The following is a 277,052-nucleotide window of genomic DNA, read 5'->3' on the forward strand; positions in this document are numbered from 1 at the left end:
AGCAGACCTAAGGAGAGAGAGAGAGCACCATTTGACAGAAGATTTGGGGAATGCTACACTCCCCAAGAGAAAGCAAGCCCTGCAAATAATTTGACGTTGGGACTTCAAGCCTCCAAAACTGTGAGACAATCAACTCCTGTTGTTTAAGCCAATCCATTTATGTGGTATTTGTCATAGGAGCCTTGGCAATCTAGGCATCTTTAACCTAGTTAGTTCATATGATGACATACGGAAATGGAACCCACCAAAAGTTATTGTAACTCAGTCAAAGGTCTGAAGACTTCCATATTAAAATGTTAATATGTCCTCTTAAGAATTCCATGTATCAGGGAGATGCTGATATGATAGAAGTTAATTTCTCAGGAAGGACAGAAATTATTATTAATACAAATGTGGATATGTGGATTGAAAGCCACAAACAAGGATATTATAAAAGAGAAGCTGTCAACTGAACCCACATAACCCAACACTGCTGGCCACTGGAGTTGTGCAGGAATGGAATATACAGATAAACAAGAAGGGGAACGGAGAACAGAAAATTCAATATACACTGACCCTGAAATCAAGGGCTGGAAGAAAGAACTTTGAGACTCCATATTCCCAAAAGACAGAGTTGAGCAAGAGGCAGAAGCCAGGAGAAGAGAATTAACAGCTGACAACAAAGCTGGACTTGTAAGGTAGTTGCCCCCTCACTCTGTTTGGGGAAACATGGCATAAGAGTGTTCACGTCTCAAACACTTACCTCTTCAGAACATGTAGACAGTGACAGAAAATGTCACTTCTAAAATTTTAGACCAGAAGATTCATAAAGTGAATCACCCAACTGGAGATATCTTAAAATGTGCTTACCAATGATATTTAAGTGATACCAAATCTCAGAAAGATACCAAAGCAAAATTTAATTACTGTGAGAATAACTTCTCTTTGAAAATTATCATGTTAATTAAAAATGTCATTAAAAGGTACAGAACACATAGAGCCCAGAAAAAGAGATTGCAGATTTAAAAAAAAAAAAATTTTTGTTGTTTTTTTTCCCCCAGGAGAGGCAATACTCTAATTCTAAATGAAGGACTTCTGGTTTCCACTTCAACATGTAAAGCACTTGGAAGGTATCACTCTTATCCTTATAAGAAAAAACTGTACAAACTGAAAACTGAAGACTTTTACTGGAGTATCAGAAAACTGATCTTACCTGAAGCAAAAGCCATTGGAGCCACGTACTGGTAGGAACACTTAAATGATCATTTTGACAAATTGCTGGAGGTTGACTGTAGACTAATGCAAGACAGAGAAATTCCTGGGGGCTGCAATCTCAGGGGGCCCTCACACTTTCATGGATTTTACTTTATCTGCAGTAACCCCATGAAGTTCTCATGGTGAATATCTGAGAAAGATCCTCTCTTGGCTTCTCAGGGGGATAGGAAGAATAATCCTTGTGAAATATGCCCAGAACCCTCTCCATAACTGTGCCAGTTTGAAGGTATTATGTCCACCAGAAAAAGCCATGTACTTTGATGCAATCTTGTGGGGCAGGCGTTTTAGTGCTGATTAGATTGGAATCCTTTGAGTATTTCCATGGAGATGTGACCCACCCAACTGTAGGTGATGAGATAATTTCCATGGAGGCGTGGCCCCACCCATTCAGGGTGGGTCTTGATTACTGGAGCAGTATATAAGTTCAGACAGAAGGAGCGAGCTTGCTACAGCCAAGAGGGACTCTTTGAAGAATGCACAGGAGCTACAGATGAGAGACAGTTTGAGGATGGCTGTTGAAAGCAGACTTTTGCTCCAGAGAAGCTAAGAGAGGAAAAGCACTCCAAGAACAACTAAGAGTGACATTTCTGAGGAACTGCAGCCTAGAGAGGAACATCCTAGAAGAAAGTCATTTTGAAACTAGAACTCTGGAGCAGATGCCAGCCACATGCCTTCCCAGCTAACAGAGGTTTTCCAGACACCATTGGCCATCCTCCAGTGAAAGTACCTGATTGCTGATGTGTTACCTTGGACATTTTATGGCCTTAAGACTGTAACTGTGTAACCAAATAAACCCCCTTTTATAAAAGCCAATCCATCTCTGGTGTTTTGCATTCCGGCAGCATTAGCAAACTAGAACAATAACAAAGGCCCACTTTCCAAGGGAAAAACTTTACCAGACTCTCTTCTTCCCAGAACCATAAAGAAAGGGCGTTCCTCTCAGTGAAGCCCCTTTCGGCTTCCTGTATCACCAAAAGGGGATTAAAAAGCTATACAAGAAGTAATACTTACTACACATCAGAGACACAGATCCACCAAAAGACTGAGATTTAGTTGGAGGACTATAGAATGTTCCTCCTTGTACTTTACCACATCCATAGGGCTCCAGCATAACAATAGTGGATTATAGCTGAAAGTGCTATGGGACACAGACTGTCTCCGAGGAGGAGTACATAGAGAAGGCCAAATAAAAGAGGAGGCTCAAAAACAGACTGGAAGAGTTTGAAGTTTTTGGCACCTTTAGTCACAGCAAACACTAAACAAAGCCTGACTCCTAGCTTAATCAACATAGATCCTCACACTGAAGATCTATTTACCCCAGTTCCTATTACCCAATACAACATATCGGCTTTCAACCAAAAATTACAAGATGACAAAAGGCAAGAAAAACGCAGTCTGAAGAGACAAAACAAACATCAGAACCAGACTCAGATTGACACAGACATTGGAATTATCAGACAGGGAATTAAAAATAACTATTATTAATATGCTAAGGACTACAAGAAAAAAATAGACAATGCAAGAACAGGGATGGGTAATGTAAGCAGAGAGATGGGAGTTCTAAGAAGGAATTTTAAAGTGTTAGAAGTTGTGCCACTTTGGAGATATCCCCCCCCACCACCAAAAGCCATGTTCTTTCATTCAATCTTGTGGGGGCAGACTTATTAATCTTTTTGATTAGGGTGTGACCTCTTGATTGCATGTTTCCATGGAGACTTGGCCCCACCCATTCAGGGTGGGACTGAAGTATTTAAGAGAGCTAAGAGAGACCCAGATGCTTGCTGACACTTTGAGTTTGCCCCAGAGAAGCTAAGAGAGGACAAAATGCCCCAAGAGGAGCTGAGAGAGACTTTTGAAGAGACGTTTGGGAGCTGGCTTAGAGATGCTTGGAGACGTTTGGCGATGTTAGCCCAGAGTTTGCTCCAAAAAACCTAAGAGAGACAAGCCCAGAGACATTTTGGGGAGTGCCATTTTGAAACACAACCTGGGAGCAAAGGAACAGCAGGCACCAGCCACATGCCTTCCCAGCTGACAGGTGTTCCAGATGTCATCAGCCATTCTTCAGTGAAGGTATCCTCTTGTTGATGCCTTAATTTGGACACTTTTAGGGCCATAGGACTGTAAATTTCAAATAAAAACCCTTTATAAAAGCCAATCCATTTCCGGTATTTTGCATAATGGTAGCATTAGCAAACCAGTACAGAAGTCAAAAACACCATAACAGAAATGAAGATGGTCCTTCGTAGGCTCCTCCATAGTCTGGACATGGCTGAGGAAAGACTCGGTGAGTTTGAAGACAGGTTGATAGTAAATTCCCCAGCTAAAATGCAAAGAGAAAAAAGAATGAAAAAAAAAGTAACAGAACATCAAGAACTGTGGGACAATTTCAAAAGATGTAACATATTTGTAATTGGAATAACAGAAGGAGAAGAAAGAATAGAGTGGAAATATTTGAAGTAGTGATGCCAAAAACTTTCCAAAGCTAATGATAGACACCAAACCACAGATCCAGGAAGCTCAGAGAACACCAATCAGAATAAATACCCAGAAAAAACTATGTATAGTTACATCATATTCAAGCTGCAAAATAAAAATAATTAATATAAATAAATATACAAAGAGAAAATCTTGAAAGAAGCCAAAACTGGGAGAGGGGAGGTTGACGGGGAAGAGGGGAGCACCTTACCTATAGAGAAACAAGGATAAGAATTACAGTCAACTTCTCATCAGAAACTTTGCAAGCAAGAAGAGAATAGAGTGAAACACTTTAAATTCTGAAAGTAAAAAACCAGCAACCTAGAATTCCATATCCAGCAAAATTATCCTTCCAAAATGAAGGAGAAATAAAGATTTTCTCAGACAAACAACTGGGAAAATTCATCACCAGAAGACCTGCCCCATAAGAAATGTTAAAAGATTTTTTTTAGGCAGATGGAAAATGTTATGTCAGAAATTTGGCTCTACATAGAGAAAGGGAGAGTGCCAAATAAGAAATAAATGAAGGTAAAATAAAATCTTTTGTATTTCTTATTCTGAATTGATATAAAATATAGCTGTTTAAAGTAATAATAATAGTAATGTATTGAGTGATTATAGTATATGAAGACAGTAGTGTCACAAAGGATAGGAGGGAGAATGTGGTAATATCCTGTTATAAGGTACCTGTACTACATATGAAGCAGAATAGTTTTATTTTAAGGTGGACTTAATTTAAAATGTATATTGTAAACTCTAGAGCAACCACTAAACTTTTTTAAGGAATAATTTTAACTGATATGCTAAGAAAGAAGAGAAAATGGAATCATATAAATTGTTTAATTAAAACTAGAAAAGGCAGAAGAAGCTTCTGGCAATAAATAGAAAACAGTTACAAATATGGTAGATATCAATCCAACCAAATCAATAATCACTTTAAATGTGAATGGTCTAAATACACCAATTAAACAACAGAGACTGTCAGGGTAAATTTAAAACAGACCAAACCATGTGCTTTTTTACAAGAAACCCACTTTAAAAAGAAAGGGATGAGTCTGGCAGCTGTGAATGTCAGCAGTACACCATACAGCAAATGTTAAAGAGTCTGAAAAGAGATAAGACTTCAATTAGAGATATGAACGAAATGGACTTGGTTAGGACTAAGGTAAATCAGACTAAAGGATAAATGATGATATTGATGGTGTTTTAAAACGTCAACTTCTGTGTGAGACCAAAAGAAGAGATGCTTATTAGGTGCAAAATCTATATTTTTTGTAGCACAATATAATTTAACTTTTTTGGTCAGTTTATTCAAAACACTGTAATTACATGGAACTTTGAATAGGGAGTGAAATCTGGTTGGTTTGAACAGATTAGTGTGAAGCCCCAATACACCTAGAGTAATTTGAGCAGAGAATAAAAATGTATTTTCAAAACCACCTTGAGGGACTGGGGGAAAATGTGGAAATATTAAATTTCCCCACATGGGGAATTACTGATGTTCTCACAAGCATTGGGGACCATCAATTTGAAGGCTGAGCCCTCCATCTCAGGGCTTGCACTTATGAAGTTTGTTACTGCATAGGAGAGGCTAAGCTAACTTAAAATTGTGCCTAAGAGTCACCCCCCAGAGAACCTCTTTTGTTGCTCAGATGTGGCCTCTCTCTCTAAACCAACACTGCCCAACCCCCTACATGAGACATGACTCCTAGGGGTGCAAATCTCCCTGGCAACATGGGACATGACTCACAGGGATGAGCCTAGACCTGGCATCGTGGTATTGAGAAAGCCTTCTTGTACCAAAAGGGGGAAGAGAAATGAAACAAAATAAAGTTTCAGTGGCTGAGAGATTTCAAATGGAGTCGAGAGGTCATTCTGGAGGTTATTCTTATGCATTATATAGATATCCCTTTTTGGTTTTTAGTGTATTGAAATAACTAGAAAGAAATACCTGAAACTGTTGAACTGCAACCCAGTAGCCTTGATTCTTGAAGATGATTGTATAACTATATAGCTTACACTGTGTGACTGTGTGATTGTGAAAACCTTGTAGCGCCCACTGTCTTTATCCAATGTATTGACAGATGACTAGAAAAATGAGGACAAAAAGTAAATGAATAATAGGGAGGGATGGGGAGTATGGGATGTTTTGGGTATTCTTTTTTACTTTAATTTTTATTCTTATTCTTTTTTGTGATAATGAAAATGTTCAAAATTGATTGTGCTGATGAATGCACAAATATATAATGGTACTGTGAACAATTGATTGTACACTGTGGATGATTGTATGGTTTGTGAATATATCTCAATAAAATTGAATTTTAAAAATTCAAAAAAGTAAAGGGATGGAGAAATATATACTATGCAAACATTAATCAAAAGAAAATTGCATTAGCTACATTAATTTCAGACAAAGAAGATTTCAGAACAAGGAAAACTATCAGGGGTAAAGAGGAGCACCACATAATAATAAAGGGTCAATTCTCCAAGAAGCATGTATGCACCTAACAACAGAGTGTCAAAATAAGTGAGGCAAAAAATGATAGAATTGAAAGGAGAAATAGACAAATTCACTATTACAGTTAGACACTTCTATGTTCCCCATCAGTAACTGATAGATCAAGCAGCAGAAAATCAATAAGGGTATACTTAACCTGAATCAACTTGATTTTACTGGCATTTATAGAATAGTCCATGCAACAATAACATATACATTTTTCTCAAGCTCACATGAAACATTCATCCAGAGAGATCTTATTCTAGTACATAAAAGAATAAGAAAGTATGTAGTTCTAAATTAATAGTATTAACTAATTAACTAATTAATTGATAGCCTGGAATGAAGAAAATTGATTCATCATCCTATCACAGTTTGATAAAAACATTCTTTAAACAGTATCTACTTTTCTTTGCTTTTATATTTTGCTTAACAATGTGCCTTCTGACCTCTTTTGCCTGGCTAATGCCTGCTCATGCTCAGTCCAAACTTGAAGTAAAATATAAACATAAATAAAGCTAATCATCAAAAAACAATCTGTATGTATAGTGTGTGAATATATCTCAATAAAACTGCATTTTTTAAGAACAATCAGCAGAAAAGTATACAATATTCATGGCATATAAAGTGTTGAGGTCCTTAATATATAAAGAGATTTTATAAATCAATAAGAAAAATGATTTATTCTGGAGTCTTAATTCACTCTCTCCATAGTACTCAGAGTAGTATCTTTAAAACCCAAATGTGGTCATGTCACTCCCCCACTTAAAATCCTTCAATGGTTTCACATTGCTCTTAGAATAAAGTCCAAACCCTTAACATGGCCCATATGATCTTGTCCTACCTACCTCTCTGGGCTTGCCTCCCATCATCTCCCTCCACTTCCTTTCTGGGCTCTAGTCAGACTGGTCTTTTTTCAGCTCCTTGTCACCATAAAGCCTTGGTGCATGCTGATCCTTTGCCTGGAATCATTTGTCCAACATCACCATTCCCTTCATCTAACTATTGCCCACTCTTCCTTTAGCTCTCAGGTTAAACAATATTTCTCAGGGAATTCTTCTTTCATCAACCCCAGACCAGTTCAGATCCTCTGCTATGTGTTCTTCATAACCCTTGAGTGTAGATGAAATCATGTTTTTTGAACCTTCAAAGCTCAGAACCAGATCCTAAGAAATAGTGACCCTTCCAAGGAATGTGATGTTCAGGGCAAAGCAGAAACTGGCCTCTGGAACATTTTTATCAACACCAGTCAGAGGTGGTGATGCTCAGGAGAAAGTAGAGAGAGTATCTTAAGCTATTGGTGCTTAACTTTGTTGAGTACAGACAACTTTGAGAATGTAATGAAATCTATGGGATTCTCCCCAGAAAAGTGCATATATAAACAAAACTTTTCATAATGATTTCAATGTTTCAGAGTCCCCAAGGCCATAGTCTCAGCCCTGATTCCCATGCAATCAGCATCACACTCTCCTATTTCAGGAAGTGTTGCAACTCTGAACCAGAAGCTCCAGCAGCAAGTCTCCCCTGATGTTTGGGGGAGGTAGCCAGAACTCTCCTGCCCCTTGCCCAGGGAGCATAGTAGCTACCACTGAGTTCTTGTAGAAGCCAGGAACCATTCTAGGCTCTTTATTTGAATTTACTCACAAAATCCTCAGAACAACACCATGAGGTAGGTACTATTATTATCTCCATTTCAAGGACGCTTAGGAGAGCTTAAACGACTTGCCCAAGGTTGCACAACTAATAATTTTCAGAATCAAGATGTGACCTCTGGAACCTCTGCTCTTAACCAAAACACGTTCTGCCTCCCCTGGGTCAATTGTTCTTAACTTTTTGGAGTCATATGCATCTTCAAGAATGTAATCAAGACCCTGGAACCTCTCCCTAGAAAATGCAGTTAAGAAGAATTTTGCACAATATTTCAGGGACTTCAGGGAACTCCTAAGGCCCATCATACATCCATCGCCATTTATCTCCTACCTGCTGGAGGAAACTGTCCAGGGACCGAAAGAGAAGCGGCGCCAACGCCGCAGGAGTTTGCCTCGGTGAACGCAGGAGATGTGAGCTGTGTGCAGGGATGGAGATGCTGTTCACCGAAGAGAACGGCGAGCTCTCGAGACGGCAAAACCCTGAGAACACAACCGGGTTTCTGAACCCCCGGAGTCTGGTAGCTGAATGGACTAAACTAAAATCTTGCGTCCGTCGCAGCATCCTGGAGTCACGAGACAGGGGATTCGGAGCAGATGGGATCTTAGAACTCTGGTCCCAGGCGCACAGGGGCGGTGTCGCTGTTCCTGGTGCTGAAACGTCGCAGCCGCAGAGGTGAGAGCCGCCTGCCCTCCGGGTACTGCGCCGCAGCCGCTGCGGGAGCTGTCAGGTGCTGAATCCGGATGCGGCGCGGCCCGCGGGACTTAGGCTGGACCCTGCCGCACCCAGCCAAGCCCGGACCGAGCTTCGGGGATCGTTGACGCAGAGAGGCTGGGAGACCGGGGAGCAGCGGGCTCCAAGCAGGGCATGGATCTGCAGAGACCCGACTCCTACCAGAGAGGAGCTGGCCCTGACTTCAGTGAGCACGTCCTGCATAAGGTAAGAATCTCCTCCAGCCTGCGCCCCCATCCCAACGCTGGGAGAGTTCTTACTGTTCCCCCACCCCCCGACTTTGCTTTGCGCCTTAAAGAGAAACTGGCCCGTATCTGTGAGCCCGGGGAACTCTTTCTGTTTGCTCTTGATTGCTGCCCAAAATTGAGATGGATGAGTGCTGGGGGAAGGAGCCGCCGCCAGAATCTCAAATTGTCAGGAGCCTCGTTCATTCAGTCAAATCACTTGTGGCCCTTTCTCACTTACTCACTCCCGCCCCACACCCGTTTTAACTCCTGTGTACCCGAGCCCCTTTGCTCTGCCTAACTCGGTAGGACGCTGCGTTTGTCCCCTTGTCCATGCCTCTCAAGCCCCAGCCCCATTAGTTCTGGTGGCAGAGGTCAAAAATCTGAATTCCTGGCCAACTTGGCTGGAATTAAGCATAGAAAGGATCTGCAGCAGCACCAAACTGTTGTTTGCAAATCAGGCTCCCTCATGGCTACAGAAAGCTGCTTGTCCTGCAGTGTTGTGCTCAGTAGCCTCCAGAAAATGTTTGCTTATTTCAAAGCTCTAACACATCTATTGCTTCCCTCTTTCAAGTTTCTTAGGCATCCCAATTCTCAGTAATGTAGGTCTCCTCTTGGGGTGGTTTTGGGAAAAAAAAAACAACTAGCAGCCTCTCTCTGGGTAATATTTTTAAATCCAAAATCCATCACTTTGAGAGAATCAGAGCTTTATTTTTGCCTTAAGAAGCTATTCTTGCTTTACATCCCTTTCCCTGATTTCCTCCCCGCCTACCCCCACTCCAGGCCTTCCTTACATTTTCTCCTTTACTAATACCAATTTACTTGCTACTCCCCTGAAAGACTGTACAGGTTCCTATAGATCAAAATATCACCCTCGAAATGATATGAATACAGACTGTGAAATCACCAGATCCACCCTCCTCCCCTGTTACACAGTTCAAAGTTGGGGAAACTGAACCCAAAGAGCCAAAGTGACTTGTCCAAGAAAACAAGCTGGTAAACAGAGCTGGTACTGAAAGCCAGGACTTATGACTCAAATTCTAATATTTTTTTCTCTATATACTTGCCGCTCAAAATGTGGTCCATGGACCAGCAGACTGACATTGCCTCAGCACACACACACCCACACACACACATACACACACACACACACACACACACACACACACGGGAACTGCAGAACCCAAATCTGCATTTTTAACAAGATACCCAGGTATTTATTATGCACATTAAAGTTTTAGATGCATCGCTCAATGCCACACAGACTATTTCTGAAAGAAATGAAGGAAAATCATTTGATTATTGAAATAAGAGGGTCTGAAGATTTCAATAATCCATGCAACTTCTCCCTTCAGTTCCCTGAACTGCTAGGGTATAGAAAAGAGAGGAACATTTAAAATAATTCTCCCAGTCCAGAGGTTTTAAAGCCATCACCATTTGCAGTAAACTAGAATAAGATCTGTGTTCTTTGAAGTTGTGAATCTAGCCCCAAAATAGAGTGTACACAAGCAAAGGAAAAATGAATAATTATAAATTGATTACAAAATCATCCTGGTGACTAAATATATGGGTCTTTCCAAGTTTAATCTATCTTACAAAGATATAAATATTTATTTTAAAAGATTTAAGATGTGGAGGTCAAATTTTTCAAACTACTGGTCAGATGTGGTCTTTTCCACCTCAATTACCCACACATGAAATGTAGAATATAGTCCATGAGAACTTTCACTTCCTTTGGGTTTACTGACCACCAGATTTTGAGAGACTGTTCCCACAAGTTCCAGTGTATTAAGATAAGTGTCTACATACTGCTGATAAATGTTCAAGCTCCCCAGGTTGGTTGTGAGTACCTTGAGTGCAGAAGCTGAACTCAAACCTACTCTAGTGCCCCACAAAGTGACATGTGCATAGAAAGTTTTCCTTTTTATACAGTGTTACTTCATCCTAATATTGTTTTATTAATGTGCATGATTTTTTTTTATTGTGATTCACTTCAAATTTCTTTGTAAAAGGGGAGGGTATCAACATATTTGTATTATTTTAAGTTTGCTATATGGAAGGCTTCAAAGAATTCTTGTTGATTAATTAGAACATGCTGGCCACGGGAGGCAAGGTTTTCCTCCAAGATTCATTGCTAAGAAGACTTTTGAAAATAAAATTTGTGTTGAAGTATAACAAACATACAGAAAAATGCCCAAATCGTATGTGCACACCTTGATGAATTATCATAAAGTAAACACATCTGTGCAATGACCTTGCCAGCATCCCCAAAACTATGCACATCCCCCTTTCAAACTATACCCTCCCCTTTATCCTCCTCGGAGTTTCCATTATAGAGAAGTATAATTTAATGTTTTCACTGGGCAGCCATATTTTGTGTAGGATAGTCCTAGAAACTTGCCAGAGAAGAGACATTGCTTTATGGTGAAAAGAAACCCCAGGCTTAGAATCCAGTAGATCTTAGTGTGACTTTGGACCACCACCCCTGTCACCCTAACTTTTCTTGTCTATAAAATAATAATAATACATGTTTTTTAATGAAGAAGTTAGACAATTTTAAAGTAAAACATATAAAATAATCCCTACAGGAAGCATTCAATAAAAGGTGGTTTTTATTAGGACTCAAATCTTGGACTCCCAGGCAACTTCAAGAGGTGTCATATTCTGTTTCACTTAAAATGAGAAGTTTGTGAGAAGAACAGCAGCCTCATGCACATAAACCTTCAGAAACACACACACACACACACACACATTTCACAGGAGCAATCCCATGGGAATAAACTCACATAACTCACCCATGCAGAAATAATGACTTCTGTGCAAACACACCAGTCCTGATTTCCTAAATTGAATATCTCCTCTCTCTGGGAGATGAGGTATGTAATACAATGAAATCTCTCATTAAAATTCATTTATATGCAAAACATCTGCCAAATATCACTCGCCTTGGATGGCACTTGCACTTGAACTAGTCCAAGAGTTGGAAGCTGACCCAGATCAGCTCAAATAACTTAGAAGTGTCCTAGACTGTGGGCTGGAAGCTGGGAACTGCATAGAAACATTGAGTTCATCCATCACATGCTTGGAGTTTTAAATAGAGTTGCTGTTGTTCTCACAAATCTGAATATTTGATGCAACTAAATAATTTAAAACATGTGAACAATCTTTCCTCGGAGAACTCCTGGCCCTCTCTTGCTACTGATACAGTCTTGAGAGCCATCAAAGAAATGATGCAAGTTAGAGGTGGCAGAACAGCCCATGGATTGGGTTCTGGCTGGGTCAGGGCCTGATCGTGGACTCCGGGAAAATGAAAGCTCCAGATGCTAGTGAATCACGACAAAGCAACCTCAGTTCAGTTCAGGGGCCTAGATTCTAATTCACCATCACCAGCACTCTGACGGACATCCTGATGTTTGAAGAAGGGCAAACAACAGCTAAGTCAAAGTTAGTCTCTTCGGTAGCATCTCAGAAGGACCAGCAACCTGGGGGGCAGAAAGATGTGGTCGGTCCATCCATTCATCCAGGGTTGGTCAATGGAATGGAATTATCAGAGGGATAAGCACAAAGGGGTTCTGTCCCACAAGGCATTTACATTCCTCTAACCCAGCTATAACACCTCTTCTAGGTAACTGGGAAAAGGTAAGCAGGTAATCTCCACTACTCTCCTTCCTCTCTTGTACTTGTCCTTCAGCTTCTCATCTTGTGGTTTCTATATCTCTAAGCCTCAATAGCCCACATGCCTCTTTATTCATTCAGCAAGCATTTCTTGAGCATCCACAAAGGGTAAGAAACTATGCTGGGCATTAGAGTGAACCACTTTTCTTAAAGTGCTTCCTGCCTTCACAAGTTTGTGGCCTGTAAGGCATACATGTAAATTGCTATAACACTGTATAGAGTCTAAGAATTTCCCTAAAGAAAGGTACAGGAAGGTGCAGTGGGATGACCCAGGAAGAAGGGGTCACTTCTGACCTCAATTTGAAATGTCTTCTCTCACTTATGGACTCTTCTCAGGAGTTAATATCCAAGAGAGCCAGAGTTCTCCACACCAGCCACCTCCTCACTCCCATGGGGCCGCCACTCACTGATCTTAGAGAAGGGCCTAGATTCAGGAACATTTTCCTTCTCTGACAGAAAATCGTACCTGGTGTCTTAGTTTTCAAGAGCTGCTATGACAAATACCACACACTGGTTGACTTAACAACAAGAATTTGTTGTCTCATGGTTTCAGAGGTTATACGTCCAAAATCAGCAGAACTATGCTTTCTCTGCCAAGTCCCCAAAGCCGCAATCTTTGAGGCTCCTTGGTTCCTTGGCTTGCATCTCTGTCTTCCATCACATGGCAACGTCCTTGCTTTCCTCCTGTGTTTCTCTGACTACTGGCTTTTTATAAGGCCTCCAGTAATACAGAATAAGGCTCTAAATAGGGTGTTAGAGGGTCCTAATCATGAGTGAGCCCACACTTTAACTGAAAATACATCTTCAAAGGGTCCTATTTGCATTTGTAAAGACAGATTAAGAACATGTCTTTTGAGGAGGTATCTAATTCAATCTACCACATTGGGAAAGACAAATCAACAATGAAAGACTATACCTTCCCTGTTCTCTTTCCTTCACCATCTTTAGCCCTCTGCGGCTTTTTTTCCATTAAAAGTGTTAATGGAATACAAATTTGTAGTAAAAGAATCCAATTCCACAGAAAAATCCATGCCCTGTAAGTGAAGAGATTTTACTTTCAAAGTGAGAGCACTAGCTTCAATTCTTGCCAGGTTTCCTTCCTCAGATCAGAAAAAAAGAAAGAAAGAAAGAAAGTCAAGAAAATCTAGCAGCTCCCTGTATAATATTTCCGTTTGCTTATTTTCCTCTCTCGCTTGCTCTGAGGAGTTAAGGATAAATAAATGAAATGTATATTAAATCATCAACAATCAGTGGTCATCTGGAACTCCTTTAGCTAATTTGTTGACTCTGCTCAGATCTCAAAGCAGCTGACCTGGGAGCGGTGCTGCTTGGTTCTCTGGAATAAGCTTAGCAGGGAATGCTGGTGACTCAATCCAGCATCTCAAACTCATTTTCCAGACTCTTCCAGCTTTTCTATCCAACGCATTCTGCCTTTTAGTTTGGAGTCCCTGGGGCCTTTTGTGAGAAAATATCTGAGACTCACTAGTGTTGGTGAGCTCTGCATTTAATGTTTTCTCCTGTAAGCTGTTCTGGGAGGGGCTTTGATTCTTTCATCGTCAGGGCAGGAAATCCAGCTTTGCTGGAAATAAACAACCAGAGGTGAGCACCAGGCTGGAGAATTGTTGAGCCGGACATTTGAAGTGCCGCTAAACCTATTCCAGCACGCTCCTTGCTTCCTTCCTCCCCTTCTCAGGCAAGGGCTGCAGTCCCGAGAGATGGCGAGTGAGAATGGAGATCACAGCTCCTTTGCTAAGTTGCTGAGTGCTCAGGCAATGCAGTTCCCCAGCGGGAGCAGCCCTGGACCGTCTTCCCATCAGCCAACTGGAGGAGGTTTTCTGGGCCAAGTGGGAGAGCTCCAAGCCAGCAGCAAACAACACATCTGGAAATGTTAACCCCTAACTGATCACACGGATCAGAACCTCCCCAGACCTCACCCTGCTCCTGAAGGTAGAAAATACCATAACTGGTGGGGCAAGCAGAGCTCAAGAACCCCCCTAGAGATGATCCCTATTTCCCTGACCTTCATTCCAAAGTCTGTCTCCTTCCCTTCCTATTTGCATTTCTGGCTTCTTAGAGGACAGTTTTTACCCATCATCATGAGGGTGTTATTTAATAATTTGTGCTTCTGTGCTTGTAGTTGTCATGAACCAAGTTGCATTTAAGCTCGTATGGCCTCTTGCTTCCTAGTGCTCTGCCCTTGGCCGCCATCAACACACACACACACACACACACACACACACACACACACGCACAGACTCACCTCCTCTCACAAGCTGTAGGCAAGGCCACTGGTAATGGGTTCTTGTTCTCTGTCCTCCTTGTCTTTTGTTACAGGCTTTTTAAAGGAAAAGCAAACCTTCCCTTCTCCTCTTCTTTTCCCTGTTTGAACTGTATATCCACACCACTCCGAGCAAGCCTGCTTATCAAAAAGCAGACTTGCCATGTATCAACACTTTCTTCTTCCTCACATTGAGAAGCCATTTAACCTCTGGAAGGAAATGTAGCTGCTGGGACAGACTCAGTCCAAATGAGGCCCAGCCCCACAACCCACCCCCCAGCCCCTCAGGAACCTCCTCCCCTCTAACGGGGCCTTTCCAAACCCTTTGTCTTTATCCAGCTGGGTTCTCCTTCTCTGGAACCCCTTCTCAGGTTTTATTTGAATGTGAACTGGGAAGTTTTGACAGCACCTTTGTGCTATAATCTAGAGGGACCCAGTGTGTCTAATAATTATTAAAAATAAATGCTAAACATACGGTTCATTGGCACGGCATTTTACAGTTTGCAAACGACTTTAGTATATGCTATGATCTATATGTTGTATATTAATATATACTATGATATATCCTCAATACATGCTTTTTTCCATAGATGTTATTATTAATTCCATGTTATAAATAGGAAAACTGAGGCCAGAAGAAATAAGTTTGCTTGCCCAAGGTCATAGCTGGTAGATCTTGTGGAAATTCAAATAATAATAACAGACTCTTTTTAACACTTAGGTGCCAGGCACCACTTTTAGCACTTTACACCTATTAACTCGTTTTCTCCTACAACAACCACATTTTAACTCTATTTTACAGATGAGTAAACTGAGGCATGGAGACATTAAGAAACTTGCTCAAGTTCACCCAGCTAATAAGTGGCAGAGCCTAGATGCAAATCGGAGCAAACTAGAGACAGAAAGGGAGGACGTGAGGAGAGGGCAAGGGGCTCTGCTGAGGGGCTCAGATTGTTGTTACTTTAGGGTATCGACAGCAGTGGCCCCCAGCTCTGAAGGATCAGAGACCTGATTTTGCTCAGTCATCAAAGGGTGGATCCATCTTTTCAGGCAGGTTAGTGTTACTCAAGCTCACGAGCTTGATGTATCTCTAGATGCCAAGCCACATTTTGTCCAGGAGAGTGTTTGCTAAGCATGAAATGTAGAGAAATAGAAAGATGTGTAGGATTCAAGTGTTTAATAATATCAAGCTGATACAGTTTGATAACTGGCTGCACTATGAGCACAGCCTCAATCTATAACCCTTAAACCCCCTCAGCCCCTGGGACCCCCACCCTGATGCCTGCCTCCCTAACTGTATTGAACTGTGACCTAGGTTAGGTAGGCATTCTGTTCTCTCCTGATCTCCAGTTACCTGTGCTCCTTTAGGACCCACTTGCTTTGAACTTAAGAATGTCCTGGACTTGACCTGATTTACGAGGAAGGAGGAAGGGGTTTGGAGGGCAGAATGCTTCCTTGGAGCCTCCGTCAGTCGTACCCAGAGTTGTTATCCCACATTTCTGCCTGCATCTCACTCAGTGCCAATTCTATCATGGGGATTTAGGGATTTGGCTTTCAGGGGAGAAAGCCATGCAAAGAGAAAAAAAGGTGATTTGGGCCATTTCCTATAGACCACCACCGCACTCCTCTTGCCCCCCTTGAAATCTGACATATTTGTCTGAAGACCCTGAGAGTCAATTCAGCAAACATAATGTGCTAAGTACTGTGTGCCAGAGCCCAGGAACAGGACCCATTCCCTACCCCAAGAAGCTCAGTGTAGTAGGCTGAGGGGTCAGAGGGCTGGCCAGACAGAGATGACTCGGACCGTACCAGACCTCAGCCCACAGTGCCACATGGACTCAGTGCCCCTGGAGACCCCTTGAAGGTCAGGGACCTCAGTGGCACTGGGAAGGTGGGCTCTCACGGACCAGTTCAAATGCTTGCAGCTTGACTGTGGCCCTCTAAGGTGCCAAGTTCTGGGTCCTGTGTGACTGCTTTGGAGGGCTTTAGGATCCACAGGTCCAGGAGGGAGCCCCACCTCTAAAGGTCAGAATGGCTCTGGATCCCCAAGGCAGGGTTCCCTTCAGTCCCAAGTCCAAGAAAGGAAGGGGTTCCTGGTGCACTTCTGAGAAGGCCCCAAAACAAAGAGCCATAGCCCACGCTTGGTAGAGTCAGAGCCAAAGAATCAACGCCGGAACCCCTTCCCTGGACATTGCCAAAGATCTGAGCTGAAAACTCTCCAACCAAACTCAAAAATGCCAAGGTCCTGGCTCCTTGTAATGACAGGTTGGTGCACGGAGAGAAGCTTGGGCAGATGAGGCGCGGGGCCAGGTGAGCTCTGTGATCAGGTCATCACTCATCCGTGCCCTGAAAAGCCAGCCCTACTCCAGACATCATAATGCAGCACCACAAACACATGCGAAGGCAGCACATAGCATTGTCGCTGTCCACCACACACCCTCTCTACCACCTGCTCTGCCCACAGATTTTTCTTAGAGCCAGAGGCAGCCTAATTTGCAAAGAAAGAGACCTGGACTTGAAGTACCCCAAAACTGGGCTTTTGGTCTGGCTCTGCCATTAGCCAATTAAATGCCCTTAGGCGTTCCACTCAAACAGCTCTTTACAATTTGCAAAGCACTTGCACATAAATTGTGTGATTTCCCATCCATAGCACTGGGAGTAAGTAGGTCAGGCGTTATTAATGCCTGTGAAAGGGGGGACTCTTATGTCACTTTTGATTGTCATGGACAAAACCCACCTCAAACTGCTCTAAGCAAAAAAGAGAATTCGTTGGCTCGTGTTTCTGAGAAACCCAGGGATCATGCTGACATCTGGCCCAGTGGGATCCACTCTCTTTCCTCTGGGTTGGCTTTATTCACAGGCAGGTGTGCTCCTCGTGGGGTCACATGACCACAAGCAGCTCGAGTGACTGCTCACAGTGCCTAGTTCCAACTAAAGTCCTAATGCTCATTGGACTGAAATGGGACACACCCATCCCTGAAACAATCACTGTGGCTGGAGGGGTGGGATATGGTGAATGGCTTAAGCTTGGGTCACCTGCCCGCCACTGATGGTGGTGTCAGGCCCAGCCAAGCCTTACGGATTTTGATCAGAAATGGAGGAGGAATGGCTTCAAGGAAAATGGGAACCACATGAGCTGTATGCTACTCAAGCACACGAAAGCAACAGAGCCCTCTCCCACCCCCTCAGTGAGGCTGTTTTCCAACTTTTTTAAAACCTTCAATGAGAAGTGACTAAAAAAGAAATGACAGAACTTGTCACTGTCCCACCTGAACTGGCTGTTTGTGTCCCATACATGGTGTTATTTCAGACTAAATAACCAGACTTAGGGAATGAATTGATTTCACCCTATGACGTGGTTGGCTTTTTAGGACCATGAAGCCAGAACCACACCCTATGAGTGGAAGTAGGATTTTTCCCTGAAGGAATAGATGATCCAACTGTCAATCATCCAGGGAAGAGGTCGATTTGGGGGCAAAGGATGAGGATTCAGAAGGTGAAGCTCGGGCTGGACTGAGGGAACGATCCTCCACCTCTCTCTGGGATGCCCAGATTTTTCTAGAAGGGGGTAAGGTACGAGCAGCCCATGGCCACATGAGGTCAGATGAGAAGCAAGGCAGAAGCTTCATGGGCTTGCAATCTGTGCAGTCACAGAGGGCCCCGCACCTGGAAGGACCCCCCCACTTGGCCTAAAGTTCTGCTACTGCCACCTTGAAAATTCTTAAAACACTTTGTACAAGAGGTTCTACATTCTTATTTTGCACCAGGCCTTGCAAATTATGTATCCAGTCCTGCTGTCAGATAAGGAACCTAAGGGGTCTGAGCCTGGGTTCATGCAGTAGTGTTGAGCTGTCCTCTGGGGGGCATCTCCCTTCTGCTGGCCCCACACCACACCTGGTTTCGGATGTCCTGTGGGTAACCAGGGAGGGGCTATCGTGTGTGTGGACAGGACCGCCAAGAGGCCAGCAGAACTCCATCCCCAAACTAGCACTCTCTCAGCAGTGGTGTTCGCTCAGAAGGGACAGCTGTGACCCACAGAACAGCAATTTGAAAGGGTCATGAGCAAATTGCAGAAAGCATGGAGTGGAAGGCAGAGTAGACAGGCAAGCTTCCAGCCTCATGCAGGTTTTGGGGGTGAGGGTGGGATTTGACAGAGGACGTTCAGGAGTGCTGTGGCTGTGACATAAGGCTGGGGAAGAAGTAAAAGAGGCCTGTGTTTGTGATTTGAGCACTGTCTGAATGAACCGTAAGCTTTTATTGGTGGTTATTAGTTAATGGGAACCATTATTATTAATAAGTTCTTAATGCACAAAATTTGGAAAATGCAAAAGAAAGAGTAAGGTTACTAGTGATGCCACTACTTCAAAATATATCTGAAATAAAAATTTAATTGCAATCATGTATATGGATATATATACCTATATACCTATATATTATATTTCTCTTACACACATGTAATATATGGTTATAGATGTATAAAAAAGCATTTTGTCATACACATTCTCCATCATTCTTCTTAAAACCTGCATAGTATTGCATTATATGGATGCATGAAAGTTCGTTGTTTATTCTGAAATTTTGAAACAAATAAAGGTACAGAGAATAGAATAACAAACACCCATGTACTAATTATCCATATTTTAAAAGTGATAACATTTTGCCTTTAAAAAAAATCCATGTTACAACATCCAGGAAGCTTGAAAACACTATGTTAAGTCAAAGAAGCCAGACACAAAAAGACAAATATTGTAATTCCCACTTATATGAAATATCTAGAATAGGCAAATTCATAGAGACCGAAAGTAGATTACAGATTATCAGAGACTGGGGAAGCAGGGAGTCTGGAGTTACTGCTTAATGGGTTTCTGTTTCGGGTGATGAAAAATTTTTGGTAATAGGTGGTGTTGATGGTTGAACAACATTAGGGCTATAATTAATGCCACTGAATTGTACACTTAAAAATAGTTAAAATGGCAAATTTTATATGTGTGTGTTACCATAATAAAAATAATTTTTAATGGTTTAAGGAAAAAAATTTTTGAAAAACACTCAAGAAGGAACCTCCTCCTGGGCTTGTGGGAGGTGGCTCCTGAGGGACCACTCAGAGATAACGTGGATGCCCTTTGAGAGAAAAGCAACTGTACACAGGGCACCAGAGACAAACGTGGTTGCTGTGGGAAGGGCTGGCAGGCTCTGTGGCACTTTGGTTATTCTCCGTGTTGCACAGGAGCAAACCGACATGGAGACATCAGTGATTGTCCAAGGCCACCCACCGAGTCGGTAAAAGACCAAACCCCCGCCCAGAGCTTCTGACCCCAGACCCTGAACTCTTCCCCCTACCCGCTGACACTTCCCTCCCTGCACCCCAGGGTCCCATGGGGAAGGAAGGCTTGGCCTGGAAGCTCCCCCAGGTCCCTCCAGCACTGACCTCCCAGGATTCCAGGGAAGTCCTGGCAACAGCTCAGGACAAACCCCAAAGCAGAGGCCATGCCCGTGGGTCTCCATGCACATTCATGAAGCAGGTGCGAGCAGGTCCAAGGCCATGGCTCTGCCCCGAGGTGGCCCGAAGGCAATGAGTCACCGTAATAGGGTGTCAGGGGCAGAGAGGAGCTGAGAAGCATTATCACCCAGGGATTTGCCACCATCAAACCCAACTGCAGGTAATAGCCAAGATTTAGATGACACCAAGACTGCTCCTGGGTAAAATCTTCTCTTGATCTCCATTTTCTCTCTTATCTGCCTTCCTGTCTTGTTGTATTTTAAGATACGATGCTTTCCCTCTCCACCAGTTCTACTTTTACTTTCCACAGACAGCAGGCTGTTTCCATACAAGGAAATAGAATGTTTGGGGGTTTAGTCCTTCTGCTTTTGTGGTTTATTCTTAATCTCACAAGGACTGCATGAAGTTTTGAAATGGGTGCACCGTTTCAACGTTACAAATCCTTCCCACAACCCAAGGGCAGGCATTGGGCAATGTGCCCGAGACCCTCGGCTGTGACCTGTTGCTTCTTCGTCACAGAAACCCTCACCCACTTTGAAAGAGCACAGCATTCTCTATCAGCAAAGACGCCAGCAAGGAAATGAGACGCGGCTGCTTTCTGAGAGGAACAACCGATCTCCAGATCCTTAAATAAAGCAAAAGCACAACTGGGCATTGGCTCATGGTTTTGGGGGGAGAAAAAATTAAAATAAGTAGGGCAGAGAGATGCACAATGCAGAGTAGCTCATTTGACGACTTTGCTAATTAACATCACGAAAGCAAGGAGAGTGGGCCAGGGTTGTGGTGGACCCCAAGAGCCACCTCATGCCAGCATATCCCTCCTTGGAAGAAAAATAAAAGGCAAATAATGAGCTGCAAGACTTCAGTGGTATTGGTGAAGTCCCATTCTTTCAGTAAAACTGAATTTAAAATATATATATATAATGCACTCAAATAGCGTATAGTTTCAAATGAAAAAATTAATGACGATAGGATTGGAAATACTTGCATTTGAGACACAGAGAAGAGGGTGTTGGGGGAGGGATGAGAGAGGGCTCAGGAACCCCTCAGGGCTCATTTCTTATTGAACTTAAGAGAAGACTTTGCTGGGCTAATGCAGAATTTGTACCACCCAAGGGTTCAGAATGCCACCTCCTTGTTTCTGGCCCTTGGAAACAGAGTCCCTCCCCTTCCTTCCTTCATTCTAGGCTCCTCCTGGGGGGTATATTCAGCAAAACAAATGACTCAGTCATTTTTTCTTTTTTTTTTTTAATTCAGTTTTATTGAAATATATTCATGTACCATACAGTCATCCATGGTATATAATCAACTGTTCACAGTACGATCATATAGTTATACATTCATCACCACAATCTATTTCTGAACATTTTCCTTACATCAGAAAGAATCAGAACAAGAATAAAAAATAAAAGTAAAAAAAGAACACCCAAACCATCTCCCCCATCCCACCCTATTTGTCATTTAGTTTTTATCCCCATTTTTCTACTCATCCATCCATACACTAGATAAAGGAAGTGTGATCCAGAAGGTTTTCACAATCACACTGTCATCCCTTGTAAGCTACATTATTATATAATCACCTTCAGGAGTCCAGACTACTGGGTTGGAGTTTGGTAGTTTCAGGTATTTACTTCTAGCTATTCCAATACATTAAAACCTAAGAGGTGTTATCTATATAGTGCATAAGAATGTCCACCAGAGTGATCTCTCGACTCCATTTGAAATCTCTCAGCCATTGAAACTATTTTGTCTCATTTTGCATCCCCCTTTTGGTCAAGATGTTTCAATCCCATGATGCTGGGTCCAGATTCATCCCCAGGAGTCATATCCTGCGTTGCCAGGGAGATTTATACTCCGGGAGTCGGGTCCCATGTAGTGGGGAGGGCAGTGAGTTCACCTGCCAAGGTGGTTTAGAGAGAGGGGGCCACTTCTGAGCAACAAAGAGGCACTCAGGGGGAGACTCTTAGGCACAATCATATGCAAGTTCAGTCTCTCCTTTGCAGTGACGAGCTTCATAAGGACAAGTCCCACAATTGAGGGCTCGGCACATCAAACCACCAGTCCCAATGTTTGTGACAAAATCAACACCAGCCCAGGTGAGGAAGTCCAACACTTCTGCACATTCCCCCAGCTCCTCAGAGCAGGGTGGGGGGGAGGCTGTAAATATATTTTTTATTCTCTGCCCAAATTACTTTGGGATGTGTCACTATTTCACTCTAACCTATACTAACCTACCATATCTCACTTCCTATTCACAGTTCCATGTAATTGTGGAGTCACCCTTTCTTGATGCAATAACTGCAAACTGTCTCGACAGGATCACTGAGGATGAGGTCACAGGGAAGGGCCTTGTGCTGGGGTCTGGGGGGACGTGACTGATGTAGGGCCATTGGGCCCTGATGAGTGGTGACCTTTGTCAGTGTCCTGAAAAATATGATCACTACAGAGAGGCCTTAGGGGGAGGCTTGGCTACACCAGCTGGGAGAGAGTAGAGAAGATCCAGGTCTAGAGAAGACCCAGGTCTAGAGAATGATCTAGGAAACTGGATCAATGGCTGCCAATTCCTAGTCCAGTCCTTGACAGTCTTAACCAATTAGTAGCAAATCACACACACACACTTACCACCTGTCCTTTCTTGGGAAACACCGTTTATTATTCTGGGACTTGGGTGTTCAGAAGCCTTTTTTTAAATGAAATTATGGTGATAACAGATGGTTTAGTAGAAACTTCCTTAACCAATCCCTCATTTAACCAACTTACTAGGTCAACCAACATCCTTCAGTCGCTTGGTAAGATACACTGACATTAAGCTCATGGCACACTGAGGGCTCACAAATGTCTAGAAAGCCCACTTGCTTCTGCTTTCACCCACTGAGGTGTACAGTTATCAAGGAACAGCTGTGTTTGTCCCAAACTTGTTTATGCCAGTTGTACATGTTAATTATAATTATGCTAATTAATTCATCCACAAACTAATAAATTTAGAGTGCAAGCAGAAAGAATATTGAAATGAAATAAGCACGTAAACAAAAAGAGAACTGTTATTTCTACAAAAACAAAATTGAACACTTTGAAAAGACTCAATTAAAGGCAGGTTGTTTTTTAAAATTGTTGCCAAATTAGGAGTGGGTGAGACAACTGGAAAAGATTTGAAATAAAATCATAAAATTTGTGAGAGACAAAATCTGGGAGGGATTTTGCAATCAGATTGCTCCATAAATGTCTAGAATTTCTTGCTCCATTTTAAAGAAACTGAAAGGGGAATTTCAAGACAGTACAATGTGTGTGAGGTTTGCACAGACTAGGCAGTGAGCTCTTTCATTCTGCAGATCCATAAGCAAAGAAAGTGCCTTAGATCTAGATCAAAATACTAGCAAATGTCTACATTTAGATATTTTGAGTCAAAGTAAAACATTTAAAGAAAGAACGTATCTTTCATATGATTCCTTTGTTTAACCAACAGTTTCAATGAACTCACCAATTACCAATTCCAGTTACATTGGATAAAAATGCACTTACTTGGTAAATAAAACGCTAGCTACCATATCAGTTCCTCCCAATCTAAACTGTTATTGGTACATGAGAGCAACTGATTCTGGTGGTCTGGCCCTTCCAAGCCTGAGTGGTTATAAACACTATTTTTCAAGGTGTCAGGCAAAGGTAGCTTTTAGCCTCACTTCAATCCATCATTTATCTTAACCACGTCGTCTGAAGGTTACCAGGCCAGTATTTCTCTTTCTCTCCACTGGCAGAAGGTTCTGCTTCCTGAAAGTCAATAATATTCACATAGTTCTCAAAAGGAGACTGTCCAAGCCCTACAAAATTTTTAAAGTGGAATCTTTAAATATTAATAATTCAAAAATCAAAGGAGGGAAACCCCAGCAACATTAGATGAGCTATAAATAATTAGTCATTCAATCAGAACCAAGTGTTTAAATGCCTTGGTGTTTGTTTCAGCAGAATACTTTTCTGAAAATCATACAGCAAGATGGTAAGTGCCTCCTCACTCAGATCAAGGATCCAGCTTTGATATTTCCCTCTCTCTCTCTCTCCCTCTCTCTCTCCCTTTCTCTCTCTCTCTCTATTTCTATCTCGCTCTCTATCTCTATCTCTATCTCTATCTCTATCTCTATCTCTATCTCTCTCTATCTCTATCTCTATCTCTATCTCAAAAGAGGTGCTGGTCCAGCACCAAAATCTGCCTTGGCAAAGTCTTTATGGAGCAGCCAGATATGGCTAAAACAATACCCACGTACAAATCTGTGAACGTGATGGAACAATTTCCTTTCAAACCTCTCATGCTTCCCTTTCCCCACCCCTGACCACCTCCCCAGTCCTCTAAACTCTTGCTCAGGTTTGACCAAGTTGGGCTGAATCACAGGCTGATTCCCACGGCCAAACACCCTGAGGAAACTGGCCACTTCCCATCAGGACCACTGCTCTGTCCAGCGGTAGAATTGACTGATGGCCTCACAGATGTCATGGGCTGCTCAGCTCCATCTCTGAGGACACGAAAAGGTCTGCTTTCACACAGCCACCAGTCCAGATGGCTGGAGTTTGGATGAAAATGTTATATCCAACAACATATCTGTTTTGCAGACACCTTTAAATCTCGACTAAGACAATTAAAAGTGATCGGAGTGGATGGGTCTTTCTACACTGCTTTGCCTTTTTTTTTTTTTCCCAGCTCAATCAGGCTGCCAGAACCCTCTGCTTCCAATCCAAGCCCACTGTCCAGATAAAGGCAGAAGCAGCCAGACTTCTTTAGCCAAGCACCTTGAGTTAAATCCTAGTCTTCCCTGTGTTTCTAGATTTACATCAAGTGTTTCTTGGCAGTAATCTTCACCAGTATCTGTGACAGTATATTAGCAGAAAAGATAAGTTTTTTACTATTTGACATAAGCATGTACTCATAAATTCTGTTTGGTGCTGGCTGCTTAAAAGCTCAGAAACAAACCCTTTGTGCACAGTAGTTAAAATGGCATAGTGATGCACCAGTCCAAGTCTTCTTCTTATTATTATTCTTATTCTTCTGCTTAAGCTCACTGTAAGTTTTTGCTCTGCTTTCAACTTTTCCACTTAAAGATCTCTTGTAACCACATCTTACTCTGTAAATCTTAAAACAATCTGGGTCAAAAATAGTCTCACTCCAACCTGACCTGCTGGAATGACCAGCTCTAGATTACTTTAGTCTGCTTTGGCTCTGCAAATTCCCCCAGGATGGAAAAGCTGTTAAGAGTCTAGGGAATCATCTCTGGGAGTTTGGGAGCAGGAGCAGACAGCATGCTGGAATGGCCATCCACCAAGACCCCCTCCCCCAGCTCCGCTTGGGGTGTCACAGCTGTGAGAGCCAGGCAAACCCCAGGCCACACTGATAATGGCCCATCAAACACATCTATGGCCCCTGTACCTGCTGCCACTGGTCGTTTCCTCCCGAGCCACCAGCCTTTCCCTGACCCTACATCCCCAGCCCCCACCAACATAGACCCCAGTGAAGCAATAGACCTTTGTCCCCAGTCAGAGGAAATCATGGCTTATTCCCTCTCCCAATTTTCAGGATGGGAGAAAGAAGTCTCTTCTACATGTTTCTGGGAAGCTGACCCTGAAATTCCTTGGTTTGCTTGACCCCTTGCCAGAATGTGGTACACAGTCCTCTCTGCTTCTGAGAGCATGCCCTGTGTTCCCAAGTCTGGACCATCTGCATCATTTATTCATTCACTCAACAAACGAACATTTGAGAACCCACCACTTACCAGGCACTAAAGCAGGTGTGGCAGATACAGCAATGAGCGAGACAGAGCCCGCACCTTCAGTATAAAACCTAGTGGACAGAGGATAGATGATAAACCCACATAGCAATAAATAACTAATTTCACAAAGTGATGAATGCAATGAGGGAAGCAGAACAGCTCGATGTGGCAGGGAGAAATTGGAGATGAGCTCTAATTAGAATTTGAGGGGCTACCGCATTAGTGTGGTGAAGGAAGGCCTCCCAGAGAGGAGACAGCGGAGATGAGATGTGGTGATAGAAAGAAGCTAACTAGACACAGATCTGTAGGAAGAACATTCCAGAAAGAAACAAAGCAAATGCCAACACCCTGAGAAGGGAGAAAGACTTTTCTTCTTAGAAGGATGGAAGCAAGGCCAGTATGGATGGAGCAGAGGGATCGAAGGAGAGTGAGGCCCCTGGAAATGGGTCAAATGGGGTGGACAGGGGCCCATGGGTCATCAGGGCCTCATGGACCTTGGAAGGAAACTACTGGAAGCTTATAAGCAGGAATGATCAGATCTGTGCTTTAAAAAGAGCACTCTGGCTGCTGTAGGAGAATGAACTGAGGGGCAGAAAATGAAAGCAGGGGGACCGGTTGGGGGATCTGATGGTTACTGGACTGGTCTGGTCACTGTGAGATGATGAAGCAGGATGGAACTCAGGCTATATTCTGGAGGCAGAGCTGCCAGGACTCTAGAATAGAGACAATAAGTTTGGCATCTGGAAACACCACTGCCTTTCCCTGTGCAAGTAGCTATGCAAGCGTGTAACACACACACCATCCTCCTTATACACTTGGTGCGGGGCAGGGGCCTGGACTCCGAATTCTGGAGCCAAATGCCCATGTTCAAATTCCAACTCATCCATTTGCTGGTGATAAAACTTGGTTCAAGACATTGCACCTCTCTGGGCTCAGGTTCCTCATCTGTAAAAAGGGGGTAACAGAGCCGCCTCTGTGGGGTTGTCATAATAACTAAATTAGTCACTATGTGAAATGCTTAGCCAAGAGTGTGCCTGCCCTAAAGTGTATGAGTGTCCCCTGGCTGCTCTAACAAATTACCACAAATTCAGTGGCTTAAAATAACACAACTTTATTCTTCTATAGTTCTGGAGGCCAGAAGTCCAAAATCAGATTCACTGGGCTAAAGTCAAAGTGTTGGCAGGGCTGCTTCCCCCCGGAGGCTCCAGGGAGAATCCATTCCTGGTCTTTTCTGGCTTCTCCAGGCTGCAGCACTCCTTGGCTCATGGCTGCATCACTCCCATCTCCGTGTCTGCCTTCTCTTTTGACCTCTTTGCCTCCCTCTTATAAGTACTCCCAAGATTCCATTTAGGGCCCACCTAGAAAATCTCCCCACCCCAAGATCCTTAACTTAATATTTTCTAAGTCACTTTCCCTATATGAGGGACTGCCCACAGGTTCCGGGGATTGGGACGTGGCTACCTTGGCAGAGAGGACATTATTCAGCTCCCCATACATGGTCAGCAATAAATAAGGTTAACTACTATTATTCATATTATTGTTTTTCCCACGGCAGCCCCAGAGCATCCCTCCAGCTCCCTCCCAAGCTGGGTGGGAGAAGAAGGGAGGAGGACAGCCCCCTGTTCTAACTGCCAGAAGCCCCCTGAGTCGAGGTCCTAAGCCCGAGCCAGAGCCGGGCTGATTCCGACTGGACCCGGCAGAGGTCTCCGTCATCGTCGGTCCTGGTGAGGGGCTGGGGGCAGAAGGCAGACGAGGCAGGAACGTGTGAGCCACAGCTCCGGGTGAGGTATGAGCGGGGGGCCTGGTGCACAGGCTATTGCCCCCTGATGGTGCTGTACTCAGTGGCCTCCTCATGGGGCCCTGCGGGATCATGGGCCAGGAGGGGGCCCGTATTGCCGTAGGTTGGGTCTTGGTTCATGGCATCCAAGGCCAGGGAGGCGTAGGAAATGTCCTCCTTTGGGAAGGGAGCCTGCAGGGGAGATGGTGCAGGATCAGAGAGGCAGGCAGGAGACGGCCCCATGGGGTAGAGGGGTCCTGGGTTGAGGCTGTGGGACCTAGAGGGTCCCAGACAGACCCACCCCTCAGGGACTAGCTCTCCAGCTCCCCCTCCTTGCACCCACCTGCCCCCCAAACACATTGAGCATCAGCCTTAGCGGAAGGGCCTCTGCCTTAACTCGGCCACCAGTTAAGCACCCTTGGCCTGGCACCACGGGCCACTTGGCACCCTGGTCTCCCTGGTCCAGTGCAAGGACCATGTTTGCACAGCCTCTGTGTGCCTGGCACCTGCGACATGGACACTTGGGAAAGGTCCTTGGGCAAATGTTTCAACCACCGTGGCTTTGCCTGTCTCCTGCTCTCCTCAGCTGTGCCCCAAAGGGAGGGAGAAAGTCCACCCTAAAGGATGCCCATGGCCGGCTCTGGCAGCCCCCACCAAGGGCCGTACCATGGTGATGTATTCCACTTCCGACCCGGCAGCCAGGGTGCAGGAGGACCTCCCGGAGCTCTTTGTCCGGGTGGGGACCTTGGAGGCTCCCGTCCGCTGCAGGCTCAGGTTGGTGTAACAGAGGCCGTCCTCCGGGGGCTGGGGCACCTGGGAGAGCAAACACAGGACCGGAAAGCACAAGACTCCCCTGGGGGCACAGATGCCTCTGCCGTTGAGGGCTCGGGCCTCCCTGCCCTCCTAGGTCCCCTTTCCCGGTTCCCTCTGCGCCCCCACTTCCCAGGCTGTCCGCCCGCCCCTCCCAGCTGTCCAACCGTCTGGCTGCTTCCAGCTCCCCACCCCGGTCCTCCCGGGCAGGGGGCCTGGCCATATGGACACTACTCATCCCCGTGCCCCCAGGAGATGGGGAATGAGGAAAGACGGAAAGGAGCCGCTTGGTCTCTCCAGCCTGACCTCAGGGACCCTCTTACCTGCTCTGAGGACATCCCAGCAGCTAAAAGACAAAAACAAGCCAGTTAGAAACCCCAGCCCCGAGACTCCCAGGGACTTCCAGGTCTGGAGAAGAGGAATGCGTAAGAAAATTGGTGAACCAAGCTCCAATCCCAGGGATAGGAGACCTGATCCTAAGTGGCGCCCATGTGACCTGGGCCACTTAACCTCTCTGGGCTACCATTTCTCCTCCTGAAAAGTAAGGAGCCTTCACCCCACCTGCTCCCCACATCATAGAATATGCGATCAGTTGATGGAGCAGCCCTGCCAGCCTTCAGCTCCTCTGGGATTAAGTTTCCTTCCGTGCAAGCCCAGGCTCAGCCAGTAACTTCTGCCAAAGTTCTGCCGGTAACTCCACTGTCCCTCCAACTGACTCATCCTTTGGGAGTCAACTCAGAGTCCTACCTACCTTCCCCAGCCACCCAGGTGGTCCAAAAATCCCTCCCTCCCCAGCTCCCATGGCACTTGACTTGTTCTGTCTTGTTGCCTTCACTCCACTAACTAATGCTGGTTAGTCTTCAGGGAGGCTGTGAGCCGCTGGGTGGCTGGGATGTCCTTTCTTTGCATCCCCAGGGTTTGGCTGTGCCTGGCACATAGTGCTCAATCAGAAAAGTCCTCCGCAGAGGCAGTGGACTTCTCCAAGCTGCCCTCCCGGTGGACTGCGTGAGCTGGGTCAGCAAGGGTGAGCCAGTTTTGAAGTGGTTGCTGGTTCCTGTATTTCTTTGTCTCCTCTGGTCCTTCCCCTACCACCCTCAAAGCCCCCTGCTTTAGGGACAACAAAGAAACAAGAGGTTTTCCCTCCTGATTTTTAGATACCAAGGACAACAGAATATTTAGAACTTAGGTCACGGACATTGCATTTGGGAGAAGAAGTGATGCATAAGCCAGGCTCCGTCTTCCAGAATAAAAGACTCCCAGGCTGTGGGGAGGGAGCAGAGCCGGAGAGAGCCCCACAGAGCTGAGACACCAGTCGGTTCTGAGAGTGTGAGAGTCTGACAGCTGTGAGATTATGGAAGTGAGGCCAAACAGGAAAAGGTTTGGTTGAGGCCAGACCCTGTGGTTTCAAAGTGCAGGTTCGTGAGCCAGGAGGCTCTTCCTCAAGAAGCAAGTAGTTCAGCCTGAGAAATGACTGGAGCAGAAGAAGGAGCAAAAGTAGAGGCCACAGTCAATCTTTTTGATCAAACCCAGAGTGTGTGTGCACCCAGTGTATGTGCATGTGCCACATGTGTGTGTGTGTGTGCACGTCTCCTTGTCCCATGTCAGCCCTGTACCTCCTTGGCAATCACACAGATTCTACTCGAGTGCACGGGTACCCTGGACTGGTCTGCCTGCCTGAGACAACTGCCACTTCTAGATCAAAGAGCCAAAAGGAGAAAATGAGAAGGAGGCAGGTGAGAGAGAAGAGACGCAATGACGTGCAATTCAAGCAGCTAGTGCCAAAACCTCGGGGCTCACCTACAAGCTCTGGGCTCTCCCTCACCCCGTGGTCTGCCTGCTGCCAGCAACTTATGGGGCAGTGTCCCTTCCAGACCCTGTGGGTAATCCCTTGGACCAGATGGCTCCTGGGTGACAATGCCAGCCCCACACACATCCACCCAATCCAGCCCCGGCCCAGCTCAACCAGGCCCTCTCACCTTTCTTCTGTCGCTTCAATGTCCTCCAAACCAGGAGTGAGGCTGCCACCAAAAGAAGCAGAAACACGGAAAAGATGAGGGGAAGGAGGATGCTGAGGTCCAAGATGTCACGCCTAGAAGAAGAGGAGGAGGGCCCTGCACTCAGGCTCACCTCCCACCTGGTAGCAGGGGGGTAGGGGGGTGGCATACACCTTATGACCTGCAGGTCTGTGGTTTCCAGACTGGGAACCCCTACTCCTGGGGTGCCCTCAGCGAAGGTAAAAAAGGAGAGAAGGCTGCCAAAGACAGCTTCACTGTGTCTAGAAGCCTAACAGAAGATGTAGGGCAACAGGCTCCTCATGGGTCTCCCTGCTTCTACACTCACCCTCTTGTGATAGTAGCCAGAGGGATCCTTTTAACCAAAAGTCATAGCAGGTCGCTCCTCTGCTCAAACCCTTCAGTGGCCCCCATTACACCCCATGAAGAAACCCAAGGCTGACCACTCTACTCCAGCCACACTGGCCTTCCTGCTGCCCCTCCAATATTCTAGGCTCTCACCTCAGGATCTTCATTCCAGCTGCTCTTTCCTCCCAGAACCTGCTCCCTGCACATCTCTGCTTAGCTCCCTCCCTCACCTCAATTTTTGCTCAAGAATCAGTCTCTCAATGGGGCCCACCCAGATCACCCTATTTTACTCTGCAACCTACACTCTCAATTACTTGAACCCTGCTCTGCTTTTTCTTTCCTTGCCATAGCATTTATCACCTCCTACTGTAGATGATTTGCTACAAATTCATTATGCTTGTTGTCTGTATATCTCTTTCTAAAATGTAAGCTGTATGAAGGCAGGGATCTTTGTTTGCTCTGTTCATTAATGTCTTCCAGTATGAAACATAATGTTGAATGAATTTATCCTCCATGCAACTGCTTTGTCTAACCAAAACGCCCAAATTAACTTTGGGCTGTAATATCAATCTTTTCCTCTCAGCTGGCTCTTTCCTATGGGTGTTTGAACCTTCTCCAGTCCCTCCCTGGAACCCACATCCCCCCATCCCCACCATCATCCTACTCCCTTTTCCCCTTTACAGCCAACTTCCATCAAAGATATGTCTCTACTCCTTACCCATGTGCTCCCCTCCTCTTCACTCCTCAAAATGAAGTCTGGCCTCTGTCCCTTCACTCCACTGTAAATATTCTCACCAAGGGCACCGGTTAGCTATCTGGGGATAAACCCAATGGATATATCCAGTCCTCATCTTGCTTCATCTCCCTGAGACCCTATTGGCCAAACCTCGTCTTGGAAGTTATTTCTTTGCATTCAAGACACAGCCTGTCCTACATTCCCACCTCCTTCTCTGGCCACTCCTTCTTGATCTTCTTTGTAGGTTACTCTTCTTCTAAACATCCTGAGAATGGGCTCCTTTGGGATCTACACTTCACCTTTGTTCTACTTCTCCCATATCTTCCCAATCATTCCATCTTGCTGCCAATGCTTCCCAGATCTGTGTCTCCAGCACAGACTATCCTCTGAGCTTCAGACCCAGGTATCTAATTACCTCATGGACACCTCCATCTGGCTGGGCCCTAAGCATTTAAAACTCATCACCTTTCTCTCAAAACCTGCTCTCCATATGCTCTGTTTCTCGTGCAATAGATCTTTCTTTCACTTTGTACCCAGGCTAGAAATATAGGAGTCAATTTTGACTCACCCTCCTCTCCTTCCCCACAGCCTATCAATTAGTAATCCATTGTACCACTATTAAGTCTTGTAAGTTTGGTAATTTGGCCACTGCGTTCAAATCCTACTGCCACCACCCAAAACTATCACCTCTTGCTTAAACTATAGAGATGGCCTCCTTACCCATCTCCCTCCCTCCGGATTTTCCTCCACCCAATCCACTCTTCACACTGCAGCAAAAACTCCTTGGTTTATAACCCTTCAATGGTTCCTCATCATCTTCTGGGTAAAGTCCACACTACTTGATCCAAAGTGCAAGGTCCTGCTAACTCTCCAGCCTCATTTCTCATCATTCCTCTGAGACCAGAAGGGGAAAACTCACAATTTATGCTCCATCACAGTGAACAGCTTTAAATTCCTCAAATTCTGGGCCTTTGCACATACTGTTCACCCAAACTGGAATCACCTTTTCCTTCCACTCCTCTTCAACCTCTTGCTCCCCATTTCACCCAGCAATCTCTGACTCACCCTTTCACTCTTGGCTTGGACCTCACCTCCTCCAGGAAATGTCCCCTGACCTGCTCTGTCTGACTTAGGTCTCTTCTAACCTTCCTGGATTTGCCCCATCTCTATGATTATCACTCCCATATTCTCTTATTTGCTTGACCACCTTGCCTCCTGTCTGTAATTTCTTTGAGAGTAAGGACTGTCTCTTCTTCATCTCTGTATTCATAGAAATTTCTAGTATAAATTCATCAATCAATTGTATCAACTCTATGTGGTTATATTAATTATCTCTAAATTGTAAGTTCCTCGAGGGCAGGACCAGGTATGAGTGGATGCTTAATAATTTTTTGTTGAATAAATAAATGATCCTTCTAATCATAGGCTCTAATTGGTATTTACGTATGGCTTTGAACAATAAAATGAAGAAATTCCTTAGCAAACACTTATTAAAACCAGTTTGGTAGAAAAAAACTTTCAAAACAGAGGGCAAATAGGAAAGGGGAAATGAGTGGAGTCCCTGGTGGTAGAAAAAAAATTGGGGGTCCGCCTATAGAGATTTTGTGGGGAGGACTCAGCAATAAGAGACCTTGGTAGATGCAGTAACAAAATCAAGAAAAGTAAGAAGTGGGAAATGAAAAGGGAACCCTCAGCTTCTAGAAAGCCCCATGTGCCCCCTACTGAGGAAGCAAACTGAGGCTCAGTTTCTTCCTTTGTAAAATGGGAACATTCACATCTGCCCTTTCTTCCTCACACAGTTGTCATAGGCAGGGTCAAAGAAAGCAAAATAATGGGAAAGAAAGTCCTCTGTGAGCTGTCAGGGGCCTTAGAGGTGTGAGGAACTATCAGTATTACTGTCTGTGCCAAAATGGCCATTACAGCTAGTAGGGGAAACAGAACTTCCCAGAGCCCCCCTTCGCCTCCCAGAAGTTGGACCAAAAGCCAACCCTGTATCCCCACCAGCCTCAGGCTCACACCCACACTGTCATATCTGACTGCCTGCTTGTCTTTCTCCCATACTGGGCTCTGACCTCCCAGGGCGGGTGACAGGGTGGGGGTGGGGGGGAGGCATGTCTCATGTACCCAGAGCCCAGCACAGGGCCTGCCACATAGACATTAACTCAGTAAGAATGAATGAATCAACCAACCAACCAACAAACCTACAAACTGCAGTCAGCTCCAAGATGGAGGATCTGCAGGGGCTAACAGGACATTGTGTGGCCTGAGAGCCAGTGGGAAGGTCGGGAAGCATCCTCACCCTCTCAAAGGAGCCTGAGGGCTGGAGGCCAAGCTCTGGCTGGGACCTGGGACTGCAAAGCATTCCCCCATTGGAAGAGTTGGGACAAGTGGGACACAGGGGACAACAGATCGGAGGGGGCTTACCTGCCATTGGAGCGGGGACTGCTCAGAGTTGGGGAGCCTGTCGTCTCTTCTGGGGCAGCTGGTGATGTAAACGTGTTGGTGGTGGAGGCGGTAGTCCACAATGCAGTTGGTGCTTGGCACACAAAGCAGATCACATACCACTCTGCCTGCTGGCCCATCCCAGCCCTGCACACGGCTCAGCCTGGGGGTGTGGGGGAGCAGACTGCCCCGGCCTGAGGAGCCTGGAGCAGCGCTATGGGGAGGGGGTGCAGCCTGAACCTCTCATGCCTCCCTGACCTCTTAGAGACTCAAGAGCCTCAGGGGCAAATAGGGGAGGTCACAGGTTGAGGGAAGGTTTTAATCCAGCCCTGAGAGGGTGGAGGGAGCCCAGGAAGAGCCTCAGGACAAGGGCAGCTGGAGTTCAGCTGAACCTGACTCCTGCTCCTTGTGACAGTGCCTCCCCCGATGCTTCCCCATGGTCTTCTTTATCCAGCAAGGAAAGGGGCATATCCCCTAGATGTGTGACTTCTAAGGTCAGGGCCAGTCCTAAACAAAATCTTAATATACAAAAAAAGTCTTTATTTGGAGCAAGTTACTAAGCATCTAAGATGGGGATGCAACCTCTCAGGAATGTTGTGACTATTAAATAAGACCATGTGCCTACTGTGCTTTGCACGTTGCAACATGCCCCATAGGTTCCAGGTGTGGTGGGGGGCCCTGTTGACTCTGGCATGAGAGCCCCACGAGCCCCTGCCATGTGTCTGGGGATCAGCAGAAGCAGAGCCCAACAGATAAACTCCTTCAAACCAAGGCATGGGGACCTCTGTGCTGGCCCTCCCAGGAGTGTTTCATCCTAGAAGGACTTAGGAAGAGAATATCGTTAAGCCCAAACACATAAATGACTCATGGTGGGATTTCAGGCACCAGGAGAGCAGCCATTTGACTGGTGGGGGTGAAGGGGGGCTTTCCAGACCTTAGGAATTAGATCTCAACAACTTAAGCATGCTGAGCCTCTGTCTCCCCCAGGGTTGGATACAGAATGGGGGTAGGAGCAAAGGCTGTGGAGTCCCAGGCCAGAACTCCACAGAGCAGAGCACACTTGGGCTCCAGAATACCAGGAAAGCTTTGCCAAGGATTGGGGTCACTTTGGTTCATGAACTGGAATGAAGGACCATCTCTATGGGCAAGAGACCCAGACTGTAAGCTGTGCAGAGTAAACAATGTATCCAGAAAGGCTTTCTCCCATCCTGGAAGAGGCCCTGGATGAGAAGCACTGGCCCTCCCCATCCCAAGCAGCCAGTCGGGGTTCTATGAGACTCCAGGACTTGACCACTCTCTGGCCTGCTGACAGTTCTGTCACACAAGAAGGACCTCAAGGGCCAGAATCCACTCTTACCTGGGTCAACGGTCACTTCAGCTTGGTCCCCAAGGTCAAATCCAGCTCGCGCAATCCCACACCAGTAAATGTCAGCATCTTTTCCACTGAGACTCTCCATGGTCACGGTGAATGTGTGACTTTTATGGTTGTCTCTGATGGATATGTGGCCCTTCTTCACCTCTTCCTCCGTTCCTGTGGTTATGATGAGGATTTTGCAGGAACCCCAATCAGCTCCTCGACACCACCACTTCTTGTAGGTCTCCCACCCTGAGTCATAGTGACACTGCAGGGTCACCGAACCCCTCTCTGGGCCGCTCACTCTCTTTGGACCCAGGATGGAGAAACAGTCTGGAAAACACAAATCGATGTACCTGTCACCTCCCACCCAAAGGGCAGGGCCACAGCCTCCTGCATGAAGCTCCCAAATCCAGGTGGCTCATGAGTTGAATAACAGTCAAGGAAAGAATACACCTTCCATGAGACAGACCTTTTATCCTCCAAAATTCCACTGGGTCAAAGCCACCAGGAAAATCACTGAAGAACAAAACTACAGATCTCAGAAGAAACAACATGTTGACACTGAACAATAATAGCTTCCTATAATTCACCTCTTTCTCTCCAGTATGGCCAATATAATCTTTGTATTTCAAGGGATGTCCTTTGGCAACCATCTTTTTGTGTCTACTTGTCTGGTGGGGAGGAAATGCTTGAAGACCCCATTTCCACGGAAGAGTAATTACTGTTGACTCTTTGTGCCAATGACCTTGGGAGGTCCCGCTGAAGCATCCATATCAGAGGCTACGGAGAGGCCGTGCCTCGGGTCTGGAAGGAATGCCTTTGAAAGTGACCGGAATAGTGAGGCCAACTCATCTCCATGTGTTATGGAATCCATATCACACAGATCCCCTTTTTTCAATTAAACTAGTGTGAATTCCATTTCCAAACTTCCTAACAAAAGCAAACTTTCATGATAAAAGCAAGCAAAGCTTAGGTATAAACAGAGCACGACCTCTGCCCTGCTCTCTTGTGTCCTGTAAGACTTCTACAAAATCTAATGGAGTTGATTTGAGTGCGAGTTAAAGAATGAGCCACATGGCATGCCTTATTAGCTCTTCTCCTCAAACTGCTGCAGGATGTTTCTCTGCATGATATTTTTAGCCTAGTTTTTACTGAAGGCAATCAGAGCAATGGAAATACCTTAAATGAGACCTCTGCCCACAAACTATTCAACCAAGTGAAAGGCAGATCCATTTACAGAATGGATAGATTCTGACAATTAATGTACTGGCCATAAACCAATATTTTCATTGTTGAGACATAGGTTTGAAATGGAACTAGAAGCATGTTGGAGCACTTGAAGGAGCCCTGGGAGCAATTCATGTTGGGGGAGAGAGAACGTAGCCTTTCATGTACCAAGAGATAATCAAGGTCCTGGCTAAGGGGAAGGGCTGTGCCTAGCAGTTTTGGTTTGATTCCTGGCTCAAGCACTTACAAATTGGGTGAAGTTGGGCAAGTTAACCTCTCTGTGCCTCCATTTTCTACAAAAATGGGGATAAGGGCAGCACCTACCTCTATATTATTATATTATGTTTCTTTATTATTTTTGTGATCAGTATTGCCCCTGGACAAATGAAAGCTTTAGACTGTACCAGAATCTCTTGCAAAGCCAGAGTTCAAAGCGGTCCAACAATTTCACCGCCAATCAACAGAGCTGCACTAACAGATGAATGTCTGCTATGAACAGACATGGAGCCACACACTTGAATCTGTTTTCTGTGACATCTGAGGGGAACTAAGAAAACTACACACACACCCTTCTGAAGAAAGATGAGTTCTTAAGTCTTCTTTTGTGAACTATGAAAAAGTTTCTGCACATCAAAGGAAAAGACCACATTAAGCTAAATATTCAAAGATAAAATGCATCTGAAATTACTTTGGGAAATAAAAAATACATCTGAAAATTTACAGAAAATAGAATTGAGATTGAGTGGAAGAAAAGTAAAAATAACCTGATCCAATTAAAGATAACATAAAAAACACAGACACTCACAAAATAACAAAAATGAAAACACTGCATATCAAAACTTACGTGGCATGGCCAAAACTGCATTCAAAAGTAAATTCTTGGGGAAAATTTGGCAGTTCCAAAAAAAGCTAAACATAGAGTTACCTACCATATGACCCGGCAATTCCACTCCTGGGTATGTACTCAAGAGAACTGAAAACATATGTCCACACAAAAACTTGTACATGGATGTTCGTAGCATCAATATTCATGATAGCCAATAAGTGGAAACAACCCAAATGTTCATCAGCTGATGAATGGATAAACAAAATACCACATATCCATACAATGGAATATTATTCAGCCATAAAAAGGAATGAAGTACTATTAGATGTTGCAACATAGACAAACCTTGAAAACTTTATGCTAAGTGAAAGAAGCCAGACACATAAGACCACACATTGTAAGATTCCATTTATACTAAATAACCAGAATAGGCAAATCCAGAGAGAAAGAAAGTAGATTAGTGGATGCCAGGGGCTGGGGGAAGGGGAGAATGGTGACTGTAAATGAGCATGAAGTCTCTAGGTTTCTTTTAAAAGTGATGAAAATGTTCTGCAATTAGATAGAGATGACAGTTGCATAAGTCTGTGAATATAGTAAAAGCCACTGAAGTATACAGTTTAAAATAGTGGGTGTTATGGTATGTGGATTATATCTCAATTTTTTAAAATGGGGAAAAAGGTAAATTCTCAGATTAAAACATGCATTAATTAATTTTAGAAAGGAAGAAACTTATCAAGTTTTTAAACAACACACTGGGGAAAAAAATAAGTAGTAAACCCAAGGAAATAAGAAGAATAAAATTATATAAATGAGAAAATAATAATTTAGAAAATAAAAACAGCAATATTAACCTACTACGTCTTGAAACTGGTTCATTGAAGCAAAAAGGAAGACGGAGGAGGGATGGAAGGGAAGAAGGAAGAGGGGAGAAGAAGTGGGAAGAGAAGCAACAATAAAATGGAAAATTTGTAGCACATGTAATCAATAAAACTAAAACATAGCACGTGTAATCAAAATGAGTTTATCACAATAGAAATGAAAATTTTTCATTATAAAAGGATACTTTATAATTGCAGAACTTTGCATTAATATATACTCAATAAAATAGAAGATTAAAAAATACAGGATAACTTTCTGGGAAAAACAAACCAACCAATTAAATTAATTCAAAAAAAAAATACCTAAATAGACCAATAATCACAGAAAACAATTAATGTTATCAAAGAATTTGTACCAATAAAGGCTCTGTTTCCAGACAGTTTTACCAATAGCTTTTTAAGATTCTAAAGAAACAAAGATTCCTTTGCTATATTTACTTTCTGATTCCATGGCATAAAAAGTTGGCTATCTTCCAAATTCATTTTGTGAAACACATCTCTAACATCAAACCTTGACAAAGGTAGCACAAAGAAAATTATAGTAAAGAACCTTACCCATGAATATAGATCTGGAGATGGGCAGTGACGGTCAGACTCAGGCAGCAGATTGGGGTGTTTTGTGGCCCATGCTTTATTACACCTGTTGTTCTTGTTTTTGTTACTAATTAATACAGTGTTTAAAAATTGAGAAGTTACCCACAAAAACCAGATTTCTGGTTTTTCTTAGAAAATGAAAAGATCTGAAATCACAGAACCCACTTCTTGCATGAGGACAATGGACTAAAGTGGAATAAGGGCTATGTCTTTGGAAGAGTCCTTTGCTCTCTCAATTACCATCGCCCTTGCTACTCCCCCAGTGTCTCTCTGATACTGAGACTTACTATCAGTTTCCATTTTTCATCATTCTTGAAGTTGTTTTTCCTGCAGTAAAAAGAAGCATTTCTCTGCATCCTAAATCTTTCAAAGTGAGAAAGTGAAAGTTTTAAGAAGATCATAATATCTTCCTGGACTTTGTAGGAGGCTAAATTTGCAACCCTTGATATAGGTAAAAGTTCTAAATCTCACATATATCTATATTTTTGAAATGCAATGGAATATTTGAAGAATACACTATGTCAAGTAGGTTTTCTGTCTGAAATTCAAAAATGATTTAACATTAGAATATCTATTAATATAATGTATTTTATCACTATTTATTCATTGAATAAATATTTTTAAGTGCCTATGATGTGCCAGGAATTGTGCTAAGAGTTAGGAATCAATGGTGAGCAAAACAGAAATTGTCCCGACACTTATGTAGCTTACCATATACAAAAATACATCACAGTGAATAGCTTTTTAAAAGGAACTTATTAATTTCAAAACTTGCAAAGACGCAGCCTGGCTTCAAATCATCTGGTATCCCAGAATACTTCAAACTTAAATTAGCACTGTCATAATTGCTAATGCCCCCAGGCTTCAGGCAGAAGCAAAAGAAAATCTTTGCCCAAAAAAGATAACATCATCTTCATCCTGAAATTATTTTTACAAACAATATTTCCAAATATGTAATAAAAGAACACAATGAAAGAACCAAGAACACAAGGTGATAGACAATATGAGAACAAACTAGCAGAAACAATAGAAATAGAATCAACACAGGGAGACTCTAAAGATTCCATGTATCAGTCACAGATTGCAAACATTGTTGAAAGAAATAAACTCTTGCTTTAAAACTTTGGCAAGGAACTAATAATCATGATTAGTGAAATAGCAAATATGGAAAAAGAAACAAATAGATGTTTTACAGCTGGAAAAAACACAATAATCTAAATTAAGAACTTGATAAACAGGATTAACAACAGATTAGACCTGGAAGATAGGTCAGAAGAAAGTTTCCAGATTGATGTACTGAAAGATAAAAGAATGTAAAATATATATGAGAAGGTAAAAGAAACAGAAGCTACAGTGAGAAGGTCTAAGATGTATTTATTTGGAAGCAGAGAAAGGGAATAATGCAGAAATAATATATAAAGAGGTAATGACTGAGAATGTTTCAAAATACATTCATCTGTAGATTGAAGTCAAAATAAACAAACAAAAAATCTCAAACAAGAAAAAATAAATTGTTCTAGTTTGCTAATGCTGCCAGAATGCAAAACACCAGGAATGGATTGGCTTTTATAAAGGGGGTTTATTTGTTTACACAGTTATAGTCTTAAGGCCATAAAGTGTCCAAGGTAACACAACAGCAATCAAGTCCCTTCTCTGGAGGATGGCCAATGGTGTCTGGAAAATCTCTGTTAGCTGGGAAGGCACGTGGCTGGCGTCTGCTCCAAAGTTCTGGTTTCAAAATGGCTTTCTCCCAGGACATTCCTCTCTAGGCTGCAATTCCTCAGAAATGTCACTCTTAGTTGCACTTGGGATATTTGTCCTCTCTCAGCTTCTCTGGAGCAAGAGTCTGCTTTCAATGGCCATCTTCAAACTGTCTCTCATCTGCAGCTCCTGTGCTTTCTTCAAAGTGTCCCTCTTGGCTATAGCAAACTTGCTCCTTCTGTCAGATCTTATATAGTGCACCAGTAATTTAATTCAGAGCCACCCAGTGGGCGGGCCAAAACCTCCATGGAAATTATCCAATCAGAGTCATCACCCACAGTTGGGTAGGGCGCATCTCCATGGAAACACTCAAAGAATTACAATCTAATTAACACTGACAGGTCTGCCCACACAAGATTACATCAAAGATAAAGGTGTTTGGGGGACATAATACATTCAAACTGGCATACAAATCCACACCAAAACATATCACAGTTAAAATGGGAAAAAAAGACAGAGAAAATCTTAAAAATTGGCAGGAAAAAAAAGAGATGAATTCCATTCAAAGGAGCAAAAATTAAATGACAGCTTACTTTCCAACAATAGTGGAGACTAGAACACAATGGAAGGATATCTTCAATGTGTTGAAGTAAAATAACTGCCAATCTTGAATTCTAAGCTCTGAAAAAATAACTTTCAAGGATGAAGGTGAAATAAAGTGAAACAATAACTGACAGTCTCTCCAGCAGACATTCATTTAATGAAATTTTAAGCTATTCTTCATGCAGAAGGAAAATTATCCAAGACGGATGTTGTGAGAAGCAAGAAGGAATATACAGTAACAAAAGTGGTAAATAAGATTAAATTAAAATTATTATTGACAGTTTTAAAACAAACGTAATAATATACTTGGGGATTTAAAAACACACATGGAGGATAAAATGATATGATACCTTGAACTTCCTTCAAAATAATCCAGTAGCAGCAGCATGGGTGGAGAGTTGGAAGATAGATTGAAAGAGTGGCCATGAGTTGATGGGATTGTTTTAGCTAGGTGATGGGCACATGATGGTTCATTGTACAACCTTCTCTGCTTTTGTATGGATTTGTAATAGTCCCACTTTTTAAAAGTAATAAAATATATAGAGAAAAAAATTAAAATATTTTGGCATAAGCATATAAATTGAAGGGGCAAATGGAGATAATGTGTTCTAAGGTCCTTGAATTGCCAAGCAGGAAGATAAAAGTATAAATCTATATTAAGACTTAGAGAATTCAAGGAAGCTTGTGACTATCTCTGCAGTAATCACGACAAGAAGAGTAAGAGAGTATATGTTCTAATTTGCTAAGTTGCTGAAAGCAAATACCATACAATGGGTTGGCTTTTAACAATGAGAGTTTACAGTTAGAGTCTGGGAAAATGCCCACATCAAGGCATAATCAAGGCAATGCTTTCTTCCCGAAGACCAACTTCCAGCAATCCTTGACTTCTCTGCCTCATAGCAAGGCACATGGTGGCATCTGCTAGTCTCTCCTTTCTCTTTCATTTTCATTGCTTTCAGCTTCTTGCTTCCATGGCTTTCTCATTTCTTCTGAATTTCATTCTCTTATAAAGGACTCCAGTAAGAGGATTAAGACCCACCCTAAGTGAGGTGGGTCACATCTTAAGATTCTACTCACCAAAACTTCCTACTTGCAAGGGGTCCACATCCACAGGAATGGATTAACTTTAAGAATATACTTTTCTAGGGTACATACAGCTTCAAACCATCACATAAATTAACAAATTTATATAAATAAATTCCAAATTAACAAAAGGGAGAAAATATAATACTGAAATAATTAACCAGTCAAAAAAGGCAAGAGAGGAGAAAGAAAGGAACATAGGAAAGGCAGGACAGATAGAAAACACATGAAAAAATGGTTGCTTTAAGCCCAAATACATCAGTAATCTTATTAAATATAAATGAAATAAATGTCCTATGTAAAATACAAAGATTTTCTGACTGGATTTTTTTTAATGATTTACTGGTTTTAAGAGATACATTTTAAACATAAGGATGAAGAAAGGTTGAAAGTATAAATGTGAGAAAAGATAAACTATGCAAATGATAACCAAAGAAAGCCCAAAAATCTATTAATTTCAAATAAAACAGACTTTAAGGCCAAAGCCTTACAAGTATTAAAGAAAATTACATCATAGTGATAAAAGTTTCAATTCAAAAGAAAGACATAAAAATTCAAATTTGTAGGTACCTAATAACATGCCCTCAAAAATAGAAACTGACAGGCCTATAACGAGAAAGAGATAATCCAAAACCACAGTGGGAGATTGAACATCTCTTTCATTAATTGTAAAACAATCAGGCAAAATATCAGTAAAGATATAAAAAACATAAAGAATTAAGTTAACAAATTTGACCTAATGGACACACAGAATGCTGAATCCAGCAAATTAAAAAGAAACACATTTTTAAAATATATATATATATATATATATATATATATATTTTAATTGAGATTGTTCACATACCACACAACTATCCAAAGATCTAAAGTGTACAATCAATTGCCCATGGTACCATCATACAGCTCTGCATCCATTAGCACAATTAATTTTTTTCAATTTTTAGAAAATTTTCATTACTCCAGAAAAGAAATAAAGACAAAAAAAGGAAACTCAAATCCTCCCATACCCCTAACCACCCCCCCTCCATTATTGATTCATAGTATTGGTATAGTACATTTGTTACTGTTGATGAAAGAATGTTAAAATACTACTAACTATAGTATATGGTTTGCAATAGGTATATATCTTTTTCCTATATGTCCCTCTATTATTAACTTCTAGCTATAGTGTCATACATTTGTTATTTGTAGAGATATCAGAGACATTGTCCACCACAAGATTCACTGTTTTATACATCCCCATCTTTTAACCTCCAACTTTCCTTCTAGTGACATACGTTGACTCTGAGCTTACCCTTTCCACCATCTTACACACCTTTCAGCACTGTTAGTTATTCTCACAACATGCTACCCCTGTCCATTTCCAAATGTTTAAGTTCACGCTAGTTGAACTTCTGCTCATAATAAGCAACAGTTCCCCATTCTTTAGCCTCATTCTATATCCTGGTAACTTATATTTCATGTCTATGAGTTTACATATTATAATTAGTTCATATCAGTGAGACCCTGCAATATTTGCCTGTATGTGTCTGTCTTATTTCACTTATTTCACTGCCCTCAAGCTTTCTTCATCAACCCATTTCTTTTAAGATGGTTTTGTTCATATACCATACATTCCGTCCTCAATCACTGGTTCCCTGTGTAGTCACGTATTTATGTATTCACCACCATCGCCACTGTCTATATAAGGACATCTCCACTTCTTCCACAAAGAAGGAGGAAGAGTCAAAGAAGGCAGAGAGACAAAAGAAAAAGAAAAGAGAAAAAGACAGAAGAAAACAACAACAATAAAAAAAAACATGATAGCTAGAAAGCAACAAAAGAAAAGATAGCATTAATCTAAAGTGGAAGAAAGAGTCAGACAACATCACCAATGCCAGGAGTCCCATACCCTTCCCCATCCCCACCGCCATATGCATTTAGCTTTGGTATATTGCCTTTGTTATATTAAAGGAAGCATAATACAATGTTTCCATTAATTATAGTCTCTAGTTTGCATTGATTGTATTTTCCCCCCAGAAACACATTTTTTAAAAGCACCCAGAAAACGTTTACAAAACTTGACCATTTAAAAGACCTGCCATACATCAGAACTTCATTCCTTTTAACAGCTGAATAATACTCCATTGTATGTATGTACCACATTTTGTTTATCCATTCACCCATCGACAGACACTTGGGTTATTTCCACATTTTGGTTATTTGAATAATGCTGCTGTCAACACTGGTGTACAAATATCTGTTTCATTCTCTACTTTCAATTCTTTGAGGTATATACCAAGAAGTGGGATTGCTGGGTTATAAAGCATTCTATTTTCAACTTTCTGAGAAACCACCAAACTGTGGTTAAAATGGGAAATTGAGTGCTGTAGATTTTTTACTACTATAAAAAGTTTAAAATTTAAAAAAGACCTGCCATTTAATAGGTCTCCACAAATTTCTAAGGCTTTAAATCATTGAATATATTCTCAGCATACAATTCAATTAAGGTAGAAATAAATAACAAAAGCATAACTAGAAAACTCTTACGTGTTTAGAAATTAATAAATATACTTTAAATAAGCCATGAGTGATGACGAATGCCACAATAAAAATTAGAAAATATTTTTAACTAAATCAAAACTTATGGGATGTAGCTTAAAAAGGTAAAACAGGTTGTGTTCATAGAAAATTCTAAAGAATACACAATTAATACTAGAATTAAAAAATGAATTTCGTGAGGTTGTCAGATATAAGGTCAAAATGCAAAAAAAAAAATTGTATTTCTATATAACAGCAAAAACTAGAAAATGAAATAAAAATCAATAGCATTTATAATAAATACTTAGACATTTATTTAATGAAAGATGTGCAAAACTTCTACATTGAAAACTACAAAACACTTCCAAAAGATATTAAAGAAGACCTGATAATTGGGAAATTATCATATATTGGATGACTCATTATTGTTAAGATGTCCATTCTCCCCTCAAATGATCTATAGATTCAACATAATTCTAATCAAAACCTCAGCAGAGTTTTCTGTAGTAACTGACATTCTGATACTAAAATGTACATGGAAATGCAAGGAACCTAGAAAAGGAAATAGTCTTAGCGGAAAAAAAGTTGAAAGACTTACATAATCTGATTTCAAGACCCACTGTAAGGCTATAGTAAGCAAAACAGTGTGCAATTGGCATAAGGAGAGACAAACAGATGAATGGAATAGAATGGTAAATCCATAAATAAACTGACATATTTGCTTTAGGACAAAGGAACAAAAGCAATTTGATGAAGAAAAGAGAATCTTTTCAACAAATGGTGCTGAACAACTGGATATGCATATGGAAGAAAAAGAACCTCAATTCCTACCTTACATTTTACAGAAAAATTAACTTGACATGGATCACAGACTTAAATTTAAAAGCTAAAACCACACAGCTTCTAGAAGAACATGTGCAGAATATTTTTGCAATCTTGAGGTAGAAAAAGATTTCTTAGACAAGACGAAGAAAGCACTAACCATAAAAGAAAAAACTGATAAACTGGGTGTCATCAAAATTTTAAAAACTTCCATTCACCAAAAGATATTGTTTAGAAAATGACTATGCTAGTTACAGAATGGAAAAAATATATACACATATGTGTATCCGAAATCGGACTTACGACCAGAATACATAAAGTACTCCAACTCAATAATAAAAAGAATACAGCCCAATTTTTAAAAATATAAAATACACTCTACAAAGGAAGATATTCAAATGGCTAAAATTAAGAAGACTGACAACCTCAAAGCTGGAGAGAATGCAATGCGACCAGAACTTTCATACATGACCAGTGGAAGTGTAAAATGATATAATCGCTTTGGAAGACTGGAAAGCTGTTTCTTGGTTTCTTATAAAGTTAAACATGCCTCTTTCTTATGACCTAGTAATTCCACTTTCAGGTGTTTATTAAGAGAAATGAAAACAAATGTCTACAAAAAGACATGTACAGGAATTTTTTTAACAGTTTGATTCGCAATAAGGAAAAATTGGAAATAACTCAAATGTCCTTCAGTAGAATGAATAAACAAATAGTGGCATATTCATAGCAACAGTATACCACAGAAAATAAGAAGGAATAAATTACTGAAACACACAACAACTTGGATGAATCTCAAAAGCAGGCTGATTGAAAGAGATACACAGAAGAGCATACTTTATGATCCCATTTATGTGAAGTTGTAGAACATGCAAAATTAACCTACAGTGATAGAAATCACAACAGTGATTGCATGGTGGAAGGAAAAGAGTGAGTGGAAAAGGTACCAAGGAAATTTCTGGGTGACAGAAATGTTCTGTATCTTGACAGGGGTGTGGTTACAAGATATACGCATTTGTCAAAACTCAGAGATCTGTACACTTAAGATATAAACATTTCATTAAATGTAAATTATACCTCAATTTAAAGAATCTTGTGAGATGCACGTGAAGTTGGGCTTAAGGACATTTTATAACTTTAAATGCATATATTAGAAAAGAAAAAAGGGAATAAATTTAATAAGCTAAATGTCTATCTCAAAAGTGAGAAAAAAGAACAGGAGAAGGGGGAGAAAGTCAAAGAAGGAAATAATGAAGATAAGACAATAATAAATGAAGTAGGGAACAAACATAATAGAGAAGATCAACAAAGCCAAAAGTCAGTTCCTTAAAAAGTAACTGGCAAGGCAGTTCATAATGGAAAAAAAGTAGGTACAAATTGTCAGTATCAGAAATGGAAAGGGGGCATCACTACAGTCCCTACACATTTAAAAAGATAATAAAAGTATATCTAAATAACTTTATACCAATAAATTTGACATTTTAGATGAAATGGATAAATATCTAGAAAAAAAGAATAGAGTATATTAAAATTAGCACAAAAAGAAATAGAAAACCTGAATAGACCTGTAACTATTTAAATAAATAAAATCCATTATTATAAACCTCCCCGAAAGAAAACTCTGGGCCTATACTGCTTCAATGGAGACATCTACCAAACATTTAAAGGAGAAATAAAGTCTTTCTTACACAAAAAATTATGAGACTATCATAATCTTGATTCCAAAACCTGACAAGGGCAGTACAAAAAAAAGAATATTACAGGCAAATATCACTCATAATCGATCACAAATGTAAAGGTCTGAAACAAAAAAAAATCAGCAAACTGAGTCCAGCAATATATAAAAAGGATAATCCATTATCACCAAATTGGGTTTATGCCAAGAATGCAAAATTGGAAAATCAATATTAGATTTTCTAGTAAAAACACTTAATAGAAAATCAATAAGTATAGTATGCCACATTAACTGAATAAAGGAGAAAAAGCATATGATCATTGCAGTCAATTCAGAAGGAATTATTTGATAAAATTCAACAACCATTCATGATTAAAAAAAAAAACTCTTAGTAGAATAAGAATAGGATTTTCTCTATCTGATAAAGATTACCTATCAAAAAAACAGCAATACCACACTTAATGTGAAACATTGGTATTCACTTTCAAATAATTTTTTAACCTGTACATTGAGGTTTTATGCACTTTTCCATACTGTTATTTTCTACAATTAAAAAAATTAAATCACGCAAGAAAGAGTCACTGAATTTGACTATGTACAACTTAACATTTGAACGTGCCAATAAAGAAGATTGAAAAGGCAAAGCGTGGGAGAAATATTCAGAATGAATTATGCAAAAACGGATTACGATCCTTTCTCTTTATAAAGACTGCCATACAGGGAAAAACAGAAGATCCCATTTGAAATATTGATAAGTGATGAGAAGAAGCAAGCCCCAAAGAGGAAATTCAGAGGGGTAATAAAATGTGAAATATTAATCTAAATGAATTAAAAAAAAAATTTTTTTTAAAAAGGCTGTTTGTCATATGTCAAATTGACAGAATTTTTATTGCTAACATATTGCTGGTATGGATGAAAATGGGCACGGTGGGATACTGCTGGTAGGAATTTAATTGGTTCAACCATTACAGAAAGCAGTGTGGCAACATATATCAAAAATATTCAAACCCTTTGCTCCACTAATGATATTTTTAGGATTTGGTCCTCAGGAAACAACTGGAGCCTAATACAAATTTGTGGACAAAGATTCATTACAGAATTATCCATAAGAGTAAAATTAAGGAAAACAAGGTTAACCTCCATTAATCGGGGAAATAATTACATAGACAATGAAATACATTGCTGACGCTGACAATTATGCTTAAAATATTTAACAATGTGGAAAATCTTTGTACTAAGTGAAAAACAGAGTTTTTAAAAATCATGTATATGATATACCCTCAAGTAATATTTTTAAATATGCATAGAAAAACAGATTGAAAGGACACAAGACAAGAAGTAACAATTTAATGCCTTAATCCAATAAGATCTCATGGGTGAAAGGGTTGTTTGGGGTTTTTTCCTAATTCTTCCATTTTTTTCTGTACTTTCCAAAATGTCTATAATGAGCATTTATTACATTCAAAATCAGAGGAGGAAAAAATAGTGAACACCTGGACAGCACTGTCCAATGACACAGACAGCAGAATGATGGCTCTGGAAAATGCACACCTCGTAAGCCCAGGAACCTGGGAATATGTTACTTTGTCTGGCAAAAGGGATTTTGCAGATGTGATTAAGTTAAGCTCTTGAGATGGGGAGAGTATCCTAGAGAGTATCCAGGTGAGTCCAGTGTAACCACAAAGGTCCTTATAAGAGGGAGGCTTTTAAGAAGAAGATGTGGCAATGGAGGCAGAGGTTGAGGAGATGTGGGGCCACAAGCCAGGGAATGCAGGCAGCCTCCAGAAGCTGGAAGAGCCCAGGAAGGGGATTCTCCCCTAGAACCTCCAGAAGGAATGCAGCCCTGCTGCTGACCCACTTTAGACTTCTGACTTCCAGAACGGTAAGGTAATAAATTTGTGTTGTGCTAATTCCCACTAAGTTTGTGGTTATTTATGACAGCAGCAGTAAGAAACGAATACTGCTGGCCCTTCAATTCCCAATTCCAGCTCACCTCCTTATCTACTCCTGAGCATTAGGTCTTGGGCTCGTCCTTGGAACCACCCGCTCCACTCCTCCTCCAGCCCCCTCAGAGCACCGCTCCTGTGTCTGAAGCCACTGTCTGTGAGAGACTAGATTGTAACCCATCTTTAGCCCATAACAGGACTTCAATAGCTTGCCCTGCAAGGCAGCACATCTGGGGTCCCCCCATCTCAGCCACCACTCATGGTGGGGCTTAATTTAGACAAGGCAGTTAAATTTTTCTTTGAAAAAGAGGGTAATTAAAAACCTCTTCATTTCCACAGAAGACTGAGAAAACGAATGCTATAAAGCTCAGTAGGAACGTTCAGCTTGACATTTCTTGTTGTGTACTTTGAAACAATGAACCCTTCAGAAGAGGGAAGCAGTGCTGCTTAAATGTGCTACTTATGACTGGAAGTTCTGTGGGTAGGAGCTGGGGAGGGTTCTATGAAGGTTCAGGCTGGTGACCAGGGGTTGTCAGCTCACAGCTGTGCCTGCTAGCTGCAGACAGATCCCCCAGGCTGTCTCAATCACCCCCAAACTACTCCCCCACCCAACACGCACACCCCAACAGGCTCATGTCTACTCACCACCGAGTGCCCTCATTTCCAGACGTTGGAACAAAGCTGTCCTTTATATGAATTCCCTGCATGGCCATTTGGTCTTATAACAACTCTGCACCCAGAGCCGGTCTTCTCCATTGCTATGCCAAAAATCCAGGTGAAGCTCCATGTCCCACTCCCAGCTCAACCCTGTCCAGGCTTGAGGTCTGGACAAGTCACCTTTCTGCCATGAGACTTCTTCCCCAGAGAGAGGATAACATCCTCCTGACTTGCCCCACCAGCTGTTGTGAAGCATGTGACAGAGCCACACTGACCTTTCTGTTCCTCAAACATGTCAAGGCCAGGCTCATTTCTTCTCAGAACCTTTGCCTGGCTGTCCCCGTTCCCCTCACCCTAAGTGCCTATTTCCTTCTCGTCTTCCAGGTCTCGGCTCAAATGTCTCCTCTTCAGGGGAACCGTCTCAGTCCACCCAGTCTAAAGCTTCACCACCCACTTGGGTCCCACTACATCATACCATCTTGTTCTAATTTCCGCACAGTACATACCACTCTTGGAAATCATCTTTTTTATTTCTGTGGCTGATGGAATGAATGACCACCTCAAGCCATAAGAGCTGCCCAGTTGCCCACCCTCTTTCAGAGCCTCAGATGCACACTTGTGTCAAACGCTACCCAGAAACGTCTCTCAGGAGAATTCAACAGCTTCCCAATTCTTCTCTCTCCTCTCCAGTTAACTTTTATTGAGATCTAATTCACATAGCATACAATTCACCCTTTTAAAGGGTACAATTCAGTGGTTTTTTGTGTATTCACAACTTATGCAACCATAACCTATATTGAATTCCATTTCATCAACCCACAATGAAATCCCGTACCCTTTAGCAGTTACTGGCCATTCCCCCCAGACCCTGGCAACCACTAATCTACTTTCTGTCTCCATGGATTTACCTATTCTGATCATTTCATATGAATGGGATCATACCATTTACAGCTTTTAGTGTCTAATTTCTTTTGCTTAGCATCATGTTTTCAGTGTTGATCCATGTGGTAGCATATATCAGTACTTCATTCCTTTTCATGCCTGAATGATATTCCATTGTATGGATAGACCACATTTTGTTTATCCATTCATCTGATGATGGACATTTGGGTTGTTTTCACTTTTTGGCTCTTATGAATAATGCAGCTAAGTATATCAGTGTACAAGTATTTGTGGGGACTTGTGTTCTCAGTTCTCTTGGATAAATACCCAGGAGTGGAAATGCTGGATCTTATGGTAACTGTATTTAACAGTTTGAGACACTACCAAACTGTTTTCCAAAGTGACTGAACCATTTCACATTCCCATCAGCAGTGTATGTCCTCTCCAATTATTTTCAAGTCTCTATCGTTCAATTCTATGAAAGTAGAAAGAGAAGGACTTTGGCGGTGATTTTGCAGAAATCACATACTTTCTTCTCTATTAGATACATTTGTTCATTCAATAGCACTTACTGAGTGTCTAATCAGTACCTGGTACAGTTATAGACACAAAATCCCTGCCCTGCAAAGCTTACGTTCTCTTGGGGTAGGACAGACAATGGAGAAAAATAATGTAGAGGGGTGCTATTGTAAATAGGACCCTCAGTGAGAAGCAAAGACATGGAGAATGAGAGGACCTGGCCGCTGGGGCTCACTGGGGAATAACATTCTGGGCAGAGAGAACAGAAAGTGCAAAGACCCTGAGGGAGGAGTGTACCTAGCACATTCAAAGAACAACCAAAAAAATGGTGTGGCTGAAGCAGGTTGAGTCAGAAGGGAGACGGGCTGGAGGGGAGCCCAGAGAGGTGATTCGGTGGGGGCAACAGATTGCCAGCAGTGTGTAGCCTCTGTGAAGATTCTGGGTTTTGTGTTGGAGGGGAAGTCATTGGGGTATTTTGACAACGGGACAGATGGGACCTGACTTAACATTCTTTGAAAATCATTATGGGATGTGACAGACAGAGATGGATGGCCCCCAGGTTTTGTCTGAGCACCCAGAAAGAAGAAGTTATCATACACAGAGATGGGAAGGCAAGGGAAGGCATGAGCTCAAAGGGGAAGACTGGGGCTTTGTTGGAAATGTCTAGCAGACATTGAGTGGAGATGTGGAGTGAGTAGACAGTGAATATAAGAGTCTGGAGTCTAGGGAGATGCCCAGGCTATGATATAAAATTGGAGTTCATCTGCATGGAGAAGGTGTTTAAAGCCGAGAAAGCAGTTGAGGTCAACAAGGGAGTGACTCTAGACAGAGAAGAGAAGCAGCTCAAGAGCTCCAACATTTAGAGGTTAAAGAAATTCCCTTCATTTTTCATCAAAATGGTATCCATCAACTTAAAGCTTATAGCAACACTCTCTCTGTCCACATCTCACCTCTCCTTTTCCCTTTGTCCTTTCCAAGCTCACCTCCTCTTGGTCTTTTTTGGTCCCTCAGCAACTTCGATTGTTTCCTTCAACCCCAAATGCCTCGAATCACCTGTCCTTCCTTGCCTGGAAAACTCCTTATTTCTTTCCTTCAAAGCCCCCTCTTCCTTTGTCTCCTCCCCAGAGCCTTCCCTTGCCCTTAACACATTCTCATATCTGACAATCCAGGAGCGGGGATTTGCCAGCTCTCCTGAGAAACTGGAGTTCCTCCTCTTTTCCCGGACCACTGAGCCTGTCAGTCTGTTCATCTTGTACTATCAGCCCCAGTGTGGTCAGGAATCATGCCCTGCTCTGAGTTCATTCTGAGAGCCATGCTCAGTATTTCCACAGTGGCAATTGTAGGCACTGAACTTGGGTGAGTGCGTGAGTGAACAGAACAGAACACACAGGCGTATCACCTTATTTGGAGGAACTACTTAGAAGCTGGGTTCTTGCCAGGCCCCCTCCTTCCTCTGCCAGCCCCCTCATCCTGCTGGGTAAGTTCTTCCCGTGAACGCAGACCCAGGCCCCACTCACCTGAAAGCCGGAAGAGGGTGGTCAAGAGCAGCAGCAGGTACATTTTTTCTTCACACGGGTCCCCCGTGTTGAGCCTTGACAGCAAGAGCTAACTATGAACTCAACTCCTTCATCTTCCAACTCTTCTGCTTTCTCTTACTCTTGCTCTTGTACTTCCTCCTTCAGTCACTTCCCACAAATGAATAAAACTAAAAGAGGAAGGAGGGGGAAATGGTGAAATGTCAAAGCAGTTAGCAATACAAGAAGTCCAGAGTTATCATGAATAAGTGTTTGAGAAACACCTCCATGTCTGGAGCTGAGGTGGTTCCTCTAGAAAGAAATCTTCACGGTCCCTTCCCTGCCTTGTGGAAATTGCCCACACAGACCCACTGGGTCGGGCCAGCTCTTGTCCAATCCTCCTCCCTAGGTGGGAGGGCTGGGGCAGGGAAGCCCAGAAGCTCAGGAGTTCAACAGGATTGAGTGGGACTTGGGGCCAAAGTTGGAAACCCAGAGGAGAGTTTCTAGACCAGAGACTAGAATGAGGGAGTGAGGAGGCAGAGGGGGTATCAAAACCCAGAGTACAAACAGAGGGGCTCAGAGAGTAAGGAGATGCTAGCAGGGAACTCCTGGTCCAATGGGCAAGAGGGGCAGCTGGCCTGCGAACATTCTGGAAACTCTTACTGTCATGCCCCAGTCCACCAGGGCGGAGCCTCCACAAACTTGTCGATTGCAATGGGGCCCCACTCTGATGAAACCCAGCTCACTGGTCATGACTAACAGTCTGCTGCCCCACTCCCAGCCCATCGCTGTAATAAAATATCTGTTAAAGTAAGAAAGAATGGAAAAAAGAAGGGAAGTACTAGCTCTGCCTGTCTTACCCCCTTCTTTCTGACAACCACGCCCATTGCCCCATCTCCCCTCCCCCATCGAGATCCCAGCGGCCCTCAGGATGGGGCTTGGGGGTTGTGAAAAGACTAGGGCCTTTCTCGTGTGTGTAGCTCTGTGTTACATGCACCTTGTGACATTCTGAGGAGTTGGTGGGTCCCAAGAAGGGTCAGAACCCCTTACCCACTAATCAGGCCCCCTAATCAGGAATGAGTATGTGTGCAGGAGGTATGTTTGCACAGAAAAAATGCAGCAGCAGATAAGCCAGGGCTGGTCCAGGACGTAGCTGGAGACGGCCTCTCACCTTAAGTACTCCAGACCATAACGTGAGATCAGTGATCTGGAGGAAGGGCTCAATGGCCCTCGGCCGCCCTGCTCTTCGAGCCCATCCTCTGTGCAGGGTCCTGTGCGGTCACACTGACAGCATCGGCCCTCTGCAGATGGGGAAGCCACTCAGCTTCCAGAGAGAGACTGAGGAGTTAAGCAGGATCGGGCACTGTGAAAGACAGGGGGCAGTTGCTTTGTGGGGCGTGGGTGACCCTTCCTTTCTTGGGGATGAGCAGCAAGGCGTGAACAGCATCTAGGCTGCCAACGGCCCCACCCTCTGACCCCGGGCCCCACTCTTTCCCTTTGAATCAAGAACAGAGAATTATTCGAGTGGCTCTGAGTGGTGGCAAGCCTGCGCCTCCCAGGAAACAAACAGCTCTGGGGAATCCGGGAGAATCCGGCTATTCTGGAGACCCTGCATCTTCAAAGACCCATTTGAAGCCTAGTCCTGGCTTGGCAATTGGCTTCTGAATGAATCAATCATCTCCCTGGATTTCCATGTCTCCATCTGTGAAAGAAAGAATTGGATGGGTCTTCTTAGGTTCTCCCAGCCCTAAAGCACCTATGGATGGATGTGTGGGCATGTATGTGGGTACATGTGTGCATGTGTGGTGTACATGCATGTGTGTGTGGCTGCTGTGTATGCATGTGTGCATGCCTCTGTGTATATGTGTGCAAGTGCTATGTGTGTGCGTGTAAGCATGTCTGCATGTGTGTATGCAAATGCTGTGCGCGTGTGCACGTGTGAATGTGCATATTCGGGTGCTGTGTGTGCGTGTACACTGTGTACATGCATGTGACTGTTGCATGTGTGTGCCCGTGTTGGTGCCTTCACCGGGTTCTTCTGGTTACAGAGAACAGAGGCTTGTTCGAGCTGCTCAAACAACAGGAGTTTGTTGCAAGACCCACTCAGGAATTACGAAAACCAAAGTCTAAACCAGGTAGAACTAAAGGAATTCTTGGATTTCTGTCTCTCTTAGCTTCTCTCTCTCAGCTCCTGTGCATCTTGCTTATTCTCCCAGGGCACTTCTCTCTCAGCGTCTGGGGTGGGGGAGTCCTCTCTTAGCTTCTCCGGGGCAAATTCTGGGCTTCATCTCTTAGCTTAACATTTCCAAACATCCTTCTGTCTGCATCTCCAAGCATCTCCAAGCATCGGCATCTGTGCTAGCTCTTGAGCTCTCTCTTTTAAAAAAAAAAAAAAATCAATTTTATTGAGATATATTCACATACCATACAATCATCCATGGTGTACAATCAGTTGTTCACAGTACCATTGTGTAACTGTGCATTCATCACCACAATCAATTTTTGAACATTTTCATTACCACACACACACAAAAAAATAAGAACAAGGTAGACCTCGTACCTCTTTTGTGAAGTGGCAGCTGAGAAGACCCCGGCTCTCATCATAGCCAACAAAAAACCCAAGGAAGGAGTCAAGACTGAGAACAATCATCATATTAATTTGAAGGTGGCGGGGCAGGATGGTTCTGTGGTGCAGTTTAAGATTAAGAGGCATACACCACTCAGTAAACTAATGAGAGCCTAGTGTGAACGACAGGGTTTGTCAATGAGGCAGATCAGATTCCGATTTGATGGGCAGCCAATCAATGAAACAGACACAACTGCAAGTTGGAAATGAAGGCTAAAGATACAATTGATGTGTTCCGGCAGCAGACAGGAGGGGTCTATTAAAAAGGGAGCCTGCTAGGTTACTCCAGAACTCTGTTCCTACAGACCAAGAATACATTCTCAATTAGAAAAACCACAATTTGGTTCCACCGCATCTGACTACTACAGTATAGTTTTCTCTGTTCTTTCATTTACCCATCCCCATTCCTTTATTGTGCATAAAGTAACTGGTGTGCGTGCACAAGCATATTGTTTTCTGTTTTTTGTTTTTTTTTTACTAAATGGCCAATGGTATGTTTTGATAGACACCAAATGGAGATGGGATGGGGAAAATATACTGGTTCTGTGAGAATACCCCCTTTCTCCATTAGTGGCATGCTCATTCAACTCTTATTTTTATATTTCAGTAAGTTATTTTGCTCTCACTGTTTAACAAAAACCAACAACATAAAAAAATCCTTGCATAACTTATTCAGTTGAAGAATGTTATTGTTTTTCATTTATCATTGTAAAACCAAAGACAATTTTATAACTTTTTTGTACATAGCTGTTACATGTAGGGCAATCTGTCTCTAAGTAGGGATAAAATACTCTAAAAGAAATGAATCCTAGATAGTTTTCCCTTCAAGTCAAGCATCTTGTTGTCTAAATAAACTTTTTGTTTTAAATAAAAAAAAAAAAACAAAAGAATAAGAATAAAAGTTAAAGTAAAAAAAGAACACCTAAAACATCACATACCCCCCAGCTCTCCCTATTATTTATTAACTTTTTATCCTCATTTTTCTACTCATCTATCCATACACTGTGTAAAGGGAGTGGGAGCCACAAAGTTTTCACAAACACACGGTCACACAGTGTAAGCTACATAGTTATACAACAATCTTCAAGAATAAAGGTTACTGGTACTGGGTTGAAGTTAAACAGTTTCAGGTATTTCCTTCTAGCTATTCCAACACACTAAAAACTAAAAAGGGATATCTATATAAGGCATAAGAATAACCTCCAGAATGACCTCTCAACTCTATTTGAGATCTCTCAGCCACTGAAACTTTATTTTGTTTCCTTTCTCTTTCCCCTGTTGGTCCAAGAATGCTTTCTCAATCCCATGATGCCAGAATCAAGCTCATCCCTGCGAGTCATATCCCATGTTGCCAGGGAGATTTACACCCCTGGGAGTCATGTCCCACGTAGGGGGGAGGGCAGTTAGTTTACCTGCAGAGTTGGCTTAGAGAGGCCACATCTGAGCAACAAAAGAGGTTCTCTGGGGGTGACTCTTAGGCACAATTTTAAGTAGGCTTAGCCTCTCCTTTGCAGTAACAAGCTTCATAAGGGCAAGCCCCAACATTGAGGTCTCAGCCTTCTAAACTGGTAGCCCACAATGCTTATGAGAATATCATTAATTTCCCAGGTGGGGAAATTTAATATTTCCACAATTTCTCCCAGTCCCTCAAAGGGGCTTTGCAAATACATCTTTATTCTCTGCCCAAATGACTCTGGGATGTATTGGGGCTCCACACTAACCTGTACAAACCAACAATATTTCACTCCCTATTCAATGTTCCATGTAATTATATGGTTTGAATAAACGGAACTTACAAGTTAAATTATGTAGTGTGCTACAAAAAATTAGATTTTACACCTAATAAACATCTCTTCCTTTGGTCTCACATAGAAGTTAAAGTTTTAAAAACACCATCCACATCATACTTTACCCTTTAGTCTAATTTACTTTAGTCCTAACCAAGTCCATTTCGTTCATATCTCTAATTGAAGTAAAATATACAAAAGTAATCATACTAAACACACCGCTCTGCCACTTGCCTCTTTTACTTAATAATACAGATTTTTCCCAAACAGCACATACTGATATACCTCATTTTTAATCAGTTGCACAGTATTACATCATATGGATATTGTTTTAATATCCCGGCTGCTAAAGCAAATACCATGCAATAGGTTGCCTTAAACAATGTTATTGGCTCACACTTATGAGGCTAGGAGAAGCCCAAAATCAAGATGTCATCAAGATGATGCTTTTTCCTGGAAGACTGGCCAGTGATCCTTGGTCCATAGCTTTTCTGTCACATGGCAGCCTCCCCTGGCTTCCCAATTCTGCCAACGTCCAGCTTCGTGGCTTCTCTCTTTATGATACATAGTGTGGTAGTTTGAAGCTGTATGTACCCCGGAAAAATATGTTCTTAAATTTAATCCATTCCTGTGGATGTGAACCCAGTGTAAGTAGAACCTTTTGATGAGGTTATTTCAATTAAGGTGTGTATGGCCCAGCCCAATCAGGATGGGTCTTAATCCTACTACTGGAGTTCTTTATAAATGAAATGAATAGAGAGAGAGAGAAAAGCCCCAGAGGCAGCAGCCAGAAGCTGGACAGAACAGAATCCAGACGAGAAGGGAGAGACCAAGAGATGCCATCGTATGCCTTGCCACGTGACAGAGGAGCCAAGGGTCACTGGCAGCCAGCCACGGAATGTCAGTCTTTGGGAAGAAAGCATTGCCTTGATGACATCTTGATTTGGACTTTCTTTTCACCTCAAAACCATAAGCAAATAAATCCCTGTTGTTTAACCTGAACCATTTCATGGCATTGGCTTAAGCAGTCTGGGAAGCTAAAACATGTAGCACCAAACCACCACAGATATTCTAGAGTTTATTTAACCAGCCCCTATTGCTGAATTATTTACTGTTTGATACACTGCAATGAGTATCCTTGTATTCATATCTTGGTGTATTTTTGCAAGCAAAGCCATAAAATTACTGAGTCAAAGGAATTTGCATTTTTAATTTTGATATTGTGAATTTCTCTCCAAAAAGTTTGCACCAGTGTATACTCCCACCAATGGTGAATGTATGAACACCTGTTTCCCCAAATCTAAGTTAATATTGGCTGTTATGAAACTATTATATATTATATTGTATCAGTCAGGGCTCTCCAGAGAAACAGAACCAGTAGGATACAGGTAATAAATAAATGCAGAGATAAATAGATAGATGGATGGAGAGAGAGAGAGAGAGAGGAAAGATAGGACAGATAGAAAGATATTTCATTCAGGGAATTGGCTTACGTGATTAAGGGGATTGGCAAGTCCAGAATCTGTAGGGCAGGCTAGCAGCCTGGAAAGTCTTGAGCAAGAGCTGATGTTGCAGTCTTGAGGCAGAATTTCTTCTTCTCAGAAAAACCTCAGTTTTGCTTTAAAGGCCTTTTGACTGATTAGAGGAAGCCCATCCAGATTATGGAAGATAACTGCCTTTCCCTAAAGTCAACTGAGTGTTGCTAAACACATCTATAAAATATCTTCACAGCAATTCCCAGATTAGTGTTTAATTAAACAACTGGGTACTATACCCTAAACAAGTTGGCACATAAAATGAACTGTCACGCACACACATATATAAAATATACCTGTTCATATCCTTTTTCATTTTTCCATTGAGGTTTTCTTCTGAGAGCTTTTTATATTAATAATGATATTGACTGCTCATCATATGTGTTGCAAATATTTTCCCTCTATCATTACTCATTTGACTTTTTTCTGGTATCTTCTGATATACAGGACATTTTTATTTCTACTGTTGGATCTGGGGATCTTTCTTTTTATTTCTGAATTTATAATCTGAATTTCCTGTCTTGTTAACAAGGTCCTTTGGAGCCACATTAGGGGTAACCACACATTAATCTAGGTTTGCTAGAGGCTCTCCCTGAATCACTGAGTCACAGGAAGGCAGAGTACTTAGCATTAACCCAGCACCCAGTGACATATGATTTAATGCTGGCCTTTTATCAAGGGTCGATACAACAGCGATAGGAAAAGATTTGCATCCTCTGCAAAACTTCCATCACCCATTTTTTTATTCAGGGCCCCTTGTATAAGAAACCACAGAGCCCCTCTCTCTCTAGCTAAGCCAACTTGAAAGGTGAAATCACTGCCCTCCCCTCTACGTGGGATCAGACACCCAGGGGAGTGAATCTCCCTGGAAACGTGGAATATGACTCCAGGGGAGGAATGTAGACCTGGCATCGTGGGACGGAGAACATCTCCTTGACCAAAAGGGGGATGTGAAAGGAAACGAAATAAGCTTCAGTGGCAGAGAGATTCCAAAAGGAGCCAAGAGGTCACTCTGGTGAGCACTCTTACGCACAATTTAGACAACCCTTTTTAGGTTCTAAAGAATTGGGGTAGCTGGTGGTAGATACCTGAAACTATCAAACTACAACCCAGAACCCATGAATCTCGAAGACAATTGTATAAAAATGTAGTTTATGAGGGGTGACAATGGGATTGGGAAAGCCATAAGGACCACACTCCACTTTGTCTAGTTTATGAATGGATGAGTAGAAAAATAGGGGAAGGAAACAAACAAACAGACAAAGGTACCCAGTGTTCTTTTTTACTTCAACTGCTCTTTTTCACTTTAATTATTATTCTTGTTATTTTTGGGTGTGTGCTAATGAAGGTGTCAGGGATTGATTTAGGTGATGAATGTACAAATATGTAATGGTACTGTGAACAATCGAAAGTACGATTTGTTTTGTATGACTGCGTGGTATGTGAATATATCTCAATAAAATGAAGATAAAAAAAAAAAAAAAAGAAACCACAGAGCAAATTCCTCTTGGAATCAAATGCCAAGAACAAATACTTGTTGACTGAAAGTTCTCAGGCTTTTTTTTGTCGGGCTCTAAGTACCACATACCTCGTCTTGTTTCCCGTTTTGTCTCAACTGCCAGGAAGTCTACAATCAAATGCAATGCTCAGATGTAATAACAACCCAGCCTCACTCCAGGCTGGGAGGTTTGCACACACATACATACACACTCCCCTTTCCTTTGTATATTTTCTCAGGCATTATCTTTAACTGCCCTATTGAATAGATAGTCTTTGTTTTAAACCACTTCAAATCCCTTCAGAAAGTGGGCAAAGCACAGATACAGACATAAACAAAATGACTTAAGAAGAGAAAGCAAAGACACTTGTCTGAATAGTGGCAAGATTTACACATGTGGTTTTATTAGAACCACAATTAGTTAATATTTTCATAAATGCTCCAGAAGGGGGAGTGTGCAGTGAAAAAAAAAAATCGGCATCTGAAGTTGACATGAGGCTTCTCCAAGCAGGAAAATTTGAAGCTTCTCATGTGGAGAAACTTCAGGAAAATCTCGGCAGCTTTTGCCTGAAGAGAAACTCCACTGTGCATCTAAGGTAGAGAGTTTGGGCAGACCCATCTCTAACATTTGGGGGGCTGAGGCTAGAATACAGATGGAGGCCCCTATTCCATATGTCTTGATATTTGAAATCTGTAAATCAAGCTAAAAAACCTATCGAATCAACTGTGCCCTATCCTCCGACCTTAACAAATGTACTTTCATGCCAACCTGGGAGCCAGGTTTGAATGTAGAATTCTCAGAAGTTCTGCATCAAAACATGCAGCCTAGAGAGAGGCAGCTTCTCTTCCACCTCCTGCAGGTCTGTTCTGCACCCAAGGGCCCTAGGAAGCACACAGGTGACACTCCAGGCTCCACACCCAAGCTCTGTCCCCACCCCTGCAGACAGCCACCCCTGGGCCACTCCCCAGACCTAAGGATGGCCGTGGTGGGGAGCTTGGGGCAAAGCACAGTCTGCAGGAGGGACACGGGGCCCCTGGTCTTGGGGACCCCTCACCTCAGGGGTTGGAGTGCAGAGAAAGGAGGCCCAGGTCTAAGCGAGGCCCTGGATTTAGGGGCAAACAATTCAATAATGCTTGTAAATTGATCAGCTCTGAGCTCTCAATTCTGGCCCAGAGAAAAGCTTTTGGAGTCACTGTGAACAGGTCCCTGACGAGATGATCTAAAAAGGCCAATAGAAGAGCACTGCCGTGTGCCTGCCCCAAGCCAGGTTTCAGCTGGATCCGAAATGCTGACGCCATGTGCACCCCCAGAACTTTTATGAGCCAGGAGAGGTCCCGAGAAGAGGGAACCGTTTCCACTCGAGGAGAGAAGAAAGGGGTGGGAACGCTTCACCCTGGAAGGGAGAGGACAGGAGGGAAATGAATTAGAAATATTCTATCCTTTAGTAGATCAAGGCTGGACTTGGGTGGACTCGTATTCTGGAATATTCACTCCAGGAAGAACTTCTTAAAGCCTGAGGAAGGCGGATTTTAGACTTCAGTTGTTAAAGTCACGGCACAGAACAAACAATAGAGCTCTTCAACCCCCGGCAGAAATAAAAGCTGAAAAACAACGTGGTCTGGGGGGTGCTGGTGAAATGTAGACATGTGGTGTTCAAGGTCAACATTAGGGACAAACTCACGTTCAACATGCCCAGCGCTGAGTCCCCCTCGGTGTCACAGTCAGAGCTGAACACTGGGCTGGGGCCCACGGGTTTGACCCAAAGAGACGCTGTCGATCTGTATTGCTTTTATGTTTTCGCTGTTGTGTGTGTGTGTGTGTGTGTGTGTGTGTGTGTGTGTGTGTGTGTGTCTTTAAGTTTTTATGAGTTGGGCTAAAAGCTGTATCTCCTAAGCAGCTAACTACCCTTAAATCAGTGGTTTTTGACCACTGATTTCATTTCCTGGCTGCTAAAACAAATGCCACACAGAAGGTTGGCTCAAAGAACAGGAATTGATGGGCTCAGAGTTTTGGGACTGGGAGAAGTCCAAAAACAAGGCGTCATCAAGGCGTTGCTTTCTCCCAGAAGACTGTGACTTTCCGGGGCTGCTGCCGGCGATCCTTGGTCCTTGGCTTTTCTGTCACATGGCAATGCACATGGTGTCCTCTCCTGGGTTCCACTGACTTCCAGCTTCTTTCCGTCACTTCCCTCTGTGTATCTGAATTTCATGTTGCTTATAAAGGCTCCAGGAAGAGAAGTAAGACCCATCCTGATTCATTTGGGCCACACCTTAACTGAAGTAACCTCATCAAAAGGTCCAATTTACCACGGGTTCTCACCCACAGGAATGGATTAAGGTTAAGAACATGTTTTTCTGGGGTGCAGAGTTTCAAGCCACCACAGTCATTCATTCATTCATTCATTTAGGGCTGCTGGGTGCCAGCCTCTGGATGCACATGCATTTCTTTTCTGTTGCTTATGACTTTCTTTAAAATATTTCACCTAAATTCTGGTATAATTCTACCCCCTACTTCCACCGACTACAGACTTCCCAGAGGAAAGAAGCCTTTCTCTCTTTCCCAAACTCTGTTTCTCTTTGAAATGTGTTCCTCTCCAACCCCTCAGTCCAAGGCCAACACAGCTCTTCCCAGGGGAAACACCCAGACATCCTTGTTTTATTTTCACCCTACAGATTTTTATTTTGGACTTTCCCATTCAGGAGACCCATGGACATTGTGTTAGGGTTTTCCAAGACACAGATGCCAAGAGGGAATTGAATATGCAAGGATTTTTTTAGGCAAAACACTGGGAGAGAAAATGGACCCGGGGCCAAGAGAGAGGAAGGTGTCAGACCATGACCCGACCCCAGTGAAGGAGAGAGGGGAGGGTGGGTGGGTGGATGCGTCTAGATTATGGATCATTGTGTGGTCTTCAGAAGGTTCCACAAGACCATCTGGGAGACTCAGAGCTAGACTGTGCCTCCCAGGAACAGGCCTGCCCTGATGTCCCTGCCGTGCTCCGCGTTGGGCTGGGAATTACCTTCGGGAAGTGCGGCCTTAGCACTAACCCACACTGATGGATTTCACCACCCAGCAATGGGGCCCTCAGTCAGTTTTGCCCCCATGGTTGGAAATGTGCGAGGCACCATCTCATGCTTACCCAAGAAGCTCGTTAACATGGGGTTTGGATGAGATTTCCTCTGTGCCTTCATGTCTTCTTCTGTGAATTTGACAGAAAAACAAGAGTTTTTGTGTTTGTGTATATATGTCTGTCTGGGTGTGTCTCTGCGTCTGTATGTCTATGTGTGTGCCCATCTGTGTGTGTTGAGTGTGTGTGTTTAGAAAGAACTCAATCCTATAGCCACAAAGACATCTCAGACACCTGACCCTCACTGTAGGCCCTGACCCCTCTCTCTGCTCACCCTTTCAGACCATCCTGGTGGGCGACAGTGGCGTGGGGAAGACATCCCTGCTGGTTCAGTTTGACCAGGGCAAGTTCATCCCGGGCTCCTTCTCGGCCACCGTGGGCATTGGATTCACGGTAAGCACCAGCTGGCATTGCCAGTCTCCAGGGCCTGGGGTGTGTCTGTCAGGGTACCAGCAAGAAACAGAAGGACACACACATCAGATCATTAAAGCAGGGGGTTGGTGCAGTCCCCTTGGGTAAATTTAAGCAGGGCTCCATTCCATTCAGGAACTGTCACCAGAACCCAGGAATAAAGAGGGCTTGGAGGGGGCATCTGGCAGGAGCCTTTACCTTCTGTGGAAGGACGCAGCCGCCTATGATAAAACCCCAAGGAGGTGACCAGGGGGACAAATTTCCCTCAGCTCCTTCTGGGGCTCCCCGTTGGCTGAACACAACCAGAAACTAGAAAGCAAAGGAATGTCCTGATTTAGATTGCTCTGGCAGCCTTCCAAGGCAAGAAGACTCTGGAGGGGCAAAGGGATGGCTTAAAATTTTAAGCATAGTCCAAACTTCGCATTGTCACTTGGGTCCTTGGGAGCGGGCAGGCCAAGGGCTCAGGTTTGGTTTGCTGCCCTCTGCTTCTGGGCCCAACTGTGCAGGTCTGGGGAAGAAAGCATTCTCAAACTCTCTACCAACAGCCGTTTTGAGGACCCAAGCAAGGGTCCTTGTCTCCCACACGTCCTCCTTTCCTTTCTCTTTCGACTGTGCCTACCAGCTGCTCTCAGCTACCCTTGGATTCCCAGGAAGCCCTTTGGAGAGGGTCTCTCTCCTCCCTTGGACTGAGGAAGGGGCAGCAGCCTCCTCCCTTGGGGCCTTCAGTGTCCCAGTGTCCAGAGATGCCTGTTTCTCGGGCGGCATGGATGTTTCTGAGCAGGAGCCTCTAAGACCCAGCAGCACACAGACCTGCAAGTTACACACACAGGACAATGCCATCCTGCTGGGAAATGAGGGAGGGGAACCCCAGAAATTGCCCACTGGGTCACAGGGAGGAATGCAAGGGCTCAAGAGGGACATGGCTCTGGGGAAGATGTCCAGAAGGCGAATCAGAAAGGAGAGTCTGGCCAAGGCGTGTTCCAGGCCTGGGATGTGTCCTGAAACAGCAGTGCCCAGAACTCTCCAGCCACTGAGATGGGCCGGGCTCCATGAGCAGGGGTTGGTCAGGGTGGGGTCCCAGGAGGTCGAGGCAGCCAAGCAATCCCGGAAGTTGTGGGCCCAGCTGCCATGAAGCAAACTGTGGGTGCCCTGTGCCAGGGGCCCCACCCCAGGCACATTCCTGGTCTGTCCCTCTGCAGAGAGAACACACCCTGCCCCACAACCACACTCACGCCTCCTCCCCCACCCCACCCACCTCCTTCCACTGAGCTGGGCCGGAAGGGCAGGTGTGGATTGGATGTGGGTGTGAGGACTCTGAATCACACTCCACAGAATCGCGCGGTAGGATCTCTGAATTTTGCCACTAGCTTGGTAAGAAAAGTGAGGCAAGTCACTCTGTTGGATGCAGTGAGCAGTCTCAGAAGGGCAGGCTGGGCTCTCCCTCTGTCCCCAGGAGGGGCCTTCTAGAGCCTGGCTGTCTGCCTGCCACCAGCCAGCGCCAGCTCATGCCAAGTGAGGTCTGAGTGACAAGCTGGGGCCTGACCCTGGGGCACCGAAGTCAAGTGCATGGCCTGGGACCATGACTAGGGCACATAGACTGCTCCACAGCTGGGACCCAAACCCAGGGAGCTCTCCACCCACCCCCCACCCCCGCCAAAGATGGTGGTGGAGGGCAGTGGGAACAGCACATGACGGAGTTTGTGGGGGAAGGAGGGAATGACTTCTGGACATGTGAGCAGACCCTGACGCTAGCGACACCTGCTCAACTGCCCATGTGCCAAGAGATTTGCAGCTCTTGTCTTGTCTCCTCCACGGGCCCCCTTTCCACGCCTCCAGGGTCTGCCCTGGGACCCTCCATTCCTCTTCGTACCCTCCACTCCTTTGCAGAGGCAGGTCTCCCATCCATGCCTCTGCTCGGAGGAGCTGGAACTTGCACAACAGCCAAAGGCTCCCGTGTAATGCTGTGCAAAGGGGCTGGAGTTCTTTGGATCTTACTCAAGTGTCAGTGGTGTGGGAGGCCCCGAAGAGCCAGCCTGCAAGACGCTTGCTCATTGATCTTCATTCACACAGAGATTTTATATACTGCTTATTGCTGGCAATTTGCAAGGGCCCAGAATTCCCCCATGACAGTGACAGGAGGCAGAAAGGGCAAGAGAGGCTTCTGTTGGCCCAGCTCATGGGCCAGGTGCAGCCTGGGCAGGTGGGATGGAGTCCTGGGTCTTCCACTGTGGAGCACACAGAGTGAGCAGGGCAACTCCGTGGGGTGTGCCCTGAGGCCAGCTTCCAGGGCCTCTGGGGCGACGTTCCACAGAAGCTACCAGGCCCATTGCCTTCTGGAAGGGGGTCCTGCCCAGGTCCTGTGCAGATGCATCTCACATCAAAGACTTCCCCAACTTCTCGTTTACGGGGAAACTGATGTCAACAGGGTTTTCATGGTGGCCTTTCCAGCAGCCCCTGCTCCATCCCAGTTCAAGTCCTCCTTGACACCTCTCACCTGTTTCCCCCAAACTCTCCAGACTTGCTGAAACACCGCTGCAGAATTCACCTTACTAGAGCCTCGCTCTAACCCTTCAGTGGCTCGCTCTTGCCTACCAAATAAAGCCCACACCCACTGTCTGCCGGGCAGGGTCCTGCCCAGTCAGACAAGGGCTCCTCGAATGCTTGTCCAGTGTGCATAAAGTTCCCCAGATCGCCTCAGCGATCACAAGGGCATGGGGTGCTCATCACCTCCCTTTATTAGGAGGGACATGTGAATGTGTTTGGAGGATAAAGTGGGATAGGCACACATTTTGGATTTCTATGAAGTGTGGATTTGAGGTGACGAGAATTGTAGGGGGTAATTTAAGGTGTATTTTATTTGGAGGTTGACAGGTGCATTTGGGGACAATGTGAGGTGTGGGGGAAATCTGAGGGGTGTGTGTTTGTGAAGTGACGTGATGTGATGTGTATATTTATGGTATGATGTGACCTGTATCCGTAATTATGATGTGGTGAGAGGTGTGTGTATATTTGGGTGAACTGAGGTGTGTGCATTTGAGGGGTAATTTGAGATGTGTGTTTTGGGGGGTAGTGTGAGACACTGTGTATTTGTGGTATAATGTGAGATGTGTGTGTGTGTCTGTGGCATGTATGTGTTTGTGTTATGATATGGAGTGTGTAGAATGTTAGGCATGTGTTTGTGATGTGAGGTGTGTGTGTATCTGTGGTATGATGTGAAGTGTTTGTGGAATGAAATGAGATGTGTGTGTTTGTGGTATGGTATGGGTGTGTGTGATTTGGGCGTAAGTGATATGAGATGCAGGTGTCTGTTGGGAGTTGTGTGTGTGTTTGTGGTGTGATTTGAAGTGTGTGTGTATTTGTAGTGTAAGTGTATACTGTGGTATGATATGAGGCATGCACTTGTAATGTGATTTGAAGTATATGTGTGTTTGTGGTATGATATGAGGTACGTGTGTATGTTTGCAGTGTGCAGGGTGGGTGTATTGTGCAATGTGAAGTGTGTGTGCAGTGTGAGGGGTGTGTGCTGTGGTATGATGTGAAGTGTGTGTGTGTGTGTGGTGTGAGAGGTGTGTATTGTGGCATGATGGGAAGCATGTGTGTTTATGTGTGGTGTGAGGAGTGTGTTTGTGGTGTGATGGAAAGTGTGTGTGTGGTGTGAGCAGTGTGTACTTTAGTATGAGGGGAAGTGTGTGTGTGTGTGCACGTGCTATGAGGTGCATGAGCATGAGTGCGAGCATCCGGGGAGCAATGCAGGTGCGAGGTACGTGCAGCGTTGGGATGGATGTCGGGACCCCAGAGGTGGCCTCCTGGACGGGCCTCTCCCGCGCCCTCAGGTAGAGACCCCTCACCTGGGGAGCCGCACTCCCCGGGCCCTCCCTCTGGGCACAGCCCCCTCTGCACAGGCCCGCCCTGGGCAGCCCTGAGCGCAGACCCGCGGTGACTCAGCGAGGCCTTGCACACTCCGCAGGACGCTGCACCGCCCCGGCACTGGCAGCGTGGGGCGCACTCCGCGGGGGACCCTGCCTACCCGCCCCAGACCCCAGGGAGAGGCCGCCACGCCTCTGCCTCCGCGCTCTTGGACTTCTTCCCTCAATCAAACCCTGGACCAAAGCAGGGAGCAGTTTTATTTCCCCTGTTATCTCTGGAGCGTTCACGCCGATGTACAGCCTTCTCGTTGGGACAAAGGGGGTCTTGGTGGAGCCACAAGAACCACAGCCGGGGGCTTTCCATGCAGCCGCCTAATGGGCATGGTTCGCAGTGCAAGGCCAGAGCTGGGCAGGCCACTTCCAGCCATGACTCCCTCTCATTCCTCCCCCACTGTTCCCCTCTTGCATTAAAAACCCTCCCCTGCAGGGTCGCTGCTGAGCCCTCTGGAGGGGGTGCGGGGGGAGCCGGGTGGCGCCCGTCTGTGGAGTCTGTGCAGCTTCGACTCTCTGTTTTGAGGTTCACTGTTGAGTCCCATCCTGTGCACAGACGAGGAAACCGAGGTTATGCCACGCCCCGCTCCAGAAGAGGCGGCCCCCACTCCCTGCTGGACACCAGGCCACCTGCGCCCCCGCCCTGGGCCCTGCCCCCAGCTGCCAGGCAGGGAACACAACTTCAGAAAACAGCGCCAGCTGATGTCGAAAAGACACCCAGTCGGGTCCCCCAGCCACGCCTGCCCCTCACCCAACACCCAAGGGAAGAGGTGCAGGCGCCCTCCCCCCCTGCACAGCCTGCAGCCCTCGGGGCGGCCCCCACCCTGCGCCCCCGGAGCCCGCCTTCCTTGAGTAGTGGGACTAGGAAGGAAGGGCGGGACCAGGGAGAACAAGGGGAATGGGAGCAACTGAATGATTGGCCCACGCCAGAGCCCCTGCTAAGGCGACCCGGAGGCACTCCCCACCCCCAGCCCCTCACTCGCCCTTAAGCTGCAGGGTGCCTGCCGTGTCCTGGAGACTGATCAAACGATTGGAGATTTCATGAGTGCATTCCACATCAAACGTCGCACGCCTGCTGGGTGCCCCGGGCAGAGGGCCACAATGAACAAGGCGGGCCTGCCTTCCGGAGCTCCTGGATTGGGTGGGGGTGGGGGCGTGAAGCCCTCCTAGGAAGTCTCTCCCATGGGGGGACATTCTGTGTGCAGCCCAAGAGGTCGGGAGGAAAATGAGAGGTGATCGATACTAAAGGGTCAAAGTCCGAGCACCAACCAGGGGCCTGGAAGACAGCAGCGCAAATGCACCGCAAGCTGAAGATTGGTCGGTAAACAAAATGATGAGCTCAGGCTGGGGTGCATTAGCAAAATCGAAACTGCTTGGACGGCACGGGAGGCCCAGTGGCGTCCGCCGGGGTCCCACCCCCTCTCCCGCCCCAGCCCGGGCTACCCGTTGACCGCCTGCTGGGCGGAGCTCGAGCGCCTCCTGCTGGCCGCGCTGCGTAGCGACAGCCGAGCATCCCGGCGCGGGCTCCCCGGCAAGACCACCCGCTGCTGGCCGGGTCTTCGGATCACTGCCCCGAAGGGAACCTAACCCCGACGGCTGGCGGCTCTGGGGGGCCGTCCTGGAGCTGGATTTGGCCCGAGCCCAGGGAGCACTGAATCAGGCCAGCGTTGCTCACGGCGCCCGCCCGCTGCCCGCACAGACCCTGCAGCCCCGCGCGCCCTCGCGGGAGACCCCGCTCCAAGCCCGTGTCGTCGAGGGAGTGGCGGGACAGAGGCAGGAGCCTGTCCGGGTCCAGGCCCGGCCGGTGGAGGTGGGGAGGGAGTAGGCGGAGCCTGAGGCGGGGCTGTTCCTGCGCTCTCCCGCCCCCGCCGGCCGGCACCAGCTCACCTCTCGTCCAGGGACATGACGGGCACGCCTGGCGCTGCTGCCACCCGGGATGGCGAGGCCCCGGAGCGCTCCCCGCCCTGCAGTCCGAGCTACGATCTCACGGGCAAGGTGGGTGGGCGCTGTATCCTTCGCTGGGGACTCCCATGCCGGCTCCCAGAGACTCCCCTCCCCACCCCCTTTTCCCTGAGACCCCTGCCCTCCCAGGCCCAAGCCCCTATCTGGTTGTGTCTGCATTGGACACAGCCCTTAATCCCAAGAAAACAGGGTCTCCCAGAATAGGGAGGGAAGGTCGAGAGACAGCCCCTGGGCCCATCCCAAGCTCTAGAGATCTGGCCTGGACTGGGGAGGAAGGTGGGAAGGTCTGACTCCCCACCCCACAGACTCCAACCCAATTTTCTTCTGCCACTCTCTGGCCAATATGAGCCCCCCTGGAGCCCTGTGCCACTCGGTAGCGGTCAAATACACAACCCTCCTGGAACAGAGGCACCTGAAGTGCTAGGACAGGGCTGTTGGAGACTCGGGGAGGATGCCCCCTGGCGGTGGGGCAGCTCGCAGTCAACGCCTTTTTCCAAGCTAACCTCTCAGCTGGGTCCTGGCATCCCATTTCAAGACCTTGGGCCTGAAATCCCTTAGATCTCCAGCCACTCCAAGTCCGACCCCTTCCCTTCCCACCCCCTCTAGCCGCTGCCTCTCACCTTCCTCCTCAGTAAGACAAGCCTCTCCTTCCAGGAGGATGCAGGCCCACCTGGGAATTTTAAAAAGCTGAGAAAAACAACCCTCACCTGGGGAGGGGGTCTATAAGTCAGCTCGCTGGGGCTGTTCCTCTGCAGGTTTCCCAGTACCCAGGCAGGCGGGCATGGCGGTGGACACCAGTCTGTCTTGTCACCATCTGTGCCCTTGGACGAGCACATATCAGGAACTCTGAGAGAGGCAGAGAGGGTGGGGAGTGTCTGCTGTGCCCTGACTATTTCTATCTAGGGTTAGGGAGGGAGGGGGCTGCCTGCCTCTTTCTGTGCCTCTCTTGTTGGGGACCCCACCCCCCACCTCCACCCCAGTGTTTCAGGGGAAGCCACTCTGCAAGTCAGCTGCCCGGAGCCGTTGAGATAGGCGTCCTGTGTGGGCTGAGTGGCAGGAAATGGGCCTCCGCTCCCTGGGGGGTGGGGGGTGTTGGTGGCCGGCCCCCAGACTAGTGGGGACCTCCTGACCTCCTTGCTGATGGGCCAGCCGGGCTGTTTGCCTAGGAGGTGGCCAGGCTGGGCAGCTGTTTGTGTTCGGTGAATTGCCTGGCTGGCTGGCATCCCTTGCTCAAGACAGCTGTGATCTGTAGTACACATGCGCTTGCCCTCCCTCCCTCCTCCCCCTCGGGGGCTGGCACCCAGGAGCCAGGGAGGAGTGCAAACTCCAGAACTCCCCACCCCGCCATCTGTCCCCTGGGCCACGCGGTGTCCGCAGAAGAGTTAGCCCTCAGCTCTACCAGCCTGCGTTTCCCAGGCCCAGGCTTGACACCAGGGCCTGAGTCTAGGACAGGCTGCGGGGGAGAAGCCTGGTGGGAGCTCCCCAGGCCAGGCTAGAGGGGACAGAAAGTGTGCCATGCCAACATGACTGGGATGGCCAACAATGGCCCCAAAGGAATGAGGCTTCTCCATGCTTCCCTGAAGAAAACCATCCCCAAGTGACACTTCAGCCATTTAGAAGCCAGGATCCCAGACTGCATTCACCGTCTGCCTGACACCCCACCCCCACCCCCGCCACTGCCAAATTTAGCTAATCCCAGTGCCCCATGCCCACAGCAGGAAGGCCTTTGAGCTCCTTTGTCAAAGTCTAAACCTCAATAATAAAGACCAGCCCCTGCTCAAATCATTAAGCTGTGTACCCAGTCAGTTGGGAAGATTCCAGCATTGGGTCTAGACCCCTGTTCTCCAAGGTGAAGGAATAACTGGGCAAAGGGTTCCCCCCACCACTCCTGAATACCGCCCCCACCACCAAAGGAGCTGAGCAGAGGCTGGGCAGACAACAAAGAGGCCACCACACACACACACACACACACACACACACACACACACACACACACTCCTTCCCTGGAGCTCCAGCACTCCTTATGTACAATGACTTGGGGATGCCACTTTGCAGCCACTGGTCCCATCTGAGAGGCTTCTGCAGAAAGAACTTCAGACTAAACATCTCCCTGCTTCAGTATAAATTTCAACCTTCCAAAATTCATGCAGCGCTCCCCCCCCCCTTTTTTTTTTGATCAGGGAAGTGGATAAAACTGTTACTTTATTTTTTTTCTTTTTAAAACAGCTTTATTGAGATATAATTCACATACTATGTGATTCACTCTAACTTTAAGTGTACAGTACAGTGGTTTTTTAGTATATTCAGAGTTGCGCAACCATCATTATAATCAATTTTAGATCATTTTCATCACCCGTTAACTTAGGCAAACACTAGTTTATGCTCTGTCTATAGATTTGCCTTTTCTAAACTAAGTGAATTCATACAGTACGTGGTATTTCATGACTGCCTTCTTTCAATTAGCATGATTATTTTCAAGATTCATTCATGTATGTTGCCTTTTATTGTCAAATAATATTCCATTGTGTTCTGGTTTGCTAATGCTGCCAGAATGCAAAATACCAGAGATGGATTGGCTTTTACAAAGGGGGCTTATGTGGTTACAAAGTTACAGTCTTAAGGCCATAAAGTGTCCAAGGTAAGGCATCAACACAGGGTGCCTTCACTGGAGGATGGCCAACGGCATCAGAAAACCTCTGTTAGCTGGGGAGGCACGTGGCTGGCGTCTGCTCCAGAGTTCTCATTTCAAAATGGCTTTCTCCCAGGACATTCCTCTCTAGGCTGCAGCTTCTCTCCAAAATGTCACTCCCAGTTGCTCTGAGTCCCTCTGTCTGTGAATTCCTTTATAGACTCCAGTGATCCAATTAACACCCACCCTGAATGGGCAGGGTAATTATCCATGGAAATTATCCAATCAAACCTTTCACTCACAGTTGATTGAGTCATATCTCCATGGAAACACTCAAAGGCTTCCAATCTAATCAACACCAATAATGTCTGCCCACACAAGATTGCATAAAAGAACATGGCATTTTGGGGGACATAATACATCCAAACTGCATGCAGCCCTTTTATAAACATCAAATGTTATTAGCAACTTCCACATAAATGTTGTGACCAAAAAAATCCAAACGATAGTTTGCAAAGGAGAGTGTCCCGCCCCCACCCGATCCTGACACCCCGCCTGGGTGGGAATCCCTGTCCCAGAGAGCCACACTTCCCTTTCCCGGCAGTCCGGCCCCACCCACACGTGGGCACGAGGGGAACACGCACACACACAGGGGGAAGAAATTCCTGCAGGCAGTGGGTAGGTGTGGCCAGACTCTAGACCATGTGAAGTGGTGGTTCTCTTGGGTCACCAAGCACATCTGGGGACCTGTCAGTGCGGAGACCTCGACTCAGGCCTCCAGGAAACTGGAAATGGACAGGAGGTAAGAGGGAGCACGCGTGAGGTGAGCGGAGCCAAGCGGTGTGGAGAGGAGAGGCAGGGTGAAGCAGCTGCGGGTTTCGAAGCGGGGACCTCTCTGTGCCAACAGCGTCCTTCCCCCTCTGACCCTCCTCCAGGGCCTCTCTCCCTGGAAGTCCAGTGGCTCCCCCCACACCCTGTTAACTTCCTCTGCACCCATCTCCTAGGTGATGCTTCTGGGAGACTCAGGCGTCGGCAAAACCTGTTTCCTGATCCAATTCAAAGACGGGGCCTTCCTGTCCGGGACCTTCCTGGCCACTGTCGGCATAGACTTCAGGGTGAGGTGGCTGCAGGCTCCTCCTCCCAGCCGCGAGGGGTGCTGCCCTCTCCTCGCCCACCTTGGCTCCTGAGGACCCCTGTGGCTCACTGTGGCCTGGGGATCATGAGGGGGCCAGATTGCAGAGGTCTTGGCTCCTTGCCCACCTACAGGATATGAGGACTAAGAGATGGAGTCTTCTTGAAGGGGAAGGACTGCCCCAATCCTGGCCCTCAGTGCCCCTTGCTCATAGAGCTTGGCCCTGTTGGCAAGACCTCAAAGACCGGCCAGTCGTTCTTGAGTTCCCAGGAAGCACAGCTCTGCGCGAGGTTTGAGAGCTGGCCTGGCCACGTGGGGAGAGAACAGCTTGTCAGAGCCCCTCCCCTCCCCCTGGTGAATCCATCTTTGCAAATCTGCACAGGGCTACTGAGCACGGCACACCCAAAGGGTCTAGGAGGGTAAGGGTCTAATCCTGGCATGGAGGGACCATGCAAAGGCCCCGGTGCCTCCCTCTGAGGGCAAGGGGAGCTGAAGCTTCTTATAGGCAGACAAGATGGGCAGCTGGAGGAAAGACGACCCTGCAGATCCCAGCCTCTGGGCTCCCCCAGATGCTGGCAGCTGCCTCCTTCTGAGGACTTGGTTGCAGTGATGGAGCTGAGCTCGGAGACAGGCGGATGGAAGTATGGAAGGGTCAAGCCCCATGCTGCCAGTGGAGCCCTGGGGAGAGCCCTGCAGGCTCCCGGGCTCCGCTGGGCCTGCCCTATTGTGAGAAGAGCAGACAGAGTCCCCTGAAGAGAGGACTCTTGAGTGGAGGTGACTGGGAATGGGGTCTCTGCTGCCCTGGTGGGATCACTTGGCTGGAGACATCGCCAGGGCTCCCTGCAACCCCTCTAGCTGTGGAGAGGGGCCAGGACAGGATGCTCGCTGGCGGGGTACCCGCAGAACTCAGGAGCCAAGCGGCTCTCTGCCCTCCCCACCCACCTCTCACTCAGCCCTTTTCTCTTTCAGAACAAGGTGGTGACCGTGGATGGTGTCAGGGTGAAGCTGCAGGTGAGAACAGAGCCAGAGAGTGGGGAGGGAGGGTGGCAGAACCTGTCCTTACCCTTCACCCTGAACCACAAGAAGACTGCAACCTGGCCCTCAGCCTGGGGTAATTTCCTGTGGGGCCCAGGAGAGGAAATGGCTTTTGTTTGTCTGATGTGGGCAGAAAAAAGCAGTTTCCAGGTACCCTCTCTTCTCTGAAAGGCAGCTCAGAAGGCCTTCAGGCCAGCTTAGCCTCCCTCCATCTCCTCCCCAGTGTCCTGGGCCTCATCTGCTCCAGGAGGTTGGACACCCCCAACCTCTGGACAGGGGAGGAGGCAGCGCTGAATGAGCTTGAGAACTCTAGTGAACTACCCATTTCCAGATGATCAGGTGCTCAGAAGCCCATGAGAGCCTCAAGAATGAAACTGTCCCACCTTCCCACATGCAACTCTCATACCACAGCGTGGGTTTCCTCTACCCGGTACAGCCCCTCCACCCTGCCTCCTTCTGAGCATCTTTCCATCCCTTTCCAGATCTGGGACACCGCAGGACAGGAGCGATTCCGCAGCGTCACCCATGCTTATTACCGAGACGCCCAGGGTAAGTGCCTCATCACTCTAGCCCCTTCCACCAGCCCCTTTGTAGCATCCATGCTTCTGCCCCACATCCCCTCTTTGCTCTCGCTCTCTCTCCCTCTCCAGCCTTGCTCCTGCTGTATGACATCACCAACAAATCTTCCTTTGACAACATCCGGGTAGGTCCTCCCTTCCCCTGGCCCCCACCCACCACCCCTAAGCAGACAAGGTGGGGCCAAGGCAGGCCAGGATTGCTTCCTGCCTTGTGGAAGTGGGTGGAGCATGTAAGACCTCTCTCTTCTAAAAAAACACCTGCCTGGTGACTCAGAAGTAAATGCTACTGCTGGGTGTTTGATTGGCAGGTAGGCATGGAGACCAAGCTGGCTGTTGTGCCACTGGGCCACCTGCAGGGCCCGGACTGCAATTCTTGAGTGTGATTCACGTGAAAGTGTTCTGAAAGTCCCCGGCTCCACCCTAGACAATTACCCGCAGAGACTAGGGGGAGAGCCCAACCAGAAAAGCACACACCTACATCCAGCCCCAGTTGCAAGGAAGTGACTCGGGCAGGCCAATGGCTATGTCCTCACAACCACACCATCAGAGAGTAGAGACAATAATTCAGCAAATACAAGCAGCTCTCCTGTACACAGTGCTGCATAGGCTACACATGCTCCCTAACTTCTAGGAGCTGATAAGCCAACCAAGGGAACCAGACACGTAGATACGAAACAGCTTGTAAAATGAACGGCAAATCCGTGGCACACATGACACCACCTCCAATCCCATGCTCGCAGCAGACATCACTAATCAATCACAGCACTTCCGATCACTGAGCCCTTACGTGGCCTTAGAATCCTCAAGGGGCACTCCAGGAAGTCACTGGTCATTACTGACTGATGCATGAGATAACACCTCCAAGCCATCCCCTAGAACTGAGTTTGCACTGCATGGGATTTGGTGGGGAAGGCCACCCAGGGGGGTGAGATTTGAACTGTGCCTTGAAGGTGAGGCTAAGAATAGGGCTGGGAGGCTCAATGCAGACCCGGATGAGAGATTGCACAGGCCATCATGTCCAGGGACCAGTGAGTTGGCAGAAGAAGGAAAGGCGAGAGGGAAGAGAAGAATGGCCTGGTCCTCAGACTGACCTGGGCTCAGCTCACCCTCTCCCGCAGGCCTGGCTCTCTGAGATCCATGAGTATGCCCAGAGGGATGTGGTGATCATGTTGCTGGGCAACAAGGTGAGTGGCTCATGGCAGGGTCTGCCCACTGCCACGCCTCCTCTCCCAGCATCAACTCCCCACAGCCACCCAAGAATGTCATCTGAACCTCCATTAGCAAAGAACTCTTTCCGGTCTCCAGTTCAGAGGTCAGACCCATCCGGTGGCTTCAGCCCATCCCGTCTGTCCTCTTAAAGCTTTGGAAATGGCCACCCCCAGAGAAAGCCCAAACTGCTGCCTGAGAGGGTTGCCCAGCTGCTCAGACCCCATTAGATCCTAGTGAGTAGGAACAAGGGCCAGGGGCAGAGACTGGAAGTTAACCCCAACTACTGACACCCCTCAGATGCTGGGCCCCCACACCCTTTGCCAAGGAGAGTCACCCACCTCCCCAGGCTGGGGGAGAGAGCCCAAGGGTGGGAGCTAGGTGACCCAGCCCAAACAAAGCAGAACCCCTGGCCCCACGCCAATCACACCCACCTACCCAGACTCTGCAGCTGCCGCTTCTCAATCCCACAGGCCACCAGCAGGGGGCGGGCAGTGGCCACTCCTGGGGCAAAAGATGGGCTAGCTGGGGGCAAGGCTTCCTGTCCCCTAGTGACCCATATGGCTTGACAGGCGGATGTGAACAGTGAAAGGGCGATCCGTTCAGAGGATGGAGAAACACTGGCCAGGGTGAGTGACAGCCCGTGGGGCAGGGTGAGGGCCGAGGGCAGCGAGTGGCCCTGGGCCCTGAGGATGCTCTCTCCCTGGCAGGAGTATGGAGTTCCCTTCATGGAGACCAGCGCCAAGACGGGCATGAATGTGGAGTTAGCCTTTCTGGCCATTGCCAAGTGAGCAGGGATGGGAACCATGCAGGCAGAGTGGCACCATCTGGGAACCCAGCAGGCCTGGCCCCTGGCATTCCGAGCTCCTCTCCTCCGGGCTCTGGGAGTCGGGAGGGCACTGAGCCCCTCACTCCCAGCCCAGACCACCGCTTCTTCCTCTTCAAGGGAGCTGAAGCACCGGGCCGGGCGGCAGGCTGATGAGCCCAGCTTCCAGATCCGGGACTACGTGGAGTCCCAGAAGAAACGGCCCAGCTGCTGCTCCTTCGTGTGAATCCCAAGGGCTGGGAAGAGGCTCCAGAGGCCCAGGAGAATCAACCAACTCCCCAGACCCGGTGTATTCCTGAGCGGCTGAGCCAGGGGAGAAAACCGAGGGACCCAGTGCCCAGCCCCTAGCCCAGAGGGAGCTGTACCCCGCTCCTTCTCTAGTTACTGTAGCTTCCCTGCATCCTAGGGGAGGGTAAAATATTTATGTTTCACTTTAATGATATATTATTTAATACAAAAAACGTTCCCCAGGGTGCCTAGAAGACCGAGGTAGTGACAGTGCAGGACTAGGACTTCTTAGGCAATCTGGGCTGCCTCCAGGCCACGACAAGGGTGGCATTGCTCCAACCCAGCACCAGGGGGCACTGATGCACTTCTGCCCAGAACCCTGGGGTACAAGGGCAGGTAGGGACCTGTTACCACCCTCTGTTCAGCTGGAGAAGTGCTGAGCAAACCCCAGCTTTCACATCCTCTAGCTCCCTAGGGAATAATTTCCCCCAATTAGATGTGCAAGGAGCTAGACCAAAGCCTCAGGGAAGCTAAGAGAAGTGGAGATTGGGAAGGGGCTGAGCTCTCCAGAGGGGGAGAAAGGAGTAGCAGGGACTAGGGTCTGTCTGGCTACCTTCTGGCCTTACTGAAACCCCCCTCCCAGAGGCAGGCCCCTTTCCCTCCTGGATAGAAGCACATTGGGGCACTCAGATCCCAGATCTTATCTACCAAATCCCTGGTCTTATCTACCCAAAATCCCTCCCTGAATCCCAGGTCTCATCTATCCAAATCCCTCCCCAATCGCCCTGGTCTTATCTACCTTTCTACCTATGCCCCTAGACATAGGTAGAACTAGGGAAAGGTTTTTCTTCTTATCCCAAAGCCTTGGCAGGCATGCAGCTGTGCAGATGCTTCTTCAAGCAGCTGTAGTACTTCTGCTGGATTAAGAGCCAGATAAAGAGAAACCCATGGCTCCTGCAGCAGGTGGGAGACAAAACCAAATGAACCTCTCCCCATATGTAGCCCCCCAAACCCAAGCTCTGCCTCTTCCCTGACCACCCAAGGCCCTTTTCTTAACTTCTCGGACAGACCCTAGGGTCAAATAAACTGCTTTATCTCCCCTCCTCCTGAGTCAATTTGGGAATGGGAGGGCCAATGCAATGTGTGCAATACAAGGTCGTGTGGGTAAGTGTGGGGTGGGGACAAGGTCACAGGCTTCCTGAACCCTGGGGTAGGGAGTGGACAGGAGATATGCAAGGCATGTCCCAGAAGCACCTTTACCCTGGCTCCCCAGCCCGGGGATGCTTGAGGAGGTAGACCCTGCACATTTCTGAGGCTGCTGCATTTGCTTTCAAGGCAGAATCTTGCCGGCAGAGCAGAGTCAGCAGCTCTGCCTTGAGCCTGATAAGGAAACTCTTTGGCCTCTCCCAGTGGGAGCCGGGAGGAGCCTGACCTTGCCAGTCTCTCCTGGGACCCAAGGCAGGTCAAAGGCCACCCGGTCACATAGGCTGCTCTGGGCCTCTAGCATTTGTAATTTTGGGAGAGTACCACGTGTCTGCCGCTGCTTTGACGCACACTGGGAGGCGGATCATGTTGAAGAGAATGAGCCAAACTCATTCAATCTTCATCCTTCAGTCTCTCCAACTGGTCCCCTCACCCCTAACAGAGTGCACCCCAGCCTCTGATGGCCCTTCATCTGCCATAGGGAGCCGGAAGAAGGCTTCTCTTTTACAGGCCTCATCGTTTTCCTTCCTCTGTTGAAAAAAGTCGGGTGTCCTTTTCCCGCGGACTGTATCAGAGGTGGGATACCTGACTGTCCTGCCTCTCCCCACCCCAGCTCGCGCGCCTAACGCCGATGCCAATGGCCACGCCATCACCCTTGTCTTCAGTGAGCTCCCCGCGAAGCCTCGGCTCTCTGCAAAGCCCTCACACCTTCCCAGCAGGAATCAAACCCCACACCCCCATAAGCGGGCCCTGGGACAGCAGAAACGGACTCCACAAACTGGGAAAATATCGTTATTCAAACAACTTTATTGGGTCAGAGGTGGTCCTATGTCTTATTCACGACCCTGCTGGGAACTCGCTGACCCGGAGCTGGAGCGGTTTCCACGGCAACAATCTTTCACCCCTCAACTCAGGATTTGGACCGTTAAAACCTTAGGGTCCTTTGCCGAGGGCTGGGTGTCCTCAATCCCCTCCACAGGTGGGGGAAACCAGAACGGAGCCCGCGGGCCCGTCCGCCCAGTACCAGGAACTGGTCCCAGCCCCGCCCCTCCCGCCTCGACACCGGCCACTCGGTAACAAACACTTCCACTTCCTGAGTCCTCTTTCTTCGCCCGCCGCGGGGCGCCACGCCGAGCACAGGCCCCGCCCCCGCGCGTTCCGATTGGCCTACGACGTTCACCCGGCCACAGCGCCCCCTTCCCGTGGGCCCTGATTGGCCCGCGGCGGCCCACACCCTCGGCGCGGCCCCGCCCCCGGGGTAAGGGGCTGGCGGGATTCTGGAACGCTCAGACGCCGCGCGCGGCGGAGTTGGTCTGTGCGCTTGTCCTTCGGCTCCTCGCAGTCAGCGGCCGCCGCTCGCGGGACACCTGCTCTCTCCGCCGGGCGCGCGGCGCGGGGATTCTCTGCCGCGCTCCCTCCCGCCTCCCGGCCTCGCAAAGCCCTGAAGGGCTGGGTCGGCCCTGCTCCGACCCCCGACGGACCCCGCGTCGCCTCGCGCCGCTGAGCCGTCGCAGGGCGAGATGAGCACGGACGCGGCGGACGGGGCGCCCCTGCCCCGGCTCTGCTGCCTGGAGAAGGGTCCGAACGGCTACGGCTTCCACCTGCACGGGGAGAAGGGCAAGGCGGGCCAGTTCATCCGGCTGGTGGAGCCCGGCTCGCCGGCGGAGAAGGCGGGGCTGCTGGCCGGGGACCGGCTGGTGGAGGTGAACGGCGAGAACGTGGAGAACGAGACCCACCAGCAGGTGGTGAGCCGCATCCGCGCCGCGCTCAACGCCGTGCGCCTGCTGGTGGTCGACCCCGAGACGGACGAGCAGCTGCAGAAGCTGGGCGTCCAGGTCCGGGAGGAGCTGCTGCGCGCCCAGGATGGGCCCGCGCAGGCCGAGTCCCCGGCCGACGCCGAGGCGCAGGGGGCTGGCGACGAAAATGAGCCGCGCGAGGCCGAGAAGAGCCACCCCGAGCGGGTGAGTGCGGGGCCCGGCCCGGGGGTGAAGCTGGGGGGCGGGAGGATAGGCAGGGACCCAGGCGTCCGGGACGTCCAGCCCCAAGCCCGCTGTTGTCTTTCTGAATGTAGAGCGGCGAGGGGGAGGCCGCTTCCGCCCGCCGACCTGGCGCATCCCCAGTTCCTAGGCCGGCTTGGGGGCAGCGTCCCACGACAACATCCCCCTCCCCACATCGCCTGGGCCCCTGAGCACCTTGGCCGCCTGCACCTCCTTTCCTTTGGCCTTCGGATTGGGGAGGGGGCAGGGCGACGCCGGGGAGTCCAGTCCCTTTGCCTCGGCTCAGTTGGTGGCGTCTTCTCCCGCTCCTCGGAACCCTCCCAATTAGTTACGTATGATGAGGAGGGGGCCCTCCCTCGGCTACCCCCAGCCGTCAGTTACCCCGCCGCCCCAGCTTCCTCCTCGGCCCCTGTCGGTTGTAACTGAAGCCGAAGTAACAGCGAGCGTGGCCCCGACTTCAAAAAGCTAGAGGAAAAGCACTCTCCTTTCCTTGCGGAGGCACAGCCCCGGGGCTGGGAGGAGAGGGGTCGCAGGGCGGGCCGGGGTGTGTGCCCTTAACTTCAGCCGCCATGGACTTCATCCGTCTTCTGCAGACCTGTGTAACTTCTGGGAGAGAGGCAGCCGCGCGGTCTCAGGGCGGTGTGTGGGGGTGGGGTACCGGGAGGAGGTGCAGAGACGTCTGGGGGTGGTGGCTCTGCTACCCAGGAGAATTTATGATCCTCAGGAATGTGAAGAGTAAGCGCTAGTTTGTGTCAGGGCGCGGGAAGGAGGACTTTGGAGGAGAAAGATGGCTGGGGGGAGGGGGTGGCAGTCGGATGTGCCCTGCCTTAGGCAGGTGGGCTTCCCCCAGCACCTCCCGTCGCACTCCTGTCCCTGGCCAACAAGCTGGTTGGTTGTTTTTTGCCCGTGTTTGGTGTTGCCCCCAACGAGAGCCCAGTTTGGATCAGCTGCAGGACAGGCAGCTGGCAAAACATGCAGTTGTTGTTCTGAACCTCCAGTCCCCAGGGAGGGGAGCCGGGAAACCTGGGGTGCAGACAGTGAGGTGCAGGCCTGGGCTCTCCCGGGCTTGAGGAGCTTGCACAGCTCTCCCTGGTGGCAGCGTGTAGCAGGGGTGCTGGCATTGCCAGCTGGAGCCTCCTTGGACAGAGGAAGGGCACAGTTCAGCTCTGAAGTAGAAGGTGGAGCCCCAGAGGACCAACTGGTTTAGTGGAAGTGAAGGAAGTGAGGTCACCAGGAGTCCTGTCCAGCCGGAGCCGGGTGCCGGGAATGCCAAGGCCACCAGGCTCCCACTTCCTGCCAGTGCCAAGCTGGCATTGGCAAGCGGTGGGGGAGGGGCCGGAGCACCCCAGCCAGGGGTTGACACCAGGGATTAGAACCAATGACCTCTGGTTCCAGGCAGGAAGCCTGTTTGAACTTTGTGCTGAGTGCATCGATTTGCCTTTTTTTGTTGTTGTTTTGAACTTTGGCACCCACACAACCTCTCCCCCACCCTTCAAGTTGCGGTTGTGTTCAGCTCCTCCCTTTGTTTTTGTTCAACTACTGGGTGCAGTGCCCCAGGGCTTGGGAGGGAGCTGGGGAACATGGGAGGAGAGCTTGGAGGCTGGAGACTTGGTGTGACACCCTTGCTCCCTGCCATCTGAAAAGGCAATGCTTGGGCCTCCTGCCCTCGGGGCTGTTCTCTGGGGGAGCACAGACTTGGATTCCCCAGGTGTTGCTGTGCCACTCGGGCCACCTACACCTGTTTGCTCTTTGCTAGGTCAGGAGAAGGGAGCAGAACCACCTCCAGCGAGTTCTAAGGAAACCATCACCAGTCCTCCTGGGGGTTCAGGTCAACAAGCACAGGACCTCCCTGAGCCTTGATTTTCCCATCTGTGAAATGGGGGTGCTGCAGAATCTCACAAATAATGGGAGGTACTTGAGTTCCTGCTAGGTGCTTAGTTGAACTCCTTTAGTCCCCACACTCAAATCCCAGAACTGTGCAGCTGACTCCTTCCACCTTATTTATGGCCAGTCAGGCCTGCCCAATCCCTCTTGTAGAAAATTCCCATAATCTGGTGTGCTAAAGGGTCAGGCAACCCACCCTGTTTTGCAAAAAAATATTGTTAATAAGCATTGTAAGTTTTTTTTTTTTCTAAAAGGCATTCCTTTCCTACGTAAAACTTCAAATTGACTTTTGCTATTAGCTTTAGCCCGAATTTGTTTGCAAAGTGGGGGCTGTTATGTTATCTTGGTTCTCAAGTGAATAAAGGTTTAAGTTGAAAAGTGTCCTTTAGAGTGTGGCTTGCCTGGGTGGCATCTGGCTGGAGGGACCAGCCTGGGTCAAGAACAGTGCAGGAGGTGAGAGGTGCCCACGCCTTCCGGTCCCTTCTTTGGCTGCCTGTGGCGTTTGCTGTCCATGCTGGTCAGTGTAGGCCCCAGGAGGTGGAGGTAGCCCGAGCTGTGCCCACCCCACCCCATGGAGGGGGCAGCCACCTGGTGCTCCCCTGCTGAAAGCCTCCCCACCCACCCAGTTCACCCCAGGTCACAGGATGCTTCAGCTTGGCCTCTAAAGCAGCAGCTGCCCAGGCCTGAGCCCACTCAGCTGTACTGGCTGGACCACCTGGAGGCAAGCCACTTAACCTCTCCAGCCTCCATTTCCTCTTACGTAAATTGGGGTGATAGCAGCTCCTTCCCGGGGTTACCAGGATTGAATGAGGATGTGTATATATTTATAAAGCAAGTAACTCAGTAAACATTGAATTAGTAAGCATTTCACAGCGACTATTACACGCCCACCCGTGGGGCCCTGGATCTGCCTCGGCACGTGCTCAGTCAGTGGCCGCTATGTTTAATAATTATGTTGTTATAATAATTACTAAACAGTAGTACAATCTGGCAGCCTCCTTGCACCACTACCCGCCAAGCCACACCAGCCAGGGTCTGAATTTCCCTTGGGCATGTCATGGTCTCAGCCTCTGAGCCTTCCTGCCGGATATTCCTCTGCCTGGGAACCCTCCCCTCCCCAGCTCCTCCGGCTCTCTGTCCCGGCATCCTTTGTGACTCTGAACACTCTTAATCATCTGTTCATGCCCCCCTCCTCCTCCTCTCCAGGGAAGCCCCAAGGACAACACCATGGTGACCTGCGTTTACAGCCTCAGTACCTTGCACTGTGCCTGACCCGGGTAGGGAGGTGCCTGGAGGTGTTTTTTGGATTGATGAGTGGATGCATGACAGCTACCAGGGACCTTTGTCCCCATTCATCTCCGTCCACCTGGGCCTGTTTGCACCAAGAGCACAAAGACCAGAATTCCAAGTGGAATCCCCTCACCCCTTTTCTTTCCTGCTAACAGCTTCCATTTTAAGACTTTTCTTAGAAGGCTAGAAAGCTTGAGAATCTGAGCTTTGGGGCTCAACCAGATCAAAATTTGAATCCCAGCTCTGCCACTCACTGGCTCTGGCCCAGGCTGGTTCTTTGTTCCCTGCAAGTTCAACTTCTACCTCTCCGAAATGGGGGAACCAACACCTCCCTGCAGGGTTGTCGGGAGGTTGGACAAGATGACACTTGTGTGTGAAAGTGCCCAGCTCGACCACACCTAACCCTAATCCCACAGGCAGGGACAGTGCTGACACCTCAGATAGCCGGGTGGGTAGGCACAGTTAGTTAGCAGACCCTTTCACACTGGCCAGGTTGGAACTTTGGGAGGACAATACAGGGTTTGGACTGCAGGGTGTTTCGATTTGAAATGGATGGGGTGCGTGAGCGTTTGCTTGCTGGTTGCTCTTCTTAAGTCAAGAGTTTGGGGCCTCTTTCTTCCCTGGTTCTTACCTGCATGTTCCTGTTAGTTTTAAACCACTAATTCTGGAGACATTTCTCTTGGAGACAGAAAGGGGCTTCCCTCCAGGGAATTCAGTGGGGAGCCCTGCTCCCTTTGCCCTGACTTCCCAAGGGTCTCTAGGAGAATGGGAGAGGGAGGTACTTTGAAACTAGGGGAAGAAGGAGCCCTGCCAAGGGCTTGTCTGTTCTGCAGGCCTCTTACAGGAGAAACCAGAAATCAGGACACCCCCCCCCCCCACGCACACACACACACACACACACACACACACACACACACACACAGGCTCCTCTGCTTTTGCTGCTCTACACACACACACACAGGCTCCTCTGCTTTTGCTGCTCTACACACACACACACACACACACACACACACACACAGGCTCCTCTGCTTTTGCTGCTCTAAGGTAGTGTCCCCAAGGCAAAGGAAACTCAGTTGCTTAGGGTATCTCCCAGTCATCCAGCCCTGTGCCACAAAGATAAGAGATGTACATTTTTGCACTGATTCTCCACGACAGCCCTGCAAATGAGGGCTTTTCTCTGTATTGGAAGTTTTGATGTTAAGCGTTTAATAAATGATAGCTGCCATTTGCGCCTAGTGACATGCTAAGTACTAGACATTTAATCCACTGGGCACCTGTGAGGCAGCCCCACCTTCTACACGTGGAGACTGAGGCTCCGTGGGTCTGGTGGCAACTGAGGACTCAGCTGGTGAGCTCTTACACAGGCAAGAAGCCGTCCTGGAACCCAGGTGTCTCTGACCCCAGGGTCTGCACACCTCCGTTTGGTCACACTGTTGGGTGTTGCTTGTAGGCCTGACTCTTCAGCTGGGGTGTCTCTGCCCGTCACCTTTGGGGCTACAGCAGGGGCCAGCACAGAGGGGTACATTCAGGTTGCTTGACCCCACTCCCTGTCGGGGTGCAGGGAGCTGGGCCCTCCTTTGGGATGGAGTTCCCAGGCCCTCATGTCCCCAGTGGAGCATCCTCTGGGCACCATTGGGTAAGGCATGTGGGCCCTGATAGAAGGGATCAGCCCTGGAGGGGTGGGCTCCTGTCCCCATCCCTTCTCCCTGGTGGGCCAGGCCCCTGGCCACCCCTGCTGGCTCGGGGCTCCACCGTAGCACAAAGAGGTACCCCTGGAGGGTGGGCTTGAGTGAAACCTCCCTTCTCTAAAGGGTCGGACAGCCTCCCTGGGACAGAATGACCATGTCCCCAGCCCCCTGGGCAATGTTCCTGGATCCTAGAAAAGGACAGGTCACCTCAGGGCAGTGGTAACATGCAAAGAATACTTGCCTAGGTTCCAATCCTGGCTTCCATCAGCTGTGTGCTCTTGGGCAATTTGCTTGATGGCTTTGAACCTGAGTCCCTCATCTGTAAGATGGGGGGGAGGGTGGGGGCAGCAATAATACCTTCTTCACATATAATTATAATTGGGTTTTAATGAGCAGATATACAGAAAGCACCTAGCACAGCTGACTGGCAAGTTCAGTAAATAGTAGCTGCGATTTATTATTTTAATGTTGGGTCCCAATTTCCAAAGTTCCTTGAAGGTCCTTGCATAACTTTTGGGAATGCCCACCAGGAGTTAAGTCCAGCAAATTCTGAGAGGCGGAGGGATGGTGGAGAGCCTGCGGGCGGGCAGCAGGGTGGTTGGTGTCCAGCCCGGCAGCTGCCCAGGTGCCAGGCTGCTCCATCCCAGGCTTGTCCAGCCCTGGGGAGGCCTGAGCCAAACCCACCCCACTCCCGCTGCCCACGTGGGTCTCTCTGGCAGATGCAGGGGAGGGGAAACCAGCCAGTGGGAGAACCTGGCCCCAGGCCCGCTGACTGGGGGGGGGGTGTCAGAGGAGCAGCCCCCGCTTTAGCCTGCGTCTCCCTCCTGGTTCCCACCCTACCCGGCTCCAGAAAGGAGACTAAGCAGGAAGTACAGGATCAAGGACTAGGAGTAGCACCTTTCTTTGCAAATGCAGATGTCCGCCATTCCTCAGCCTGCCCTGACCAGGGGGGGTGTTGAGGGGGAGGGGTCTGCTAGGTGGAAATGAGGGCACATCAGAGCCATGAGACCCTCGGGGGCTGGAAAGCCCTTTGCACCTCTCCTAGGGTGAGGAGAGGACACCTGGAGGTCTGAGCTCCTGGTCAGTCACCTCCCAGCCTGCCCTAGGGACGGTGCCCCTGTGCTGCCCCGTCCGAACCCCTAGAGAGGGCTGGCCACGGCATCCTGGATTCCCCACAAAGCCAGCACCAGGCCCAAGCCTGTGTCCCCAGAATCCGGCGGAGCAGGCCAGGCTGCCTCCCGGAGCCCCCCCCCCCACTTTCTGTCCCCACCCCCACCCCACTGGAGAGGCCCCACCACCCCCTGCCCTTGGGGCTGATTTCCCTGCTCCAGGCACCATGCACGTTTGCATAAAGAGCCCTTGGCTGTGGCCGGGCTTGGGGGCAGGGTGGGCTCAAGAGCTGGGCTGGGGGCAGGGTGATCCTGGGAGCTGGGGGGCACCTGTTATCCCCGGAGCCCCCCTGGTCTGGTCTCTCCATCCTCCAGCCTGCCCCCTCTGGGGCCCAGAGCAAGCTAAGATCCGAGGGGGAGCACCTGGCTGTTTCTCTAGGGCCCATCCCTGAGGCAGGGGCCAAGGGGGCCCCCAGGCACACACAGCCCTCCCCCAGGAGGAGCCAGGGAGCAGCCCTGGGCCTGTTCCCCAGAGACAGTCCCCGGGATTAGGGTATCCACTTTCCTCAGCTTTCCAGGTGGCTGCGGATGGCGCCTATTGAATTCCGTCCACTCCTGGGGCTGCGGGGGTGGAGGTGACGGGATGGACACTTGTGGGGGGTTCTGGGCTCCCTGGGGGAGAGGAGCGGTGGAAGGGGGGTAGCCTCCTTGAGAGGATTTGGGACAGCCCTAGAATTGGGGAGTGGTGAGAAGGGTCTGGAAGTGAAACTCGACCCTGCTCCCAGAGCCACCCAGCCGTGTCCCCAGTGGCCACCTTTGCCTCTTGTCCTCTCCTCTTGCTTCTGTGTCTCTGCCCATCTCCTCACAGCAGGGACCGTGAGGTTCTTCTACCTGTTGTCATCACTGGAAGTTCCATCTTGCCCTTCCAAACCCATCAGGAGGCTCAGAACAGACTCTGGGGCCATGTTCCCCTTGATGTACCCTCTCCCTGGGATCACGGGTGCCACAGGCCAATCCCAAGGTGGCCTGGACTTGGTCCCCCTTTACCCCCCTTCTCCCCAAGGTAGAGGCCAGGCCCTCAGATCCCCAGAGGGGTGCCCCGGGGAGTCCTCCTGCCAACCCCAGCCTCCACCCGGTCTGGGATGGGCCCGCTTGATGGGCTGACTCAGCAGCTGGCAGTGACAACTTGCAGACAGCTGGGTGGCTCCTGCTGGGGGAGGGGTGGAGAGGAGCCGGGCTGGTCTCCCTGGGAGAGCAGGAAGCCCCCCACCCCTGCCTGTGTGAAAGGAGGGAGCCTCCAGGGACTTGGGAAACAGATCAGACTCCACTGGTGTCTGATTGCTTCAGAAAACTACACGGGGCCTCCCACCCCCTGCCCAGCCGCCCCCTCTGGCTCTGAAGCCACTGGGAAATCACTCCCTAAGGGCAGTAGAGGCCTGAGTCCCCTGGACTGGGTCCCTGTTTCCCCATTCTCAGGGCTCAAGGCAGTCCCCCCTTTGATGATACAGGTCACTAGGCTAGGCAGGGGGTGCTGGAGTGAAGCTTTCAGAGGATCGGGTCAGGACGCCCCACGGCCCAAAGGAGGACATCACGGGGCGGCCAGTGCAGCCCTGCCCTCCTGGAGAGCACCCGGAGCCACCTGGCGCACCCCACTCAGGCATGCTCACCGCCTGTCACCCGTCCAAGTTTCATCCCTCAGCTCAAGCTCTCACCGCGGCAGCTCTGGCTGCAAGGGGCCCTGCGCACCGGAAGGAAGGCCGTGGTTTCATCGCCTCCCGGGCCTTCTCCCAGCAGAGGCTGCAGCCACTGCCGAGGAGATGGATGCCAGTCCTAGAGCCCTGACTCCAGTGGGGCCTCAGCTCCGAAGGGGCCACCTCCCACTCTGGTTTGGTCCTTGGGGGCAGCCCACACGGTGGCAGCGGGAGCACTGGGTTCAGAGTCAGAGACCAGAGCCCATTTCCCCCACTGCAGATTTGGGTGACATCAGGCAGTGGGCTTAACATCTCTGACCTCAGTTTCCCCATCTCAGAAATGGGGGTGATGAGTCCTGGCCAGATTGCTGAGAGAGGCCCTTTGGGGTGAGTGGACAGTGGCGGGGGGGGGGGCAGCATTGGAAGGGCCCTCTCCAGTCCCGCCCGGTGATTCACCCTCCCTGCTCTCTCAGGGTAAACAGGCCAGATTGTGGGGCTCCATCTGGCTGGGGCAGAAAGCTGAGCCTGTCCTGTGGTGGCAACTGGTCAGACCTGTTCCTGCTCACCTTGGCGGCTTTGCTGAGGGATTAGCTCTGCGGGAGAAGAGCCTCACTTACCCCCAGAGGGCTGGGGCAGGAGGACATGGGGGGCTGCTCCATGAGCAGCGGGCTTGCAGCAGCGAGCTGGGAGGGGGCCCTGCAGGGAGGGACAGGAGGGGGTGAGGAGAACTCGGGTGGCCCCAGGGAGAAGAGGATGCTGCATTCACCCTGGCTTCTGGTTTCCGGAGCCACTTGTTTGTTTTTATTTGGGTGGGAGCCCCCTACTTGTGACCCCGGTGAAGGAGAAGAGGGAACAGCCCAGGGGCCTCTAGCCCAGATTTGGGAGAATGGAAGCTGGAGAGGGGCCAACCCTGACTTCGCCTTCCTGTCTTGGCCTCTTCACACCCCCACCCCCAACATCCTGAAACACAGGCTAGAAAGACCCACCCAAGCATTTGAAGGAAGGAAAAGTCACCCTCCAGCCTACCCCCTAGAGAGCAAACGGTGGGGATTGAGCCTCTCCCCAGGCATGTGGCAGCTGCCTCCCTAGACTGGCAAGTTGGGGCAGGAGGCCCTGCACCCTCCTCTCCATGCCTTCCCCACCCCTCCTCAGAGCCCACCTCCACTCCTAGCTGGGGATTTGGGCTTCAGAGCAGCCTGGCACTCCCCAACACCACCGTCACCACTTCTCAGCTTAATATGACTCTTCCTTATATTAGCAAGGATGATAAAGTCTGCATGTACACAGGGTTTTGGAGTCTGCGGGCTTCCACATAAGTTCATCTGAGCCTCACAGCAACCCTTAGAGGAGATGGCCTCAGGCGCAATCTATAAATGAGGAACCTGTGGTTCCCAGGAGGAAATGACTTGCCCCGGGTCACAGTGGAGCTAGAACCCAGGCCAGGGCCTGGACTCCAGCCATTGCTGTATTGCTGTTTCCCTGAGGTCCTGGGTGATAGCCAGACCCCACCCCAACCCCAGGCCTGGGAGGAGGGGGCGAGGGACTCGTGGCAGTCCTCAGTTTCCCATCAGGTAAACTTACCCTGACCTGTAACTCCTAAACTGAGCGGCTTAAATTGGTCCAAGGACATTGAAAATCTTTTTCAGCTGTCCAGTGCTCAAAAGAAATCTGCACGTGCCCTTTGAGTAGGTCATACTCCCCAGGCCCAGCTCTGCTTTTCATGCCCTCCCCTTCCTCTCCAATCTAGACTCCTTGGGCACCATGGGGTCCCCGGGTTCAGTTGCTGCCTTTGCCCTCAGCTAGGCTGAGAGCGCCTGAGGCTGGCCGAGCCTTGGTTTTGCCAGCGGAGTGTCCTCGTCCTGTCTGGGACCCCTTGCCGTGCCCCGGTCCCCATGGCTGTGGTTAGCAGGGAACCCAGCTGGACCACTGGGCTCAGCGGGGACGAGAAGGGATCCTGCGCGGGTGCAGAAAGGCTTCACTGTGACTGTGCTCGTCTGCTTTCAGTAAACATCCCTCTGCCTCTCCTGCTGCAGAGAACAGGCCTCAGGCAGGGTTGGGGACCCTGGTCACAGGCCACAGGTACCTGGCCGGGCTGACAGGCTCCACACATACCCCACCATCACCAGGAAGGCCAGGCTGAGCCACTGAGGAGGGATAAGTTATCGGTCACAATGACGTGGTTCACCTTGAATGTCAAAGAGGGAGGGACCTGAGAGTTAATGTGCCCCAACCCTTCATCTTCCAGAAGCAGGAACAGGCTCAGACACGGCAGTGTCCTGCCCAGGGTCAGCTGGGCCCGAGGATCCCTTACTCCCAAACCTCTCCTTTTGGTGGGGGTGGGATGGGGGTCAGGCCGAGGGCAGGGAAGGTGGGGCTGGAGCCGTGGGCAAATGGCCGGTGGACCCTCCCTTTCTCCCCCACTCCATCCGCACAGCCTGAGCTGCGGCCCCGGCTCTGTACCATGAAGAAGGGCGCCAACGGCTACGGGTTCAACCTGCACAGCGACAAGTCCAAGCCGGGCCAGTTCATCCGGGCAGTGGACCCAGACTCGCCGGCCGAGGCCTCGGGGCTCCGGGCCCAGGACCGCATTGTGGAGGTGACACCCTCTCGCTGTCCAGCTCTTCCTAGGCTCCTCCTTCCTGGCTGTCTCCCCACCAGTAACCAGCTCCTCAGGGCAACCATCCGCCACCTACTTGGGTAGCCTCACAGGGCCTAGCTGGCCCCTGGTGATGGATGGATGGATGGACGGATGGACAGACGGAGGATGGACAGGAGGATGGATGGGAAAGGAAGAAGGAAGGGTGGGTAGGAGGGAGGTGGGTGGATGGATGGATGCAGAAAGGGAAGGAGGAAAGAAGAATGGAAGGGAATATGGATGGATGGAAAAATGGAAGAAGGAAGAGTGGGTGGTAGGAAGGTGGATGGATAGATGGATGAGTGAATAAATGGACAACAGACAGATGGACTGACTTCCTACCTGCCCCACTCTCCCCTGGCTCCTCTCCACTCAGCAGACTCACTGAGCAGCCAGTCAATCCAAGTGGTGGTGTGGGGCCACCCCAGAGCCTCCCTGCTGCGTAAGGCGCAGGGGCCGAGGGCGGTGATCAAATCCTTCTCCCCAGTTAGGCCCTTAGGCACACTCATTGTCTCCTCTTCAGCTGTGCTCTCTGGGAAAGGAAACTTGAACCTTAGGGCTTGGGCAGGTCCCAGAATCACAGTCTTAGATCCTTAAAGCTGAAAGACCAGCTCTTCCAAGGCTTCTTTTTTCTTTTTTCTTTCTTTTTTGAGAAAACCAAGGCCCAGAGAGGAAAGTCAGACGGCAAGTACAGAGATTGAGGGGCCCAGCCTCCCGTCTCTGTACTCGTGCCCTGCCTCTCCCAGCTGTATTTTGTTTAGTCTCGTCTGGATGTTTTCCTTGGCTATTCCCATGCGTCCTGCCTTCCCATCTGACTCAAGTAGGGGTCCACTTGGCGTAGTTCAGGACCCTACAGACGAGAGAGGGCCCGGTGTCCCCAGGTTGCACACCGGCCAGGGACAAAGAGGACCACTTGTACCTCCCTCTGCCCCCCCTGCTGAGAACCTGTGATCTTCCCCTGTCCTCCCTGCACAGGTGAATGGGGTCTGCATGGAAGGCAAGCAGCATGGGGATGTGGTGTCCGCCATCAGGGCTGGTGGGGAGGAGACCAAGCTGCTGGTGGTAGACAAGGAGACCGATGAGTTCTTCAAGAAATGCAAAGTGACGCCATCCGAGGAGCACCTGACCGGTGAGCTGGGGCTGGAGGCCCCCAAGTCGGGGGTGTTAGTCAGTGCTCAGCATTTGGCTGTGCCCAGCTTCCTGGCCTGGATATTCCTTCCCTGCATGTCCCTTCCTTGCCCTCTGGGGGTGTGCTGGGGGAGAATGGGGTCTCCTTTCAGGAGAGGAAGGAGGGGTCAGCGGCAGGTTTCCTAGGCTGGCATGAGATGCGGTGAGAGGGACATGGGACAGCTTCTCATTCCCAGGCTTTAACTGCAGCACCAAGGAGAGGCCTGAGCCCCAGCCCCCCTCTGCTGCCAGCAAGTTCTCAGGGCTTTGCTGCTGCTAGGAAAGGGTTAACTAGGGAGGCTTCCCAGCCTCTGCCTGGACAGATCAGAGTCCAATGGCTGGGGCCCACTGCCTCTCCCCACCTCCATTCTGCAGGTTGTCTTGGAAACTCAGGCCTGCTGGCTCTAGAGAGAGCAGTGGGTCCCCCTTTGGTTCCCGGGCCCCTGCCCGCCCCACCCCCCACCAGCCCTTGCCAAGCCTGGCACCTCCCCCAGCCCAAGCCTGCGCCAAATGGGGCGGGGCCACTGCACCGGGGCAGGGAGGTTGAAGCACACGCTGCCCACCCTGGACTGGACTTTCTCCCTGGGAAGATGGCTCCCTCAGAGCTGTGGAGCCTCTGTAGACTTTGCAGTGGACGGGGCCGCCCTGCAGGTGTAGGGGAGGTGGGCACCAAGGTCCTGCCACAGACTCAGCTCCCCAGCGGGACGGCGAGGCCCTGTTCCCATGCCTCCCGGAAGGGGCATAAATCATGTGGAAGTCCTGAGCAGACTGGGGAGTGGCGGGGGGGTAGAGGTAGGGGCACCTTCCCTTGTCTCCCAAGTTCATGGACACCAGATACTCAGATAATCCTCCTTCTTAGGGGGGAAACCAAGGCCCAGAGAAGCCCCAGCCCTGCTCTTAGGGACATGGTATTGGGAAGATAGAACTGAAATCTGGACCCTACTAAGTTCCTCAAATATCTTCCTCTGCCTCCTCCACCGTCCTTCATCCCTGATCCACACACACACACACACACACACACACACACACCCTGCCAAGTGACTGGCCAGCAGACATCCCTCCCTCTTGCTGGCTGGGTGGGAAGGGCCCTGAGAAACCACAGAGATTGCAGCCTCGGGCATGAGGACCTGCCGAGGGCGAGGCCTGGGTGCAGCCTCCTCTCCCTGGGGTCCCTCCTGGATTTCTCCACAATGACCCAGCCCCCCGAGGCTGCCAAAACTGGAGCACCTGCTGGGGCTTCACCCCAAACACCAAGGCAGCCTGGAGCTAGTGGGGAAGGGAGCAGAGGGGAGGGGGTGCCCCTGTATCCCATCAGTCCCCTGCCTGGCTGCCATGGGAAGGCTGTGGGGTGGAAAAGGTGAGAGCCACGTGTGTCTAAACCTGCCTGACTGTGCCCAGGGAAAGGGAAGAGATACATGTTAGTTTTACATGAAGAGTTCAGAAGAAACCCAGGTTGGCCAGTCCTTGGAAGCAGAGGTGTCCCCCTTGTAGCCACAGGGTGCCCTACCCTGAGTGAGCCCAGTGAGGTTGACCCAGGCCTGGCTTCCCTCCCTCTCACCCCTCCTGCCACCACCAGGTGTCCCACTGTCTGGGGAAGGGGCCACCCAGGACACTGTCCTGAGCCTTCTTGCCCTCCTCACTTCCAGACTTGCAAGTAGAGGCAGGTAGGCATATCATGATCACCTGGGAAGTTTTTGAAAATGTCAATTCCTAGGCCTGCCCCAGATCCACTGAGTCAGTCTCTGGTGGCCAGCTTCCCGGGTGATTCTTAGGGCAGCCAGCCTGGGATGTGGACCCCATCCTTACCCATGAGTGGTTCATGAAGTCAATTTAGTAAGTAGAGGCCAGAATATTTTTTAATGAAACTGAATAGAAAATATCAAAGGGCATTGCTTTATAGTTAAGTATTTTGTAATAAACTTTTGTTATACACACATATACTCTTAGTGTCTACTGGGGGGGGTCATAATGTCAAAATGTAAAATGTTTGTATTAAAGTGGGTTGCAGTCAATAAGTTTTATATGTACTGACCCAGGAATTAAGAACCAATTATCTCTGAAACCTGATGGCTATCACCTCCTCATTCTACCCGTTTCAGCCCCATGCCCCCAAGCTTCTGGACTCACCTCTCCCCTTTTCCTTTGCCCAGGTCCCTTGCCTGAGCCCATTACCAATGGGGAGATGCAGAAGGTAAGGCATGCTGCCCTAACCACCCCTCCAGCCCTAACCGCTCCTCTGGCCCTCCACACTGGGGGAGTGAGACGGGGAGTGAAGGTGGCATGGTCCGGGGACGGAAGCCGTCTGGCTCAGGCTGAAACCTCAGGGTGGTCGTTCCAGCTCCTTCATGAGCTCCAAGGCAGCGGGAGAGGCCTGGCTGGATCCATCTGCAGCCACCGTCCCGGGTGACAAGCCCCCCGCCTCCAACTCCCCACTGTACAGAAGAGGCCATTCTTCCCCCCAAGAACAGAGCTCCAGTGTCTGGCCTCGCGCTGCCGGGCCCCTGCTGCTTCCAGTCTGGGTTCTTCTCTCTCCCCAGGCAGAAGGGAGGGGGCTGGAGATGGCCGGGCAGGTTGCCAGCCGAAGCCATGGAGGACCCCAGGAAGGGGCTGGGCACGAAGCTGGTGGGCAGGCCTCACCCCACGGAGCCAGACCACAGAGCAGGAGTTGTCTGCAGGGTCTGCTCAAAGGTGTCCCTTTCCCAGGAGTTCCTGCTGAGGACGTGGCCAGGGAGAGGGTCCCGGGACTCGGGTCTGAACCTTCCGTCACTGCCACCTAAGACGCCATCCATCTGATTTCTTCAAGGCCATCCTGGGCTGCTTTGGGGTTAAGGGGTCAGGATCCCTGGGATCGAGTCCAATGCAGTTACCACCCAGGTCCCCATGCGAAGCAGAGGTCCTTCCTTGGTCACTGACCCAACACATTTTATCAGAGCCCAGTGGCATCACTGGGGAGAACATGTGAATGAGGGGGCATTTCAGCTAATCCTGGGACGGCTGGAGTCCCTCTGCCTGGGAAGTAGAACCAGGCTTCCCTCTGATCCTTTGAAGAATGTAAAACTGTAAATCCCTGGAGCCCTCCGGCATGGTCAGGCAGTGGGGGTTTGGGATGGATGAGTGAGGGTCTGCATGGAACTTCTCACCTGTCCCCTGACCATCCACACCCCTCCTCTCTGTGCCAGGAGAACAGTAGTGAAGCCCTGGCCAAGGAGACTTCTGAGAGCCCCAAACCAACCCTGGCAAGATCTGCATCCAGTGATACCAGTGAGGAGGTAGGCTGGTGGGGGGGGGGGGGGACACACTTCTTCCTGGCAAACACGTGACTTTGCGGTCCCATGCTGAGCCACGTTCTGTTCTTGGGACCTGGCTTCCCTGGCCAGTGCCCAAGGGGAGCCATCACCCTGAGCCTAAGGTCTGGGGGTTCCCCTAGGGGCTGACTCTGCTCTCTGCCTCTCCTCCTCTTTACAGCTGAATTCCCAGGACAGCCCCAAGAAACAGGACTCCACAGCCTGCTCCTCCTCCTCTGACCCCATCTTGGACTTCAACATCTCCCTGGCTGTGGCCAAAGAGAGAGCACATCAGAAACGTAGCAGCAAACGGGCCCCGCAGATGGACTGGAGCAAGAAAAATGAACTCTTCAGCAACCTCTGAGTGCCTCTGGAAGGGCTGAGCTAGCATCCCACCCCAGTGTCTCTCCCTTTTCTTCTTCCCCACTCACCCCTGAATCGACATACCAATCAGCACCAGCATCCCCCTTCTTGGCAAATCTGATTTTCTTAGAGAACGATCTTCTTCCCTTACTTTAGGGAAGATGACTTTGTGTCCTGCCCCAATCAAAAAGCAGGCTCTGGTCCTTACTCCTCACTGAGGGCTTCATTCCCCAGGTGCCACCTTGACCCCCCTACCTGGGACATCACTGGGACCTGCACAAGCAAGGATTGTGGGCCCAGACCAGAGGACACTTTCACTCCCCTCAAGTGATGGCTGGGTCTCTGGCTGCAGCCACCACAGCTCTGGGTGGCCAGGCCACCAACCTCAGAGCTGGGACTCCGGCATTTATTTTTGTTTTTTGTTTTTTTTTCCAAGAGTGCAGAATCACAAGAGTAGAGAGATTTTTGTTTCCTTGATTAACATGATTTTTCCTGGTGGTTGTATCCAGGGCATAGCTGTGGCCTCAGCCTTAAGCATTTTTGTTTCCATTCCCACCCTCTGGAGACCCAGGTAGTTTGGGGAGGGTCTGGCGGTACCACCTGCCCAGGCCGGAGCCAAGCACCCACCATTGTAAAGAACTACCCTGAGGAATTCAACTGGTTCTTCCAAACCGCTTCAGCCTCTGTGTCTTCCTTTACAGCTCTGTCCTCCCAGCCGTGAACCCTGAACCCCTGCTAGGTGGAAAGTGAGGAATGGTGGACAGGTGGCCTTTAGCTGAGAGAATAGGGTACAGCTGGAGGAAGAGAAACAGCCAAGGCTCCCTGTGGGCCAGACGCCGGGGGTTGAGAGATGGGTAGCTTTACCAATGGGCTTGGAATCTGTGTTCCTGGCCCCCTGGCCACGCAGGATCACCCCAGCTCCAACGTGCTGAAGCTCTGCGATAGGTGGCATTCACAAGCATTGCCTGTGTGCTTGGGGCTACCAGGCAATGACACGGGCCGGGGACCCCTTCTGCCACAGGGTCCTTTATCTGGCCCGAGCTGAAACCCACCTGCACAGAAAGCTGAGTGGCTTCTCTAATTCCAGGAGTATTAGAAGTACAAATCCCAGGAAGGAGCCAGATTGGGAAGGCAGGGATTTGGCTTTAATTCTCTGCCTGCAGCCCTTGGAGTGCATGCAGGATTCCCAGGAGCGGCCTGAGCTGGCGCCAGATACACTATCTTATCTGGCCGCCGGCCTGATTGGAGAGCAATTGTCCAGGTCCCCAGGAAATCAAACCCGGCCCCTCGGACCTGCTGAGCCCCGCAGTTGCAGGGGACTTTCCAAGGGCACAGGGCCCTTGGGCTTCCGGCACCAAGGCCACGTCTTGGAGCCTTGCCCAAGGGGCCAGGCCAGGAGGTCCAGGTGCTCAGGGAGAAGGAAGGGAAGATGGCCCTGAGCTAACACTCCACCCAGCCCACAATTAGATGATCAGATCACTCCGAGCCAGGTTCCTGGGGCCTGAGGGGAACAAGGGAAAATAGCAAATTGAGGAGGAGCCGTGGCACTGCAGGGTGAAAGAAGGGTGGGTCACTATCTGTCCATCTTGGCTTAGGGTTTGGATCCTGAGTGTGAAAAGGAACCATCTGAACCTTCCTTATGGAAGGCGTTTATCGCCCCAGCCCCGCTCTGCCTGCCCCGCCCCCACCTGACCCCTGACCGATGCCCGCGCCGGGTGGAGCAGGTGGGACGATGGTCCCTCAGGGCTGTGCGGGGCGTCTCCTGACCTCACCTGCCTGAGTGGGGAAGCCCCGGGGAACCTTTGATTCTCTTGACCATGAAGACAGGAGGGAGGGACAGGTGGTTTGGAGGAAACTCCCATCATTGAGGGGCACCAGCAAGTGAAGTTCTTGTCTTGAGTTCAGGCACATGCTACATTCCAGGGCTCAGGTACGTGGCTGATGCGAGGTGCCAGGCCCGAGGGTGCTGGCAGCTGGCAGGCCCCAGGCCTCGGCAGTACTTCCGGCTCCGCCACAAACAGCCCTGTGGCCTCGGGCAAATCGCACTTATCCGGGGCTGCTTCCCCACCTTGAAGACGCCCTTTCCCCGTCTCTTCCACAGTTGTTCTGAAAACCCGCCTGCTCTTTCTTGCCACCAGACTAGGATAAGGGAAGGGAGGCAGACGAGCAGGAGTCGGGGGAGGCGTCGCTCTGACCTCTGAGGTGGGGGAGACCTGGCCAGGCTCTACCTTGGGAGCCAGGGTTGCCGGGCAGCCTGGCTGCCCCAAACCTGAGCCTCCACTGCCCCCTCGCGGCCTGGTCAGGTGCAGCCAGTCCCAGAGGTCCGGGGGTGAGGAGAGGAGAGCAGGAAGCACGGGATGGGGCAGGCCTGAACCCCTGCTGCCCAGAGGACCCCACCAGCAGCCCCTGCAACTAAGCAGGAGGCCCCAACTTCTCAACAGGGGGTGTTCTCCAGGCACTAACTTCTTACTGTAACACTAAAAAGCATCTCTAACAAGGAAACAGCAGCAGCCGGGACACTCGCCTCTTTCCTTCTCGAGTCAAGCTGACTCACTCCCGAGCCACTCGAGCTCGCCCCCAGCCTACTTCTGTAGGACAACAGAGGACAGAGCCACCCCCGCCCCATCCCTCCACACCCTGGACTGGATGCTGCAGGCCCAGGCCTCCCGGGAGCTCCTCTCCACGCAAGCAGAGTAAGAAGAAAAGGCAAGTGGGCTGTGATGGGATTTACTCCTGACCAGGGCCAGGGCCTCGGCCCCAGGCAGCTTCTCTGGCCTTTCAGAAGAAAGGAGGATGCTGTTTGCTCTCCAGGTCCCCTTTGCCTTCAGTACCACCTCCACCCTACTTCTCCCATGGATGCATGTCGTCCACTCCAGGTTCCTAGAGTCTGGAGTCGGGCAGGGCCAGGAAGGGCTGGCCCTGGTGTCAGGCTCAGCCACACCACCTGCCAGAGGGAGCCACAGCTAATCCTGCCCAGAGCCTGAAGGGTTATTTCCAGCCTGGAGCAGGACCAGGCACACCCTGGCCCTGAAGACCTCATACGTTTCCCTTCTGACCTTTGGAGCATGTGGTCCCGACAGCCCCATTCACACAAGGTGCCACCCCTGAGGCCCAGGCTGTCAGTGGGGCTCCACCGACCCGTCTCTGTACAGCTTCTCTTCCACATGGCTGGTCTGTGCCAGAAGCCACTGCCACTCTGGCTTGCTCATCGTCAGTCTGAGCGTCACCTCCTGGAAGATGCTGCTCACGGCCACCTAGGTGAACCAGAGAAGGCAGGGCCTAGTTATCAGCCCAAATTCTAGCACCGCCCGGCCCCACCATCCCACCAGCCACAGTCTCACCTGCTCAAAGTGAAGTTTCTGGAACATACGGATGCTCGGTTCATTTCCTTGCCCAATTTTAGCTTCGAACTTGGTCAGACCTAGCTTGGTCACTCCTCCCAGGGGAGATCAGAGAGAGGGCAAGTGGCAGGAGGAAGGCTCACCCCACTCCCACCCTCCATCCTTCAGTCAAGCCCAGTCTGCCATGGAGGCACCTGTCACCCCCCCCCTCTCCCCGCTTCCAGGCCTGCAGATGGCTCACTCCTAACATGTGCTAGCCCCCAAGACCCGGCCACTTCTCCCCAGGCTGACGTCTCATACTCACCATAAGACATCATCATGAGAACGGCCTCGGTGCCAAACCCCCTGCCTCTGCAGCTGGGCTCTAGGGGAAAAAGGGACAATGAGAGCTGGCACCATGGGCCAGGCTCTGGTCCAGGTGCTTCATTGAGGCCTCCCAACAACCCTGTGAAGCTGGCACTGTTATCACCACTTCACAGGTGAGGAAACAGGTGCAGAGAAGTTAAATGGCTGGCCCGAGGTCTCCCACTCCAGAGCCAGCCCCCTAAACCTCATAGATGGCCCCAGGGGGAACTGCTAGTATGTCCTTGGGGGAAGGCTGAGGGCCAAGAAGGAAGCAGAAACTGGAAGGGCTCCTTTCCTAGTGTGGGAAAATGCTGTGGGGCAGATCATTTCTCTTTGGATGGTCCCCAGCCTACCCCAAGGATGACCAGACTGAATTTTAAAGGCCCCCAAATCCAAAGGTTAAGTTCACACCTAAGCATGAGATTGGAATAAAGTGGCAAACCCAGGGGGTGATCCTTCAGGCTAGTGGAGCCTGAGCAGCTCACCAATATGGGGAACCCCCATTGCCCTCCCTGGGTGCCCTTTGCCACCTTGGCAAGCTTAAGGGTCAGCAGATCTGAGGGCCAGCAGGGAGAGAAGGCAGGGGAAAGAAAAGCAGCAGGAAAGCAGGGCCAGGTGGAACGAACCTGCGATCATGACCTCAATCTCCCCCAATGCAGGGTCCTCCGGGTCTGTGAGGAAGAGGTTCACATCTCCCACCATGCAGCTCTCCTCGGTGGTGCCCAGCTGGGCCCGCCATTTCTCTGCATCCAGCACAATAAAGGTGCACTCTGAGGGAAGGGGACCGGGGCATCACCCACAGGCCCAAAGAAGTGAGGTGAGAACAGTTTTCCTATCCAAGCTGGAGAACTGCAAAGCACCGTCTCAGGCTCCAGGGGAGGAGATAGAGCCCGGAGCTCCCTTCAGCTCATTATAATGCCTTGCATTTGCCTCATCCAGGAAGGCAGCCTTCACCAAACAGAACCAGGCTCTCAAAGAGCAGGGGACCCAAAGAGGCACAGGAAGAAACCACCCCAAGCTTGTGGCAAAGGCGTCCATTTACAGCCAGAGCCCAGGATGCTTTACTTTCTCTAAATCCTTCAGGCCAGATGCAGGGAGTGGGGAAGAGGACAAAAGCATCAGCCACAGAGACTGGCACCACAGGGCAGGAGAATACAAGGGTTTCCAGCATCTTCCAGGCTGGGGCTGAGAAAGGGAGGAGCCCCTGGGCCCTCCCACCGCCCGGGCCTGGGGCCTCCACTCCTCACTGTCCGCATCCTCGCGCCAGCTGTGCTGCATCGCATATTCCTGCTCCAAGGTCAAGGGCTCCGAGGCTGTCAAACGCTGCAGTTCCTCGGATTTCATCCACTCATGGTATCTGCAGGGACAGACAATCTTAGACATGTAGGACTGATTCAGAGGCATGGGTCTGGCACTTTACAGGATGCAGAAATGGATGGGGGGGGTGGCGCACATGGGGGTAACACGCTCATCAGAGACCCAAAGAAAGGGTTATGGCTGCTCCGGAGGCAGAGGGCCACACGCACAAGATCTAGCACCAGGCTAGTCCTACAAGAGAGCAGCAGCAGGGGGCAGTTCTCTTTGTCCAGCTTCCCATCTGTTCTCAGGGGTCAGTGTGGAGCGAGCATACTGAAGGCAAACATGCCTCAAATTCCTCAGGGGAAGTATATGGCAAGCCAATCTTAGCAAAGTAGGTTGCACAGATCCCTAAAAGGAAGGGCAGTAGGAACTCCCAAAAGGAAAAATACAAGGACACCCCATACACCTACCACCCCAATCTACCAGACATTTGCCAACTGCCCCTCCTTGCGAGAGTCCCATCCTGCGACTTTAAAAGTCCCAGCCCTTTAAAAAAGCAGACATCAAAAAATACCATCAACCCAGAGTTTTATGATAGGCTAACATTAAGTTTCTGAGAACTGAGTATATTTATTGGCATCAGGAAAATGTCACTAATTAAAAATTAGGGGGAAAAGACTTTTTTTTTCTTTTTTACACACATTCAGTTTACATAAAATAACTCCTTACTGAAACGTTAAAAAGGAAGCTGAGAAGGTGAAAGGGAAAAACAGGAAGGGCAACTTCCTCCAGGGAAGTTATATCCGCCTGCTTCCAGCTTTCATTTTTTTCCTGTATGAATTACCCCTCGTAATCAGTGTTTCTCCTCCTCAGGGGAAACAGCCTCTGAGATTTGAGCTAAGGAAGGCTGACCCTCCTCACTGTGCCTTGGAAAAGTGGCTTATACAGCACTGGGTGGTGGTACAGCTATGCCCCAAATCAGGCTGGAACCGTTACCTGGGCACGTGCGCAGAAGTGTAGGGCACCAGGACCACCTTCTTCCCGAGCAGCAAGGTGTTCTGATTCATCCTCATGGTAGCAGCCTGTTACTGATTCAAAACGGTGAGTTCTCCACCCGAGGCGCTCAAATGACCTATTCTCGAGACACCGGGTTTCAAAGAGAGAGTTTATTGCTAGGCGCAGAGCAGGAGATCAGATGGCCTATTGGCCTAAAACTCTGTCTGCCCAGAATCTAAGGAGTTCAAGGTTTTTATAAATTCAAAAAAAGGGGAGATGGTGTCACCATTTCAATAGCAAGTATAGGCAAAAACAATTTACAAATGTAAAGGCGTGAAACTGCTGGAACCAAGTTAATGGTTACTTCTAAGCTGATTCAAGTTCCCCTATTAGTACTAGGGAGGTTGCCCTTGTGATTACAAATTTCTAAAATTAAAAAAAAAAAAAAAGGATAAAGGGAATTACCAGCTTTTTACAACCGCAAAAGCAGAAAATAAAGGCTTTTACAATCATTATCAGAGATCAGGGCAGCTGGATTACAGTTCAGAGATCTCAGGTATTTCCCTCTGACTAACATACCAAAAATTAAAAAGGAATATCTAAGTAATGATTCAGTAATCATAATCATCTCTTAAATCCTAACTTCTTGGTTATAAGCCTTTGGGAGGGGAGGGGAAAGACTTCAGGACCCTAAGTTTCCTCCCTCTTAGGGTAGGAACCTGGGTTGTCAATTCCCTATGTGCCTGCTGGGGTTAAGTTGGCAGAAGAGCCTCGGTCTTGCTTTCCCTCCAAACGCTTCAGAAAACACCGACTCTAAACCCCTTGGAAGGGGGAACCAGGCTGGTTAAGGGTAATTAAACAGTCTGTGATTCACATCTCAAGGGGCCGACCTGGACTGCCATTTCTGCCTCCTATTCCAACCCACCTGCTAGTACTTTGATCCCTCCAAGCACCTCTGTAGACTTACCCCCACTGCTCCCACCAGCTTCACTTGCCCCAGTTCAGAGACTCCGCCCTAGCCTCAACTTTCAGCCCCACTTTAAGCTCATTTCCAACCCTTCTCTCCAGCAACCACCCCACTAGCCTCTGGCCCTCCCTCTTCCCCGCCCCCAAGTCTGGTCCCCAGACCTCTTTAGGGTAAGGCAACTTTAACTTCCCAGTCCCTCCCTTTTCCGTGGTGCTACAGACTGCTCTCCTTCACCCCTCTAACTTGGCTCCGAAACTACCAAGATCACACCCACTCCCCGCCAACTGACACGTTCCCAGGAAACGGGGTAAACCACCTCTTCCAACTAGCCACGCTTCCGGATCGGGCCGGCAGCCATCCCCTCCCACAGGCGCAGGGACGCGCACCCCGCCCACTTCCGCCACGCAGACGGGAGCCGCCAGCCCTCAATCCCGGTCCCGCCTCCGGGAGGCGCCCAATCAGCGCACTGCGCCCCGCCCGAAGCGCGCGCGGAGAAGGTGGGCCCTGGCGCGGGCGCATGCGTGTTAGGGGCGCCGGTGTGGGACAGCTGGTGCCGGCAGCAGCCGCGGGCTGGAGGCTGCAGTCACGGCGCCTAGGAACGGGCTGCGCTGCAGGTGTCCGGCCGAGCGGCTAGGGTGGGCGGCGCCAGACTTGGGGCTCCTCCTGGAGGAAAGTGGAGGAAGGAAGAGAGGTTCGGAGCTGGGCTTTGAAGAAGAGAGGGAGGCTTGGGCGTGGGAGACCACTAAGGCAGGGCTGAAGGTAGATGGGGTGGGGTGGGGAGTAGGGACCCGGTTAAAAAGGGGAGGCTTTGTGACAAGGAGTTGCCTTGGAGGGGCGACCTAGGAAAGCCCCCAGCTTCTCGCCATCGTTAGAGGAGGCAGATGGTTATTGGGATGGCCTGTGTGGCAGTGAGCTCTCTGCCTGGAAACCAAATGGGGGAACACCTCCGAGTTGTGTAAAGCGGGCTGTTGTGGTGAACGAGGCGTGATGTTCTCTGAGGCCCCTTAAAGCATCAGGCCGTGCACCGAGCAGTACCTTGCACGGCAAGAAAAGAGCTAAAAGAAACCACCCTGATTTGAGTCCCCCAGGGAGACCTTGCCCTCCAGGGGGAGTCCCGTGACAGATAATTGAGGCAGTAAAAGTCCGTGATAAAGGGGCATGGGGAGGGGAGGGAAGTCTGCAAGCCACCCTCCACCCCATCTAGGTCCATCACAAAAATTGTCTGCTCTCTTGTCTTAGGCAGCTGCAGCAGCCACCGGCCCTGCACAGGAAGAACTTTGGCTGACCGACCCTTCATTTTTGAAAATGGCGGGTGAAATCACAGAGACCGGGGAGCTTTACTCTCCCTATGTGAGTTTTACTTTTAGAAACTAGTTTGTCCTCAGCAGTGCTCCTGCCTTCTGGAGAGGGACGCTGCTTGTGTGTGGCTCCTTGGGACTGCACTTCTCAGAGAGGCTGCTTGGGTCCATGCTGGCGAAAGCTTGGTGGAGGCAGCTTGATTTCAGTAGCGGGTTCTGAGTCTTGGGTTCACTTTCTAGATGTTTATCAGAGAGTGGTCAAGCCAAACAAGCTTGACCTGCTAACTTTTTTTTTTAAGAGAAAGAGAAGTTGTAGGTTTATAGAAAAAGTATGCATAAAATAGAGTTCCCATATACCACCCTGTTAACACCTTGCATGTGTGGTACATTTGTTACAGTTCATGAAAGAGCATGTTTATAATTGCACTATTAACTGTATCCATTGTTTACAATAGGGTTCATGTGTTGTACAGTCCTATGTTGTTAATTTTTGTTCATTAACATGAACACAATCTAAAATTTCCCCTTTTAATCATATTCACGTATATAGTTCAGTGCTGTTAATTATGTTCATAGTGTTATGCTACCACCATTCATTACCAGAACTTTACTAACAGCCCAAATAGAAACTGTACAATTTAAGTATTAACTCCTCATTCTCTACGCCATCCTCTGATAACTGATATTCTAGATTCTGGCTCTATGAGTTTTGACTTGCTAACTCTAATGTTTATCTCAGGGGCACTACCACTTGCAGATGGGCAGTGATTGATAGCTGTTGACTCAGAGCTCTGCTTGAGGCCTCTGGTTTTTTCGCTGACTTTTAAATTGCACAACTTTTGTAGTCTGGGTGGTCTAAGAGGCAGCAAAAGCAGGCAGAGACTTCAGTTGCAGTTTGGTGGAGTCTGTAATTAGAACAATTAGCATGACCCACTATCTTGGGTCTGTGCCCCGTGTGTGTGCGGACACACACACACACACACACACACACACACACTTAGTTATCTTCTCTATGTAATAGAAGATTGATCTTGGTTACATCATGGGGTCCTCTTTTCTGAATATGAAGCTGAAGGACTGAAATAACCAAATGATTGACTTACTGTTCCAGGGGAAAGCATCACTGCCTTACGTAACAAGAATCCTCTTTCTGGAACTTACCCTGCCTTAGACAGCTGGCCCTGCTTTGTTTCTGCTAGTCTCAGAGTTTCCACAGCTGTGGTGTAATGGACAAGGAAGTTCTCTGAGAACAGCTGGAAAAAGTCTTCCTTACCTTAGGGTCTTCCTGTGAGGTCTGTGCCTTTCATGTACAGAAGCAAAGGAACTTCCTTTACTCCTGTACCATACCTGGGGAAGTCTATCTTGAACCTTGGAGTGGATAGTGCCCCTCTTGTTGAAATTGTGTAATAGTTCACAGCCTCCTCTTGGTATCAGCAATGAAACGTCCACATGTCCATAAAAGTCACCACGGTTCCTGCTTTTTCGTACAATATCCATAAACTTAAGAGATGACAAAATGGGCCATTTCCATAACTGCGTTTTAGGAAGGAAAAACATTGATGTGCACAAATTTCTTGCATCTCCGGTTGTTTGGGCAATCATTTCACATGTCAGCATGTGCCTACAAGAGATCAGATGGTTTGGCCTAAAAAACATCAGCAGGTTCTGCTTTTTTTTGTCCATTTCCTATGTGTTTGATTTCATTGAAGATCTGAGTTTGTGTGTATCTGGGCATTTGCCAATGATAAGTGCTTGTATTGGCTTGTCTTGCTCTGAAGAGAGGTGTAGGGAGACAGTGGTTATGTTGGGGATGAGATGGTTAACCAGGAAGTAGTGAGCAAGGTTTTGAGACAAGAAGATGCCCTCTTCCTAAGGTTTCCTGAACTCCACTATCCTGGAAAAGGATTCTGGGTCCCCCGTGAGTGCAGGAGAGGGGTATAAGTTCCATCATCCACAGAACCCAAGTAAGCTGTGGGACTGACCTCCCTGCTGATGCTGCCCCAAACTCCCCTGCAGACCCCAGCTCAGTGCACGTGGGCAGAACCCTGCTCTGGCTGCTTTGGGGAACCAAGTTACTGTGTTCTTAGTTCATGAATGTGCATCCGCCCGTAACCAGGTCGTCCCCAAGACATAGCTTCTCCCAAGATCTGTTTGCCCTATTGTGAGTTCTTTTCCCCTCCATAGGTGCCAGGGATGTTTGCTTTAGCTTGAATTATTCTGCATAAAATATTTTTAATGGGCACATGAGCCTGGAGGGGGCTAGGTACCAAATTCTCCCAGAGCCAGTGCCAGATTCTGGGATGTGACCCAGGCCTGTGCATCTCTCTGTAAGTGAGCCCAGGCCAGGCATGTCTGCTCCCCTATTTCCAGGAACTAGGAGAGGCTTGGGACTCCTGCACCCATAATAGAGGGTGAGGGTCTGAAGGGTCAGAGGCCGGGAGTACCTTGTGCCAGCCAGTCCTTGCTGAAGATCGTTACCTGTGCTTTCAAAGAAAAGAGCACTTGTTTCACAGCCTTAAATTCTAGTCATTACTTCTGCAGCTCTCCTGCCTTCTGTTTCCTTTGACAGTGGTCGGAGGGGAAACTGATGGAAGAGAGCCGTGCCCACGGCCCCACACACATCATGAATGAGACTGTGGGGTTGGGGGGAGGCAGCTGGAATGCTATCGTGAACTCCCTCGGGCTGGCCCCACAGAACTGCCACGTAACAGACGAGAAGGCCTCCTTCCTCTTCCTCCTTCCCCACAGTTCCCTGGCCTGTGGCTCAGTTCACATTTGTTTCCCAGCCTCTGTGTGCCGCTGTCCTTGAGATCAGTCCTTGCTGATTACTGTTACTGTAGGTAAAGAGGATTTAACTCTTGCCAGGACAGCAGCTAATGCCTTGGGAAGGTAAAGAAGTCCAACTTTATCCTTGAAAATTCCCTGAGCCCCCGCTAGGAGCAGAGTGCTTGCTTTGAAACTAAAATATAGCCACAAAGCAAGCCGGCTGCAAGTGCCCCCTCTGAGCTCCCAGCTGCCAACATTTTATCCCTAATTAACTTCCTCGTGAAGTTTTTAGAGGTTAGTTTGCACTGAGATATATTTGCAGTTTCTGTTAGGAGCATGATTGCTACACCGTGCCTCCATAGCACTGATGCTTAACCACTTGAGATCCTGTTCCCCAGGGGACAATTAGGCATTTTTGGTTGTCACAACTGGGAATTTGCTATATGGCATCTGGTGGTGGAGGCCAGAGATGCTCCACAGCCTCCTGCAGGGCACTCACAACAGAGTATAACCCAGCCCCAGATGTCAGTAATGCTGAGGTTGAGAAACCTGACTCTACCACAGACCCTGGACTTTGACATCCCAAGACCTGCAGGCATCCCTGAGTTTACGAATGTTCCCTGTACTGTGTAATTTCCCCATCAACTTCTGACCAAGAACCAGTGCGTCCTTAGGCCTCTCCAGTTTCTCTTTAAGGAGGTTCAGAACCATCACCAGGGCCATTTTCCATAAAGAATTACAGTTCTGAACCCTCCTTAAGCATATCTGTATATATTTTATATTTCACAACAAAAAATATAATTTAAAAAAAACCAAAGCAGAAAACAAAGCTGCAGGGAGAGAAGCTGTTAGGTCATCAGCTGGGGTCTGTTGTGGTAGTGCCCTGCTTAAAACCCACCAAAAAACCAAACTCCCTGTCATGTCCTAGTGGGCCCTGTGTTCTCTGAGCCCTGCTAACTCTCTAGCCTCACCTAGCTCCTCCTTTGCCAGTTCATGGTGCTTCAACCACACTGGCCCTCCGAAAGCTCCTGGAGCATCCCTACCTCCTTCCCACTGTAGTCTCTCTCCCTGACAGTCTCTTTCCTGGCTCTGTGCCTGGGTGGTTCCTTTTCACGCTTCAGGTCCCACCTTGAGTGCCACTACAGAGCCTTCCTCGAGAATGCATTTGGTGGCGATTGAATGAATGAGTAAACGAACAGAACCGAACTACCTCAATGATTCCTTCCTGCACTTGTACATCCTAGCCTCGGAGTGCCTGCGATTGAAATGAACCACAGCAGAAGCAAAACTTTGTTATAAACAACCACGGTCACTTTTGAAAAGCCAACATGATGAACTCTCAATTTGGAAAGCCAGTGATGGGTTGTCTATCCTGTTTCCCACCCAGCTGACCCTCAAAATTATTCTAGCGATATCTCCCTGGGCGAAACTCCCGGTAGGGGAATCACAGCGCTGTCATGTGATCCGCCCAAGGGCTCTGGGGAGATGAGTCAGACTTGCTCTACTCCCTCTGGGGTTTAGCTATTGAAGAAAATTGAGATTGCGGTGTTTAAAACTGGACGAAAACTGCCAGACTCACATCAGAGAGAACCTGAGCAGTCGTATCAGTTGTGTATTCCTGTCTCCAGGCTGGGTGCCAGGCACCCCAAGAAATGCAAAGAGAATGAAGAAACAGCCCATGGCCACAAAGAAGCTCAGACTTAGTAGTGGGGAAAATATAAGTTCAGCAACATCTAAAACCCAAGATGGGCTCCAAGAAGTGCTGTTGTTACAGGGATGCCAAGGAGGGGAGTGAGTTGAATTTGGAAGATTGGGAATGGCTTCAAAGCGTGGATAGGAATTGAGGGGTTCAGGAGGAGACACAAAGGGCTCGCACCCTGCACCCTGATCAGTGTGTAAATGTCCTGTAGGCAGAGCTTTCTCCTCAGCAGGCTGCCCCCCCATTTGTCCAGTAATCAAACGTTCAGTCAACATCTGGGAAGCCTGTCCAACTGCTCCTGCCCCCTAGCCAAGGGCCCACAATGGTAGCTGATGCTCTCTCTCTCTATTTCCTTATGCTTAAAAAAAAAAAAATGATTAAGGCTGGGAGAATGGGTACTAATTTGTGTGTTTCTGATCACAAATTCAGCACATGGTTATCTTAAGATTTTAAATAAATAAATGTATATAGAGACTTTAATATGTAGATCTTATATCTATATATAGATTATAGAATATATTTTTAAATATAGAAAAGTACATCTTTCTAAGAACAGGGAGAGGAAAATGAGAGATAAATAGGTGTTACCAGACAGAAGGAGTTGTTTTTTTTTCTTGTTGTTTGTTTTTTGTGGTTTTAATGATCAGAATCAAAGATGGTAAAGCAAACTGCAAGAGTACAGAAAAACCAGTTAGGACTCTACTGGAATAGTCCAAGCCAGAAAGGATTAATTTGAATTGTAAATAAGAATGGGAGCCAGAGGTAGCCGCAAAGGACACTCCAGAAATAAAATACAATCAATGGCACTGAGACATGGAGGGAAACAGAAGGTGCAGGGGCCGCTGATGGCGTGTGCAGGTGGAGGTGTCTGGCAGGTGGCTGGATTTGAGGTCTGGAGAAGGGTGATACTAAAGGAAATACAGTCATCTCTTATCCAGCCATAATAGTTAAAGCAGTAGGACTGGACCAAGTTTCTAAGGAAAAGATACATGGAGAAAAAGGCCAGAGGCTTATGAAAGACAATAAAAACTAGGAAAGCCATTGGGTTTGGCAAATAGGGGTCGTCGGCGATCCTCCACAGGGGATGTGGATTGCTTCTCCAGTGAGGCTGGTAAAGGGAAAGTGAAGGGTGATATTTAAAGGTGTCAAGGAGGTTTGTAGGCCAAGGGAGGAGCTAGTAGGGAGAGAGAGATCAAAGGTGGGAGAGAGGGAAGAATTGCGGCAGGAAGGGCTGAGCGCAGAGGTTCCGGTGCAGGACAGCCTCAGCGGGGGAAGGACACATGTTGCACAGGCAGCAGGAAGGCGGGTGGGAGGATGTAGCCCTCGTGTGGCCGGTGGCCTCAAGTCATCTCCTACAGGGGAAGGAGGAGCCTTCATCTGAGAGATGGGGGACCTGGGGCCAGGGCCTGAGGAACGAGGTTTGGAGGAGCTACTGTGGGAAACACTAAGAAGGCCCTGGACAAAGAGTGCAGATCTTCTGATGCTGCAGGGCCGGGTGAGAGACCCTCCACTTGTCGTGGGACCAGTCGTTACGATTTTTTAAAAAAAGAACATTTCCGGGAACCTTTAGCAGCTTTGTATTAGGGACTAACAAAAGCAGGTGTTGGGCCTTATCCAAGGCTGGAGTTTAGAAAGGTTAGAAGAGGAAAAGGTGAGGATGAGAAAAGCTAGGGCATTAAGTGCTTTGAGAAAATAGCCGACTGTCCCGGGAAAGAAGGGAGATGTTGCCAGAATGGAGGTGGACCTCTTGGGCGGCAAGGGTGCGAGGGATTGGAAGTCATGATGAGGACAAAGGAGGTTCAGTGGGAATGGAGAGAGGGTGGTGGTTTGTGGAAGGTCAGAGAAAGAAATGTCAGGGTTGACCTCTTGACAAAGGAATCATTGTATTACCTGAACTAGAGTTGGTGTGATTTAGAGATATGTTTAGAACTTGAAGTCAGCAGCTCAGCAATTCTACTCCTAGATATATGCCCCAAAGAATTCAAGACCCATATCCACATAAAAACTTACATACAAATGTTCATCCAGCATTATTTATAATAGCCAAAAAATGGGAACAACCCAAATGTCCATCAGCTGATGAATGGATAAACAAAATATGATCTAGCAATACAATGGAATATTATTCAGCCAGTAAAAGGAATGAAGCACTGGTTTGTGCTCCAACACAGATAAACCATGAGAAGATTATGCTAAGTGAAAGAAGGCAGACACAAAAGGTCCCATATAGTATGATTCCATTCATGTGAAATGTTTAACAAAATAGGCAGCTCCACAGAACAGGAAGTAGATTTGTTGCCAGGGAGGGGAGATGGGAAGTGGCTACTGCTGGGTATGAGGTTTCTTTTTGTGGTGATGAAATGGGATTAGATAGAGGTGATGGTTGCACAGTCTTGTGAATACCTTAAAAACCAATGAATTTCACACTTAAAAAATGGCATTTTTTATGGTATGTGATCAGGGCTAGGGGAAGGTTAAGCAGTTGAATGCCCGTGTCCCAGAGACCGATGGCAGGGGCTGGGTGGGAAGGAGGGTTGAGCCACGTGCTGAGAGGCCTTGGGAAAGCGGAAGTTTCCTTGAAGTCAGTATTAGGTGTCCACTGTGCCGGGTACTCCAGGTTTGATGCTGTTTCCTCAGGAAGCCTAGAGCTAACATATGATGGGACTGCCAACAGCAAAAATGGGGAAGACATTTTGAAAGGAATCTGGACCGAGGGGCTCTGTAGTAGTTCAAGGGTTAATGTCTGGTTTCCCAACATCTGGTTTCAGAGCATGCCTCTGTAGGACCCCTCTCACTGCTTCCCTGGTGAAGGCCTGGCCCTGGGTCACCCAGGGAACCATTGAGGGGAGAAGGTTAATTGGTTGCTGGGCCTGACCACCTCCTCTGCTGCTTCCAGGTGGGCCTCGTGTACATGTTCAACCTGATCGTGGGCACCGGCGCACTCACCATGCCCAAGGCCTTCGCCGCTGCCGGCTGGCTCGTCAGCCTCGTCCTCCTGGTGTTCCTGGGCTTCATGAGGTGAGAGGCAGTGGGGGGCTGTCAGGTGGGGGCTGGGAGCTGAGCTGCAGGGGTCTGCCCAGGAAGCCTGAGCTTTTAACTAGTGTGAGAGTGCCTAGGGGGGATGTGGAATGATCTCTGTGGTCGGTGAGACCTTCGCCAGGGTGGCCCGAAGAGGGGACTGTAGACACAAAGGTCCCCCGTCTCATGGCAGTGCTGCACTCACACAACCCTGACAGGTAAAAATTAAGACGTGGGTCAGGCTTGGAATGTTTCATCTGCTGCTTGTGTGTTTCTTCCCCAGCAGATTTACCTTCCCTGTTCCGTACTTTATTAATGTCACTGTCAATTTTTGTTCTCGGAGTAAAACATGACTAGCCTCAGAGAATGAATCTGTCAAACATTTAAAGTGATATGGGAGACCAGTTTGGAATTTAGAATTTGCTTAAGATAGTTCCCAAAGTCACACACACACACACACACACACACACACACACACACACACACACACACACACGGCCAGGTGTTGCTCTCACCCCACTTTGTGCCTGGCAGCAGGTAGAAGCCCACTGCTGTCCCCAGCCTTCAGGGCTCTGCTCCCCAAGCCTGACATGTGATTTGCCAGCTGGAGCTTCAGAAAGAGTAGATTCGACTTGTGGCTCTTCTCGGGGATTCAACATGGAGATCTGGAGTCATTTAGCAAGTGCCCCCTGCTTGGAAGGGATTTAGGACCAGGCATTTCAGCCCAATCAACCAGCGAGGAACCTACAAGCTGCAGGAAGAGGTGGAAAGACCTCAAGAGGCACGTCCTCTGAGAGGGGGAGAGGAAAGGCCACCGTCTCTACACCAGGCACCCTTCTAGGTTTTTGGGGAGCTTCACTGAGCAAAGCTTAAGATCCTTGCCCTCACCAACTGTATGTTCTTTTAAGGGGAGAGCGACAATAATTGTGAGCATAATAAATAAGTAAATTGTAGAGTTAGAAAGTCTAGACTGCTGTGGGGAAAGATAAGTGTAGCAGGGGAACGGGAGTGAGAAGGTGGGGGTGGCTTGCAGCTTTAAATAGCGTGGCCAGTGATCATGGAGAAGGTGGCATTTAAGCACAGATTTGAAAGAGAAAAGGGTGGGTACTATTGAAAAGGTCACATGGAGTGTAGCAGTTGAAGCAAATTAAGAACAAGAAGAAGCTGAAGCAGGCAGAAAACATCCTTGTTTTTCAGTTGCTTCTTACATTTTCTTTGGGGGGGTGGAGTGGAACCAACTCTTGGTTCATTGCATACTGTGAGTCCTGGCAGCCAAGAGCCCTAGAAGTCCTTGGCCTCATATGACTCGGCTGTCCCCTTTAAAGGACCTTCAGCATAGGCAGCCATCAGAATGGGAGGTGATTGTTGGGGGCCCCCAGGTACAGGCCACCATGCCCCCTCCTGGCTCAGCTCATCTATGTTTGAACATAATCAGTGAGTCAGCTTTGTGCAACCATGAGAAGTCTCGTTATGCCTTAATTAAGATTGATTTTAGTTTTACTTCCAAAAAGAAAAGAAAATCTACATTCCTTAAAATGGTCACTCAGGCAGGATAATGAGAAACCTTTCTAGGAGGTGCCGAGGCAATTGGAAGGGGAGTTTGGGAGCTGCCCACCCTCCCTCTCTCCCCACCCCACCGAGATGCAGTGGATGTGGGTTTAACTCCTGCAGGGCTGGGTGGCTCTGCTCCCATCCACTGCCCGGCTGCTGGGTGGGCATCAGCCTTCTTGTAGTTGGCTGCACTCGAGGAGGGTGCGGGTCAAGTCCAGCAGCAGAACAGTGCTTGGCCTCTCAGGAAGCAGGGAGAGAAAATCTCCATCCACATCATCTCCTGGCAGGATGGATTCACACCGCAGACTTTGTTAGCAGGAAGGTGCCTTCCCCTCTGTCTTCCGCTAACAAAAGCACATACCAGCTATCGTCCCCTCCCATCACCAATTTTGTAGGTTCTCATTTCTTTAAGAGACCAAGGAAGGATGAGGTGTCTGGCACCACCTCTCTGTCTCCCTTTTGATTCAGGCCATGGAAACATTAGCTTTTTTTTTCCCATTTGACATTTTTTTATGCAATTTTATTGAGATATATTCACATACCGTAAAATCCTCCGAAGAGTACAATCATAGTTCACAATATCGTCATATAGTTGTGCACTTATCACCACAATCAATCTTTGAACATTTTCATTACTCCAAAAAATAAAATTGAAATTAAAATAAAAAAGAACATCCAAAACATCCCATTCCCCTCTTCCCCACATTGTTCATTTAATTTTTAAAAAATAGTTTTATTGAAATATATTCACATACCCTGCAGTCATCCACAGTGTACAATCAGTTATTCACAGCACCATCATACAGGTGCATTCATCACCAGAATCAATTTTTGAACCTTTTCCTCACTCCAAAATAAAATAAAAGCAGAAAAGAACACCCAAAACTTTCCATCTCCTCCATCCCACCCTATCCTAATTTTTGTCCCCATTTTTCCACTCATCTGTCCATATACTGGATAAAGGGAGTGCAAGCCACAAGGTTTTCACAATCACACAGTCACACTGTGCAAGCTACACAGTTATACAATTGTCTCGAAATAAGGTCACTGGGTCGCAGTTCAACAGCTTAAGGTGTTTCCCTCAAGCCATTCCAACACACTAAAAACTAAGAAGTGATCTCTCTATAGCGCATAAGAATACCCTCCAGGTGACCTCTCGACTCCATTTGAAATCTCTCAGCTACTGGAACCTTATTTTGTTTCATCTCTCTTGCCCCTTTTGGTTAAGAAGATTTTCTCAATCCCACAGTGCTGGGTCCAGGCTCATCCCCAGGAGTCATTTCCCACGGTGCCAGGGGGTTTTACACCCCCTCGAGTCATGTCCCACACAGTGGGGAGGGTAGTGAGTTCACCTGCCAAGTGGGCTTAGAGAAGGAGGGGGGCCGCATCTGAGCAACAAAGAGGTTCTCTGGGGGAGACTCTTAAGCACAATTATAAGTAGGCTTAGCCTCTCCTTTGCAGCAACAAGCTTCACAAAGAAAAGCCCCCAGATCAAGAGCTCGGCCCACCAAATTGGTAGTCCTCAATGTTTGCAAGAAAATCAGCAATAACTCAGGTGGGGAAGTCCAACATTTCCGCATTTTTCTCCAGCTCCTCAGGGTGCCCTGCAGATACACTTTTACTCTCTGCCCATATCACTCTGGGATATATCGGGATTTCACCCCAGCCTGTACAAACTCACCAAATCCCACTTCCCATTCAAAGCTTCATGCACCTATGGTGTTCAAACTGATTGTACAAGTTAAATTATCTAGTGTGCTACAGAAAATAGAGATCCTGCACCAATAAACATCTCCCTTGGTCTCACAAGAAGTTGTAGTTTTAAAACCCAGTCAGTATTGTCCTTTATCCTTTGGCCTGATTTGCCCTAGTCCTAACCAGATCTGAACATAAGCTTCTTTTAATATTAGCCAGAGAAAAGCATTATTAGGAAAGTCAAAGTACTGCCAAAAAACAAAGGAGGTGAATTCCGGAGCCGAGTATTCATTTTCAATCACCCGTGCCTCTGCCCCTTCCATCAGTGTATGGAATTGGGAGTTGACCACGTGTCTGTGTCCTAGCAAGGAGAGGCAAAAGGCACCCGCTGTCTTTCCCAGAAGCTACGGGAGGGCCCTTTTGTGGATCAGCTTCCTCTGGCAAACTTGAAGCATCATATAGTCTCCTACTTCTCCTGCTCTGTCCCCCAAAATGGCCCTGCCCGGTGTGGGGCACTGAACTGTCCCTATCATCACTTCTGCCCCGAGTGGTTCCCTCCTCCCCTCCCCCCAGCTTACTTCATGCCCCCTTCCCCATCTGCATTGGAAGTAAAGTCAGGATGTTGACAGTGACATGCGCACACACACAGGTGTACACACACAGGTGTAGGTATGCACACTTATGCTTTTGTGTCAGGTAAGCTCCATCTCGAAAGTTCTCGGAAGAGAGAATGCATTGGGCTTGTTGCCCCTACAATGGCTTTTCCTTTCTCTGTGCCTCCTCCAACCTCCCCGCTGCCTCTGGTACCCACCCCCTTCAGCTTCATGACAACTACCTTTGTGGTGGAAGCCATGGCAGCGGCCAACGCCCAGCTCCACTGGAGGAGGATGCAAACCCCCAAGGTGAGTGTTGCCTTGTCTCCGTGATGACGCCTGCTTTCCGAGGTGGTTCTCCAAAGCCTGTCCTTTTCCTCCCACTGCATGGGGGGGGCTCTGCACATAGCTTCTGCACAGTGCCGCTCCAGGCCCCTAGTCCCAGAGCTGAATGTAATAGCCACATAATGTTGGCAGGACAAATGCAGACTTAGCCATTTTAACGTGGCATCATTGGTCCCTCCCACCCCACCTTGAACTAGCTCAGTTATTCCAAACCTTTGCAGCCAGGAACTGTGCCTCTGAGCATGCCTGCCCCTCCTGATGTGACAGGGTGGGAGTGGGGGCTTCCTAATCTAATGCCTTCTGGAAGGAAATATAAAAGGAATGGCTTCCACCCCTACGACGCACAGGGATGGCTGACAACAGATGTCAGTCCTGCTGAGGCTGAGAGCCTGGAGCAGACAGGTGTTGCTCTATAGGGTTTTGTAGGGTTATCTACTCCTCTGTCCCACACCTCTGTAGGAGGAGGAAGACGACGACTCTTCCACGGCCTCCGACAGCGACTTTCTCCAGGACAACTACGAGCAGGCGGAGAAACTGCCCATCCTGTCTGTGCGTAAGTCGTGGGATCCCAGGCGGGCCTGCATGTCCCTCCTTTGTGCAGAGGCCCTCTGTCCCTTCCTGCCAGGTGGTCAGTTCCAAGGAAGGTGCCGTGTACAACTTACCAGCAGTTGCCACTTGGGCCAGTTAGTGGACCTCCGTGCCTCAGTTTCCCACCTTTATATCAGGACAAATAACTCGTCTCGTCCTGTGTTGAAATATTACACGCCTGGCCCAGTGCCCAGGGCACACCGACAGCTTGAGTAACAGTCAGGTCGCTGACTTCTTCTTCTCGTCCCCTTCCCTCCCTACACACGTGCCCTGGCCTTACTTTTTCACCCCACTCGCTTATCGCTCCGCCAGGAGTATCCCTGGGTTCCCTTGAAATCAGCTCTGTTTTCAAATGTTTTAAACAGGCAACATAAGGACAAGTCTTCTCTAGTGTTTGTAGTAGTTGGGGATTTCATTATTCTGGTGAATTCACTAACTTCAGCCACACCCTCGAGGAGCTTTTCCAAGTGAAGGAACCTCTTCCTCTTCCCTGTGCTTCTGGCCCCACAGAGAGACGTGGATCTCCCAGCCTCTTTGGAATCACAGACCGGGTGGAAATGGGACAGATGGCCTCCATGTTCTTCAGTAAAGGTACGAGTGCCTCTCCCGCTCCTTTTCAGGGTGGGGCGCGGGAGAGCCTGGGCTTCCCTGCAACCCTGGGCACTTGCCATGACAAGTTCCGCTTAGCACCGGACAGAGCCCCTTGACGATTAGGGACGGGGTGGGGGGGGGGGGCGGGAGGAGCAAAATGTCGACCCATCCCAGGAAGCTTGAGAAGCATAAGGCCACCTGAGTAGCCTGTTCTGCTTCTGGTCATTTTCTTGGACTCCTCTCTGTTCGTTGGTGTTAGGAACAAAGAAGCAGCTACTCTAGCTCAGACTGCACGTGGAGATTGAGATTCCTAAGCAGCTTTCCAACAGAAGAAGCTGATGGAGGCTGGCTGGTAGTTTTGTGCCTCTTGCTTGATGGCTTCTGACTTCGCCCTCGTTTCTCCCAGCCTCTTCTGTCTAGAACAGCACAGAGCAGCTCCTTGCAAGCATGCCCAGCCGGGTCTTCCGGCGGCCGGCAGAGGGAGCCAGGCGTCCGCGTGCAGGGGCTGGCTGGGCATCTCGGAGCCCTGGGCTCTGCTGGTGGTTTGCTCCCACTCCCTGCTCTTAGGGAGGAATTTGACTGTGATCTGAAGGACCAGACCCAACTCAGGTGCCGGGTTGTTGGGTATTCCAGAGGCAGCGTCTTATAGCTTCATGGAAAATACTGTTGTTTTGGAAGATGAACTATTCAAAAGTTTATTTTTTTAACGCCCAATCTGTCCCTTTCCCCTTCGTAGTGGGTCAGACTTATCCTCAACAAATCCCTTCCCCTTGCAGTTACTCTGGAAGATAACTTTGTCAAAGTCCCTCTTTGCGGAGGGGGTATCTCTGCCAGTTTTTTGTGGTCTTGAGTGTGGCTGCACTTAGAGCCAGATTGAGGGTAGAGGATCTGGTTATAGAAGCTAGAATCTTCTTGATTGCCTTTTGGAACACTTAAATGCTCTGTTTCTCATTGGCGGTGTGGCTGGACGGTTCAGTCTGGGGATCTGTGGAAGGTCCCGATTATGAGCGAGAAGCTGCCTGGGGGTCCGGTCCCACTTCTCCATCCTGGGCCAACCACACAGCAGGTTTGCAGAATTCATCCAGACCAGTTGGTTAGCTTTAGCCCACTTCTTGCTGTCTGTACTTTTTCTTTGTTTCTTTCTTTTCATTTCCTTATCGTGTTAAGGCTAAAAGAGCATAAGCATTTATTCCTGGCAAACACAAAAAATCCCCTTCCAAGTGTAAGCTTTTTGCACATTGGAGGGAGAACATAGGCTTGTTTAAACCTCCTTTCTAATTTTTATATGTTAAGATCTGCTGTCATTTCTTTAAGAGCTCTAGGAACTAGAGTTTTTGTCTTTTTTTTTTCATGGGTTAGACTCTAGGTTTACCCAAACCTGACAGGAGAGCAACCTCATACCTAGCGGAACTCCTCATCTGCACCAGGGTTTCTTGGCCCCAACAGAACTGACAGTTGGAGCAGGATAATTCATTGTTGGGGTGGAAGGGTGCTGTCCTGTGCCTTGTAGGGTGTTTTGCAACATCCCTGACCCCCACCCACTAGATGTCAGTAACACGCTGTCTTAGTCATGATAAGTAAAAATGTCCCCAGATATTGCCCAATATCCCAGGGTTGGGAGGGGGTGGTTTGCCCCCAGTTGTGAACCACTGCTCAGCTGAGTTCCTGCTTCACTGATTGTCATCTTTGCCTTTGGAAAGATTCTTGCCTCCACAAAAGAATTGTGGGGCTCCCTTGGGGTCCAGGCCCATTTCTTGTCATTAGAAATGCCAGGCCTGGTCATAGATGTCCTCTCAGGAGGGCCACTGATCCTCCCGTTTTGTGTCTAGTAATGAATTTTATTGATCGGAGAGGACCAATGGCAGTTTACAAGGCGCTGACTCAGAGTGCATTGGCAGGTGGCAGGGAAGTTGGGGTTGGGGAGGGGGCTGTGCCTTCTGAACAGTACTGATGTCAGAGCAGAAGGGCAGGCTGGGGCCTGGACTGCACCAGGAGCCTGCAGTGTGAGCCCCAGGGGACCCTGAGCTAGGACATCGAGGGGTGTCAGGGGCAGACATGCCAGCCAGAAAAGCAAGAACGGAGGCCCTCCTGGCTCCTCTCAAGAATCACGTTTTCCCAGTCTTCTTTCCCTCCAACTCCGAGTCACAAAGCCAAACTCAAATAGCCCAGGAGTAGCATGTCCTAGGCTTTCCCCCAAGGACCTGGAGACTCTTCCAAGCCACCAGGATTAGAAGGGAACTGTCATTTCATTTTTCTCTCTGTTCTCAAAGAAACCACAGCTTGGGACCAGTGACATTAAAAACTCGAGCAGTCAACCTGAGTGAGAGTTTGAGGTTAGCTGTCTGGGGCCGTTACCCCTGTGCCATGGAGCCCCCATGCTTCCTTCAGAGCATTTGCAGTTGATCTTTTTAGCTGAAATCATATATGGAAGACAACACAGGTGGAATTCTCCTCCCCACGCAGGGTGAGAGATGTTTAATACTTGCCTGGGATCACAGAGCAAGTGTCTGATGCAATTAGGGGCAGAGCCTCATATCCCCAACCCTAGCTCAGGCTCCTTCTGGAGGGAAAGGGGAGAGAGGTTTGCCTCTGTAGAGGGAACCTCAACATCAGGTGCCTCCTGAAATCATCCCTTACAGATGCTCCTCGAGAGGAGGAAAACGAGCCTGTCCCCAGTACACGTGCCTGTGGCTCTCCCTTGACCCCTGTCCCCCTTCCCATCAGGCACTTGCTGATGGGCCTGGACCCAGGGCCACTTGGTCTTTGGAAACAAGATCTTTCCACCCTGTTGATTTCGGCTTCGGGGAGCTGGGCCATCCCCGGTAATATCTCCTTGCTTTTCGGTTCCTCAGCCCTGTTCCTGGCCCCAAGGTGCTGTAGGGGTCAGGCTCCTGACCAGGCAGCTCTCCTCCCCACACAGCTGCCCTGCACTCCGGGCACCTCCTGTCCTGCCCCGTCCGAGCCCACACTTCATGCTTCCCCAGCCCCCCCAGGCCTGTCTGGATTTGGAACTTCTCTGATTTTCCAACCAAAACTCAGCCCCCTTGCAGGCAAACATCACCGGAGTCACACAGTATAGCTAGTTGGAACAAGAAACCAGACTTTGGGGTAGTCTTCCCACTCTTTTGTAGAAAGTAAACAGCTTTAAGAACCAAAAGCTATCAATGAAGTAGAGATTTAGTTGTCCTAAAAGAACAAAATCATCTCTCTGCCTCACTCACCAACTACTTGTGTTCCTTTCAGTGGGCGTCAATTTGTTCTATTTCTGCATCATCATCTACCTGTATGGGGACCTGGCCATCTATGCGGCAGCCGTGCCTTTCTCCCTCATGCAGGTGACCTGGTGAGTCCCCTGCTCCCCTCCGTCCACCTTTCTTAGGGTAGAGGCAACCATGCCAGGCATGCCCACGGGTGTCTGGGAAACACAGGTGCCCACGGCCCTTTTCCACCCACACCGCAGCCAGCTGTGCACTGTCCTGGCTCAGGGTTCAAGGAGGAGAGAGAACAGGGAGGCCGTCCACACCGCTGTCCCCTTCCAAGGAGGCTCGGATTCTCCTGAGTCGTCGGGCAACAGCCTTACAGGAACAGGCAGTGCCTGTCCTAAAAGACAGGAAAGCCGAGTTTGCAAAAAGTCACATGATTGGAGCTGAAGTGGCTGGGAAGGGGTGGGAGTGGGGGTTCAGTTGATTGCTAAAACCTCACACCGGGTTCTGTCTCCTCGTACCCAGTCGGGGGGGCTGCACTGAGTCCAGGGATCTGCCCTCGTTCTCTTTTCAGCAGCGCTGCCGGCAACGACTCCTGCGGCGTGGAGGCTGACAGCAAGCACAACGACACTGACGTGTGCTGGGGTCCCATGCGCCGAGTCGATGCCTACCGCCTCTACCTGGTGAGTGTCCTCCCAGCTGCCCCGTCCTTCAGCGAGGGCTGGGCCACACCAGGCCATCCGGGGTGACTGGGGGCGTTTGAACTGCCTTGGCTTTCTGGTGGCACCCTTTCCCGGAGAGGAAACCCACCCCACTTCACATAGCCACACTCGGGTTAATTACTGCATCAGTCAGGTTAATTAATTACTGAGGCTTTGGTCCTGGGTGGAAAATGGATTTTGTCACTGAGACTCTCCCCCTGGAGCATCCTGGTGACCAGAGTTCAAGGTCACGTTCGGTTTAGCAGGGACATTCGGATCCTTGCCAACTCCTGGGCCGTGAACTCCCATCAACTTAGCTCAGGGCTTCAGGGGCACTCTTAGCCAGGCTCTGTAAGATTTCCAAGAGACTCTCCTGTTTTGACCTCATCCCCGCCAGCCCAAGAGCATATGGGTTTTCCAACTGGGCAGATAGGACAGTTCGTCTCACCGTTGACCCTGACTATAAACAAGCTCTCCAGCCAGGGAAGGATCTGTCCAGCTCTCTTGCTGTCTTCCCTCCTCCCAGCCAACAAAGGAAGATAAATCTCCAGGCTCCTTCTTGATTGCTTTGTGCCATGGGCGGAGGGAGATGGAGCTGTGTCATATGCCAGCCAGGCCTGGGGTAATAAGACACAGAACCAGAGGCAGTTATTTATCTCTGCCTGTGCTGTGGGCGGGAGGCAGAAATATTTCCCTTTAACTTTTGCAGTGTCTATTAATATTCTCTGCTTTCTCTTGGTCCTCTTCAGCCCTGACACAGATTTAGGTGTGCTAGGTGACACCAAGTTTGACACGTGGCCACTTAGCTGATTTGGAGGGGGGAGGCGGGAGCTGGGAGAGGGCCTTTCGGGGAGTCAGCCTCTTCATTTAATCATCCCTATTCTGGCAAAGGCTTCTGTGGGCCCTGCCAGCCATGCTCGTTGGGTCTGAATTTGTTAACACTGAGCTGGGTGTTTTGCCTCCCTGTGGACATGCTGAAGAATCCTGTGGCCCAGCCCTGGGAGGCGGCTATTCTCCTCTCTGTATTGCTGGAGCAACCAGTGGTCTGTTCCTCTGCTCTTGCACATTCAGCTAAGGCTTTTAGTAGGATTATATTTTAGTAGGATTGTGTCTCAGATCCTCCCCCATCGCAGGTCTGGTGGGAATTTGGTAGTAAGTTAATTGTCTGGCACCCTTTCCCATGTCCCCAGCCTTGGGAATGGGCAGAGTAGCCCAGCAGGGCAGCCGGGAAAGCCGCGGCGCTTGCAGCACAGCTGAGGCCTCTTATCATCTCAGCGTCTCACAAACCGTGATTGATACAATTAGCTAAAGTATTAGTAAGCGTAAGGGCCCACCTGCATCGCTACCCAGCATAGACATGATGGAGGAAGGGACCCGAGCGGCTCGGCACATACACCAGAGCATGTCCAGCAAAGGGACGGCGGCGAGCACCTGCACTGGGTCTTTCTGGGGCGGCGAGGCTGTCGGAGTCTGAGGAATCTTTCTGCACCCTCCCCTGCCCACCAGCAGAAGGGATCCCACCATGGGGAGTGTTGCTGCTGCCACTTGCCTGGTAAATTATTTAGAAGCGTTATTATTGCTTTATAAAGTTGTTCCTTCCCTTCTTCCTATAAGCCTTCCACGTGACGGCAGCCTCCCTCCCTGAATCTCATTAACCCTTGGAGCAGAAGGAACCCTTTAGGAAAGCAGACAGGCATTCACTACTGCCTGCGTCTCTCAGCTATTGCATTTATAACTCAGAAAGCTAATTGTCACCAGCACCTGCAAATGCCACAGAAATGGGAAGCCAAGGGTGGCAAACAGAAATGTTCCAGCCTGTTCTCTCTGGGTGTTGCTGCTGTCCCCTCTGCCCCCACCCCACAGTCCACTGCTGGGCACCTTGGGTTCCTCAAGACGGCTTTTGTTTGGGGAAAGTTGAGGCAGGGGGCCCTTTGCATGGCTCCAGAAGTTATTTCCCAGCTTGGTGTGTGGCTCCCCAAGGTCCATGGCCCCCGCAGGACAATGGGCCCCGACCCTATACCCTGGGAGCTCTCTGCAGGCCTCCCTGTCTCACAGTGAGTTGGGAGGGGCAGAGCAGCTGGGGGAAGGGGCTGTGGAAGATGATGGTTTCTTTCCTTTGTCATGAGCTCTCTGTCACAGGTGATGGTGGCACCCCTACCCCACCCCCACGTCTACCTGCAGAGCTGATCCCTGTTTGTGTTTGCAGAGGTCAGGGAGAGCTGAGGCCGCTCCCTGGTTCCGGTTCCGTCAAATGGCCTCCTCTGTTCATGGGGTAGGAGGGGTGTCTTTTCTACTTGCCCCTAGTCACTTTGTTCACAGGATTGCTCGTCTCTTCTAGAGACTCCCACTGCACCTCTTACTGTCAGCCATTCCTGATTATGCTGCCAGCCAGACTTCACCCAAAAAGTGTTCCAAAAGGTAGCCAGCAGGTGCTGGGTGTGTGTGTGTGTGTGTGTGTGTGCGTGCGCAGATTTAAGGCGCCCTTCCTACCCCGGGCTCACACCATCTCTGTCTCAGATGAGTGATGCCTCTCCAGCCTGCATCTTCAAAAGGGCTTCAAAAGAACCAGCCTTCTTCGCTCTTCTGGGACAGTGTGTTCTGGGGGATAAAGATACACACCCTTTATTTTGTGGTTTAATTTGCAGAAAGTCCTCTGGACCCGGGCTCGTCTGTTTCTTCCCGGGAATGCTCCTGAGCTGCACACACAGAATGAGAATATTTGGGAGTGGGGGTGTTAGCTGTCTCCGAGGCCGGCCCGGGTGCCCCAGCCTGATTACTTACAGGAAAGTAGCTTTTTCTACCAGCAGCTGCCGGTCGCCTCCCAAAGCCCTTGACTTTAACAAATGGAAAATTCCCTCCTTCCCTCCCTCCTTCCCTCCCCACTCCCTGCGACCTCCGTCCACAGCCTGTGATTCCCAGCACAGCTGACATGAGTCAGTTTCTCCCTCTCCTCGGAGGAGCATGGGAGCCAGGTGCTGTGAGGCAGAGGGTCCCTGAGTCCCTTGCTGCTTCCTGGGGCCTGCCGGCCGCAGCTGGAGCCAGCAGCCCTCTGGGCTCGGTTACGTGGGCCCCCAAGAGTCATCCTCACGATCTGCCTTCAGACCCTGGACTCGCGGGCCCCCCACCCACCCATCCTTCCTGCACCTTTGAAGCAGCAAATGAGAAAGCATCAGATACCCCCACTCTTTCACACAAGTAACCCTGACTCCAGGCTGGGGCATATCGTGGGGTTCCTTCTACAGAGCATCTCTGGCTTTGGTAGGGACAGAATTTATGCTCTCGTTCTGTTCTGTGCAGCAAGAAGGGGCCAGGGACCACTGGCGAGGAAGTGGGATTGTTCATAAAGCTGTTCCGACCAGAACCAGGCTGTCCTGACCTCATCAGACAGGGTGTGTGTCATCTCCTCTGGGGCCAATGGCACTGCCCGGTGCTCTTGTTTCACTTTCTCCAACCTGCAGCGCTTCCTGGCCTGTCACTCGGACCCCTGGCCCGGGATCCCGGCCCCGCTGTCACGTCCTCCTAGAGTGTCAAGGGACCCCCAGGGGGGCAGTGGGACTCTTCGAGTGCTGAATGCCGCTCACCCCTCGGATGAGGGAGCTTCATCCACCACTTACCGGCGGGCAGATGCTGCCAGGTGACAGGCAGCCCCGCAGGCACCGGCTGAACAGAGCTGGGAGCGCAGATGGCAGAGCGGAGCTAACCTGGCTGGAGACCCGGCTGTAAGCTGGCAGTGTTGAGCAGGGGGCCCCTCGTTGTGACGGGACAAGGTCACTCTGGCTTGCCATCCTGCCTCGGACCCAGGAGCCGTGAGACGCGCCTCTGGGGCATGGGTGACTTGGGGGAGAGGCTGCAGCCTCTGCCGGAGGAGGCTTGCTGCCCAGACTCCCTTCCAGACCCCCTCTTAGAAGAAGCAGGGGATGTGTTGGGGGCAGCGGGAGTTCTGTCTGCTGGACTCTCTTCCTAGGGGATTAGGTCAGTCGGAGATGCAGAGTTCAGTCTGAATTGGGAGGGGCCTTCCGGGCCTTCGCTGGAAGTCCTGTTTTCTCCCCCTGCAAGAGGCCACGCTTGGCTTGTACCATCCTGGGTCAGTTTTAGCACAGCAGCACTTGCCTCTGCCCGTTTGCAACACTGAAAATGGCAGGCTGTCCCCTTTCTAAAGCCTAATGCTTCCTCCCTGAAACAGTACCAGCCACGGGAACATATCTTTTTTTGTGAGTGGAGAAGGGAGTGACATGGAGTGCCACACCCAGCGTTGGATGTACCTTCCTGCTGTGGTTTGTCTAATGCTTGTGTAGCACGTTGCCATTTACTTTCCCATTTCTCTTCGTCCTCCCAACCACCCAGGAAGGCACGTGGCATCATCCCATTTTACAGTGGAGAAAGCTGAGGCTAGGAGACGATGGCTTCCCAGGGTCAAAGCCAAAGCAGAGGCAGGGACCCAGCTCTTTAGACCCTCAGCCCGGCCCTCTTTCCCTGATGACACAGAAGGACTTGCTCAGCTGGTCCCTCGTCTGAGGTCTGCCAGGCTCCCCCGGCGGGGCGGCCCCTGCTGCCATAGACAGATAGGAAGGGGCAGGTAGCGGCTGTTTGTGCTCAGAGCTGGCCGTTGGCAGAGGGTGATGGTGTTGGAGCCTGAGAACAGTGTCTGTTCAGTGATCTGGTTTGCACGTCCTGCCCATGTACGTGATTGATTCCCTGTCTTTCTTGTCCCTTGCTCCTAGATAGCAAAATGGACTTTTTTTTTTTTGCTGTTCACTCAAGGAGTGTTGGAACTGAACACGTCTTCCCAAGGACGTTTCCCCTCCCCTGCCGTGGCCACTCTCTGTTCCTTCAGCATCAGCCACTGTGCCCCGGGGCTGTGGCATCTGGTAATAAGTGGGTCACTGCTGCCATCACTTGAATATTTATTCTTGCCAGTTCTGGGGCAGGAGGTGGCCTAGAGGCCTTCAGGATCAGTGAGGAGGGAAAATTAGTCCAGAGCCACACGTTTGAGGAGTGGCAGTGATTTCACAGGAGTTGGGGGCTCTCGGGTCACCATGTTGCGCAGTCTGGGGTCACATTCATGTCGCTTCCCAGAGCACAGCTCCAGAGGAATACAGTGTGGCTGCAGCCCTGGAGTGAGGCACGGTTAGCTGCGAGAGGTGGGCCCACCAGGAGGGCAAGAGACTTTGAGAGCTGGTGAGGCTTCTTGATGGAGGAGTCTGATGGGTGGTTCCATGTGTGATGGAGACCAGAGCCCTCAGCCCTGTAAACAGGAAACCACCCCTCTGAGCCCTTCGTGCGATTCTGGAGACTCCTGGCCTTTGATAGTACTGATGGCTTCCCTTCTGGGCAGCATCCACCCTCCTGTCTGACTCAGGCTGGGTAGAACTCAGCCTAGCACCCAACCACAAGTCGAGGAGATTCCTGGTTGCTAGGGGTGGGGAGGGTGTTGCTTCCAGGGTCTGGGACATCAAAGCACCCCCTTGGTAAGAGAGTGGCCATTTGGGAACTTACCAGGGCTTCCAGGGAAGCCCATCTCCTTCCCCTCCACTCTGTTCCTTTCCCTTTCTTCATCCTCCCAATATGCCTCTCCTTAGCTCCCCCTCGTTCAGCTCTGGAGGCTCCGGAGAAGGCAGTTTGGTTCTGCTGGTCACACCTGGGCAGTGGAGGTGCAGTGAGTGGAGTGTTCCTCCGGGCCGGGCCCTGGCCCCACCGAGCCAGGAGCTTTGTTGCCGGTGCCTGAGGCACCAGCTCAGCGTGTCACCCTGAGCACTGGGGGGAGTCCTGTCCAGGGCATAGTTCACCCCTGGATGTGCTGAGCCCTCTACTTCTACCCCATGATCTTGGGTCTCCGGGGGAATGCATTCCTTCCCCACTCCCCAAAATGCAGGTACCCACTGCCCACACAGGCTGGGCCTGTAATCTTGTGTGGACTCAAACTTCAAGCAGTGGCCAGCGCTCAGATTGAAATGACTGACTTTAATGGATTAGCTTGTCCATTTCTTTTTCAAGGAAATCAATAATGCATGGAAAGGGCTGTGTTTTGTTTTGTTTTGTTTTCCTAGGGAGCTGTCTGTATGTGTCTTACCGAGAGTGGCTGCTTGTTTTTTGGTGTGCTTTCCACCCCCCCACCCCACCCCTTTCTAAATGAAATTGAGGTTCCCTGTCACTCGCTCTGACACTGGCAGTCTTGTGAGCTCCTGCCAGGACAAACCCCCCCCACCCTGCCCCTGTCTCCCTGCCCCTGCTGCTAGTGTCTGGGCTTGCCACCAGTCCACCCCACTACCTGCCCAGCTGGTGCCCAGCATCCCTCCAGCTCCTCACCTTTCTGAGGAGACCCCTTGCCCCCCACTAACTCCCCTCACCCCAGCTTCTTCAGGTGTTAGGCCCAAGCTTCCTCCTCCAGCTCAGCGAGAGGATTGTTTTTATTTTTAATGCAGCTCTCAAGGACATGGGGCCCGTCACGCCCCCTGCCCTGCTCTGCGGTGGCCGGTACCTGGCATGGCTGCCTGGAGGATGTTGCCTAGTCCCCAGCACCTCCTCCGTGCTCTCAGGAAAGATGCCAGGTTGCGGGGGTCCAAGTCACAAGGGAGTCGGTGGGGAATCTTCCAGACAGTCCCTGGCCCCAGAAGCTGTTCGTTGGAGTTAGTCGGGGTCCTTCAGGCTTTGCTCCTTTCTCCTGGGTGAAGGGAACTTGCCTCCCTGCTCCTAAACTGGGTGAATTGCTCATAGCCTCCTCCTGTTAGGGCAGTTTGATTCTGTCTTTACCCCTCTTGTTAGAATGTTCCAGATTTCTCTTCTTCCGTCTCCCTTGTCAGGAAAGTAACAAGCAGCCTTGCAAATACCACTTGCCTAAAGCAAGCCCATTTTACTGCTGGGGACATGGAGAAAAAACCCATGGCTTGCCTGGTTGCTTATACTTTTCACCCCCTCCCACCTAGGCAAGTGGAGCAAGATGGGAAAAATTTTCTCATGTGTCATAACTTTGCCACACACACTGTTTCTCAATTCTGAAGAAACCCATTATGTGAAAAACCAATGTATAAAACAAACTAGGGGGTAATTATTTGTTGCAGAGCGATTCATTACTTTACAGAAGGACTCGCTGCAGGTTTCTCTTAAGAACTGAGTTTCCCTAGTGCGTCTAAAACAGTTAAAATGGTATCCTGTGAAAATTAAGTATTTACAAATAGAACTTTCCAGAGACCATCTCTTGCAGAAAGGAAGGTATCCGTGAATTCGTGGGCAAAGGTGCAGACGCCCAAAGCCTCCTCCAAAGAGCTGGAGAAACAGGCAGAGGCAGGTTTGGGGTGGACATCGTATACAGCCCACCTGAAAGAAAGAACCAGGAACCCCATTTCACACGTGCACATACACGCTGGCCCGAGCTGGGAAAGCTTTGTGGAGCCTATTAAGTGTTTTCTCACACACATGCCAGTTGGGTTGGGAAGCTTCCAGAGAGGCCTCTGTGGGGAGTGGCCGTCCCTGCTGGGACCTTCTGCACTCTGCTTTTTCAGGGCCATTTTTATACACACGTCACACAGGCCCCAGTTAGAGCCCAGGCATGGGGTTTGAGCCCTCCTTGCTTTGCGAGGAGCCAGCACGATCGGGGATGAAAACCTGGGGCTCCTCGCTTCCCAGCTGCCCCGGCTGGTCCTGGCCGCTGAGCCTTGTGTGCTTTCTGCCATCACCCTCTAGAAGCCGCGTTCTTAGCAAACTCCCCAAACCCGGCCGCCCAGGCCATCTTCAAGCTCCGAGTCCCCTTCTGCTCGCTTCCAAAACTCCCACTTCTGGGCCAAGAGCTAAAACTGACCTTGTATTCTTTAAGTAAATCTCCCTGGTGTTGCTGATTTCAGTTCTCTCCCCCTTCCCTTTTTGTTACAGTGCAGAAAAAACAGCAGTCTAAGTAACCCAGCGATCTCTTGGTAGTTTATGTAATTTTGAATGCTATTCACTATTTTTTGCTAACTAGAATGAAAACTCAAGATGCCAAACCATTTTCCTTTCCTCCCCCACCCCCTGCTCCGGGTTTGTTTGATCCGTGGGCTCCCTACATAGGTCTGTTGTAAAGCTGCTCCTTGCACAGTGCTATCACAGGGGTGCAGAATATAAGCAGAATCTAGTGTCTTTCTGAATAGAGCCCCAGGGCTCTGCAGTAATTGTTTAATTAAGTAAAGCACTTGTAAAGTAAAAATCTTGCTCCTCTCTCGTGCTTGTGTCCCAGCCAGCGGCCCGGCCCTGGAGGCTGCCTACAAAGCAGCAGCTGTGTATGGGGAATGGAAGTATCTGTGTGCAGGTTCTTCAGGCTGCACCTTGGCTCTGAGGAGAGAAACCCCAAAGAGTTTAAAACCAGCAGAGAGATGCGCAGGGCAGGGGTATGATGGGTGTTAGAGCTGAGCAATTAGGGTGCATATTAATGAAGACAGCTGATGAATTAGCATGCGCTTGGGATATCTTGGGGATTAGTCTGGAGTAGACCTAGGTACATTTTAATAAGCCTTCAAGTGCAGGCAGAGCTATCTCAAAGGCTGGAGTGTGAACCAAGAAGAAAGGGTCAGAAACCACCTGGGGATATTCAGTTTGGCTCTGGGGAAGAACCTCCTTTTGCTGCAGATCAAGCCATTCTCCGAAACCCTTTCTGAGGTCAGTGACAAGAACACCAGGTCGGGTGTCAGGCGCTGACCCTGGGCTGTGATGTACACGCAGGCCTGGTACCTTCCCCCTCACTGCCACAGGGAAGCTGCGTGTGTATCACCTGACAGGTAAACAGTCTCCAGCAAGACTTCCCAGCTGCTTGCTTTCCCCCAGATCCAGGAACCAGAGCCTCAACTATTTCTCAGCAGTCAGTTCTGGGACCACTGGCATGAGAAGGCTGTTGGGTACTTGTTAAAAACTTAGATTCTTGGGTCCCGCCCCAGGCCTAATGTATCTGAATCTATGGCCGCAAGGACCAGGACTCCGTTTGCAACCGGCTCTGAGGATGATTCTTGTGTGCTTTCTCCTTTAAGAAACTCCGCAGGCTGAGTCCGGTGTCTCCCTTATAGAAACCGCTTCCCAAGGACAGCTGGGGGGCAGTAGTCTGGCTTTCTGTGCCGTGGGCAGTAAGCCCCTTCCCAGGAAAGGGAAGTGGCCAGGCCATCCCCAGGTCTCCAGCCTGGCATGACAAGTGACACACTTGGAGCTGATGCTTAAGGCACGGCAGCAGCAGAGGGGACGGCACAACTGCTCAAATCAGACTATTTTCAAAGACTCCGAGTGTCCACAAGAGTAAAGACACACCAGCAATATCCCTTTGCCAATGGCTGCTTTGTGATCTGAGGCCAACAGGTACCTCCAGTGTCCATGATGGATGGTGCCCTTGGCTTCCTCTTTAGCTTGCTAGGAAGCTGCTGGGTTGGGGGGCTCCAGAGCCCACAGCACACCAGCTCCCTGGAGAGGCTGCTCACGCTGACCACCCACCAGGTTCGGCAGAGCTCATTCATCAGTCAGCTTGACGTGCGTCTCCCCTCCTTTCCCACTTCCAAGGTTACTCAGTGCTGGGGAAGAATCCTGCTCTGTCCCCAGTCTATTTCAAGGTCAGACGTCAGCAGGGGAGGGGTGGAGCTTCTGGGGCCTTGCGGCATCTCTCAGCAGGGTCCCCCGTGTTCCGGGCACCTGACTTCCCTCCAGCACAGAACTCCCCCACCTTCAGCTCGGGAAGTGCAGTGAGGGAAGGGAAGATGCCAAGATCATCTGAAGTGACCCCTGGCCCCCCTCCTTGAGCACTGCACGAGCACCAACAGAGGACAGTTACTCTGCCTCATTGCAGGCCTGGGGCAGGGGGTTGGGGCGCCACTCCAGGCTGATTCGCGCTAGTTACCGGGGTTGCAGGTTCTTGGGTCCCCAGGGAACATACTTTAACCGTTGTCACCGAGTGGTGCAGGTCCTGCTAAAATCGAGGAGGCCTTTTTCCCAGGGTAGCTGAGGGGCTGTGGGGCTGGATTGCTGGTCCAGGGGTTCCCCATCCTTCTGTTTCTCTCAACACCATCAGCACCCGCTGCGCTCACTGCCCACCAAAGGACCACGGCGGACTCTGTCGTCTGGCCCCTGCTTCTGCTCCCCGGCTTTCTCATTTATATGGGGTGGCAGTATAATTTAATCCCGGCTGGCTTCTCCATTCACGCCTCTGGGGGGAAACAAGGCTGTGTGCCCATACTCTCCCCATCCGGACATCCAGCATAAATAAGCCAAGACAGGAAGCTGGTTTTGATCTCTGTGGAGAGACTTCAGTGCCTAGGAAGCAGGAGCTGGTCAGTCAAAACCTCTGGTGCCCAGGGAAGCTTTGGTCCTTGCATCTTTAGCTCTGGCTTGAGGAGGGCCCCTTCCCGTCCCTGGTTCCCATCAGGCTTCCCCCGTTGCACACGTCATCCATGGCCGCAGCCACCCAGGACGGGAACTTCCTGCTGTGTTCTCTCTCCCCCTTGAAAACTTCATCCCAATAGAACAGAGAAGAGCCCCCTCCCCAGAGTCCAGTGACCCGAGGGGCCTGTGGTTACTTTTCTGGAGTGGGAGGGGCCTGCTCTCACATCCCACCTGTGGCCCAGCTCCCACCACCCCCACACGAGGACTGGCCCAGGGAGGGGAAGGGTTCCTGCATCTGTTATTTCAAGCCTTCACACCTGATTTGAAGTGACTCTGACTGCCATTTCTCAGCTTAAAACCCTTTAGAAACTCCTCTCATCTAAAAGTCTGAACTCCTTCACGTGGCATGATCTGCTCCAGCCTCCTTCTAGAGCCTTCTCTCCCACCACTGCCGCACCCTGGCTGGTTGCTGTCCTCCGGAGACGCTGTGCTCTCCCAGCTCTGCCCTTCACATGCTGTCTGCTTGTTTCAGACAGAGTTCCGGACCTTCCCTGATATGCCCTGTGGCCCAGCCGTACCCACCCCCACCCCTGCCATGGCAGTAATTGGACTTTTGTAATTGTTCGGTTCCCAGGCATTGTTGTGAGGTCCCTGGCACGGTCTAGGTCTCTTTCCTTCCCTCTTGGGCCAGCACGGGGCCTCACACAGAGTAATTGCTCCGTGAACAGCTGAATGGAGGGTGGCTGCTCCCAGGTGGACGGGGCACCCCTGCTTCTCTGGGGCCGGCTCTCTCCATGGGCCCTTCGGCCTGCCGATGGCCAGGGCCCCCCACAAGCTGGCGGCTGCTGCTCCAGACAGAGGTTGTCCACCTGCTCATCACAGCCTGGACAGAAGCTCCCCACCACGGGACCGAGGGGACCCCCTGAATTTGGGGGGCTGAAGGTAGAGGGGAACCCTTAGAAGCTGTCCAAGTGCCGTGGACTCGGATGGCCCATCACCCATCTCTTTCACTGCCACCTTCTCTTTGCACCTGACATATCAGGTGCCATCTCCAAACGCAGCTCTGTTTCTCCAGGCAGAGCCACCAGCCTTCCCCCATTGTACCCCACTTCCCACAGTCTCACGCCAACTCCTCCTCAGGGCGTTTTTGAAACCCTATTAGTGAGTTGCTCGAGCCCTGGGTCTTTTCACTGGGACTTGTGAGTGCTGGGTAGAGTTTCCCACTTTCATGTCTGAAAGGCACTAGGCCATCCTTTATGCACATCAGTGGCTTCTAATCGTTAAGTGAGTGGCTGTGTGGGTTTCCCACAATATTTGTCTTTTCCTCCCAGATCACAGGGATTGCAGCTCTGGCTTCAAATACTTGGAGCTCTGCCCACCACCAGGTGCCATCTGGCTTCTCAGCTGAGAAAGAGACAACACAGGCCCACGGGCTTGTCCCCCAGTAAGAGAGCGGGGCCAGGCTGATGCCATTGGGTCAGGCCAGCCTTCACCACCCCCGAGGGAGCCAGCCGCAAAGTGGGGTGCCAGGAGAGAGGACCCTACGGCATAATCACAGGAGGCAGTTAAGACCCAAAGGGAATGGGCTCTGGGTACTGACAGCCCGGGTGCCAGTCTCAGCTGCATCAACAGAGCTGTGAGATCTTGGGCTAGTTGTTCAATCCCACTCAACCTCAGTTTTCCAAAATGGAGACAGTGGCCATGTCATAGAGTGTTGGGATGCAACAGGGACCTTCTGTGCTTTCTCTCCTGCTGCCAAGGCAAAACCTTCTCTGGAATGATGGGCATCAGTCTTCTAGAGAGTTCTGGGAGGAAGGGGAGGCTTTGGGAAGACTCTGGGCATAAAACATGTCCTGTTTGGAGCCAGAGCTCTGCCTTCTTGATCCCCAAGCCACCTCCTGGCTGGGGGCTTAGAGACAACGTTGAGAATGATACCTGAATCCAGTGTGGGAGGGTGTCCTTATTCCAAAGTCTGGGCCCAGAGGAGATTGGGGTGTGCTGGTGGGGATGGCCTTCCGGGAGCCATGGCAGTGGTGTGTGTTCTGGGAAGAACAGGCTTCCTCCAGCCATGGACATGGCACAGACAGTGCCCAGCCAGGCCGTCCACCCAGCACAAAAGGAGCCTCCAGTGGGTAGTGACTGCTTCCTCCCAGTGAGCTCCTCTCCCAAATGGCTGTAAAACTGAGCCAAGCAGCTGGGCCTCGAGCTGAGACATCACCCTGCTTGATAATGGAATTTGGGGGTGGGCCGCCATCCTCACTGTCCCTGTTTTGCCATCTGTGCATTAGGGAGCAGAGACGCACATTTTTTGCCTCCCAGAGCTATCAGAAAGATAGGTTCGAAACCTCAAGAATTCAGTATCTATGTAATTCAGTATCTCATCTAAGCAAGGCAGAGGGTGTTTAGAAGGGATTCAGAAGGGAATTTCCTGGGTCTGTTCTTCCAGTCCCATTGAACAAGGGAAGCAGATATTTTTTTTTTCCATTTTTATTGAGATTGTTCGGATACCATACAATTATCCAAAGATCCAAAGTGTACAATCACCTGCCCCTGGGTACCCTCATACAGCTGTGCATCCATCACACTTAATTTTTTTTCAATTTTTAGAAACTTTTCATTACTCCAGACAAGAAATAAAGTGAAAGATGAAAAAAGAAAAGGAAACTCTAATCCTCCCCTATCCCTAACCAACCCCCCTCAATTGTTGACTCGTAGTATTGATACAGTATATTTGTTACTGTTTTCACCACTATCTATATAAGAGCATCTACATTTGGAAGCAGAGATTTTGAAGAAGGGACCTGGGGATGTTCTCAGCTGTCAGATGATCAGAGGCAGCCTCTCGGTCAGTGTGTTTGGGGAGTAACGAGAAAGCCAGAGAACTGCCTTCCATAGGCATTTGCTATCTGTGCTGACAGGAGTGAGACCTGGGGGGGGGTGCAGAGCACATCACCCAGGGTCCCGTGGAGTCAGGGAGAAATGCCCTGGCGGCCCCAGCCTGCCTGTGTTTAGCTCTCTCTGCCCTGCCCAGCTCTCCCTCAGCCCTGGTCAGGCGGCTCTCGCCTAGCCCCTTCTCACTGTCCCCTTCCCAGGCACAGTGATCTGGATGCACATTCTCTGGGAGGTGACATGGAGGGGCCCGGGGACCCTGGCCTCCTGGGTGCACAGGCCAGCGGCTCTGAGAGCAGCCGCCCGTCCTCCGTGCCTGCTGGAACCCACACCCCCAGGCTCCTCAGTATGCGAGTGGAATCGTGTTTTCACCAGTTTTTTAGCACTGGTTGGCCAGCCTCACCTCACTGGCCAGTCTGCATCTGTACCAAAAAGGTGTCTGAGCGTTTCACACGCATCTCAGTTAAACGGGGGCCGGTTCAGGGCTCACACCGCTGGCCAGCGTGCCCAAGCGGCAGGTGTGCTTGGGCGTTAAGCCCTTGCTGGGTGGGTTTGGTTTCTCTCATCTGTGCGTAGCTTAATGGCCACTTTAGAACTCCTTGCTGGAATCTTTACCTTTTGGCCCATTGTTACCTTCTCTTGGAGACTCCTTCTCTCGGAAGTTCAGTGTCTTCCTCTCTTAGACTCAGCATCCTCCTCTCAGTCTCAGCATCCTCCTCTCTTGGAGGCTCAGTGTCTTTCTCAGTTTCGGCATCCTCCTCTTTCAGACTCGGCGTCTTCCTCTCAGAGGCTCGCTGTCCTCCAGCAAGTGCAGATTTGCCTCTTGTCAGGAGCTACAGATGTTACGTGTCCCTGCACGTACTCATTCAGAATGGGGCTGAATTTTTTGGCATGAGCAGATGTGGTCTCTACTGAAAGATGTCATGAGATAACAGCTGGATTTATAAAGTGGACTTCTCATGTTCAAGAAGCACACACTTTTTAAGAACATTCTAGGCATCAGTCATGACCCAAGTACCTTCCAGGTGAAGGATTTGGAGGCTGGAGGTGAAATCCAGGGATAATTTGAAGTACCTTCCTTCAAGCAGCTGCATTCCGGGAAGGTCTTGGCAGGTGCTAAACTGTTGCTGTTGAGTAAAAGAGGTGCCCCAGCCTCTGCCCCTCTCCATGACCCCTTCTCTGCGTGGTGGCTGCAGGCCTGGCAGCATCTGTGTCACGCCAACTGTTCTGGCAGAAGCCCCCCTCCCCATATTTCATTTCCATGACAAGGCCCCCCCATCTTCTCTGCGCCAGCCTCAGAGGAGGTCACTGCTGATCTGCCCTGTGGGAAACCAGTGTCATTTCTCAAAACTCTTACACGGTTGCATAGGAAAGCGCTGCTGCTTCTGCAAAACCCTTGCAGTCTCCTCTAGGTGGCATGAGGCGGCTCAGCACAGGGTTTTGGCAAATCAGTTGTGACGGTTCGTTGGGCTTTAGGATCACACCCGGTGCTGACATATTTTCGGACACAACACTGATTCTCTCACCGTCATTTCCTGCAGGATGGCTGAGCCTTCGTACCTGGTTGGGAAGGGCTTGCACTCTCCTAAAGAGCACCTTAGGCCATTATTGGGCTTGGGTGGAGGTCACGGGAGTCAGATTAGAACAGTGTGGCTTTAGCAGTCTTTGGGTAGGGAGGCCCTTGCTTGGCTTCGGTGGTGCCGTGTTCTCCCACCTTGGACGTTGAGAGGACTGAGAGAGTGACCACTTGGGCCTGTGCTGATACTTGCTGGGGGCAGGCAGGGCTGATGTTTGCCCAGCACCTTCTGTGCACGTGACACCTTAGAGATGTTTGATAACTCGCCAGGGCAGTGGCAGCCTCGGGACACCAACCCCCACCCTACCCATGTGACCCCGCAGTCCTCACGGTCCCACGTGAGCTCTGCCTCAGAGCTCCCCTTTTTGTGGATAAATCCCCAGAGGCTGTGATTCGAGTTAGGAAAATTAAAAATCCCAAACCAAAATGTGCACAATCACTTGAGAAATAAAAATAGAGTCCTTGAACGTTTCTTCACTGCACTTCAAGGACCTGTTTAAAGTTCACTTCTCGTTGAGGGATGGGTTTGTGCCAAGCTGCCATTAGCCCTAATTAACTCATAACCCCCAACTCCCAAAAAGAGCAGCCCCATAGACTGGGTGCCAGTTTCCTTTATTCCTGCAGGAATAACCCACCAGCTCAGTCCAGAGAGCTCAGCTGTGCAAGCAGTGGGTTTTCTTCTCCCCCTGAGCGGGCTCCCCTGAGCCCTGTGCACAGTCTGCCCCCGGAGGTCCTGGGGTGTCTGGGGCAGATCAGGCAGCTAGCTCCACTCAGCACGCCAAGGCTCGTTTCCTTATGGAAATGTCCCCCACCCTAAGAGTTAACAGAGAAATCAGAGTCATGCCCCCGCCCCCGAAAAGAGGGCTCTAAGTGGACCTGCTGGTCTAAAATGTCAAAACCCCGGGCGCTGACAGGTGGCGTGAGGGGAAAGCTGCCGAAGCCTGAATTCTTGGCTCTTGAAAGTATCATCTCACTACACTATAGGAGCCGAAAACCAAACCAAAACACCCCATATTTTTAGAGGGAAATAAATAAACAAGCAGGTTCGTAGAGGCCTGCCCACGTAGTCATCAGCCACCCGGCCCACTGTTCATAGCAGCCAGCAGATCCATGTGCGCCTCGCCGAGACGGGTCACCATCCTTCCCTTCTAAGCACCCCCTCTGCCTGGAGATGAAGGGGCATCAGGCGGCGTTGCCTGTGCACCTCGCTGACCGCTGCTCACTTCCTGCACCATTTGGCTTTCATGCCCATGGGCCGCTGCCCCGTGGCTCAGGTCCACACCTGCCAATTGCATCAGCATTCCAGCCATTCTGCTTCTCTTTGGGGTGTCTTCTTGCTGCCCCTCATGGTGGAAGGTAGTTGATGTGTGGCTCTGTGTCCCGTGGGTTCATTTTGGCCTGGACTTGTTTGCAGGGTTCCCAGGACGTTTGTCCCATGTTGTAGCCATCACTTTTACACCTGCAGTCTCTCCTCTCTTCCCTTTCCTCCAGGAGAGGAGTTCCAGCTTCCTTCCCCTTTCTGGAGGGGGTTAGAGGAGAGTATTACTAGAGTACTTAGAGTATTGCTAAATTGCATCGAAGATGAAGTTCTGTTTGGAAGCTGCAGTCCACTCCACCTCTCTCCGGAAGGAGCAAAGGGGACACAAGGATTTTTGGTTTTGGTTTTAGTTTTGGTTTTGTTTTGTAAGAGAAGAGCTGGTGGGTGGCAGGTTTCTGGCTGTTTGGGAAAACTGTGAAGACACTGTCTCCAAAGGGCAGGTGTGGAAAGAACCACTTCTTTGAAACCCTCTCCCTCCTTGGGTATGGACACACTTTAGGTTTCTGCTAAGACACCACCCTTTCTGGGGGCCCAGGGGAGTCACAGAGTGGTCGCAGCCCCATGGGGGTCCAATCCCCTTCCTTTGGGCGATACCGGTAGGGACGGGCAGCTGGGGTGCCCCAAGCTCTTCGCAGAAGTGCATTTTTTTCCTTCATCAGGGGTGAATATCATTCTCCCCCTGAAACTAATGGGAAAGCTCAAAGCAATGCTATTTCAATTTTCTCTGCCTAAACGAAGCATGTTGATTTCGCATCTGTTTGGGAAGTTTTTTCCCTGCCATGGTGAACTGTTTTCAGGCAAAGCAGGTGTGCACTTTTGCACACCCACATGCTCTTTGCTTTGCCAGCACGGCCCTCGCAGGGGGGAATGTAGACCCATACAGGGCAAGTTAGCAGGACTGGGCTTGCCCCTTCCCCCAGTCCAGGATTAACCCCAGTACCAGGCACCTCCCCATCAAGCTCAGTGTATTCCACAGACACTCACGTGTGCGAGGCCCTTCCTCGGTGCCGTGACAAAGGGGGACACAGTCCTTGCCCTTGAGGTGCTTGCCCTCTGCCGGGGCACAACAGTAACCCGTAAACAAAGGGCAACTCAAATACCAGAATCAAATAACACGGCACCAGCTGTGTGTGTGGTGATCCAGTTAGGGGCCCACAGGGAGGATTCAGGTACTTGGGGAAACTCGGGGGCGGTCGGAGCTGGAGGAGAACGGGAGGTAGAGAGGGAAATGCTTTGCAGGCAGGAGTCACGAGGGGAAAGGCAGGAGACTGATAATTAGCTCCATGTGGGGACAGGAGGTGTCAGAGGGGAGAAAACAGCCTAAACCAGGGTGCTGGGTGCAGAGACTGTGGTGCAAAGACCAGCAGGAGGTCAGGAGACTCACATCCCCCGCAGGCCACTTTATCACACTCACTCACTCACCACCTCCCTGTAACCCTTTGATTTCCTCATCAGTCAAATGAGGGCATCGTCCTCGCCTGGCGACCTCACAGACAGGAGAATTCAGGAAACCTCGTGTATGTGAGCACTTGGTAAAATGCCGCATTGGGGAGTGATGCCATCATAGGGCAAGTTTAGCTTCAAAAGCAGAAAGTTCCCGATGTTGACGGTGGTGGAAAGGAGCAACTCCCAGGATGACAGCTGGGACTGGGCGTGATGAAACGCGGGTGTGTGGTAGGACCCAGTGGATTTGCAGCCTCTTCAACTGGAATGTTTGATTCAGGATTAATACAAAATTTAAAATTGTGTTGTGTTCCTCCGACCAGCTAAACACCCAGAGAAATTTAGGGAGAGAAGAGATAGCTCTCAGGTTGCTTTACTTTTGTGCTGATGTTGACGTTTCATACCCTTAAACAAAGGATATAGTACATTGCCAATCCTGGGCTCGTTTTGTGTGTGAAACCAGACTCAGCCAGTTGGAGCCTCCCCTCCAGAAGTGCTGTGTGTCGTAGGATTAAAGCCAGGGAAGGTGGCGGCAGGCGGTGACCCAGCTTAGCATCGGGGGTCTGAGTTGAGTTGTCAATCTAAAGATCCTGTTCTAAGTGGCACGGGGAGAGTTTCCCCCATTCAGTAGTTGGGGGACTGTCGGTCAGATGGCCCCAAACCACTCCCAAGAGTAACTGAGCCTTTGCCGGCCAGAGGCCAGCCTGCTCGCATGGCCTGTGCTTCTGTCCTTCTGGGCCCCAGCAGAGCCACCATCCTGTCCAGGAAGCCCCCAAGCTCAGCCCCCGCCAGCCCTCTCCCACATCTTTCAGACACTGATTCCTGAGAGTGGATTTTCTTCACGACTCTGCTGGACAGCGGGTGGGGGTTCGGAGTAAGTGCTGCTCTTTACTCCTTCCATCCCTGAATCTCATTTCTGGCTGAAGCTGGAGCAGTCGTTCCTCGCAGCCAGCCGCAGTCCTCAATGCCAGCTCGGTCCACAGCCGCAGAGCGAGCAGCTCCAGGGTGGGTGCTGTGCCGAGCACTGTTGGGAATGCAGTCCCCTGCCCCGGAGGGGACTCCCAGTGCATAGCCACGGGGCAATAGGGATGCCAAGGGGACCCAGCAGGGCTGTGTCCCAGAGTTCATGGGGCAGACCCAGCTGACACCAATGAGAGGACTCTGAAAGCACCCAGTTGACCCAAAGGACAGCCAGGAATTTGACCAGCAAGAATGGAGCGACAGGCTTGCCAAGCAGAAGCACCGTGGCAGGAAGGCACTGGGCCTCTTGGGGATCCTCATAACCCAGGGCTACTGGATTGTCGGTTCTGCGGGATGGGGGTGTAGGGTCTTCAGAGATGAGATTGGAAAAGAGACTCGATCATGGGGGCAATCAAGAGTGGGCAGGGGATAGAGTCGGGCAAGATGGCGGCATAGAGAGGAGTGGAAGCTAAGTAGTCCCCCGGAACAACTACAAAAAACCAGAAACAACTAGTAAATAATCCAGAATAACTGCGGGGGGACAAACGAGACCATCCACTCATCATACACCAACCTGAATTGGGAGGAATGCCCGAGAACACAGCATAAAATCTGTAAGTAAAACCTGCGGAACCAGGTCGGGAGACCCCCTCCCCCATAGCCCGAGCTGCGGAGCCTCGTGGTGCCCGAGAGAAGCTCTCTCCCAGCAAGCGAATACAGCTCAGCTGAGCTCCAGCTGGGGTTTTAAGTAGCGAGTGTGAACTGCTCACTACAGGTACACATCCCCAAAAAACAGACAGAGGCTTTGGGTGATGACTGACCTTGGAGAGCCTTGGACTGGGTCTGAAGGGGGCTATCTGATTCTTTTTCGGCTCAGTGGAGAAAGCCCCAGTCATTTTCAGTTTCCAGGGCTGTGACTCTGGGAAGGGTGGAGACACCACAAGCAGAGAGTGAGACCATTGAAATGCTAATGACCTCCACCTGGGGGGTCTGTCTTCTCTAGGAGGAAAGGGGTGGGGCCCTTTCCATTCACAACCAGACCCCAGAGCCTGGGAGAACACGACCATACCTCCTCACACCAGTCAAGAATTATAGGCTAACAGGCGTCACCTGCTGGGCAGAAAAGCACAGTGACCCGAGGCATCAAAGGGTGGAGCAATTTTCTAAGACACACCTGCAGGGAAACCAGATACTGAATATTTCTTCCCTCTGGGACCTGAGCCTGTTCTGGTCTGAGAAAACCCGATTTGGATAACCAAGGAAACCATGCCTAGACAACAGAGAATTACAACCTACACGAAGAAAAACAGAGTTATGGCCCAGTCAAAGGAACAAACGTACACTTCAACTGAGATACAGGAATTTAAACAACTAATGCTAAATCAATTCAAAAAGTTTAGAGAAGATATTGCAAAAGAGATAGAGGCTGTAAAGGAAGAACTGGACATGTATACGGCAGAAATCAAAAGTTCAAAAAACCTACTAGTAGAATCTATGGAAATGAAAGGCACAACACAAGAGATGAAAGACACAATGGAAACATACAACAGCAGATCTCAAGAGGCAGAAGAAGACACTCAGGAACTGGAGAACAAAACACCTGAAAGCCTACACGCAAAGGAGCAGATGGAGAAAAGAATGAAAAAATATGAGCAACGTCTCCGGGAACTCAAGGATGAAACAAAGTACAATAATGTACGTATCATTGGTGTCCCAGAAGGAGAAGAGAAGGGAAAGGGGGCAGAAGCAATAATAGAGGAAATAATTAATGAAAATTTCCCATCTCTTATGAAAGACATAAAATTACAGATCCAAGAAGTGCAGCGTACTCCAAACAGAAGAGATATGAAGAGGCCTACGCCAAGACACTTAATAATCAGATTATCAGATGTCAAAGACAAAGAGAGAATCCTGAAAGCAGCAAGAGAAAACCAATCCATTGCATACAAAGGAAGCTTAATAAGACTATGTGCGGATCTGTCAGCAGAAACCATGGAGGCAAGAAGGAAGTGGTGTGATATATTTAAGATACTGAAAGAGAAAAACCACCAACCAAGAATCCTGTATCCAGCAAAGCTGTCCTTCAAATATGAGGGAGAGCCCAAAATATTTTCTGACAAACAGACAATGAGAGACTTTGTGAACAAGACACCTGCCCTACAGGAAATACTAAAGGGAGCACTACAGGGTGATAGAAGACAGGAGTGTGTGGTTTGGAACACAATTTTGGGAGATGGTAGCACAACAATGTAAGTACACTGAACAAAGGTAACTATGAATACAGTTGAGAGAGAAATATGGGGAGCATGTGAGACACCACAAGAAAGGAGGAAAGATAAAGACTGGGACTGTGTAACTTGGTGAAATCTAGAGTATTCAACAATTGTGATAAAATGTACAAATATGTTCTTTTACGAGGGAGAACAAGCAAATGTCAACCTTGCAAGGTGTTAAAAATGGGGAGGCATTGGGGGAGGGATGCAATCAGCATAAACTAGAGACTGTAACTAATAGAATCATTGTATTATGCTTCCTTTAATGTAACAGGTGATATACCAAGGTAAACGCACATAAGAGGGGGGGATGGGGGGCATGTTACACACTTGACATTGGTGGTATTGTCTGATTCTTTATTCTACTTTGATTTAAGGTTATTTTTCCTTTTGCTGCTTCCTAGCTGTCATTTTTTTTGTTTCCTCTTTCTTTTGCCTCTCTACCTTCTTTGACTCTCCTTCCTGCCTTGTGGAAGAAATGTAGATGCTCTTGCTTAGTATGAGCAGAATGTTCAATTAGAATGAACTTAAATGTTTGGAAATGAACAGGGGTGTTGGTAGCAAGATGTGAGAATAACTAACAGCGCCGAATGGTGTGTGAATGAGGTGGAAAGGGGAAGCTCAGAGTCATATATGTCACCAGAAGGAAAGTTGGAGGTCAAAAGATGGAAATGTATAAAACTGAATCCTGTGGTGGTCAGTGTCCATGATCATCTGTACAAATACTAGAAATCACTTCATGAACCAGAACAAATGTATGACAATACAATTAGAAGTTAATAATAGAGGGGCATATAGGGAAGAACTATATACCTATTACAAACTATATACTACAGTTAGTAGTATTTCAACATTTTTTCATAAACAGTAACAAACGTACTAAATCAATACTAGGAGTCAACAATTGAGGGGGTTGGTTAGGGATAGGGGAGGTTTAGAGTTTCCTTTTCTTTTTTTCTTTTTTCATCTTTCACTTTATTTCTTGTCTGGAGTAATGAAAAGTTTCTAAAAATTGAACAAAAATTAAGTGTGATGGATGCACAGCTGCATGAGGGTACCCAGGGGCAAGTGATTGTACACTTTGGATCTTTGGATAATTGTATGGTATCTGAACAATCTCAATAAAAATGGAAAAAAAAAAGAGTGGGCAGGGTCAGGGAGATGATGCTGGACCAGCTGACCAGGAGAAAGGAATGACCTGGAGCAAGGACCAGAAGGGAGAGGACAGGGACAAGGCATCAGACAGAGACCACCCCAACGACAGTCCCGACCTCTTTCCTCAGCCCTTTGCTTTCCTGCTTCCTGCTTATCCTTCACACGGCTCTCGCTTTAGGTGTTATTTCCTTTGTAAAACCTTCCCTGTGGGACCCATCCCAGCCCCACCCCACCCTTCAGCCTTCCCGTGTCCCCTTCTAGCTGCGTGCTTGGCGAGGGCCGCATGCATGTCCCCCTGTCACACTGCTTGTGCCCAAGACCCGTCACAATGCCTGCCCCAAAGTGTCACGTCCGTGACGATGGTGGAGTGGCGGGGGAACGGCGGCGTGCTCGGGGAGCAAGGAAGGAGTCGGGCGATTGGGAGTCGGGAGCCTGAGTGACTGGAGCTGGGAGAAGCAGCCATGCTGAGCTTTCGAGGATTAAAATCCACACTGCCCCTGGGCACTCCCAAAGAGTCATGGGGGCACCAGCGGCCTCATCTCTGTCAAGACCAAACGCACAGGCCCAAGAAGGAAGAGAGGTGCCAGCGGCCCCGTCTGCACCCTGCTGGGTCCATCTCATACTCCATTCCCTGCAACCAATTTGAAGATTTCATTAGAAACCAGAGATGTTCGTTCTTGTTTTTTTAAAGAAACGCTTTTGACCACCGTGACTGTCATGAGCTGGGGCTAGAACAGTCCTTGAAGAGAGACTGAGTCTAAACTGATCAATGACATGTGGGGGGTAGAAATTGGTGAGGAGCCAGCTAACCTGCAACATCATACGGGCTACACTGGAAGACCCAAGAGGATGGGTCGTTTCCTTCTTGTTCGGGAAGCGGCAGGATTTGGCTGTTCCGTATTCAGAGGTGAACTCCGGCCCCAGTGGGCCCACCAGGCCATCTGGAGACCAGAGCTCTTTCTGCTCCTGCTCCCCTTTCTTCCAGAAAACCTTGGCAGCCACATCATGGCCTGGCAGCACGCACCGCTGCATCGTCTCCTGTCCTCCATCACTCTGGATGCTGCCCCTGCAGGTGCTGAGCTCTGGCTCTAACTCATTTGCAGAGGACACCTGCTCCTGATTAGCCCCGGCTCTGGGTCTGTCTTCAGCTGGGCTCCTCTGGGCCGGTGGCCCCACGTGCAGCTGCTGTTTGGCAGCCTGGACGTGCTGGCCGTGATGAAGTGGCCTAAGCCTTCCTGAGCAGAGCAGTCCTTCAGTGCTCCCGAGCAATAAAAGAAAAAGAAAAACTCCCAGCCACCATCCAGCCATGTGTCCCAGCTGTCAGCCCCACCTTCTGAAAGAGCCCTTCACCTGCAGTTTTCACTCTGAGAGCAGCTCCACCAGCCCCAGAATGGACGTGAGAACACCAGGGAGGTGCGGATCCTCACTCTGAGCTTCAGTCGATCAGTGACCCCATACTCAGCACGTGGTGTGGACTCCTTTAGGCTTTTAAGACAGGTCTGTGTGCCTGGTCCCTTTAAACAGAGGGATGCCCTCAGTGGGCTGGGGTGGGACCATCCGACAAGGCTTTACAAAATGAGGAGCTCTGAGCTCCTGGCAAAAAGGAGCTGGTGCATCTGCAGTAGCGGAATTCTCTGCCGGCCTTTGGGGACAGTTCTGCGGCGGTCCTGTTTCTTTGTAGTGGGGCCTTCTAAAAACCAGCCAGAGATCTGACCTCCCACGTTAGCCACCCCCAGGGAGAGCTGTGGCACCCCCAGTATCAAAGGTCAAAGAGGTGAAACCCCTCCACACCTGACACATGCACACGCACACACAGGCACACTGTGACTTGGGTCAGGAGTCTGACCTCCAGCAGGCCACAGCTATTTGGAAACATTTGTGGCAAATGGCTTGGCATTTGTCCTTCCACGTGTCGTCTCCCTCTTCCATCCTTCAAAAGAGAAATTCATCAGTGGAAAGTTCCCCTGAAGTGGTAATTTTCCTAAATGACTCGCTGATGGGGCTGCATACAGACTCACATCACAGACGCGACAGTGGCAGTGGCGCTGCCTGCATTACTGTCCCCAGCTTCTCTCTCTGGACCTGAGAGGGGACCAGCACGGGCTGCCCCCTGCCATCCGTAGCCCCCTGGAAACTTCTTCCTTCTCCTGAACAGAGGCAGGGCTGATTCTGAGGTCCCCATGGAAAGCTCTTCTATCCACGACTCTCCCAACCCTGGTGGCTGCCAAGAGGCCTTCCCCACCCCGGCTAATTAGAGCCTTTTCCTTAACCGGCACTTTAGTCTTTCGTGTCATTCATTCTTGCAGTGATAATGGACTTGGATAAGAGGTCACAGCTTCTCCCACATCCTGCTCTTCTTGCCGATTGGGGCGGGAGGAGGACCCAGCTCAGCCCCTCCGCGGAGCTCCCACCCGTGACGGGGGCTGGCCGGGACGAGCAGCTGCGGCGCCTGCACCCAGGGCCCAGGGCCCAGGGCCAGGGCCCAGCGCCCACCCCGGGTTCCTCCCCGGCAGTCAGGCCTCGGCACCACCTGCTGCACCTCTCGCGGGTGTCATTAGCATTAGCGTGATGAAATGGCACAGTGTAAATGTTAATAAGGTCTGGTGCCGTGCGCGGCTTCCGAGTGGCAGATTGGAAATGGTGCCATCGGCTTAACTCCAGCGAGCAGCTTTAATTCCTCCGCCCCCCGAGCAGCTAATTCAGCGTGGAAATCCTCCCCGTCCCTCAGTTCCTGTCCACAATCTACTGTGCCACAGTTACCCACCCCTCCCACCCCCATTTTCTTTTGCAAAGAGGGTTCAGATATCCCCCCGGAAGCAGTTTGAATTCTTTTAAAAAAAACAAAAACAAAACAAAACTGGACACTTTCATCTGTTCTCCAAAAAAGAGCTCTGAGGGGCCCATGCTGAGATGCACCCACTTTTCTTTCTGAACTCCATCCCCACCCTGAACATCTGCATCCCCACCCTGAACATCTGTACCCCCAGTTTTCCCAGATGTGCTTCTTTCTCCTCTTAGTCCAGGACATCTTGGAGTGGTTTGCCCATTAAGTCCCTGACTCTTGTTCTCGAGGCTTCACCTTTTCTTGAAACTAAAGATGTTGCAGGTCAACAACATCCCAATTGGTCCTTTTCTCCAAATCCTCCAGAACACGTCTCCTCTCCTCCACGCTGCTTCATCAGGGCTCCTGGGTCCCCACCTCCCTGTGTCCCTCCTTCCCAGCTTGACTGTGCGGGGCCGGGGCTCTGCTGCTTCTCCTGCATCAGGCCCACCTCCGTACTGGGCACAGGGGTCCTCAGGAAGTGCTGGGCAGACGGCAGAAGTGAGTGAGCAGACCCCCGGACGGTGCCTGGGGCTTGCCCAGAAAGGCAGGTGGTCTCAGAACAGCAAAGTGCAAGGAATGGCAGAGACAGCCCAGGGTTCCTCCTCCCACCCCTGGCACTCGGAACTTCTGCAGGGTGGTGCTGTTGGACCCCAGGGAGCCCAGCCAGCCCAAGGGTACAACCAAACTTGGACCCCCCGTGCCGCCTGTGCTGTGTGAGGAACCGGGTTCTTCCTTAGGCAGGCGGCGGTGTGCAGCCTGACGTCCACATCTCCCTCACTCTCATTTTCATCACCCAGGCTGCCTTCACGCTCCTCCTCGGCCCTTTCACCTTCTTTGACGTCCAGAAGACCAAGTACCTGCAGATCCTGACCTCCCTGATGAGATGGGTCGGTGAGTCTGAAACAGCCCGACTCGCTGCACCTCCGCCTCGTGCTTCCCTGGCCTTCTCTGGGAACATGGCGGTGGTGTCCAGTTGCCTTAAACCTGCCCCATCCTTCCCCTACCCTTTCCATGAATTACAGAGGGGGCAGACACACTCTGCCTACCTTTTCCTGGTGGGGAATTTTGGTACCGAGAAAAGGCAGTGACTTTTATGAGGTCACCTAGTAAACACTGAGCTAGGGCTAAAACCTGAGATTGCTGATGATTTGGGGCCACCATCTGTAACACAAGACCCTGCTGCATCCCCACCAAGCGCGTAGGCTGACAGTGGGCACAGAGGGCCTGGCTCGGGCTGCCCACCCTCAGGCCCTGGGAGTGTTGCTCCTTGGGGACGCTGTAGAGCACAGACACAAAACACCGCGGCATGGGTGGCGGCCACTCTGCCCCCATGTCCCCAGCCACTAGGGCATGAAGACACCCATCCGCTGTGCCCCCAAAGCAGTGAAAGCCCTGCCGTGCAAGAGCATCCACAGGCCTCGGGTATGGTTTGGGGGTCTCTTCCCCCTAAATCAGGTTTCCTGCAGGGAGCACGTTCACCCTCAGCCACACCACCCGCCCCTCCTGGACCTCAGGGCGGGATCACGTGGGGGTCAGGTGGGCACTCGTGTTGGTTGGTCCAGTAGCAGAGAACAAATGCTATTGCTGACCCAACTGAGGGGCCTGGGTAAGGTGGGTCTGTGCAGCCTCCAGGGGCCTGCCCTGAGGGGGCTGCTCCGCAGGGCATCCACCCCCTCAGCCCTCGTTGGGCCTCACACCAGGATTCAGCAGTAGATCATGACGAGCTCAATTCCTGGCAATTCTGGCATCTCTGACCCTCTGGTTCCTCTCACTCAGGATTGCGAGTTCCCAGCATAAGGCACTGCTGCATCAGGGGGCCTTGTTCCTAAGCTGGAGGGACCATAGGGACCACCTAGCCCCACACCAGCCCTGGCAGGATCAGGCCCTGCAACGAGCCCGATGGGTCATCCACAGCCTCCGCTGGGGTGGGGCGGGGGGTCCCGCTGCGCCCGGCTCCCGCTCCACGTGGAGGGGAATGTGCCTGTGGTGGGATGTTGCACCTCACGTTGAGTCACACCTGCCAACTGTAACTTCTTCCCACTCTTGGAGCTTCCTTCTGGGAAATGAGAGTACAACTGAGGCCCTGTGACGGATGACCCCATGAGGCCCTGTGACGGATGACCCCATCTTTCATCATCCAGCTGAGGCCAGGCAGCAGGGAGCACCCCTGTCCAGCACCCGGACAGGGCAGACTACTCGTTCACCCCATTCAGTTGGTCGGATCCTCTGCTCACCTATGGGGCGTTGTTCCCAGGTTTCATTCACAAGTTCCAAAGCCCCTGGTTAAGTGAACGTGACTATCTGGTGGGAAAATGAAAACTCATCACTTAGAACTTGAGGGTCCCCCTAGCTCCAAGGACAGAACGTTGGAATGGAGTCTCCTTGGGGCCAGGATGGATTGTGTCCAGATGTTAGGATCCACAGGGATCAGAATCACCGGCCGCCTGCGTTTCTTATTGGCTGCTCATGTGGAGTATTCAGAAGCCCAGTGGTCCCCAGAATAAGGCATTTTCTCAGCTAGGAGCCCTTGGAGAAAACATTCTCCCTCCTCGCTTCCCGGATCCAGTTCTGTGGCCCCTGCTCCTCTCGCTGCCTGCAGCCGGCCTTGTACCCCTGAAGGTGATCTCCTCCCTGTGTGGACTGGCCACCCTTCACCTCGGCATCCACAGCGGGAAGAGGCACATTAAACACTGGTGCCAGAGCCTCATCCAGGAGCACAGGGCTGGGGGTAGGCGGACGCTGACGCTCGGGCCCCGTGATGGATGCCCGTGACAGCCCACAAGGGGACGGTGCCCCGGATAAGGACAGTTAACGGCTTCCATCATACCCGGGGCCTGCTTGGCGCAGTGACTTCCTTGGTGCATCTGGTGAGCAGGACGTTCATTGAAGTGAGACGATTGTAAAAGGGAGGAGGGGGCTGTCGGACAATAAAAAGCGATGGTCTTATTCCAGAATCTGAGGCATCCCCCAGACGTGGTTGGACTGAGCCCCCAGCTGGGAGGACCTGGGCTTCTGCCGTCAGGGCTCCAGGTCCTCAGAGGCATCCCAGAGCAGCCGTGTTTCCTTTCCAGTCTGCAGGAAACCTGCCCTCCCCTAGGGTCAGGCCCACAGAGTGGAATCGAAGCTTTGGAGAATCGCCTGCTCTTTCCCCAGCAGCAGGCTGCCCCTACCAGGAGCCCGACTTGCCTCACGTCCTGTTTAGCGGAGCCCCCTCCCCTGGGCAGCAGGGCAGCCACCGGTCAGCTCCTGCCCCGTCCTTCGCCGGCTCTGCTGTGAAGAGGCCCCAGCCCCTTTCCTGGGGAGGCAGCCCCCTGGCTCCCCACTCGAGGCTCCTGGAGCCCGCAGGCAGAGAAGGTGCTGGGGGCCCGAGTGAAGACCTCAGCTGCAGAGAGCGTGCAGCAGAGATCGGCTCAGGAAGGTCGTTGATGCCTGTGTCTTCAGTGGTGACATTGTTGTCCTGACACCGTCATGTCTGAAAGCCGTCCTTATTTTTTCTCTTTCTGATCCAAGAGATAATCAAAAGTCAGGAGCCTCTCTTGGGACTCTCCTCTCCGAGCACCACCAAGGGTGACGAAGCAGCACGGCCCCTTTCCTGCACAAGGGGCTCGGTCCTCTGAGCTTGGAAAGGGAACCTCCTTTGTGACGTTGCTGTTCAGACAACGCTCCCGTGTGGGAGCCTGGGGCACTGGAGCCCCCTGGACGTCTTTCTCCTGAGAGCTGGGGGAAGGTGTTTCCCTCATCCTCACCCCAGGCGGCAACACGGCCCTCGGAGTAGGAGGAGGGGAAAGGAGACCTTGGAATCTCTTGGAGCTGCCGTGGTGGGGACTGCAGTTGGCCTGCCGGACATTTGCAGGCCACCTGGGAACGGGGCTAGACCCCACTGAGGGGGTACTTCTCTGGCCCATGCTCACCCCAGGTGATGTTTCTAGAACTCGTCCAGAAGCAGTGAGTCGTAAAGCCATGTGTCCTCTCAAGTCCGTGCCAAGTTGTCAGTTTGTGGTGAGCTCCCTTTTCGTTTTGCTTCTCCGAGCAGCTGTGTGGCCGCGTGCCTCCACGACCCGCCCTCCTCGCCCACCCTCCGCTCAGCCTGCCTCTTCCTGCTGCCCAGATTGACACTGTCCCTTCCAAGAGAGCCGAGGGGGACTCGGGGGCAATAAGCTGCCTTGGGTTCCAGGAAGACAAAGGGGAAAAAAATGAGAACCAATGGGACCGGAAAATCATAAATAGATGTGCTGAGCCGGAAACTTTCTTGTGCTTAATTAGGAATTTGTTCTGCCATCTGTTGAAATGAGGCCGGGGAAGATGGCCAGGGAAGATTGCCGGAGCCTCCCGCCCGACCCACAGAAGGCCCTGGGCTCGAGATGCTGCTCATCAGGCCAGTTCCCTGCATGGCTTTCGTCCGCCCCGCTCTAGTTCACCGGCTCCAGGGGCATCCCGTGCTGCCGAAATGGGATGTAGAGGGTTGAGTGGCCTTTGCAGATAGTCACCAGCCCAGGAAACACGTCCAGAAGATGTATGACAAGTGACAACATGGATTTATTCATTTGGCTCCCCAAGTCAGTTCTGGGGCAGCCAGGTTGGTCCATGGAGGATACCTGGATGGCAAATGTCTCCGAACCCACAGGGGTTAGGGAGTCTCTCCTCACCTGCCACCAGCAGGTGAGATGCTGTCCCAAGCTTGGCCGACCTCCTGACCAGCGCACTTGGCCGTCCAGTTGGCTGCCCCCAAGGCAGCTATTTCAGAGCCACCACAGCGGTTGCGCCCACGGGCTTCGGGTCCAGCGGGCTGGTGCGGCCCCGGATTGCACACCTGCCATGTTCCACCGGGCGTCCACACTGCACCTCCTCCCGTGAGGGTCGGGCAGCGTCTACTGCCAGCGTGCAGGGACAGCCAAGCATCCCTCGGCCTGTTTTCTCACCGCATCATGTACGCCTCCTCCCACCAAGCAGCTCTGAAGACCGAATGGGACTGGGTTTCAAAGACCAGGCCCTGCGCGACACTCAGACCTTAGCTGTAGGGAGCTTTGCTGTCATCGTTCCAAGGCTGGCCTCAGAGCAGGTGTCCCTTGGGGACAGCCACAAAATGTGACCTCAGCCACCTCCGGAAAGAGCTGGGCACCTGGTGTCTCCCATTTGGATCTTGAAGCACCCCCTGTTGGCTCTGGGCAGCCCAGCCCTGTGTTCCTGTGCACACCAGGAAGGAGCCCTCCCCGCCGCCCATCCAGCCACCACCCTCTCTGCCTTCAAGTAAGCACAGCTCCTAGCCTGGCGGCTCTCTCTGACCAGGGACACTTCTGAAAGGCGCAGGCAGAAGTGCTGTCCCTCGGGCCCCCAGGCCAGCAGGAGCGGCTTGGGAGCCTGAGCCTCAAGCCGCTAAACCTGTGACGGTGGACTCCTCCCCACAGGGCTGGAGCTGCTGCCCAGCAGGGAGCTGGCTGGTGGCTGGAACGAGGCAGGGTTCTCACTCCACTCCCGGTGGCGCCCTGATGCCTGCAGGCACCGCATACTTGGAAACACGAACAGCTGGCTCAGCTCGGGGCACCCCTTTGGGTGTTACTGAAAAGCCGAGTCTCCGCTGCTGGGTCTGGGCTGTCGAGGACCCACAGCCTCCCTCCTCTGATTGTGCATTCAGAGCGGATGCTGGACACATTATTCCCATCTCAAGTTCTCCTCGAACTGGGTCAGACACCGCCCTCACCAGGCCCTCGTGGATAAACTCGAGCCTGCCTCGTGAAGTTTCGCGGGCCCGCTCTCCCCACCTCACCCTGGCAAGTGCCCCAGATTTGTTTTGCAGACCGAGCCAGCAGGGAGGGGTGGGAGTTGAGGGGGCGGGTAGCAGAGGCATGGGGGTCCCCTAGAGGAGACCATCACCCAGGAAGGTTGAGAGCTTCCTGGTTCTTACCTGTCCCCAGAATTCCCTGTGGCTGCTTGGCTGCCTCCCTTCCACAGCTCCCCAGCTGCTCTCGGGGGGTCTCTGTCTGGGGGGGTAGAGCTGCTCCAGTCCGTCTCCCATCGGCCGCCAGGGGCTGAGAGGCCAGGCCATCTGCTTCCCACAGTTCCCATTCCACGTCCCGTTGGCTCAACGTGCCATCTCGGCATTTCAGTTCCTTCACGGCCTCTCTGTGTCTTCCCTTCACTCAGCTGGTGCTTCTCAGAGGTCCAGGGAGGAACCCCGGAATGAAGGTAGCATTTCAGACCCCCCAAGTGTTCAGCTTCTGTCTTGCCCTGTTGTCAACCAGCCACTTGGGCATCGCCACAGGGTTCTCCAAGGCAGTTAACGTCCAGCTTTCACGCTCCACAACCAGGGAAGGGAACCCAGAAAAACCTTCCCCTACGTGATTCATTTGGGTCGTAATTTTTTTCTTGGTTTTCTAAATGCCTCTCTGTGAAGGCAGAGGCCAGCTTATAAGAGAGGAACCTGGGGTCTCTACTTAAGGCTCTTAGGGAAAAGTGAACACTTAATTAAAGCTTGCTGGAAAATAGGCAGCCGCGCGCCACCAAATTACACCTTTCATTAGTGTCAGGACCGGCCCAGAGTTCCTGGTCCTCAGCAAAGGCCACCACCCCCAGCGGCTCCTCTCCTCCAAGCAGCCTTCGTCGTTCGTGGCTTGGATCTGCGTGCGGCTGAGATGGTGCAGACCCCACCCTGCTCTGCCAGGGAGGTTGGTGCGCCAACTACCTGGGCATTGCCAAGACGAGGAAGACAAGTCCCATCAGCAGCTATCATAGCCGTGGCCTCTGCCTAGAACTGGGCTTCACATGGGGGCAAGTTAAACCTCAGCCTTGTGGCAAAGTCAGACAGACAGAGCCATCTGCAGAGCTGATGTAACCCACGCTGGCCCTGGAGTTCCGGAATCTACGTTCCTTCCAGAGGGATGCGGATGTCCTTGTCTTGGTGCAGCCTCCCCTCAGCCTCCCCACCACCTTTCTCACCTTCCAGGTGTCTGCGTCTAGCTGGCCGCATGCGAGCAGGGAGGCCAAGCTGCCTTTGGAATGGGTGACGGCGTCTGAAGTTTTATACGTTCAGTCCCCAGGAAGGAGATTGACTCGGCCAGCATCCAGGGAAATTGGCTTCTGCTTTCCCAGTGATTTCAGAGCTCGCTTTGACAGCTCAGGAATGAAAAATTTAGACCCTGCCCTCCTAGGAGGCACCTGCCACGCCTGTGAGGGTGTGGAAAGGTTGAAGGATGGGTGGAAAAGGACACTTGCTTTCAGACCTAAGATCTGATTACTTCACAGACGCAAATACCTGCCCTTTTTCAAATACCACCTTCTCATGTCACACTTGGGCCTTCTAGGGTCAGTAATTTAACCAAGGGGGAAACTCTGTGTCCTATAAAGCTGATTATGTTAACGCCCTTCTCTTCTGCTTCCATGATGAGTGGCCAGAGCTAGAATCCTCCAGAAACCACAGGGACTGACCCAGCATGGGAAAATAATCAGATTGGCTTTAAATTCCCCCCTTGTGGCTAAAATCCAAGATTTTAACAGAACGTATTACTGGCCTGAGATGAAGGTCTGAGCCAAGACCAAAATTCTTTTGGAGACAAGTGCATCTTGTGCAAGGAGTGTCTTGTTTTTCCCAGAGGAACTCTCAGCCGGAGACTGAGTGTGCTCTGTCTTCTCAAGGTGTGCAAGGAGCACCCAGCCCGATTGGTTCCAAAGGATCCAAGCAAAATTTGTTTTCATTCTTGCCCAGGCCCCTTACAGAGATATGACACACCCCGAGTGCCCCTGAAAGACATGGCAGTGGGGATGGCTTGACCTTGTGTGGTGTTAGGAACTCTGTGTGAACAAGAGAAGGCATGGAGGGTCACTGGCTAGCAGGACAGCCTGTCCAGGGTCCTTCCTGACCCCATCCCCACCCCTGAGCCCCACAGAATTAGCTGCAGCCTGGGCCAGAGGTGCTCAGAGCAGATGTTCCTGGGAAGGTTGGTAAGAGCAGCCTCACCCTGCTGGGATGGTGGTGTCAGAGTCTGTGTAATCCCCAGGACCCCTCCTCAGGGCAGGGGGAGAGTTAGATTCGAACTCAGCACCACCAGTGTGTTTCCTTCCTGCATGGGACCTGGGCTTTCAGAATGGAAATAAGATTGCCATGACGATAATAAGTAATACATTTTTTTGAGCAAAGGTTGTGGGCCAGTCTTTGCCCAAAGCCGTTATGGCACCTCCTTTCAGCCTCGCAGTGGCCCCAAGAGATGGGCTCTGTGATCACCTTCGGGGTAAAAGGTGATACTCCAGGGACACCAGGAAGTTCAGCAACCTCCACCTCGATGACTGGTGAAGTGGCAGAACCAGGAGTTGAATGCAGTCCAACTTGAGAACTTGAGCTCATTTATTCGGCAGCAGCCTCTCTCTGGCTCTTTCTAAGATGTCAGGACCCCGCCCCCACCCGCCCTCACCCATCTTCCTGCTGAATGGCTCTCCTTTCACAGGTGGGGCAAATACCCAGGCACCTGTTCCTGCTTTTCAGGGCCGGGGAACTGCCTGGTCGTCAGCAGCTCTCCCCCGGGGCCAGCATTGCCCACGTGAGCTGTTCCCCTCCCTCCCCAGCAAGCCCTGGCTGTGCTCTGATGACCCCGCCTTGTGCAGAGACAATGTCGGGGCCCAGCTCCCCCAGGGGCAGGGCAGGGCAAGGGAAGAGCTGCTGCCAAGTCCTCCCAGATCCAGCCCCCTGCCTGGAGCCAGCGGCAGGCACGCCACCGGCCATCCGTCATCATCAGCCCTGGCATATTGATTCTCTGCTTGGAGAACCCCACAGCCGCCTGATGAATGGGCCTCCACCTTCCCGGTGTCAGAGGCGTCAGGTGGCGCCGGCTCATGTCCACAGCCACACACAGAACTCCAGACAGCAGGTGTTCAGGGTGGCCAGGGCTGGAGACTACCCCAGCCTCGGGGGCATCTGAGCCGGTTCAGAGGTCAGTGAGTAGAGGGGGCACCTCTCCAGGAAGGCAAGGCCTGACCCAGGGCTGGAGGGTGGCACGCGGCTCCAGCAGCACCGTGGGGAGGAGAGTTGCAACTTCTTCCTGGACCCTGGCGGCATGACTCTGCGCAGCTGTGTGGGGTCAAGAATGATGGGCGTTTGTCCCCCTCTGAGCACAGGCCATTGGGCAGGAGCCCTCCAGGGTTCCAGAGAAGCTCCATGCTAGCCCGCCCTTTATCAAAGCTGGCCCAGGACCACAGGCCTCTTCCAGAACATTCCGAGCCCGGCCAGTGCCTCTCCCTGCAGGGCAGCTGCAGGGACTCTGAGCCTCTTTGAGCCTGTTTGTTCTTTGGCTTCTCGAGAAGGCTCAGTGCAGGTCTCACCCCACCCTAGGCCATCAGTGTCCCTCTGGCCAGGGCAGGCGCAGAGGGGTCAAGTTAGGGGAGCCGGGCCAGGAGCAGACCTCCCCGTCCCAGCAGGTCCAATGCATCACAGACCCCATGCCCCATGGAGCAGACACAGGGTCACAGCGAGCCCTCGCTGTCCAACAAAACAGTGCAAGCCACAGAGGGAACTTTTAATCTTGCAGTGGCCGCATTGAAATTTTTAGTAAATTTTAATATATTTATTCAGTCAAACATTGAAACTATTGTTCGAACTTGTGATCAACACTTAAAGAGGAGTTGTGAAATAGTTTCTATTCCTTCTCCATACTAAGTCTTCAGAATCCAGTGCATATTTTACCCTTTCACACATCTAGGTTCAGACCAGCTGCGTTTGGGGGCTCAGCAGCCATGTGTGATCCGTGGCTGCCATGGCAGAGAGCAGAGCCGTGAGAGCTTCTCTCGCAGGGCCAAAGAGGGGCACCACTGCCTGCCAGGGGAGTCCTGGGAAGCACGCAGGCAGGCCCGGGGGCGTCCCCAGCATAAGCCCAAAGCCAGTCTTGGGGGAGAGAGCACTGGGCTCCTAGGGGAGCTGTGCCCTCCCTCAGCGGCTGCCCAGGGGGTCTTCCAGGACAGAGAGGGTCCTGACCCGTGTCCCCCAGTGCAGTGTGCCAGGGGTCAGCCCCATGCAGACCCCAGGATTGCAAAAGGTGAGTCCTGTGCAGGCCGCACAGCTCGCCTTTGAGCAGCAGGGAGCACCGTGCCGTGGCTCAGGAGCCCGGGGAGTGCCGGCCTGCCACTGCTCTGCTCCCTGGAGGACCCGGCCGGAGCTCTTCCCACACCTCAGCTCCCAAGGAAGGCCACGCTCCTGTCCACTCCGAGAGCAGAGGGCTGGTGCTGGCTGCTGACAGCCGTAGTTTCTGCCCCCACCTGGACAGACCCCAGAGAGGTGCCCTGGGGTTGCTGGGATGCTCCGAAAGGGAGCTTCAGAGCACCAGGCCCGGGAACCAGTCACTCCGGCTCCTGTTAAGGTCTTGGCCCGGTTATGGCTTCATCCAGCCAGTCAGGCCCCATGGCGAGGGTCCCAGGAGGGCAGGGATGTACAGGCCCTGAGGGATTCAGGAGGGGCTGGGCTCTGCCAGCCCTGAGTTTTTGTTGGTTTTGTTCTCCTCCCCCCGTAAATGAGCACCACTTTCCCTCCCCCATGGGCAGGAATTTAGAAAGGTTTTGCTCAGCTGTGCTGTTCTCTGCCTGCCTTCGTCCTGCAGAAGACAGAGACAGACAGCTGGGAGTTAAACAGCTCCTGGCAAGGACTTCTTAGCTGACTCTTGCTGGCAAAAGAAGGAAAAGGGTGTCTATAGCAGTCAGGGTTCTCCAGAGAAACAACCGATTGTGTGCATGTGCCTGTGTGTGTGTGTGTATCAAGCGGTTATTTTAAGGAGTTGGTTTATGCAATTGTGGGGTTGGCAGATTCAGAAACCGTTCGGCAGGCTGGAACTTCAGGCCGGGGCCAACGCTGTAGTCTTGAGGCAGAAGTTCTCGTTTTTCCTTCTAAGATCTTATACCGGCTGAAAGAGGCCCACCCGTATTATCCAGGGTAATCTTTACTGATAGTAGATGCTCATCTCATAATATAAAATAGCTTCACAACAACATCTGACCAGTGTTTGGCCAGACAACCGAGTGCCCTTGTCTGGCCAAGCCGACACACAAAATTAACCCTCACAGCGTGGAAAGGAGGGGGGTGACTGTGCGTCTGGAAAGCGGCGTTTCTCTCCTAATGGCTTTGAGAGCTTAGCTGATGGTTCATTAAATGCTTGTGAATGTGTTTCAGTACAAAATATTGCCTCGGCGGCCACACTTGAGTTGTTGACATCTCCAGCAGCGTAAAGCTGGTGTCACACGAGCCCACTGACCTTTCCTGGCTCACCCTGACTGGGGGACAGAAGGCCCTCTGCCTAAGTGGCCGCGGCTGCCAACGTCACCAACTGAGCAGGCAGTGGCAGCCGCTCGGGGCCCCTCCTGGTGTCCATCTAACTCCAAGCTCGTGAGGAAGGGGAAGCCGCCTCCCGGGACTCGGAGTTGCGCCTGCTTAGGTGTCAGCGCCTCAGGCTGTGACCCGCCCTCCTGTGCCCCATTCTCATCCGTCTGGAGGAAGTCAGGCGGATGGGGGTGCGAGGCAGGCCGGCCCTGGGGGCGAATCGTTGAGCAAGTGGAGCTTTAACACCAAGGAAAAGATGCACAGGGCCCTGGTACCCACAGCCTCGGCCGGGATGGAAGGAGCAGCCTTAGGGAGTGATCCCGGCTGAACAGCCAACTTCCCCCTTCCTCCTCCTCACCTCCCTGGGGCAGCTGGAGAATTTCCAAGTCCTGCTCACCCTTGAGCTCGCCCCAGGCCGGAGCCGTGCCAGGGCCAAAGGTGATGCCCTGGGTGCTGGTGGCCCCGGTCCCTGACCCCCAGGCCCTACCTGTGGTGCCTGAACCCCCCTGCAGCCCCTTGAAAACCTAGTCAGCGGGCAGGTGGCCCCAGGGGAGGCCCCACCACACCATAACCCTTTTTGGCCCAGGATGGGCTCGCTGGTGCATGAGGGGAGCCCACCTCCACCCTGGCTCGCCTCCCCTGGGTCCCCACCCAGCCCCTCCCTGCGTGGCAGCCCGTGTACAGGACTCTCCCCCCTGCACCCACCTTCAGAATGTCTGGCAAATCAGGCCACACGGGGTCCTGAGCTGTCCCCCAGGGAGCAGGCAGCTCCCGAAGGCCCCTCGGGCTGCCCTGTGCCTTTCCTTCATCCCCCAGAGGGTTAAACCAGAGGCCGCTTCCCCAGCTGAGACCTTGAGGTTGGAAGTGGGTCAGCGCCTTCCCCTTGAGGGACCGGAGCTGGGGAGATTTGTGGTGTCCCTGGAGCGAGGAGTCTCAGGGCCCTTGGCTCAGGAGCAGCGGGACAGCAAGAGCGGGCGTTAAGAGCAAAAGATAAATCGTCTTCTTTATTGGCAATTTCCACAGGCCGTTCACCCTCTCCCCCTTCCCTCCTGTCCCTGAGCTGGCAGGCAGTTCTGATTAAAGGAAATAGATGAGGCTCCTGGTGCTCCTACTCCGCAGTGTCGTTGTGGAAGGATACTAGTCTGGCTTCCTCTGTGTCCCGGGAGAAAGGCTTTTTCCTTCCAGGGAGCCAAGGTGGCCCGGAGACCCCTACTTTGGGAGCTGTGGCAGCCACTGCCCGTGCACGGCTGGCCGTGTTGCTTACCAGGAAATGTCAGGTGTCATCGTCGTGGGCTTCACCGAGGCCGATCTAACAGCAGGGTTCCTGGACTCCACAATCGGAGACAGGGACGCCAGCGGTCTCCGGGTGTCGAGTGGCTCACGGTGGCAGCTCTGGGTGATTTGGATGGCAGAAGCCAGAGGGACGTGGCAAGAATCAGCTTTCTCTAGAAGGACTGATGGCCCCACTGTGTGCGCCCTTGGCTCAGTGGCCGTGTTGCTGGCATCCTGGAGGGCTGGCTGCCCATGTCCAGCTGGAGGGCGGGAAGGGGACTATTAAAAAGGCTGTTGGGTGAGCCACGTCTTCATCGGGGATCAAATCCCACTTGCTCAGGTCGGACAGAGCCACAGGGCCTCTTCCACTTTTGCAGCAAACCAGGGTCTGCGGCACTGCCTTGTTCTCGACTGCCGCCAGGCACCGTGCCCCTTCCCTCCAGCGCTCCCCAGCATCGGTCTCTGGTGCCTTTTCTTCCCTGAAGTGACCGCTGGCAGCTCCCTGCTTAGTGTAGCCCCTGGTGCCCACCTCTGCTCAGGGCCAAGCATTCTTGCCTGAGATGTATTAAACAGCTCATTTCCCCTGAGACGTATTAAACAGCTGCCCTCAGCCCAGGAGAACGTCCCCTCCCAAGTCCTTGGTGCCCCTTCTTCCCCTCTGGCCAGCTCCAAGACAGGAGGAGTGTGAGCCCCGGCCCCTGCTACTCCTTGCGGGGAACCTGGCAGCACTGCCTGAGAGCGCCCCCAGGGCTTGTTGGGGTGCATTCCCAAGACTTTATCAGGGTGGAGACAACAGGACCTGGGAGAGGCACTGCCCCAGGCATGGAGCTTTGGGGAGATCAGAAGCCCCTGGCGTGACCCTGGGGTGGGTTTGCACAGATTTACATTCGGTGACAGCCCCTTCCCTGGGGGCTGCACCTCCCCGTCCCACCCCGGCTGACACCCCTCTCTCCTTTGCCAGCGTTCGCCACCATGATCGTGCTGGCCCTGGTCCGCATCGGGCGTGGGCACGGGGAGGGCCGCCCGCCCCTGGCCGACCTCTCCGGGGTCCGGAACCTGTTCGGGGTGTGCGTCTACTCCTTCATGTGCCAGCACTCGCTGCCGTCCCTCGTCACCCCCGTGGCCTCCAAGCGGCACCTCACGCGCCTGGTGCTGCTGGACTACGTGCTCATCCTGGCCTTCTACAGCCTCCTCTCCTTCACCGCCATCTTCTCCTTCCGCGGCGACAGCCTCCTGGACATGTACACGCTCAACTTCGCCCGCTGCGACGTCGTGGGCCCGGCCGCCATCCGCTTCTTCCTGGGCCTCTTCCCCGTCTTCACCATCAGCACCAACTTCCCCATCATCGCCGTGACGCTCCGCAACAACTGGAAGACGCTCTTCCACCGCGAGGGCGGCACCTACCCGTGGGCGGTGGACCGCGTGGTGTTCCCCGCCATCGCCCTGGCGCCGCCCGTGCTTGTGGCCTTCTGCACCCACGACCTGGAGTCCCTGGTGGGCATCACGGGGGCCTACGCGGGCACAGGCATCCAGTACGTCATCCCCGCCCTCCTGGTCTATCACTGCCGCAGGGACACCCAGCTGGCCCTGGGCCCCGGGGCCCTCAACAAGCACAGGTCCCCCTTCCGCCACACCTTCTGGGTGGCCTTCGTGCTGCTCTGGGCTCTCTTCTGCTTCTTCTTCGTCACGGCCAACATCGTCCTCAGCGAGACCCAGCTCTGAAGGCCGAGCCGCTGCACGTCCGGGGTGCCGGGAGGGGCTCCGGCCCACCCCAGCCTCCCCACCCACTAAGCCATGACACTGTCACCCCCCCCGACCTCCATGAGAACGGGTGAGGCCGGGGCTCTTGGGGCGGGGGGGTCCCTCCACAGCTCCAGTTGGGGTCTTCTCCCCACCTGGCCTCTCCCCAGGTCCTCCCGCAGGGGCCGCTCCAGCCAGCCGAGGCCTGGGCACACGACACTCCCGGAGCCGGACTTGGGGCAGGACTCGTCCGCTCAGCTTTACACACACATCCACCCCCACCCGCCTGCGGTGGGAGAGGCAGTGCGGGCGCTGCTGCTTATTTATAAAGGACACGTGGTCACCTCCTCCGCCCCCCCAGCCCCCCCCATCCTTGTTCTGGGACATCGGCTCCACTGGTGGCTGCTGTCTCCTCACAGGCGACCCCCAGGCCCTAGCCCTGCTCCCCACCGGGCCTGGGAGTTGCTGAGTGCTACCCCGAGGGGGTCCTGGCCAGCCCAGATCACAAGACCAGGACATGCTAATTGGCACCAGGGCTCCCAGCCTGAGCTACAAGGGCCCTTGCTGTGGGCGCCAGCTTCGGTTCTGGGTCCTGAGCCCGTGGTGTGCTCCAGAGCAGGCTGGGGTGTGCTCTGTGCAGGGAGACAGCAGCCCAGAAGCTGGGTTTCAGAGCCCCAGCTCAGGATCCCTGAAGGGGGTCTCTGCTCTCCTGACTTCCTCACTGGAGCCCACAGGGGCCTCCTGCAGGGTGGGCTGCAGCTAGAGGGAGGTACCACCCACCTGCCACCCTCAGTGGCTCAGGAGCACCTCTGGGCATGTAGTGGGAGGGGGCTCCGTGGTCCCCCTACTGGAGGTCAGGTCACAGGGCAGAGGTCGGCTTGGCCATCCCTGCCCCGATTACACACTAGGGTGGCTCCCTGGGGAGCTGGGCCAGGGATGCTTAGTGCTCACACCCTCCACCCCCTCGGGCCCCGGGGAGTGAGATGGAGCACCCGGCCCCATCCCCGTGGAAGGAGGGCAGGCTCCCAGCCACCTGCAGCTCCCCCAGGCGCCTCCCTTGGCTACCACGCACGCACGGGCTGGCCTGCCACCCTCAGACCCAGCAGGCTGGTGGGCGCTGCATTCTCAATGTGCCTTCTTCCGCTTCAGGGCCTGGGGTCCCCCAACCTCCCTGGCTTGACCCCAGCCCTGGGCCTGGGCCCACCTGTCCTGGAGCCCAGAGTAGCTGGCCCGGGAGCTGCCTCTGGCTGGGGCCTCAGGGCCGTGCCCCCACCCCTGTGATTCCAGTGCCTTGCTCAGCCCTCTCGTTAGGGAACCGTCCCCTCCGCCGCCGCCTGCATCTACCCGTCGTCCTCCCTGGGGCAGAGCAGTGACATGGCCAACGCTGGGGCTCCTGGGGCCCCAGGTGCTCTGAGGGGAAAGGGACAGGGTGCATGGGGATGTGATGGCCTTAAGAAAGAAGTCCACTGGGGGGTCCTCAGGCAGGGCCCCTCCTCCCCCGGCCCCCACAGCCCAAACGTGTGAAAATCCCTGCACTTCAACCCGCATTCTCCCTCAGATTGTCCCACAAATAATGACCTTCCATCCATAGGAGAAATAAAGGCCCCCTCCCCATCTGCCACTGTGGCTGCTTCCCCGGAGGCCCTACCCCTGGGTTGGCAGAGCAGGGAGGGCACCGCCACGGCAGAGCCGAGAATAGTGACGACCTGGCCCGGCCGACTGGCTCTGGTGCTCCCTGGAGCTGCCCGGCTGTTCACTGAAACCTCCATCAAAACATCTGTGCTGCCCCTTATCCAATTCCACTCCCTCTCGCTTAAAGACGAAGCAAATTAAGTCATTCTGCCACCCCAGGCTCCAAACCGAATTCTGGATGTAAATTTATTAGCATCGTAAAGCCCAGGGTGATTAGTGTGACATCCTGGAGCCACATGCAGTGGTGGACTCAGCTGGCTGCATCTCACCCCCCCCCCCAGCTGGGGCAGCCCCAGGCCTGAGGGTAATCAGCCCCTGGGACCCTCGCCACTGCCACCATTTCTGGGTTTCTACTCGGTGTTCACCAGGCTGTCTGACCAGGTGTCGGGCGGGGACACCCTCCTCTCCAGCCCCTGCCACTGACAGCCAGGGGGAGAGGACCCCCACAGCCAGACACCCCCCATGTGATGCTCACCCACAGCACGTCAACTGGATGAGGCGGGCACCTCGGGTCACGATTTCCAGTTTACAGGTGGGGCCGGGGTCCCCCGTGAGCTGGTGGTGGGGAGGGCAGGTGTACAGGTGTCGCTCGGGGGGAGAGCTTCAACCCAGCAGCCTCCGCCCCACGTTGTTGCACCCGCACTGCCCCCCATGGACCCCCACGGGCAGGCCCGGTCAAGGTGGGGAGTCCACGTCCTTCACCTGGCTCCCCACCCGAGCACCAGGCCCGCCTGAGCCCCAGAGCCGTGTGCCAGCAGCTCCTGGCTGCTCCCTCACCTGAGGCGGCTGCGGGCAGATGGCAGGTGCCAGGCGGGAGGTGGGCAGTGGGCAGCTGGCCAGGCCCTGAGCCACACAGCTGTTCTCACCACATGAGGCCAAGCACAGCCTCAGCAACAGGCAGAGGCCAAAGCAGCGCGGCAGGGAGGATGGGCCTCTGCTCCTCGCCTCTTGGGATGCCAACCTGCAGGGGGGAACCTGGCAAAGCCAGGCCCGGGGGCTGCTCCACCATGGGGAGGAGACTTCAAGCCTGTCTAGGGGTGGGGTCCCTGAGCAAGGCTGGTGCCCTGCCCAGTCCCAGCAAATGGCCCCCAGAAAGCAGGAGCCAGGGCTGCAGGAGGGAGATTTTTGGTCCCTTCTCCATGGGGCTTGGGGCCGATGGCCTCCTTGACAGATGGCAGAAAGGGAGAAGTCGCATCTGTTGCGTGCCGGGTTCTCTCTCTGAGGACTTTGGCAGCACAGCTCAGTGGCTGTAGCTGTGGGCGAAGTGGCTGCACCCGCCACAGCAGGCAGCCCCTGTGATCCGTTCCTCCTCCTGGCAAGGTGGGGTGGCAGCACCTGTGTCACTGACCAGGTAGGAGGTAAACTGAGTTGAGTGCCAGCACAAGAGTGCTCAATAAAGCTGTTATTTACTGGTGCTGTCTCCTTTGTTGCTTGCCAGCCATGACTGCACTCGTAGCCAAGGGCCCCGACTCAGCCACAGAAAATTCCTGCTTTCTGTCCCCAGACACCTAATTGGCTTCATAGCCTCCTAATGAGTCGTTTCTTGGAGCGACTGCCTGGCACAATTCAGAAACGGGACATTGAATTTTTCAGGGTCTAGAAGGCTTCGGGGGGGTCTCTGGTTCCCCAGTCTTGCAGGAAATGAAAGGCTCTAATTCTAGAGCCAGTTCTGACGCCCGGGCATCCTGACCTAGGACAGCGGGCTGCCCTTTCCTAAGCGCTGTCCCCACCAGCCCCGCGTCCGCCTTAGCCAAAGATGAGTGGGATTGGGAGTAAAACATTCCTACTCCCAAGACTAGTGCTAGGGCCTCTCACTTCCCGTTCCCACCGAAAGAAAAGAGCATTTGGGTGTCTGGTGTCCAGGGAGGTTCAGCTGGCTCTTTGCTGCACAGTCGGCCCCTTGTTTACGAGGGTGTCGAGTCTGTGGCCTCCCCTCGGCCTCATATGGTTGGTCCGCACACTGCTGTCCTCGGCCAGGCCTTCTCCCCTTCCCTTGGCGGTGCAGGCACCCTCCTGGGGAGGGTAGGCCACTTGCAGCTCAAGCAGGAGCTTGGAGCTAGGCTGAGTTGGCTCTGAGCCCGCAGGAGGCACCCTCCGTCCTGTCCATCAGCGTCTCCCCCCACACCCGGGGCTCGCTGCTCCGCGGGGCCTCCCTAAAGAAGGGCTAAGGCAGCCACGGGCTGACCCAGGGGCCCAGGAAGCAGGACTGGCCCCCCTTGGAGCGGGCCGGCACCAGGCTCAGCGCCGCATCTGGCGTTTAATCACCTTTCCAGCGCTTGGTTATTGTGACCGTGGGCGGGAGCAGCCTGCACCTCACGGCTCCTCCCAGCCTCGCCTGCTGCAGCCATCACCAGAGCCGCACTCCCACCCTGGCTCAGGGAGGGCGAGGGGCGCAGTCTAGGGGTAAGTGGGGCGGGGGCAACAGTGGCTGCAATGAAAGTCAAGCCCCCTCCTGGCCTCCAGCCCTTACTAAGCTCACACCTGTTGTTGGACCTGGCCCCAGACCAGGAGTCCCACCTCCACGGGAAGGCCACGGGGCAGGGCACAGGAAACGGACTGTACCAGGTGGGCCGCGCATCCTTGGGGTAGCACACTCCAGCCAAGGGAGAGGCTCTGGAATCCCACCTTACAGGGGATTAGGCATATTAGAAATTTCCCCACCCTAATTTCAGCTGCTCTCACTCCTAAAACCATATAGAAAATGCCCAGCTCCCATGACCCCAAAACAGCAGAGTCTGGAGACTAAAAAGAGCCCAGGTCCCCAGGAACAAGCAAGCTGCTGTGGAAAAGAGCACTGGATCAGGACTCCACACAGTTCGTGCATCTCCTGTCTTCCTCTCGATGACGTGGAGTTAACACCTACCCCATCTCGACTCAGCTCGCCCAGGACAGTGAGGTCTCAGGCTTTACGCCACAGCAGTTAGAAAAGGGTCTGGGGGAGTCAAGAGTGCTCGTGGTGTGTTTGTGGAATGGCTGGAAGAAGGAAAGCTAGTTCACTTCACACTGTGCAAAGTTAAATGTAACGGCAGATGGGAAAGCAGAGGAAATTATAAACAAGAGCTCTAAAGATGGTCCAGGGCTGGTGATAACTGAGAAGGGAGGTCAGAGTGGGAGCCCCAGAGTGAGGATGAAGACTGAGACAGCAGGGGGATTCTGTGACCTGGGGCTCACTCCCAACTGAGGGTCCCAGCTCCAGGGAGGCTGAGCCCTGCCTGACCCCAGAAGCCCCTGGGCCAGGCTTCCAGCACCCAGTAGACAGTTCAGAGCCTGGCATATCAGCCAGAGAGAATGTGCACAGGTTCCCAACCACGACAGCCCTCCCTCTGCCTTTTCTACCAAGACACTGTCAAGGCCTCCGAGGTGGCCCCTGGGCAGGGCAGGACACCCACAGAGCCTGGCAAGAGCCTCTCTTTTCTAGGAGAAAGGCTGGGTGCCATCCATCACCAGTGGAGCTCCCACATGGAGCACATTTGTCACGGCTAGCACCAGAGAGGGTGGACTGGGGCTGAATCCCAAGCAGCTCCTACTGCCCAGAGCCATCTCAGCCCCACCTGCTCCCCACACCCCTCCCAGGGACTCTCGAGGCTAAGTCTCCCTCAGAGGGAGCTGACATCCCAGCTGGGACACACCCTGGGTGCACCCATTGCCTAGTCTGGGGTGTAGAGAATGAGGCAGGCAGGACCAGTGGGTTGTAAAAGGTGTTTAATGCCCCAGGGCTGTGATGGGAAGAAACTCCAGGCAGGTGGGAAAGGAGCAGGAGAGTACGGCCCCGGCGTCCCTGGGTTCCAGCCTGCATCGCCCACCACCAAGCCCCCCACAGCCCCGGCCAGGGAGACTCTGGTGAGTCAGACACCACTCAGTAGAAGGGTGGGAAGCGCTTGTGTGATAAGGGACAGCAACAGCCCAGCCCACGCCAGCACATGAGGCTGCTGAGGTCACGGAGCTGACCATGGGAGACGCTGTCTGTCACTGCGGTCCCCCGGCCAGGATTCCTGCAGAAATCCCCCTGCCCCCAACCCCTGGCAGTGTCTGGAACCCGAGTAGCTGACACCCACACAGTCCAGTTCACACTTCTGACTCCAAGCTGGAGATCCGCCTCCAGGTGCCAGGTCGCCGGAAGCCGTGCATTCCACATGCCGCCAGGCCGACCTCTTCCAGGCCCCCACTGTCCCTGTAGCCTGTGCTCAGCCCCAGGGTCCTGCCCCTGTGGCCCTGAGGCCCGCAGGCCCCAGTGAACCAGGTGCCGTGGCTGACACAGGGTGGGAGATGAGGGCAGGCAGCCCTCCAGCACAGCGGCAGGTGGGCCCGGGCGTGGAGGCAGGCGTGCTGTCTGTGCATCCAGGCGGGGGCCCCTGCCGCGCCCTCCAGGCAGGCCTCCGGGTAGCACGGCAGCCGCGTGGAACGCGCGTGCGCCAAGCGCCTCCAGGCCAGGCGGGCGTCGCGGCAGGCGCAGGCGCAGACGCAGGCCGGGCGGGCGCACGCGGCGGGCAGCGAGCTGGGCAGGGAAGCGTGGCGCGGGCCCCGGGCCCAGGCCGCACGCAGCAGAGCCTCCCGCCGGGCCAGCGGCTCGGGCCCGAGCAGCGGCAGGTCCTCCGGCTCCGGGGGCTCGGGGAAGAGCGGGAAGAAGGGGCGCCCCGGCCGGTCGGGTCGAGGGAAGGAGCTGTGGGGGCAGCGCGCGGGCGACAGGGGGCGAGCTGGGAGCGCGCGCCACTTGGAGGCCGCGAGGTGCCTCCCGCCGCGCGCCGCCCGCGCCGGCCACCGGGCCCCCCAGGCCAGCCTGCGGGCGTCCCGCGGGACGTCGGGTGGGGTCGGCTCAGGCGTCGGGGGGTGGCCCCGGGGGGGCGGGGCCCTGCGCAAAAGAGGGGCGCGGCCCCTGCCCGGCGGCTCCCAAGCCTGGGGGCTCGGCTCGGGGCGCGCGCCAGGGGTGGTCGGACGCGGGCAGGCCGGCAGCGCGCGGCGGCCGCCCCCCCAGTTCTCGATGGTGCGCGCGGCGCGGTCCAGGGAGCTGCTGACGCCGGCCGTGGTCACCAGGTCGCGCGCCGCCTGCAGCATCTTGAGCACGCTGGCCTGGGCCGAGCTGGCCGGGAGGTCCGGGCTGGGCGGCGGCGCGGGGCTAGTCGGGCCCTGCACCCCGCTGAAGCAGCTGTAGACGCCCTGCGCCAAAGGGACGCGGCCGTGAGCCGCCCAGTGCCCTCGGGGACCCGCCCACCTCCCCAGGTCCCAGCAGCAGTCTACTCTCGGACCTAACATCCATACTGGGACATGGTGCAGGCTCCAGAGTCAGTGCCCCACCCCAGTAGTAGAAAGCAGAGTGAGGACCCAAACCCCACTCTCCCCGGCCCCAAATGCCTGGACAGGGGCGCTGCTGCTTCCCTGCCGGGTAATGCCCGGGAGACCCTCGGGACCGGGTTTTCCCTCTGTGAGTGAGGACCCTGCCATTGGCTTTGTCTGGGCTGCTGTCCCTAAAGCTGGGGCCTGGGGGGCGGGCTGGCACCCACCCTGCTGAAGGCCAGCAGGAAGTCCAGCCGGGCCACGGGGGGCACAGAGTGGCGCAGCTTCCAGTAGACCAGGTGCTCCCAGGCGAAGACCATCAGGGCCAGCCCCATGGCCACCAGCAGCATGTAGAAGACACCCGCCATGTTGTCGATGTCCAGCTTGCTGCTCATGACCTCGTTCTTCTCGTTCTGGCAGATCCCGGAGAGCCACACGGTCTCCAGCTTCTGTGTCTCCCCTGGGAGGGCACACCTGGCTCAGAAACCCCCTACGAAGGGCCCCAGTACTCAGCCCAGTCTGAAGCAATGATGGGTCTGGGGTCAGGGTGCCACACACCCTGTTGTCCCTCCAGTGGGACCACAGGGGGATCCAGCCCAGCAGGAGGATGGGGGGTCACTGAGCAGAATGGCGAGCAGCAGGGGTGGGCAATGGCAGCCTGTGGGTCACCACATGCCCAACTCCCAGGTGCCCACTAATGCTTTGTTGACAGGGTGAGTGGCCACCGCACTCACTCACTCATCTGGGCAGGCAGAGGCAGAAGGCCCAGGTGCCGGGGAGTCGGCCGGCACTGTCATCATTTTATGCTGCTGATGGGGAAGGCAAACAGCTTTTTCTCTAATAGGGACAGAACACCTCTCAACCCAAAGCTGCCTCTGGGGTTTGGGGCAGGCTGGGCTGGACCACTGACTCACGTGACCCCCCCTGGTGCCAAGGCAAGCCTGGATCCCTGCTCCAGGACCAGACAGGGCCTCAGGGCCACCCCAGGGAATCTCACGGTGTAAATGGTGAGAGAAGAGACCATGCTGGGCAAAAGAAGAGCTCATCTGGGAAAGACCAGGGAGGGGTCTTGGGGGAAGGGAAAGGGGCTCAGCCACCCCAACACCCAACGTGTGGCCTGAGCTCCTGCCCGCCTTCCTGCCCCTGTGGCACCCCCCACCCTAGTTCCTGTCCCCTTCCTATAAACCCATCCTTCCCCCACTTCTCCATCCCACCCTCACTGCCTGAACCTCTCACCCCTAGAGACCTCCTTGCCCAAAGGCCCTGGGGACATAGTGAAAGGTGGTGATCCTGGCCAGCCAGCAGACAGCCATTCCAACCTCGGGCTCCGTGGCCCACCCTGGGCCCACCCCAACTCCCCAGCACTGGCAGCACCCACCGTCCCCCAGGAACTGCAGCAGTGCCAGGTCGATGGCCCGCTTCCAGTGGGAGTCCTTCTGCATGGCGATGCCGTAGCCAGTCGTGGCGAAGACCTTGCCGGACCCGATGGTGACCAGCTTGCAGCCCTCGTCCTTGCCCGCCATGTAGTTGAGGACAGCGGCGTCGTAGATGAAGGCGTCCAGCTTCCTGGGGACAGGCTGACCTCTCAGGGCCAGGGACCATGTGGAGGGGTGGGGGGGGCACTGGGGCCCGAGGGGCACCAGGAGGGACAGATGGGGACAGCTCCTCTGGTTCCCTTGGGTCCTGGATGTAGAGGGGACCCCACCACCCTCTCCTCAGAGAGGCCAGAGAACACACTCTCTGCCTAGCCCCTCCATGTCCCTAAGGGCCAGAGACGGTCACAGCCACCATCAGGCTGCACCTCTGGGCCACGAGATGGGCGTCCACTTTTGCCTCGAGCTCTGCTCCGCCCGAAGACCCACCCTTGTCCAAATCCTCTCCTGGCCCTGCCCCAGGGGTCCTGCAGCCCCTCAGAGCAGAACTGCTCCACTGTCCCCGCTTTCGGTCTTTCAGGAAGGACAGGCTGAGGCTAGTCACAGGGGGCACGTGGGCAGAGAGGGGCAATTGGCAGGCCCGGGGCTGGGGACCCACCCCATCTTAAGGCTGGTGAGCGCGTCCTCCACCGAGCGCTGGTTGAACTTGACCATGTGGGTGTGCATGTCGCGGTAGTTGCTGCGGATGTTCCTCTCCGTGCTGCCATTGGGCACCGTGCCGAAGCGGAAGGGGGGGTACTGGCCTTGCGGCCGCTGAAACTACAAGCAAAGACCCCCCAGCTGTTCAAAATCCTTCTCAAACTTTCCAAGCACCAGAGCCCGCCCCCTAGTCTGGATGTGCTTACTGTCCAAGCAAGATAGTCTCAGAGACTGTCCAGGCCACTCGCAAGCTTTAAAGATTGGGAAACTGAGGCCTGCGACAGGGAGAGGTGCCCCCAAGGTCCCTGGGTCAGTGGAGTGGAGCCATCTCTCTCTCCATGCCCCAGCCCCGTCCTCACCTGGCTCCCGGCTTCTTCCTGCTCCAGCCTCCAGTTCAAATACCCCTGACTCAGACTGTGCTGTGCCCACCCACCCAGGGCCCGCCCCTGCCCTTGGCATCCCCCTGCCCTCCATCGGCCAGGGCTGCAGCACCTTCTTGTCGCTGAGGCCAGATACGGTGTCAATATACTGCTCCTGGATCATGAAGGCGGCCAGGTTGGCGGTGTAGCTGGCAAGGAAGATGACGGCAAAGAAGGCCCAGACCAGCACCATGATCTTGCTGGTGGTGCCGCGGGGGTTCTCGATGGGCACCGAGTTGTTGAAGACCAGCGCCCACAGCAGCCACACGGACTTGCCGATGGTGAAGGACGGGCCCCCACACTCTGGGGGTGAGCGGGTGGTCACTGGGGCGCCCTCTGCCCGGCCCAGAAGGGCTCAGGCCCCAGCCCCCACCTCCTCGGCTACGTCAGCCCTGCCCTGGTGGGTCCCCATCCCAGGCCATCCGCTCCCCTTGTTTCTCTCTCTCATGGATCAGGTATTTGCTAAAGGACCCCCTGACCCCAAAGCCTCCCCTCTGGGGCACTCTGGCTGGCTCCCCCATCCCAGGCCCAGGCAGGAGCTTACTTTTGCCGCTGGTGAGGTTCTGGTTGTAGCTGACGGGGCTGAAGTACTCGAACATGAAGACAGTGATGGCCACCACGGTGAGACACATGACGAACATCATCACCCACACTGCGGGGCTGTAGGGCTCTGGGGACGGAGGAGGCGGCTCACATGACCCAGAAGCACTGGGGCGCAGACTGGTCACCCACACGGACTGAGCCGAGGGGTCTCTCGCTCTCAGAGCAGGAGAGCCCCCCGCTCCCTCTGTCGTCAGACAGGCACACATCACCCCACCCTAAGAAACTCCGCCTTGACTTCTCCATCTCCCCTGCTCTCATGTCCCCCCACACCCCCATCCACAGAGCCCCGTCACGGAGCCCTCGGGCTTTCTCGGCGCTCACTCCCTGTCCCTCCCTCACCGCCGGCGCCCGCACCCACACTCCTGCCCTGGAACTCCCCTGCTTGGACAGGGTGGGCGATCAGAATCTCTTTCTCCTCGTCCTACTGATATGGAAACTGAGGCTCAGGGAGCTGGAAACTGACTCAGGGGCTTTCTGATGAGATCAATTCAGTCTCCTCGACAGGAAACCATGAATGCCAAGAGCATGTGCTCCTGTGATGCAGTGACAAGCCTCAGAGAGGTTCAGCTACTTGCCCAAGGCCACACAGAAGGAAGGGGCAGAGCAGGGACCCCACTCCAGGGTAGCACAGCCCTCACCCCCCCACCTCACCCTGCTCATCCCTGAGCAGCCCCACCCACCTCGTCCTCCTAGCTCTCTGTACCCCACCCCATGCTGGCAAGTCCAACCTGACTCCAGACTGGGCACTGTAGGAAGGCAAGGACAGTGGTGGCTGGGTCCCCAGCACCTGCCAAGGGGCCTGGCACAGGAATCTGCTCAACAAATGTTGAATTCCTGAACCAAATAAGAAATGGAAGCACCTCCTTCCCATGCTCCGGTTTCTCCTCCAAACCCCCTCCCTGTTCTGCAGGCCCCACACACCCTCCATCTCCAACAGGGCCCTCTGAGGCCCCCCTGCCTTCCTGATTTTCTTATCCCACAGTGATCCCACTTCCCCCATCCACCCCCTCCCTGTAAACACTGAGGTCCCCCCACAGGAGTCTTGAACAAAGCAAGACCTGGCAGAACCATCTTTCTTCAAGCTCCAGAAACTAGTTAAAGGAGTGCAGTGACAGGGCAAGCACTGAACCGAGAAAAAGGCCACTTAAACCCGGCAGAGTCTCATGGCACCCGGGCTGGCCCCTCCCCCACCCCTCGCTGGCTCAGTGCGGAGGGGGCTTGCGCTCCCAGTGGGGACCCCTGGTCCCGGTTCTGGAGGGAGCAGAGTCAAGCCTGAGCACACATGACCACAAGGGAGCAGGTAAGCTTGGCCCAATCTGAGGGACTGGTCGTCCCAGAGCTTGCCCTGCACATGGAAGGCAGCTCCCAGGGCTCTCCTACAGAACGCTGGGGGAGGGCTGTCGGCCAGTGGCTGCCTGGGGCAAGGGATGGCTGCCTGCAGGACGGACAGTGCAGTGCCAGGGCCATGCAGAAACTGTTTCCTAAGGAAGAAGGGAATTCCCAGGGCCACAAGCACATGCCCAAGACAGACGCATATGCAGAAAGAACCAGGGAGGCCCCTACGCTTTGGCCTGGAGCTATTCTCTAAACTCATCATAGGGAAAACCCTGAAGGTGAGCACTCTCACAGGTCAATCTGCAAGGACTGAGAAAGGTGTTTTCTTTCTTTTTTGTTGTTGTTGTTGTCGTCGTTGTTGTTGTTAGCTCCTAGCATTCAAGAAAAGCTCTGTCATATCACTAGCTGGATACAAGCTTAAAGAACAGAAGTCTCAGAGTCTAAATTCCATCATCAATGACATTAAAATATCAAATGTTCCCCATGTCCCATAACATTCTTTGAAATTTGCTCCATAACTACTTGCTAAATCATACTTTGAAAGTTATCACCTTTCTGTATCTATATGTCATACTTCACAATAAGGGAATAACTGAAAATGTGGACCTCGAACTGATAACATTCTTTGAAATTTGCTACTTGTTAAATCATACTTTGAAAGCTATCACTTTTCTGTATATGTGTTTTATTTCACAATTTTTAAAATGTAAAAACAAACTGTTCCCCATCTCCATCCACACTCACACATCCACCCCTCTGCCAGGACCCCGCTACCCCAAGGAGCTCCCCTGCCCGCCCCGAGCCTCACCGAGGAAGGCCGAGGGGGAGACAGTGCCGTTGCTGCGTGCCACCATCACGCTGATGCCCGTCTCCACGAAGGGCACAGAGAAGTCCACGATCTCAGAGCGCTCCTCGTTGATGGTGAGGGAGCCAATGGCCATGTCTGCCCGCTTGTAGTACACCTGGGCCAAGGGGGCCACGTGGGATGGGGGAGGAGTCCCCAGGTGCTGGAGCCCTCTCCCCAGTCCCCTCCAGGCATCCTTCCGGCACCCACAGGCTGGAGTCCTCAGAGCCCGACATTCAACACTGACCACCCTGGGAGACATCCGGGGTGCAGCCCAGTCCCCCCTAACCCCCACCAGCCAGGACACCCTTAGGAGCTGGCCTAGGTCCTACCCCGACTGATCCTGAGCCCAGAAGGAAACACTGGGTGATGATGTGCAGTGTCTCAGTGGGGCAGCAGACCGGGTGGGCCTCAGGGGTGGGGCCTCGGGAATGGGCCTACCTCCCCGATCATGCCGTTCCACACACCGTGCACCCTCTTGCCATGCTTGCCATTGGTCACCAGGTACAGGTCGTAGGAGAACTTGACCACCTTAGCCAGCTTCTTGAGGATGTCGATGCAGAAGCCCTTACAGCAAAGCTTGGTGTAGGGGGCGGCATCTCTGCTGCTGGCACAACCACCGAGAGAGCAGCAGCGCAAGCATCAGGTCACGCCGCACCCCACCCAGCCCCGGAAGCTGCCCCCAGCCTGGCTGGTGCCCCCAGCCCCCCGCCAATACCCACGGGTAAGACACATACGACACCCGACAATCCCACGGCAGCACCCGGCTTGCAACAGGCCTTGCTGTGGGTTCCCACAGACCTGAAGGTGTGGTTGCTATGTCTGCGGCAGGGCACGGTGTTGGGCACGCAGCCGCCCATGCCAGGGTCGGGGCTCTCCACGATTACGAAGGGCCGCTCTTCCAGCGTGGCCACCGTCAGGTGCCGGCTGTCCACCACGGGCTGCAGGGAGGCGCTGTAGCGCGGCCACACCGGGTACTTCATGTGGAGGACGCCGCGCTCCCAGCGCCCCACCTGCAGGGGAGACCGGCCTCAGCCTGGGCCCCCCAGCCCTGCCCCCACCCTCTGGGAGGGGCCTGCCAGGGCCAAGAGTCCCTCTTCCCCACTGACGGACACTTGGAGCAGGACAGGTAAGTAGGGCTGGGGCAGGGGGACATGTAGAGAACAGGAGGGGCAGGGGCAAAGGGCTGGGCAGGGGTCAGAAGGACAGGCTCCCTGCAGCCCTCTCCCAGCCTCTCAATCCAGACTCCACATTGCTGCCCACCCAGGGCAGCTTCCTAAAGCCCAGACCTGAGCCTGTCATCCCCCTGACCTTCAGCTCAAAGTCCTCACTCAATGCCTTTCACATACATGCTTGGGTTCAACTTACCCCCAAATCCATGCTTCTTCTCAGTCTCCGTACCCCCAAACACAGCCCCTAAAAATGCCCCAAACTCTCATACCCCTCTGTCTCTACCTTCCTGGCAGGCTCCTACACAACCCTTCACAGCACAGCTCCACTGTCCCCTCTTTGTGAGGCCTTTCCCAGTTTCCTCCTTTGGAGGCAGAGCTCATTCCTGTGCCCCCTGTCTTCTCCCATAGTGCTTTGCATACATCTCTAGTCAAGCACTGATCTAGCCATAACCTGTCTGTTTAATGCCTGTCAGTTTAATGCCCATCTGCCAGTGCAGACGCAGGGTGGTGCTCCAGGGCAAGGCTGTGATAAGTCCTGTAGGCAGGGACGCTCAGAGCAGGGGCGTCTCACCCACCCTAGGTGGAGCGGAGGAGGCTTCCCAGAGGAAGGGATTTTCTGCCGAGATCTGGAGGACGAAGATAGATGAGGACAAAGGTGCTCTCTGCTCTGCTGTGGGCAAGGGAGGAGCTGGGGAGAAAATGGGAGGAACCCAAGGGCCCCTGGGCTCACCCCCTTCTCACCATCTCCCAGAGGCGATGCCGGTTGAGGGCGATCACAACCATGGAGGGCTGGACCAGGTACCCCCCGGGGCTGAAGGAGAAGTCTCGGCCCTCCCAGGTGACGTTCATCAGGTGCCTGCCAGTGGGGAGAGAGGCAGGTGTCCACCCTGCCCGCAGTCCTGCCCAGGACCGTGATGCCTCCGTCTGCTCACCACCCCCACCACACCAGGATCTGCTGGCCACTTCCTGTTCTAAGGGCTTTCCCTGGAGTGACCCCGTCGGTCCCCACTGCTCCCCAACCCCTCTCCTGCGGTTTTGGTTGTTTCTGTTATTTTAGTCTGGAAACTCAGACCCAGAGAGGTGAGGCAAAGTGGTCCCAGCCAGGGGAAGCTGTGGGCAGCGCGCCCAAGCTCTCTGCCACCGAGGTCCCCCGAAGCGCCCTGGGCCCAGGCTGGGGCGCACCTGTAGAAGGCCTCCCGCGCTGGGCCCACGGGCCCGGGGTGGCCGCGGCAGTCCCCGGCCGGGGCGGGCAGGGCGCCGTGCTGGCGCCGGTAGCCGTGGGCGCCCAGGGCCAGGATGGCCACGCCGTCGCGGATCTTCTGGCGCAGGCTGAGGCGCCAGCTCTCGGTGACCACGCTGATGAGGCCCACGGGGAAGGAGGCGGGCGGCGCGTCGGTGCTGCCCAGCGCCAGGCTGGGCACCAGCCACACGTGCCCGGGCCCCACCAGGCCGGCCCGCGCCGCCTCGGCGAACAGCACCTCGGCCTCCTCGCGCGAGCAGTAGGCCAGGAGCACGGGCGCGTCGAGCTGGCGCAGCAGGCGCTGGGTGTGCGCGCGCGCCCCGCCCGGGCCCAGCTCCAGCGTGAGCACGTCCAGCAGCCGCCAGCCCACGTAGCTGGCGTCGGCGACGGCGCGCACGCCCTCGAGGAAGAGCGCGTGGCCCGGGTGCAGGCTGGTGACGACGGCGAACGCGCTCCAGTCGTACTCCTCCAGCACCTTGAACAGCACCTGCAGCTGCTGCTCCAGGGACACGCCCAGCTGCAGGAAGGCGGAGCCCGGCTCCTGGGGGCGGGGGGCGGGGCCTGAGCCGGGGCGGGGCCACACGGGCCCCACCTTGCGCCCCTCCCCAGCCTCTGCTCCCCCCTGCCGGGACCCGGGAGTCTGTGCCCACCGCTGACTCCTCTCCGCCCCCGACGTAGCCCCTAACCCGCGGCCCGTCAGCGCCCCCTGGGGAGCTTCATAAACTTACTCCCGCGCCCGCCCAGACCAGCGCTGGTCCGCCGGCCTCAGCAGCCTCGGGGAGCCTGCCAGAAATGCACATTCCCGGGCCGCACCCTAGAACTACTGGATCCGACTCCCTAGGGGTGGGACCCAGCGACCTGCGTTTTGGGTGAGTCTTGGGCCGGCTGGTTTTGAGGTGCACTGCCCCACACCGAATGACTTTGAATCGCAGAGGCGGGACACGGGGTGTCCTTTAAAAAAAACCCGGTGAGGACTGAGAACCGCCGTTCTGACAGCTAATGTCGGGGCCGAAAGAGGCCTGCGGAGCCCTGGCGGTGAGCAAGTCCCTCCGCCCCGGCAGCCGCTGAAGCCCAGGCCCAGCCGGCTCGCCCCCGCCAGCGCAGCCGCCTCCCAACTGCTCGTCGCCCGCGTCCGCTCCAGCCCCTCCAGGATTTCCACACACTGAAACTGTCTGAATCTTTTTAAAAAGCGAATCAGGGAAAACTCTACATGAGAATCCAGATTCTTCAACAAACAATTGCAAGGAGGAGAGAGAGAGAGAGGAAACTAGAGATGAAGAGACAGAAGCCAGTCAACCAATCGCAATATATGGATCTAATTTGGATCCTGATTGAAGCAAACCAACTTAAAAAATAAGCATAAGACATTTAGGAGACACTGGGAGAAAATCTGAAGACTGACTAGATAGTCAATGATGGTAAGGGATTTTTATTATTTTTTAGATGTGATAATGTATGGTACTGTTTTTTAAGCCCTTATTTGCTAGAGAGCCATATTGAAATACTTACAGATGAAGTAACATGATGCCTGGGCTTTGCTTCAAAATAATACAGAAGAGGGGGAAATGTGCTCTTCTGTATGTTTTAAATTCTCCACAATAAAATGTAATAATAAAGTACAGCAAGTCAGGTTAGTTGGTTTGTCCCCAAAACACCTTCCTTGGCTTCTGACTTACTTAGGGTAAAACCCAAATATCTTCCCATGTGGTAGGGGCCCCACTTCCCCCTCCAGCCGTACTACTCTCTCCATTCCTCAAAAGTTCTGAGCTCCTGCCCCCTGGAGAGCCTTCGCCAATCTGCTCCCTCTGCCCAGAATGCTCTCCCTGCCCCGCCATCCTTCTCCCCCTCATCTGCCAGGCCTCAGCTTAGACATCATTTTTTGAGAGACCCTCTCTGACTCTTATCCAAATGGGGGCCCCTGTGGGATTCCCTCATGCCATCCTATCATTTTCCTTCCAGACGCTTCTCCCAGTTTGCAACTGCAGATGAGTGTGTGTTTAGAACTTTCTCCCCAGGGGACTGCAAGCACTGAGGGGCAGGGCATTTCTGCCCGGAGAGTGAGTGAGGCCCTATGCCTCGGACAGTGGCCCACGACAGAGCGCTCACTCTCTCCTCCAGGTTAACAGGAGCTGCCCAGAGGGCACAGCCTCAGATGCCAGCCCCAGCCAAGGAGCCCGGAGAAGCAGGGGATGATGGGCCCAGGGTGGCATGCCCACCACAGCCAGAGGTGGGCCTGCCACCTCCCCACCCCTCATCCAGACACTATGTATCTGTGAAAGCAGTCCAAGAAGTTTATCTTCTAGAACATGGGAACATCATTCCCAAGCCTTCTCTCTCCTCATCCATGCCATGCCCTCAGCTTCTATCTCCTTGCCAGACCCACCCAACCCCAGCTTCCCAGGCTCTAACTCTCTCCCTGCCCCGGAGCATGTGCCAAGACCCCAGATGCCAGGCCCAGCCTCATCCCTGCCCTCCCCTCCCACAGCCCCAGTCTGGCTCCAGGCCCAAGGGATGAGGGGATATGAGTGGGCGGGCACCTTCGGGGTGAGGACCACAGCGGAGCCCCCACTGATGCTGAGGATGGGCACGTGGGTCTGGGAGGAGATGAAGTCGAGGATCTGGGCCACGGCCTCCGTGCCCACGTTGTCCTCGAAGACGATGCCATGGACACGGGCAGCACCCAGGAGTCCACAGATCTGGGTGAGGAGGCTGCTGGGGTTGGTGTTGTTGACCCCCATGGTGAGGGGCTGGATCTCCAGGGGCAGGTCCAGGAAGCTCTGGGGAGTCAGGCGGGCACGGACCTGGGCCTGTGGCGGCCCCAAGCTGCCAAACACCGCAGCCACTGTCATGGCCTGCTCGCCTGGCCCCGAGCCCGGCCCTGCCCAGGCACCCAGGAGTGAGGTGAGCAGCAGGGCTGGCCCCAGGGCCCCACCCATGTCCACCGGAGGGTCCTGTAGAGAGACCAAGACAGGTACAGGAGGGAGACAGAGGCACGGAGAGAGGCAGAGGGACAGACAGACAGGAGATGAAGGCCAGGGTCAGAGACACACATCCAAAGGATGAAAGAAGGAGAAGAGGAGAAAACCTCCCTCCAAGAAGAGAGGCAGAGATCAAGGGAGACAGACAGACATGGAGAGACAAAGAGAAAGAGAGAGGTTAGCTGAGCCTTCCAAGGGTATCTCAGAGAGGCAGGGGCTGGGGAGGAAACTGAGCCACAGTGGGGCCACACTCCCCTCCATTCTACCAAAGGCAGCTCTCTCGGCTAGAAGGACAAGACCTCCCAAAACACATCGATCTAGGTTCTGCCCTAGGAAGACGCCCCGGCAACACTCCTCTGGAGTTTATGTGCATGGATTTGAGTTGGGCAGACCTGAGTTTGAGTCCCAATTCTGCCACTTAGTAGCTGTGTGATCTTGGACAAGTGGCTTAGCCTCTCTGAACTCAGAATCAAATCTGCAGAAGAAGTGGTTTGCTATTAGCACCTCCAACCTCCTTTTTCTAAACTTATTTTTCCTTCCACCAATATCCTGCCCTCAGTATTCCCTCCAAGCTCCCAGTATCCCCCAGAAATACCTTCTGTTAGTTAAAGATCAAGAGCTCATTCATGTAGAGGTAAAAGGAACTGATAATAGCTTAAAGTGTTATCATTCCCAGGGGAGCTATATTTTTAATAGTAGTCTAAGTCTTAAATTCAAGTACCTGGTGGTTTCCTTGCCTGAGACAATCAGCCAGTGTATCAGGCAGCTCTCGTCGCCCCCCACCCCCCCACCTCTCTGCCTCAGTGTAAACTGTCCCGAATCTTCCATCCACCCCTCCCCAGGGCACACGCCATGTGTGCTTGCCATGGAGCCAGCCCTGAGGGCCCTCCTCCATGAGCCCTGCCTGGCACACAGCCCCCTCCTCCTGGGCCTGGCAGCCCTTTTTCCCAATAGCAGCAGCAATTGCACAGCAGGGATGTGACACCACTAGCCGTCCAGGGCTTGGGGCCACCTGAAACCCCGAGGCATCTCGTCCACGAGCTGCTGCCCCAGGCCACCAACACGGGCGAGTGGGCTCTTTTTTTTTTTTTTTTTTTTTTTATTAAATTCAGTTTTATTGAAATACATTCACACACCATACAATCATCCACGGTACACAACCCACTGTCCACAGTATGATAACATAGTTATGCATTCATCACCACAATCTATCTCTTAACATTTTCCTTACATCGAAAGAACCAGAGCAAGAATAAAAAATAAAAGTGAAAAAAGAACACCCAAATCATCCCCCCATCCCACCCCATTTGTCCTTTAGTTTTTATCCCCATTTTTCTACTCATCCATACACTAGATAAAGGGGGTGTGATCCACAAGGTCTTCACAATCACATTGTCACCCCTTGTAATCTACATTATTATAGAATTGTCTTCACGAGTCCAGACTGCTGGGTTGGAGTTTGGTAGTTTCAGGTATTTACTTCTAGCTATTCCAATGCATTAAAACCTAAGATGTGTTATCTATATAGTGCATAAGAATGTCCACCAGAGTGACCTCTCGACTCCATCTGGAATCTCTCAGCCACTGAAACTATTTCATCTCATTTTGCATCCCCCTTTTGGTCAAGAAGATACTCTCAGTCCCACGATGCCGGATCCACATTCATCCCTGGGAGTCATATTCTCCATTGCCAGGGAGATTTACAACCCTGGGAGTCGGGTCGTGTGGGCTCTTTTGAACCTAAGCCAAGGGCCTGACACATATCCCTGCTAGACGTCACTGGAATTGGGACCAAGACCCGAGCCAGTGAGGGTAATCTGAATCCTGAGAGGCACCTGCTGATGTAGCCCTGCCTCCCAGGGGGCCATCGGCCACAGCTCTGACACCTCCTCCGTCCTTCTCGCATCCCAGTAAAACTTCCGATCGGAGCCAAAGGGTGAACAGAGTGGCCTCCGCTCAGCCCTCCCCAGGGGATTTGCCCACCTTCGCTGCAGAAACACAGACAAAAACCAAGCTGTTTTCAACACTCTCACTTCTCACTTTCCCAAACCCCTGCCCTAAAAAGCACATGGCTGGGGCCTGAGAAGATGGCTGGGCAGGCTCTAGCTTCCTGCCGGACCTTCCTTTTTGCCTGCTGCCAAATTGCCCTCTTCCTTTTGTTCAATTCTAATTTCTTGCAGACCCATATGCAGTGGGATTTTCTTGAGTCTTCAGTTCTCCCTAAGGAAGCCAGAGAGCAGGGAAGCACGAGGCCATCAGGGAACATTCAAGAAACCTCCTCTTCTCCCTAGGGATGCAGAAAGGCTCTCTCCAGGGGAGACCCATAGACGCTCTCTTTAGTTCAGAAATTTAACTTTACACGTGTGTACTGAGCATCTTCTGTGTACCAGGCACTGGGTGGTGGAATGTCGATGTGGCTGATACATGGTCCCTGCCCCCCAAAAAACTCAGAATCAAATCTGTAGAAGAAGCAGTTTACTATTAGCACCTCCAACCTCTTTTTTCTAAACTATTTTTCCTTCCACCAATATCCTGCCCTCAGTATTCTCTCCAAGCTCCCAGTCTTCCCCAGAAATACCTTCTTTTAGTTAAGGATCAAGTGCTCATTCACGTAGAGGTAAAAGGAACTAATAGCTTAAAGTGTCATCAGTCCCAGGGAGCTATATTTTTAATAAAGTCTAAGCCTTAAACTTAAGTGCTTGGTGGTAGAATTTCAGGCATTAGATAATTGAGAAGATAGGAATTTTGGCAAGGGGTGGGGAGGTAAAACTGTGCTTATTTTGATACCCTTGAAATCTCACCCACATTATGGTCTCCTAGTACACCAGCATAGCCGGAATCCACATTTAGTCTGGGATGGGATCCTAAGCCATGCCTTCCCACACCACACAACTGCAAAGGGCACACTTACACTTGCTACACCCTCGTGAGGCCCCTCCGTGCTCACCTCTACCCACACTTGCAATCGGGAGTTTCAGACACTGCAGACGCCTTGCCTCCCAGGTTCCCACACATATGTTCTCTGCCCTTTGGGAAGCACCAAGCTTCCCCCCAACTCTGCCTTCAGCTCGGAGCTCTACCTGTGCACCATCCAGTACAGTAGGCCCTGGCCACTTGAAATGTGGCTGGTTGAAAATGAAGTGTGCTGGAAGTGTAACTCACACACTGGATTTTGAAGACTTAGTATGAAAAAGAAGAATGTAAAATATCTCATTCATACTTTTATAATGATTACATGTTGAAATAATATTTGGGATATACTGAGTTAAATATACCATATTAAAGTTAATTTTACCTGTTTCATTTTCCTTTTTGAAATATGGCTACTAGAACATTCTGTGGCTCTCATCACATTTCTAGTGGACAGTACAGCTCCAGATGGAGGACACAGGCCTCTCCCCAACCCCAAAGGGACCCTGCCTCTAGGGACCCTCTAGAAGGGGAAGGTGTCCTCCTGGGTAGGGGGTGTGGAAGAAGAGAAGTTGGGGCAGGTTGTGTCTCCCACCACGGGATCTAATTTGGGGGTGGGACCACAGAATGCCTCTGGAAGGAGGGACCAGAACGGGGCAATTCACCAAGCTCCAAGTAGCAATGGGCAGATTCCAGGGCCTCATCACCACATCCCGCTCACCCACCCTGCCTGCCCACAGCCCTGAAACTTTCCTCCACCCACCGTCCCCCTCCTCAAACAGCACAGCCGCTCCCTGGTCCTATAGACAGGGCCCACACACCCTGACCCCAACCAGCTGTCCTCCCCTCCATGGATCCCACACCCCAGCCAGTCTGCTGGTCCAAAAACCCCACACTTTCTTCATCTCCCAGCCTTGGCACCGGCTGCTCCCCCAGGCTGAATGTCCTCTTCCTGCTGCCTCCCCCTTGTCTACACATCAAAATTCCACTGTCCTTCAAATCCCGGCCTAAGTCCCTCCCACATAGGGTACCTGGTGGACACATAGGGTGAGAAGACCCAGGTGTGTGTCAGGGTCTGGGCTCCATCTGTCCCTCTGTCCCCTCCCCCGCCCGGGTCCCGGAGCCCCCTCTATGCCTCTTTTGAGGCTCCCTGGGTTCATCCCTCTGTCAATACCTGCTCACCTGCCAAGACCCCTTCCCCACACTGGCCTGTGGGTTCCTTGAGGGCAGACGCCCTGACTTAGAGACCTCTGGACCACCCACTGGGGGTCTCATCCCTTTCAAAGTGGCTGTAAAATTAACCTTCAGTTATCAGGATCCCCAAAAGGTCCCAGAGAGGGTGGGAAGGGGTCAGTCTTCCCTGACACTCAGCCTTATCTAGAATGGCCTCGGCACCCCCACCTGCCTAGGGCTTCTGGCTTCCCCTCCGCTCCCCAAGTCTCAGGCAGGCCTCCGCGCTGGATGTCCACACACACTTTCACACTCATGTCAGGCTATGGTGACTCTCCCCCTTCCCAGGCCAGGAGCTTTGGTCTCAGGAGTCTGCCGCCGCCCACAGGGACCACTGATTCCCGGGCAGGTGGGACCCCGGGCTTCTCTGGACCTACCGCTCTTGGGGTGATCTGCCCCTCCTGGCCATCGGGTTTCCCTCCCTCCCTCTTGCAGAGCTAATCCCCCTACCCAGGCATCGGGGGAGAATACCGCCCCTCGGTCTTGCCCCCACTGGCAGAGGCACTGAGTTCTCCCCCCACTCCCCACTGACTCCGCCCGGGACCCCCGGGACCCCCGGGAGGCGCCCCGCCGCCTCCCCTCATCTCTTACACTTGGGCTGCGAAGTTCGGGGTATTTTTAGGTCAGCGATAAATAATTCATAGGGAACATGGCATCAGGCTGCCCCCGCGGGAGGAGGGGGCGCGAGCGGTGGGAGCCACTGTCACCCGCGGCTCAAGGACACTCACGATGCGGCGGCGGCGACTGCGACTCCTGGAGCGGGGACCCGCGCCACGCCTCCTGGCGGCCAAACCTGGCACCGCGCACCCGCGCCCCGGGCCTCGCTGCCTGCGTCCCCGTCTCCCCCGCCACCCACTCCACTCTCCCAAGCAGGGTCGCGACCCCCAGCCCAGCTGAGAGGCGGGACTGTGGGGAGGGTTCAAGCCCAGCCCGGCCCTGGCGCCCGGAGCGAACCCCGGAGTGAACCCCGGAGTCAGTTTCCTGCCTACCCTCCCCCTCCGCGTTCCTATTCTACAAGTGCTGAGTTTAAAACAGGCTGGAAGCCGACTGGCGCGCCAGGAACCAGTCGAGCGCCGAGCAGGTGCCGGCGGGAAAGGGCCCTCCCTAAATAAGTTCCTTTCCTCAGTTTCCCGGAGGCGGGGTCCGAGCCAGGACCGCGCCACTGTCTGAGGGCTGGGGGAACCAAGCCACAGGCCCCCGGCGAACAGGGCTGGGATCCAGGATGGAGGAATGGGGAGAGCGTCGGGGCACGGCCAGAAAACCCCGCCTCGCTCACCCAGCAGGAGCCCCGAAGGGTCGCGGGACGCACCCTTGGGGATTTTCCAGGGCGCTAGGTGCCTCAGCCTTCGCATCTCCCCGGTCCTGACCGCCTCCAGGCCTGGGCGCTAAACGTGTTCTGCAGCCTGAGGCTCCGGGTTTCCCTTCCCGGCCGTCGGGGATCCTGGTCCAAGCCCCAGGAGAACAGAGCCACCCGCTGGTGCAGCGGCCAGAGCCCAGCGCCCTGGGCACGAGGCTCCCCCAGGGCCTTCCTTTGGCGTCCTCGGATGCCTGGGTCGGCCGGGCGCGGGGTCGGCATTGCGAGAGATCCCACCACCCCATGAAGCACACACTGATTCCCTGAGGGCGGAGGAGGGAGCGTTATATCGGGGCAGAGGAGAAGAGACAGGGGAGCTGGGAGAAGGCCAGGGCAGGCACAGAGGGTGAAGATGCCCGTAGTGGGTGCTCGGTAGCCTTCCGGGAACGAGGGACTCGTTTCCTGGAGCCACTGACACAGTCCCTTTCACCCACTCCGCTCCGTGCCCTCTCCAGCCCTCTGCGCGCTGGCCGAGCCCAGCCGCGGCCCCAGCTGTCGGCCCTGCTCCTGCCCCAGCGGCTTCCAAAAGCAACAGTTGGGGGGGCCGCAGCCCCGACTCCTGTATCCCTGCACTGCCCGCTCCCCCGCTCTCCCGCGGGGCCGCGGCGCCAGAAGAAGGAGCAGGAGGCTCGGCGACCCCGGAGACGGACATCTCGGGCGCCTCGCCCGCGTCCTTCCCTCGCGGCCGCAGCGCGCCTATCTCCTCGGCCTCACTTCCTCGCCTCCTCTCCGCCCGCCAAGGTCCAGTTCCCAAACACGGTCCCCGAGGGTCCCAGACCCGGTCCCCCTTCATTCCCCCCTCCCCAGGGTCCGTGCGCGAGCCGGACTCTCCCCGGTGCCCCGCGTGCGTCGCCTCCGTCCTTGCCTGCGCCGCGCCTGAGCGCAGCCCCAAGTTGGCGGCGAAGTTGGCGCCCCCCGCGCGCCCGCCACTCACCGCAGGGAAGGGGAGCTGCGCCCGCGCCTAGAGCCCCCGCCGGCCGCCTTCGGCGCGCTGCATGTCCCGGCGCTGAGCTCCGGCGCCTCCGGCCGCTGGCTCACTCTGCCCTCCTGGGGGGAGCCGGAGCCCCGGCGCGGCCTGGCAGGCTGGACCGGGCCCGCCCCCACGTCCCGCCAGTGGCCCGCTGGGCGCCCGGCTCCGGCCCCGGGTGGGCGGGCGCACCGCGCCTCCGACTCCCGGCGCTCCGGCGGCCGACTGTACCCCGCGCTCGCCGCCGCCCGCCGCCCCGCCCCGGCCCGCCCCGCCGCCTGCGCCCTCTCGGCCCCTCCCGGCCCCTCCCGGCCCCTCCCGGCTCCACTCTCCAGGACTGCCCACCCCCCACCGCCGCCCGACCCTGAAGGCAGCTGCGCCTCCGAGAAAACCCCAGTCCGCCCGGACCCCTGGGTTCGAGCCCGCGCACACTGGCTGTGTGACCTTGGGCCAGTTAGTTCATTTCCAGGACCTCTGGGAGTATGAAGTGAGGCCTCCCAACGTCTGGGGGGCTGGAATGAAGGACGGTGAACACCTTTTGTAACTGCAGAGCGCCACGGAGGCTAACGGACTATACTTAAAATGGATGTGGCTGGAAACCCACCCGGAGGAGAAGCACTGAGTGGACAGAGGGGAGCATCCGGGCCATCCTCTGGGCCACGGAGGGGGGAATGGGGCAAGCTGCTGTCCTGTCCACTCCCTGCCACTTTTTCTCTACTTGCTGGGGACCAGCAGAGCAGGCAGGTTAGGGGCCCGGCCCGGATGCCTGCAGCGTGGCCTGAAGGGGGTCGGGGGGCAGCAGCAGGGCCAAGCCCAGACAGGGTGGGTGCGTGCCAGGCCTGGCTGCCAAACCCCCTCAGGCCCCCAGGAGGACCCTGAGCACAGAGCAGGCTCCGCAGCGCCACCTGGCGATCAGAGGGGAGCTGCAGCCGGAAGGTGACCCCCAGCCCCCAAAGAAGTCACACATCACCCATGGCCTTTGGTGGCAGCTGTTTATTTCTAGCCTATTCCCTCCTGGTGACCTCCCCACCGTCCAGCAGGAGAAAGGGGGAAGGGGAGCAAGGTCCGTCTGCACCCCCCCCATCCCTAACTACGGTAATCACGCTGGCAGGGCAACCTTCTCACAGGAGGAAGTTCTGAGAGTCCCCTGGAAAAGGGATGCAGGCAAGCTGCCACACCAGGCGGGCAGGCGCTGCAGCTGCTGGCTGCCCTGGCCCCTCTCCCTTGCGTGGCACCCCTCCCCTTCGCCGCCAGAGGCTGAGATTTAGGCACCGGACCCCAGCAGCCGCAGCATCTCCTGAGGATCCACCAGCTTCTCCCGGGGCTTCCCCGCACCCCGGCCCCGGGACACCTCCTCGGCATCCAGCTTCTCCCAGTCCGAGAAGGAGACCGGCCGGACCCCTGAGGAGGAGGGGAGATGAGTCACCGCCTCCACCTCCTCCTCTACTCCCAGTGCAGGGCACCCCTCCCAAGGGGTGGAAAGGTCCAGGGGCACCCACTCCTCTCCCCCCACCCGACCTCCCAGGGCCGCAGCATCAGGGCGCAGACCTCGGCCGCTGAGCAGAGCCTCGATGGCCGCGTAGCCAGGCCTGGGCCCGGAGGGCAGCAGCCCCGCCTGAAGGTCCTGCAGCAGCGCCTGGCCGGTGAGGAAGCTGTCGTTCATGGTGGTGGCAATGACGCCCGTGGGTCCCTGCTTCACCCAGCCACTACAATAGAGGCCTGAGAGGGGGTAGCAAAGGGGTAAGGACACACCGCCTGGCAAGCTAGCATTCCAATATGCACACCAGTGGGTGCGCACACATCCACCCCAAATCCTCCCGGCAGCTGGGCCCTCCGTGGCCACTAGCCCAGCAGCTCGGATTCTTCTGTTTTTACCACACCCATGCCCCTTACACCATGGTGTTCCTGTGCAAGCTCCCAGAGGGTGGGAGCTGGGTCTTGTCCCTCTCCAGCTCGAGAAGACGCTCAGTAAACATTTGCCGAATGCGCCAATGACAGATAGGTATGTAGGTGATGTAATCAGACTGGGAGCTCCCTGAGGCCCTGAGGCTGCCTTATTCATCTCCAATCCCAGCACTGAGCACAGGGCCTCACCCAAAGCCAGCCTCAGTAAATTTTGTTGAATGACTTAGTGACCATCTCTCTAGACTGGGAACTTCCCCTGGGGCTGAGAGGAGGGTGGGGTAAGCCCCGACTCAGAGCAACGTCTCAGTGCATGTCACTGGATGAATGAATGAATGAATGAATGAACAGCCCCAGGAGATAACAGCCTTCTGGCTCCCCACCATAACTCAGTGCCAAGTCTCGTGCACTCTCACCTGGGATATCCACAACCCGGCCCTCCATATTGGGGATGACACCAAGTGTAAGGTCAAAGGGCAGGCTGGGGTCGATGGGGCGGCTCTTATACCCAATGCTGCTCAGCACCAGCCCACATGGGAGGTCCTCTGTGTCTCCCGTGGTCACAGCCTTGGTGGCCTCACCGGCACCCTGTTGGTGAGAGGATGGGCAACACCAGGCTGGGGTGGGGGAGGCCTGGACAGGGTGGTATGTCTCTGGGTAACATGCAGCTCACCTCCAGCCTGGTGACTGCCAGGCGGATGCCCGCTGCCCGCTGTCCGTCTGGGGAGGGCAGCACCTGCTGGGGGCTTCGGAAGAAGCGGAGACCCCAGGAACGGGAGGCCACTGCCTGGCAGGCAGCCCCCTCCACGCCTGGCTTCTCTGTGGCTGTTCGAAGCAGCAGTTCTGTCAGCCGCCTCCTCGGGCGGGGGGCCTCTGTCGGCAGCACAGAGCGTCTCAGAGCATTCTGGGTCACCACCCTCTCCCACCATGCCCTCCTCCAAGCCCTCTCTGGTCTAGGTGCCCATCCCCTCCCTGGGAAGCCGAAAGTTAGAACAGGGGCCCTCACCCTTGATTCTGTCCTGGAGGCCCAAGAAATCTGCAGGGTCCAAAATGGACTGGGTTCCTGGCAACTGAATCATCTCCCGAAGCTCCTGGGGGGTGGGCGGGATGCGGGGGGATCAAGTCTGGAGCACCGACCACCCCAAAGCCCACCCTTGAGTCCTGCCCAGGTGGGAGCCACCACCACCACTACACACCACCATGGATGGCCAGGTAGCAGCCACTCCCAGGGGTCCTTCCTGGCCTGCTCCCCACAGGAGATCCTCCCCCTCTGGCCTCAGCACCTTAATGGTGAAGGCCACTTGCAGGGGTCCTCGCCGGCCCACGATCCACACTGTCTTCACTCGACTCTGCCTCAGCGCCCCCAGGGCGGCCTCCGTGATGTCTGTTTTCTGGCACAAAAGGAGGGCTTTGAAGTCTGCAGACAATGACCGCAGGAACAGGACTTTTCATCGGGTCACATCCCTACCCTGAGCCCGGAAAGGCTGGCCGCCCTGTGGCACCACTGCTCCCCGCGGTGGTCAGATGGAGCACCGCCAGCAATTCTGCAAACGGCTCCAAGAAAGAGCAAACGAGGCCACCGTGTTTGCGTGCAAGTGTTTACTGAGTGCGCCAGGCCCATTCGAGGGGCTGGAGGGAGGGGGCCACGGTGCCGGCCCTCAAGGAGTGTGTGATCTGGTGGGGAGACAGACACTCAACAAACACTCTCTAATGAGTGTAAAACCACAGTGGCAACACGTACTATAAAACAGAAGGAGGCAAGTTTACGAGGGCGTTACAGGGGAAACAGACCTATTCAAGGAGGTCCTGGAAGGCTTCCTGGAGGAACAGAACTAAGAACTAAAAGATAAATACAGGTTAACTGGCTAGGGCAGGTGAAATGGGACAAGGTTCCAAGCAGGGGGACTGGCGTGTGCAAAGGTCCTGTGGCATACTGAAGAGGAAAATAAAGGCTATGAAGGTGAAAGGCAGGAAGTGAAGGGGAAGATGGTGTGAGATGAAGCTCTCAGGGCTGCCTTTCAGAAGGCCTCTCCAGGCACAATGGGGAAAGAGAGGCAGTAAGCTCAGCTTGAAGGGGTGAGGCCCTCTCCTCGGGATGACCCTGCCTCCAATCCTCTGGCCCCCTCTCACCTCCAGGTGCTCAGGCGGGGTCAGCAGGATCCGGGCCACATCCAGAGCCACATTCCCCTGCCCCAGAATCACGGCCGTGTCACAGCTCAGGTCTGGCGCCAGCTGGAGGGGAAAGACCTTGATAGGGTCCCCCTAGTCTTGGCTCCAGCTAATAGCAGTTTCCAGGTGCCTCCAGACCCTGGCCATGCTGTGAGGTTCCCCCACACTCGCCAAGTCCACCCCACTTGAGCCTTGACTCTGGTCCCTCCTTCCCCCATCTGGCCCCACCTCTTCCTAGAGGCCCCTGTGGTTGGCCCCTCCCCACTCAGTCAGCCCCACGTCTCTGGGCACCTCCTGGGCCTGGGTGGTGGCTCCCTCTTCCCCGAGCTGGGGAAGGAAGAGGCAGCCGGAGAGCTCCCCGTACTCACCTCCTGGTTCTCAGGAAGCCCATTGTACCAGCCCACAAAGGCCCGAGCCGAAAACACACCAGACAGCTCCTCCCCGGGGATTTCCAGGGCCTGATGGTCCTCTGCCCCATAGCTCTGAGGAGAGAGCCAAGGCCCAAGGCCCCGAGCCCTCAGCACCTGCGGGTAGGGGCCAGGGAGCCCCCCAGGCTCCCAGTCGGCCGCTTTCCAGCTCCTCCTCCGAAGCTCCCATCCTGACCCACACCCGGCGGGGTCTGGGCCTCACCCCACTGCCTCCCATCCCCACCTCCAGGCACCACGCCTCCTCCACCGCCCCCACGGCCAGGCACCCTCCACGCTCACCAGCACCACGGCATGGTAGGCCTCCCGCAGCTCTGGCACCGACACGTCCCTGCCCACCACCACGTTGCCCCAGAAGGCACAGCGGTCAGAGCGAGCCGTCTGGGTGAAGGTGTTGATGACATTCTGCTGGCCCTCCCCGGGTGGGAGAAGTTAGAGGGTGGGGCAGCTCAGGGACCACGCTTCTGCCACCCTCACTCTGCAATGTCCCAAGGGACAGAACCAGTGACACCCAGAGGGCTGGGGTCATTCCATCCTGCCAGGGAGCCTCCCTTCTCCCCTCATCTTGGCCAGACTCCCCAGACTCCACCCCCCATGCCCAGAGACCCACCTTCACCTCAGGGTGGTCGGGCGCCACCCCAAAGCGCACCAGGCCGAAAGGCACGAGCTGCTTCTCGTAGATGTCCACGCGGGCCCGGGGGTGGTGCTGGGGGCAGAGGGCGGCAGCGGGCGTGGTCGAGGGAGAGCCTGGGCTCCACGGGGTCCCTCCCTCCCCTGGTCCCAGCAGGAGAGCTCAGTTCAGACCTGGGCATGGGCTGAGGACACAGGCCGGGCTTCGACCCTCCGCAAGGAGAAAGAGAGCCCCTCGACCCCCCATCTGCACAGATAGCTCAACAAAGGGGATGGCAGCACAAGCAGCAAGAGGGGACTGTGGTGAGACCTCAAGAAGGACTGCCAGCCCATCAAGATTGTGAGAAATATGGCCAACTAAGGAAGGCCATAGCTTCCCCTCCATTGGAGTTGTATGAGAGGAGCTTCTCTGCCACCTGGGTCAGGTGTGACCCCACCTGACCTAGTTCTGCCCTAGAAATCTTCCATCAGTGATTGCCCTCTGGGGCACCTCCAGGGACCTCGGGGAGGGCCTAGGGTTGGGGGTCGGGCAGACAGGCTTGGCCTGGCTCTTCCACCCAGCAGCCACACGTGACCCTGCCAAGTCCCAGGATCCCAGTGGTCTCAGTCTCCTCCTCGACAGACTGGGGCAGACAGCACCTCCTTCTTGGGGTTGCTCAGAAGCATCTGCGAGGTCACGATTTGAGGGACTCCATATTCAGAGTAAAGCAGTTGGGCCGCCCCACCCCACCCTAAGCTGGGCTGTAACTAAGAGCTCCCAATTCGATGGGACTCAAGCCAAATGAGGCTCCTGCCCTCCAGCTGCCCTAGCCCCCGACAAAGCTCACACTCACCTCCTGGCCCTTATCCCTATCCCTTCCTCCTTCCACTCCATGTCTGCGCCCAGGTCCAGGCTCCACCACTGCCCCCACCCCCATGCCTTCTGACCCCCCACCCCAGGCCAGGCTGCACGTGGCTGCCCACATCGGCTCCCTCAAACCCCACCTGTGCTGCACTCATGGGGAGCACTGGCTTTGGAGTCAAACAGCCGTGAGCTCCGATCCCAGTTCCACCACGAACCGGCTCTGTGCACAGGGAACATTCCCTCTACGTTCCTTCCAGCACGGAAGTAAGGCCTCAAGCATTTACTTAGGGACCCACTGTAGGGTCCCTGAACACCAGCTGCTGCCGTTACTATTACTTTTATCCCCGCTGCCCACGGGACAAGGTTCCTTATGCAATCCGACCCCCCCACACACACCCCCATCTTCATCTCCATTCTTTCTGCTATGGACCCATCAGTCTGGTCACACTGCTCTCTCCAAGGCCGCCTCTTTCCTCCTCCCTAGCTTTTGCAATCCCTCCCATCCCTCAGACTCTTCCTTCTCAGGCCACTTTCCTCTGCTCACCCCAAGCAAGGACATTCCCTGAGGTTCTTCCAATCTGGGTCCCCCCCGCCCCAGTCCCCCTACATGCTCCCTGGGAGGGGGGGGTCATCCACTCCCTCCCATGACCTCCCATGAGCTGCTGACGACATTCCTCTCTCTTACACCCCAGATGCCTTGAACCCATCAGACTAAAGTCAATTCCTCCTCCCCCCAAACCTCTTCCCTTCTGCTCCTGGGTTCCCTTCCACCCCATCCACCTGGAGCCCAAGCCAGAACCGGGGCCTCCTCCCTGACTCCCCTCTACCTCGTCCCATCAATCCCACATCCTCCCCCTCCCTCCTCCTTACCCACTGCCGCCCCGGCGGCCCTGCCCCACCCCACCCTCCTCCACTGCTCCCCACAGGCAAAGGGAGCATCCCAAATAAAACATGGGTCCCGTTATTCCCCAGCCTAAAATCCTTCAGCTACCAGAAGTGGGCACCAGAATCCCATGGGGTGTTTGTTTAAAACTGCTGATTCCCAGGCCTCATCTGCAGTCTGACACAGGTCTGAGCCAGGCCCAGAAATCTGCATTTTAAAAAGGGCCCCCAGGGGATTTTGACCCCGAGGGGGCCTATGCCAGCACCAAGAAACCTGCCTGAGCTTCCAGGCTTCCAAGCCCCCAGGATGTGGGCCCCGCCAACCTACTCAGCATCAGCTCTCACCTCTCCACCACTCCCTGCACATGACCACCTTTTGGAAGTTGCTCTTTCCCCAGGGGGCTGCTCTCTTCCTCCTCCAGGCCTTTGCCATGCAGGTCCCTGTGCCTGGAACACACCCACCGTTCTACCCCCCTGACCTTGACGTCGCCCTTCAGACTGCAATTTGGAGGTCTCTTCCTCTGGAATGAAGAGGCCCCGCCTGCCCACTCCAGGCTGGGTTAGGGGCCCCTCTCTGCATCCCCGCAGCTCCTTGCTCACACCGTCAGAGCCCTCAAATACCTCGTTATTTAGCTACCTGCCCCACCACCACCACCATCAGATTGTCATGTCCTGGAGCACCAGGACCATATCTGTCCTCTTGTCCATGTGTCCCCAGTGCCGAGCCTGTGCCTGTGACATGTCAGGGTCCAGTAAACGATTCCTGAATGAATGAATGGTCTAACCTGGTGCAAAAGAGCAGAGCTCTGCCATCAGACTGCCTGCACTCAAATCCCAGCACCTTTCTGCTCGATGGTGGGAGGGGGACTCACTCAGCTTCAGTGTCCTAATGTGTGAAGCTAGAGTCATGACACCTGCTTGTCAGGTTCTGAGGACCCAACGAGAGGCCTACGGACAGTGCCTGAACAGCTGTAAATGCCAGTCCTGTCCATTTCCACCTTGGGGACATGGCCAGGTACTTGGGAGCTCCCAGTGGACAAGGGCCAGCTGTAACTGATGTCTGTCCATCCCTCCAGCACCTCTCACAAGGAAAGCAGGTGACAGGATCTGCCGGCTGAGGGCAGCCAGAGCCTCTGTTCCCCCTGGGGACACAGAGAACACTACCTGCAAGACCCACTCTTCCTCCTCCCAAAATTTCAGATTCTGTTAATACAGCGCCCCTTACATGAAGCCCTCCTGGACCACCCCAGCCCCCGTGGGCTTGCTGGGCTTAGTCCCGGAGCCCAGCCAGTCCCCCCACCCTCTGTCCCTATGGCAGTTTGTCCGTGGCCTTGCATTCCCAGGATGACTCCTCTCACCGGGAAGCCCTCTCCAAAGCCCTTGACCTTTCTCATGCAGCTCAAATGCCTCTTCTTTGGAAGCAGTTTCTGATCGACTCCACCTACCCCAGCTCATTCTGCTCACAGCATCATAATTAGCTCTTCCATCTGCGTTGCTTAGGGGGCGTGCTTAAGCCAGTTTTCAAGAGGGTGACCAACTCATCCCAGAACTCTCCCAGTTGTAGCACTAAAAGCCCTGTATCCTGGGAGACCCCTCAAGCCTGAGCAAACTGGGATAGTGTGCTTTCAAGTACGTGTGTGTGGGGGGGGGGGTATGGATGTAATTAATCCTTTCTTCTGTCTCTCCAGGGACAGGCCAAAGCAGGACCACTGTCTCCTGTCTCGGTCAGCCTGGGTCTCCTCTTCCCTCTTGAGGCTCTCCCTCCCTCCCCCTGCCTCCCCCACCCCCGAGATCTGACGCACAGTTTCAAGGATAACAACAGCCTTGGAACCCTGCCTGCCAAGGCCAATCCTGCAAGCCTCAAGACCCTGGCCTTCATGTTGTGTATGTGTGCGTGGTGGGGAGGGGCAGGAAATAGGTTAAAAGAACAAAATGGCACTGTCAGGGCTGGAGCCCTTGGTGAGGGGAGCATGGAGCGGGGCTAAGTTACAGAAAGCCCTGAGAAGAGTGGGTAGCCTTGAGATGCAGGATGATGGGCACAAAGGGAAGAAGAGGGCAGAACAAAGCCATCCTGCAGGTCTGCATAAGCTCCCCGGAGCACTTGGCCAAGAAGGCACAGCTGACCACCCAACTGCCCACCCCTGACCACTGCCCATGGGCAAGCATGCTTCTCCTGCAGCCGAAGACCTATTGTGGTTAGCCCCAGAGGTAGACAGGGAATCAGTGGGAAGGGTCCAGCCTAGATGGGCTGAAGCCCCTTCCCACCAGGGGCTCAGGGGCACTCTTAAAATCCGAAGCGAGGAGGGCTTACCCTTAGGCTAGAGCAACAAGTGAGTCAGAAGGAAGGGCTTACCTTTAGCAGGTGTTGGGCTGTGTAGAAGCCAGCAGGGCCACTGCCCACCACACAGATCTGTGGGGTCAGTTCCTGTGTGGAGAACAGCCGGCAGAAGCCTGGGGGTGGGGAGGCACAGGTCAGCTCAACATGCCCTCCCCAATCCCAGACCAACTTCAGTGTTCACCAGAAGTTGGAACTTCTCAAGCTTCACCTCGTTTAAACCCTCCTGCCACTGCCCGCCCCCCACCTTTGGCCTTTGCAGGGTCCCTTAATTCATCTGAACTTCCCAGGGCTGTGTCTTCATCCAGAGTCCCGCACCTCACCCACGAACTCACCACAGGCTGCCCGCCTATGGCCTACCAGACAGCCCCCATCATCGCTGAAGCTGCCCTAGATTACTTCATCCCTTTTCTTATGGCGGTCCCTGTCCACCAACCAGAATTTCACATCCTCCCAATGGACCCCACATCACCCTAACTCACCTCGTGGCTTGCCCCACATTGCCCCCATCCTACTTCTTTTAACCCCTGTCTCACCTGAGACTTCCCTCTCGCCCCCCAGACCTCCATGTCACCCAATCACTGGGACTCACACCCATGGGCCTCACTGTCTCCCCTTCTCCCCTTCGTGGACCCCGTCTCACACTAGAAACCTCACATTAGCCCGCACGGACACTCGTCTGTCCCCATCACCCCCCATCTCGCCTTCAGGAGCAGACCCCTCGTCTCGCCCTCGGTCCCCCCTGTCGCTGCTCTCCAGCCCTGCCCCAGCTCCGCTCCGACCCCTACCCGGAGCTCGCAGGCCTCCTGCGCTCCCATCCAGCCCCGGAAGCGCCCGGCTCCTACTCAGGGGACTCCGGGCGGGAGGCGGCCGGGTCCGAGACCACGCCGGCCGGCGCCACCAGCGCCCGCAGCGCAGAGCCATGGCTCGGGACCGCCACCCGCGAGCGGCTCTGATCCCGGGGACTGCTCCGCGCCAGCTCCGGCCCCGCCCCCGCCCCACGTGCGGCCCCGTCCCAAACCCCGCCTCCCTCGCGCCGGGAAAGCGCAGAGTTGCGGCTCCACCTTCGCCTCCTACAGAATCCCGCCCTCCAAAGAGAAACCCGCCCTCGGACCCACCCCCGACCGGCGAAGCCACGCCCCTCAGGACTTCCGGGTCGTAGGTAACCTAATAAATTTCTCCCCCATCTTCACCCTCCCTCCAATTAGAGTTGGAGGAGCGCGAATCCCCATCGCTGTTTCAAGCCCTCCTGACGGAGGGAAGCAATTAGAAAGGGGCTTATTTGACTTAGCCTCTCCTCTCTTGGGAGGCTCCCGTCGCTTGCTGATGACGTAAAGCTCCGCTCTCTTTGCTAGCCTATCCTCCTGCCGGGGCCTGGTTTCATCCCAGCCAATCACGAGTCCAGTTCGAGGCGCGCCTCCCCACCCGTTGGGTAGTAGTCCCGGAATCCGGAAATGTGGAAAAGCTGCTCCCCGCGCGACCCTCACTGCTCGTCACCCCTGGAGGAGGCCGCCCAAGTCGGGCCATGGGGAACATGGAGATCTTCTTGTCCCGCCTCACATACCCCTTCCCCCAATATATAGGCGAACAATCCAGAGGGGAGGGGAAAAAAGTATTGAGGACAGAGTATTGAGCCCAAAGTATTGAGGACAGAGCTAGGCTCTCAACCCACCCCCCACGACCAGGAGTTAAGGGACGCCAAAACACTCACTAATAAAGATAAATAATATTTTAGTGTAATATTTTAAATAAAAGTTAATGCAAAATATCCATGGTAAACAAAATTTTAAATACAGGATCTGCGGTCACGTCTGCATCCATAGACCTAATGCCACTTCCTTTTTCCCAAGAGCCCTCTTGCCAAACGTTACTTCCTTGGGGAACCCTTCTGACCCCTCCCCCCCCAAACTGGGTCACTGGGTTAGGGGCCCTCATTGTCCCCACAACACCCCGACTCTCATCATTACTTGTCAAACTGCCTTGTCAATTTTTAATGATCTTTTTATTGAAGTATAATAATATAGAAAGTCATAAGGGTACAGCTTGATGGATTATTGCAAGGTGTAACTATGTAGCCACCATCCAAATCCAGGAATAGAGCATGGTCAGCATCCCAGGACCCAGCCTTGTGCCCCCTCTTGTCATTCCCACTCCCTCCTACGGAGAGAAGTAAGTACTTCTGATTTCTAAAAGTTTTGTTGGAACACAGCCCTGCTTATTTCTTTAACAAATTGTCTCTGGTTGCTATGACTGTCTAACTTGGGGGTATAACAGCAGAGTTGCATAGTTGTGCCACAGACAATATGATCCACCAAACCTAAAATATTTACTTTCAGATTCTTTGCCAAAAATGTTTGCCAACTCCTCCACAAGTGTTGGGGCTGAATGGCATTCACTCTTATATCCCCAGATGATGGATGTTCGTACAGAGTTTTCCTTAATGATCAAGTCATTGATTGGCCTTTCACATAGGAAGACGAAATGGAGATTGAGGATCAGACACCCTGGAAAGCCATGCAGGGCTCCCTACCCAGAGGCCAGATACCTGGGGGTTAAGAACGTGGATTTTGAAGTCAGACACACTAGGTTGGAATCCCTCTTCCACCATATCCACCATTAGCTATATGACACTGAGAAACGGAATCTCTCCAAACTTTATTTTCACCATCTAGAACATGTGGGACAAACAGTTCCAGCTTGTTGTAAAGATTAAGAGATTACATAGTTTCAGTAAAAATAAGTGCTGAATAAACATTCGCTCTCCTCACCCTCATCATTATCACCTTCCATGCCTCTATAAATTAGACCTAAGCTCCCTGCAGAGTGCTAAAAGGGCACTCCGGTCAGCTCCCCTCACCTCTCAAACCCCATGCATTCCCAGCCTCCATCCTCAGAATCACAGAAAATTGAGCCCCAAAGCGATTGAATGACTTGTTCCTGGGGCGTGAAACATGCAGCCAGGTCTGGCACTAGGGCCTCCAGCTGCTGCCCACTCCCCACTCACACCAGATGAGTAACAGTGAGTCATTGGTTGTGTATTAGCTTGGTTTCAATCATTAGCCAAGACTAAGCAACCGGGGCCTTGTCTGACAGTGCATTTTTCATATGGAGAATTAGCAGTTTGATTAATTGCTCTCCCAGACCTTGAGGCCACGTCTCAGCTGCTAATGCCTTTCAAAAGAGCAGCAGTAACTTATAGCAAAGCAGTCAGCTGGGGAGGCTGCCAGGCCTACCTAGATCCAAGAAGGCTGCCTGCATCCAAAACTCTGCTCTATCAGTCAGCCTCCCAGAGGAAAACAGATGGCACGTTCAAAAGGGGTGACTGAAGAGAGTTTAAAGAATGAACTTTTTACAGAAGTGTGAGCAGGGTTAAGGGAAACCAGTAAGGGACGGTGACACACTCTCAGGCTAACAACGGCTGGAACCACAACCACCCCAGGCCCTGAAGGAACGGAAGGAGGGGGCAGTTATGGAACAAGTGAGAGCTGTGGCTGTAGCAGAGGGCGCCTGGCAGGAGCTGTGGCCTTTGGTAAAGGGAGGCAGGGTGGTGAGGAGGAGAGAATGGATCTGAAGGGGCAAATGGCAAGTACCCAGGAGAGCTACCTAAGGCCACACCAGAGATGGGTTCTCCAAAAGCACAGGGCTTAAAGAATCCCTTCACCTGCCACCTGGTTCCTCCACCCATCCCAGGGGCCCACATTTGCTGGCATTCGGCAAATGGCCAGCACACTCCCTCACCCCATCCCAGGACTTAACTGAAAAGCAAGGCAATTGTGCACTCAGAACATGACTTGCATGTTTGAAACCAATGGTGCTAACGGGGCAGTTTTGCACACGCACACACATACACGCATACACACCAGGGGACATTTGGCAATGTCTACAGACATTTTTGATTGTCACAGTTTGGACATCTGGCATCTGGTGGGTGGAGGGCGAGGATGCTGCTAAACATCCTACAATGCACAGGACAGCCCTCCCAAAAAAGAATTATCCTGCTCAAAATCTGTAGTGCCGAGGTCGAGAAACCCTGTTTGAAACTAAGTGCTCTGGCCTCCTGTCTTAGGCCTCCCCTCCTTCCTTGCCCCTTCCTTGGCGTCCAGCTGGGCCCTTGCCTTGCAGCTCCTCAGTCCAGCCTCCCGGCCAGGGGAGCCCCCAACCCGCTCTCGAGGCTGCCCTCGCTGGGCTGAATCTTGATGGAGTCCCCCAGCTCCTCAGCGTCTCCCTCTGGCAACATCAGTTCTGGTTTCCTCATGTCCCCATCTCACTCCCAGGCTAATCACCTACTGTGGCAAGCCTTTCTCTCACAGCCAAGCCCGGTCCCTGACTTCAAGCTCTCCCGTCTGCACCCCACCGTCCTTCTCCTCCCATCTGTCCTCTCTGAGCTGTCTGTCCTCCAGCCCCTATTCCCACACCCCCTTCCAGCCTCAGCTACCCTCCCAGGAATTCCTCTCTCTCCCAATTAATAAGTCTTCCAGATTTACTCCTTCTAAACCTAACGGAACAAAACAGATTTTTTTTGCATGGCCAAAGGCATGCTCTTTCCCAACTCTGCCCCTGAGGAAATTGACCCTGGAGTGGTCTCTCCACGAAACACACAAACTTTTATCTCAGTGATGCCCTGGACCTTGGGAACTGCTGAGCCATTCTCTTGCTCAAGCTTCTCTGGTTGAAAACCTAGGAAAGTCTGCCCAAAGTGACCTCCCCCTGTGGGCCCTGGGAGAAGCAGTGGCCCTCCAAGCATGGGCTCTCCGGGCCCCAGGGTGGCCTACCCAAGGGGGCTGACCCTTCCCTCTCAGGGCCCCCCCCTTCTCCTGGTTGCCCCCTCACAGCGCCTCTCCCCAGCCCCTGTCACCATCCCTTAACCCTCCAGAGGCTAGTCCTGAGATGAAGTTGGCTAAGGTCCAAGCTGACCAGAGCACACAGCCACCTTCATTTCTCCTTGAAACCCAGAAAAGCAAGCAGGGCAGGCAACCCCAGGGTCTTATGCGTGAGCTCCCCCGCCTCATGGCTCACCCAATGCCCCCACCTCCCAGTTTCCCTCCAGCAACCGAGTCACCCCTCCTGGCCCCAGGGATTTCCAGCAGAAGTGGGAGAGCCAGGGTTGGGCCAGGGAGGGGGAGCAGGGGCGACTGTTCCTGCCCCCCACCTCATTGCAGCCCCACAAGCTCAGTGATTGGGGGGGCCTTCACCATGAAATCCTCATAGCGACTCAGAAACATCCGGAAGCGAGACAGGTAGGAGTCCTCGTTGTATGGCAGCCGGTTCTCTTCGAGGAACTGGGACACCACAGGCTTTACCTGAGAGAAGAGGGGGCCAGGCGGTAGGGACAGAAGGCGAGGGGCAGGGGTGGGGGGGACTGCCAGCAGGGAACCTGTTCCCACGGGGGCCCTCTTGCTTCCCTGCCTCAGCTCCTATTTGCCTTGGTCCACAATAGTCCGGAGGAGCCCAGGGGCTAAAGTGCTGGAAGATTCCTGCCTCCCCGGTCCTGGAAGGCAAGCGAAGGGGCCTCCTCCCCCAATCCTCCCCCAGGACCTCAGGTCTGCATGGAAAGTTCTAGGCATAGGGGGATAAAAACCATTGCTCCCCTTTACCCAGCACGCATGTGTGCTAAACATTTCAGATACATTTCTTCATTCCATCTTTAAAACCTGTCCATTTAAGCACTGTTTGTTCCCATTTTACAGAAGAGGAAACTGAGGCTCAAAGAAGCTCAGGTACCGTATCTGCAGTCACACTGCCAGTAAGTAACCCAGGTGTCTGGTCTGAAACCCACACTGCCGCTTGTCTCCCAGCCGCCCTCGGGTGATCCCTGACCAGGCCAGCTGGGGACTCAGGGTTCTGGTGAACCGTGGAGGTGACCCCCTCTGCCCTTGCACAACCCCCTCATCCCAGCCCCCCCGCCTGGCCCCGCTACCTTCAGGCACATGTTGTCGGAGAGCCTGGGGAACAGGTGGTGCTCCACGTGGCAGCTGATGATGGAGTGGCCGAATGCCCAGTCCAGCACCGGCAGCCGGGGCAGGTTCAGCACCCCAAGGCTCATCATGTGGATCCGCCGGGGCTTCCTGTCCTGGGAGAACATGGGCAGCCCGATGTGCTGCAACAGATGTACGTGCCACGCTCAGGGGCTGGGCCGGGCAGGCCTGCACACCGCCCTCTCCTGCAGGGCAGGCAGCAGCCCTGCCCTGGGCTTCCTCACCCGGCACTCAGGACCCAGTGGACTCTTCTGTCCCCATCACCCCAGGCTCCAGCAGTCCCCGGGGAGGCGTGCAGAGGCTGGGGTTCCTGGCCGGATCCGGTGCCGCCCCTGTCTGTGCCCTACACTGACTCCCACCCATCCCTGGGCCTCGCCCACCCCTTTCTGTACACTGAGGGGCTTGGTCTGGGCGCCCTTCGGGCCCCGGGGCACTCTAATGCCCTTGGAGGGCTGCCCGCACTCTCACATCACTGTGCCTTTGCCTTGGCCTGGAGTGACCCTTCCCTCCTCTATAAACCCATCAAAACCCTATTCATCGATTCCAAATGGAGTCGAGAGGTCACTCTGGTGGACATTCTTATGCACTATATAGATGACCCCTTTTAGGTTTTAATGCATTGGAATAGCAAGAAGTAAATACCTGAAACTGTCAAACTCCAACCCAGCAGCCATGACTCCTAAAGACGATTGTATAACAATGTAGCTTCCAAGGGATGACAGGGTGATCGTGAAAGCCTTGTGGATCACACTCTCCCTTTATCCAGTGTATGGATGGGTGAGTAGAAAAGTGGGGACAAAAACTAAATGAAAAATAGGGTGGGGGGGGATGATTCAGGTGTTCTTTTTTACTTTAATTTTTTATTATTATTTTTACTTTTTCTGGTATAAGGAAAATGTTCAAAAAATAGATTGGGTTGATGAATGCACAACTATATGAAGGTGCTGTGAACAGTTGATTATACACCACGGATGACTGTATGACGTGAATATATCTCAATAAAACTGAATTTTAAAAAAAGATATCAAAAAAAAAAAAAAACACCCTACTCATTGTTGAAGACCAGGTTTATGCATCTGCCTGTGTTTTTTGGTTCAGCAAGTTTATATAAGTGCCTCCTCTGCCAAGCTCTGTCCTTAGTGAACGAAGAACTTACCTTCTAGCAGGACAGGTGGACGGGACCCAGGTATGGGATTGAGTAGTTAATGGCCATGGTGGTCAGTACAGGGATGGTAAAGCACAGGGTGTGCTAAAGGGGCCTTCTCTGGTCTGGGAGGCAGGAAGGCATCCCCGTGGAAAGGATATGGCACCGAATGCTGAGCCCCCGGCCTCCGGTGAAGGCCTCCCCTCTCCCCAGCTCCTTCCTCTGCCCACCTCCTGGCCCCTAGCCCGGCCTCAGTGGAGGCCCTTACTTCTCTCCACTTGGGCAGGGGCTACAGCCTTATCACCTGCGTCCCCCCCACACTGAATGCAGTGTCCTGTGCTGGCCTCAGTCTCTGAGCCACGTGTGAATGGCAGCGTGACAACTGGTGCCTCAGAGAAGCAAATCCTTGAGTAACCAAACTTTTCCGTGATAACCCAAGCTGGGCCCCCCAGAGGGAAGATGGGGGAGACGCTTCCTCAGATGGTCTCTCTCCCTGGAACCCAGAGTCCAGCCCGGTGAGGCACCCTGGAGACAGCTCCTCTGACCCCTGGGATGGGGGAGGCCTCACCTGGAAGATGTTGACATGCAAGTAAGGGTGGGCCAGCAGGGAGCGGGTGACAAGCATGCAGCCCAGGGCCGAGCTGGGGCTCTTGAAGCCTGACACGTTCCGGAGCAGCCAGTAGTGGGAGTACAGGCCCAGGGACACCAGGCCAAGTGTCCGCAGAGCTGTCCTGAGCTCCAGGTTTCTCAGCCGCTCTGCCAGGGGGGTCAAGAAGTCAGGTGAGGAAGCTGACACGGGCAGGGTTCCTCCATCCCAGGCTGGCTCTCGGGTGGCCCAATGAAGACAGTGATCTAGGAGCTCTCCATTAATCCACACAACTACCTCAAAAAGTAGGTCAACTCATCTTACAGATGAGGCAACGGAGACTTGAAGCAACTTGACCGAGGCCACACAGGGAGGACGGGATGGCCTGGGATTCGGAGCCTGGGCTGGCTGCCCCACAGCCCCTGACACCGCGTGATCCAGCCTCTGTGATATTAAAAATTACAGCATGCGGTGTCACACAAGGCATCTACAAAACGCGCTGACATCTATACCTCACTGGGCTTTCACAGCAGCCTTGAGGAACAGGTAAGGAACCTGAGGCTCAGAGAGGTGAAGTCACCTGCCTGCGGTCACCAGCCAGAAAGTGGCAGAGCCAGATGGGTCCCTGAGTCCGAGATCTCTGCACCCCACCTGACTGTTGCAGAAAGTCTCGGTCGGGTTTTCCCTCGGGCTCCGAGGCCAGGGTCATTGCAGGCCCCCCCCAGCCCAGGCCCCGCCGTACTCACCAAGAGCCACCAAGGGGGTGATGTTGGGGATGAGGAGCGGAGCCAGGAACATGTAGATGAAGCGGTTGAGGCAGGGCAGCCTCCACGTGCTCGAGTCCCCCATCCCCACCACATTGGTGTAGCCGTGGTGCATCTTGACATGTCCGTAGTTGGCATATTCTGCAGGGAAGGCCGTGCATACCTAGAGGAGGGGACAGAGGGTACAGCTCCTCGCACAGCCAGCAGGACCTGTGGGAGCCTCGAGGCCACCCCACACACACACACACACACACTGTGCCCCCACCCCACACTGCAGGGCCGTCCCGCCCCACACCCCAGCCACTGAGCCTTGACTGCCAACTGTCAGGGATCGGGGACCACAGGGTGCCACAGCTTTGCAAAGCGTATGGGGGCGGGAGGCCAGACCCCCGCCCTGCCACTCGGCCCCGGGCCACCCAGGCGACTCTGCGGGCCCATGCAGGGCTCTCACTGGGGTTCAGCGCTCCACAGGTGTGGCAGCCCCTGGCCTGAACAGCACACACCTGCAGACCTTGGCGCACAGCATCTGCGTCACCTAGGCAGCTAATGTTTAACTTATCATTTTTGTAAGCCAGTCAAGAGAAAGGGTAAATTAACCTTAAAATATAACTTTAAAACCTGAAATGGGAAGTAAGCAGGAGGTGAGAAACTCTTGGTCTCATAAAAGAGCAAGATGTGAATGTACCCCAGACCTCCCACCCTCAAATGTTAATCTGGTCTACCTGCTTCCTGGCTCCCAAGTGCTATCACTCTTGTGGTTATCTACTAAGCCCCATCCTATAATTCTCCTCTCCTTCCTGCATCACCGCCATGTCACAGGACCCTGTTCCCGCGTCTATGCTCTCCCACCCTCAGGAATGTCTTTGCTTTAACCCTTATAACCCACTTGACCAGCTAGCTTAAGTGCATGGTCAACTTCCCTGCAAATGCGATGCCTGCCTGGCCTAAGACAGCCAACGTGATCTCTCCACGACTTCTCACCCTGTTGATAAGCCCTGAATAAAAGTGCATGTATCAGTACAAAAAATCAGAAAGAAAGTGTCTTCTTTGGCCTCTGGACTGGCAAGGCCCTAATGGGCCGCAACAGCAGGTGACGCTCCTGGCGTTTGCCCCGTTTATTTGTGTTTATCTGCACTGTCACCACCGTCCTTTGCTCTCAGCGGCAAGGGGTGGGGTGCAGGAGTGGGCTGGGGGCTAAGGGAGGCGACTCCCGCACAGCCTGTCGCGCGTGGGGGTGAGAGCAAGCTCCTCCCAGGCAGGGACAGGAGCAGTGGCTGGCTCGGACTCCACGGAGAGCAGTCATTCGGAAGGCAAACAGGTGCGAAGGTGTTCCTTTTGCAGATATATGCAAAGGAACATGCAGCAAGACCTACTTCCAATGGTTTATCCAGGCCAGATTTTGTTAATTTTATTGGATTTTCTGCTTGTTTCCAGGAGAATGCAAGGAGCTTCCCAGTGCCGGCTACAGCGAGCCATGCCAGGACGGCAGGGCACCCTTTGCAGAGTGCTCACTACCTACCAGGCCCAGCATTATGCACTTGTTATTCGTGACTTCGTGCATCTTCCAAACAGAGGGGTGTGTGGTGTTATTATTTACAGTTTACAGAAGCAGAAACTGAGACAGACAGAGGCCCCAGGTCGCGCAGCAGCTCAGTGGCAGAGCCAGGTCTGAAGCCCCCACCCAGATGCCAGCCAAGAGCAGCCGAAGGCTGAGACAGGGCCCATGGAACCCACGTCCGGGCTTGCGGTCCAGGGACAGAGGCGAAGCCGGAAGAAAAGAGCTAAGGAATGCTACTGCCCCCATGTTCTGTCTGCAGACATTCTCCCTTGCAACCAAATTCAAGCAGAAATGTAGCCTAAAGGACACTGGGGGTGCACAGGTGACGGCATCAACCACTGCAGTTCCACGAAAGACGCGAGAAGACGTGTCAGACCAAAATGACGGCACGGGCCCCTCCAAGGCAGCGTTTCCTGGGAGTCCACAAAACTGGGACGAGGCACTTTGCTCTCCGATGATGCAACCCACGAGGCATGGGGTGTGCTCTCTGCTTCTGTCACCTGGCAGAGGGCAGCAGGTGATGTGGCATCTCTCCAGGTGGGCAGCAGGGAGCACCTGCTGTCCCGTGGGCCTGAAGCCTTTGGCTGTGGGCACAAGAGAGGGGCACAGCTGGCATCTGCTGGGGCATCCTCAGAGTTCAGCTGGCATGCTCGGTGGGCAGGAGGCTAGCCTGCCCTTGCCCGATGAGGTTTTTTTGAAGCACATTTTTGTCCCATGTAACTGGAAAAAGCAACTGTATGTAACTGCTCCTTCCACACACTTCTGCACCAATTCTTTCATCAAGAAATGTCAGCTGAACTAAACAGTCTGTATTGTGACAAAGTTGATTATCTTCTGGCACCAGCCCCTCACCTCGCACACCTTTGAGCAGCAATGCCAGAAAGGACCTGGAGCCTGACCCAGACTGAGCATCTTAAGAATGGGGTCAGAAGGGGCCTGGGGGCTGGCGACTCTCAGTCGGGTTCCAGCCGTGAGCCCAGATCCCCAGGGGCGGGAGGCAGACCGGGCCACCAGCAAGGAGGTGTGTTGCGCGTGATTCATGACTCAGCCCACACCTCCAAGGTCTGTGCATGATCAGCCTTTTTAAATGAATTAGAACAGGGGTGCAGTATTTCTCTAACACCGGATTTCCCACTTCCATTGAGAAGGAGCTCCCCGCAGCAGTCTCCGGGCTCCCTCATGGGCAGTGGGAAACGACCACGTGCTGCTGAGATAGCTGGGGCCGTGCCGGCCACGCCAAGCCCGCTCCCCACAAGACAAGGTGCACAAGCAGCTCTTGCTGCAACCTGCACCATTTGCCCTCCCCCGTCCTAGAGCTGGCTAAAGCATGACTATTTGCAAACAGGTCCTGCCAGGCCCAGGGGCATGCTCTCACAGTCAGGGACTTATATTCTCACCGACTAGGGTTGCAAGTAAACAATATAGGACCCCCAGTTAAATAGGAATGTCAAATAAACAACCAAAAACTTTTGCATGTAAGTGTATCCCAAATGGTGCATGCATTCCTGGTTTTTCTGAAATTCCAATTTAACCGGGCAGCCAGGATTTTATCTGGCAACCCAATCACTGAGGTCCCTGGAGCTCCCAAAGCCCCCACGGCTCTGAGGCCAGCAGAGAAGGGGCTGCTCGGGCCCTGGAGTCGGTGAGAGAGGGTCTGCAGGGAGAAACGCCAGCTGGGCCGACTCCAGCCCAATGTCTTTCCAGCCCAAGGGTGCTGCCTCTGGGAAGTCCCACGAGCCCTTGTTTTCAGCCTGTCCGTGCCCACTCTTCAGAGCCCATCTCAGGGTGGCCCCATTGCGCCCCTACCCCTAGCCGGAGACCTGGTGGCTCCCCACGACCCCTTCTGCTCCTGGCCCGCCCCCAGGTCCTGCCCCCATCCTTGCCACTCCATCCTCACCACCATGCTGGTCTACACCAGCATCGCCCCGCCGGTCACCCTGCCTGGTCTTGTGACTTACTTAAAACTAAATTTTGACCAGGTCCCTCCCTGGTTTATAATCCTGTGAGCTACTGGTTTTCTTGTTTGTTTGTTTGTTAGTTTGTTTAATGAAAATAAAACAAAAGAGAAAAATACTAGAGAAGGGCATGAAAGAAACTGGGAACTTCCATCACCTCCCAAGAGGAGACTAAGACAGCCAAGGGATGGCAGCAGGAAGAAGATGTCTGAATTATGAATTATGTAAACCTAGTACCTATTCAAATAAATTAAAAATTATTTTAAATTACAATTATATTTAAATTTATAATTACAATTTAAATTATACTTAAATTATTTTAAATAAATTAAAAAATTACTTATCAACTTGGGCAACTCCCTTTGGCCATAGGACAAAGTCCCAGCTCCTCCTCCAGGGACCCCTTTAGAGTCTGGCAACCCCAGATATCTGTGGGCCTGTGCCGTTCCCCATCGCCAGGCCTTTGTCCGAACCTCTGCTCCATCTCAAACCCCTTCCTGCTTTTTGGCCAACATTAGCGGCATCTCTTCTGGAAAATTTCCTCCCAGGCTTTCTCACCCTCTGCATGATTGACAAGTTGGGCATGATAATGCTGCGAAGTGGGGCTGTGCTATGCATTGTAGGATGTTTAGAAGCATCCCTGGCCTCTACTCACTAGAAGCCGGGGCAGCCCCCTGCCCCTCTCCCCCAATAATGACAACCAAAAGCATCTCCAGACATGGTCCAGTGTCCCCGCCATGCTACCCCACCCTCATCCCCACCCCCTGGTTCGTGCCCTGGAACACACTACCTGCCACACTCTCTATGTGCCTGAGTCCCAGACCACGTGGATTTCGATCCCCGCGGCACGTTCCCACTGCACAGCCTCCCCAATCAGTGCCTCATCTACCAAATGGGGGGACCACCAGCATCGCCCCCATAGGGAGGCTGTGACTGGGAAACAAGATAACACGGTGAGGTACACCATCGGCGTTCAATATACATTAGCTAGGATAACTTCGAAATGTCGCGTGTGTTGCGCAGGATCTGGCACCAGGTCTCAGGATTCAGGATTCAGTCCTGCTCCAGGCTCCCCAGCCTCTCCTTTGCCTCCGAGGGGGGCCTGCCAGCCCACAAGGGAGCCCACCCCTGGGAGCCCGCCTTTAGAGACCCACGAGAGCAGGAATTGAGCAGGAATTGCCGTGAGATCCCCTTCCCGGAGGATCAGGCTGATCCTTGAGGCTGTCTCACCAAAGCTAGGTGGGGAGGGCTTCTTTAAAGGACATCTGGGGAACCTACACATGGGAGAAAAGGGTGCACACGTGCACACACACGTTGCACCAGTGTCAAGTTTCCTAGTTTCTCCCTAGGGGAATCTTGGGCAAAGGTAGACAGAGCTCGCTGTATTATTTTGCAACATCCTGGGAATCTATAATTATTTCAAAAATAAAAAGTTGTTTGTTTTAAAGCACATTTTGTACTGCGGATCTGTGTTTGCCCTCTAAATAAATTAAAAAAAAAAAATCCTGGTTGAACTTAAACCAACCTTGGGGTCTAGGTGGGGTCACGTGGAGAGAAGTTATCAGGGAATTGGCTGAAAGGCTAGTGGCTGCGCGGAGCTCATGTGGGAAGAGAAAGAGGGTCACGACGGGCTGGAGGTTCTCGGCTCTGTTGCTGCCCCCACGCGGGGCCTGAGGGGAGGTGCCTGGGTCCCCTGGGTGACACCCTCACCGAGGCAGAACAGGACCGTGTGCAGCTCTGCCCCCAGAGCACAAAGCAGACTACGGGAGGGGTTGAAGCAGAGCCAGAACAAAGAGCTAAGCCACCGGCTCAGCCCGTTCCCTCCCACCCAGGGAACATTCTGGATGGTGAGTGAGCGAGGGACATGTGTAAGAGTCCAGGAGCCGTCTGTTCTCTGGAGCAAATCCTTCCCAAGCTTCAGGACTTAACCCATGGTGCCCTGACCTCCCCAGCCTGTCCCCCACCCTCCCATGGCCAGGGAGGAGCCTCGGCTGACAGAGAGGCCACCCGAGGGTGGTGCCCTTCACTGGTAGTGCCAAGCACACGACCCAGGGCGGGAAGGGAGGCTGCTGTCACGGGGGAAGGCACGGTCAGTGGGCGGAACAGAAAGTCACCGGGATGTTACTAGGAAGAATGGAATTTTCTGCAGACCAGGAATGGGTGTTCCAAAGGAGGCGTGTGGATTTCAGAAGCTTTAGGAGAGAAAACACAGGCCCTTCGGTGGCAGCTCCCACCCCCTTCATCCTCTAGGGTCTGGGAGGGTGAGGCCCCTCCCCTGGCAGGCAGACCCCAAGACAAACCTGGCACACCTGGGCCCCCAGGAAAGCCCACGATGCTCAGCTGACACCCGGAGCTGCGGAATTTGCAAAATCCAACAGGAACCTCCGTGGCCAGGACTAGATTATTCTGGAGTGAGGGCCAGGTTTGGGGAAAAGCACGGGCACCCAACAAGAGAAGGATTGAAGAGAGAAGACAAGGTGGCGTGGGGGAGAGAGAGTCAGGGATCTAGAAGGGTCCCAGGGCAGCCCCTGAGGTCAGGAGGTGAGAGCTCGTCCTCAGTACCAAGCAAACAACAAGGCGGGTGGGACCGGGCCAGGGCATCCAACACACACACACACACACACACACACACACACACACACACACCCTGGAGGGCATCCAACACACACACACACACACACACACACACACCCTGGAGGGTTTTGCATAACCACATCAGCCTTTTGGTTAACAAACACAATAACAAAACAACAATCCAACAACAACAATGATGCAGCTGCGACTCCTTTCCTTGGAGCTGCTGCCTCTTCCCGCGGAAGAGCTTGTCCTCTCCTTCAACCCCCCTGGTGGCTTCATGAGGGGGCGAATATCATCATCGCTGTTCACTAGTTGGGGAAACCCAAGGTGGGGCAGCCAGTGGGGTGGGGATTCCAGCTGGGGCGTGCGGCCCCCAAGGCTGTGCCTTTGACCATGAGCCCAACTGCCCGGCACACGAGACCAGCACCTGGGTCCCTGTCGACACCACGTGTCCCACCGATGCCGGCCGGGTGAGCCGGATCAAGTCCCTCCCCAGAGTGTCGCCAGAGAGCCACACCCTGTGGGACGGAAAAGTGGGAGGGCACACCACCAGTTAGGGAGTGCTAGTGACAAATGCTTTTAACCTGTCACACGCTGGCCCGATGTCACAGCCCCTTCCCTCTCCGGCCCCCTCCTCCCTGACCCCAGCCACACCAGGGATCACAGGCCTCCAGGACCTTGTCCCCAAGCCACCTGCAGCGTCATCATCAACAAATACTGACGATCTACCAAGAGCTCGGCCCTGTGCCAGGAGCTAAAGAGATGAAGCACAGACGAGCTGCTGCTGAGGGGTCCTGGGGACAAGGCAGTGTGGGCCCCAGGGCAGCTCACGGGCTGGGCTTCGGGTGCAGCCCTCCAGCTGGGAGCAGGGGGAAGCTTCTCCGAGAAGGCAGCCTTGGCTCCCTGCCTTCCAGGGCACACGATAGCTCGTCTGCTCCCCAGACAGTCTAGGGCAGAGGAGCTCAGACTTTGGAAGGCATCAGCTTCACCTGGAACACGGTACAAATGCAATAGCCCAGGCCTCCTCCTGCTTCCACAAGCCTGGGCCTCCAGCTCATTCTGCTCCCCACCAAAGTCTGAGATCTGCTAGGTCAGCCCTGCACCACCAAATGCCCCGCTGGCCAGACAGCTCGGAATTCAAAACCCCTGCTCACCCTCAGCCACCCCCAGCTCCTGGCACTCTGTCCAGCTCTGAATCTTCCAGAGCTGCTCCTACTCCTTGGGTCCCAGCGTCACCGCCCAGGTAAACAGCCAAGGCCAGTTTCTCCCCCCCTCTCTCGGTGGTTTACAAACTCGGTGGGACATCTGAGCCAGACTCCTGGGTCCGGCCCATGCTGGGGGTCGGGCAGGGATCCCTGGGCAGGGAAGTTTCTTGAAATTGACCCCAAGGATCAGGAACTCTTTGGCTCCTTGGCTCCTTTTGCCTTGAGCACTTTAGAAATGTGTGTCTCTGGGAGGGGATGGAGATAGAGAGGGTCAGGTGGAAAAGGTTTCCTCCCGCTCAATTGATGTAGCACAATCTTCAGAAAATGACTGGCCTTATGGAGAGTTAACTGAGTTCATTGGTGATGGTAACCAGTTCCTGCCAGAAAAGGACTAGTTCTGGTGCTGGCTTCATAGTTGTTCACGAGGGCCCTGGTGGCCAGATGGGGGCCCGCTGGTGGGAAGGAGGGGGCAAGGTCAGCAGAGGAAATGGCAAGAAGGGCAGCCTGGCCAGACCCCTTGCCTTCCTGCTCTTGCCCACAGGTGACGAGGCAGAGGCAGAGGGGTTCGAGGGGTGGGACAGGGGACAGCTAGTGGCAGGGGTTAGGAGAGAGGACGCTCCTCCTGGAGCAGACCTGGGAGAGCGGGGGGCTCTCAGGATAGCATCAGAGCGGCAAGGCCCAGACCTTGGACACTGTCACCCAGGCCCCTGTGTCCCACCCCCTCTGCCTGCTGTTCACATTTTAAACCTCAACTGCAAAACCAGGATGCCCTGCCTGGACCTGCCAGCCACAGGCGTCCTGGTAGGAGGGGGGTGTTGGAGCCTTTACCTGGACCAGTGTTGCAGACGCCTGGGCATCCCCGGGCTGCACTGCCCTTGGTAGACACTCCTATATACTCCTATACTTTTCTGCCCTTCTGTGCCCACCAGGGGAAGTACACACACAGAGAGACACACTGCAGTGCACACTGCACACTTGGCTACAGCTGCAGCTGCCCACCCACCCGCACCCTGCTGTACACACCTGCCTGCTGGCACAGAACAATGACGTTGCCCACAAAATACCAGTAGCCACCTCACCTCCACAAAGAAAAGCGCCCAGATCTTGCTCCAGCGTTTGGACTCGGTGAGGGCACCGTGAGTGGCCAGGTGGCTGCCTTTGACGGTGAGTGTGTAGTGGCACACGCCCAGGATGGTGATGCCGACGGCAAAGACCAAGACATTGTCACAGCGCAGGCACAGGAACCCTGTGTGGTGGGGGTTGGGGGGCAGGGTCTTCCTCCGGCTCCTGGGGATCTGGGTCCACACACGTCAGCTCTCACCCCTGGGAGCCCAGGCCCAAGTGGGTCCAAACCTGGGGCTGCTGAACAGATTCCACTAAGGCCTGAGGGGGCTGGGTTGGCTGTCTCTATAGGATTGGGGATGAAGTAGAGTCCCATTGGCTTGCCAAGGTGGCTGGCAGAGAGCCTTGGTTTTGCTGGATTTCCCTCCTGTGCTGCAGCCAAGTGGTGATGGAGACCCCGGAGATGCTGGGGGTTCCAGACCAGGAGAGGACCAGCAGAAACTCCCACCCCTTCTGCCACCCCCTGGCCATGGGACATCTTCTCTCTTGCCCTCCCCTCTCCCCAGCCCTCCCCGGACTCCTCTCAACTTTCCCCTTGACCGCCCTCGCCCTCCTTCCAACCTCCAATTCCCCTCTCCTCTGGGGACAGAGGGCACGAAGCTCCCAACCCAGTCTTTCGGGTTTGGAACGCGTCCCTACATCCCGGGACCTTCCCCTCCCGAGCGCCCCAGTCTGCTCCCGCGCTGGCCACTGCGGCGGAACCGGCCGGGTCAGCCTCCCCCGCAGCCCCGCATTGCGCCCCGGGTCACCCCGGCCCCGCGCCCCTCACCGGCCGGCACGGCGAGGAGGCTGAGCGCGAGGATGGCGCAGTCCACGCCGTGGCGCTCCCACCAGGAGCTCGCCCGCACCACGTCCTGGACCCGCGCCTCCAACTCGCCCAGCAGCGCCTGGGCCCCGCGGCTCCCTGCCGGCTCCATGGGCTCCGCCGAAGATCGGGTGCGCGTCTGCGGTGCGCCGCGCGGCGGAGAGCGGGGGCGGGCCGGGGCGGAGTCACGCGCCGGCCAGGGACCACTCCCCAGGGAGGGCCACCGCGCCAGGCACCCGAGCGCCTCCTGCCGCGCGCCGGGACGCCCGAGGTCCGGAGCAGGTGCACTCACCTGGCGGGGACCGACCAGAACCGCCGATCCGCCGCGGGAGGAGAAGGGCAGATGCGGGAGCTGCAGGTGGGGAGACCGCCCCGGGCCGAGAACCAGCCCGCGCTAGAGGGGGCGGGCTGGGGGGCGCGGAGACCCCAGTGGGGATCCCCGACCAGCCGACCTCAAACAGCTCCGTCGCCTTTGCCCTGACCCTGCACCCTGCAACGGTTTGTTGTAGCATTTTAATCCCCCTACCCTGAGTAGTTCTCTTAGCAGCATTTAGCAGCCTTCCCCACGCGCGTCGCCGTCCTGGTTTGCTGCGATCTACAGACTGGACCCCCGGTGCCCGCAGCGCCTTCGTTTGTCAGTTTTGCTCAAAGTGTATCTTTAGTATCTAGAACAGGGCTTGGCACCTAAACGTTTCCAAATTCATGGGGCAGAAAGTTCAAGGACTCATGCCCCTAAAAGCATGTTAGGCTGTGGGGACCCCCTCTGAGTGCGGCTTGAACACGGGTGCCCGGCACAAAGGTGGTTTCCCAGCCCAGCGCTGTCCTGGGGATTTAGGGTGAGGGAGGATGGCCATGGCAAAATCCCATCCGGAAGTCACCATTCCCAGAGGGTAGAGACACAGGCTGGGGTCCATCTGCATTGCCAAGGCCAGGGGCAAACCGCCCTCTGAGGCTTGGCGGACAGTGCCCACCGTGGTCCCTTCCCATCGGCCTGCCTGCCCCCTTCCCCCAGCACGAGGGGAATACCACCTCCTTGCGCCTGAGGACAAGCCACTGTTCCCTGCAAACTTCGCTTTCTCCTTTTTCTTTTTTGTTTTACTTCCCCCCAGGCTTCATCTTGAAGTCCCTTTACAAATGGGGTCTGGTGTGGTGAGGGCAGCAGCGTTTTCAGCAGGAGACCCTTGGGAGGGAGGAGAGAGAGTGTGTCAGGGAATCAGGGACCCTAGTAACTTTGATTCCTTCCTGCCTTCCTTGGAATTTTCCTTCATGAATTCTTAGGAGCCTCTCCTTCCAATTCCTTATAGAAGGGTGAGATTTCTTTACCAGGTCCATATTCCAAGGCGTTTATAATCCATTAGATCCATTCTCACCATACACACACACACACAGGAGCACACACATAGGTGTGCACACACGGGCACACATACATGAGCTCACCTACTCACACAGACAGGCACATACGCTGCCTGGCTCCTGACAGTTTGCTGTTGACTTTCACGTATTTATAGGTTTTGTGTATTCCCCACCGAATTCTATCATCGGAGGCCCACAGGGATGAACTGATCTGCCCAAACACCCCACAGTTAGGAAATAGCAGAACTAGAACTCAAATCCAGGACGATTCTTCCAAATCCAATTATTGTTTGTCTACATCAGTGCTTCTTAAGATGCAGAATTAGGGTGTGACTTCCCCCTTCTTATGCCACCCAGTTTTGCCTCTCTCTCTCTCTCAGGCATACTAGAATTTGGGAGGAGGAGATAGGTACAATTTTAAAAAGCGTATCTGATGTGCTGAGCCCTCAAGCATGGGACTTGCCCTTATGAAGCTCATTACCACAAAGGAGAGTCTAAAGTTGTATGTAATGGTGCCTAAGAGTCTCCCCCTGAGTACCTCTTTGTTGCTCAGATGTGGCCCTCTCTCTCTCTAACTGAGCCATCTCGACAGGTGAACTCGCTGCCCTCCCCCCTACGTGGGACCCGACTCCCAGGGGTGTAAATCTCCCTGGCAATGCAGAGTATGACTCCCGGGGATGAATGTGGACCCGGCATCGTGGGACTGAGAGTATCTTCTTGACCAAAAGGGGGATGCAAAATGAGACGAAATAGTTTCAGTGGCTGAGAGATTCCAAATGGAGTCGAGAGGTCACTCTGGTGGACATTCTTATGCACTATATAGATAACACCTCTTAGGTTTTAATGTATTGGAATAGCTAGAAGTAAATACCTGAAACTACCAAACTCCAACCCAGCAGTCTGGACCCCTGAAGACAATTATATAATAATGTAGATCACAAGGGGTGACAGTGTGATTGTGAAGACCTTGTGGATCACGCCCTCTTTATCTAGTGTATGGATGAGTGGAGGAATGGGGATAAAAACTAAAGGACAAATGGGGTGGGATGGGGGGATGATTTGGGTGTTTTTTTTCACTTTTATTTTTTATTCTTGTTCTGGTTCTTTCTGATGTAAGGAAAATGTTCAGAGATAGATTGTGGTGATGAATGCATAACTATGTTATCATACTGTGGACAGTGGATTTATCATGGATGATTATATGGTGTGTGAATGTATTTCAATAAAACTGAATTTAATAAAAAAAAAAACTAAAGGACAAATGGGGTGGGATGGGGGGATGATTTGGGTGTTCTTTTTTCACTTTTATTTTTTATTCTTGTTCTGGTTCTTTCTGATGTAAGGAAAATGTTCAGAGATAGATTGTGGTGATGAACGTATAACTATGTTATCATACTGTGGACAGTGGATTGTATACCATGGATGATTGTATGGTGTGTAAATGTATTTCAATAAAACTGAATTTAATAAAAAAAAAGAATGGAATTAAAAATAACAAAAAAAAATTATATCTGATATAATATGAAATATTGTATGTTTATAAGGGAGAAATCCCACTACTTTTATCATACACTCCCACCCCCGCCTCTGATTGGCAGGGACCTTTCTGGAACCAGGAAGTCCCTCTCCAGGCCCCAGTTGCCCCCTAGATATCTAAGTGGCATTGGAAGGAGGCAGATACTGAGTGCTGAAGAGCAGAGGCAGCATGTAAGAGGAACTCAGGGGAGCCAGAATCCCTGTGGGGTGGGCTGGCTGGCTTTCTCCCTGGAGGGAGGCAGACTTGATTTGGAACAGACTTAAACCTAGGGGAGAAGAAAGGGAGCAAGGTATTCTGGGTTCTTTGAGGGAGGAACAGGAGTAGAGTTTGGGAGATTCTTAGGGGTGTTGTGGAAGGGAAGGGAAGACAGAACAGTTGGGACCAGGCCAGGAGATGTCATGAGAGACTGACTGAGAAGTTGAGGCTTGACTTTGCAGGCATAGGGAGCCATAGCAGGCTTTAGAGCAGGGGAGTGACGTGTGTGATGTGTAATGTAATGTTTAGGAAGGTTCATGTGGCACAGTGGAGAAGCCACTAAAGTGAGGGAGACCAGTTTGGAGGCTGATTCAGTGCCTCCAAAAAAGAGGGTTCTAAGGTTGTAGATGGAGAAGGGGCCGTAGAAGAGGAGATGGGGAGGACAAAATAAGGAAGATTTGAATAGACAGTTCACCAAAGAAGATATACAAACAACCAATAAGCCCAGGATAAGATGCTCAGCATCATCAATGTTTAGGAAAGTACAAATTAAAAGCCCACAAGAAGGGAGCACCTCACACCCACCAGAAAGGCTCCAACGAACCAGACTGGAGATTCGAAGTGTTGGTGGGGCTGCAGAGCACGTGGATACTCGTGTGGTGCTGGCGAGAGGCTAACATGGTACAACCTCTTTGGAAAACAGTTTGGCAGTCTCTTGTCAAGTTAAATATCCACTTACTCTATGACCCAGGAATTCTCCCCTCACAGGTATTTACCCAAGAGGAAGGAAAACATTTGTCCAGCAAAACCTGTAACTGAATGATGATCACAGCCTTTATTCGTAATAACCCAAACCGGAAACTGCCTAAGTGCCCATCACCTGGAGAAGGGATAAACAAACTGTGATGCATCCCTACAGTGGAATACTAGCCAACAGTAAAAAGGATCAGCTGATAGAGATAACATTGTTTAGGAACTGATAGATGCGACAATATGCATGAATCTCACAGGGTATGCTGAGACACAAACAAGAACTTACCGTATGATTCTATTTATAGGAAGTTCAAGAGCAGGCAAAACTCATGTATAGAGAGAGAATCAAATTGGTAGTTGCCTGTGGGGAGGTAGATAGTGATGATAATTGCAAAAGTGTCTGAGGAAGCTCTCTGGGGGGGGTGGGGGTGGAAATGTGGGGTATCTCCACTATGAGATTGTTCACATTTGGCAAATGTCATCGACCTGCACACTTAAAATGGGTCCATTTTATTAGATTTAAGTATACCTCAATAAAGATGATTAAAACAAAACGAAAAAGGGCAAGGAAGATTTTCTTTTAAAATGGAAAGAGCTTTGATCTACTGTACATATCTACCCAACTGAAACGCAAAGACACACACAATCACTCACAGCAGCAATATGCAAAATAGGCAAAGCTGGGGACAACTCAAAGGCCCACCAACAATAGAACAGATAAATAAAATGTGGTATTTGCATGCATGGAAAGCCATACAGCCCAAACCTAATGGTGAACTAAATAAGCAAGACACAAAAGAGCATATGCTGTATGTTCCATTTATATAAAGTTCAGAAACAGGCACAATGCATCTATGGTGTCAGAGATTAGGATGGTGGTAACTCATCTGGAAGGGGGCCCAAAGGGGCCTCTGGGAACTGGTAATGTTTCATTTTTTGATCTGGTGCTGGTTACTCTTGGGTATATCAATTAGTGGAAATTCATCTCTTATGACGTGTGCCCTTTTCTATGTGTAGAACATTTGTTTGATTTTCAAAACTGGATAGGTTTTTGGAGGTATAAATCATCAGGTGAGCAATGCCCATAAGTGGGGGAAATGGAGGGGCTGACCTTGGGTGCCCTTGACCGTGGGGGTTGGCAGCTGACCTACTCCTGCCGGGGGCCACCAGAGCCTGGGTGACCCTCCCAAACTCTTCCCCAAGCTGCTCCACCATCCCATCCTGACGTCCCAGTCCCCAGTTTCCTGCTCCTAGGATCCTGCTCACAAAGGTGAGACTGAATCGTGCAAGCCTGGGGTGAAAGGGTGGGGGTGGCCGGCCAGCAGGCCCATGCCCATCAAGGCTTGGCATCCCACCACAGGCCCTCCAGTGGGGAGGGGATGGGCAGGCCTGGGCAGGCGCCCTGACTTCAGCCCACACAAGAGGCTGCCAGTTCCTGGCAGAGCCAGCCAGGGCCCAGGGGCTTACTCCTCCCAGCCACCCTCCCCTAGTCCTGCCTCTGCTCCCACCTGAACCCTCATCTGTCTGCACCGGACTCAGCATATGTGAAGAACACAGCTGGGCTTTGGAGCCAGGCAGGCTTGCTAGCTGTGTGACTTTTGGTGAGTTACTCAACCTCTCTGAGCCTCAGTGTCTTCCTATACAGTTAAAAAAAAAAAACAAAACATTCAAATGGTTGAGACAAATATAAATATAGGATTTAATCTTTTCTTCCTGTACCCCAGAATTGTGCCCACCCCACCTTAGAGACCTCTGCTGCAGTCTAGGGTCTAAATTGTTCAGTCCTGTCTCCAACTACTTTCCCGCTTGGGCCAGTGACTTCTCACTGACCTCTGATTCCTGCACAGGTATTGCCCTGTCTCACCTGTACATCTTTATTCCCAGAGTCATTGTCTCTACCCCACCCCACCCCTCCCAACCGAGCCCCACCCATCCTCCAGGGTTCTGGTGACCTCAGCCACCTCCTGAGATTTTTCCAGTGTTCTTTTGTAGCTCATTCATGCAACCCATTTTACTGAGCTCATAGCATATGCCAGACACTCCAGCTTTCTGTATCCTCCCCCTTCTCTCACCTCAGATCAGCCACCAGCGGACATCAGACCTCAATTGTCATGCCCTGCTTGGCAACAGTCCCTCTCACACACTACATCCTTGCCATAATGCTCAGATGGTTCCCTGCATCTGCATTGTCTCCCTGTATTAGTCAGGATAAGTGACACTAGCTGTTGTAACAAACAGCCCTAACCCCTCAGTGGCTAAACACAATGGGGGTTTATTTCTCGCTCACATCACAGTCCGTTGTCAGCCCCTCTTTCAAGTGGTGACTTGGGGATTCAGGCTCCTTCCATCTTGTTGTGAGAAGTAAATTAAGTTTAGCTTTCACACAGGGTGGGGGCAGCTTGGGGGGATGGCAGAAGGTCAAGAAGCCAAGCTGTAATTGGTGGCCGGTCCTCCTGTTTATCCACCCACTATCTTTGCAAAGTGGAGACTTGGGGTAGAGGTCCCTAAAATAGCTTCATAAGTTGTTACCAAACTAGCTCAGACTGGCTCTGCAGTTAAAAGAACAAAGGAAAGAGGGGTGGAGACTTGTTTCAAATGTTCCTTGTTTCAAATGTTTCAAGTTCCTAGGAGACATTTTCAAAAGTTTCCAATTTGCCCCAGCTGCAGGTTTCAAAATTAAGCCGTTAGTTAGGCCTGTGGAATACACTGTAACCCTCCGGAGTATCCAGTCACTGGAGAAACAGGAGGAACTTGCAATTAGGCATAAGGAATAAATAGTGCTGGGTCTATTGTTCCAGGTGCCAACCCCCCACATTTTAGTTGTGCACCTGTTCTTGCAAGATCATGAATAAATTCTTTTCTTCTCCACAATCAGGTGAGTGTTTATCCCTTTTTAGTCTTGTGACGCCTCCATCTCCAATGCAGGGCAGTCATGATGGCGGAGGCAGTGGAAGAGAGAACATGGAAAGGTGGTTTTTACCTCCAGATCTGGAAGCAGCTCTTGTCACTTCCACCTGCATTCCCTTAGCCAGCACCCAGGCACGTGGCCCCAGCTCAACAGCCAGGAAGACTTGGAACTGCAGCCTTCCTGGTTGCCCAGGAAGAGGAAATAGCACAGGTGACCAGCCAGCCAGTCTCCTGTGGCCACTGACACTAGCAACTTCCTGAGGGCGACGACTCGGCATGCACCTCCCTATAGCTTCCTACCTGCCCGTCCCCCAGCACACCCTCACATTCCCATCTGCCCCGCTCAGTGCCTTGTACCCAGGTAATGCCGAATATCCATTAGGGAACTGGCAGATGGTGGGGTCTAAAAAAGGTGAGCTTGGCAGAGAGACATGTCCTCACTGTTCTTCACTTCCCTGAGGCCTCACGTGGTGCTCGGTGCACAGTAGATGCTCGATAGCCATTTACTGAATCAATCGGTAAATGGAAAGACGGATGCATGGAAAGATCCAGAAAGCAGGCTCAAGAAAATGGAAGGAGATGAAAGGCTTAAAAATATATTCGATGCTGGAGAAGACCTGTGAGCCTCCCCCCAACTTCACCTGAATGTGCAGGTGGGGCCTTCCTCCCCAGCCCCAAGAATTGGGTGCCTCTGGACTGGGGAGGTGGGGGTCCAGATGACCTTGGACTTGGCCTTCCCAGGCCCTCGGAGTTCCCCACCCTGGGGTGGTGATGATTAGTCCCTTCTGTGATTTAGATCTTTATTTGCTGGGGTTCCTTGGGGTTAATTATTGTTGTGGTTGCGGCGGGGTAGGAGGGAGCCCTGCCCTGACCCCAGGGTCTGCAGGGGGCTCCTGAGAGCCAGGGATGGGGCCTGAGGACTGGCGGGCAGGGTCTGGGAGGCGAGGGGATGGCACAGGGCAGCTTGGGAAGGCACCTTCCAGTGGAATTTAACCATTTCTATGCCCTAAGCCTGGGTTCCTGGGTCTTTAACCTTTCCCAGTCTCCCAGCCATTTGTGCCGTCCCTCAAATCATCAAAGCTCAGGGAGGCCCAGCTCGGTGAGGCAACTGGCATTATTCACAGGGCGGGGCTGGGCAAGCTGGGGGACAGGTGACCTGCCCCGCGGCTCAGATCCCGGCCAGCCCAGGGTGGGGATCTGCACACCAAGTTTCCTATGTCCAGCAAGGAGGAGCACATCTACTGGGGCATCTCAGCATCATCCTCACCTCCCAGGACCCTGCCCCTGGCTCCCGCTGCCCACCACGGCCTCCATCCTGCCTGCCCAGGGACAAAGAGAGGTTAGTGATGGTCTGAAAGGCAGGCCCAGGGGAGAGGTGCATGAGGAGAAGTGGGGCTAGCCCTGAGGCTGGGGGGGGGCTCTGCTGGGGAAAGGAAACTGGGGCCCGGGTGCCTCCCCAAGTTACATAGCAGGGTATGTCCTTGAAAACCCAGACCCCCTCCTGGGGGGGGGGCGGTTGCAGGAGTCACCTTGTCAGCACTGCAGTCCCCTGCATGTGGGTGGCTCTGGATGGGGATTGACCTGGAAGGTTTATGGGGGGCCTGGTGGGGCCAGTGCCAGGGCTGGAAGGGGAGTGAGGGCTGCGATTCCTGTGCACTTGCTGGCCTACAGCCAGGGCTCTGGCCTCGGACACACCCAGGGGTCCATCCTTGCTGTGTGACCTTAGTTAAGTAGCTTAACCTCTCTGAGCCTCCATTTCCTGAGGGGAGATTTGGAGGCAGATGAGGGTCTCTGGAGAGAGCAATGAGATCATTTCTGTGGGTTTCAACTGGCTGCCATAGGGCAAGTGCTGGCTTTAGAATCATTCTCACTACTGTCATTCTTTGTGCTATTGTAGTTAGAACTTTATCGTTATGTGGAATTGTTGATATTATTTCATACTAAGATACTATGGTATTGATAATGATAATAATACATGGTTTCCATTTCCCACAAGAGAAGAGTCTGGAAATGTTTACACTCTCCACTTCCCCCGTGTGTGTGTGTGTGTGTGTGTGTGTGTGTGTGTGTGTGTAGAGGCAGCCAGGGGTGCCGGGGGCGTGAGGCCCCCGCCCACTCTGCCCTGTGGCACTGACCAGGCTACACAGAGGTGTGGTGGGCACGGGAAGGAGGTGTGGGACCACCCAGAGGATCAAATCTGCCTCCTGCGGATGCCCCTGAGCCCTCCCCCACCCCCACATTCCTGTCCGCCCGCACCCCGGCTGCTCCCCACCGGACCTGAGCCAAGCCCTGTACGCACATCTGCACAACTGGCCTACACTGGGTTGGATAATCATCCCCATCTACAGATGGAGACTCCGAGCCTTGGAAAGACAAGGCACCTTCCCTGAAAGCAGCACGGCTATTTGTTCAAACTGGCCCCCATAGCCCAGGGGACAGGCCCCCCAGGCCCCTCAGTGCCCACAGATGTCAGAGTGCCTCTGAGTTGACCTTCCTCTCCCCACGGCCCCACCTCACCCCCAGGGCTCTGGACCCAGCAAGCCAGTCACCCAGAAGGAGCCTCATGGGAACCCTGGTGCAGGGCGGGGGAGGCGGTGAGGGGAGGTTTGTCCTTCCAGCCCGAAGGAGCGGGAGCCCTAAAAACAGACAATGGGCAGGACGGTAGGCTAAAATAGACTCCAGACCACGTAACAGAGGCCTTCTCCTCACACGCTCTCACACACACACACTCATACACACTCAATACACTACATACAAACACTTGCACACACATACATACTTGTGCATACACACAGTACAATACATACAAACATATACACACTTATACATATACACACTCACGCACACTCACACACCTATATATACACTCTCACACACACACTCTCTCATGCTCACACACACCTCTCTTCTGGGCCCCACTATGCCCATCCCCCCCACACACATATACTCATCAGTGTCCTCACCCGGTGCCCTGAGCCCACACCTCTCACACCTGGAGAAGCAGGCACGTGGGGAGCAGTCCAGCACTGTGGTCAGGCAGGCAGGGTTTTCCAGAGCAGCAAAATCTGGCTTTGAGGCCTGGTCTGTCCACCTAATGGTTGTGTGACCTTGGGCACTGCTCAGAACCTCCATTTTCCCACCTGTAAAATGGGCCCTCAGGTGCACATCCAAGCGCCACCGGCAGTGGTAGACACAGAGGCTGAGCTGGAGGTGCACAAGGATGGAGGAGGGGGAGGCAGCAAGTCCCACCCGGCCCCCTGCCCCACCTCCCCGGGTCCTGCCAGCTGAGCACCTGTCCTGGACTGGGAGCCCCGGGCTCAGGGGATGAGGCTGCAGGGCCCGTGTGTCAGGGGAGAGCCTGCAGGGGTGACTCAGGAAACAGGGTGGAGGAAGGCTGGGGGCGGCCATGGAAAGAGTCAGAGTTTTGAGACCTGGGTGAGAATCCCACAGGCTGAGGCTTCTGCACTTAGAGGCTTGGAGAAATTACTGCAGCCACCTAGCCTCAGTTTTCTTGTCTGTGGAATGGGGCAGTGATCCCATTCTCATGGGCTTGCTGTGCCTGGCAGGCGGAAGGTGCTATATACCCATGCTGAGAAGGCAACAGTGAGAATGGACCAGACTCGGATTCTGGCGTCGCCACTTCCCAGCAGCTCATTTGACCCCCCGAGCCTCAGCTGCTGCATCTGTAAAATGGGACTAATAAATAGTGCCTTCCTGCCCTGGCCACCTCAAGACGACTGCTGTAGCCTGCAAGAGATGATGCTGTGAGGGATGGATGGGGGGGTGGGGTCAGGGGAGGGACGCGACCAGTAGTCGCTGCTGCCCCCAGCCCCTCGCCATCTCCCAGAGGGAGAGAGTAGAAGACGGAGAGGGGGGCAGGGAAAAGGCGAGCCCTCTGGGTGAGATGAAATGCTTCTGCGGGCCTCAGCCCCCACCTCAGCAGGCTCGAGGCACAAAGCTTTCACCCTTCCAATCTCACCCCCTTTTCCCACCCAGTGACCCAAGACCCATCCTGTCCTCTCCCAGCCCAGTCCCCCAGGGCAGGCAGGTACTGTGGGTTGTGCCACATATGTGTCTGTGCTGCTGAGGCTGCCAGCATGCCCCCTCCCCACCTCAGACTGACCCTGGCACCTGCCCAGGACCCAGGCTTCTCCAGGTCAAGGGGACCCAAGGTCGAAGACAATGCCCAGCCAAGGGGACAGGCACGTGGGGAGCAGTCCAGCACTGTGGTCAGGCAGGCGGGGGTTTCCAGAGCAGCAAAATCTGGCTTTGAGGGCTGGTCTGTCCACCTAATGGTTGTGTGACCTTGAGCACTTTCACTGCTCAGAACCTCCATTTTCCCGCCTGTAAAATGGGGCTAATGGTGCACCTGTAGTATTACTTTATAGGGTTGTGGCTTTATTGTGAGGATTAAGTGTATATGAAGGGTCTAAAAACATGTCTGCCAGTTTGTTAGCGCTCAGTAATTGACAGTAAACACTTGAAGCCTCACCCCTGGGGCAGGGGTGCCCAAAGGGGTCCAGTCTGGGAGGCTGAAAGCCTGAGTCTTCCTTCCTGGTTGTGGGATCTCAGTAATGTCACATCACCTCCCTGACACTCCATTTCTACATCTGTGGGGTAGGGCAAAAAAAAAAACTCCTCACCTGCCTAGCTCGCAGTAGGGGAAATCCTTCCATAAACTCTCAAATTCAGAGAGGGGTGTGATGGGGACTCAAAGGACAGTGGGCCTGCGACTCTCCTCCAGAAAAGATGCCCAGCTCCCTGGGGACCCCGGGACCAGCTCTGGCCTCCCAGCTTCCTCCCACTGGGCCTTGGCAGGGCAAGCTGACCCCAGGCTCCCTTCCTCGGCCACTAGCTGCATTGTCAACACACCCTGCTGGTCCAATGGGGATGCCTCCAGTGACGTCTGGTGGGGGGTGGGGTGGTGTGATCTTTCCTAGAACTGTGATCATGTGCTGAATACCAGGCAGCGTACTGAGTGCTTTACGTACATTATCATTTCACCCTCCTGATAACCTATGGGGTTACTATGATTATTAAAATTCCCACTGACACATAAGGAAACAGACTCAGAGACGCTGGGTAACTTACCCAAGGCCACACAGCTGGGAAGGGGCAGAACCAGTTTTGCCGTCCCGGTCTGGCTGCACCCCTGCCCCCAGGTCCCACGTCCTCCCATACAGAGATGGTGACGCAGGCACACGCTGCAGGGGGACGGGGTGCTGGGCCATCCGAGGCTGCTGTCACACGGGGACAGGAGGCAGCCAGCACCATGGGGAGGCCTCGGGAGGCCTGGCTTCTGGTGCTGCTTTGCCCATTTGCCAACTGTGGCCTTGGCCCTCCTTCCCCTTTCAGGCCTGTTTCCTCATCTGTAGCATGACAGGGTTGGGCCATGTACCATGGAGGCCCTTCTGGCTGCCCCTGTCCCCACCAGCTTGGTGATCCCATTCATGATGCATTAACTACCCAGATGTCTGACCAAAGCTTCTTAGCCCCATGAGCTTCCTGGAATTATGAGCAAAATTGTATATGACTGTGTGTGCCCCCTTTGTGCATTTTTCCAGGGGAAGTGTCCATATTACGATCAGATGCTAATACCCCTAAGTTTAAGAACTAATGATTATTCTCAACTTTTAGAACTTCCCTTACCTCAATCTCAGTCTTTAATGGAGTTAGTCAAGGACGAGCTTTATCGTGTAAAATTCTTCTTCCCTTTGCTTGGGCTCACTGTCCCCTCAGGCTTCCTGGAGTCACACCCGTTGCTTCTGGCGCCCCAGGCTCCCACCTTCAGGCTACGTCGGAGACCCCCAACCCCGTTGTCCGTGGCTGGTCTCAGCCTCTAGCTGCAGCTCCAGTCCGCTGTCCTGCCGTCACTGCGAGTCCTTTCCCCCATGTCCGTCCCTGGACCGGCGCGGGGACCAGTGGGTCTTTCGTGAGGTAGGTGCAGGGACCAGGGTGGCCAGCAGAGGTCGCGGGGCAGACGCACCCGAGGAGCAGCTAAGGGCAGAATCACGTGTCTTCTTGGCAGCCCCTGGCCGGCTGGCGGTAAGGAAAGCGTGGTGGGAGCAGCCGGGAGCCTGTGTTTTAGGTGTGATCCTGCTTGGCCCCGCCGTGGGCCTCGATTTTTCCATCTGTGAAATGGAGGGAGGTGGCCAAGAACACCTAGATGGTTGCCAGGCAACCTTTCTGTGCCAACATCAAACTTTCCTGACTGACGCTGAGGCAGGGGGCTGGCTGTCTTGAACTCTCCATGGCAGAAACATTGGCCCAACATCCTTTTGATCGAAACAAAGTGTCTCTGGGGCCCCTTCCCAAACTTGACGGAGAAAACCGAGTCCATCGTCCATTAGCCTAGGGAGGAGCCTTCCCTCTGGGAGAGAGGGGCTTTCTGAGTCATGCTGCCCCAAAAGTTTCTGGGTTTAGGGTACTAGTGAGGAAAATGGAGACCCCACTGGAGGCTGCTGAGGCAGGCTGGGGCCTTGAGATCAGGGCTCACGGACCCAGGGCCTGGATGAGGGGGCCACAGCCTCCAGGGGTACCGTGGCCCAGGCCTTCAGGTGGGAAGGGAGAGAGTGTGACCTGCCCTCGGCAGCTGCAGGCCCTGAGAACAGGGCTGGAGCCTGGGTCTTCCTCCTTGCTTGACTGCCAGGGACTCTCCTGGTCCCATCCCTCAGCCCTGCCTCTCTATCAACTCCTACTTCAGGGAGGTGGGACGGTCCTTCAGAGATGCACGGGGGCGGGGGAGGGGTCGTGCTGTGTGTCTGGGGGGGGTCGTGTCCAGCGTCCATCCCAAGCTGCAGGACCCCCCTCCCAGGATATCAGGGCCCCCCTCCAAGGAACAGGGCCAAGTGCCCACATGCACAGAGAAGACTCTTTCCCACCCCCACCCTCTCGCTCTCTTTACCCTGCCTCTCTCCCACCTGCAAAGGATTAAAGCACAAGACGCAGGCAAGACAACGAGCTAGAACATTCTCTACAAAAGTTATAATGAGGTTGAGGGAGGTCACTGTGGAAGGCCCTGCAGAGCCCCAACCCCCACCCCCCAGCATGAGGGGCCGATGCAGTAAATGAATGGGGTGCAAGAGAGAAAGGGCAGTACCTGGGGCTCCCAGGAAGACAAGTCGGCACTTGGGTGGCCCTAGGCCCAGAGAATAGGAGGAAGGGCTGGGGTGGGCTCAGGGTCTCAGTGGCAGGCAGCCAAGCCCTCAGAACCCCGCAGTGGGGAGCGGGGACCACCTCCTCCCCCCACCCCGGCTCCGGGTGTGTGTGAATGGGGGGGCAAGGCCCCCACACCCGATGGACCCCTCCCAGAGGCCCCCTTCACAGACAGACCAGGGGAAGCCTGCAGTGTTCTTTGGGGGTTCTCTTTCCTCTGCCCCCATGGGGACCTGGGAGGGGCTGGGGGCTGCCCAATGGGAACTGTAGATAGACAGGAATTGGGGATTGCTGCCAAAGGGGGGCCATGACTGCAGGGCGTACGTATGTGCACACACACGTGTGTGAGTTCCTGAGTGCTTCTCCCACATCAATGACCTTGGCGTGGTCTGTCTGGAGAGCTCTGAGGGCACACGTCTGTCACCCCAGACTCACCACCATCACAGAGCAGGGACACACGGTGAGCTCTGGCTTGCCTACCACCCACATGGTCCTGGGACCCAGGGACAGCCAGCAGCTTAGTTTACCCACACCCCCAGGCCCCTCCAACATCCACGTGGCAGGACTCACCCACATGAGGCTGACATCCAGCTACGCCCTGCCTCAGTGCCTGTCCCAGGCCAGGTGACCCAAGGCAGCTGGCAGGTGCCATTCTCTAGCCCAGAGCAAGCTGCCAGGCTCGGGGACCCAATACTACAGCCTGCTGCTCTAGCACCTTGCCCCTCTGACCTGGTACCCAGGAATGGGGCTGGGAGGGGGACAGCCTGGCACTTCAGCTCCCCAGCCAAGGCCAGTGGGTAAGGAAGAAGGGGGCTGGCCAGGCTCGGGGACAGGGTGGGGACTGCAAGTCAGGGCATTTGGCTGAAGAGGCTGGCCTGGGACAGTCCCCTCTGGGGTGTATATGTGTGGGGAGGGGCCGGGGGGGAAGGTACCCCGAGCTCTTTCCATCATACAAGTGTAGGAAGGAAGCAAGTCTCCAGCTTGAGCTCAGAAGAGAGCAGGACCCTCCAATGAGGTGGGGGGGTGGGACATTGGCGCCTGAGACAGACAGTGACCTACCCCACTCCCAGCTGGCTCTGACCCCCGTCGTCTAGTCCCTGGGGACTACGATCCACTTGTCCCTTTTGGCTGCTCAGATGGGGGCGGCTCGGAGCTCTCAGAGCCCTCCGACGGCCCCAGGCCCCGCCCTCTGCTTCAAGGCGTGGTCAGGCTTTGGGGGGAGATGGCGCAGGCAGTCTTCGCCCAGGGGGTCTTCACTCAGGGGAGGGGACCCTCAGGGCTGCAGGGCTGGCGACTGTGAGGACCTTGCAGCCCACCTTGGGTTGTGGCAACTGGCAATTTGCTTTGGTCTGGGGAGAGGAGCTCCCGGTTACCTGTGGAAAAGAGACGACAGAAACAGAGGCCTCGGGTGAGGGCACCCGCTAGACCAGGACCGGACACCTTGACGACTTAGCCTTGCGCTCTCTGGGCCGCCTGGCCAGCCTGCGGGCGCCCTCCCCATTCTCCGGACCCTAAACCAGACCGCCTCCCCACACCCACCCCTGCCCCAGCATCCAGGGCAGGGCCGCAGATCTACCAAAATGGGTGGCAACATCTGCTGGGCTTTGTGGGATGCCGTGAGGAAGAGGTCAGACGGCCGTGGGCTCCCTCTGATGGCCCTTTCAAAATGGTATCTGCCCTCCGAGGCCCCCAATGGCCCCACTGGGAGAAGCTGTGCACATCCCTGACTGCAGGATTCAGGGACTAACAGGTAAAATATCTGCCACATTGGCCTGAGCCTTTGGGAGCTCCTCCCGGCAGCCACAGCCCACAGCCCCAGGAAGCACCTTTCCTCAAGCCCTAGAGCCACTCAGACCAGAGATCTGTCCCGGCTTCTTGGGGCGGGTTACTCTCATCCTCTGAGCCTCCACTTCCTCACCCATGAAAGTCTGCCTCCCACGGGAGGATTAAGTTGGGGAGGATTAAGTGAGACGTGCAAGGGCCTAGCCCCCTACCTGGGAGATGGGGCTCAGAGCATCCTGGAGGCCAGTCCTGTGGCTCCTCCAGGCTAAGACACCCATTTTGCCATGTTTCCATATCTCCAAAATCGAGGTGCCTTTTACATTAGCTGTGATAAGAAAGCCTCCTGTCATAATTAAATTGGCAGATTATTTTTCTGATTCGGTGGTAAAGAAAACAGTGGGGTGCCTTGCAATTGATGGTGACTTAGATTTTATGAAATATGGTATCCTACCCCCCTTACCCCTGAAAAAGCAGATGCTCCGCCCAGGGCCCTCCAACCTCCTGGCCCTCCCCAGCCCCAGCCGCAAGGACTCACAGCTCCGTGTCCTCCATGGCTGGCGGGCGCTCCAGCGCCTGCCGCCGCCTCCGCACAGCCCCCAGGATCTTCTTGCGCGGCCCCAGGGGGATGCTGATGCCGCGGAGGTCGAGGTCGGAGCACAGCATCAGCGCCTCTAGGTCGATCTTCTCCTGCCGCAAGAGGGTGGCCACTTCCTCCATGTGCAGCGAGGCCAGGAAGGTGTCCAGCGGGCTCGTCTCCGGCTCCAGGTCCTCATCCAGGCCCAAGTCCAGCTCGTCCCAGGGCAGCTCCTCCCCGCAGCTGCGGTCCTGCAGGCTGTTGGCACTGCCCAGGCTGTCGTCGTCCAGGCTAGGGAAGCTCTGCAGCCGACCCTGCAGCGGGCCCGCTCCCTCGGGTCCCCGGTCCTCGCGGCCCAGTCCGTGCAGCCCGCTGCTCAAGTAGTTCCTGCGGAACACCATGGTGCCCAGGCCGGGGCGCGTAAACAGAGAGTCATGGCCCGAGTCGGTGCTGACCTCCGAGTGGGCTGGCTCGGCTGCCAGCGTGGCACGGGAGATGCTGTCATCGTCCGAGACGAACATGTCCCGGAGCGGGGAGCGGCCCCACTCCTTGGGGTTGGCGTAGGTGCCCTGGCGCACGAACATCACGTCGCTGCCCAGCTGCAGCCCCGAGAGCGAGCGCACGCTCTTGCGGCCGTCCTCGGAGACCTTGAAGGTGCCCTCGCCGCCCTGCTTGCGCCGCTCCAGCTTCCGCTGGATCTTGGTCTTGCCCCTGGCGGTGCCGTGCAGCGTGGCCTGCGAGTAGGGCAGGTGGCTGCCCAGCGCCAGGTGCTGCAGCCGGCGGCTCAGGGTGCTGGACGTGAGGCTGGAGAAGCTGAGCGTGTCGGAGCGCTCGGCCAGCTCGCGCCGGTAGCGCCGCTCCATGCGCTGGTGGTGCTTGCGCTGCAGCTTGGCGCACTCGCGCACGCGCCGCTCCGCCTCGCGGAAGGCCTTGTCCTTCAGCTTGGCCACCAGCCGGGGGTTGAGGCTGCTCTGCTTGGCGGCCACAGAGTCCAGGCAGCGCACGCACTCCATGTGGCCCTTCCTGGCCGCCATGTCCAGCGGCGTGTGGTAGTCGTTGTCCAGGCACCAGATGTTGGCTCCGAAGGACACCAGGAAGGACAGGCAGTGCAGGTGGCCATTGGAGGCTGCCAGGTGCAAGGGCGTGTTGCCCCAGATGTCGCACTTGTCCGGGTCACCCCTGGAATGGAAGACACGTGGGACGGGGTGAGGCGAGTTGAGGGGCGGGCGGCCCGCCGGGGCTCCCAGGCTTGCCAGGCTTCCTTCCCCACGGCCACCCCAGGTCCCAAAGGGCCGTGGGCCCGAGACCTCTCCTCTCACTCGCGGGAACACGCTAACCTGCGCCACCGGACCCACCCGGGCTGAGCCTGCGGGAGAAACCCCGCCCCAGGGACCCAGGGGGTGGGGCTATGGGAAGGCGGGGCCAGGGCGGGGCCTTCCCCAAGATAATGAGGGCTGGGAATCTCAGAGGATAAATATTTGATGCCCAGAGAGAAAGGAGTGAATTATTCATGGGACCCGGCGGGGAGCTGGCCCCGAGAGGTGGTGGGCCAGGGCCGAGTCTGGGTCCCCAGGCAGGCGTGGGGGTGAGTGTGGCTGTGTGTGTGCTCGCGAGGGTGAGACAGGGTGGGGTGCCCTGGGCCTGAGCTCCGCGGCAGAGTACAAGGGTGTGTGCGTGCGTGTCGGCGGGCACAGCCATGTCTGCAGGGAGCAGGGCCAGGCCTGGCAAGCCCGCGTGTGAGCGCAGGTGTCGGGTCTTGGCCTGGCCCGGGAGGGGAGTGTGGGGGCAGCCAGGACAGGAAGGAAGGAGGCGGGAAGCCCGCTGGTTAGGCCCAGGCTGCCTTCGCCTCCCAGAGCTGCCCCATTGGTGGGAGCTCTGTTGAGACTGGCTGGAGTGGACTTGTCCTGGGGTCCCCATCCAGCTCCCTCCAACCCCCTCGGCACCAGACTGTGACCCCTTGGGAACCAGGGAGCTGGGTCTCCTGCAGAGCCTCCCTTGGTGACCTAGCTCAGTGCCCCTGCCCCACAGTAATGAGGCCACAGGGCCACCACCACCACCCCCAGGGCCAGGGGAAGAATCACTCCCTTGTCTCAGCAGCTCCCCGACACCCCACCTCCCCTTGGCTTCCCACCAGGGCTCCAAGTCCTGCAGGATGGTGTGGGGAGGGGCTGCAGGCATCTGGCTCACACCCCATCAAATGCCAATCCTCATCCTCTGTAAGATTGGGGTGCTTAACGTACCAAAAGGGAAGCCCTCTTCCTCCCTCCCATGGGTCTCCCTGAGGGGGACCGGGGACTAGGGGTCACTGTGTGCCTTTCTGAGGTGCAGAGGAGCTGCTCCCACATTCTGCTGGGCAGGACCCTAGGAGCAACCACACGTTCCACCACCCACCATGTGCCCAGGCCATGAGCCAGTGCCAGCCACCAGGGCCAGCTCGGCCCCTGCCCCTCCACCAAGATCCCCCAGGGCCAGTGCAGGTGAACCCCCCTGGGACACTCCTCCTCCTTTTCCCTTTCCAGGCCGCCCTTGGTGTTCAGCTCCAACTGATTTCTTCTAAAACCGCTGGGGGTGGGGGAGTTGTTCACCGTGCGATTTAGTCCAGGGGGTCCCACTTCAGTGGCTGTGAACCCTGCATTCCTCAGCTGCTACCTCTGAACCCCTTCCTGGGCCTTGACCCCCCGAGGAGGGTGAGGAGGGAGGTCCCTTCAGGGCAGCCACCTCACAGCCTCCCCATGCTCAGCTGTGACCTGCAGGGGGGAGGGGCATGGCAGGAGTTAATGGGGTGGCTGAGTCGGTGGCATTTGGTGCCGGGGACAGTGTCCATAAATCCCAGGGAGCAGGGTGAGTGAGAGAGCTGTGTGAGGCCCAGTCTGCGGGGAGATGTGGGCGCTGGCTGGGAGAGCCCTTTGGATCTGAGACTGGGGGTAAAGGGGCAGGAAAGACCCCCTCCTTTCCTAGCCCCCACTTTGGCCCCCCGAGGCTTCTCCGCCTTCTCCCAGGTTCTCACCATGCCCCTCTTCCAGGTAGCACCTGCTCAGAGTCCTCTCCAACTTTCCCCTGCCTCTGCAGCCTCGCCCACAATAATGGTGCCCCCCCCAGGTCCAGTCCCTCTCCTCCTAGTGCCCCATCCAAGTGTCCCCACCTCAGCTTCTCTCCCCTTCTCTCCCAAGACTGCCTGGCCCCAGGTCCTGCTTTAGGGTCCTGCGTTAGGGTCCATCCATGAAGCAGTGGAGAGGGGCTCCCAGGAAGGAGGAGATGTCCGGGGGGGCCCTTCTCACCCTCCCCACGCGGCATGGGGGAAAGGGGGAGGTACTCACCCTCGGCTTACAATGAGGCGCAGCGACTCCAGGTGGCCGTGGTAGGCAGCCCAGAGGGTAGGGGTCATGCCATCCTCGTCTGGGGCGTTCAGCTCCTTCCGGGTGGCCTCCTTGAGGAGCTCCAGGTAGCCGTCCCGGGCCGCCCGGTGGTACTGGTCGTTCATGGCGGCCGACTTGGACGGGGCGGGCAGGAGGCACGGGGAAGTGCCCCCCGCGGGGGAGGGCGGCGGGGCTAGGGATGAGGCATGGGGTTGGTGAAGGGGGCCTAGCAGGGGCCGGAGCCGCCAGCCCCCGCTGCGGCAGACGGAGGGTGAGGAGCGCCAGAGCCGCGGCTACCCGGACATCTGAGCCGCGCGCCCGGGCTGATGGAGAGGGAGGGTGTCGGGGGAGGATCTCTCGCGGCCCAGGGGGAACCGCCCCCGGGGCTTCTCCTGGGTCCTAAACACCCTGCTTCTGCCGCTCAGGGGTGACCCGCGCGGGGCCCTGGCCTTTCTCCGAAAGTGCCCACCCCAGCTCCCCCTGGGGACAGTCTGGGATCCGTCTTCACTAGAGCCCGGGCACTGCGGCTCCGGACTTCTCCACCCCTGCCCAAGGAACGGGCCAAGGGCTGGGCAGGGATGCCCGAGGGCGGCGTGGAAGGGCAGTCCTGAACACCAGGACAGTGGGCCTAAGAGGACAAGGCCGTCGGCGAGCAGGACGCGGCGATCCGGCCGCCACTCCCCCGCGCGGGTCTGCGAGCCGCCGCCCAGCAGGGAGCGCCAGAGGGCTGGGCGCGGGCTGCGCGAGCCGCGTGGGAAGCGCGCACGGAAGCCCCGGACTTCGCAGCCTCTAGCGGAGCAGGGGTAGCGGGGAGGGATAGACGCAGGAACTTCGATCACTGCGAGAGCCGTCGGGGAAAAGGGGGCTGGGGCCCGGATCTCGGGGCAGCACAGAGGTATAGGGCGCACCGGGGCTGGGCGGGCGCCCGGGTGCCTGCGGGTCCTTGGGGCGTTTTTAGGGCACCAGCCATCGCGGCTCTGGGGGGCCGGGATCGCGGGGCGCCGGGGGCGGGGTGCCTTCTGGGTGCCGCAGTGCGGGGCTGCGCCGGAGCCGGGCCGTGCCGGGGTGATGGCGGGGGAGAGGGCACCTCTTCCCGGATGAATATAAAATCTCGCCTTATCTGGCTCCGGCGCGTTCTTCCCTAAATTCAGCTCAGGGAGAAGATGGGTCATGTGAGCGGGACTGAGAGGTTTATGGAGCAGAGCTGTCAGCCCACCCGCGGCTGTAAATCACCCTGCCTTCCCCGTTATAAAGCGCCCGTCCAGCCCGGCGTGGGAGAGAGGAGACGCTCGCCTCCCCCCGGCCCCCAGCTCAGCTCGGGCTCCCGGCCAGGCCAGGTGGGTGCCCCGGGCCAGAGGCCGTCGGACTTTGCGGGTGGGGACTTTGCAAACGACAGGGACTCTCGACGGGGCTCCGTGCTGCGGCTGCCCTTTTCCTTCCGTCGAGGGGGCAGGCTCCAGCGTTTTTCTTCGGCTTCCCCAGCGCTCCTCCAATCCCCATGACCCTCAGCCCCCACCCTCGGGTTAGGAACTCCCCGGTTCCCATCTCTAGGGATATGATGGGGGAAGAAGAGCCCTCAGGGTTCACCTGGGGTCTTGCCCGCTTCTCCCCCACAGTGAACCCTCCAGCATCCCGCAGTCCACTCCGCCATGTCCGAGGAGCTGGCCTCGGGCCCGAAGGAGAGCCCGCCGGCGCCGCGGCCGGGGCCGCGTGAAGTGTGGAAGAAGGGCGGCCGGCTGCTGTCGGTGCTGCTGGCCGTGAACGTGCTGCTCCTCGCCTGCACGCTCATCAGCGGCGGCGCCTTCAACAAGGTGGCCGTGTACGACACCGACGTGTTCGCGCTGCTCACCACCATGATGCTGCTGGCCGCGCTCTGGACGCTCTTCTACCTCCTCCGCACCGCGCGCTGCCCCGACGCCGTCCCCTACCGGGACGCGCACGCAGGCCCCATCTGGCTGCGAGGTGCCGGGGGAGGTGGGGCGGAGGGGGGTGGGCCAGGCCGGAGACCTGAGAGGTTTCTTGGTTTCTAGGCAGGGCTTGATGTGGCTGGGGCGCGAGGCGGCCTGCAGTTAGGGGAGGAGAAGAAGGAGAGGGTCCTGGAGGAGGAACGAATAGTGGAATGGAAGGGGCCGTCTTTGCCCTGTCTAAAGACGGAGAGGGGTGGTCATGGGAGAGCCTTGGGTCCAGAGAAGCCAGAGAAGCTGAAGGAGGCCAAGCAGGACCCTCCACTGTCTCCACGTAGCCCCAAAACAGAGCGGTGGGGGCTCCCAGGACCTCGTCCATCACTTCTTCCATCTACTGAATCCCCCCACCCAACCATCCCACCACTCACCCATCCACCCACCCATCTCACCTCCCATCCTCAGAGCCCCCAAGAAGGGCCGGCTCTGCCTGTAAGCCTTCCCTCCTGCCTCTCTGCTCCCCGACTGGTCCCCAGGTGGGCTGGTGCTGTTTGGTATCTGCACGCTGGTCATGGATGTCTTCAAGACCGGCTACTACTCCAGTTTCTTCGAGTGCCAGTCAGCCATCAAGATCCTGTACCCCCTTATCCAGGCCGTGTTTGTCATCATCCAGGTGAGTGGGACGAGCATCCTTGAATGGCGTGGAGGGGAGCCAGCACTCGGCCAGGGGTCAGGAGACCTGAGTTCCTCTTTTCCTTCAACCCTAAGCAATTAGGAGAAGCGAGCAGAGGGCGGTGGTGAGGGTCAGATGAGCCCATAAATCTGGAAGCCTTTGGTAATGAGGTAATATCCAAATATAAGCTCCTCCTTAGGGGCCCTGCAATTTTATTTGACCTCTGCAGTGTTAGATAGCTAACACCTAGCAGGTGTGAGTTATGGCAGCGCCTCTGCCTGCTAGAACCTGGACCGTCCACCTCGGGTGCCCGGAGAGGGCATTGCTTTCAGCCTGGGGTCCTGCTCCCGCCATGGGGCAGGGCTGTTTGGCCTCTGTCCTGGTCCCTGGGTTGTGTACTCGTTTGCGGAGGAGGGTCTCCTGTAACTGGGATTTTTTCAAATAATTCCAAATATATATATCTATATAGATACAGATATAGATCTTTATTTCTTGCATAAACAACACTTTAGGATCTTCAGATCAAGATGTGACCGGAACAGACCACAGCCCGTGCCATGACGGGGATGACCACATGTGTGGGCCTCCCCGAAACCTCCCCCTGCTGCCCACGTTTCCACTATCCAGCACATTTATGACTCAAGCATTTATCTAGTTTCCATCGTTGACATTTTAGAAGTTTGAAGAGCACTCATGTAAAATGAAAACACAGATGACCGCACATCATCCAGTACCATAGCAAGGGTTCATTGACAACCAAACAAGAGCAAGACCTTGCAAGGGGACAAAGCATGAAGATGGGGGCAGGAGACATTGTGAAAGGGAGATGAGAAGTCACCAGAGAAGCTCTTTCTACTTTAGGCAAGACCTGGCCTGAGGCTGGCCTTGCTCCTGGAGAGAGATAACTCGTAGTCAAAACTCTGTTGGACTCTGTCTCCCACAGAACAGACACACAAACTCACACACGCAGTCCACCAAGACCAGAGTTTTACAGGTGACATTTGGCAACTCTTTAAAGAACAGACTACCACTATTTTATACAAACTGTTTCGTAGGATAAAGAGAATATTCCCCATCTCATTTCAGAAACTGAAACAAAGCCTGATAACTTATTCCCAGGGCTCTTAGGGTGGAGAGAACCCAAGTTTGAGCATGGACATGAACCCTGAAATGAGTTAAGTCCGTCTACAGAACAAATGATCCTCTCCGCTCTCTCTCCACAGACTTACTTCCTCTGGGTCTCTGCTAAAGATTGCATCCACGCTCACCTCGATCTGACCCGGTGAGTTCCTGTGCCACAGCTCAGTGCCAGTGGCAAGAGTGCCCACCTTGCAGAGGAGAAGAGGACGTTCCAACCTAGGGCATGGGTCCCCTTTCTGCCCCCTGGGTGGGGTCCCAGCCGAGGCCCCCTGACTCCTACCCCCCGGTGCCGTGTGCATGAGCATGAAGAGCACTCACGTAAAATGAAAACACAGATGACCGCACATCATCCAGTACCATAGCAAGGGTTCATTGACAACCAAACAAGAGCAAGACCTTGCAAGGGGACAAAGGATGAGGATGGGGCAGGAGACGTTGTGAAAGGGAAGTGTGCCTGGCAGGTTGGGTTGTGTAGCGGGCTGGGTAGGCCCAAGGCCCTGGAATCCCCTGGCCCTCTCCTGTGCAGATCCTCGCCAGGCGGAGTGTCCCTTCTGTCCTTCCAAACTCGGCTGCCCTGTTCGCAGCAAGGGCTTCGCTGCTTCTGGCCCCTCAAACCCATCTCCCATCTCCCAGTATAGCTCCCGGCTCCAGCTCGCCAGAGACCCACAGTGAGCCAAAGGCTCTCACTGGCCTCTTTGCTCTCGCTCCCCAAACAGGTGTGGTCTCATGTTCACACTCACCACCCACCTGGCCATCTGGATGGCAGCCGTGGTGGATGAATCCGTGCACCAGGCCCACTCCTACAGCAGTTTGCACAGCAACACCAGCCACTCCCGCCTCGCCCTCGACCGTGAGTTCCCACTGTGGACGAGCCCTGCCCGACGGCTGCCAGGCCACGGGCTGCTGCTCCCTGGGTCTGTAGCGTCGCTCTCCTGTGCCTCCACCTCCCCAGGAGCCTCCTCCTCCCCCAGACCCTACCTCGGAGGAAGTATGGATGTGGGTCACCCAGGAGATGGGGCACTGGGGGCATCGTCCTTAAAGGTGCAGGCTTGGCCCCCCTAGCGCCATCCCACCAGAGAAAGGGCTCAGCCTACAGGGAGATAGGTTAAGCTGGGGAAAGGAGATGGGAGGCAGAGTGGTTTGAAGATGGGGAGAGTCTGGGGAGGAGGAGAAGTGAGGAATAATAGTAACCAAAGTGTCATGACAGTGCATGAATTTGGTATCCAGGGCTGACAGTCATATACCCACACTCTTAACCCTCCCAACTTTCCTATCAGATGGATACTATTCATGTCCCCATTTTATGGATGAAGAAACTGAGGCATAGAGAGGTCAAGTAGTTTGCCCAAGGTCCCAGAGCTCAAAATTGGAGAACCCGTGTTCAAATCCATCTTTGCTTCAGCCAATATGCTATACTGAGGACAAACAGAGCCCACAGCCCCTCTGGTCCTGGCTCTCTGGACTTCTCCGAGGGCTCCTCACTTAGCCGGGACCAGATTAGACGGCCAAGTTCATCTGGACTGCGCCTGAAGGCATATATCCCTCCCCCACTCCCGGAGTGGGAAGGTCCAAGAACTGGAAGCACAGGCACCCCCCTCAGGGGGACCCAGGCCAGCAGGGGAGATGGAGGTTTCCTAGGATAGTGGAATTGGACACGGTGGGGCCATGGGGATGGGGAGTGGCATGCTGGGGAGAAACTGCCGGGCAGTTGGAAGTCAACTCATCTGCTTGAGCTCGGCCCTTACAAGTGGAGCCGCAGTATCTTCATCTGCAGAACCAGCTGGGAGGGTTCTGGAGAGCAGAAGAGATGTTTGTCAGGGCCCAGGTATCCCATAAGGCAGTGTCTGGATGCGAGATAAGATTCCTATCGGCGGGGTACAAACCGAAGTGACAAGAGGTCACGGTCAAGACCTGCTCACAGCAGCTCACTTTCCGGGCTGACAGATCCTGGGGAGAACTGCAAGGAAACTTGAGCTTTAGGGGTTCCCAAGAGGGCCACCTTCAAATAGGACCAGAACCTCATCCATCTCAGGGAGCTGGGGGTGGTTGCTGGTGGGCAGGCAGCGAGCATGTTTTCCTGCAGGGCGTTTCCCACAGTTTTGGCACACAGTAGGTGCTCAGTAAATATTTACAGAGTGAATGAATGTCCAGTGGTGAACGTGGCGGATGGGGACCCTACCCTGGGGAGGGTGACAATGTACGGGTGCAACTCTTGAGATGGGGCATCTCCAGGAAGACGAGAGGGCAGTTCAGCCCTAGAGTGTCCCTCTCTCTGCAGCAGAGCGTGCGGGCAGCCAGGATGGAGGAGGCTTCTGCTCCTGCAACACGGCCCTCTGCCAGATCTTCCAGCAAGGCTACTTCTACCTGTATCCCTTCAACATCGAGTACAGCCTCTTCGCGTCCACCATGCTCTACGTCATGTGGAAGAACGTGGGCCGGCTGCTGCCCTCCACCCATGGCCACGGCCACGGCCACGGCCACTCCCTGACCCGGGTCAGCCTCTTCCGGGAGACCTTCTTTGCCGGTCCCATCCTGGGTCTGATCCTCTTTGTGGTGGGTCTGGCCGTCTTCATCATCTACGAGGTTCAGGTGAGCGGGGAGGGGGCCCGCAAGCGGCAGGCCCTGGTCATCTACTACAGCTTCAACATCATCTGTCTGGGGCTCATGACCTTGGTCAGCCTGAGTGGCTCAGTCATCTACCGCTTCGACCGCCGGGCCATGGACCACCACAAGAACCCCACGCGCACCCTGGACGTGGCCCTGCTGATGGGTGCGGCCCTGGGCCAGTACGCCATCTCCTACTACTCCATCGTGGCTGTGGTGGTGGGCCTGCCCAGGGACTTGCTGGGGGGCCTCAACCTGGCCCACGCCCTGCTCATGATTGCCCAGCACACCTTCCAGAATGTCTTCATCATCGAGAGCCTCCACCGGGGGCCTCCCGGGGCCGAGCCTTACGACGCAGCCCCCAAGGAGCCCTGCCACGGTCTCACCTTTGCCAACCTGGACGCCCTCCACACCTTGCCCGCCTGCCCGCCCACCCCCAGGCTGGACGGCCCCAGCCCTGCAGACCCTCAGGAAGCAGTGGCTGTCATCTTGGCCCCCAGAGGCCACTGGAGACGCCGGTGCCTGAAGGACATTTCTCTTTTCCTCCTGCTCTGCAATGTCATTGTGAGTGGTGGGGTGGGGCGCTGGGGGGAGGAAGGGCGAGGAAGGGTGCTTTTTTGGGTTCATTCACTTAACCTTCTCTGGCTCGCCCCCAGCCCACTTGAGAATTTTACAGCACTCTAGGAAAGGACCAAGTTTGGACAGGGCAAGGTGCTGCCCTTGGGCAAAAAGCATCTCAGGGCACACAGGGAGAATGGCATCCCAGTGTTCTCACAGCAAGGCAGCGGTTGGAAATGGAGGGGTCCCAGGGACTGCTGTTGTGGGGGGCTGGGCAGAGGGGAGACGGAGCTGGGAGAGCTGGTGTGGAGGGCGGGGGCCCACACCCCCAGGTCGGAGGTGTGACTGCTCCCCGGGACTTGTGACCTGCCTGCTTCTCAGAATAAGTGGAGCAGCCTCAGGAAGTAGCAGGGAGCAGCGTAAGTGTGAGCAGTCTGCGAGCAGAGGGCACAGCGGGCTGGCCGGGGAGGGGGTGTCTGCACGCCCCTTCCCCGTGATCCGGCAAAGCCCCTCACCAGAGCAGCTCTGCCATCTGGCATCCGACTTCAGCCCGTTTATTATAGATATGCCCTGTATGGAAACACCCCCATGCAGATACACTCTCAGTAAAGGGGCACCCCAATCCAGAAGCACTCCCATTGTAGCTACAGCCCAATATAGAAATGCCCCAGCGTAGACAGAATTTCCAGTTGGGAAAGTGCTAATATAGAAACATGTACCAAAGTGGGTCCTTCCCAGATAGAGAAGACGCCTCTACTGAGGGCTTGACTCAATATAAACACAGCGCCCTTAGCTGTGCCCTCCCATAGAAAAAGACCCCAATATAGAATCGCCCTTAATATCCCCAGAGCGGATCCATCCCCAGGGTGGTCCACACACGATGCACCGGTGGTCCTGGCTAAGTGTTCTCAGAGGAGCCCCCACTGTGCATGCAGCTCGCCCTGTGCAGTCACCGTCCCAGAGATGCGGCCACCTCCCTGCTAAAGAGAGACCCCCATTCTCTGCCCTCCCCTCCAGGAGAAGCAGTGGGGTTGGAGATCTCATGTTTGGGGCCAGCTTTGCTGCCCGGCCCCACCCTGTCCCCCCACCTCCCCACCAGCTGGAGTCACCTTCTAGAAGGCTTTTTCTGCTCCAGGTGGCCCAGCCTGGACCATCTCAGAGAGGGTCCGCTCCAGCCCCTTCATTGTAAAGGACAGAAGCTGAGGCTCAGAAAGGGGCAGAGTGGTGCCCCAGGATGCACAGCTAATTAGGGGAAGGGAGACGGTTGCCTCCAAACCTTTGTTCTTTACTCCCGACCTCAACCAGGGGAGCTCATGGTCAAAGATGAGGCAGGATTCCAGCTTCCAGCTCCTTCTCCTGAGGCTGGGGGTGGGGTGGGGGGAGCTCTCAGAGGGCTGGGTCACCGTGGGGAGGGGTAGCCATTTGGCAGGACCCTAAACTGGCTGCCCTGGGCCTTACTGATTCCACCACCACCACTGATTGCACGCACATCTCTCCAGGGAAGAAGTGCCGATTTAGCCGTTTGTACCTAATTCTCACGTCATCTCTTGAAACCCTCTTTTCCCCTCCCTCTCACCCCATGAGCAGGCCCTGCTAAGAGCGTGGTGGGAGATGTGACCACCAGCGAAGCCCTAGCCTTGGGGTGGGCAAGCTCAGCTGAGCAGTTTCCTGAGCTCCTTGCCAGGCCCTGTCCAAGAAACTGATGGTCCCCGTTCAGTTACACCCACCCCGTCTGTCCACCATGCTGGAAGGCCAGGGTCCTTCCTGTTGCAGCCTGGCAAAGCCCATGGAAATGAGCCCATGGGTGCCAGGATGGGCAGGGCCCTGACACACCCCTCTCTCTTCCCAGCTGTGGATCATGCCTGCCTTTGGGGCGCGCCCCCACTTCAGCAACACCCTGGAGGTGGACTTCTACGGCTACTCCCTCTGGGCCGCCATCGTCAACATCTGCCTGCCGTTCGGCATCTTCTACCGTATGCACGCCGTCTCCAGCCTGCTGGAGGTCTACGTGCTGTCCTGACGCCCCACCAGGGACACAGGGCTCAGCCCAGGGGCCCACCCAGAGCTCCTCCCGGGACGAGCCCTGGTCTCTGTGGCTGCTGAGTGGAATTTTCACAAAAGTTATTTTTAAATATGAGTTTTTAAATCACCATCAGGACCTGCCCCCCTGCTGCAGCCCAGCCCTGGGGCATGGGGCACCCGGGAGTCGGGAATCCCGGCCCAGGACCTCTCCCTGCGGTTCTCCTCAGACGGGGCTCAGGTGCCACCCCCTCCCCAGCCCTGTGGTCTGAGCAGTGCTGCTGCCTGGAGCTGGGAACCAATAAACCTGTGATTTGCCCCTGCTCCTACTTCTTGTCTCACCCACCCCATCTAAGATTGTCCTAGAAGAGGATCCTGGGGGTCAGAGTGGGCTGGGGCCCCTGGAGAGGTTTCAGTTCCAAGCTTTTCAGGCAGTGAGCCAAGTCTGAATTACAGACAGCTAAGAAGTTGGTAATAAGTTGGTAATTGGGTGGCTGGGTGGTGCTGGGTGGAGTTTTGCTTCATCCCCAGGATGACATATATGTATCATCAGGTTTTTTTTATGTGGCCCATGACCCAAAAAGGTGAGTTAGAAAGCACTCACCTAGTCTAACTGCCACACTTTATGAAGAAGGAAACAAGCCCAGAAAGGGGAAGTGACTTGCCCAAGGTCACATGGCTAACGAGTGACAGAGCCTTTCCACTAACAATTTTCAAACTTTTTTAAAGCAGCAGAACATTTCCACCCCACCCCACCCCACCCATACACACAAATAAAATATCTCAGGAACCCAAGTTTATAACATAGACGTAACAGGGCTGTTCTAGTTTAAGAGGATTTGGGGGGACTAAGATTCTCACTTCCTGGGCCTCCCCTTACCCACCACTCCCACTCCCTGGGGGTCCCCGAGGCTCTGCTCCAAAGCCCAGCGTCTTCCACTATTCTAAAGGTGTTGAGAAGGACGTAGGAGGGAGGGAGACAGAAGGTCCGACGGGTCAGGGAGAGACTGAAAGGGAAGCACTGAAGTCAGAAAAGGAGGAAGAGCTGGTGGCCAGCCAGAGGCAGGTAGAGGGGGCCTGGCTGGGGTGGGGCCGGCTGTCTTGGGGGAGAGTGGAAGAGAACGGGTGCTGCAGCACTTGGACCACAGGGGACTCCTGAGAGTGGATGAACCATCAGCAGGATGAAGTGGGCTGGGTCCCAGAGGCTGCAGAGGGTGCTGGGGAGGGCCCCAGTGTTACCGCTCAAAAGTGAGTCCTTGCCCGACACACACTGATCAGTAGACACTGGGATTTTGAGAAGAGAGTTTATTGCTAAGCACAGAGCAAGGAGATCAGGAGGCCTGGGGGCCATACATCTGTCTCCCTCCCTGAACTGGAGAAACTTGCAGTGTTTCACAGCATTCAAACAAAGGCAGGCTTGGGATCATGTGCAAGTGGTCGGTTCTAGGCAGACTCATGTTACTTCATTAATATTCATTAAGGGGCTTCACAGGAGGGGCACCACACTTCAGGGGGCTGCCTGCAAGGGAACCTGACTTTCAGGGTTGCAAAACAAGATAAGGGGATACAAGTGGCCACAGTCATGAGTTGTCTTGTTACTGTCCAGTTACAGGGTACAGATAATACAGTTTCAAAACATAGCATCAGAATTAAAGAAAAAAGGCATCTAGGGTACAGTTCACCGAGTTATAACAGTTACAGATATTTGCTTCTGGCTACGTTACAATATATCAGAAAGCAAGAAAGCACTTAAAGAATGATTCAATGGCAGCTCTAATTATATTTGTTGGTGCTCTGCTACGATCCCCGTGTTTCAGTTTGCTAAAACTGCCAAAATGCGATATACCAGAGATGGACTAGCTGTTAACAATTGGCTTTATTAGCTTGCAATTTTACAGTTCTAAGGCCATGAAAATGTCCAAATTAAGGCACCAACAGGATGATAGCTTCTCTGAAGGAAGGCCACTGGCATCCAGGGTTCTGCTGTCAGATAGCAAGGCACATGGCCAGCGTCTGCTGGTCCTTCTCTCCTGGGTTTTGTTCCTTTCAGCTCCTGGCTTTCTCAGCTCCTCTGGGCACTTTCCTCCAAGCTTCTCTGGGTGTTTCTCAGAGCCCTCTGGCTTTCTTCTGTCCTATATCCCCTCATAAAGGACTCCAATAAAGGATTAAGACCCACCTTGAATTGGGTGGGTTTACATCTCAATTGAAACAACCTAACCAAAAGGTTCCACCCACAATAGGTCTACACCCACAGGGATGGATCAAAAGAACACGGCCTTTTCTGGGGAACGTACCAGCTTCAAACAAGTACATCCCCTCTTTTGTTTACCCATTCCTCAATCTTAAGGGATGTCTGGGTGATGATCCCTCTAACTTCTTCCTGCTGAAAGGGGACATAGATACTACGGGTAATTGTCTTGCTTGCAGTTGAAGGTCTTCATGAGTTGTTCTTGGAGGGACTGGTTTTCCTGAGTTTCAGTGCTTAACTGGTGTAGGAATAATCAGGAGGCTTTACGTTTCCGAAAAATAACTTAATAAGTAAATCGAAAATATAAGTTCAAATAAAAGAAGTAGAAGGATTATGATTAGGGGATTTACAAGTGAATATAACCATGTTATACTGGAAACAGCTTTATGTAGATTCTTAGATAGAGCTCAGGGTGTTGATTTTATGTGGCCATGTGGCTTGCTTTTGGCCTCTGGATGTTCTCAGGGCTCTTAGCAGCAACTGCGCTTGAGGCCTGGCATGCTGTGGTAGTTGGTGATATCTGGTTGAGATGCATAAGGGTAACCTCTAGAATGACCTCCCGACCCTATTTGAAATCTCTTAGTCATAGAAATTGCCTTTTTTTTTTTTTTTTTTTTTTTTTTTTAGCATTTCCCTCTTTTGATTAAGAGCTCTCTCTCTGAAAGTATTGAGGATCAACATTTGGTATGATCCCATGGGGCCAGGGAAGCTAATCCCTGGGAGTCATGACCCATGTAGGGGAAAGGTAGTGAGTTTGTTTGTAGAGTTTGGCTTAGAAAAGGCCAAACTGAATAACAAGGAGGTTTCCTGGGGGTGAACTTTATAATCAGGCTTAGTTTTGTCATTACAGAAATAAGCTTTAAAAGTGCAAGTTTCAAGATCGAGGGCTTGGTTTATTAGTATATTTCCTGTTACAAGGCAATGTTCATATATTTCAGAGTCTATTTTCATTGGTTTCCTTGTTATAAGTTTAAATGAAGATAATTTGCTTTCTAACAGGAGTGGATCGTAGATTTAGACCATGTTTTGATTACAGTTTCAGCAAACGAGAGAATAGCAGGAATTCCCCAGGTGGGGAAGCTTACACTCGATGCTTTTTTTCTCTAGCCCCTCAAGGGATTTTACAAATACTTTTTCATTTTATGTTCAAAATATTTTGAAATGCATCAAGGAATTATATCAGCTTATACAGAATACTAAGATTTTATTTCTTATTTTAGGTTCTATGTTAAATAAAGCGGAGGTAGGCTGTTCAAAAAACTGACTAAACAGGTTAAATCAGATTGTGTGCCATAGAAAATTCAGATTTTGGACAAAATAAATCTCTCTTCCTTGGTCTCATATAGAAATTAAAGTCTCAAAATACAGATAATATTACTCTCTATCTTGTATTCTGGAGAATTCCAATTCTGAGTCTCAGGTGCCACAGAGACACCCAAAGTTCCAGGGAGCTATTAGGTTACATAAAGAATAAAGCATTCCAGAATTCAGAAATCACAATCAAATCCCAGAAACAAATGTGACTGCTGCAAGAGCTTATAACTGAGGTCCTGATTCTTTTATGAGTATTTTCTAAATGAAGCCATTTTTAGAAATAAAAATATTCAACAACTAACTTATATTGAATTTATTAACCATAGATCATAGCAGAAGTTTTGTCCTGTTCCACCTTTACATTTTCCCTAGGGTTATGTTAATTAGCAGACAGAATATAAGTCACAGACTTGCTTCCTTTTTGAAGTCCCTTTTTGTTGAAGATGAAGCTCTGATCTGCAGCTGACTGCAAAGCACTTTCAGAGAAGCATCAAAGTAAAACAATGTAGTTGACAAGGAAATTTGGTTCTTTCTGTGACAAATAACATCTTTAAAATAACTAAAACCATGACTAACAATATCATCCTGTCATCTAATACCATGCAAATACCATGCAGATCGATATCAAGACATAACACGAACAGTAAGAACACTGGTAAGCCTCCAGGAATTTTATATAATCTTTAAATATTTTTATGAATAATTTGTTATCAATATAAATTCAACTATTAGAAGGTAAGAAAATCCTTTTTTAGAAAACCTTTTCTATTTTGACAGCATTCTTATACAATTCATAGCATGTTAAACGGACTTAACTATTTTTAGCACTCTTCTTTTTGCAAAGTGAAAGAATAAAATCCTCTGCGATTCTCCAGGGGCCCCTTGGAAAATATTAAAGTCAGTTTGAAATAAAAGACATTCCTTAGGGTTTGACCTTCAATTGAATATTATGTTAACCAGGAAAAAGGTCACTGTGAAACAATATTTAATATTTGGTTCTGTAACTAAAGTTAGAAAAGTCTTAGTTTTTTTAAAGGTGAGAAGATTCGTTTTTTAAGACAATACAGGATGATCAGGTTAACATTAACATCAGTGGAGATATTATTTTGACATGACATAGAGTCTTTGTGGCTTTTTTTCTAACAACCAAGGACATGGTAAAGTTAACATAAAGTACAAGAAATTATTCTGATAAAACATACTTTTTGCCTTTTACATTGATGTTCAGAAAAAAACACTTTCATAATCTCTTACTAAAACAGACCAATAATTGAAGAAAATGGCACTTTAATAGAGAGAAAACTAAATTTTAATTTTGCACCAATATATTATTTGATATTCAGACTTTCAAAAAAACTTTATAGATAGACTCATCAAATCTTACCCAACTTTGACCACAAGAAATAAATATCCTTTTCTGTGAACCTTCTGCAACTTTCTCTATATATTCAGGTCTTGTCTTACATTTTGTTTCTTTCTCATTCTGTAACAACCAGTCATTTTATTTTAGGACAAAATTACTCTTTTTCCTTAACAAAAAATACATCCTGTATACCTGTTCTGGTTTGCTAACGCTGCCTCTTCACAAAACACCAGAAATAGATGGCTTTTATAAAGGGGGTTTATTTGGTTACAAAGTTACAGTCTTAAGGCCATAAAGTGTCCAAGGTAAGTCATCAACCATCGGGTACCTTCACTGGAGGATGACCAATGGCGTCCGGAAAACCTCTGTTAGCTGGGAAGGCACGTGGCTGGCATCTGCTCCAGAGTTCTGGTTTATACAAAATGGCTTTCTCCCAGGACATTCCTCTCTCAGATCCTGTGCATTCTTCAAAGTGTCCCTCTTGGCTGTAGCAAGCTTGCTCCTTCTGTCTGAGCTTATATAGTGCTCTAGTAAACTAATCAAGGCCCACGCTGAATGGGCAGGGCCACACCTCCATGGAAATTATCTAATCAGAGTTATCACCTTCAGTTGGGTGGGTCACATCTCCATGGAAACAAAGAATTACAATCTAATCAACATTAATATGTCTGCCCCCACAAGATTACATCAAAGAACATGTTGTTTTCTGGGCAACATAATATATACAAACTGGTACAATACCTTACATACTTAAGTTACCAAAATGATTTTGGAAACTGTCTTCAAGCAAATATCGTACAACTTACAATTACTGTGAAAATCAAAGTTGTCAGACTCAATTTGGTTAAATGCAAACATAATTTTTTCTTTATTTTAAATACTTAGTAGATGCAATGTTAGCTCATTAGATTAGTAAATCTGTATAAATTTAGGGGGAACGTACTTAAGTAAAACTAAACTGCATGCTTGTATTGTACTGAGCTTATAGGAGATAGTTTTCAGAAATATTGCTTTCTTCAGTTTCTTCTTTTATCAGTATGTTGGTGAGATATATTGTGAAACTCTTACAAGGATATATTTCTGAAATAGTTTTTTGGAGGTAAGTAGGGAGGGTTTGATATTAGGGCCAAGTTGTGATTTAGTTGCAGGTTTATAAAAGCAGTCAGTTGTTTTTCTTTTTTTCTTTTCAATAGATTTGTCTGGTTTAAAAGTAGTAAACTTTAACAGCACCAATTCTATTAATGTGGCTATCCAGGTCTAATTAGAATTAACATGGAAACAGAACAAGGAACATTAATGTTGTCAGCTTGAAGTTTTGTGGTTTTTTAAATTCATATTCTTTGTTCTTTTTAAATAATATAATGAAATTGGGCAAATGAAACTTCTATGAAAACATGTTTTGCACAAGCAGATTTGTCCAAATATTTAAAACACCTTCGTCAATGCACTTTTGAAACAGTAATATACAATCTTTTCATAAGGATTAATGGCACGTATAGATATTACATTGTCCTCCAAAAAATCCAATGCATTGTATATGAATGAATTTTGAAATCTATAAAGCTATTTTGTCTCTAAAGTGTTGTTAAGTCCTTATTAGGTATACACACAAATTTAATTTATACGAAGCTTGGAGAGAAATTTTTTAATGAACTACCTTTATTTATGAGATCATTAAGTCATAAGCATTCAAAATATTTACTCTAGATTATACTCCCTTCTTATTACAAGATTCTCAAAAATGTAGTGGATCAACTTAGAGGCCAAAGAGCATTTGGCAGGGAGAGATGCTGCTGCTTCGGGGAAGGTTTAAGGTTTTTTTCCCCCTTGTCCAGGTTGTTTATAGTAATCACAAGTACTGGTGCCCTGAACCCTGGTGCCTAAAGGATTTGGGGGACTTATTTAGCTGCAGTTTTAGCTTGAGAGGATCTCTTTTTTCTCAGTTTTTTTCCTTTCCAAATAGTTTTGTCTCTCTAGATTTCCGCATGACCTTCATCAGCAGTTCTGTATATTAACTGGCAAAGGTCTGAGTATCCAGACTTGTAAGGCTGAATGATAATATTACCATTATAGACAAGAGGTTTCAAAAAGCACCAGAAGTCCCAATTTCTGGGACTCCAGGAGGAAAAAAAAAAAATATATATATATATATATATATATATATATATATATATATATATGTATGTATACACACACACACACACACAAATATATATATACACACACACATACATACACATTTATATATAAGTGCATTTATATATATGCACTTATGTATCTTTAAGCAATTTGAATAGAGCTCTCTTGAGAATTTTTATCTGTTAATTTGGTATTACTATCTGGAGGTAGGAAAATACGCATTAAACAAAATGACAGACACAAATAGAAAGTTAGACACAAAACACAGAAACAGAGAAATATAAAACTCAATAGTTTGAACCATAATTTTCACTCTTCTTGCAAATTCTTATTTTGATACAAAGACATATAAGATTGTACATATGGGAATTGCATCCCATTTTTCTTCTCTTTTATAATATGTCTAATTATGATATAATATTTTTTTCTATAGAACTATCCTCAGGCCATTTCTCTCTTGATTTTAAGTCATACTGAGGTTAGGCAGTTTTGCACAGAAATATCATTTTCTTCCTTTTCATAGGTTCATATCCGAATGTTGATCAATTATCAAGAATACATTTTAGGGGGCTGCAATCGTTGTTGGCAGTACTACTAACATTTCCCTTGGTTATAATTTCCCTTTTCAGTGCCCTAACAAAAGATCTTCTAAACTTCAGACTTGTAAAAGAAAGGAAACCAGAGCGGGACTCAAACCCACAACCACCAGTGTGGGCACTTGGGTGACTGACCCTAATAGCCCTGAGGCTGCACCCAGCCTTACTCAGTTGAGACCAAGCTGCGCTAAAGCAGGACTTGAACCTACAATCTTAACCCAGTAACAGAAAACCAGAACAGACAGGTTCCCTGTGAGAGCAGGTCCTTTAACAAAGTTACTCACCCAGAAGACGTCTGTTTCCAGGACTGTTTCCTCAGAATTGAAGTGCCGTTAGGATCAGCAACGCCAGTGGAGGCAGAGTTGAGTCTAGCCTGCCGAGCCTCTAGACAAAGGAGTTGAGGCGGCCACTTAGGGTCAGCAGCTGATACTTGTCATCTCATGGGGTCACTGAGTCCTCAGGTGGGGGTCTCAGAGACCTGACTCCAGGTTAGGTGCCAAATTGTTACAGTTTCAAGTGAGTCCTCAGCTGATGCACACGAGTTGATCGGTAGACACTGGAATTTTGAGAAGAGAGTTTATTGCTAAGCACAAAGCAAGGAGAAAGGAGGCCTGGGGGCCATACATCTGTCTCCCTCCCTGAACTGGAGAAACTTGCAGTGTTTCACAGCATTCAAACAAAGGCAGGCTTGGGATCATGTGCAAGGTGGTCTGTTCTAGGCTGACTCATGTTACTTCATTAATATTCACTAAGGGGCTTCACAGGAGCACCAGACTTCAGGGGGCTGCCTGCAAGGGAACCTGACTTTCAGGGTTGCAAAACAAGATAAGGATACAAGCGGGACCCAGTTGTCTCCTCACTGTCCAGTTACAGGGTAAAGATAATAATACAGTTCCAAAAAATAGCATTGGAATTAGAAAACAAGGCAGCGGGGTTACAGTTCAGTGAGTTATAATAGCTGCAGATATTTGCTTCTGGCTGCATTACAGTACATCAGAAAGTTAAAAACATTTAGATAATGATTCCGTAACTAGACTCATATTTGTTAAACCTCCGTTACACCACCGGGTGACTTCCCACCCTCCTGTTCCATCAGAATGGGGCTCTGACCTGTCGCTTCTGTCCCAGGTTCACAGACGACTTAAAAAAGAGGGCGCTGTGAGGCTGCACCCTGGCCTGGTGCTAAGTGGGGTGCAGGAAAAGGAGACCCCAAACCTGGGAGGGCGGTGCATTCCCAGAATGGCCGCCAGGGCAAGAGTGGGGCCTGGACACCGCAAGCCCTTTCCTGCCGGCCCGCGGGCAGTGTCCACCACCCACCAAGCACGGCGCGCTCCAGCTCCAGGCCCCCAGCCCGGCCCCGGCCCCCGGCCCCTGCGGCCCTGCGCGCGCACCGCTTCCGGCCGCGCCTCCGGCCCCGCCCACCTGTCCGGCCTCTCTGCTATTGGCTGCACCGTCCGGGCCGAGGCCCCCGGCGGGGTAATTAACGAGTAATTAATGAGAACCCCAAAGTCAATAGAAAAATCGATGGGCCGCGGAGCTCGAGAGGCGCCTGCGCAGCGCCGCGGGGGGAGGCCGTCGGGGGCATCGGTCGGGGCGCGGGGGCCTCGGCTGGACAGAAGAGCGGCGCTGCTCCCGCGGTCGGAGGCCAGCCGGCGGCGATGCCCGCCCAGGCCCCAGGTAAGGCTCCCCGGGCGCCCCCCGACCCCACCCCACCCCGGACACACACTTGCCCCTAAAGCGGGGATCAGGGACCACAGGGGCTGCAAGAGAGTGGGGCGGGAGTGAAGGATGCCTGGAGGGGCAGGCCAACCCTTGCGCCGAGCGTTCGCCCCTCCGGACCCCCACTCGCACCCTGACTCTGCCCGCCCCCCCAACTTTCCGCGAACCCGGGCGCGCGGAGATTAGCAGGAGGCGCTGGCGCACACCGCTGAGAAGGGGCATCGAAGCCCGAAGAACGAAAATCCCGACGGCTGGGAAAGGGTGTGTGGGGTCGGGGCTGCCTGGACGCCCCGGCTGTGGCACGCGTGCAGCGGCTGTCGGGTCCTGCAGTCCCTCGGGTGGATGGGAAAGGAACCCCGAAATTCCCTGGCTAGCGCTGCTGGCCCGGCGCCACGCGCCACACCCCGCCTGGCGCCCCGACGGCTCCGCAGCTTTCATCATTCGCCTGTAAACGCGACCCACAAACCAGTTTGGCTTCCTGGCCCTGCCTTGGCCTGGCGTTGCACCGAGGGGCGCGCCGGGGGCGGTGGACTCGTCAGCGCCGAGAGCGCCATCCCTCTCTCCCCGAAACCCCTGTGTGCCCCTCCTCCCCACCCCCACTCCAAGTGGACCGAGTTCACCACTTTGACGGCTCCTCCCTAGCGGCGGTGGAGGGTTGGACCCCCGGGGTGGGGGGTCACAGAGGACCCGGGATCCTGTCCCACAGCTTCCCCTCTAGGCCTGCAGTCCAAGCAAAACTGCAAAACTGGAATTCAAATTAAAGCCTGACCTGGAAAGAACTGGAAAGAAACGCACAAATAGCTAACACTGAGAACTTATGATGTACCAGGCACTATTCTACGTGCATTTCATGTATTAAATCGTTTAATTCCTTCAAAACCCCTATGAGGTAGGTATTATGAAATAATTCAATCATTCATTCACTGGAGAAATAGTTATTGAGCTCTACTGTGTACCAGGTACTATTCCATAGTTCTAAGTACCCTTATTAAACCGGTTTTACAGCTGAGGAAACTGAGGCACTGAGAGTTTAAGTAGTTTGTCCAAGATCACAGAGGTACTAAGTGGCAGAATCTGGGCCCTTAATCATTACGGCTATTCTGCCTGGGGTGTGGGGGGGTGCTGGGGAAGGGGAGATGGAGCAGTAAGGTGTGGGAGAAAAAGAGCAGGAACCCACTTGCTCAATGGGGGCTGCAGGGAGGGGGGGTGACGAGGAAGAGGGGGAGCCTGGGAGGAAAGATAAACATCATCTGGGAAGTTTCCTCTGCCAGGTGGGGATGGAGAGGATTCAATGAGAAAGGGTCTCTGTCCACAGTTCTGGTGCTGAGAGTTCCCCATAAGCTGCCAGAGTAAGTAGCAAAACTAGGGGAGTGTCATGCTGTGCTAGGTTTAGGGGATCCAGTTGAGCAGGAGCTCGGGCTCTGCCCTGCGGTGGAGCCACCCACATCCTCAGCACCTCTCCAGACAGTGCCAACAAGGTGGCCACCAGCACACATGAGCAGAGAAGGAAGGCTTTCTACGAGAGGCGCCTGAGGCCCGTTGTGAGGACAAGCGGGACCCCTTGGTGAGATGACAGACGAGGCAGAAGGAACAGCTGGCTCCAGGCATGATGGGGGGAACGTGAGCCCACATGAGAAGTGTGTCCCCTGCAGCTGGGCTGGGCTGGGCCGGGCCAGGCGTGGGGGCAGGTGCCTGCGGTGGGGCAAGATGGGGCTGGGCAGGGAGGGGTGGAACTTGAGCAAGGATGACAGGGAGGCCTGGGGAAGGGGAGAAAATTGTTTTCTACGTCTTTAAAAGAAGGCAAAGTTTTAATGCTCCAGATGCTTTAGAAAGGAACAGTGGAAGGTAGAAGCAACGATTACTAAGCCAGTTGCATTGGGGAGGATGGGGAGATGGAGGAGCTGTATTTTCGAGCCAGGATGTGGTGAGGGTCTTCTGGTGGTAGCTCAGAGTCTAAGGGGAGAGCCAGAACCAGGCACGGATAATTGAAGTAGATGCTGACAGATGATAGCCCAGCAACAAGCATAGGAGGCTATGGTAGCCCCGGGAGAGGGAACCTAATCCAGTCTGGGCATGGGGGTTAGGGAGGCCGCTCAGAGCAGGTGGGGTCTTGGTGCAGTCCTGAAGGACAAGCTGGGGTCGGCCAAGGGGCAGGGAGGGTGGGCATCAGAGGCAGAGTGAAGGCGAAGACAGGGAGATGAGGGAAAGCAGGGGGCATTCTGGGAACCGCAGCATCTGGCACAGCCTGTGGGCAGGGGCCAGGGTCTAAAGACAGCACTGGAGAGGTTAAGTCGAGGCCAGGCCAGGAAGCCACTACCCTGCTCGAGTCCTTTCTGTGCACCAGGCCTTGCACTGAGCATTTTACACACACCGCCTCATTTTGAAAGGCCGTGTGGGCCATGCTGGGAGGTCTGGACTTGATACTGAGGGTAAATGGTGGCCTTCGTGGGACTCTCAGCAGGGAAGGAGCACAAGGGGCAAGGAAACCGGAAGTCCAACTGAGAGAGGAAGGTGTGGTTTATGAGCTGAAATGGACAGGGTTGGCTACTGAAGGACTACAAGGGGTGAGGGGAGAAGCCAGGAAGATGGCCACTCAGCAGCCTGGAGGACACGGACAGTGAGCCCTGAGAATTCCCAGTGCAGAGCCCCAGGGATGGGAGAGGGAGGGCGGGGCAGCAGCAGGGCCAGAGAAGAGCTACTGGGGCTGGCGAGGGAGCCCCCCAGGTCAGCTCAGGGGAAACCTCCCCGCCAGGAGGGCACCCGGAGCCTCCCGGGCAGTCCCTGCTCTCCACCGCAGCTCAGCCCCACAGTGAGGAGCACACAAAGGAGCCCAAAGGGGAGAGTGTGCTGGACTCAGGGCTCAGGTGGCCTGAGTGAAAGCCTGAGGAAAGTGAGGACGATCCAGGGTAATGTTTCCCTGTTGTTCCAGACTTTCGTGGGACGCCAGGGGGAGGGTGCAGATGGATGTCAGCTCTGTCAAAGGCAAGGGCACGGAGTGCGTGCTGATCCCACCCTTCCAGTGCTCATGGCAGACATAACCAGTCAATCTCAGAACTTTCCCCCTTACCTTTAATGCACTTTGAAATTAATTTTAATTGCATAAATAATGTGCTAATTTAAAAAAAAACTGGAACATTAAAGCTAAAGAAAAATCTACCATGCTCAATCCTAGTACCTTCCTCCTCTCCCCAGAAGAAACTCCTATTAGGAATCTGGCAGTCTTCTAGACCTTTAAAAAAATTTTATATACACCCATTTATACCCATAAACTATAGAGCATCATTTTCTTTCCCACGAAGCCAGACTCAGCCTCAGGATCCCCCTCAACTCAGCACCCTAGGCAGTCAGAATCCGAGTAATCAGGATCAGAACAAGAGATGACCCCCCACTCCCCTTCCCAGATCCCAGGAGTGGAATTCCTCCCCAGTGGCAGCAGGGTACAAGCTGCCTTTTGGTGGTGGAAAGTTGTAGCCCTGGAAACTACCTGACTCCGTTGCAGACATTATTAGCGCACCTTGGGATCAGGCTGAATCACTGAGGCAGAAAGTAGGGTAGCCCAAAAAGAGATGGGGGGTCCTCAAACCAGTTGAAATAATCCCTCTCTTTAAGTGGACCACAACAGGCTTCCTTCCATATCCCCTGATCTATTTGAAATCTCTCTGGTCCTGTAAGGTAGATAGAGCTGCTGCTGTTATTTCCAATGTCTTGACCAGAGAGGTTGCCTGGCTCTCCCTAGGACACACAGCTGGTTAGGGACAGGAGTGGACTTGAATCCAGGCTGCTTTGCCACCAACCCAAGACCTGGTCTCCTTCCCCAGCCCCCGCTGAGGCTCCACCCGTGCCCTCTCCAGGAGCACAGGAGGCTGCCGTGGCCCCAGCCAAGGAGAACAGAGTGGCCATGGGGGCCAAGGAGACAGGGGTCCCCACTGGGCCCAGGCAGAAGTCCTGGATGGGGCAGCATTTCTCCCTGCTGCTGCGGCGGCACCGGCAGGCCCAGAAAGCTGGGCAACTCTTCTCGGCGTTCCTGGCCCTCAACCTGGTGCTCCTGGGTGGCGCCTTCATCTGCAGCATGATTTTCAACAACGTGGCCATCACCCTGGGTGACGTGTGGATCCTGCTGGCCGTGCTGAAGGCCCTCTCCCTCTTCTGGCTCCTCTACTACGAGGCTGGCACCACCCAGCAGCCGCACGCCGTGCTCTACCGGGACCCGCACGCTGGGCCCCTCTGGGTGCGGGGTGAGTGCCGGGGCTCTGGGGGTGGGTGGGGAGGCGGAGCCGGTTCCAGGGGAGGTGCCAATGCCCTCCTGGCCCGGCCAGGCGCCCTGGTGCTGTTTGGCAGCTGCACCATCTGCCTCAATGCCTTCCGCGTGGGCTACGATGTGAGCCACAGCCAATGCAAGTTGCAGCTCGAGCTCATCTTCCCCGTCATCGAGATCATCTTCATTGGCATCCAGGTGACAGGTTGCTCTCATCCCCATGGAGCACACACCCTGCCCACCCAAACCCAGACACGGCCACACGGGCATATGCCACCACGACCCCCCGCACAAACGCCCACATCCCCACGTGCACACGTACCTGTATATGCCTGCATCTGCACACACACCTTGCACCTGCAATGCAGACACCTATAACACAGCTGCCCAAGCATACTTGCATATGTCTCAATTTACACCCCCAGCTACACATATCTACTCAATAAGGGTGTCTAACTCCCTCCTGAGTTCCTGTGGAGTGCCAGGCATTGTGCTGGGTGCTTCACTTGCATCACCTCTTTATTTTCCCCAAGCAGGAAGGGCATTCTTGGCCCCGTTTTAGAGCTGAGACTGAGGCTCAGAGATGTTTTGCCACTGGCCCAAGATCACACAGCAAGAAAATGGTGGAGCCAAGTCCAGCCCAGGCCTCCTCACTGTCTCATCCATTGTGAATATACACAAGCAACTGGGGTACCCTCCCCACCCCAATCTCCCACCCCCCAGCCCCTGGGCTCAAGGCCCTCTCTCTTTCAGACCTGGGTGCTCTCGAAACACTGCAAGGACTGTGTGCAGGTCCAGACCAACTTCACTAGGTAAGACGGGGTCCCTTTGCCTCCAGATCCTCCTGGGGCTCCCTGGATGCCCAGTGCCTGCCCCCCACAGCCTTCCTGGACAGGCTGGGCCTGGAGCTGTGGGTTAGTCTGGGAATGGGTCCCAGCGGGCCCCTGGGGCCGCCTCTCCTGGAATCCTAATAGTAGGGGGAATCTGGCTCTGGGAGTAGGAAGTGGTCACCCCAGCGGCAGTTGGTGGTGAGGGCTAGGTACCCAGGGAACCAGCCAGGCTGCGAGGACAGAGTGTGGCAACTCCTCCAGGTGTGGCCTGATGCTGACCCTTGCCACAAACCTGCTGCTCTGGGGTCTGGCCGTCACCAATGACTCCATGCATCGCAAGATCGAGGCTGAGCTCAGCGCCCTGATGGAAAATTTCTCAGGTACAGAGAGGAAACCAGGACCCCACACCACCTGAACACACGCACAGACACACCACACTCCCTCAAACACGTGTGGTGCAGAGGGTCTAAGTGAGTCTACAGAGCTGGGGCAAGCTCTAGAGGCCAGGACATTAATAAACAAAACACCAAATGTGTTCCCATTCTTTGCCTGCCCCACGAGGTGCTGACACCCTACAGCCCCACTCCAAGCCATCCGTCTAGCTGTCAGCAAGCCAACCACTAATCCTGGCCGAGCAGGTCACTGAGAAGTTGTTCAGGTATACACTCCACCCAGGGTATTTTGCATTTTATTTGCTGGAAACTAAAAAGCCTTCAGGATGGAAAGGGATGTCTTTCCAATACAATTTTAGGCACCTGGACATATCGGGAGGGACAGGAGATTTCTGGACAGAAAGAACTCCCAGATTGTTCCATGTGCCCGATCTCCTACCTGTAGAGCTGCCCCTTGGAGGCTGCATCCCACAAGCACACGTGGGATTCAGCCACATCTGTGTGTATACAACCCCCTCCCCAGGTGACCAGGGTGCAGCCACCGTATAAATCTTGGCACACCTGCGTGCCATGTGCCTTCTCCATACACTGGACCCATTTTCTGGAAAAGTTGTGCAAAGAGCAAACTCTCCACAAATGAAATCATGAAGGCTTTTGTTATTTTCAAATACAAACATGCAGAAGAGTGGGAGGACAGGATCTACCCATCACCCAGATGTAGTCATTGTGCCATGGTTCTTTCATTTATTCTTGGTTGAAGTACTTAAAGGAAATGACAGAAATCGTCTGCATCTCGTTTCAGTTGCATCTCTTTAAAATGAGTATGTTTCCTGACATTCCACAACGCTATTATAATTTCTAACAAAATTCCTTCCTGTTGTCCACACCATCCATATGAACCTGTGTTCACATTGCTCCGGTTAGCCCCTGAAATGCTGTTCACAGATGGTTTGTTCAGAGCAGGATCTAATTAATCCAATCAAAACCAGGCCATGGATTTGGCTGAGTCTCTTAAGTCTCTTTTATTCTAGAAGAGTGCCCCCCCCCCACCCCTTTCCTCATGACATTCAGATTTGCCCCATCACTTCCTAGTGGTGGTATCCGACGTGTGCCTCTCTCCCCTGCTTTCCTATGAGCTGGGATCCTGGGCCAAAATCTTGATTAGATTCAGGTTCAACCTTTTGGCCACACCATTCTACAGGTGGTGTCGTGGGCTTTGAGTGGCACCTCGTCAGCCCACTTGGTGTCCGATGGCCCTCAGTGGGGCCGCCGAGACTGACCACGGCCTTCGGCTGTGGCCGCCAGATCCCTCCAAGATAAAGTTGCAGTTTTCCCTCATGCTCCCCAAGTTGTTTGTAGAAGTGACACTTGGCACCAGAGATGCCATATGATTTTAAAGTGCTTTAATAAAGCCTTGAATCCTTTGGTAAAAGAATGCCCAAGCTGTGATTTCTGATTTTATCTCTGGGCCTCAGTTTCCATAGTTTCTATAAGATGAGGGGCCGAGTGCCTTCCACCTCCGGCACATTCCGGGAGGGCTGCAATGTGTGCGGCCGGCTTCCCCCCAGCAGGGCTCACCTGAACCCTTCTCCCTGGCCTCTCTGCCCCTCTCCCAGGCAACGAGACCACCACCTGCCTGTGCCTCAACAGCACGGCGTGCAAGGTCTTCCGGAAGGGCTTCCTGATGCTCTACCCCTTCAGCACCGAGTACTGCCTCATCTGCTGTGCTGTGCTCTTTGTCATGTGGAAGAATGTCGGCCGCCGCCTGGCGCCCCATACGGGGTCCCACCCCAGCACCCCACCCTTCCACCTCCACGGGGTCATCTTCGGGCCGCTGCTGGGCCTGCTGGCCCTGGTGGCCGGCGTGTGCGTCTTCGTGCTCTTCCAGATTGCGACCGGTGGCCCAACCATCGGGCACCAATACTTCACCCTCTACTATGCTTTCTATGTGGCCATACTCCCCACCATGAGCCTGGCGTGCCTGGCGGGCATGGCCATCCACGGGCTGGAGGAGCGCGAGCTGGACACGCTCAAGAACCCCACCCGCAGCCTGGACGTGGTGCTCCTGATGGGCACGGCCCTGGGCCCAGTGGGCATTGCCTACTTCTCCATCGTGGCCATCGTGGCCACTAGCCCGCATGAGCTGCTCAACCGCCTCATCCTGGCCTACTCGCTGCTGCTTATCCTGCAGCACGTCACCCAGAACCTCTTCATCATCGAGGGCCTGCACCGGCGTCCGCTCTGGGAGGCGGCTCCCCAGAACCCGGCGGGCAAGCAGGAGGCTGAGCTGCCCCGCAGGGGTTCCCTGCTGGAGCTGGGCCTGGGCCTACGACGGGCCTCGCTGGCCTACATCCACTCCTACAGCCACCTCAACTGGAAGCGGCGGGTGCTCAAGGAGATCTCGCTGTTCCTCATCCTCTGCAATATCACGGTGAGTGGCGCGGGGCAGGGCGGGGCTGGCCAGGTGGCCCGAGAATGCCTCACTCAGGAAGGGATGGATCAAGGCACATTTATGGCCACTGACTGCCCCAGGGGCATTGGTTTTTCCTTTTGATTGTCAAGGACATGTGCTTCTCCCCAACTAGCTCAAAGCTGCTTGAGAGCAGGGAGTGTGCCCTCAGCTCCTGGCAGGGTGCCTGGCACGAATGAATGTGCAAAGCATGCAGCTAAGTGCTCCTTACAAACAAATGAGTAAGAGTTCTGTCCTCAGGAAGCTTACTGGTTAGAAAATTCCCAAATAATTATTGTCCACTGAATTCAGTCAAAGGAAGAGATCAGAAAGTGCCTGATTTTCTAAAGAATCCCTGGTGGAGGAGGTTGACGATGGGGGCTCAGTGACTGGCAGCTGGTAAGTCCCAGGTCTGCCTGAGCCCACCCCATACCTCGCCTCAGCACCCCACGATCATCACAGCAACCCCTGCCTCAGGTGGAGGAAATCGGGGCCCAGGTGATTTGACCTCCCAAGGTCCCACCATCCTCAAGGGGTGGCCGGGCCTAGAGCCCAGGGTGGTCTCCCCAGAGCCCATGTTGGTAATGACATCTCTGGAAACACACGTCAGGCAGCCAAACCCCAGATCCAGGCAAAGAATAGGTAGTCAATTGGCCTTAAAGTGCAGTGGGAGCTCAGAGAAGGATGCATGAGTGCCAATGGTTGAGGGTGGCCTCGGGAAGTTGGTGAGGTTTGTGCCTTGAAGAACAGGTTGGGTTTGGACAGGAAAGCAGGGGATGGGGGTATGGGGTCAAGATCGGAGCACAGAGCAGCCGGCTTGACAGAGCGGCCTGTTCCTGGGAGTTCTGGGCAGAGGCCTCTGAGCTGGGAGGGTGTGTGTGGTGGGGGGAGCTCTGACAGCCCAAGGATTAGGGACTGGGGGGATGTGCTGGAGGAGCTGCAAGGTCTGGGGCCTGCTCCCCCAAGCTGAGGGTGGAGGGGCACAGGGGAGCCCCTCTCCCACTCAACACCCTCCGCTCCCCGCCCTCCCCCCCAGCTATGGATAATGCCAGCGTTTGGCACGCACCCGGAGTTTGAGAATGGGCTGGAAAAGGACTTCTACAGCTACCGGACGTGGTTCACCATCGTCAACTTCGGCCTGCCCCTGGGAGTCTTCTACCGCATGCACTCGGTCGGGGGGCTGGTGGAGGTCTACCTGGGGGCCTGAGGCTGCCCGAGGAACCCAGCCCTGCCAAGCCCTGAGCACCAAGGTGGGGGAGAAGGTAGCCTGGTCTCTGAGCAGACACCCCCCCCTTCCAGGGCGAGCAGCCTGGGATCCCCCAAACCTCCCCTTCTGCCCAGCCTCGTGGAGCGGGCAGCACACAGGCTGTGGCCTGGACGCTGAGCCTCTGAGGCCCAGGGCTCACCACCCCGGCGAGTACAACTATGGGGGGGGATTTTCTGGGAGGGTCAGACCTAAATGACTGGGTCTGGGGAGTTTGGAGAGGGGCGCCCCTTCCCCAGAACTCCGGGAAGCTCGGCTCAGGCGGGCGGCCCTGCCCCCTCCCCACACACCTTGTCTCCTAATGAGCTCATTAATTAGCTGCCAGGCAGGGTTCAACAGTTCTCTCCCGCTGCCATAAACCCTGTTTGTTTGATCGATTGCATTCGGGCTTTGTGGCATTTGTTCCCAGAGACAGAGCTGCCAGTCATGGTATGATGGGAAGGGACAGTCCCCTGGGCAGGGCTGGGGGGCTGGGACTGTCCTGTTTCCAGGCTTGTGGGGGGCTGTGCCAGCTGTCTCACACCCCCCTCCCCTCGCCAGATACCCTCTCCCCGGGGCAGAGCCCCGGGTGACTGCCGGGCCACCCGAGCTGAGGCGGCACCTGCAGCTGCCCCACTGTGGGCTGTGGCCTCTGGCTGCCGGGTCCCCAGCCTGCCAGCTCCTCTGAGCTGTGGGGTGGGGCAGGAAGGGAAGGGACGCCTGACAGCCCATCCATCTCCCTCTGCCCAGGGCGAGGCCCGGGCAGGGCAGCCCGGACCCCTCCCTGTGAAGCCGGGTGCTGGCGGACAGGGAGGCTACCCTGGGGCCCTCAAAGCTGTCTCGGCGGCTGTCTAGGAGGCAGAGACCCCAGTGGCTGCAGCACAGGCTGGGAGTCTGGCCCTCTGCCTCCCCTGTGTGAGCTCTCCAGTGGGTGGCCACAGCCCAGGGGGGCAAGCCCTAGGTGAGAGGGTCCAATCCTCCGCTCCCCACCCAAGCAAATGACCAACGCTGGCCCCCAGTCCTGCATCGAGGGCCCTCTGGGGACTGATCCTGGGGTGCAGAGTCCCCAGCTCCCCTGAAAACCAGAGCCAGGGTCGGCCCCTCCCCTCCGAGCACAGAGTCGAGCGTGGAGAGGGAGATTTTATTGTGTAAAAAGGTCGATTGTACTGAGCAGAGATTGTACTGACATGGGGGTGAGGGGACCTGAGGCAGAGCCGGGGCCCAGCTCCAGGGCAATAGGCTGGAGCCCGGAGGGCTGAGCTGCTGCCTCGGGCACTCCCCATCCCCTGTTACTGGATAAGAGGGGGCCAGACTACATCCACTGACCCAGGAGAATATAACAGGGGACACCCAATACCCCATTTCAAACCCTAAACTCCATGGGGGTCCCTCAGTCTGGTGCTTGCAGCCTGCCAGCCCCAAGCCCCTGGGCGAGCAGACGGACACACTTGCTGCTCCCAGGGGCCCTGGCAGTGAGCGGGGCTGGGGGGGCTCCTGCAGGTTAGGAGGCACCGAAGGGCTCCCCTCACCTGCCCAGGGACAGCCAGGACCCTTCTTGGGCAGCCCCATTCGAGCACGGTGGCCTGTGGCCTCTGGAGCTGGGCAGCCAGAAACGGGGCCGGCCCTGAGGGGTCAGCACTGAAATGGATCTTGGGGGGAGCCAGTGTGAGGTGGGGGCTCTAGGCGGGCCCTGGCTCCAAGTAGGGCCCTGCCCACCCCCCAGCTGCAAGGGGCCCCTGGGGCCTGCCACCCAGGACGTGGCCACCCTGATCGCGGGAATTCAAAGTCAGAACAGTGGATCTGGGGGAGCACTGGCGGGGCCCAGGGCCCCAGTCCTTCCCTGGCCCCTCCCCTGGCTGTTTTCAGCCTCACACTCGCTGGATCTCGAACAGCTTCACGTCAGTGTCGTACCAGACGGGCGGGTCCACGTTCCTGCGGGGGGCGGGGGGACAGACGCCTGATCAGGCCGGGCTTACAGGGAGGGCCGGGACCCCACCCCTTCCCTGTTGACGGCACATCCTGGGCAGCAGGGTCCACCCCCAGCCAGACGAGAGCACCTGGAGGCATTTGACATTAACCCCACAACGGCGGGGGTGGGGGGACCCTCGGGGAACATCTGCCCCAGCCCTGCAGGGCTCACCTCAGGTAGATGACACCCCACATGTAGGTGCGGAACCACGTGGTGGTGCCCGAGTTGGCCTGGTACTTGCGGATGAGGATGGGGTGGGGCACGGGCAGCAGCCCCACGAGGGTGCCGTGCTGCAGGAAGCGGAGGATCTCCGACTCGTCCGTCAGGCCCCTGCGGGGAGGGGGCGGGAGGGGCTCCCACATGCTCCACCTCACGTGGGAAAGCCCACCCTTGGTGTCCAGGGGAGCCCAGGGCTCACCCGGGACCCCGGAGGCCCGTGCTCCCCCTCACACCCTCACGCAAGCCTGGACCCTTCCCAGAGCCCTGCCCCCCACCCACCCACCGCACCCCCAGACTCACTTGTCGATGCAGATCTTCTCCACCTGGGGCACCAGCACCTGCAGCAGCCTCATGATGGTCTGCAGCGGGAGCTTCGACTTCCAGGACAGCACCTGGGGGCAGGGGGCAGCCCCCAGAAGCTACGGACAGGCCCGGCCTCCCCCAGAACCACAGGCCCCCAGGCAGAACATGTTCCCGTGTGCTCAGGGATCGCACTGAATCCTCACAATGGAGGGGGGGGTCCCCATCCCAAGGCAATCAGTGGTGACCTCGGGAAGTGACAGGGAAGTCAGCCTGGGGCTCCAGAGTGTGTCGGCAGATGAAGCAACTGAGCAGGGAGGGGTGGGGGGCACAGCACGGGACCCCGGGCCACCCCCACAGCAGGGTCCTTGGGTCCGACCCAGTCCAATCCGAGTAGTCGCAGAGCTGTCCCAGGACAGTGCCTACCGACCCAGACCCCACGTCGGTGCCACCTGCACTGCTGTGCCCCCCGGCTCCTCCGGCGAGGGCCCTCACCCACTCGGACGTTGGGCTCCACTGCCCGCTGGCTGCCGTGCTGGACAGCTGCCGCTGCTCCCGCCACGGGTGGCCCGGCTCCTGGGGGAAGGAATGGGCAGTGAGGGGCAGAAGGAGTGGTCTGGGGGGCTTGGAGGGCAGAGTGGGTGGTCTGGGGGGCTTGGAGGGGAGAGGAGCAGCCTGCTGCCACCGCCCCCCACCCCAGTCCGTAACCTTGGGAGGGCAAAGAAGTCTCTCCAGCGGCCCCTGGGGTGGTGGCACAGGGCCTCACTCCTGAGGGAAAGGCCCAGCCCAGCACCCTTTGCCCTGGGCCCTGGGCCCAGCCTGACCCAGCCCAGCTGGGTGACAGGTTTAGGGCCAGGGGCAGCCAGGGCAGCCGGGTAAAGGCCAGCAGCAGATAAGGCTATGGGTGAGGAGTCGGGAGGCCAGGGGCTTGGGTCCATGACGAGGCAACAAGGGAGGGGTCTATGGACACCCCCTCTCTTGAGAGCCAGCGTGCCCACTGTGCCACCATGGCTGTGGGTGCCGCCCCTTCCCTGCCACTGACCCCAGAGTGCCCTGGCCCAAGCCCAAACCTCAGGCACCAGGAAGGAGCTCCAACCCCGCCTCACCCTGCTCCAGGAGTCTCCCTCGTCTGTCCCCATGGTGCGGCCACCGTCAGCGGAGTTCTGCTGGGGCTCAGGGTCCAGAGACCGCAAGGTGCCATCCTCCGATACCTGTGATTTCTCCGTCAGCTTGTCGATGCCTGGGTGGGAACAGGTAGAGGTGAGGGCACCCCAGCACCCTCCTCAGGAGCTGCCCCCGCTGGCCCTGCTATGCAGAGGCCGCCGCGGTCCACCACCCTCTCTAGAAGTGCTGTGCCCGCTGCCCCTTTTCCCCCAGCTGGGCCCACCCCTCCCAGAGCCCCCTCCAGCTCTGAGGCCCCAGCTGCCCACCGAGCGACCAGAGCCGAGCCACCCAATCCCTCCGCCCCCACCCCGGGGCCAGGCCTATTCCCTCAGCTTCCCCACTTGGGCCACGCCCTCTGCCAGAGACTGTGCCCACCCCCAACCGTGCCAGTACCCCCCACCAGCGCCAGACCTGGGGTGGCCACCAGGCTGGTCTTGAGGGTGCCAGGCTCGGCGGGGGCAGCGGGCCGGGAGCCCTCCATGGAGCTGCCCTCCTGCGAGCCGGTGCGGGACAAGGGCTCGGGCGCCCGCCGGCGCCGCTGCAGTGCCTTGTGGATGGTGGGCACGTCCGTGGGCAGGTTGGCCAGCTGGTGGAAGACGCTGCGCTTGCGGATGATAGTGTAGACCAAGTTGGAGTTGCCTGTGGGGCAGGAGCACATCACGCCTCAGGGAGCACCCTTTGTCCCCCCACCCCGCTCCATCTGGGCCAGCTTCCTGGAAGGGGGTTCTGGAGGCGGGAGCCCAAGAGAGGGAGCTGGGGCAGGGCTGGTGCCCAGCTGTGTGCCCAGCCATGGCTATACCAGGATGTGAAACTGTCAAAAAGAGCCTCTGGCCTGCGTTCCCCCAATGCCCCTCCCCTGGGACCTAAAAGAGTGACACCTGGCAAAGTGGGGTGGGCCCAGGATGGCAGTGTCCACACCAGGCCAGTGGTTACATATTTTGACTCTCTCTCTTGAGCCAGGTGGCAGGGAGGAGTCCAGGAGGACAAGGTTAGTGAGAACCTGCCTTCCCTCACCCCCACTGCCTCCCCACAGCCCTCAGGGTGAGTTACAAATGCTCTCCGTGGCCTTTCCGTCCACACCGCCAGTCCCTGCCTCATCCCACACGCCCCAGGCACACAGTTCTGCTTTCAGGTCAACATCCCACCCCAGGGCCTTTGCATGGGTGCCCCCTCCCCATATAAAGCATTTCTAGCCCACCCTGCCCCCACTCATCCCTCATAGACTGGAATAAGTTTCATTTCGGAAATAATAGCTAATACTTAGGTAGGCAGGCACTGTGCCAAGTGCTTTTTGTGGGTTATCTTACCAAATCCTGCCAGCCCCCTCTGAAGTAGAAACTCTCAGGACTATTGCAATGACTATTTTCCAGATGAGGAAACTGAAACTCAGAGAGGTTAAGTAATGTGCCCACGGCCACAGAGCCATCAAGTGGCAACTTACACCAGGCAGGCTGGTGCCTTGTGACACCGGGCGGGGCACCCACTGGGGCCGTATCACCCTGAGCTTCCCTTCGGTCACTTTTAAGGTGACCCATTTGCCTGGATAACTATCCATTTAAAGCCTCCCTCTGTGCCTCCACCTGGGTCTGGGCATAACAAGGCAAAGCACATCTGCTTGGTTCCCACTGAATCTCCTGCACCTGGCATGGGGCCTGGTACACAGCAGGTGCTCAATAGGTGTGCACCAAAAGAACGTCCTGGGGCAGAGGGCCAGCAGGCCATGCCTCCTCAGAGACCAGCTCTTGGGCAGCACCCTCCTTCGACAGGAAGGCACCTGCACCCATTGCCTGCCCAAGGCCGGGCCAGGTGAGGTGAGCCGTGGGGCTGGGGCAGCGCCTCACCGTCGAACTGGTACTGGATGATGTTGTTGAAAACCTCCAGCAGGAAGAAGACCAGGTGGTGGTTCTGGGCAGAGGAGAAGAGGAACCAGGTGGTGGAGAAGGCCTCCAGCAGGTGGAGGAGCTTGTTGGCGGCCACCATGGACAAGCTCTTGAGGTAGGGGGACACTGTGGGGGAGGGAGGGCTTGGCTCAGTTCACTCCTGGGGCCCAGGCCAGCCACCCCTGCACAGCCTTGGACCTGGGCAGGACAGGATGCTCCTGCCCCAAGTCCCTCCCTGTCCCCTGCAAAGCCAGAAAGACGAGCCCCTTGAGACCAAGTCCTCCCTGCAGAGCCCTAGGATGCAGCTTGGGCTCCACCCCCGCTGTGCAGTTTCCACAGCTGCTCTCGCATCTCCCTGTCGCCCAGCCCTCCCTGCACCCCCGAGAGGGAAGCAGGACACAGACAGACATCCCCATGTCATCAATGAGGAAGCTGAGGCTCAGGGAGGCTATAAACTTCCCGGAGGTCCCCCGTTATAAAATGATGGGGTGGGGATACAAACCCAGGACTTGTTAAAGCCTTTCCAGAATATCAAGCTGCTCTATCATTAGACAGATATCAACCACCTGCTGCTTCCACAGCCCTGTGAGGGGGGATCGGGAATAAAGTGCCAAGGACATCTGAAGGTCCAGTGGAGATCTGCTGGCTTCCCAGCTCCTGTCTTTCCCTCCCTACTAGGCTGAGGGCCCCACAAAGGGACGGATGCCGTTTTCCTTGTTCAAAAGTTTTCCTCGGAGTCCGCCATACTTAGCTGGTGCTGGGTTAGGATTTGTGGGACGGAGCTGGGGAGGGAACAAATAGAGGCCCAGTCCTAGCCCCAGACCTCACGGTCCATCCAGAGGCCTCCACTGCCCCCACTCCACCCACCCACCCGGAGCCCGAATCAGACCCCGGGGCATCAACCACCCCCACCCACAGGACCACCCTCTCTGAATGGTGCCCTAGCTGAAGTCATCCCCACCACCCTGCTGGGCCCAGCATCCCAGCCAGCCTGAGCGTCCAGCCTCCTCCTCCAGGCAGGCGGGCGCAATCCTGGCCAGGTAGGCAGGGGAAAGGCAGAAGGAAGGTGCACTTGACATCCCCACGCCCTCAACTCCCGCCATCTAACCCTGTGCTGTCCCATAGGGTCACCACAAGCCACATGTGGCCACTAGCATTTGAAATACAGCTAGTCCTGATGAGGATGTGCTGTGAGTGTAAAACACACACAGGATTTTCAAGACTGGGTGTGAAAAAAATAATGTATCTCACTGAACATTTTTTTTATACCGGTTACATGTTGAAATGATAATCTTCTGGATAGAGTGGATTAAATAAAATGTTATTAAAATTATCATCACCAGTTTTTTGTTTTGTTTTGTTTTGTTTTCCCAGTGTGGTTACTATAGAATCTAACAGTAGGTTGGGGCTTGCGGGCTGATCTATTGGACAGAGCGGACGGGGAGGGGGTGCGGGCAGTCAGCCTGTGGCCTGGCGCCCCCTGGTGGTGTGCACGGGGAGGGCGGGCCCCGGCCCTACCGTTGACCACGATGGTCAGCAGGCAGTCGAAGAGGGGCTGCAGCCGCTGGTGCCCGCTGGTGATGATCTTGTGGAACACCTGTGCGGGGAGGGAGAGGGGCGGCCATGGGGTCCCTGCTGCCTCCAGGCTCGGCGTCGCCCCCTACCCAGGCCCTGGCCGCAGCAGCCCCTCACCACGATCAGCAGGTCCGCGTGGGTGCCCGTGAAGACGGGGATGTCCATGGGCACGCGCACCGAGTAGGGCTTGTTCAGCCGCACCCCGAAGTTCCGCTCCCCGCTCAGCAGCAGCAGGATGAAGACGCCGATGTGCATCAGGCCCACGCGAGCTGCGGCCCGGGGCACGGGAGGGCGTCACCACCCAGGGCGGGGAGGGGAGCAGAGGGCGCCCCCCATCCCGGCTCCTCCGCCCCTCGCCTATCTTACACTGATCTGCTCGGGCGTCGTTGAGGAAGTAGAGGATGGGGACCAGGATGTCCAGCACGTCACTGCTCTTCAGCACAAAGAAGAGGAATTTCTGGGGGCGGACACAAGTGGGCTAGGTCTGGGTGCAGCGCTGCTGTACCCCCTGCCGCTCAGAGTCACACAGACACCGTCCAGGGGCAGCTGCTCCCCACCTCAGGGCAGCCCACCTTGTTGAAGTCACAGAGCTTCCAGAACAGAACCAGCAGCTCCTGGTGGAACTGGATCTTCTTGGTGGAGTTAGGCAGGTAGGTCTGGAGCAAGGGGTTGGACAGCAGACGGGCCATGCCCTTAAGGACAAACTGGAAGTCCTGGGGAGGCAAGGGACAAGAGAGGGGGCCTGTCTGGTCTGGCTCCCCAAAGCACCGGCTTCCTCCTGCCTCCTCCACTGCCCCAGAGCCTGGAGGGACCCATAGTCCCACCTTGTCAATGGCTGCCAGAAAGGTGAGTCCAGGGCTGGCCTGGAGAGGTCCCTGCCCCTCGGCCACACCACAGGGTCCCCTGTCCCTGGGCTGCTCCTGATGCCATCTCCCCGACACACACTGACCCGGCCCTGCTCACCTGCACCCGTTGTTGACAGGTGCCATCGTCCCACTCTTCCCAATCACCCCTGGCACATGGGGACCTTCTACATTTAAGGAAGAGCTGCTGTTTACTGAGCACAGATGTGTGCTGGACCCCGAAGCTTATGCTCTTATTGAGTCCTCAGGATAAGTGAGACATCAGTTAACGTCGTCACCATATCTATTTGACGGCTGCAGAACTTGGAGTTCTGGGAGCTCAAGGACCTCCCCCAAGGTCATGGAGTTTGGAAGTGTCTGAAGTGAGACCGGCACTCAGATCTGCCTGGACTTTCATGTCCATGGTCATTTCCTCCCACCTCAGAAACCTGACATCAGTGCCACTGCCTCCTGGAAGCCTTCCAGGTTACCCCTGCCCAGTTGAGGCCATCAGGCCCTTTCTGCACCTTGAAAGCCCAGCAGCCCTGCCACCACTACTTCACCTGGATGGCCCACGGTTCCTTCATGCAGGGGTCAGATGCCACCCCCCCTTCCCATCGCATCTTCCTCCACCCCTCAGAGCCAGAGCCGTAGTGGGGGGTGGGCAGCGAGAGACACCCCAGTAAGACCAGCGCTTGACTCACCTCCTCACGATGGATGCGGGACAAGTAGTTCACAAACAAGTTCTCGGGTCCTGGAGGCTGCAGAAGGCAGAAGCCTGTGGTGAGCAGGTGGCCTCCCACCCCACCCTGCCCTCTAGGGCACACTGCGAGGTGTCTCCTGGGGACCCCTTGTCCAGGGCCTCTGGCTAGAGGGGGTTTCGCCCACCCGCAGCCCTGCCAGCGCCCACGTCGCCGCTCCTTACATCGGCATCGTCCATGGCGGTGCCGGTGGTGGTGCCGTCCACCGTGGGGCTGGCGCTGGTGGCACTGTCGTGGTCCAGGGTGACGATGAGCACCTGGGCAGCCTCCTCCACCAGGGGTTCCCGGTAGTCGGAGAAGAGCAGGTGGTTGTAGGGGATCCCGTAGCCCACAGGGTCATAGGCACAGACGGTGTTGAGCAGGGAGGTGAAGAGGGGCAGGGCGTGTCTGCAGCAGGAGAGGAGGGGGCTGCAGAGGTGCCACCCACGGGCCCACCCCTCCATCCATCCCCGGCCACGGGGGAGGCTCAGCCAAGCCACCCTCTCATCCAACAACTGCTTCCGTGCCAGGGCTGGGTGCTGAGGATAACTATGAACTTGTCCCTTCGTGAGTGGAAAAGACCCCTCCCCATCCATGCCGACATCCGGGCTCTGAGTGAGGCCAGGCTGGGGCCTGGGCAGACGGACAGCCAAGAGCAGGACAGCCATTCAGAGGGGCTCTGCGCAGGAAACCTTGTCCATAGGCCTCCGAGGTGAGGCAGCTCCCCTCCCTCGGGGCTTAAGAGGAGGGGCTGGAGGCCCCCGGGAAGCAGAGCTAGCACTGAGTCACCCTGCAACCCTGCCTTGGAAAGACTAGCTTCAGAGATTTGTGGGATGTCAGGGTTCAAGCTCCTTATCTTACGGATGAGGAAACTGAGACCCAGAGAGGTTAAGGGAGTGGCAAAGGGCACGCAGTGCTCAGTGGCAATTTGCTGATAAGTCTGGTGAGAAAGGAAACTCCGGCCAGCTCTAAACTGCGGCCGATGGGAGGGTGTCCTTCTGGGAAAAAAATAAAAAGGAAGTTGAGCAGGAGGCCTGCAAAACCTGAAGCCAGGGGTGTCCCGTGCAGCCCTCAGGGCCTGGAAATAGGGGGGCACTGACCCCTGTGCTGCCAGCACAGCCCTGGGCACAGCTGGCACCTGGGTGCCTGCCCCGAGGACTCGATCTGAACACAAGGCTTGTGCGACACCTCAGGTACTCCTATGTGCCCCCTTATCCACGAGTGCCCTACATGGACGGGGACCCCCATCCTTCAGTCCCCAGCCAGTGACTCAGCAGCTCTGTCCAGTCCGGCACCACCAGCCGAAAGAGGCCATTGAGTGCTTCAAGTGCGGCTGGTCTGAATTGAGACGTCCCCTAACTGACAAATCCACACCAGAGTTTGAAAACTTCGTGTGAAGAAGAGAATGTAAAATAGGTCAATAGTTTTGTGTGTTGATTACCTATTAAATGCTAATATTTTGGATAGGTTGGGTTAAATGAACAACTAATAAAATTAATTTCACCTGTTTCTTTTTGCCTTTTTAATATTGCTGCCTGAAATGTTTAATTGCACATGTGGTTTGCATTATATTCCTACTGGACAGCGCTGCCCCCGACGGAGGACCCAGGCCGGGCTCACCCAGGGGGACCCCATGCCGTCCCCGCGCTGGCCGATGAGGCGGGTACATTACAGGTCACCGCCACCAGGGGGCAGCACCTCCCCTCGAATCCGGCTGCCCGGCTGGTGCCCGGTCTGGGCTCTCTGCAGCCCTGAACCAGAAGGAAGAGGATGGACAGGTGGAAAGGCGGAAAGGCAGGCCTAGGGCCCTCACCTGTTCTCCGTGGAACAAAAGAACTGCACCCAGGGGTTGGCGCTGCCACTGTCTGCAGCCGGGGGCAGGTACATGGCCTCGGAGAAGCACGTCAGCAGCAGCTTCAGCAGCTCCATCCTTAGGGGACAGCGGGTTCACACCGGAGGGCCCCGGCTTCCCTCCAGGACAGGCCACCCGCCCAGCCACAGCCAGCCCGTGTGACGTGACCCCTGCTCATCCCTGTGAAGCTGAAGCTGTCGGGCGTGGGGCGTGGAGAGGGTCCCTTTGGAATGGGGGCTGGGTCGCCGTCTTGGAGCCGCCCGGGGAGGGGGCCCCTGCCCAGGGCCCAGCCTGGGGCACAGGGCTCACCGGTTCATGTCGTGGACGTAGTTGGGCTGGGGGGAGTGCGCGAAGCCCACCCCGGCCTCCCAGATGTATTCACAGCTGTCCAGGGAGTGGACATCCTCCGCCGAGTCCTGGGGACAGGGTCAGGGGAGGACAGCCTGGGGGTCAGGAGGGGAGGGGCGGCCTGGAGCAGGACCCCACCAGCCCAGCGCTGGGGGCAGGACCCCCACATTCTCCTGAGACAGAACCCACAGAGTGCCCTGGATCCTACTGGCCGAGGGAAGAAGTGAATGGTTTTAAACCTCATGAAAGCTCTTTTTTCATCAGCCTCATCCTGTTCCTTTACTTGCTCAGTCCATTTTGAGACAGGGAGGGAGGGGACAGGTGGCCCTCGCAGGGGATGGGGGTGGGGACAGAGGACACCCAGGCCGAGCCCGCGGGGACCACGGGGAGGGTGGAGCCCAGGCCTCCTGCATCCAATCCCCACCCCCACCCCGAGCAGGCTAACACAACGGGTGCCTGTCCCTGGGCTGGAGGCCAGGGGCAGGGCCGGGTACCGGCTGGCTCCTCTCCAGCAGTGCCAGCCACTGCCACCTGACCGGTCCACGTGGGCCAGGTGGCCCAGCTCTCCCTGGAGCAGCCCTGCCCTGCAGATCCTGCCCTCGGGGGCCAGGGGCCCTCACCACAGTGCTCCTGCGGTGGCTCTGGACCGTGAAGTCCGGGCAGAAGAGCAGGTCGGCGACGGCCAGCAGCAGGGACTCGGCCAGCGGTCGGGCACTCTCATCGTCCTCCTCTCCCTGCTGGGAGCATGACACCCAAGGGGCCACTTCAGTGGTTGCCGAGGAGGGGAGGTGGCCCAGGGCTTGGAGGCAGGGGACAGGACAGGGACTGAGCCCAGGCAGACATCCGTGGCCAGAGGGACGAAGACGGGGCCAGGGAAGCAAGAGGAGTGGCCTCCTGGTCACCCCCAACCTCCTGACAAGTCCCAAAGCAGATCGAGGTGGGGGCAGGGAGAGGAGAGGCGGGCACTGCGAGGGGGCTACTGGGCTGGGGCGGGGCAGGACACATCCATGTCCCTTGGCCTCAAGAACCTCGGCCCCGCTGGGAAGTCACTGGGCTCCCCCACCTTGGCCAGCTGCCAGGAGATAAACCCCAGGTGGGGAAGGGTGAGGAGGGGGAGGACAGCATGGCCCTTCCCGGGACCTCAGAGTGCCCAGCTGCCCTGCCCCCACGACTGCCCAGGTGCCCCCTGCCCTCAGCTTCCCTCCAGCCGTAGGGCCCGGGAGGCTGTGTTGACCCCAACCCTCTGTGGCTGCTCCACTCTCTGCCGTAAGAGGCCTGGAGAAATGGCCCTGGAAGGGTGCTCATCCCACCACCCCCCACCCAGCTCTGGCCAGGCCCCCGGACCCCTCCTCGCCCTGCGCCGGGCACTGTGGACCAGAAGAAGCCCCTCCAGTCGGGGTCCTCGAAGATGTAGGGCAGCACGCGGGTGAGGAGCCGGCTGCAGTTCAGGACGATCTGCTTCTCTTTCTCAGAGTGGCAGCCGCTCTCGGCCCCCTGCACCAGCTTTTCGACTGCCTGTGGGGGTAACCAGAGGGCACGGGCCACGCTGGGGGGCACGCAGTGGGCTCCTGGCACAGGGGTTTGGGGACACCCCAGGCCACAGAGGAGAGAGGAAGGGGACACTCTGAGATGACGCCTGGTGGGACCTTGGCCCTGGGCCACAGAGGGGAGGCAAGGAGACCCAGGTGGAGACCCCACCCTGCAGGGCCATCTCTCCAGGCAGAAGCACACCGGCCAAAATCAGGACACGACAGGGGACGGGCGCCAGCTCAGGGGGCCCAGGACATGGGACCAGGAGCAGCCTAGAGCATCACGGGAGGGAAAGCCCGGCTCATTACTCACTGGTCAAGACCTTGCCAAAGGACATAACTAACCCTCTGAGCCTCAGTTTCCCCATTGATAAAACAGTGACACTAACAGCATCAGCCTCACATCTCCGGAAGGTGCCCAGCAGTTGGCCGGAAGGAAGCCCTCCTAAATGGCAGCTGCTGTGATTACTCGGGACCACCACGACGAGGGGCTCCCTCACCTTGTAGCACAGGGTGGCCAGATTGGAGGGTGACTCCTCCCGCACGGCCCGGATCTCCGCCGCCGGCACCAGGGCGAAGACATCCTGCACCGAGGTGGCCGTGTCCGCCCAGAACTGGTCCCAAAAGGCGTCATCGGTGGCTTCCACAGGCTACAGGGGGACCAGGGCTCAGAGCTACCCAGCCCCTTCCTCCCACCCTGCAGTTTGCTCTAAGAGGGAAGCCACGCCCCCACGGCCACCACCACCCCTGGCCAGCACAGCCAGGCTGGGGACAGGCAGTCAGCGGTAGGGGGTCAGCTGGCCATCAGTCCAGCAGCCAAAGCCGAGCCCAGTCCCCGAGGGACCGTGTGGACATGGCTAAGTCCCCATCATCCTCTGGCAGGGCACACGGACATCCCTAGCAGGGCACAGCCCTAGGCCACGCCAGTAGGTCAACTGCCCGGGGCATCCACTCCCCATTGGAAAATGACAAAAGGGGACACACCATTTCCATTCAGCCAAACTGGGGCCCGCCATGGGCCCCAGACTCCACCCTCTCTCGGCACACCCAGCAGAGGCCAAATCTGGCAGATTCAACCCAGGAGGCTCTCTGACCCACACCTGTTGCTCTCGGAGGCCACTGCCAGCGCTGCAGCTCAGGCACTCACCACTCTTGCCAGGTCCACCAGAATTTCCCTCCTTTAAGCCACCCTCTACACTGCCCCCAACCTGTTTTGCAAAACACAGCCCCCAAGCATTTCTCCCTCACTCAAAGACCTTCAGTGGCTCCCCATTGCCACTAGACCTAGTCCAAACCTGACAGTGGGCTGAGGTCTTACTTACATACCTGCACTCACACCTGCATCTCACCTGTAATTACTAACCCAGGACATGCCCCTGCTGCCCCTCTCTCGGCCTGTGCTCAGGCCGTCCCCTTTTCCTCTCATGCTCTCCCCTCCCAACACCATATTTCAAAATCCACTGCTCCCACTGAGGTGGCGCCTCAAAAATTCTTGAATCATAACCTCCATTTCTAGGGATCTCTCCTAAGGAGATGTGTGCATGTGTGAGGATGTTTACTGAAGTGTTATTGATAACGGTGAAGAGCTGGAATCAGCCTGAACAGCCAACCATTGGGGAACATTTAAAAAATTAAGTCACATCCATATAATGGAATATTATGCAGCTATTAAATAATTTTCAAAAATATGAATGAATGGGAAATGCTCATGGAACAGTGTTATGTGGAAAAGGACATAAAACTATTTACTCATAGGATGATCACAATTTTCATTAAATTATGTATTAATAAAAGACTAAAAACCAACCAGCAGGTTAACAGCCATTGTCCCTTAGGTGGTTTTATTTTTTCCCTATGCTTTTCACTAAGAGTGCATATTACTATCTCTTCCTTTTCAAAGTCCAACTGTTGAGGAATCAACGTGTTTAAGGCATTCTCACTCTCCCTCAAGGTGCCCTTCTTTGCCTCCTGCAGGAAGCCCTCCTGGGTTGCTCCAATCAGCACAGCCTTTTCCCTTCCCTGAAATTGTAGGGCTGATCCAGCCCTGCAGGCCCTGCTACCCCAAAAGTCTGCACGTAATACATATTACTCTTCTCATCAGAAAAAATACATATATCTTGTTGAGAATAATTCTGTTCTCTGGACGCTGCTTTTCCCAAGAGGCCTTCCGCGCCTCGGGACTGGCTTGCTCTCAGCTTGGAAGCTGCACTCCCACCCCCTCTGGCACTCAGCAGGGTCCCCGACTCCACGGGTCTTTGTGCAGGTGCCTCGTGGGAGCCCTTCTCCCTGGACCTTGCAGTTGGGGTATAAAGTACAGGCTCAGTCCTGGAGACGCCTTCAACCTGCTTGCCAGGCGGGGTTGGAGGCCGGGGGCTGTCCAAACTCAAAGCCGGGTTGCAGGCCTCACCAAGGTCCAGGCCTGGCCTTGCCCACTCCCAGCACCCCCTCTCCAGGCCCAAGGGGTAACGTGTGGCCAAGGTCCTCAGGACCTGCCTGGCACAGGACCTGCTTGGCCCCAGAACTGGTAGAGCAAGTTGGCTGGGGGTGAAGAACAAAGGTGAAAGGAAGGTCCTCGGGCAGGGGTGTGCTGGCCCTCATGCCCACCAGCCAGGACAGCCCTCAGACACTCACTGGGGTCCAGGGCAGGACATCTGAGTCAGACCTGGCCTGGGGCTAGGGTGGAGTTCCGGAAAGACACCCCAGAAAACCCTGTGGGAAGCTCCCCATCTCTGACACTTTCCCTGCCTCCCTGGTGGCCACTACCCCCTAAAAGGGGCAGGGACTCATCTGGGCACCGAGTGGGCATGACCTCTGACCTCATTCATCTGAGCCAGGGTCAGCTGGGACTGAATTCAAAACAAGGCAAGGGATTTAGAAGGGAACTGAGAAGGTCCCAGAGCAAGTCACTCTGGAAACGGAGAAGATCCCAGCTACCAGGGCTGGCGTTGAACTTCAGGAGGGGTGTCTCTCATCTCCCCCTTTTCCCCAACTTGCACCTCCTCTCCAGGCACCACTGTGGCTTGGACACTTGGATGTGGTGGCCTTTATCTGACCACACCAGGCTAGCCTGGTGCTACAGGCAGAGACCAGGGTCACCGGGGCCCCTTGGGCTTCCGAGGAAAGGAACATGGCTCAGCTCCTGCCTCAGTTTCCCCAGCTGTGCTCCACCCAACCCAAGGGAGCTTCTAAATTCCAAGCTAGTTTCTTTGAAAAGAGTGTTTTTACTGGAGGCAGGCAAGCCCAGGCCACCAGGGGCAAAGGGACTGAGCTTACCCTAGCAGGAACCCAGAGGTTCTTAACCCAGCTTTGCCAGGACCCGGCTCAGGCCAGACCCAACACAGGCCCGGGGGACCAGCTGCACCTTTTGAGCCTCTCTGGGGATCAGGGGACAAAGGACCAGCAGTGCTCTAGCCTGTGATATGTGACTTGTTCTGGGAGGACGGCATCATCACTGCACTCATATGCACATACGTGTGCACACATGTGCAAACACACACACCCAGGTCTCATCTGTTCTGGGACAGGGAATCTTCAAGCAGCTGGGAACTGGGAGAGGGTCCCAGCTCCATGAATGTCCCCCTCCAGGGCCCCACCTGCCCCAGGAAAGGGTCAGGAAACACAGGAGGAGCTGCTGGTTTTCAGAGCCGGGGTCAGGCCTGGCCCAGGGCTGGACGACGGGCAGGAAGAAAACAGGATGTGGTGCAGGAAGGCAGGGAAGGCCTGGCAAGCCTGTCTGGCCAGGGCCATGGGAAAAGGCGCTGGGTCTGATTGTCTGCTGCCCAGAGCAAAAATCTATTTTCCCAGTACCACCTCCTCTGCAGGCCTGGAACTGGAAAATACCCTGTGGACCATGGGACAGAAACTCTTTGGGGACGCTGAGTGACAGGGCCTGGGACGGTCATCTGGGATCTGCTCCTCACCCCTGAGCTGCCCAAGCAGGTCACCACACAGGGTCCAAGGCTGCAGCCACTGAGGTCTCTCCCTCCAGGCAGCCCAGGCCCCCTCCCCACCTCTGGGCCCCAGGAGGGAGGGCAGTGCTAGCCTCTGGCCCCTGTCGTGTCCCAGGCAGACTCAGTGTCCTCGGCTGGGAAATGGGACAGCCCCGGCTCAGCCAGCCCCATTACGAGACTGCAGCCAGAGAGAGGCAAAGGGTCATGGTGTTCTGAGGAGGGGGCCAGAGCAGGTAGGAATCTAGGCCAGCCCAGGTCCTTTGGACCCGGCTGAGCTGGTCTCACTGGCTGGCAAACGACCCCAGCTGCTGAGCCACCAGCCCACAGCACATTCCTCCAACAAGATGTTTCCTCCCCAGGTAGGTAAACATGGGAGCCTCCCTCCCTCCTCTCCGGGGCCCCGCGTTGAAGGGCTGGCCCACCTGCCTCCTTCCCTGCCCCCCACAGACCTAGAACCCCCATCCCAAGAAAGCCGAACACCAGGACCCACCAAGAGTCATGGGGGAGGGGGAGCTAAGAGGTCTGGCTTCTCTCCAAGGCCTCGCAGCTGGGGCTGGGCTCTCCAGAGGCCCCGGGCTTTTGCCGAACACCTGACCTTTCCAGGGAGGGAACAGGGGTTGTGGGGACCAGAGGCTCAGCCCCCAGGAATGTATCCAGCTGGCTGTGGGGAGGTGGTTCCCTGAACCCCACTCTGACTGCCGAGATCAAGAGAGGCTCTGGAGAGCCCGTGGGGTGGAGAGTAAGAGGGAGCGAGGTCCCAGGTGGCGGAGGGCTGGACTCCTTCCAACGTGGGGGATCTGGGGGAGTCAGGGGAGAAGGGGTGGGCAGGGAAGCAGCCTGGCTGTGAGCAGGTTGTGTGTGTCTTGGGTGCCACTTATGGACTCGGGGGAGAGCATGCAAGCATGGACACGGCTGGAAGGCACTCCCACGCCCCACGCCAGCAGGCAGTGGATGGCCAGGAGGCCAAGGGCAACTGGGAGGGTTCCCAGCCCTAAACCAGAGAACAGAGGGTACCCACAAACAGTGTCCCCACCACTGGCTCTGGATGAGGAAGCCGCTGGGCAGGAGAGCCCAGTGGTCCCCAGCTGGGAAGCCAGGCTCGGGGGGCCTGGAGGGCCGACCCCTCTTGCCAGGCTGTCTCACTGTCCCCCACTCTTTGCCCTGCTCCCAGGAAAATCTGGGCCTTCCCTGGCCGCAGGCATAGACCTGGGCCCAGCCGAGGCCGCTGCCACCGCGCACCAGCTGTTCCCCTGACCCGACCCGGGCGGGCGCCGGCCGGCTTTGTTTGCATTGAGTCAGCGGGAGCTGTGCGTCCGGGACCCGCGGGCACCGAGGGACAGGGCAGGGAGCCGGGCAGCGGATGCGTGGGAGGGTGGGGGGCAGGCGGAGGCTGGAGAGCGAGGCTGGGGACGCAGGGGGCGGGACGGGGGACGGACAGCGGCGTCGCGGGCTCGGGGAGCAGGCACACGTCAGCCTAAGGTGGCAGCAGCGGCCGCGGGGAGGGGGCTGTTCCCGCGGGAGGAGGCACGGGTGGGAGGCCAGGGGATGGAGCCCCGGGGTACAGGCCGAGGGGACCCGCTCCGGCTCTGGCCTCGGCGTCACCCTCCCGGCCGGCGCGTCCTCCCCCACCCCGGGGTCCGGACGAACCAGGCTCGCGCGGCCCCCTCCCTCGCCCCTGCCCAGCCCCCAGCCCAGCAGGTGGGTGAGGGGGCCGGGGCCCGGGGGCGCACCTGCGTCTTGGTGGTGAGCTGGATCACCGCCTTCCGGAAGTTCAGCTTGGAGTCGGCGGATCCCATGTCTCTGCAGCCCGCTTCGGCCCGCCCGGGGCTCCGGCTCCGGCTCCGGTTCAGCGGCCCCCGCTGCTTTCGCAGGAGCTGAGCGGCGCGCCCCGCCCGCGCGCCCGGCGTCGGCCCCGCCCCCGCCCCGCCAGGCCCCGCCCCGCGCACCTGCCGCGCCCGCTGCCGGCCGCGCCCGAGAGTCCGCCCCTGGCACCCGGCGCCACCGTGCGCCCCGCGCCCTTCTCGGCTCGGTCCCGGGGCTTCCACGCCCCTCCTTCCGCTTGGAGCGTTGTCCTCGCTGCATCCCCCTACTTCACCCAGTCCCCAGAGCCCCCAGCCCTCTCAGGGTCCCGGTCCCCTGGCCCCACTCCATCACGGGGCCCACACCTTCTCAGCCAGCCCTCTGCACCCGAGATTCTTCCTTGTCAATCCCTTTCCTTTCTTTCTTCTTTTCTGAGCCTCTCCGTTCCCCTTTTTCTGGTCTGTCAAACCCACGTGTCCACACTGCCCAGTCTTGGCCCAAGCCAACATTCCAGTCACAAGTCACCACACTCCCACCCCATTCCCCAGACTCGGCCTTGGGTTCTGTGGAAGGAGGCGTAGACTCAGCGCCCCTCGCCAGGAAAGCAGCAGCCATGCCTGAGGCGAGCTGGGGTTCCCTTCTGGTCCACCACACCACTTCTCTGAGAACTCTTTCCAGTCCATCCATTTCAACACATGTTTGAGGGACTGGTATTTGCCAACACTGTGTCAGGGATGGGGACAAACAGGATGTAAGTCACAGGGCCTGCTCTTTACGAGCCTTCAGCTAGGGAGAGAAGCAAGTAAAGAATTAGCCACGGAACAGTAGGATAAAGCCTTTGACAGAGGCAAATTGATAATAATAACTAGCAATGACAGTGACAACAATATCTCTAAGCAGCAGATCTCTGAGGTGGATATTATCATCTCCATTTTACATTTGGAGAAACAGAGCCTCAGAGTAGTTATTTGCCCAAAGCCACACAGCTAGTAAAGAACAATGCCAAAAAAGCAAATCCAACTATGATTCCAAAGA

The 277,052-nt window shown here is 53.4% G+C and overlaps 12 protein-coding genes, 1 long non-coding RNA gene and 2 pseudogenes across 31 annotated transcripts; 7 read left to right on the plus strand and 8 right to left on the minus strand.

The window, feature by feature from the left end:
* Positions 1 to 8,677: 8,677 nt before the first annotated feature.
* Positions 8,678 to 78,557, plus strand: RAB37 (RAB37, member RAS oncogene family). 2 transcript variants are annotated; one of them, XM_037808671.1, is made up of 9 exons: positions 8,678 to 8,812; positions 63,821 to 63,931; positions 74,559 to 74,600; positions 75,107 to 75,173; positions 75,275 to 75,327; positions 76,321 to 76,386; positions 76,981 to 77,037; positions 77,119 to 77,195; positions 77,355 to 78,557. In XM_037808671.1, the coding sequence occupies exons 1-9, from the start codon at positions 8,741 to 8,743 to the stop codon at positions 77,458 to 77,460; spliced, it is 651 nt and encodes a 216-aa protein (XP_037664599.1). In that variant the 5' UTR covers positions 8,678 to 8,740; the 3' UTR covers positions 77,461 to 78,557. The 2 variants fall into 2 exon arrangements, with proteins under 2 accessions (XP_037664599.1, XP_037664598.1); XM_037808670.1 differs by lacking the exons at positions 8,678 to 8,812; positions 63,821 to 63,931 and adding exons at positions 69,755 to 69,861; positions 73,462 to 73,572.
* CD300LF (CD300 molecule like family member f) lies at positions 27,124 to 53,169 on the minus strand. Of its 7 annotated transcripts, none has more exons than XM_037808663.1 (7): positions 52,968 to 53,169; positions 35,515 to 35,844; positions 34,140 to 34,251; positions 30,596 to 30,708; positions 28,943 to 28,965; positions 28,476 to 28,622; positions 27,124 to 28,001 (listed from the first exon to the last, which is right to left on the minus strand). In XM_037808663.1, the coding sequence occupies exons 1-7, from the start codon at positions 53,008 to 53,010 to the stop codon at positions 27,846 to 27,848; spliced, it is 924 nt and encodes a 307-aa protein (XP_037664591.1). In that variant the 5' UTR covers positions 53,011 to 53,169; the 3' UTR covers positions 27,124 to 27,845. The 7 variants fall into 7 exon arrangements, with proteins under 7 accessions (XP_037664591.1, XP_037664594.1, XP_037664596.1 ...); XM_037808666.1 differs by having other exon boundaries at positions 30,596 to 30,637; positions 52,968 to 53,144; XM_037808668.1 differs by having other exon boundaries at positions 30,596 to 30,637; positions 34,140 to 34,197; positions 52,968 to 53,143.
* Positions 54,188 to 55,853, plus strand: LOC119513796 (annotated as a pseudogene).
* On the minus strand, positions 68,056 to 71,028 carry LOC119513454. The gene is made up of 3 exons (XR_005212636.1): positions 70,959 to 71,028; positions 70,536 to 70,674; positions 68,056 to 68,412 (listed from the first exon to the last, which is right to left on the minus strand). It is a non-coding gene; the product is annotated as an uncharacterized LOC119513454 (long non-coding RNA).
* A 1,384-nt stretch (positions 78,558 to 79,941) lies between the features above and the next one.
* Positions 79,942 to 96,448, plus strand: SLC9A3R1 (SLC9A3 regulator 1). The gene is made up of 6 exons (XM_037808567.1): positions 79,942 to 80,626; positions 90,759 to 90,920; positions 91,935 to 92,088; positions 94,277 to 94,317; positions 95,306 to 95,395; positions 95,592 to 96,448. The coding sequence occupies exons 1-6, from the start codon at positions 80,186 to 80,188 to the stop codon at positions 95,772 to 95,774; spliced, it is 1,071 nt and encodes a 356-aa protein (XP_037664495.1). The 5' UTR covers positions 79,942 to 80,185; the 3' UTR covers positions 95,775 to 96,448.
* Positions 96,449 to 98,484: 2,036 nt separating this feature from the next.
* Positions 98,485 to 103,108, minus strand: NAT9 (N-acetyltransferase 9 (putative)). Of its 2 annotated transcripts, none has more exons than XM_037808569.1 (7): positions 103,038 to 103,108; positions 101,755 to 101,890; positions 100,707 to 100,816; positions 100,086 to 100,202; positions 99,419 to 99,478; positions 99,115 to 99,209; positions 98,485 to 99,027 (listed from the first exon to the last, which is right to left on the minus strand). In XM_037808569.1, the coding sequence occupies exons 2-7, from the start codon at positions 101,829 to 101,831 to the stop codon at positions 98,893 to 98,895; spliced, it is 594 nt and encodes a 197-aa protein (XP_037664497.1). In that variant the 5' UTR covers positions 101,832 to 101,890; positions 103,038 to 103,108; the 3' UTR covers positions 98,485 to 98,892. The 2 variants fall into 2 exon arrangements, with proteins under 2 accessions (XP_037664497.1, XP_037664496.1); XM_037808568.1 differs by having other exon boundaries at positions 100,086 to 100,229.
* Positions 103,109 to 103,264: 156 nt separating this feature from the next.
* On the plus strand, positions 103,265 to 162,934 carry TMEM104 (transmembrane protein 104). Of its 3 annotated transcripts, none has more exons than XM_037809334.1 (10): positions 103,265 to 103,412; positions 103,961 to 104,071; positions 111,381 to 111,502; positions 115,569 to 115,650; positions 116,146 to 116,239; positions 116,785 to 116,865; positions 120,109 to 120,208; positions 120,643 to 120,751; positions 146,328 to 146,421; positions 159,051 to 162,934. In XM_037809334.1, exons 2-10 carry the CDS (start codon positions 104,027 to 104,029, stop codon positions 159,809 to 159,811), a joined length of 1,488 nt encoding a protein of 495 aa, XP_037665262.1. In that variant the 5' UTR covers positions 103,265 to 103,412; positions 103,961 to 104,026; the 3' UTR covers positions 159,812 to 162,934. The 3 variants fall into 3 exon arrangements, with proteins under 3 accessions (XP_037665262.1, XP_037665264.1, XP_037665263.1); XM_037809336.1 differs by having other exon boundaries at positions 120,646 to 120,751; XM_037809335.1 differs by having other exon boundaries at positions 103,965 to 104,071; positions 159,051 to 159,811.
* A 2,306-nt stretch (positions 162,935 to 165,240) lies between these two features.
* On the minus strand, positions 165,241 to 183,951 carry GRIN2C (glutamate ionotropic receptor NMDA type subunit 2C). The gene is made up of 13 exons (XM_037808967.1): positions 183,884 to 183,951; positions 177,015 to 177,428; positions 174,420 to 175,018; positions 173,979 to 174,093; positions 172,867 to 173,078; positions 172,507 to 172,672; positions 172,030 to 172,183; positions 169,828 to 169,953; positions 169,357 to 169,586; positions 168,824 to 168,984; positions 168,171 to 168,358; positions 167,020 to 167,252; positions 165,241 to 166,675 (listed from the first exon to the last, which is right to left on the minus strand). The coding sequence occupies exons 2-13, from the start codon at positions 177,411 to 177,413 to the stop codon at positions 165,587 to 165,589; spliced, it is 3,672 nt and encodes a 1,223-aa protein (XP_037664895.1). The 5' UTR covers positions 177,414 to 177,428; positions 183,884 to 183,951; the 3' UTR covers positions 165,241 to 165,586.
* A 943-nt stretch (positions 183,952 to 184,894) lies between these two features.
* Positions 184,895 to 194,100, minus strand: FDXR (ferredoxin reductase). 6 transcript variants are annotated; one of them, XM_037808872.1, is made up of 12 exons: positions 193,949 to 194,100; positions 193,122 to 193,219; positions 189,023 to 189,118; positions 188,695 to 188,817; positions 188,356 to 188,469; positions 187,949 to 188,050; positions 187,102 to 187,209; positions 186,825 to 186,909; positions 186,492 to 186,691; positions 186,235 to 186,406; positions 185,465 to 185,552; positions 184,895 to 185,317 (listed from the first exon to the last, which is right to left on the minus strand). In XM_037808872.1, exons 1-12 carry the CDS (start codon positions 194,025 to 194,027, stop codon positions 185,038 to 185,040), a joined length of 1,545 nt encoding a protein of 514 aa, XP_037664800.1. In that variant the 5' UTR covers positions 194,028 to 194,100; the 3' UTR covers positions 184,895 to 185,037. The 6 variants fall into 6 exon arrangements, with proteins under 6 accessions (XP_037664800.1, XP_037664798.1, XP_037664799.1 ...); XM_037808870.1 differs by having other exon boundaries at positions 189,029 to 189,118; positions 193,892 to 194,100; XM_037808871.1 differs by having other exon boundaries at positions 186,492 to 186,643; positions 193,892 to 194,100.
* A 981-nt stretch (positions 194,101 to 195,081) lies between these two features.
* On the minus strand, positions 195,082 to 210,934 carry FADS6 (fatty acid desaturase 6). The gene is made up of 6 exons (XM_037810122.1): positions 210,759 to 210,934; positions 209,947 to 210,113; positions 201,555 to 201,735; positions 200,791 to 200,978; positions 199,021 to 199,200; positions 195,082 to 198,403 (listed from the first exon to the last, which is right to left on the minus strand). The coding sequence occupies exons 1-6, from the start codon at positions 210,904 to 210,906 to the stop codon at positions 198,254 to 198,256; spliced, it is 1,014 nt and encodes a 337-aa protein (XP_037666050.1). The 5' UTR covers positions 210,907 to 210,934; the 3' UTR covers positions 195,082 to 198,253.
* A 13,634-nt stretch (positions 210,935 to 224,568) lies between these two features.
* On the minus strand, positions 224,569 to 230,728 carry USH1G (USH1 protein network component sans). Of its 2 annotated transcripts, XM_037809571.1 has the most exons (3): positions 230,368 to 230,728; positions 227,012 to 228,229; positions 224,569 to 226,067 (listed from the first exon to the last, which is right to left on the minus strand). In XM_037809571.1, exons 1-3 carry the CDS (start codon positions 230,529 to 230,531, stop codon positions 226,064 to 226,066), a joined length of 1,386 nt encoding a protein of 461 aa, XP_037665499.1. In that variant the 5' UTR covers positions 230,532 to 230,728; the 3' UTR covers positions 224,569 to 226,063. The 2 variants fall into 2 exon arrangements, with proteins under 2 accessions (XP_037665499.1, XP_037665500.1); XM_037809572.1 differs by lacking the exon at positions 224,569 to 226,067 and having other exon boundaries at positions 227,008 to 228,229.
* A 450-nt stretch (positions 230,729 to 231,178) lies between these two features.
* Positions 231,179 to 239,606, plus strand: OTOP2 (otopetrin 2). 2 transcript variants are annotated; one of them, XM_037809627.1, is made up of 8 exons: positions 231,179 to 231,301; positions 231,558 to 231,743; positions 232,023 to 232,368; positions 232,844 to 232,980; positions 234,204 to 234,262; positions 234,837 to 234,970; positions 236,399 to 237,288; positions 239,132 to 239,606. In XM_037809627.1, exons 3-8 carry the CDS (start codon positions 232,056 to 232,058, stop codon positions 239,300 to 239,302), a joined length of 1,704 nt encoding a protein of 567 aa, XP_037665555.1. In that variant the 5' UTR covers positions 231,179 to 231,301; positions 231,558 to 231,743; positions 232,023 to 232,055; the 3' UTR covers positions 239,303 to 239,606. The 2 variants fall into 2 exon arrangements, with proteins under 2 accessions (XP_037665555.1, XP_037665556.1); XM_037809628.1 differs by having other exon boundaries at positions 236,402 to 237,288.
* A 9,928-nt stretch (positions 239,607 to 249,534) lies between these two features.
* On the plus strand, positions 249,535 to 258,148 carry OTOP3 (otopetrin 3). Its single transcript, XM_037809740.1, has 8 exons — positions 249,535 to 249,569; positions 250,145 to 250,244; positions 252,499 to 252,915; positions 252,997 to 253,133; positions 253,689 to 253,747; positions 254,027 to 254,145; positions 255,774 to 256,588; positions 257,643 to 258,148. The coding sequence occupies exons 3-8, from the start codon at positions 252,579 to 252,581 to the stop codon at positions 257,811 to 257,813; spliced, it is 1,638 nt and encodes a 545-aa protein (XP_037665668.1). The 5' UTR covers positions 249,535 to 249,569; positions 250,145 to 250,244; positions 252,499 to 252,578; the 3' UTR covers positions 257,814 to 258,148.
* An 828-nt stretch (positions 258,149 to 258,976) lies between these two features.
* On the minus strand, positions 258,977 to 276,106 carry HID1 (HID1 domain containing). Of its 2 annotated transcripts, none has more exons than XM_037809555.1 (19): positions 275,948 to 276,106; positions 270,768 to 270,917; positions 270,083 to 270,253; positions 269,359 to 269,472; positions 268,700 to 268,806; positions 268,352 to 268,468; positions 266,724 to 266,946; positions 266,503 to 266,559; positions 265,529 to 265,669; positions 265,323 to 265,413; positions 265,074 to 265,225; positions 264,900 to 264,978; positions 263,343 to 263,507; positions 261,913 to 262,140; positions 261,444 to 261,577; positions 260,833 to 260,913; positions 260,338 to 260,429; positions 259,990 to 260,148; positions 258,977 to 259,781 (listed from the first exon to the last, which is right to left on the minus strand). In XM_037809555.1, the coding sequence occupies exons 1-19, from the start codon at positions 276,011 to 276,013 to the stop codon at positions 259,718 to 259,720; spliced, it is 2,391 nt and encodes a 796-aa protein (XP_037665483.1). In that variant the 5' UTR covers positions 276,014 to 276,106; the 3' UTR covers positions 258,977 to 259,717. The 2 variants fall into 2 exon arrangements, with proteins under 2 accessions (XP_037665483.1, XP_037665482.1); XM_037809554.1 differs by having other exon boundaries at positions 269,359 to 269,475.
* LOC119514821 overlaps positions 276,012 to 277,052 on the plus strand; it is a 4,713-nt pseudogene continuing 3,672 nt past the window's right edge.

Source organism: Choloepus didactylus, chromosome 18 (assembly GCF_015220235.1).
Source record: "Choloepus didactylus isolate mChoDid1 chromosome 18, mChoDid1.pri, whole genome shotgun sequence".
NCBI lineage: Eukaryota > Metazoa > Chordata > Mammalia > Pilosa > Megalonychidae > Choloepus > Choloepus didactylus.

Excerpts from the sequence above, each read along its gene's own strand:
- HID1 (XM_037809554.1), bottom strand. The coding sequence starts at position 276,013 with ATGGGATCCGCCGACTCCAAGCTGAACTTCCGGAAGGCGGTGATCCAG. Across the intron at positions 265,226-265,322 it reads CGACGCCCGAGCAGATCAGT|CTCGCGTGGGCCTGATGCAC; the intron begins GTAAGATAGGCG and ends CCCGGGCCGCAG. Across the intron at positions 260,914-261,443 it reads AGGGAGACTCCTGGAGCAGG|GAGCCGGGCCACCCGTGGCG; the intron begins GTGAGGCGGGGT and ends TCCTTCCCCCAG.
- OTOP2 (XM_037809627.1), top strand. The coding sequence starts at position 232,056 with ATGTCCGAGGAGCTGGCCTCGGGCCCGAAGGAGAGCCCGCCGGCGCCG. Across the intron at positions 232,981-234,203 it reads CCGTGTTTGTCATCATCCAG|ACTTACTTCCTCTGGGTCTC; the intron begins GTGAGTGGGACG and ends CTCTCTCCACAG. Across the intron at positions 237,289-239,131 it reads TCCTGCTCTGCAATGTCATT|CTGTGGATCATGCCTGCCTT; the intron begins GTGAGTGGTGGG and ends CTCTCTTCCCAG.
- GRIN2C (XM_037808967.1), bottom strand. The coding sequence starts at position 177,413 with ATGGGTGGGGCCCTGGGGCCAGCCCTGCTGCTCACCTCACTCCTGGGT. Across the intron at positions 175,019-177,014 it reads CTGTGGTCCTCACCCCGAAG|GAGCCGGGCTCCGCCTTCCT; the intron begins GTGCCCGCCCAC and ends CCCCGCCCCCAG. Across the intron at positions 174,094-174,419 it reads GCGCGGGAGGCCTTCTACAG|GCACCTGATGAACGTCACCT; the intron begins GTGCGCCCCAGC and ends CCCCACTGGCAG.
- OTOP3 (XM_037809740.1), top strand. The coding sequence starts at position 252,579 with ATGGGGGCCAAGGAGACAGGGGTCCCCACTGGGCCCAGGCAGAAGTCC. Across the intron at positions 252,916-252,996 it reads TGGGCCCCTCTGGGTGCGGG|GCGCCCTGGTGCTGTTTGGC; the intron begins GTGAGTGCCGGG and ends TGGCCCGGCCAG. Across the intron at positions 253,748-254,026 it reads GTCCAGACCAACTTCACTAG|GTGTGGCCTGATGCTGACCC; the intron begins GTAAGACGGGGT and ends CAACTCCTCCAG.
- FDXR (XM_037808869.1), bottom strand. The coding sequence starts at position 194,027 with ATGGCTCTGCGCTGCGGGCGCTGGTGGCGCCGGCCGGCGTGGTCTCGG. Across the intron at positions 189,119-193,121 it reads CAGCCCAACACCTGCTAAAG|CACCACCCCCGGGCCCGCGT; the intron begins GTAAGCCCTTCC and ends CTCTGCCCCCAG. Across the intron at positions 186,910-187,101 it reads AAGTGGCCTTCACCATTAAG|GAGCTTCGGGAGATGATTCA; the intron begins GTGCTGAGGCCA and ends CCCACCCCCCAG.
- TMEM104 (XM_037809334.1), top strand. The coding sequence starts at position 104,027 with ATGGCGGGTGAAATCACAGAGACCGGGGAGCTTTACTCTCCCTAT. Across the intron at positions 104,072-111,380 it reads GGGAGCTTTACTCTCCCTAT|GTGGGCCTCGTGTACATGTT; the intron begins GTGAGTTTTACT and ends TGCTGCTTCCAG. Across the intron at positions 116,866-120,108 it reads CTCCATGTTCTTCAGTAAAG|TGGGCGTCAATTTGTTCTAT; the intron begins GTACGAGTGCCT and ends TGTTCCTTTCAG.
- CD300LF (XM_037808663.1), bottom strand. The coding sequence starts at position 53,010 with ATGTACCTGCTGCTGCTCTTGACCACCCTCTTCCGGCTTTCAG. Across the intron at positions 28,623-28,942 it reads CTGGGATGTCCTCAGAGCAG|GTGCCCCAGCCCCCGGAGGA; the intron begins GTAAGAGGGTCC and ends TTGCTCTCCCAG. Across the intron at positions 28,002-28,475 it reads AAGTGGAATACATCACCATG|GCTCCCTTCCCAAAGGAGGA; the intron begins GTACGGCCCTTG and ends TCTCCCCTGCAG.
- SLC9A3R1 (XM_037808567.1), top strand. The coding sequence starts at position 80,186 with ATGAGCACGGACGCGGCGGACGGGGCGCCCCTGCCCCGGCTCTGCTGC. Across the intron at positions 80,627-90,758 it reads AGAAGAGCCACCCCGAGCGG|CCTGAGCTGCGGCCCCGGCT; the intron begins GTGAGTGCGGGG and ends CCATCCGCACAG. Across the intron at positions 92,089-94,276 it reads ATCCGAGGAGCACCTGACCG|GTCCCTTGCCTGAGCCCATT; the intron begins GTGAGCTGGGGC and ends TCCTTTGCCCAG.
- FADS6 (XM_037810122.1), bottom strand. The coding sequence starts at position 210,906 with ATGGAGCCGGCAGGGAGCCGCGGGGCCCAGGCGCTGCTGGGCGAGTTG. Across the intron at positions 210,114-210,758 it reads CCTCCTCGCCGTGCCGGCCG|GGTTCCTGTGCCTGCGCTGT; the intron begins GTGAGGGGCGCG and ends CCCACCACACAG. Across the intron at positions 199,201-200,790 it reads TGCATGTCAACATCTTCCAG|CACATCGGGCTGCCCATGTT; the intron begins GTGAGGCCTCCC and ends CATCTGTTGCAG.
- NAT9 (XM_037808568.1), bottom strand. The coding sequence starts at position 101,831 with ATGAGGATGAATCAGAACACCTTGCTGCTCGGGAAGAAGGTGGTCCTG. Across the intron at positions 100,817-101,754 it reads ACTTCTGCGCACGTGCCCAG|ATACCATGAGTGGATGAAAT; the intron begins GTAACGGTTCCA and ends CTGTCCCTGCAG. Across the intron at positions 99,479-100,085 it reads GATTGAGGTCATGATCGCAG|AGCCCAGCTGCAGAGGCAGG; the intron begins GTTCGTTCCACC and ends TTTTTCCCCTAG.
- RAB37 (XM_037808670.1), top strand. The coding sequence starts at position 69,769 with ATGACGGGCACGCCTGGCGCTGCTGCCACCCGGGATGGCGAGGCCCCG. Across the intron at positions 74,601-75,106 it reads GTGTCAGGGTGAAGCTGCAG|ATCTGGGACACCGCAGGACA; the intron begins GTGAGAACAGAG and ends ATCCCTTTCCAG. Across the intron at positions 77,038-77,118 it reads ATGGAGAAACACTGGCCAGG|GAGTATGGAGTTCCCTTCAT; the intron begins GTGAGTGACAGC and ends TCTCCCTGGCAG.
- USH1G (XM_037809571.1), bottom strand. The coding sequence starts at position 230,531 with ATGAACGACCAGTACCACCGGGCGGCCCGGGACGGCTACCTGGAGCTC. Across the intron at positions 228,230-230,367 it reads CGCCTCATTGTAAGCCGAGG|GGGTGACCCGGACAAGTGCG; the intron begins GTGAGTACCTCC and ends CTTCCATTCCAG.